The 288,358-nt window shown below is 35.5% G+C and overlaps 6 protein-coding genes across 7 annotated transcripts in view; 3 read left to right on the top strand and 3 right to left on the bottom strand.

The window, feature by feature from the left end:
- The window catches only part of LOC148313110 (MAP kinase-activated protein kinase 2-like), a 13,437-nt gene extending 2,241 nt beyond the window's left edge, over positions 1 to 11,196 (bottom strand). Inside the window, exons 1-7 of one of the 2 annotated variants that reach the window (XR_015838307.1) lie at positions 10,831 to 11,191; positions 8,584 to 8,709; positions 6,536 to 6,673; positions 4,480 to 4,686; positions 2,779 to 2,910; positions 1,380 to 1,502; positions 624 to 776 (exon numbers count right to left, since the gene is read on the bottom strand). Coding sequence is in view for 1 of the 2 variants with exons in the window: in XM_088267872.1 (XP_088123998.1) it covers positions 624 to 776; positions 1,380 to 1,502; positions 2,779 to 2,910; positions 4,480 to 4,686; positions 6,536 to 6,673; positions 8,584 to 8,709; positions 10,831 to 10,923 (972 nt within the window). In the remaining variant the exon portion in view is untranslated. Of the gene's footprint in view, positions 1 to 623; positions 777 to 1,379; positions 1,503 to 2,778; positions 2,911 to 4,479; positions 4,687 to 6,535; positions 6,674 to 8,583; positions 8,710 to 10,830 lie in introns of both variants that reach the window. The other variant, XM_088267872.1, reaches the window with a different exon arrangement.
- A 3,833-nt stretch (positions 11,197 to 15,029) lies between these two features.
- On the bottom strand, positions 15,030 to 20,425 carry LOC148313109 (uncharacterized). Its single transcript, XM_088267910.1, has 3 exons — positions 20,357 to 20,425; positions 18,708 to 19,230; positions 15,030 to 18,262 (listed from the first exon to the last, which is right to left on the bottom strand). The coding sequence occupies exons 2-3, from the start codon at positions 19,135 to 19,137 to the stop codon at positions 17,313 to 17,315; spliced, it is 1,380 nt and encodes a 459-aa protein (XP_088124036.1). The 5' UTR covers positions 19,138 to 19,230; positions 20,357 to 20,425; the 3' UTR covers positions 15,030 to 17,312.
- Positions 20,426 to 22,236: 1,811 nt separating this feature from the next.
- LOC148313108 (uncharacterized) lies at positions 22,237 to 32,759 on the top strand. Its single transcript, XM_088267899.1, has 9 exons — positions 22,237 to 22,385; positions 23,160 to 23,299; positions 24,519 to 24,720; positions 25,653 to 25,831; positions 27,096 to 27,307; positions 28,991 to 29,138; positions 29,367 to 30,140; positions 31,207 to 31,403; positions 32,392 to 32,759. Exons 1-9 carry the CDS (start codon positions 22,266 to 22,268, stop codon positions 32,454 to 32,456), a joined length of 2,037 nt encoding a protein of 678 aa, XP_088124025.1. The 5' UTR covers positions 22,237 to 22,265; the 3' UTR covers positions 32,457 to 32,759.
- A 436-nt stretch (positions 32,760 to 33,195) lies between these two features.
- Positions 33,196 to 45,881, top strand: LOC148313107 (CUE domain-containing protein 2). Its single transcript, XM_088267846.1, has 6 exons — positions 33,196 to 33,702; positions 38,308 to 38,448; positions 39,294 to 39,378; positions 42,229 to 42,355; positions 43,632 to 43,801; positions 44,522 to 45,881. The coding sequence occupies exons 1-6, from the start codon at positions 33,537 to 33,539 to the stop codon at positions 44,715 to 44,717; spliced, it is 885 nt and encodes a 294-aa protein (XP_088123972.1). The 5' UTR covers positions 33,196 to 33,536; the 3' UTR covers positions 44,718 to 45,881.
- Positions 45,882 to 65,460: 19,579 nt separating this feature from the next.
- LOC148313106 (uncharacterized) lies at positions 65,461 to 272,230 on the bottom strand. The gene is made up of 35 exons (XM_088267889.1): positions 272,179 to 272,230; positions 224,692 to 225,106; positions 136,628 to 136,719; positions 130,554 to 130,770; positions 129,635 to 129,850; positions 123,263 to 123,445; positions 122,762 to 122,922; positions 121,815 to 121,950; positions 120,665 to 120,853; positions 115,713 to 115,828; positions 112,284 to 112,497; positions 110,696 to 110,830; positions 109,648 to 109,851; positions 108,380 to 108,510; positions 106,978 to 107,106; positions 106,033 to 106,179; positions 105,468 to 105,619; positions 104,184 to 104,293; positions 102,089 to 102,322; positions 98,594 to 98,683; positions 96,838 to 96,974; positions 96,168 to 96,315; positions 90,371 to 90,518; positions 88,168 to 88,394; positions 86,635 to 86,791; positions 80,595 to 84,660; positions 77,404 to 77,408; positions 76,922 to 77,038; positions 73,008 to 73,114; positions 72,377 to 72,530; positions 71,239 to 71,388; positions 69,375 to 69,497; positions 67,389 to 67,532; positions 66,803 to 66,958; positions 65,461 to 66,131 (listed from the first exon to the last, which is right to left on the bottom strand). The coding sequence occupies exons 2-35, from the start codon at positions 224,803 to 224,805 to the stop codon at positions 65,992 to 65,994; spliced, it is 8,949 nt and encodes a 2,982-aa protein (XP_088124015.1). The 5' UTR covers positions 224,806 to 225,106; positions 272,179 to 272,230; the 3' UTR covers positions 65,461 to 65,991.
- An 875-nt stretch (positions 272,231 to 273,105) lies between these two features.
- Positions 273,106 to 275,254, top strand: LOC148313105 (glia maturation factor-like). Its single transcript, XM_088267836.1, has 2 exons — positions 273,106 to 273,421; positions 274,851 to 275,254. The coding sequence occupies exons 1-2, from the start codon at positions 273,204 to 273,206 to the stop codon at positions 275,056 to 275,058; spliced, it is 426 nt and encodes a 141-aa protein (XP_088123962.1). The 5' UTR covers positions 273,106 to 273,203; the 3' UTR covers positions 275,059 to 275,254.
- Positions 275,255 to 288,358: the final 13,104 nt, after the last annotated feature.

Below are 288,358 nucleotides of genomic sequence, written 5' to 3'. Positions count from 1 at the left end.
ACGCATTTTTATCGATTGTTGCGCGGTATGATCGATAATCCTGAAATTATCCGGAACATTGGTCTGTATGTTCCCGATAGTTACCTAAGACAGCGGCGACATAGATTGTTTCACATTCCTATACACAGGACCAACCTGCCGATGGTTATGCCTGTAGGAAGAGCTACCGCTATGTTGAACAATATCACATTGGATATTGATCTGTTCCATGTGTCCGAAGGAGTTTTCCGAAGCGGGATTCTTCTACACCTTTAAGTCTTCTTGCTTACTTTTAATATATACGCCTTGAATATTGTTTTTTATGTATATATTATTTTTTTGTTGTTGAATAAATTGAAAAATTGAAAATTGAAATAATAGGTGCTTTTAGGACAGAACTGATGTACTTTTACGTTAGCGTGTTCCCTCTCTCTGTCTCACATAAAATATTTTTGGCACAGTTAGTGCAATGGCGCAAAAAAACAATAAAAAATGTATTAAAAAAGAACTCCACCGACAAGACACACAAGATGGCTTGGTGGGTCTCTGCGAAAAAAAATTCTAAATATGTATAAATTGTGATTAAAATAAATGTATACAAATAAAAAAAAAATTGTGGATAGAATGACTGCAGAAGGCTGTACCTGATCGTAGTCTACGCGCATGGTGGCCAGGGAGCGGGTCATCTCGTCCTGCACCTCGCCCCACGCCTCCCCGCCCTCCCGCAGCAGGCGCCCCGTGTGCAGCGGCGTCTGCGGCACGCTGCGGTGCATCTTGATCCAGCGTCCGTTCATCACCTGCATTCGGTCGGTACACTTACTATTAGACATACGCATTGAACTGGCATTTCTGAGGTTAATGCACAAGGAGATATGATCATACATTAAATTCTTCTTCTAACCCTTCTCCGCACCCCAATGGTGCATAGGGCACTGCATCGTATAGAAGCAGTGCTATCTTGATCGTTAAATACACGAAGGAAAGGTGATCAGCCTTCCGCTTCAGGTACCAGTCCAGGGTCATATTAAATAAATATCATACTGAAAAATCACCAATATTTATTTTGACCCTCTAGGGAATCGAACCCGGGGCCTCCAGCATGGTAGCCTAGCGCGCTAACCACTACACTATGGAGGCGGACATTAAATTCAATTAAATGAATTGGTAGAAGAAATAAACAACACATCCGGAAAAACGATTATTTGAGGAATGATAGATAGAGGTTTCTTCGTCTTCCATCTTCTTCCAACCCTTATCCGCACCCGATGGTGCATAGGGCACTGCATCATATAAATTTTCTTGTACTTGGCGGGGAATAGAATCTGCGATGGCAGTTTTGCAGCCGAGCGTCTGCCCAACTATGCCACAGCACCTGCGGGAGCGGGAACGGGGAGACTGACCTGTTCTATGGTGAGGCGGGTGGATGGGTCCACGGAGAGCATTCCCTTGATGAGGCTCTTGGCGTCCTTGGACACGTTGGACCACTCCGGGTCCGGGAAGTCAAACTGTCCCAGTCGTATCCTCTGGAAGATTTTATCACATCATTATTTTATATATTAACCGGTTAACCGCCGGTAGGTACATGTATGGCGGTACCCAGCACGCCACGACACCACAAAAATAAAACCTTCTAAACATATAGTTGTTAAAAGTGTATTAATAAAACTTGCCAAATAAATGAAGAGCGCGCCAGTCGTTCAGTCATTTATAACAATAATAAATAAAACCCTTATCCGCACCCCAATGGTGCATAGGGCACTGTGTCATATTAACGCAGTGTTATCTCGATCGTTTACACATGAAGGAAGGGTGATCAGCCCTCTGCTTCAGGTACCAGTCCATGGTAATATTGAATAAATATTACAGTGAAAAAATCACTTATACCCCCCTTGGGAATCGAACCCGGGACCTCCAGAACGGTAGCCGAGCGTGCTGACCATTACACTACGGAGGCGGACAAAAATTCACAAAAATTCACAGTCATTTATACAAAATCATAAAATTAATTATTCATGGTGCAGGGTTGTCACAAAATTTGTCATTTACTTTACAATGTACCAGATAAAAAATTTAAAGGATAGACTCTTTTATGACCCTTTTTATATCCTCAGCAAGCCAGAGGCTCTCAACATAGGATGTTAATTATTTTTTTATAATAATATTCTAATGAATGTTTGTAATTTTTTATTTAATATAATGTACCTGAACGTACGGAATACAGCTTGTTGCTTTAGGGCGAAAATATGACGGACGTACCATGTTTGTTCGTATGGGTAGGGCGATTATATTAAAAAATTAATAAATAATAATAATACAACCCTTATCCGCACCCCAATGGTGCATAGGGCACTGTGTCATATAAACGCAGTGTTATCTCGATCGTTTACACATGAAGGAAAGGTGATCAGCCCTCCGCTTCAGGTACCAGTCCAGGGTAATATTGAATAAATATAAGAGTGAAAAAATCCGCCTCCGTAGTGTAATGGTCAGCGCGCTCGACTACCGTTCTGGAGGTCCCGGGTTCGATATAAAAAAATTAAAGGATTATATTTTTTTCATATTTACATACATAATATATATATACATATGGATGATTTTCACTCTCATATTTATTTTATATCACCTTGAACCTGTACAAGAGGCGCAGGACTGATCAATCACCTTCCTGTCATGCAATAAACGATCAAGACAACACTGCCCCGATACGACACAGCGCCCTATGCGTCATCAAACTTTGTCATCAAGTTATGTAAATAAAATTACAGCAGCATTTTGCGATTAGAGTATTCCGGGACCTACCCTCTTCATTCCGGGGGATATGGCGAGCCCGTTGTTGGAGTAGAAGGGCGGGAAGCCGCACAGCAGGATGTACATGACCACACCGAGCGACCAGATGTCACATGACTTGTCATATTTGTCTGGTCCGAGAACCTAAAACCAAAATCAACTTGTTACAAATAATCGTTCAAGTAAGTATGGCAAACTTTACACACATCGCTCACTCCTTCAACAACATAATATATCTAAAAACTTGATTTTTAAGGAGATCGTTTTTAATGTTTAAGAATATAATACAATGTACTAAAAATAAATATCAAGCCACTTATTGAACTTTTTACCGTGCACCCGATCTTTTTAAGTAAAACCTGTAGGTTTTTTCTCCATTTGAAAAATATTTAGTATATTTAAAAAAATAATTAAACAATACCTTTTCTTCAAAATGCAAAAACAATACTTTCTGCCCTGTAGCAGGTAAATATTAAATTAAAAATATACCGCTTTTGCTGGAATATAGTACATTTTCTGGGCATTCCGAAAACATGCACAACTGAAAATTAACAATTTTTGATTTATGACGTTCTTGAAAGGAGTGAGCGACATGTACAAACAAAGTGATCCTTTAACACGTTCACTGGGTATAAAATAATGTCTTTTTCTTCTGCTTAACACATTGCTGTCGGGCGGTTTTGTTTATCAACTGGGACCCTAATAATACTCTGCCAGTCTGCCGCCCGACCTTCAGACTAATCACAAGTAGCCGCAACACCCAATTCCCATCTGTACAATGTTTGCAGGCGTCTCTCGCGCTCTACCTAAAGTAAGCAAATAGAACGCTCGCAAGCGTCTCCCGCTCTCTACCAACAGTATGGAAAAGGACCCTAATTATACTATGGTAGTCTGCTGCCCGACCCTCAGTATACTAATCACAAGTAGCCGCAACACCCAATTCCCAACTGTACAATGTTTGCAGGCGTCTCTCGCGCTCTACCTAAAGTAAGCAAATAGAACGCTCGCAAGCGTCTCCCGCTCTCTACCAACAGTATGGAAAAGGACCCTAATTATACTATGGTAGTCTGCTGCCCGACCCTCAGTATACTAATCACAAGTAGCCGCAACACCCAATTCCCATCTGTACAATGTTTGCAGGCGTCTCTCGCGCTCTACCTAAAGTAAGCAAATAGAACGCTCGCAAGTGTCTCCCGCTCTCTACCAACAGTATGGAAAAGGACCCTAATTATACTCTGGCAGTCTGCCGCCCGACCCTCAGTATACTAATCACAAGTAGCCGCAACACCCAATTCCCATCTGTACAATGTTTGCAGGCGTCTCTCGCGCTCTACCTAAAGTAAGCAAATAGAACGCTTGCAAGCGTCTCCCACTCTCTACCAACAGTATGGAAAAGACGCTTTTAAACGTTTCCCGCAAACAATGTGTTAATCTTTCTATAGATCATGGGGATCTGTCTGAGATGCCAAAAAACATTTTACAGATGGGAATTGGGTTTGCAGTTACCTGTGATTAGTATACGACCCTAATTAAAATACTAATTAGAGTCGGGGTTGATGAAAAACTGCCTGACAACAATGTGTAAAAATTTCAGGGGTCCATCTTGTGGGGTCTTGTCTCGCAACAGGTCCTGCCCATTGCCACAAGAGTCTGAATACTTGGAGCAAGAAAATATATAATTGTATAAAATTAGCTTGGACTTGTGAGTGTTACCTCCGGCGCCACGTAGTATGGGGTGTAGCAAGGCGTTTGCAAAGTATCCGCCGCGCTCCGGGTTTCCTTGGCGAACCCAAAGTCAGTCAGCTTGAGCAGTGCTCCCGGCTCGGTCCCGGAGTACAGCAGGTTCTCCGGCTTGATGTCTCGGTGGGCGATGTCGCCGTCGTGCAAGTAGCGCACCGCCACGCATATGGAGTGCATTATCTGGAATGCAGAGGGGAATTAGGTCTCTCGCTCTTCTGATTCTAATCCGGGACTGCATCGGATGACGCAGTCCTGACTTGATTGTCAAAAAGATCACATATACTGAGCACATTGACACATCTTATGCGGAAGGCGAGTTTTACAGTACTCAGTCTGCCAATCACCGTTTGTAATGGTGGAGACTGACCGGAGCATTTGGTCGTAACGTAACACGTTACGATGCGAGCGTTCGCATAGTCAGTACAGCGAGCCGAGCGCTCCATCTATAGTTTCGGATGCTCACTGATTTGTTACGACGTTATACGGCGAAATACTCCGGTCACTCTCCACCTTAAGACTATGCAATCAACTTTTTTTTACCGTTCTGTTTTCACTCATTTGTTCCACATACCCAAACCTTCTCAATACACCTTTTGTAACCACTGAGAGTCGGGCGGCAGACTGCCAGGGTATAATTAGGGTCCCAGTTGATGAACAAAACCACCTGATAACATGTGTCATTTTGATAAATAATGTTTATCAAAGTCTTGCATTTGAGCCTTGCATTCATTCCTTATATCACCATTCGAGCATTGATCATACATGGTTTTACCGCACTGAGAAATTTAATTCCGACTGCATTTTATCCTTTTTCTGCAAAATCCATGCTTCACTTATGGAGGTGCATGGGCATTGTTGGTACTAGGACACTGTGAAGCACCGCAGTTTAGCTATTAGGCTCTAGCTACAACTGATTTCAGACTGCCATTTTCTCTCCCTTCTATACCTTTATGAATCTTTCATTCGTTCCATTATATCCAAACCATCTCAACACTCCTTTCCGATGTGTTAACCGGTTAACTGCCAAAAGCGTCTTAAGACGCATAATTTTCTGAGAACGGAGCACCGCTAATACAAACGCTAATACATACGCGCCGTTTTAAATGGGCTTTTACTAAAGAGAATTAATAATTTAAATGTACAAATATATTGAACGCATAGTGACATCTATTGAGAATATCTTTGCATACTTGGAATTGAAACAGAATTTGTTTTTACCACTTTAAACGTAAATTAAAGAGAGCTTTGTCGTCGGAACAACTGATGGCGCTCAGGGTTGTCCAATAATCCCCGAATTTCGATCGATGTTTTGCGTATATAATTTTTCATCTACAGAGTACAGTTTTATTTCGTGTTTCATGTATAGCGGTTCATATTATATTTGAAACTTATTTCGCGGTAGAATTTTCTGATTTTTATTTCTGTAACATAAACAATTACTTTTGACATATAATTTAGTTTTCATATTTTCCATGACAAATTTTGTGACAACCCTGAACCATGAACAGTTAATTTTATGATTATGGATAAATGACTACAGGACTGGCACGCTCTTCATTTATTCGGTAACTAACTAACTAACTAACTAACCATCACGCCGCTTCTCCGCAGGGGTAGGCAGAGAAAATAGAACACCGCACCACTCTGTCTTTGCAAACATTCTTCGCCTCTTTCACGTTCATGCATCTCCTCATACATACCCGCCGATTGTTACGACTCCTAACCTGACCACTTTCAAGTATTTGGCATACCTGATCGTGCCATGTTTTTCTCGGTCTTCCTCTGCTCTTTTTTCCACTTATATTCGCCTCATAAATTTGTTTTACCGTTCTTTCCTCACTCATTTTTCATTTATTTGGCAAGTTTTATATTTAAACGTTATTACACTTTCAATAACGATATGTTTAGAAGGTTTTATTTTTGTGGTAAATATTGCGGCGTGCTGGCTACCGCCATACATGTACCTGCTGGCAGTTACCAGGTTAAGATGGCATGCATTTTGCAGCACTGTGACCACTGCGGCACTCACCTCGGCGGCTTGTCTCTCGGTGAAGGCGCCGTCCTGGTGGTCCTGAATCCTCTGGAAGAGCTCCCCGCCCTGCATGCACTCCATCACCACGAGCAGGCATCGCGCCCCGCCGTACGTGTTGTCGTACACGTCCACAATCTGGAACCAAGACACAATCGTATTACATTTACTTATTGATTTGGCGTTTAATTTGTACAACTCCATTTTAATTTATGTCTTCTTCTTCTTCTTTTTGTAGATCCTAGGGATCTGTTTGTGCTCTTGGGATGTGGACTCCCAGCTGTCTTTCCATCTTTTCGGAGGTCTGCCTGGTGGTCTGCGTCCTTCAGGGATACGTGGAAGTCTGTCTTCTGACATTCTGTTCATATGTTCCTTCCAGTATCGCCTTCGTTGTCGTCCCCACCTCACGATATCCTCCGTCTTACACATGTTTCGAATGTCGGTATTTCTTACTCGGTCTCGCAATGTGTATGACGTTCTTGAAAGGAGTGAGCGACATGTGTAACATTCAACATTCACCATTTTACCCATGATTGACAACTAAACCACTCAATTTTTGAAACCTGTGTATGTATATGAAGCCCAGATATTTGTATTGATTGTATTGATGATACGTATGATACTTGCTATGTTTGCATTCCGCAACTGCTGTCATTAGTGGTAATAATTGGTATATTAATAAAGTACGCTCAATGATAATGATAGTGTTACGAGTAGATTGCTATCAGCAAGTGATTAATTGATGTATATACAATAAGCACCTACAATGCTGTACTAGGCACAGAGGGGGTAACTGATCATTATTAGTTTATTAAAATTAAACACTTGAATAATCCACTTAATCGAGTTTTATTTTTATTTACGACTAGTTTCGAAAACGACAGTTGTTTTCTCCTTCTGGTACAAATTAAAACAATTATTTTCATTTGTACCAGAAGAAGAAAACAAATGTCGTTTTCGAAACTAGTCGTAAATAAAAATAAAACTCGATTAAGTGGATTGTTCAAGTGTTTAATTTTAATAAAATAATCATGTCATTCCACAAAGTTAATGCCGAATCAATAAATAAGATAATTATTAGTATTTTGGCAGTAACTTATAATTAAATTGATTTGTTATCCTCGTTCCAATTTTTTATTTAGTGTGTTTCACCCTCGAAAAAGCTATAGCTATATAATTGCATAAATTTGAGATTGAGAGGTGGACAAAATAGATTGACGTGTCGGATTTTGCATATATATGGTGTAAAGAAAAGAAATAGTCCGTGAAGCGCTGGAGTGATCACCTTGCCTTTGTGTAAGTTACAATTAAGATAACACTGCGTCAATATGTTGCAGTGCCATTGCACCTTTGGGCGCAGATAAGAGTTAGAAGAAGAATTAGTAGGAGTTAAAAAATAAAATAAAAATCTATATCTATATTCTCAAAAACATAAAATATCCAGTAAACATTCTTTAAAAAAATCAAGCGTGGAGAGACATGTTAAAGAATATAGTCAGAACAAAAAGATATATGAACAAATGGGAAAAATAATTTGAAGATTTTGCCTATATACGATGTGCAGAAAGGAAAACTAAAAAATTAGTCAAAGGAATAAAATATATATGAATTTAAGAGAAATATAAAATTAAAATAATAATAAAAATACATGAGAAAAATATCCCAGTCCCTTGGAGCCCCTCATATTCAGGTTGTACTATATATACAAATTCTTCTTCTTCTTTTTTCTGTGCCACTTGTAACGAAGATCGGCAATCATCATGGCTATCTTTAATTTGGATGCTGCAGCTTGTATCAGAGATTTGGTGCTTTTGCCAAACCATTAAGGTAGGTTTTTCAGCCATGATGTCCTTCGGCGTCAATCTTTCCTTGTATGATTAGGTGGAGAAGACGATATTTTTCATTTCTCATGACGTGTCCGAAGTACGTCAGCGCACTCTGCTTGATACTTGGTAGGAGTTCCTTATATACAAATGAACCGTCCCTTAAAAAACTAGCAAGATACAAGGATAAGTGTAACTTATTGAATCCTTAGTAAAATAGCTCACCGCAACAACGTGGATGCACCCGCTGGCTCTCCAGTGCAGGTCCACCTCTCGGCGCGCCTTCACACTGTCGCGCAGAACCTTCAGCGCGCGCTTAGTGCCCGTGCTCCGCTCCACACATTGCACAACCTGCAACAAGCACACTCCAAGCATAAGATAATCCCGCGTTATACACTGGCGATGGTCATCTTCCAACAACACAAATGTGTGCCATACACACTCCTTTCAACAACGTCATAAAAACAAAAACTTGATTTTTCAGGAGGACGTTTTTAAAGTTTAAAAATATAAGTACTTTTATTTACATATACATGATAATATGTGAAGCGTTTCCTCTTATTAAGACATTATCAAACACAAAGCTTTGTGTTTCATAATATCTGAATAAGACGAAATGTGTCACATATTATCATATATCGCTCACTCCTGTCAAGAACGTCATAAATCAAAAATCGTCAATTTTCAGTTGTGCATGTTTTCGGAATGCCCAGAAAATGTACTTTATCCCAGCAAAAGAGGCATTTTTCAACTTAATATTTACCCGCTACAGGGCAGAAAATGTTGTTTTTGCATTTTGAAGAAAAGGTCTCGTTAAATAATTTTTTTAAATATATCAAATATTTTTCTAATGGAGAAAAAACCTCCAGGTTTTACCTAAAAAGATCTGGTGCACAGTAAAAAGTTCAATAAATGGCTTGATATTTATTTTTAATACATTGTGTTATATTTTTAAACTTTAAAAACGTTCTCCTGAAAAATCAAGTTTTTTGATGTATGACGTTCTTGAAAGGAGTGAGCGATATATCGCTCACTCTTTTTAACAATGTCATTTAAAAAAAACCTGATTTTTCAGGAAATCGTTTTTAAAGTTTAAAAATATAATACAATGTATTAAAAATAAATATCAAGCCACTTATTAAACTTTTTACGGCGCAACAGATCTTTTTTAGGTAAAACCTGAAGGTTTTTTCTCCATCTGAAAAATATTTAGTATATTTAAAAAAATAATTAAACAATACCTTTTCTTCAAAATGCAAAAACTACACTTTCTGTCACCATTGGGCGTGGAAAGGGTTAGAGAAAACATTATACCATATTGTGAATGCCCAAAAACAATTATAAATAAATAAAAATAAAGTGGATAAATATAAAGTTCTAATTGTATTTTTCTGCCTCTGTAGTGTAATTTCACGCTCGGCTACCGTACTGGAGATCCTGGGTTTGATTCCCAGGGGGGTCAAATAAATATGAGTGATTTTTTCACACTAATGTTTATTCAATATCACCCTGGACTGGTACCTGAAGCGGAGGGCTGATCACTTTGCCTTCATGTGTTAACGATCGAGATAACACTGCGTTTATATGATGCAGTGCCCTATGCACCATTGGGGTGCGGATAAGGGTTTGAATGAAAATGAAAATGAAAAATTATTTGTATGGAAACCATATACAAAACATGTTGGTACGCACAGCGTTCATAGGGTTATTTTACAGATACCATGCTGACACCTTGTAGGCACACAGCGTCCATAGCATTTTGATGGACGGTAATTATTCGTCCGCCTCCGTAGCGTAATGGTCAGCTACCGTACTGGAGGTCCCGGGTTCGATTCCCAGGGGGGGTCAAATAAATATAAGTGATTTTTTTCACTCTTATATTTATTCAATATTACCTTGGACTGGTACCGGAAGCGGAGGGCTGATCACCTTTCCTTCATGTGTAAACGATCAAGATAACACTGAGTTTATATGACGCAGTGCCCTATGCACCATTGGGGTGCGAATAAGGGTTTAAATGTATTTTTAAAAATTATAATTTATATCCCGAACACATCACACATTTTTTGTTGATAAAACATTACATTTACTTTTTTTTAAATATATATTTTGAATAAATTTTACTACATTTTTTTCTTCAAATATTTACACATAGCATCTAATATTATGTTGGCATTCAAAACAATGCGTTAAGTGTGAGAAAACCGTTTTATAAATAGAAAAGCTGAGATCTAATTTAGAAAAAGTCAAAACAAAACGTCAAAGGATTCAATGACAGAAAAAACACAGGTGTCTTCACCTGTTCCTCTTCCAGAGTATGGGCGAAATGAGTAAACGATCGATGTGTGATCAACGAGTGATTAATGTTGTTTCAATTTCACGGCAGTTGTGAAATGCGGATTCTGAAGAAAACATGACTAACCTCAGAGATGGCCGAAAAGCAAATAATGAAAGACGAAATGGAAGAAATACCTTTCCGTTTATGCCTAGTCCCAAGACGGTGTCTGAAATTTCGTAATCAGTCACGATAGGAGTTTTCTTCGGCTGCTTAGGTGGTTGATTCATGATAATAAAAGCTCTCAACCACACAAATTCACGACCAACACTTCCGATCGCAAAACCCGCACTGTTTGTCAACAGCGCGAATTACATAAGTCGTAATTTCGGCAATGGAGTCGTTCTGATTGAAATCGTGTTATTTCTCGTTCATATCACTGTTTGGAGACTTTTCTGTTTGTTTAGTCGCAAAGTCTAGGGATTATTTTTATCTAAAAATAATACAACAGGCTTCTGACACTGACAAGGCGATCGGACGTGAAGTTGGCGCAGGTTTGAAGAGGATGCAGATGGGCGAAATACACGTACGGGTTTTTAGCGCCCATAGACTGCAAATTTATAATGGAAAATTTCGGATGTTGCTGGATCGCAAGCGATTTACTTCATAATCAGATGTGTCATTTTATGTGTTTCTTCCGCAGATATTTTAAATAAAATTAATTAAAAAAAATTAATTTAAAGTTGGAGGAGTGTAAGGGAGTCTACGTTAGTCACTACATTTTAGAGTGTAATGTATCAATTTTGTTTAGAAATATTTTGTAGACATTATCGACGTATTCAAAATTATTATCCAAAAATATGATTTTAAAAAAACCTCCCCGAAATAGGTTTCAATAAATATTTATACGATTCAAAAAAAAATTCTCAACTTCGTTCAGGTACATTTTATAAATTTTGTTTTCCAGTAATTAAATCATTAATATGGTAAAGGTTAAACATATTGTATTTCTATTTATTAGATTATTACTATGAAGCAATGCATTTCAAATAAAATATCTAAGGCCTATAAAACAACAACGCTCCAGCCCGTAGAGATTTCAAAACATGTGAGTTTTCTGCTAAATACTCGATCACTGTTTTTCCCACCCACCCTACTCACCTGATCTCACTTTTTTTGACTTCTTGTTGCCTAAACTCAAGTCCTTTGAAAGGAAAAAGATTTGAGACGATTCGAGATTAATCCAAATGTGACGAAAGAGCTGAAGGATATTAGAAAAGAAGAATTTTAAGATTATTTCCAAAAGTGGAACACACAATTTTGATATGTTTGTGCATCTGGGAGGTTATAACTTACAACTAAAGTATATTTTGTTTTATGACGTCAGTCTGCGTATTTATTGAAAAGGCCAAGATGAAATGGATTAATAAAATAAATAAAAAAATTGAAAAAAATATATATAAAGCGAGTCTTTCCTATTAATCTCAGATTTTACATCTTTAAATTTCTTTTGTAAAAATAGCACACAAAAGATAATTTAAAATTATTATCATTTTGATAAAAAAAACTTCGTTTAAAAATGTGACAAAACCCGTACGTGTAGAGTTCCTACAAACGCTGCAACTTTGCCCACATGATGACCTTGTTGTAATGACGTAATCACTAGTGGAAATTTATTCACATTTAGCCTTATCAGACACGAAACTTGGAATTCGTTTCCGCATTCGTAATTTTTGTATTCCGAATTAGAAGTAGGGGTTTTTTAACCGTTTTTTAATTCAATAATAAAATACCAGAAAAATCATTCAATTCATTATTTTCGTTTTGCGAAATTAACTTATAATGCAAACATTTCAGTACATTAATGGAATTTGAAATATTTCGAGTAAATTAAATTAAACGTCTCCGAATCTCAAATTTAGAATACGTTAAACTACGGTATGCAGTAAGACGTATCTTTGTTTTAAATTACCTGACATTCAAGTGACTAAGCGCAGTGGTCAGCGCGTTTGGCTACCGTGCTGGAGGTCCCGGGTTCGATTCCCAGGAGGGTCAAAATAAATATGGCCGATTTTCACTCTCATATTTATTTAATATCACCCTGGACTGGTACAAGAAGCGCAGAGCAGGGCTGATCACCTTGCCTTCATGCAATTTACGATCAAGATAACACTGCGTCGCTACGATGCAGTGCCCTATGCACCATTGGGTGGGGATAAGGGTAAGCAGAAGAAGAAACTACGGTATGCAGTAAGACGTATCTTTGTTTTAAATTACCTGACATTCAAGTGACTAAGATCTAGCTACGGCTTATGCAACACCACTTATACTAAGGCCCAACACAGGTTCCAAATTTATAAGTTTTGAAGCGTATTCATTATTATGAGTGTGTTCGCTTTTTAAGTTTATAATTACTTTAATTTAATTATTGAGTGAAAATTTTAGGCAAAAACATTTACTCTTTGTTTCTATGGGATTTTTTATGTATATTTATGACGCCGGTCATTTTGTTGTAGCTGAAAACGCGAAATAAAGCATGCAAATGGATTGAAAATATATCTATAAAATGTAAGCAAAATCTGCGTTCGAACTCGAAATTACGAGATTCTGCGTTTGGAAATACAAATAATTGTGTTTATAAAAAACACCTGCTATCTCTTACAGGCATGAGTTTCCAGGACATCGCAGCAATCACGTTTTCCTATTTACCAGACCACTGGTTTGGTAAATAGGATAATCCTGGTCCGAGACCAAACGCCATCTGCAGTTGGCCATCCATAACGACAAGCAGCTGCTCCCCAGCGCAGCGCCTTGAAGACCGTTATTTTAGGTGGGTAATTAATTTTTCTCTCTTCTACCAAACATATTTCATTTTGTCTATGGTTACTTTGATTTTGTCTATGGTAGCGTAACTGGATATTTTGTATGCTGTGGTGGAAAATACTAATTATCTCCTTCTAATTCCCAGGTCCGGTCTTGGTTTCCATTCGGACCCATCCATTAAAAAATAAACCTTCCTTTTCTTCTTTTAAATCTTATATCGGTATTTGATCAATCTTGTAAAGTTTTTCGCGAGCAAAAATAAAAACGATAAGTAATGCTTAAGAAATCCCTATCACTATCAGCGGGACATGTAAGTCAATGCTTACTTGTGTACACACCACCACCATGTTGATACCCAGGGTGACAGCAGCAGGAAAGTCAATAACATGTCGAGACATTCTGATGGTTCATGCATGCTTCAACGGTAGCCATATGTGCACCGTTTATGTACACATAGTTCCACAATAGTGAAGCTTATGGTTCGTGTATGAATGATTGGTAGCCATATGGGCACCTTGCATGCCCACAAATCTTTGAGTCGGTTGATGCTTAAACGGTAGCCATAAGAAACGGTGTATTCACACATAGATCAACATGGTCCATCCATGATTGAACGGTAGCCATATAGGCACCTTGTATGCACACATAGATCCAGATAGTTTATCCTGAGTCCATCCACGCTAACAGTAGAGATATAGGCACCGTGTATGCTGTAATGGCCCAGCCATTTGTCATTCGCACTTTTTACAGTCCTACCTAGAAAGTCGAGGAACTTATCATTTGCATCCAATATGTTGTCCGGCTTTGGTGCGAGATGCGTCCCATGGCCATAAATCAATACAATATTTTAGGATTCTTTACCCTAAGCAGGAGGTTTGTACAGGGTGGAGACTAATGCTCCATGAATGTTTTTTGAGATGCCATAAGGGCACCGTATACAGATACATAGATCCACTAGGTTTATGCTGATGGTCCATGCATGCACAAGTTATATGCTGACGGTCCATGCATGCCTAATGGGCACCGTATATATATGTATACACTGCTGCGCAGGGCACATAGCTGCACAAGAATGACGGCCTGTGAATATTTTAAGGGTGGTCACAGGGGCACTGTATATCCCCATACATAGGTACACCGTATATCCCCATACACACCAGATAGTGCACCTGCACCTGCACTAACTGGTGATTGTCCGTGAATGCATTAACAGTAGTATTATGGGCATCGTATATGCGCACATGACTGCAGAGGATGGAGAACTGCTTCGCGACAGCTTTGTGGCTGGCCTTCCAAGTATGCACACATTTCTGCACAATGTCGACTTAGTTCGTTCGTGAATGCACGACTGGTATTTTTGAAAAAAAACATATTTGCTTCTTATTTTATACCTGTATTAATTCCATCTACATTGGGAATAACAGAATTTAAACTATCTGTCTAAAAGGTCAACAATAATAATTCGATTCTTTCCCGGCAGGAAATCATAAATGACGATTGAACAAAATACTTTGTAAACAGATTACTATTTAAAGTCATTTATAATATTTTACCAAGAAGGCATTGAGTCATACATATTAAAAGAAAATTTATTTGATGTCACCGCAGTAATTCTTAAAAATTACGCTAATTTTAATACAAAATTAAGTATATTAAAATATGCTGGCACAAAGAAAACTTATTTCATATTGCTTATATACATTTGGAATGAAAATAGTAATATAATTAATAACGGTCACCTCAAATTATTCATTTTTTTCACACCCGAATGGTACAAAGGGACCAAACGCAATCGACTTTTAAAAAATATTTTATTTTATTTATAAATCCTTTTGAACTAACTCTTTAATTACTCACTTGTTATACTACTCTATTAAAATAGGTTATGATTGATTTACTTCGAAAAAAGAAAAATCCGTATTGAATCCCCTCTTTTCCAGTATCCATGTCGTATAAACTCAGCTTATAGCACTTCTATATACCAAATGACATCATTTGCAAAAGAAAGATGAATGATTGAGAATTCAGTCGAAATAAGATCTCTCAGTGCGACAAAACAATGTATGATAGATGTTCAATGATGAAATAAGGAGCGAATGCAGGTAGTAACGTAGTCAGATCACGAGCTGGAATAATCGGTGGGTATGTATGAGATGTATATAAATAAAAGAGAAGATTTTTTGTAAATGATAGTGTGGCGTTCTATTCTCTCCACCTACCCCTGCGGGGAAGCGGCTAGGCAGTTAGTTTAGGGCTTTAAATAAAGTTTTTATCCCCGCCATAGGCTTTTGAAAATTTTTACTCGGCCCGTAAGTGTCATGAGCAAAGCGCTAATCACTATTCTTGAACTGAAGTGTTTTTTTTATTAAAAGTAGGCTTATAGTCAAGACCATAAACATTTATGTAAGTTTATTTTTTGTTGACCCGATGCTAAATATGTCCCTAGATTACAAAATTATCGTCGCGAGTTCGACCACCGCCAATTGACGAAGGTAAAAGTTATTCTACACTCGTAACAAAAGAATGGTTTCATAGAACCTATTAAAATTATGGTTTTAAAAAAACTATCCAAAATGTATATTTAATTATTTGTGATATAAAACAATTTCATTCAATTTTCGTTACATTTATTTCCTCATATTTGCATTCTAACGCTAGTAACAGAAGAATAGTTTCAGAGAAACTATTAAATTAAGCTTTTAAAACAACTTTCTAACATAAAGTGTTATTATTTATGATAAATGGCATGATTTCATTTCTTTATGATATGTGACTTTGTTTTAAATGTTTATAGTGAATTAAAAACAAAGTAACATTTTAATATTAAAATTGGAAAACCACAAAAATAGTGCTTCAAATATAAATTATGATTTTATTTCATTTTCCTAAAAAAGTTATTGATTCATTTTGTTTCTTCACTCGTAACACAAGAATGGTTTCAGAGAAACTATTGAAATTAAGCTAAAAAAAAACTAAAAATCTAAAAATATAGTTTAGAATTATTTGTGATGAATAATATAATTTTATTGAAAAAAATATTCATAAAATTACGAGAGTAACACAAATTTTTGCTTAAAACATTATATAATTTTTCCTAAGAATAATTACAATCTAAATAAGTGAAAGATTTCTGTTCAGTGGTAAATAAGGACAAACTTCTAGATTTATTTCTAGGTTTGGTCAAATGGAATCCTTAAAAATAAACAGTAAATAAAGTCGACATGAAAACTGTCTTTGAATGTTCAGAAAATATTTAAAAATCGGTGCTTATTAGAAGAAAACATGTATATTTTTGACCATCTGCGTCTCAGATTTATGTACGCAAATCATTGTGTATTGCGAGAAACTAACATTAAAAATCCTGGCGTTTGGAATAGCATTTTTAAAATATCGTATCTAAAAATTTAAGTGTCACTATAGTGACACTAAAAGGTATTCCTAAGCGATTTCGAGTTATTGTGTTAATCAAAAATGGTAAAATGTGTAAAATATCTAATTATGTATGTGTAGTACAATGAAATTTGAAAACGACTAATTGTCTTTTAGGAAGAAAAAAATAGCCAAAAGTAACAATCGCGTCTTTTTTATCTTTCACTCCATCTGGGAGTAAGAGTTTTTTTCTATCAGTTGCTCCAAGTATATGTTTATGAAGGCACGTGTCTTGTCGTACAGTGTTTATTAAGGTACTTTTGAAGACTCGAAATCGTTGACAGATTGCAAGGAATGTATATGAAATTACTCTTATCGTTGGTTGCACGAAAATAAATGGCGGGCCAATTCAAAATATTGCGTTCACCTTGATCATTAAAACTAAATATTTATTAGCTTGTGCCGATCGCATCCAAGTAGGATGCGATCATTTTTTTCCGATATGAGTCTGCATGTGCCGATTCAATTTGCTCTTTTCCCTGCAAGTATACTGACATTCCGTACAACTGAGAGGCTTCTCGTCCGAGTGGAACCGCATGTGGTGCTTCAATTGAAATTTCAACGAGCACTTATACTCGCATTCGGTACAAGCGAATGGCTTGTCGAGCGCGTGCGTCGTCATATGGCGTTTGAGCTGAAATTTCAAAGAGCAAGCATAACCACACTCCACACAAACAAAAGGTTTCTCGCCGGTGTGGGTCAACATATGACGTCTCAGCTCGTATTTTAACGAACACGTGTACGAACATTCCGGACAAGCGATTGGGCGCTCTCCGGTATGAACGCTTAAATGACGCGTGAGCTGAAAGTTAAACGAGCTAGTGTAATCACACTGAGTGCAAGGGAAATTCTTCACTTTTGTGTGAGTGATCGTATGCCGCGTTAGCTCAATTTTGCGCGAGCAGGTATACTCACATATCGAACAAGCGAAGTATTTCTCTTTGGTGTGAGTAATCATATGCCTGGTCAGTTCGTTCTTCATCGCGCATGCGTAGCTACATTCAGAACACGAAAAAGGTTTCTCGCCAGTGTGAGTGAACATGTGTCTCTTCAGTATGAAATTCAGCCTGCAGGTGAAATCACACAGTGAGCAAGCGAATGGTTTCTCACCGGTGTGAATGCTCACGTGCCGCTTCAGCTGGAATTTACAAGAGCAGGTGTAGTCGCACACCGGACAAGCGAACGGCTTCTCGCCAGTGTGCGTGAACATGTGTCGTTTCAGTGTGCACTCATGCTTGCAAGTATATTTGCACTGCGCACACTGGAGAATTTTCGGCTTGGAATTAGCCGCAGGCTTGTCTTTGGCGCTTTTACTCCCGGACGATTTTGGTTTACGCGGTTTTTTCTTCTTGGTTTTGGGTCTATCGTTCTGTGAGTCTGGAAACGAAGAGAATCGTCATTAAATCCGATTTTACTGATACGGCGATGATACATTGAAAATCTTTACAATACTAATTTATATTATTTATTGATTTGGCATTAACTTTATGGAATGACATGTTGATAATTAAGATTTCAACAATTATATTAGACCATACATTGAGTTATATTTAACACGACTAGTCCAAAACTACAGATGTTTTCATCGACAGGTGATCACAAAAACTAACGAGCAAAAAATCGTAAATGGTAGAGAAGGGGGGGGGGGTTTCTCTCATAAAATGTGATACATAATAATAGATCGAAACTATACAATATTAATCGAAGTTTTTCGTATTCAAATTAATATAAACTATCCGCTCATGAGGTGATTTTTAACGAAAACGGCGCTATGTAAATCACCCAATATATAAATAAATAAGGAAGACAATAATATAATTACCAGAGTCTTCATCATCCATGGGCTCTTTCTTAATGTCATTAAGGGTTATTTCGATGCCGTCGCGATCCATCATTTGTTTGCGAGCTTCCTCGCTTAAATGTACCGGGACTTCAACGCTGGTACCTGGTTCGGTTTTGACTATGGACATATCTGGAGCGGGCGTCTCCTTCACATCGGACGATAGCGTTTGATCTTCGCCTTCATCGTCCGTCATAGGTTCAGCTTTGATAAATAATTCTTGGGAAGGGAGATCTTTCCCGGTGGAGGGATCAAGCGGTTTATCCACTTTCCCGGTAATTTCCACAGACTCTGGCTGTACGTCGGTAGCTAATACACCTGGACATGAGGCTTCTGGGTTAGTAATGAGGGTACCATCTTGTTCATCGACTGTCTCTGGTTCAACTTTGACTGCCACAAGAGAAAAATCCATCGTTTTTCAATTTTTCAGTTGACTTAAAACAGTTTAAACCGTAATATAGTATATTTATGCCAATTAATATGCAATTATTATGCCAATTAATACCTGCAAACACAAGTTTTTTAAAGAACTCAACCCTTGTTGTCGAGTATTTTAAATCTATGTTTAGTCCCTTGACTAAACATAGATTTAAAATACTCGATAATATCAGAGCTAAACACAATATTTATGAAAAAGATACATTTAAATTGAACACAGAATGTGCAAAAGAAGGTATTCAGTTGACAAAAATTGATGAGGCAATAGGACATAAAGACCTATCGGAAAATGTAACAAGACGAATAAGATAAATAAATGAGCTATGTGACAGATCTTGATTGATATAAGATATTGAATCCATGGTGTCTATTGTATTGTTGTACAAGTATCTTTATATTATTTTGAGGGATCAACTTTATTGATTTATTTTGAACTATAAACATCCACTATCATTTTTAAGACATACAAACTAAATATGCTATTAATCTTTGTACATAATAGGCAAGGAAATTTTTCTAAGGCAACTAATAAATATAACAGAATATTTTAAAAAAAAGATATACTTATTTCATTACAAAGTGTTCAGATTCTTATCTACTTAACAAACTTACGAATCAAAGTACAAAACGGTAGTCTGAATATATTGAAGCATTATCTTGATCATTAGATATTACATAAAGATATTCACGTCAATCCGCTAAATATCCTGATACCATTGTCATAGTACTTTAACAAATTGCAGACGTTTGTGGATTCTGCCAATAAAAAAAACCTTTGGTGACTACGAAAAGCGTGGTATTTGAAATAACACAACAACGTTTCAAATTTATTCATCGCTAATAGCTAAACTATAAAGTAAAATGACAATCGAAGTTCAAAAACATCAATTTTCAAAATATCACTTAGACAGAAGTATAACTCTATATTTCTGAGGAAATAATGCCATATTAAAAAATATATATATAGTTCCTTTGAGTTTGTAAAAGAAAACCTTCAAAACGAAGTTCGCGCGCTCCTCTACATGTAATATAATTATAATTCAAACCGTCGGTTAAAGTCAAATACAAATTTTCTTGGTATAAGTTAGTATAGGGTGTACAAAAACTATTTCTCCAAAAAATGTACTTAAAACTTTTGGATTTTATTTTAAATTTGTCTGTAATGAAATTCGTACAAAATAAAAGAGCTATACCCTCTTTTTTCCGGGAAAATGTCAAAATATATGTAGGAGCAAACGCAACTGTCAAATTTAGCGTCCGGCCACGGACCACAGACTACAAGATAGAAGGCTAGAATCATAAGCTATAGGGTTAAAACATAGAAAAATGATAAAAAGTATAAGTCATAGACAATAAAATGTCCATATAACTTCCATCAATTGAAAACATCTCCACGAAATCTTTAAAAAAAATTACTCTACACACACAATCATTTTAATTTCCAAAAGGGAAAAAATCAGAATTTTTTGTTGAGTACCAGAGTGTACTCGTTATTTTGATTCGAGTTCAAACGCAGACTTAACTAAAAGGGAAGGGTAAATATAAAATACCCATAGAAATAAATTATCTTCTTTTTTTATCAACCGTCTTTCCACTGCTTATGTAGGCCTCTTCTATTTTTTTCATTTTATTTTATTCTTCTATTTTTTTCTTATATTTATTCTTTCTATTTATTTCCATTTTTATTTTAATATGTAGGCCTCTTCTAATTTTTCCAGACTCCTCGATTTTGCTTTTTCGATCCACTAACTACTACCCGCGACGGGGACCATCGGCCCATCTTTTCTGGGACTGGCCCGTTCCCCTCTTCATAGCCCATAAATGGGCTACCACCAGAGCCCATCAATTCTCACAAACTTATATAAGAAATGATATAAACTAGTTTTGGTTTTAATGACTTTTTAAAAGACATCTTTATATTTTTTATGAAAAATCGTGCAACAATTATATTGTTTACATCACATGTATTGTTGCTTGCCACTAGGTACCTGAGCTAAATGACTACATATTATATGAAACTTACTAGTGTGATTGGTGGCGGCATCACTCATTGCCAATTTAAAAAAAAAATACAAAAATATTCTAACCGTGTAATTCTTTCTTTTTACCCCTATCCACACTCAATGGTATATAGGGCACAGCATTGTATTGTCGCAGCGTCATCTTGATAGTTATTTATATGAAGGCAAGATTTCCACTTCTGCGCTTCAGGTACCAGTCCAGGGTAATAAAAAATAAATATTACAGTGTAAAATCGAGAACATTTTTTCCCCCTTCCTGGGTATCAAACCCGAGACTTCCAGCACGGTAGCTAAACACGCAAACGATTACACCAAAGAGGTAAAAGTATTTTGTTGCTTCCAGTCTTCATATTTTTTAACTCGTTATTTGTCATATGTTTTTTATTTTATTTATTTATTTATTGAACGGCTGAAGCCTTTAAAGTAATACATATAATACATATATACAGTATCTAATACAAAAAAAAAATTAAAAATACACTAATGAATACACTAATAGAGAAACAAAAAATCTTGTAACAAATAGTCTTATAACATAAAATCATAATTAAAAAATAAAATAACAAGTAGTAAGCACTAGTAAATACACGTCTCCTGCAAACACTATCGGCGAGCAGCAAGAGAGAGTGAAACACAACGTTTTAATTTATCCATTATAACATGGAGAAGAAATGCTGAGAAAGTACAGATTTCAAGGACGATAACAATATATTGAATAAATCTATACTTTCAAAAGCATTGGCTAACATGTGAAGCCGCGGAATCGGAGAGAACATGGCATAGTTTGCATTATGTACAAATACTGCGAATACAGATTTTTGCCTAGTACCTCTTTGGCGCACGCTAAGCTTTATTTGGTTTAGGAGATCAGGGCTGTCCAAAAAATTGTTAATAATTTTATATAACAGAACCAGATCAGTGATTTCCCTTCTATCACTATTTTACTGTCAATTGAGTATCAAATTTGTTGAAAAGTACGTCATCCGCCTTCTTGGATCGCCCGCTGATCAGCGATCACCAGACAAGCACTCTAAGTAACAAAACGCCGTCTCATAAATGTTTTGACATTTGACTCGGGAGTATGGATCGCGCGGCTTTCCTCAATAAATTAAAAGCTGGCGTAGAAATGAACAAATTAAAAGTTGACAGGAATAAAAACAAGCATCTATCGAAGGAAGAATTGCTGCTGTTGCCAAAAGAGGTAAGTCCAACTCTCACTGACTTACCCAGCTCATTTTGAATGACTAGTAAATGAGGTTATGTTATGTTTATTTAGGTTGACGCTGATTTAAAACTGTTTCTGTATGGGTTGATACGAGTTTCCTATGTTGATTCCTATGACAAAATTAAATTTTGGCCCGAAAACGCCCTACAATTCGGTCCAATTTTGAAAGCTAGGAAAGGTGGAATTGCATTTTACATAATAAAATAACATGATAATAAAACAACTTTTTTATATATTTTTTATAAATATAAATTGTATACATATATTTAAAGAACAATTTTAAACATATTATTTTTTTTATAGAGATCCACCAAGCCGCCACCTTGTGTGTCTTGTTGGTGGAGTTCTTTTTACATACATTTTTATTGTTTTTAACCATTCTAACCTAATGTACAAACAAAAAAGAGGGAAAAAATTAAGAATTTAAAGTATTTTACAATTTTCATAGAATTGATGGAAAATTCAATGGATTGTGTCGGGTTGTGTCCCGTGGTAAGTGTCGTGGACTTTTGAGTCAGAGTTTCTTGTTTCGAACCCACTCTACCACAATTTGATACCCATTTCTAATAATCAGCCGCTTAGGCTCACAGAAATAGTATGGAATTGAAGTATTTTTGTAAATAATAAAAATACCAATGTCTTTTTTTATAATAAAATAAATCATTTAAAAAAAAAACAGGCCGTAAGCCCTACACGAAACAGAAGAAGAAGAATATTATTAATAATTGTTTCTAAAATGCTATATTTTAGGAGCTAGTGAACTTGGTGATCCAATTGCAAGCGAGCAATTTGCAGTTGAGGAATGTGATAGCAAAGAAAAATGGCGAATGCCGCGGATTCGATGACTCACAAAGGGACGGAAAAAAATCAAGGAAATTTGATTTTAGCAGGTTTATTAATTTATTTTCATAATTCGACTACACCCTATATTTATAGGTTTAGCATTAATTTCTAGAACTCCATTAACCCTTCCTTCCTGGTGTTGTGTACCGTGTACACATTGCTTCTAATAACCATAATATCTATAAATATAATAAATACAAGGCTAAGATTTTAGGTATTCCTCTATAACATATTAACGCATTGATTTAAAAAATAATATTAATAATAATCAGAATTTATCAGGTACATTGGAGATATTTTGTGAATATCGAAAACAAATTCGCGTGTAAACATGGCGTGAAGGGTGTGCGGGAACCGCGACACTATGTTCGCATCTCACTCTTGCATACTTGCACTGTGCAAGTGCGAGGAGCTCAAAGCTCATTCTCAGCCTTCCTTCGGTTAGCGGCTAGCGCCCGCGTCAGTGGCTCTTGAGCTGGCAACTAGAGCCTATGCTTGTTCTGTGAGCGTTACCAAATGATGTTTTAATGTTTTCAGCAAATAAATCTAAATTATTAAAAAAAATTAATTCATTTATAATTAATTAAGGGATCACTAGAACTTCACTAGAGACATCTATTGGTGAGATGTACTATATAAGAGTTTCAGCTTAATATAAGAGTTTCAGCTTAATACTAATATAAGAGTTTCAGCTTAATAAAAAGTTTCTTTACAGGCCCCATTAATTAAGGGGATTGCTATGAATGTCCGTATTTTTCCGATTAAAAATCGCTAATTTTTTATTGTGTAGTGACTACCCAACACCGGGACGCGCAATTTATTTTAGCACCGGAAGAGAAAGGTTAAAAACACATCATATTTTATTCATATTTTTTTGTATTTGAATTTATGTCGTGGAATGCAAAACAATTAAAAAAAAAATTAAAAAAAAAGTAAAAATTACAAGCTATTTTTCCAAACCAGTACAATATTTTTGACCATAATAATAATAATAATAAAACCCTTATCCGCACCCCAATGGTGCATAGGGCACTGCTTTATGTGAAAACAGTGTTATCTTGATCGTTTACACACGAAGGAAAGGTGATCAGCCCTCCGCTTTAGGTACCAGTCCAGGGTAATATTCAATAAATATTACAGTGAAAAAATCACTTATATTTATTCGACCCCCCTGGGAATCGAACCCGGGACCTCCAGAACGGTAGCCGAGCGTGCTGACCATTACACTATGGAGGCAGACATGCTGACCATGCTGTCTCTTTTCAGATATCAAACTCGACGTATTTTCCTGAGGATTGCCTATCTCGGAGGGAACTACAGAGGATTGGCCGTTCAGGAAGACTGTCCCGAGACCATCGAAGCACACCTCTTCAATGCCCTGGAAAAAGGGTGCCTCATAAAGTCGAGGGCTGAATCCAGCTACCACAGGTGCGGAAGGACGGACAAGGGTGTTTCGGCGAGTGGGCAGGTGACTATCTTCTAATTCAGTGCTCCGCAACCGGTGTGTTATCACTCACGGCACTCCAGTGTGCCACGGCACAAATGGAATACAAATTCATAAAAATATAAATAACAATCAGCCCATAATTAACAATTTGGCAATGACTAAAGCCTACCCCCTATTGTCTAAGGACACAACTCTAAACTTTAGACTTGTGAATAAATAAAAATAAAAAATTTAAACAAATGACAACCCGGTTTTTCTCCCTATGGATGACTAAAAAAAAAAAAGAATAACCCGCGAAGCCTCTACTTTTAGAGACTTGTCTGCAGGTAGGATAGTATGGGTATGGAAGGTAAATGTGAAAAACAGATCACACACCCAGACAAATTGAAATTAAAAAACAGTTGCACAGTAAAAAGTTCAATAAGTAGCTTGATATTTATTTTCAATATATTTCATTATATTTTTAAACTTTAAATACATTCTCCTGAAAAATCAAGTTTTTTGATTTATGACATTCTTGAAAGGAGTGAGCGACATGTGTAAAGTGATCACTTCCAAGCCTATGCCGGTCGTAATCCCTGTAAATACCCAGACTTCCATATTCTTCTTCATCAATTAGTAAACAATTGTCTAATGCTATAAAAAACGTTAATTGTCTTAAACGAAAAACTTAGTATTAATCAGCCTTGATAAAGAAGCGGTTAGCTTCGAAACTGGTAGACATTATAATTATTATAATAAAATATTTATAGTGATTTTAAAACAAAGTCACATTTTAATTATATCAATTGATAAAGAAGCGGTTAGCTTGGAAACCGGTAGACATTATAATTAAGTTATAATTAAATATTTATAGTGATTTTAAAACAAAGTTAGTCAAATTATAAAATGGAAAATCACAGTTAGTGCTTCAAATATAAATGATTAAAAACTTGTTACCGCTTTTTTCACAGGTCATTTCAATCGAAGTCCGCAGTTCTCTGACCATCGATGAGCAGCTGGGCAGCGACGGGGGCTGCTCCTCCGAGCTTCCTTACTGCAAGATCCTCAACCGGCTGCTTCCGCAGGACATCAGGGCCGTCGCGTGGCTACCGGCTCCCATGTCTGACGCTGGAGAATATTACAGCGCAAGGTGATATTCATTAATATTTACAGTTAAACCTCTATCTATCGTTCCTTGAATAATCGTTTTCCCCGGTGTGTCGTTTATTTCTGCTACCCCAAATTCATTTCATACAAAAATAGATTGCATATCGCTCACTCCTTTCAATAATGTCATAATATCAAAAAACTTGATTTTTCAGGAGATCGTTTTTAAAGTTTGAAAAATTAAAAAAATGTATTAAAATAAAACAGTAAAAATACAAATGGGATCACAGATTATTTACAATGCAAAATTTAAATAAATAGGTTCTGTTCAGTATTGTTTTTTTTTAAAAAACACATTTATTTACTTCTAAAACTTGTATTCTTCTTAGAATTTTAACCTACCAAAAGTTATGCAGATTAGGAGGACGGTATCTTTACTCGATAGTATCTCCTTTTGTATTGACCTCTTAATCCCGCATTCATAGTTTATTTCAATAGGTCCCTTTATAACCGATGGAGGTTTCACTACATTCCGAAACCGGTAGTCGTGAAGTAGAATTTTCAAGTGTTATTACACAAAGGGAACAATTTTTTTTTTTTTTCTTTATTTAAAATTTTTTTGCATTACATAAATTCAAAAACAAAAAATATTTATAAAAAATAAAAATGAATACAAAAAAAGATCCCACAAAGGCATGGCCTGTGTGTGGGTATACAAAATAAATAGTCATAGTACAGGGTATAAGGGTATAGGTTTCTAAGTATAATTAGTTAATACAAAATACAAAATACTTGACTCTCAGTGAGCAATTTTTTTTTTTAAAATCATAACTTAAACATAAAAAAGATGACAAAGTAAAAAAGTAAAAAGCTAGCGATCATGTGCTAAATGAAAAAGGAACTTAAATCTGTCTCTTTTATAAATAATCTAATGAATAATAAGGAGTTTGAAATTTTAGGAAATAGTGGTATTTGCCAAGTAAAAGAAATCTTGAAGAGATAAGGCATAGGACGCAGCAAATCTTGGTCACAACTGTCGTCAAGAAAAGGCGATTCAGTTGGCTTGGCCATGTACTCCGCATGCCTCCCAAGAGCCGCCATCATCTTGCCTCTTCTACAAGGCATCAGTTTCCCTAACACTGCTGACAATTCGTCGGCAGTTCTCGTCAGAACTTCGGGACGCAGATCTGACTTGGGAGGATGCGAGGGCATCTGGCAGCCGACAGAAAAGCCTGGAGACAGTTTGTGGGCTCCTATGGTTTAATAAATAATAATAAAAATTAAATAAGCTGTAATTCTCTTCTCAGGTTTGACTGCAAGCAACGCACATACAAGTATTGGTTCCCGCGCGGCTCCCTGGATCTGAACGCGATGTCTGACGCATGCGGCAGGCTGAGGGGATCGTGGGACTTCAGGAACCTCTGCAAAATGGACGTTGCAAATGGAGTCACGGCATTCATACGCAATGTCACCAGTGTGAAAATTGTGGCAGAAAAACCGGAATGTGACGATGACAAAGGTAATTTAATTTAAAAAAATTAAACACCTGAATATACCACTTAATGAGTTTATTTATATATACGACTAGTTTCGAAAAACTAACAGATGTTTTCATCTTCTGGTAAAAATTAAAACTTACGAAATCGTCAATTTTCAGTTGTGCATGTTTTCGGAATGCCCAGAAAATGTACTTTATCCCAGCAAAAGCGGCATATTTTTAACGTTGTTGAAAGGAGTGAGCGATATTTCAAGTGAGACATTTTCTCTTTAAATTTAGGGCAAGTATTGTGACTTATTAATGGTTTCCCTCCTTCTTTCAAACCCTTACCCGCATCCCATCAGTGCATAGGGTACTGCGTCATATAAACACACTGTAGTCATAATCATTAAAACATGAAGGAAAGGCGATCAGCCCTCCGCTTCAGGTACCAGTCCAGGGTAATATTGAATAATTATTAGATTGAAAAAATCACTTAAATTTTTTTTTCTCCCTGTGGAATCGAACCCGGGACCTCCAGAACGGTAGCCGAGCGTTCTGACCGTTACACTACGGAGGTGGACATTAAAATGTTTACTGGTGAAAATATTATTTTTTATTTAAGCTTCTACTACTACTACTACCATCACGCCATTTTTCCGCAGGGGTAGGCAGAAAGGATGGAACGCCACACTTTTCTGTCCTGACATACACTCCTCCCCTCCTTCACAACCATACATCTAGTCATACATGCCCTCCGATTACGCAGACTTTTGACACCACCAGATTTTAGGTTCTGGTTGATCTGGTTGATGGTTGATCGAAGTCTTTTTCGGTCGTCCTCATTCTGTTTTCCCGCTCGCATTCACCACATATATTTTCTTAGTCATTCTCTCGCTGTCCGTTCGCTCCACATGTCCATACCACCGTAAACGATTCTTCCTAATCTTTTCTAAGAAAATATACTAACTATGATTTTTATTTTATTTTATTTTTTTTATTAAAGGGATAACCCGCGAAGCCTCTATTAGAGGCTTGTCTGCAGGTAGGATAGTAAGGATAGGGAAGGTAAATGTGAAAAATACATCACAAACACCCAGACCAATCGAAAATAAATCTTCCTTGAATTTATTTTGCACTTGGCGGGAATCGAACCCGCGACGCCAGTTTAGCAGACGAGCGTCTACCCAACTACGCCAAGGTGCCTTAAACTTTATACCGTCGAACTTGGTTGTTACGAGCACGGTTATAGCGAGATCTCGGATATAACGAGGAAACATTTGTTGACATTGTGTTTATGGTTTTCTCCAAACATTTATTTCAGTCCTACAAAATTCTACTGTCTAAACTCGAAATATTATTAATAAATGAGGTAATATTATTGACTGCCCGTCATTTAGTTTTTTTCTCCTCAATTTGATGGTATACTTTTAAATGATGGTATTGTTATGTCCGCCTCCGTAGTGTAATGGTCAACACGCTCGGCTACCGTTCTGGAGGTCCCGGGTTCGATTCCCAAGGGGGGTAAGAATAAATATAAGTGATTTTTTCACTGTAATATTTATTCAATATTACCATGGACTGGTACCTGAAGCGGAGGGCTGATCACCTTTCCTTCATGTGTAAAACGATCATGATAACACTGCGTTTATAAGACACAGTGCCCTATGCACCATTGGGGTGCGGATTAGGGTTTTATATATTATTATTTATTGTTATGTTTAGGATACAGTATGCATTACTTGCTGGTACGTGCAAACGCTTTCCTCTGGCACCAAATCCGGTGCATAGCCGCAATTCTATTCCTTGTGGGAGCGGGCCACGAAGAGCCGTCTGTTATTACGGAGCTATTGGACGTCAAGACTAACCCTAGGTAAATATACACACATTGGGCGTTTGTCCACTACACGGAATTTTACCATCCGGCAAAATACTTTATGCTTAGTGAGGCGTTCATAAAAAATATATAATCTTGTACAAAATTATGTTACAGTATTGTATAAAGTATCGTAGAAAAAATAAATAAATAAATAAATAGAATAAATATTGAATTGCCTATAGAATGACAAAAAAGTTTCTAATTTGTTTTCATTTATTGCAGAAAACCACAATACAACATGGCAATAGAATTGCCGTTGAATCTTTACCACTGCGCTTTTGAATTTTTAGACGACTATGACGAAACGACTGGATCCGAATCTATATCTGTAACATCTAATTCAAATACAAGTGACAAGAATGGCATAGATTCGTTATTAAAAGGTGATATTTTGAAAGAAAACGCCGTGAAATTTGATGGATCTGATCAAGTTTTAAAAGTACCTTCAAATATAGAAAATATGACAGAGATAGCTGTTTCTAAAGCGGTTTCATCTCAACTTAAAGACATTATAATACCAGAAAACAGCTTAGAAGAAGCTGTCTTTGAAACAGATTCATGTCATTTTGTTAATAAGGTTATAAATACCCCGGGAAAAACAAAAGACAGTGTTTTAGAATTAGATTTTGACAGCAAAAACAAAAAAGCGACATTCCGTAGAGAAATTTCAATAGACGAAGATAGCTTGATGAACGATCTGACTTGCCAGGAGTTAGATAAGATTGAAGAAGAAATTAAAAATATGGACAGTAAAAGCGCTTCACAAACGTCGGAGAAGGATGCGGGCCATTGTGGTACCGGCGCTCTAGATTACGAGGATGCGGAAGGTGCTGAGGAGGGCTACCAGGCGGCAGAGCCTATGCAGCACTCTGACGATGAGAACATGGCCTTCTCCGGGAGGGTTGAGCTCAAGAAGGACTGGTGGAAAGTGGATCTGGAAGATTTGGCGATAGTCATCAAGAATTTTCAGACGCAGTGGACCAAATCAGCTATCCAGTAAGTATATTTTTTTGGTAGTAGAAGCAGAGCAAGACCAAGGAAAACTTGGCATGATCAAGTATTTCTAACTAATTAACCACTACAAAAAATGTTTAACACTTGCGATTTTTGGTCAACCCGAATACTAACATGCATTAAAGGTTGCAGCACAAACATGCGTCACGAGCCGAGGTTGAATGCATGTTCAACCTCGGCTCGTAACACATGTTTGTGCTGCAAAAATCGCATGTGTTAAACATTTTGTACACAAAAACTACAGTTTTAAGTGTGCTATGGTAGTGAAGGGTAGTACTGTTTGCATGCTGTGGTAGTGATTGTCCTGACGAAGAGACGGGTACGTCTCCAAACTGGTAGACATAAAAATCTCGGTGAGTGGTTATATACTAATATTACTAACATTTTTGTAAAAAAATAAATAAGTAAAAATGACTGACCACAAAGTAAATGCTTTAAATATTAACTCTTACCACTCTGTAGGCCAGACATTCTGGCCCGTATGATTCTAGTAGGCAGCTCCGTGGGCCACAATGTCTGGCCCGGCGCAGGTATAACTTCAATCACTGATTTCTCTATCACCCGAGTATATTCTACCAAAAAATGTTTCAGATAAATACAGTTCATCTTAATTAACATGGTCAAACGAATTGCCCGACAGTGTCCCAAAATTATAATAATAAAACCCTTATCCGCACCCCAATGGTGCATAGGGCACTGCGTCATATAAATGCAGTGTTATCTTGATGGTTTACACATGAAGAAAAGGTGATCAGCCCTCCGCTTCAGGTACCCAGTCCAGGGTAATATTGAATAAATATGACAGTGAAAAAATCACTTATATTTATTTTACCCCCCTTGGGAATCGAACCCGGGACCTCCAGAACGGTAGCCGAGCGTGCTGACCATTACACTACGGAGGCGGACAAAAATTAGAGAACCAAAATATTTATTTTAATGGTAGATTAATGTCGCATTTTTTTGATCAGAGTAGCTGATCAGTTATGAGAAAAAATGGTCAGAGTGGAAAGGGTTAATGATATTGAGAATATTTTACTTTCTGTTTTAGAGCATCAATGATAAGGGACATTATCGAAGATTTGGAGAATCTTTACAACAAGGAACTGTCAAGAGTGTCGCAGAATGCAATCTCTCAGGATTTGGTAGTCGGCAATCAGAAATGCCTGTTTCTGCATCAGAGTGACTGCATGCTGCAAGGAGTCACTCCCAGAACTTACCAGCCGCTGCTGGGAAGAACTACTTGCGGTAAGAGAACTACTTGAACAACAAACTAGACAAAAAAATCAAAATCTTTTAGTACACAACCGTGATACACGATTTACACACAACAAAGGTTTGATAGTCCCAAGAATTAACAATAAATATGGGAGTCCAACAATGCAATATATTATAACATACAAACATTTTTAATTTGTTGCCGACGGAGGTCAAAGGCAAAATAAAGGAATGGGAATGGGATCAAGAGTTAATTTTAGGAAAATTGTTAAATGGTTATATTCTTAATTTTTCTCTTTTTTGTTTGTATAATTTAGGTTAAAATGGTTAAAAACAATAAAAAATGTATGTAAAAAGAACTCCACCGACAAGACACATAAGGTGGCTTGGTATTAAATAAAATATTTTTAAAAAATATTTTGAAATTTTTTTAAAATTATGATTTTAATAAATGTAAACAATTTATGTTAAAAGAGTCAATTCGGTCAACAAATGTCTATATAGAATGCTACAGTGACCTTTTTTACCTCACAATATAACACTACCAACTGGGAAACAAATATTTCAATAACCTCGCTACAAATATATCCCGCCAATTGCAAAATAAATTCAAGAAAGATTTATTTTTACGAGCCTTTAACCTTTTTCACTCTGACCATTTTTTCTCATAACTGATCAGCTACTCTGATAAAAAAATGCGACGTTTTTCTACCATTAAACTAAATATTTTGGTTCCCTAATTTTGGGACACTGTCTGGAAATTCGTATGACCATGTTAATTAAGATTAACTGTATTTATCTGAAATATTTTTTGGTAGAATATACTTGGGTGATAGAGAAATCAGTGATTAAAGTTATACCTGCTGTGGGCCAGACATTGTGGCCCACAGAGCTGCCTACTAGAATCATACGGGCCAGAATGTCTGGCCTACAGAGTGGTAAGAGTTAAAGGTAGAGGCTTTGCGAGTTTTCTTATTTTTTAAAACACACAATTTATATAATTATTTTTGTTTTTTAGAGAGCTTGGAGAATCGGATTGAACATTATGTCAAGAAAAAAAGGCTACGGGTGTCTTCAGATTAAAAATATAAAAAAATCGTTATTATTTATGTAATCTTATACATGAAAACTTTTATTTTGTAATATATTTATGTCCAAATCCTCAGATATCTATTTTACTAATGTTTTTATACATGTCCAAAATATAATAAATATATTTTTACTGTAACTATGCTGTTTTTTTTCCTCATGAGCAATTTTAGAAAAACATTTCTTTGTTTTCTCATAGTCTGTTGTATAGTGTGTTGTCATAATGTGCATTCAATTTTAATACTTTGAATTCAATAACTGGATGCATAAAATAAAGAATAACTTTTGTAAAAAAAAGTATATGTTTTATGTTATTATTATGTTAATTTTAGTGCTAAGGCAGGGAAGATTCTTCGAATAAAGGAGAGATTTTTTAAATGTCAAATCGGGAGGAATCTGCTAGATTTTATACCTTAATTATCAAAAAAGGTTTTAACTTAGTCGTTCCTAACCTCTCTTGATTTATTTTAACCGGAGACGATACAATAAAGCGAACGTTGGCGTCAGAATTTGAGACTGGCTGAGGCGATATTTATATTGTATCATAAGATCCGGTAACGCGATGTGATAACTATAAGTTATGAACATATCCCTTTACTGAACAATTTCGATGTAGCGGAAAAAAATAAATAACAACTAACCCCGTTTTTATTAACTAAAGTAGGGTAAGTACTTTATCAAGCTATTTATATGATCAGTATATAACCATAGTAGCAAATAAAAAATATAAATTAGTTCTTTGTTTGTTCGAAAAGCGTCGCTACCTGCGGCTGTCAAACTCAGAGTAGAAAAAAAACATACACTTTCCGGGGGCTCTGCGATCAGCTATATCGATTTTTTGTTAAAAATAGTTTTTTTCCGCAAAAACTCTCAAATCTCGCGGTCGGTCTTCGTCCGGAACGTCGGAAAAATGTCCCCTCGCGTCGCGATGCCCGTCTTTTACTCATAATCGAGCTCAAATGTGCGGCGAAACTGGCGGCTGGTCATCTGTCAGATTTTTTTCTCGCCCGTGAAAAGAATTGATAGGCAGTGTAACCGTTTTTTCCCGGCAAAGTTTTGGTGGAAATCGTCAAAATGAGCGCTATAGCTCAGCAGGAGTCGCTGGTCAAGGAGAGCTTGTTCGAATTCGTGACCAAACACATCCCGAGTGCCAATTTAAATGTAGTCGACGATATAGTTTTGTCTTATGTCATTTCCATACTCGAGGAAGCCTCCCAGGACCCCTGTTTCGATGTGGAAGGTAAGCGAACTCAACAACACAAACATTTATACGGAATTGATCATGTATTTATGCATATTTTGTTATTGTGTCCATGTCGAAGATTCGGTCTTTTGTATATCTCTACATACATAAATAATTTATTGCCGATTTCTTCGAGTTGTTTTCAAACAGATGTTCGAAAGAGGATTTTTTAAAACCTTTTTGGCTTACATTACAATGTTAATTTTCGACATAAACCCTGATTCTCAATCGTCAAAGAGGAATTCAATATTTTTGTTGAAATTACCATATTGGAGCAAAATTGTTCAAACACTGCTTTATTCGCGTAGGCCAATTCGGCAATTAATACTTATCATTTAAAATTGGCTTTGGAGACTTAAGAACTACTTTTCCTTTTAAAATCATGGCAATGTAATTTGGATATTGAAAAATAAATTTACATTTTTACTACTACTACATATTCATTTATTTGTTTATTTGAAAACCAACAGAATATTTAACAAAAATAACATAATATAATAAAATAAAAAAAATAACATTCCAATTAGAGGTTTTTACTTAACCTTTTAACCGCGTTCACTTTGTTCCTGAGAGATGCCCGTGCGCGGCGGTATTTCGCCGTTTTTTAAATCATTACTTTTATCATGTATTTAGTTAAGAAACGATTTATTTTCCTAAACAAAAACGTTCAATGGGATTCATTGTGTCTTTTTGGTACTCTATAATACACGTGTGTCACATTATTCTTGAAATATATCGTAATATAAACAAATTAGATCGTAACATAAATAAATCAAAGCACGCATCGTGTGTCACTCTTACCCACTGGCGATGCGTAGCGTCGAGAGTGAGACAGATATAGGGCATGATTATGGGGCGGACTAATTACTGACCGCAATAAAAATCAGGGATCTGTTGTTTTATTTATCCTTGTGATGTTACAAATTATTAGTCAGATATTTCAACAGATGTCATAAGGCCGAGGATTGACGTATTATTTTATCCAAAGTTCCACACCATGAAAAAATCCCTCCAAGTTGAACTGAGGTTGGAAACTTGGAGCAAAGTAAAAACACATACGGTTATGTCAGCCGCATACGGGGAATGTTTTGTGAAAACACATACGGTTTAGCGAGCCGCGTGGATCCGGTTAAGTAATCTAAAAATAAAAATAAACTGTCATGTACATAAAAGTATAACTTTATAATAAACTTACATTACATGTTTTTATCAAATAATAGAATTTTTCTTTATCAACTAGTCAAATAGACATCAACAATATTTCTCTTAAACGTATTAAAACTATTAACTACTGCTACCATCACGCCGTTTCCCCGCAGGGGTAGGCAGAAAGAATGGAATGCCATACTCATCTGTCCTGACATACACTCCTCGCCTCCTTCACATCCATACATCTAGTCATACATGCCCTCCGATTACGCAGACTTTTGGCACTGCCAGATTATAGGTTCTGATTGATTGTGCCAAGTCTTGTTGGGTAATATATCCAAAATAAAACTCGGTTTTTGTTGGATTGAATTCTACATTTATTTATGTATATTTTAATACTCGTCGTCTACGTGTCACGTATTAAAATATACATAAATAAATGTAGAACTCAATCCAACAAAAACCGTGTTTTATTTTGGATATGTTACCCAACAATTCAATGTGGAATTCTACCAACTGTCTGCAGTTACGATAAATATGTGCCAAGTCTTTTTCGGTCGTCCTCGTTCTGTTTTCCCTCTCACATTTGCCACATATATTTTCTTCCATCCATCGCCTATATCCATATCCAGCAGCGGAGGTCAGAGGGCTCATAAAGAAGAAAGAATCAACCGGCAGATTCTCGGAATACGCTCTTGCATGTGTAACAGGAAGGCTGACATTTGATCCGTCAAGTTTTCTGTGTGCGGCTATTATCTGTTGTTACATGCGAACAAAGGACAAATGTGTTTTGTAACGTGATGTTTCCTCAAACCAGTTTCTTTTGTTACGGTTGTACACGCAATCAACTTTATGTTTTACAATGTAGGGTAAAGGTCCCGGTTATTGTCGCTTTGGACAGATTGATATAATCATTATTTAAGTGAGGTGAAGTGAGTGTTATTTAAGTGAAGACGGAATAACAGTCAATATCAGTTCAATATGATTCAATATCAGTCCAATGTTAGATCAATAAGTGAAGGTCCAATATCAGTCTGATATCAGATCAATAAATGAAGATCCAATATCAGTCGTAATCTGTCCAATATTATTCCAATATCAGTCCAATATCAGATCAATAATGAAGATCCAATATCAGTTAACATCAGTCCAATATTAGATCAATAAGTGAAGGTCCAATATCAGTCTGATATCAGATCAATAAATGAAGATCCAATATCAGTCGTAATCTGTCCAATATTATTCCAATATCAGTCCAATATCAGATCAATAATGAAGATCCAATATCAGTTAACATCAGTCCAATATTAGATCAATACGTGAAGGTCCAATATCAGTCTGATATCAGATCAATAAATGAAGATCCAATATCAGTCGTAATCTGTCCAATATTATTCCAATATCAGTGCAATATCAGATCAATAATGAAGATCCAATATCAGTTAACATCAGTCCAATATTAGATCAATAAGTGAAGGTCCAATATCAGTCTGATATCAGATCAATAAATGAAGATCCAATATCAGTCGTAATCTGTCCAATATTATTCCAATATCAGTCCAATATCAGATCAATAATGAAGATCCAATATCAGTTAACATCAGTCCAATATTAGATCAATAAGTGAAGGTCCAATATCAGTCTGATATCAGATCAATAAATGAAGATCCAATATCAGTCGTAATCTGTCCAATATTATTCCAATATCAGTGCAATATCAGATCAATAATGAAGATCCAATATCAGTTAACATCAGTCCAATATTAGATCAATAAGTGAAGGTCCAATATCAGTCTGATATCAGATCAATAAATGAAGATCCAATATCAGTCGTAATCTGTCCAATATTATTCCAATATCAGTGCAATATCAGATCAATAATGAAGATCCAATATCAGTTAACATCAGTCCAATATTAGATCAATAAGTGAAGGTCCAATATCAGTCTGATATCAGATCAATAAATGAAGATCCAATATCAGTCGTAATCTGTCCAATATTATTCCAATATCAGTGCAATATCAGATCAATAATGAAGATCCAATATCAGTTAACATCAGTCCAATATTAGATCAATAAGTGAAGGTCCAATATCAGTCTGATATCAGATCAATAAATGAAGATCCAATATCAGTCGTAATCTGTCCAATATTATTCCAATATCAGTGCAATATCAGATCAATAATGAAGATCCAATATCAGTTAACATCAGTCCAATATTAGATCAATAAGTGAAGGTCCAATATCAGTCTGATATCAGATCAATAAATGAAGATCCAATATCAGTCGTAATCTGTCCAATATTATTCCAATATCAGTCCAATATCAGATCAATAATGAAGATCCAATATCAGTTAACATCAGTCCAATATTAGATCAATAAGTGAAGGTCCAATATCAGTCTGATATCAGATCAATAAATGAAGATCCAATATCAGTCGTAATCTGTCCAATATTATTCCAATATCAGTCCAATATCAGATCAATAATGAAGATCCAATATCAGTTAACATCAGTCCAATATTAGATCAATAAGTGAAGGTCCAATATCAGTCTGATATCAGATCAATAAATGAAGATCCAATATTAGTCGTAATCTGTCCAATATTAGTCCAATATCAGATCAATAATGAAGATCCAATATCAGTTAACATCAGTCCAATATTAGATCAATAAGTGAAGGTCCAATATCAGTCTGATATCAGATCAATAAATGAAGATCCAATATTAGTCGTAATCTGTCCAATATTAGTCCAATATCAGATCAATAATGAAGATCCAATATCAGTTAACATCAGTCCAATATTAGATCAATAAGTGAAGGTCCAATATCAGTCTGATATCAGATCAATAAATGAAGATCCAATATCAGTCGTAATCTGTCCAATATTATTCCAATATCAGTCCAATATCAGATCAATAATGAAGATCCAATATCAGTTAACATCAGTCCAATATTAGATCAATAAGTGAAGGTCCAATATCAGTCTGATATCAGATCAATAAATGAAGATCCAATATTAGTCGTAATCTGTCCAATATTAGTCCAATATCAGATCAATAATGAAGATCCAATATCAGTTAACATCAGTCCAATATTAGATCAATAAGTGAAGGTCCAATATCAGTCTGATATCAGATCAATAAATGAAGATCCAATATTAGTCGTAATCTGTCCAATATTAGTCCAATATTAGTCCAATATCAGATCAATAATGAAGATCCAATATCAGTTAACATCAGTCCAATATTAGATCAATAAGTGAAGATAACGGTCAGTTGATAACGTACACCAAATATCTCAAAATTGACATAAAATGTAGTTAGAACACTTTACGTAGGGTACGTCGATATGTAAAATAAATAGTCCAATATCATATCAATAATAAAAGATCCAATATCAATATCCAAGTGTATTAGCAACTGTAGTTGTAACACAGATTTCTCTTGCAGGTTTCGTGGAGATGATGTCGGCGTACTTTCCGCAGTTCTCCGAGATAGACACGGCAGTGGTCTGCTCCTGGATATTTGACCTGGAGGCCCAGCTCACCGACCGCGAGACTCCGGAGAGAACCAACGGTGATCCGCAAATCAGTAAGCCAATGTTGACGTTCTATATCTATATATTATTTTGAGAAATAAAAAGACTTTGTGTTTTGATCCACTCACATTTTTACTAACCAACTAGTTTCGGCTACAACCTGTTGCCCTCTTCAAGGTTTAATTTATGACTAATTAATTATGTCCGCCTCCGTAATGTAATGGTCAGCACGCTCGGCTACCGTTCCGGAGGTCCCGGGTTCGATTCCCAGGGGGGGGTCAAATAAATATTAGTGATTTTTTCACTGTAATATTTATTCAATATTACCCTGGACTGGTACCTGAAGCGGAGGGCTGATCACCTTTCCTTCATGTGTAAACGATCAAGATAACACTGCGTTTATGACGCAGTGCCCTATGCACCATTGGGGTGCGGATAAGGGTTTTATTATTATTATTATCAAACATAAATTAAACCCTGTTATTAGTCATAAATTAAACCCCTAAGAGGGCAACAGGTTGTTACTGAAACTAGTTGGTTAATAAAAATGTGAGTGGATCAAAACACAAAGTATTTTTATTTCTCGAAATAATATATTAATATGATCCACAAAGTGAATGCTTTCAATATTCAAAACATTCTATATCTATAAATCTAGTCGTACAGGAGAAAGGAACCAACTAACAAAACGTAAAATGTGGATAGGGGTTAGAAGTTGAAGATGCATGAGGAGATGAGTGAAGAATATTTGCAAAAAAAAAAGACTTTGTGTTTTGATCCACTCACATTTTTATTAACCAACTAGTTTCGGCTACAACCTGTTGCCCTCTTCAGGGTTTAATTTGTGACTAATTTTATTACTCCTGCAATAATATTATTTCAAATTGCCTGTTTGCAGTTAGGAACCGGAATGACGACGACTCGGAGAAGATAAGCCTCACGCTGCAAAGCTTGAGAGAGATGCTGCCAACGATTACACCAAGGTGATATATTTTTCTTCCTTCGCTCGTACCGTGCGTTGCTATTGTCAAACCAAGCTCACCAATATTTTAATTCAGTCAAATCTTTGTGAACAAATATTTGGACGCACTCAAGACATTTTGAACAAATAAATAATAATAATAATAAAACCCTTATCCGTACCCCAATGGTGCATAGGGCACTGCTTCATATAAACGCAGTGTTATCTTGATCGTTAACACACGAAGGAAGGGTGATCAGCCCTCGGCTTCAGGTACCAGTCCAGGGTAATATTGAATAAATATTACAGTGAATAAATCACTTATATTTATTTGATCCCCCCTGGGAATCGAACCCGGGACCTCCAGAACGGTAGGCGAGCGCGCTGACCATTACACTACGGAGGCGGACTAATAAATAACTGGTCAAAATATGACTTTAATATAAAATTAAAATAAAATGTATTTTTTTAAATCATGGTACGAAAAGTCAAAAATTTTATTTCTATGTGATTCCAATGATAAAATGCAATTCAGCAGATTCTAAAAATTACTATTTGATTTTAAAATTTAATATATCGTAAGTGTATTGACAAAAAACTGAAAATTTGCAATTTTGACTCAATGACGCCTATTTTAAAGTTTACATCGTTCTATTAGTATCTACTAGTACAACGTTCTAATAGTATTTTATTTATTGTTTCGGCATTAACTTTGTGGTAAGACATGTTACAATGATTAAAGAAAACACTTTGTTTTTTACCACTTGAGTTTTATTATAAAACTACATGTTTCAGAAGTTAAACTTTACTATTGTTTTTATATATCATTATTGTTTTTAAATATTGTTTTTAAATATCATTCATTGAGTTATTATACAGACCTGAATGATGGAAGTTTAACTTCTGAAACATGTAGTCTATAATAATACTCAAGTGGTAAAAAACGAAGTGTTTTCTTTAATCATTGTTCTAATAGTAGTTTGAAATGTCATATTTATGTGGTTTTATAGGAAAATTGAACTTTAAATTTAACAGCGCATATTTTATTCAGGCTAAAAGCTTTAAATAACAGGGATTATTCAAACAGGGATTTTAGCAGTTAACGTTTTTAGCCACGATATATAAAATATAAATTATATATATATCAAATATTAACCTGTTATCCGGGCGGTCCGCTGTCCAATTCCGCAACTTGTAACGGGCGCGAATACTGATTCACTAGTGTCTTAAATTCATGTGGAGACATGCATGGATGACTAATACCTTTGTTGTTTGATAAATATATGTCCATATATATATACAACATTTTGAGTGTGTCCAAATACTTACAATAGATGTCTCTAGTGAAGTTCTAGTGATTCAAGAACAAGGTTTCTAAATTGGTTCATATATATAGAACTTCCAAGAATTTGAGTAGTGTGGTTGTCAATATTGTGTACAATTAGTGAATGTTACACGTGTGTAAAGTGATCACTTAAACCAGCCGATGACGGTCGTCAGCCCCGTAAATTCCCAGACTTCCATATTCTTCTTCATCTTTGATGAGATGTTAAAAAATAATATAAAAATAACTCCTGTAATTGGAGATAATCCAGATTTTGTGAACAAGTATTTGGACACACTCAAAATGTTGTAAATAAATTATCTGGTCAAATTATAAGCTTAAATAAAAATGAAAATGGTATTTTCTGGCGTTTCTTATGTGTGTGATTATAATCCAGGATTCGGACCTCACATACTAATATAAGAGTTTCTGCTTAATAAAAAGCTTCTTTACATCCCACCAATAGATGTCTCTAGTGAAGTTCTAGTGATTCAAGAACAAGGTTTCTAAATTGGTTCATATATATAGAACTTCCAAGAATTTGAGTAGTGTGGTTGTCAATAATGGGTAGAATTGGTGAATGTTACACGTGTGTAAAGTGATCACTTAAACCAGCCTATGACGGTCGTCAGCCCCGTAAATGCCCAAACTTCCATATTCTTCTTCATCTTTGATGAGATGTTAAAAAATAATATGTCCATATATATATTATGATAAACATATATTTCAAGGACGTATTCATATGTCCTTCCCATACCCAATATTGATTACGTTTGACGTATTTATGCGTCCCGCCCGGTTAACAGGTTAAAATAGTGGTATTTACCAAGTAGAACTTTAATTAAAAAATCTATTTTCATATTCTTTGTTGAAACGATACGAGCTTACCAAATCCACTTGGGAATGAATCATTTAAAAACTAGCTATATTTTATATTACAATAATTAAAGAAAACACTTCGTTTTTTACCACTTAAGTTTAATTATAGACTACATGTTTCAGAAGCTAAACTTCCATCATTCAGGTCTGTATAATAACTAAAATATAAAATATAAAATTGTTCTATAAATAAGGATAGGGGGAAAGTAAGGGGAAGGGGTTAGTCAAGGAACGGAGTTTGAAAACAAAGGAAAAATTGAAAGCAATGGCGAAGAATTTTGAAACAATATATTATTTAATAAATTATTATTAGAATTCAGGTTTTTTTGTATTTCTAAATTTTCAAGATAATTCATAATTTGGCCTTTATATGGAACAAGGTGTAATAATTTTTTGACTAACCCCTTGCCCTTACTTTCCCCCTATCCTTATTTATAGAACAATTTTATATTTTATATTTTAGTTATTATACAGACCTGAATGATGGAAGTTTAGCTTCTGAAACATGTAGTCTATAATTAAACTCAAGTGGTAAAAAACGAAGTGTTTTCTTTAATTATTGTAACATGTCTTACCACAAAGTTAATGCCGAAACAATAAATAAAATATTTTATATTGATGAGAGAGAAACCTTTTATAGGTAATTGAGTAGTATATTTTTGTCCATAGGTCCCATTCAAACTCAGAGAGTTCCGACGGCGGGGGTGTAGGTGCCAAAATAGTACCGATCGCGAACACCTACCCGGCACAGTGCCAGATCCTTCAGGACATGTTCCCAAACACGTGTCCCATAGAGGTGAGTTGTGACCATTTAGACCAGAGGAGGACCGAGAAAAACACGGCACGATCAGGTATGCCAAATACTTGAAAGTGGTCAGGTTAGGAGTCGTAATAATCGGCGGGTATGTATGAGGAGATGCATGGATGTGGAAGAGGCGAAGAATGTTTGCAAAGACAGAGTGGTGTGGGGTTCTATTCTCTCTGCCTACCCCTGGGGGAAGCGGCGTGATAGTTAGTTAGTTAGATTAGCCAATCTTTTCGTTGCTGCAGGTGGCTTGTTATTTGTTTTGTGAGGCGGCATTCGTGGTTTGCCATGCTACTCAATTTCCGCTGCTATGTCACCAATAAAATATTTTTCTGGCATAGTGACCCGAAAAGTCCTGGTAACAAAGGTTTTAAACTCATTCTTTCCATATAGCGCATAGGTTTGCTTAACCCTTTGAGAACAGAATAAAAAATATTTTACTTAACATATTTTTATTTCTAGAAATTGTTTACAAATAAGTGTAAGTTTAAACGAAATTTTGCTGAAAATTGTGCACACAGATTTATACAATATTTATCACTCAACAAAATTAAAAATACACATTGTGTGCCTGGTGGTTAGCAACAAAGACCATGTTTTATAAAGTATAAATAAAAGCATTTATTCTTGAAAATATGAGGTAATATATAACACTACTTATTTTTAGTATTATTATGACTAACTCACCTGTCATTTTGTTTATTTCGTTCGATAACCTCACAAAATTGATAAACTAAGATACAGATAGCCTATAAATATCACATCGCCACAATAAACAGTCTGAAATAAGCTCCGAGACAATGAAACCAACATGAAATCTATACAAGCACTATATCTGTTACATTGGCAACACATTGCACTATGCTTTTAACTAGAAACCTGTAGGCACTTAGACAATTTATTTTAAATTTGTGGTTAGCAGCAGTAACCAGTTGTCCTGAAAGGGTTAAGGCCCAATGTACATTAAATCGCAACTCAATTTTCTCTAAATCCAGGTAACAATTTACTTAAACCATTTTTGCATTGAAAAATTTTTTTTTTCCTTGAAATTATTAAATGGTTTTGAAAAGATAAGAGTTATTGAAAGGCAAGGAGTTAAAAATATATATTAAAAATACTTTTTCAATATGTATCCTAAAAAACAATAGAATATCTAATATAAATTCTTCTCAGACATGTGGTCACCTGGCGAATGAAGCGACTTAACAAACACTGGGGCCTTAATATGTTGTTTGTTGTTTATGGTTTACGTTTGTGTCTTTCTCAGATCCAGCAGTGCGTCAGCATCGCCACCGGCGACATAGAGCGCGCGGCGGGGCTTGTCTTGCATCGCAGGGAGAGCGGGCAGGCGCGGGCAGCCCCCACCCTGCCCCCGCCGCCCCCGCGGGCCCACCACACGCTCAACGATCACGAGCTCAAAAACAGGATCATCAACAGGTATGATGTTCCAACGCTCGCAAATGGAGAGTCAACAATAGTCTGTATCCATCGGTAAAGTTAGCCAAATGGTGTGGCTAGCCGCTCCACACTTCGCTCACTCCTTTCAAGAATGTCATAAATCAAAAATCGTCAATTTTCAGTTGTGCATGTTTTCGGAATGCCCATAAAATGTACTATATCCCAGCAAAAGAGGCATATTTTTAACTTAATATTTACCCGCTACAGGGCAGAAAGTGTTGGTTTTGCATTTTGAAGAAAAGGTATTATTTAATTATTTATTTTCCTAAAAAGATCCTAAAATTTTTAGGATTTTTACGGAGTGTGTGGAAGTTTTTGGTGAGAGTATTTTAATGTTTTTGAATTAAAATAAACCCTGATGATGACAAGATTCTTGTCGAAACCGGTGGGTTAAATTGTATTAATAAAAAAGTAGTTATAACAAAGTTATTTAATTTTATAAAGTTTACAAAATGTGCCACAAAGTATCTGCGGAAAACATTCAAGAAATTATATTTTCACTTGTAATTATAGTATACTGTGAAATGCAAAAGAATTAAAATAAAGAAAGAAAAAAAATGCAGTGACCAATAGTGGAGTGCAGTCTGAGTTTCCAGAGGAAGCCAGCAGGGGAGTCACGATCAGGGAGACAGGGAAACGACGGGAGAAGAAGATAAGTTAATTGTTATAATCATTTAATTGTGAAATTAATTGCTGCAGGTATTCCTACGTGGACAAGAGTTCGGACTCGAAGGAGCACAAGCCCCTGGCGCCGAAGATGGAGCCCAAGAAGATGGTGCGCTACCGCGACAACAAGATAGTCTCGCTCAAGGGAGAGCGCTACACGGAGGTCTCCAAGTCCGGCACCGACGACGAGCTCAAGAAACCCAAGCAGCGCCCGCACTGCCCCCCTTAACCTTTCTCCCCCGCGACATTGTCGTCTCTGCTCGGACACTCTGGCTCCCGCGGCCGCGAGCCGTCATGTGTCGTCCCCAAAAGACTTTATCCCGACTCGGAAATGCTCTCAACTCACGTGACTCTATCGCCAACTCTCTTCCTTGCGATCGGTTTGTTTTTAATCATCGATCAAACACGATCCAACACCTTCAGTATTACAGTTATTTTTAAATTGATAATGAACTCGATTTGTCGTTTGGCGACGTCGATCCGTCGCAAAATCATGACTGTTTTGAATATTTTAAGTTTCCTCCTTATTCTAGTCGTTGGAAATAGATCTGCTTTCGTAAAGACGACGTTTGTCACCTCTGTGAGTTTATTTTTCGCGTATAGTGTGTTTAAAGTCTATAATGAGTTAGTGGAGTGTCGTTGCGATGCGTGGGTGTCGATTGTCTGTCTGCTGTGCGTGTCGGATCTGAGTATATCTATGGCAGTTTTCCTGCATTTAACCAAAAATCAAGCACGAATCGTTCCTTTTAAAAACGTTGATTCTCCGCACCTAGTTTGTAAATCTTTTAATAGATCCATTCTCGATAAGTTCCTCTATCTTGCACAACGCGCATTCGCGTTGTCACGGTTATTATGTAATTCGTCTAAGCGCTTTTACTTCAATTCTAGATCTTACAAAACTTTGATAGGTAGAGAAAATAAATATTTAGATAAGCAGTATTCGTTAGATTTTAATCAATCAATCCTCCTAGGAACAATTACGTATTATTTAAGTCGTTCATCATTTTATTTAAGAAAAATTGGGATATGTTTTTGTACGACGGTGAAAATATTACTTTTGACCCCGTATTTGACTTGTGTCCACCCCACATTCGAATGTCTAGTTGTCTGTGGTGCCGTCGCACATAGAAATTATCCTCTTTATCCGTGGCAGCTGAAAAGAAAATGGCGGTTGCCGTTTTTGATAAATATGAGATTTAAATGTACTACCTGAGCTTTAGGAATAGCCTCATTTTGTGTTTATTAATATTAGCTCCGATTCCCGACATTATGAATGTTGTACCATCCGTGTCTGAATGTGTTGTTTCAAATTTGTCTGCCGTCTAGCGACAAAAAATGGCAGGTGAAATTTTTGAAATATTTAATCGGTGTTGTGATTATTATTATACAAAAATAATATATGAAAACCTCCTTAACTATGTGACAGAACCATTCGGTGTATCGATTGTCAAATGTTCTGTCCCTGGCTGTCTCAAATCATCGTAAAGTTTTAGGCATTTACGATAAACTATGAACTATTCCGATGTGATATTATATAATTAAATATTATTATTTACTTAAAATTTACGATTATTTTACATTTTTTCTTGCCATGTGTTTTGAAATTTAATATATTTCCTTGTTTTAAAAATCATATAAGACCATTTATATTTTAGAATTTGTGACTGTTCAAAACTGTGAACTATTACAAAATGGAGTCACACAGTGTGTAATGTTTATAAGGTACAGATACACATGCTACTAATACGGAAGTCTGGGCATTTACGGGGCTTACGATCGTCATGGGCTATCACTTCACACATCGCTCACTCCTTTCAACAACGTCATTTATCAAAAAACTTGAATTTTCAGGAGATTGTTTTTAAAGTTAAAGAAAATAATGAAATGTATTAAAAATAAATATGAAGCCACTTATTGAACTTTTTACTGTGCAATAGATCTTTTCACGTAAAACCTGAAGGTTTTTTCTCTATTTGAAAAATATTTAGTGTATTTAAAAAAATAATTAAACAATACCATTTCTTCAAAATGTAAAAACAACACTTTCTGCCCTGTAGCGGGTAAATATTAAGTTAAACATACTTTTAGTACAAACTTTTACTGGAATATAGTACATTTTCTGGATATTCCGAAAATATACACAATTAAAAATTAACGATTTTTGATATATCGCTCACTCCTTTCAAGAACGTCATAAATCAAAATCGTCAATTTTCAGTTCTGCATGTTTTCCGAATGCCCAAAAAATGTACTATATCCCAGCAAAAGAGGCATATTATCAACTTAATATTTACCCACTGCAGGGCAGAAATTGTTGTTTTTGCATTTTGAAGAAAAGGTATTATTCAATTATTTTTTTAAATATACTAAATATTTCTCAAATGGAGAAAAAACCTTCAGGTTTTACCTGAAAAGATCTGTTGCACAGTAATATGTTCAATAACTGGCTTGAAATTTATTTTTAATACGGTGTATTTCATTTTTAAACTTTAAAAACGTTCTCCTGAAAAATCAAGTTTTTTGATTTATGACGTTCTTGAAAGGAGTGAGCGATATGACATTGTTGAAAGGAGTGAGTGGCATGGCATGTGTTGGCAAAAAGCATCATTTTCAAATTGTTTATCTCAAAACTACTGTTTTTAACTTGCGGCTATTTGCCTTTGCCCATTAGAGTATGTGTGTCTAGACCTATAGGCAATATGGACCAGGAATGGGTCATTGTTGGCATCACAATTTGCAGTTTATAAAAATATTATTATGAATCTTTTTTTATGTGTCTCTCAAATTTTAATCTCCTTTTAAAATTAATTTTTACTTATTTTTTTTTGACATCTCATCAAAGATGAAGAAGAATATGGAAGTCTGGGCATTTACGGGGCTGACTGGTTTAAATGATCGCTTTACACAAGTGTAACATTCACCAAATCTACCCATTATTGACAACCACACTACTCAAATTCTTGGAAGTTCTATATATATGAACCGATTTTAAAACATTGTTCTTGAATCACTAGAACTTCGCTAGAGACATCTATTGGTGAGATGAAAAGAAGCTTTTTTTTGAGCTTAATTTTTACTGTTTTATTATAATTTTTTATTGTAAAATATATATTTTTAAGTTTAATATTATGTAAAACTGTGATTATTTTGACGTTTGTGAATTTTAATTCAATCTGACTTATTTTATTTCTCATTGACTTTTTTAGGATGTAAGTCAAAATGGCGGCTGTTTGTTTTTGAAATGCGTTTGTGCAGTCTTTTCTTGGCAATCTCGTACCTGGAATAAAACCCACAATATTTCCTTCACGCTTCTACGTATACAATTTGTATACAATTACAATTCTATACAATTCTATACAATTCTACGTATACAATTTGATTTTGAAATATTTTGATTGATAATGAATAGCATTCCTAAAATGATTACCTCGTTTTTTAAGTTTGTCCGCCTCCGTAGCGTAATGGTCAGCACGCTGAACTACCGTACTGGAGGTCCCGGGTTCAATTCCCAGTGGTATAAATCAACAAATATAGTAAGTAATTTAAAACCCATGATTTTTCATCATTTTATTTCTGCATTCTTCTTCTTCTAATCCTTATACGCACCCAATGCTGCATAGGACACTGGGTCGTACAGAAGCAGTGTTATCTTAATCAAATAAATATAAGTGATTTTTTTCACTATGATATTTATTCGATATTGCCCTGGACTGGTTCCTGAAGCGGAGGTCTGATCACCTTTCCTGCATGGGTTAACGATCAAGATAACTTTGCGTTTATATGATGCAGTGCCCTATGCACCATTGGGTGCGGATAAGGGTTAGGAGAAGAAGATTTTAAGTTTTACTTGGTAAATGCCACCAATTTTTTTAGGGATTAGCCTCTTGTGGTGTGGATTCTCCCAGCTGTAGATCCATCTCTTTGGTGGTCTGCCCGGGAGTAGTCTACCTTGGGGTTAGCCGTGCAGTGCAATGTGGGGGAGTCTGGATGGTTCCATTCTCCTCACACGCGTTGTGTCTTTGAAATACGTGCAATACGTGAATGCCAGGGAACTACTGTACTCTTAATCTCAAATATTTGTATTTTTACCCATTTTTTAATATTTCTTAAATTTTTAATACAGCGTTGTAGTAGAAAAAGGGGATAAGTCAGTATATTGACTTGTCCTCTTATCCCATAACGCCGCTGAATAGTCCTCGAAATCATTTATATTGAGAGTTGCAAATTTTTGTCTATTTATGTTTTCGTCTCTATCCTCTGTCATTCTCATCAGGAGAGACTAATCTAGAATGATCCTTGCCAGACTATGTGGGTATTCGCACGGTTGCGGGATGTTGTCACTACTGTGTCACCAACTCGCATCGTCCATTAAAATCACCCTATGGATGCTGTGTGTGCCTACATGGTGTCAGCATGGTATCCGTATTTAAAATCACAGTCCATAAAAATAACCCTATGAACGCTGTGCGTACCAAAATGTTTTGTATATGGTTTCCATACAAATAATTACCGTCCATCAAAATGCTATGGACGCTGTGTGTGCCCACAAGGTGTCAGCATGGTATCAGTATGTAAATTCACAGTCCGTAAAAATCACCCCATGGACACTGTGTGTGTTGACATGGTGCCTATATGGTTGCGCATTCCTCACACGATCAAAAGGGGCGTGACTGACATTTTTATTTACCAAACTATATGTACAAATTACTTATAGAAATTTTCCTTACACATTTGTTTGATAATTGGTCAAATAATTACTAACTAATTAACCATCCTAATGTCCGCCTCCGTAGTGTAATGGTCAGCACGCTCGGCTACCGTTCTGGAGGTCCCGGGTTCGATTCCCAGAGGGGAGTCTAATAAACATAAGTGATTTTTTCACTCTAATATTTATTCAATATTACCTACTCTGGACTGGTGCCTGAAGCGGAGGACTAGTCACCTTTCCTTCATGTGTTAACGATCAAGATAACTCTGCGTTTATATGACGCAGTGCCCTATGCACCATTGGGGTGCAGATAAGAGTTTGAAGAAGAAGGTTAGTAGTTTTTATGTTTAGTGCGGATTGTTTTATGTTTATAATATTTTGCAATTCTATATAGTATCTGATTTTAGAGGACTATAATTTAATAAATTATTTTATCGATTTAAATGCAATATATCTGAATGATTACTTGTTTTAATTACTAAAAAAGGTAAAATATTGTAAGGATCTTACCTATACTTAATAACAGGACAGCATTCGCTAAAATTTTAAGGCATTGTTTTAAAAATACTAGTTTGTGGTATGAATGTTACAGTTTAGGGCATTGCAAAGACCAGCTTGTGATGTAAATACTGCAATTAGTATACTAAATTAGACATATGTCCTAATTAGTATACTGAGTTGTATTCACAAGTAGCCGCAACAATGTGTTAAATTCTAGTGCAGTGCTAGTCTAGTAAATAATTTTTACTCAGATATCGTGAGTGTACTGGCAAAAAACGTTGGAAAATATGTGATTTTGAGTTAATGATGCAAATTATAAAGTTTTCAACATTCTATAAACTGGTCAAATACACTAAGTTGTTTGAAGTGTCATATTTGTGGTTTTAAAATTGAATTAAACTTTAACCTTTTAACCGCGTTAACTTTGTTCCTAAGAGACGCCCGTGCGCGGCGGTATTTCGCCGTTTTTTAAATGATAACTTTTATCATGTATTTAGTTAAGAAACGATTTATTTTCCTAAACAAAAACGTTCAATGGGATTCATTGTGCCTTTTTGGTACTCTATAATACACGTGTGTCACATTATTCTTGAAATGTATCGTAATATAAACAAATAAGATCGTAACATAAATAAATCAAAGCACGCATCGTGTGTCACTCTTATCCACTGGCGATGCGTAGCGTCGAGAGTGAGACAGATATAGGGCATGATTATGGCGCGGACTAATTACCGACCTCGAGAAAAATCAGGGATCTGTTCTTTTATTTATCCTTGTGATGTTACAAATTATTAGTCAGATATTTCAACAGATGTCATAAGGCCAAGGATTGACGTATTATTTTATCCAAAGTGCCACACCATGAAAAAATCCCTCCAAGTTGAACTGAGGTTGGAAACTTGGAGCAATGTACACAAACGCTTGTGTCAGCCGCGTATGGGGCATGTTTTGTTAAAACACATACGGTTATGCGAGCCGCGTGGATCCGGTTAAGTTTAATAGCGGGTATTTTATTCAGGCTAAAAACTTTAAATAACGTGTTTTTTAGCAGTTCACCTTTATTGCCAGTATCCCTTCTTTCTTCTTTTACCATGTTCGCTCCCTAGGTGGAGCATATGGCCAACACGAGACGTCACCCTGTCACGCACCATCTCCTTGGCTTCCTCCCAGGTCAGTCCGGCGTCTCGAAGTTCCGCTGAGTATAGTCGGTGAATGGTCGGTGAATGCCAGTATACCCACGATATAATCATATCAGAAATATTGTATTTAAATGGTTTGCAAATCCAATATACGTATGTATGTACTTATGCAGGGAATTTTTATTAATTTATTTAATTATCTGATGAATCAACCTGTGTCTAGCGTAAGCAAAAGTATATTTATTAAAAACAATAAATGTCGTTTAAAATTAACGTCCTGTTTTTACTTATGTACACCCCCACAAATTCTATAGTGTTATTTTTTGACATCTCATCAAAGATGAAAAAGAATATGGAAGTCTGGGCATTTACGGGGCTGACGACCGTCATAGGCTGGTTTAAGTGATCACTTTACACACGTGTAACATTCACCAATTCTACCCATTATTGACAACCACACTACTCAAATTCATATTCTTATTTATTTATTTCCATATTCTTCTTCATCTTTAATGAGATAAAATAATATGAAAATAACTCCTGTAATTGGAGATAATCCAGATTTTGTGAACAAGTATTTGGACACACTCAAAATGTTGTAATTTTAGTGTTGATATCAACGCGTTTGGCTACATTTTCTTATACATACTTATACATCATCTCAATATAACTAGGAAGAATATGGAAGTCTGGGTATTTACAGGGCTTATTACCTGCCATAGGCCATCAACTCAATATGTTGTATCAACATTTTAAAGTAAACTAAGATTTTGAACAAATGAACATTAACGTTTTTAGTTTTATGAAGTATGCAAACCCGAGTGCCATCGCCATCGCTGTTACCCTCCTTTTCCTCTTAGATTGCTCGGCAGTAGTCGGCTGTCCAAATTTAAAACACAGTAAGGGACATTTTTTTTGTAGTAGGTTTTTTTTGTATTTTTGGACTAAGTAGAGTCTGCCTCCGCCTCCGTAGTGTAATGGTCAGCACGCTCGGCTACCGTTCTGGAGGTCCCAGGTTCGATTCCCAAGGGGGGTAAAAAATAAATATAAGTGATTTTTTCACTGTAATATTTATTCAATATTACCCTGGACTGGTACCTGAAGCGGAGGGCTGATCACCTTTCCTTCATAAGTAAAACGATCATGATAACACTGCGTTTATAAGACACAGTGCTCTATGCACCATTGGGGTGCGGATAAGGGTTTTATCATTATTTATTATTAAGTAGAGTCTACTTAGTCCATAAATGCAAAAAAAACCTACAAAAAAAATATCCCTTACTGTGTTTTAAATTTGGACAGCTGTAGTGTCCTTCACTCACGTCATCTTTATTCCTCTCATTCACCCAACATCCGGAGCGCACGGCTTATCAATTTTCTTAACGTGATAAGCGATTGTGTCGATCCAACGCAGTGCCCTTTGCACCATACGGGTTTAGATAAGGTTCAAAGAAAGAAAAAACAAATAATAGTTATTGTCAGTCATTTTATATCCTATAGAAATGTGTTTTTACAATAAATGTAATATTATAATTAATATACATGTTTAAATGGAATGCCCCTCAAATAACAAAGTTTTAATGTGCGTAGCCACAGGTGCTATCCCCCTATTGCCGCCTCTGTTCCTCCTTCGTTTCCTTTACCACACAGCGGGAATGTCCTTGATCCTACTTGTCGCGTTGCCTTGTCACCGCTTGGAATTCATATCGCTCACTCCTTTCAATTCTCTGGGAATTCTGAAAATCGCCGTGGCAGTCAACGTGTTAGCGACCAAGATAACACTGCTTCTACATGACACAGTGCCCTATGCACCATTGGGTGCGGATAAGGGTTAGAAGAAAGGAATGGAGCATATAGGCACACATATCGCTCACTCAATTTATAAGTTTAAGTATGTGCAAATAGGATAATAAAAGTTGTGCGAGAGAATGCCGTTACGTAGCAGTGAGGCTCACCACCCACTATGCAGCGTCTCTCGCGGGGGTGCAAAGAGGAGGATGGAATGCCGCATAGGCGCTTGGAATATCCGAGGAGGAATGGATAAGAAGATGAATGAGTTGTGCGAAAGTATGAAGAGCAAAGCTCTAGACATTGTGTGTGTAAGCGAATGCATGAAAAGGGGAAGTGGCACGTTGGAGCATAATGACACGCTTGTTCTGTGGTCTGGAGTACAGGACACAGAGCGGGCGAGTCAGGGCGTCGCGGCGCTACTATCCCCAAGAATGGTAGAGTGTATGAAAGAATACAAATGTATAAGTGCCAGGCTCATGTGGATCTCCTTCAAGATTGGAGTCACGAGTATCCTTATCGTAATAGGGTATGCTCCTGTGAACTCATCTTCTGAGGATGTGAAACGAGAGTTCTGGGAGAGTGTAAGAGAAGTGCTGACGAATAGAAGATCGAATGAAAGAGTGATTCTAGCAGGTGATTTTAACGGATGGGTAGGCACTCGGAGGGATGGCTTCGAATCAGCCTTAGGTATGTTTGGTGATAACAGAACGAATGGTAATGGGAATAGTCTGCTCGAGTTGTGTCTGGAATGGAACCTCTTTATTTCGAATACTTTTTTCGATCACAAGGGGATCCATCAGTATACGTGGGAGAGAGGGAATGAAAGGACCATAATCGATTATGTTGTTGTTGACTCGAGATTGAGGAGAAATACAATCGATACGAGAGTATTTAGAGGGGCTGAAATGGAGTCGGACCATTTCCTCGTCGTATCGAGAGTAATTCTGTTCCGTGGATGGCGGTCCAGGAACAAAACTGTTCCGGTTTCATCTAGAGTCAAAGTTGAAAAACTACAAGTCGAGAATGTAAGTAAGTCGTATGAAAGGGAAGTGAATGAAAGATTGAATGTAAGGATTATGGATATGAATGTAGACGATACCTGGGAGCACATCAAATCGTGTATGTATGAGTCAGCAAAGAGTGTATGTGGAGTTGCGATCCAAGGTAGAAAAAAAGGAGATGCATGGTGGGATGAGGGCATGAAAGGACTTGTCTCTGAGAAGAAGAATGCTTGGCTAAATATGTTAGCAGTTAACGATGTTAAGAGTGAACTTTTTAAAATAATGAAAGATCGGTATAAAGAATGTAAGAGAAAAGTGAAAATGGGAGTAAAAGAACGGAAAGATCGTCTAAAGAGAGAAGAAGGTATGAAAATGTCAACCCACTTTCAAGAAAACATTAAGCTTTTCTGGAAAGAGGTAAAGAACGCAAAAAATGAGACTGAAAATGGAGGTATGAAAGTTATCAAATCAAATGATGGAAAAATATTGACGAATGAAAGTGAAGTGAAAGAAAGATGGAAAGAATACTTTATGGAAATTTATGAAAGTAACGGCAATGTCTCCACCGAGACACCCATAGAGGCAAGGGTGAGTGACGGTATGGTATGTGAGATAAGTATGTCAGAAATAACGAATGCCTTAAAATTAATGCGGAACGGTAAGGCTGTTGGGTATGATAATATTGCTATAGAGTTTGTAAAATGTGGTGGACTGACCACCCTCACATGGATTCACAGACTATTTAACCTGTGTCTTGAGGAAGGATACACACCTCTGGATTGGAGAAGGGCAGTAATCATGCCTCTATTCAAGGGAAAGGGATCTCGCGCAGAGTGTGGGAATTATAGGGCGATAAGCCTGCTAAGCTCTGTCGGTAAACTCTATAGTAAGATTATAATTGAAAAAGTTAGAATGGTGACGAAAGAACGGATTTGGGATGTGCAAGGTGCTTTTATGAGTGGAAGAGGTTGCACAGATCAAATTTTTGCACTACGAATGCTGACGGAAAAGTTTTTGGCTAAAAATCAGAAACTCTTCTGTGCTTTCGTGGATTTGCAGAAAGCGTATGATAAGGTTGATAGGATAAAATTATGGAGCGTGCTGGAAAAATATGGAGTAGACAATAAACTTATACAAGCAGTTGCTTCCCTCTACGAGGGCAGCACAGCTAGTATAAGAGTGAATGGGGACATTACATCATGGTTTGCAATATCCAAAGGCGTAAAGCAGGGATGTGTAATGTCACCATGGTTGTTTAATCTCTATATGGACCATTGTATGAAAGAGATTGAAAGTATGGGAGTCGGAGCGAAAATGATGAATATAACTGTTAGTTGCTTGCTGTATGCGGATGACGCCGTACTGCTAGCGAGCAGCGCGGAGGACTTGCAACTAATAGTGTCAAGAATGTACGATGTATGTATGGAAAATGATCTGGCAATGAATGAAGGTAAGTCAAAGGTCATGGTGTTTGAAAGAGAGAAAGATTTGACAGAATGCAAGATTATCGTGCACAATGAATCCCTAGAACAGGTGCAAGAATTTTTATATCTAGGAAGCATGTTCACAAGGGATGGAAAAGTGGATAAGGATATTGAGAGAAGAGTGAATGCAGGGAATAGAATAAATGGTGCTTTTAACAGAGTGATTGGGAATAAGAATATGTCCATGGAAGCCAAGCTAGCGGTTCACAACGGCGTGCTAGTACCGACACTAATGTATGGAAGCGAAACATGGAACTGGCAAAGGAAGGATGAAAGCAGAGTGAATGCTGTTGAAATGCGCTCCCTCAGACGAATGTGTGAAAAATCATTGTATGACAGAATTAAAAACGACGATATAAGAAAGGAATGTAAGGCTGAACGAGGAATAATTGAAAAGATTAGAAAGAGCTCTTTGCGGTGGTATGGACATGTGGAGCGAATGGATAGCGAGAGAATGACTAAGAAAATATATGTGGCGAATGTGAGAGGGAAAACAGAACGTGGACGACCGAAAAAGACTTGGCACGATCAGATTAATCAGAACCTAAAATCTGGCGGTGTCAAAAGTCTGCGTAATCGGAGGGCATGTATGACTAGATGTATGGATGTGAAGGAGGCTAGGAGTGTATGTCAGGACAGAAGAGTGTGGCGTTCCATCCTCTCTGCCTACCCCTGCGGGGAAACGGCGTGATGGTAGTAGTAGTAGTAGTAGTAGTATCGCTCACTCCTTTCAACGTCATTTATCAAAAAACTTGATTTTTCAGGAGATCGTTTTTAAAGTTTAAGAATATAATGAAATGTAATAAAAATAATTATCAAGCCACTTATTGAACTTTTTACTGTGCAACAGATCTTTTTAGGTAAAACCTGAAGGTTTTTTCTCCATTTGAAAAATATTTAGTATATTTAAAAAAATTTAGTATATTAAGTTAAAAATATGCCACTTTTGCTGGGATATAGTACATTTTCTGGGCATTCCGAAAACATGCACAACTGAAAATTTACGATTTTTGATATATGACGTTGTTGAAAGGAGTGAGCGATATCTCCCATTCTGAGTTGGCTTTATCCAGTATAGCTTTGTTACGGGCCGGATAGCTCTTGGGAGGCTAGATTCTGCCACAAAGTGCAGTCAGATGACTTTGGAACATGGCGGAGTAGTAATATGATTCAGTGGAGTGCTGCCAGCATCAGAATTTGCCGAGGAAATTTCAGATATAGTTTTTACAAAATAAATATGTTAAGTTTGTTAAGATTAGTAGCGAAGCTAATAAAAATTAGACTATTAATATTTTGTAAAAAAAGGCAAGCAAATCATTTCTTCCCGATCTACGAGTGAAAAATTTAAGAATAACGTTTTGAGTATATCAAAATAACGTTTTTATAATTTAAAATAACGTTTTACAGTCTCAAAAATAACGTTTTAAGAATGTCAAAACAATGTTATGAGAATGTCTAACTAACATTTAAAGAACATTTTGAGTGTGTCCAAATACTTGTTCACAAATCTGGATTATCTCCAATTATAGGAGTTATTTTTCATATTATTTTTTAACATCTCATCAAAGATGAAGAAGATTATGGAAGTCAGGGCATTTATTTACGGGGCTGACGACCGTCATAGGCTTTGCACATGTGTAACATTCACCAATTCTACCCATTATTAACAACCACACTAGTCGAATTCTTGCAAGTTATATATACATATAATATATGTCCAAGTGACTACCAAAAAAGCTATGGCTTATGAAACACTACTTATGTTCCTACTTCGCTATCCGCTAGTGCAATGATTAATATTGTGTGTTGCTGTAAAATTCGATAGATGGCGCTGCCATGGCGGTAAAAAAAACAGTCATAACTTTAGGAGATTTAAGATTTGGAGTAAATGAATTTATGTTTGGTATATTTATATATTTCCAGCAATCTCATATCACTCTAAACTAAACTATTCACATCATTTAAAAAAAAAACTTTTTCAAACAAAAAAATTACAAATTATTAAATATTCATAAAAGACGTGTATAATAAACATATATTCTTCTAACCCTAATCCGCACCCAATGGTGCATGGAAACTGCATCGTATTGACGCAGTGTTATCTTGATTGTTAACTTACATCTTCAGGTTATCACTACTGCGCTTCAGGTACCAGTCCAGGGTAATCATAAATAAATACTAGAGTGTAAAATCACTTGTATTTATTTGACGCCCCCTGGAAATTGAACCCGGGACCTTCAGCACCGCAGATAAATACGCTAACCATTACACCACGGAAGATATATATTTTTACATATAAATATATTTGTCCACCACCGTAGTGTAATGTAATGCACGTTCGGCTAACGTTCTGGAGGTCCCGGGTTCGATTCCCAGGGAGTCAATTAAATATAAGTGATGTTTTCACTCTAATATTTATTCAATAAAACCCTGGACTGGTACCTGAAGCGGAGGGCTGATCATATTGCCTTCATGCAATTAATAATCAAGATAACACTGCATTGCCACAATGTAGTGCCCTATGCCTCATTGGATGCAGATAAAGGTTAAAACAAAAAAAGGAAAAAGATATTTTATATATCGTAATCATACAGGAGACAGTGACCAAGTGCATTTTTTTTACAAAAATGTGATCATTGACTATTTGATATCTTACTAGTTTAATATTGCCCTGAAAAAAACCCAAAGGATTTAAAACTTGGAAGTATAATATATTGACTTGTTAAAAATGACTAACTGCATTGATGTTTATTTTGTTGCCAAGCAGAAGTGACTTAAATGGCCCTCCTGAACATTTTACGTTTTGTTAGTTGGTCACTTTCTCCGTACGACTACAATATATGATATGGGTATTTGAAGATATATGACAATTGTATTGAATAGGAAATATTTAGAATGCAGAAACGTGCCGGAAATATTATTTGTCCTTCAAGTGACCAACTTAGAACTGACGCAAGCTAACATCAAATTTTCTAAATATGTAATAAAATATTCAAAAATGTAATACACGTTAACAGCACAGTTCCTTCATCGGCCTATGTGCTGATGAAATTCCATAACGATATCAAAAGAAAGCTAGACGGGGAGAGAAATACAAAATCATTATTATTTATTGTAACTGCAGACAGTTGGTAGAATTCCATATTGAATTGTTGGGTGATATTTCCAAAATTAAACAAGGTTTATTGGATTTAACCTTTTAAACGCGTTAACTTTGTTCCTAAGAGACGCTCGTGCGCGGCTGTATTTCGCCGTTTTTTAAATGATTACTTTTATCATGTATTTAGTTATGAAACGATTTATTTTCCTAAACAAAAACGTTCAATGGGATTCATTGTGCCTTTTTGGTACTCTATAATACACGTGTGTCACATTATTCTCGAAATATATCGTAATATAAACAAATTAGATCGTAACATAAATAAATCAAAGCACGCATCGTGTGTCACTCTTACCCACTGGCGATGCGTAGCGTCGAGAGTGAGACAGATATAGGGCATGATTATGGCGCGGACTAATTACCGACCGCAAGAAAAATCAGGGATCTGTTGTTTTATTTATCCTTGTGATGTTACAAATTATTAGTCAGATATTTCAACAGATGTCATAAGGCCGAGGATTGACGTATTATTTTATCCAAAGTTCCACACCATGAAAAAATTCCTCCAAGTTGAACTGAGGTTCGAAACTTGGAGCAAAGTGAAAACACAAACGCTTATGTCAGCCGCGTATGGGGCATGTCTTGTTAAAACACATACGCTTATGCGAGCCGCATGGATCCGGTTAATTCTACATTTATTTATGTACATGTTAATACATAAATAAATCGATTGTTTGATAATGTCCTAAGAAGACGAAACGCGTCACGTATTAACATATACATAAATAAAAGTAGAATTCAATCCAACAAACCTTGTTTTATTTTGGATATATTACCCAACAGTTTGTTTTAATATTTAATACAAAAATTAAACACGTGATGATGTCATTTAAAATGTCCACTCTTCTGTCGGCTACTAGCTCCTTTGCCCTGCAGCGGGTACGCAGAGTTGAAGAGACAAACAGAGGATAATACAACCCTTATCCGCACCCAAATGGTGCATAGGGCACTGCGTCATATAACGCAGTGTTATCTTGATCGTTTTTACACATGAAGGAAAGGTGATCAGCCCTCCGCTTCAGGTACCAGTCCAGGGTAATATTGAATAAATATTACAGTGGAAAATCACTTATATTTATTTGGACCCCCCTGGGAATCGAACCCGGGACCTACAGAACGGTAGCCGAGCGTGCTGACCATTACACTACAGAGGCAGACCAAACAGAGGATAGAGACTGTGAAAGAAGCAAACCGATCATCGCACAGATTGTGACCAGGAAGATGGGACAAGGAATGTAAGGGTATGAATAATAATTAGTTAAGCGTTATTTTCTTGCGATTCATATTATATTTTACATACATAATCAATAACAATAGTTAGTAGACTGGATTAATAATTTATTAATTGCTCGATACATTCACACAGACAGCCCTACGTCGTTACACGGTACACAGTCTAACTCTTTCAGCTTCAAATCCTTTTTTATACAGTGGTTATAACCCTCAAAACGAGTAATTTACAACATTTTGAGTGTGTCCAAATATTTGTTCACAAATCTGACTAACTTCCAATTATAGCAGTTATTTTTCGTATTATTTTTTGACATCTCATCAAAGATGAAGAAGAATATGGAAGACTGGGCATTCACGAGGTTTATCTTTGATGAGATTCTAATCTCACCAATTCAACCCATTATTGACAACCACACTACTCAAAAATTCTTGGAAGCTCTTTATATATGACCCAATTTTGAAACATTGTTCTTGAATCACTAGAACTTCAGTAGAGACATCTATTGGTGAGATGAAAAAAAATATTTTTATTGAGCAGAAACTCTTATATTAGTATGTAAGGTCTGAATCCTGATTATAATCACACACATGAGAAACGCCAGAAAATGTCATTTTCATTTTTATCATTTTATCTTATAATTTAAATGTAAATGTATGTATTAATTTTAAATTTATGTATTAATTTTAAATCAAACACAGATTTTTTGAGTCTACTAAGTTGTATTTTATTAACAAAAAACACATAAAAAATTTATATTGTGACAATTGTTTCGCCTTGTTAGGGCATTATCAAACGAATGTTCGAACGAACAAATTTTTTATGTGTTTTTTGTTAGTAAAATACAACTTAGTAGACTCAAAAAATCTGTGTTTGATTTAAAATTAATACATAAATTAAAATGGAGTTATACAAATTAAACGCCAAGTCAATAAATACATAAATGTAAATGCCCAGACTCCCATCTTCATCTTTGATGAGATGTCAAAAAATAATATGAAAAATAACTCCTGTAATTGGAGATAATCCAGATTTGTGAACAAGTATTCGGACACACTCAAAATGAGTAATTCACAAAACGGGCAAAAAAATGTGAAAAATTTGCTCCCTCAACGGGCGACATTTTGCGTAACCAATTACAGAGAAAGGAGTTCAAATTCCCCGTCAGTCAAAATATTATTTTTTTCACTTAAAGTAAGATTATGGAATGAATTACAATCGTTATGAGAGGTTCCACTGTACTTTCAATTCGAAATATAAAAGCGAAAAAAATCAAAACATCTTTCTATAACTTTTAATATGGCATGTATATTAATACGCTGGCGTGACTCACAAATCGTTAAAAATAAAACACTAAACAATTTCTGCAAATTATCCATGTATTTTGCTGGTTGAGAAAGTGTGGGTTTTCAACAGAAAAAGTCCACACCTTGTTATAGAATAAAATTAGTTGCACACACTTTTTGATGTGAATTTATCCATCTCGATCAGTAGACGCCGTGAGTCACAACCATATTTTTATACAGTAAATAAATAATTTATTATTTTAAAGCATTCTTAATATAATGACCTGAAGAATGTTTGCAAGTAAGGACTGAATATATGCATCAAATTTTTATAAATTTTTATAATTTTTATATATATGGATCAAATTTTTATAAAAGCATACAGTAAGTTGACTGTGTTCTCATTCTTGATGCAAATTTTGAAGAGTGTGGTTAAATTAAAAGGGTCATAAATTAATCAGCTATAGGGTCATCTAGTGTTTAAATAAGTGTATAAAAAATGTTGATAATCAATCATTACATAGTGTAGTGGACAGCGCGCTAGGCTACCATGCTAGAGCTCCCTGGTTCGATTCCCAAGAGGGTCAAGATAAATATTTGTGATTTTTTAGTTAAATGTTTATTTAATATGACCCTAGACTGGCACCTGAAGCTGAAGGCTGATCACCTTTCCTTCGTGTGTCAACACTGCTTCTATACAATGTATAGGAAGCTATGAGTGTATGTCAGGACAGAAAAGTGTGGCGTTCTATCCTCTGCCTGTCACTTCAGAGATACGGCGTGATGGTGGCAGTAGCCAACGTCTCTCGTTGAACCGTGAATCTACCTCCAATATATCGCTCACTCCTTTCAAGAACGTCATAAATCAAAAAACGGCAATTTTCAGTTGTGCATGTTTTCGGAATGCCCAGAAAATGTACTATATCCCAGCAAAAGCGGCATATTTTAAACTTAATATTTACCCCCTACAGGGCAGAAAGTGTTGTTTTTGCATTTTGAAGAAAAGGTATTGTTTAATTATTATTTTAAATATACTAAAATCAAATGGAGAAAAAACATTCAGGTTTCACCTAAAAAGATCTGTTGCACAGTTAAAAATTTAATAAGTGGCTTGATATTTGATTTTAATACATTCCATTACATTTTTAAACTTTAAAAACGATCTCCTGAAAAATCAAGTATTTTGATATATGACATTGTTGAAAGGAGTGAGTGGCATGTCTATATTGACTGACTGAATTTCCCATATTGGATTACTGAATACCTGCAAACATTCTTCAGACGTGGACGTATAAACTATATAATTGTGCATCATTTTTCGTATAATAGAAAATAAATATCTTTCTGTGAGTACAAAATATGTCGGAGCATGTAAAAAAAATATGATTTGTAAGTTTAAAATCAATTCCAACTCTCTGTAGTTTTCAATTTACCATTTTTTAATTCCTGCGTAACTGTATATTATTTTTAGGACATTAAACTATTGGACGTCCAGATCAGAGGACATTTATACCATTGGATTTTGGTGAAGATTTCAACAAAAATATCGTTGTTTTTAATTGTTTTTAAAATAAATGTGATCTAAATTGACTTTAAACTATTATGATCATAATTGTTTTTAAATAATTGTGATAAATATTGTCTTTGAATTATTGTGATAAAAAATTATTTTTAAACGACTGTGATCTAAATTGTCTTTAAACTATTATGATCATAATTGTGACAAAAATTGTCTTAATTGTGATAAAATTTTGTTGACACAAATTGTCTTTGATAAATTGTGAACAAAAATGTTCATTAATCATTGTGATCAAAATTGTCTTTTTTACATTTTATTATTATGATCAAAATTGTTTTAAATAATTGTGATCGAAATTGTCTTTTCATTGCTGTGATCAAAATTAATTTTGAATTAACAGAAATTGATCACAAGATCAAAATTGTCATTGCGATAAAAATTGTCTTTGAGTTATAGTGATTAAAATTGTCTTTTGATTATCGTGATGATTATTGCTTTTGAATTATCGTGATGAAAACTGCTTTTGAATTATTGTGATGAAAATTGTTTATGAATTATTGTGATTGAATTTTTTAGTGTTTTTCAAATGAGACCAATATCATTGATAAAATTGGAGTAATTTTTTTAATGAAATATTTGTATTTTGTTCACCAATTTAAACAGTTTAAACTAAATGAAAATCAGTAGTCAAAAATTGTTTCGTCAGGTATAAGCAAGATATGTTATTCGGAGCAGTTAGAAACGTTATTCAAATTAGTCGTTTACAACCCAATGTCCATTAATAATATAATTTTTAAATGGCAAAGCTTACAAATAACACAATTAAAAATGATTAATGACAATTCCTTATTAAAAAGTTACCGTATATATAATATCTTTGTTAATCGAACTAACCTAGGAAGGACGTAATCCTTGCGTTTTGGCTTTGCGTATACCGCTAACATTTAGACTACTAAAGAATATACAAACTAACGCACGTACAATGTCAACGATTCCACACGTCGCCTTTCAGAAAGGCCATATTAACGGAGTTACATCATATTCATTTTCAACAAATAACATTCAGACGTCTCGTCAAAAATTAAGAAATTCTAAGTATATAAAATTGTGGTAAAATTATCCACTTTTAATTAAATTTTTACTTAGTAAATACCACTCATTCTGAAAATCTACTGTGACACGTGTTTCCGTGCATTCCGCATCGTTTTCATGCATCAACGGTGTTTGAAAATGATGCGGAATGTAACATTAGATTTTAAAAAATGTGGTATTTACTCCGTAAAATGAGTCTGTTGTACCGAGAAAGCGCGCTTGTCCACTACTCGGAATTTACCCGTCCGGAAGTCTGGTTTTGTAAAATAAAAGCGTCTACAACAGTTTAGCGTGATGGAGTTTACGCGCAACGTGCTCACACACCGATCAAGAGCTCCGATCCGAAGGAAGACGGACAAAAGCACAAGCCAATCGTCCTTTGAAAACGCTAACTGACTGCGAAATTCCGTGTAGTGGACAAACGCCCAAAAACATGCATTTCCCAGCGCAGTGGATAGTGCCTCTGACATATGGCTAACGGCTAATGTATATACAGTAAACCCCCCTGTAACGTACACTCGTATAAGGCTTTTTTCTTGAGATTATTCCATTGACTGCTTCAATGTAACAATGTTTGCAAAACATAAAACGATAACTTGTGCAAAACCGGTTTCATTTAAATGATCTTCCGTGAATCCATCATTGTCGAAATTTACTTGACGCTTACCAAGTAAAAGGTGAGGTTATTTTACGTTAGTTAAAGATTCGTTATGGTTCTGGTTGAACTTAACTCTTACCACTCTGTAGGCCAGACATTCTGGCCCGTATGATTCTAGTAGGCAGCTCCGTGGGCTACAATGTCTGGCCCGGCGCAGGTATAACTTTAATCACTGATTTCTCTATCACCCAAGTATATTCTACCAACAAATATTTCAGATAAAAACAGTTAATCTTAATTAACATGGTTATACAAATTGCCAGACAGAGTGTCCCAAAATTAGGGAACCAAAATATTGATTTTATTATATAAAATTATAAAACCCTTATCCGCACCCCAATGTGCATAGGGCACTGTGTCATATAAACGCAGTGTTATCTTGATCGTTTACACATGAAGGAAAGGTGATCAGCCCTCCGCTTCAGGTACCAGTCCATGGTAATATTGAATAAATATTACAGTGAAAAAATCACTTATATTTACTTTACCCCCCTTGGGAATCGAACCCGGGACCTCCAGAACGGTAGCCGAGCGTGCTGACCATTACACTACGGAGGCGGACTATTGATTTTAATGGTGGAAAAACATCACATTTTTCAGATCAGAGTAGCTGATCAGTTATGAGAAAAAATGGTCAGAGTGGAATAGGTTAACAATTTCACAGTGCCAAACTTTTAAATGCTGAATCAATTGCATTTACTATATTATTAAGAAATATCACAAAACACAAAATGATAACTTGCGCAAAATCTATTTCATTTAAATGATTAAACTTGACAAAACTTCTCCTATAACGTTTGCGGCAGTTTTTTTTCCTATAATGGTGGTCCCTCTTATAATGCGTTATAAGAGGGACCACCCATATATTCGGTCCATATATTCGGTCAAGTCATTAAAAATATAAAAACACAATTTAAAAACATTAACCTCTTATAACGTTTCCTCCGATAACGCCGAACTTATCTCAACGTTACAGGGGGGTTTACTGTGTATACCCATCCAAACGGATGTCAGATTTTATCGATAATAATTGCATAATTTCTTCTAGGTACAATTAACATCAAAAATGTTAGAATTTTATCATTTTACGCACATCCGAAAAAAACCTACGAAATTTGTTTCTACACACTTCTAGAACAATTCCACGACAATTCTATCATTTTCCTTAGATAATTATTTTATTATTTTTTTAAAAATCAATTCCGTATGATAGGAGAACATGTACAGCGTCTAATAAACACGACTAAAATAATGTAAAAACTAATAAAATAAATTCTTTAAATGAATCTTATCACGGTAACATTGTAATACACTTAGAGGTAACGATAAAAAAGACAAAATTACACCATCCGTTTGCCGACCCGCGAGTCCGCCACTGCTGCGACGATTCGATTAATAAAAGTTTATTTTTTGTTTGTTTTTAGGATTAATATGACACTCGGGTGGGACTGGCCATTGGTGCACTAACTGGTGTCCTGTGCTCCGGCTTAGGAATGGCCATCGGTGCACTAATTGCCAGCGCGGGACAAGCTATTGGTGCACTAACTGCCAGCGTGGTAATAGCCATTAGTGCACTAACTGTCGGTACCGCATATCGGTGTGGGATTGGCAATTGTTGCATTAATTGCCAGCATGGTACTGGCCATTGGTGCACTAATTGCCAGCATGGTACCGGCCATTGGTGCACTAACTGCCGTCCTATGCGCTGGCACGAGACTGGCTATTAGTCCACTAACTGCTGTCCTGCAAGCACATTGGATTGGCCATTGGTGCACTAACTGCCGTCCTGTGCGCCACATAGGACTGGGGCCATTAGTTCACTAAGCGCCAGCGTGGGAATGGCCATTAGTCCACTAACTGCGGTCCCGTGGGTCTGGCCACTAGCCCACTAACTGCCGTCCAGCGCGTCGGCACGGAGCTGGCCGTTGGTGCACTAGCTGCCGTCCTGCGTGCCGGCGTAGGACTGGCCGTTGGCGGAGCCGAACTTGACCATGTCGTACAGCAGGTCGGAGTACTTGTCCATCACGCACATGGCCTGCCCTTGGTTCAGTTCCCCGTTTGTGGCCGGCAATGCTGAAATAGAAAAACATAGGTTATTCATTCTCTTCTGTATGTATAAACAGTAGTCTTTTGAAGTCACGTATAGTCTTATGAGGAGGTCACGCATAGTCTTATACAGGAGGTCACGCTTTTTAATGAATCAGTTTCTCACCATTTACATTCTGACTGTCCCTCGAGAATGGACCAATTGTCACATAATGTCCATGCGTGAATGAATAATCAAGCTTTTATATTGATCTAATAATATACTAATAAAATACGAAATATATTCATATTATCTCATCAAAGATGAAGAAGAATGTGGAAGTCTGGGCATTTATGGGGCTGACGACCATCATAGGCTGGTTTAAGTGATCACTTTACACACGTGTGACATTCACCAATTCTACCCATTATTGACAACCACACTACTCAAATTCTTTATATATGAACCAATTTTGAAACATTGTTCTTGAATCACTAGAACTTTACTAGAGACATCTATTGGTGAGATGAAAAGAAGCTTTTTTAGAACTTTATATTTGAACCAATTTTGAAACATTGTTCTTGAATCACTAGAACTTCACTAGAGACATCTATTGATGAAATGAAAAGAAACTTTTTTAGAACTGTGTTCAAACACACTCAAAATGTTGTAAAGGAGTTATCTAAGTGTTGCGAAGTCAGCGACATGAATGGATTACCTTTGTTGACGAGTTCGTCCAGCGTCCGGGACATTGTGTTGATGGGCAGCGAGGAGTGGTCCTCCGGGGGGCTGCGGGGGCGCTGCGCGGGGCCTCCCGAGCCGCCCGTGGCCTGCGAGAGCATCTTCTGCGCCTCCAGCATAGCCGCCTCCAGACCTGGACGCAAGATTACTTCATTAAACCATCGGTCACCAAAATCCCATGTATCGGCTTTCGGTACTCTAGCCAGAAATACCGGAACTGTTGGGTCATCTTGATATATAATTCCTTGGTTTTAGAATATGATTTTTCTTTTTATCAGATATTATAAGCCAAGAGTCTTCGAGATCAGAAATGCCAGGATCAGGGAAATATGCGAGATGGAAGATGTCGTTAGGTGGGGAAGGCAACGAAGGAGACAATGGTATGCGCGTGTGAGGAGAATGGAACCATCCAGACTCCCCCACATCGCACTGTACGGCCGACCCCATGGTAGACGACTCCCGGGCAGACCACCAAAGAGATGGGTCGATAGCTGGGAATCGACATCGCAGGAGGACAACTGTATATAATGGAAGTTTATATTGGTGCAGGGAGGATGTCTCACCCTGCATCATGCCGGCACTGTCGGCCAGCTGGTCCGCGGGGCTGGGCTCGCGGGGCGCGCCGGCCAGGCTGCTGTACATGTGCACTATCTTGGCCGTAAGGCGCGTCAACTGCTGCGCCAGCTGCTGGCATCCCAGCGGGGTCACTGCAACAACACAACATTGCACACTCATATGGCGGTCCAATAAAAGTGGAAAAAGTTATACTATTTTTGTTATCTTGTAAAATGTGCAGTTCTACCAGAATATGCCAGAAAAAAAACTTTAACAAGAAAATAAAATAACATAACAGTTGGGCTGAAAAGTTCACAAGTACACAAAGATGGCGTTACTAGAATTAAATTCATATCGCTCACTCCTTTTGATAATGTCATATATAAAAAAACTAGATTTTTCGGGAGATCGTTTTTAAAGTTTAAAAATATAATACAATGTATTAAAAACAAATATCAAGCCACTTATTGAACTTTTTACTACGCAACAGATCTTTTTAGATAAAACCTGAATGTTTTTTTCTCCATTTGAAAAATATTTAGTGTTTTTAAAAAAATAATTAAACAATACCTTTTCTTGAAAATGCAAAAACAACACTTCTGCCCTGTAGCGGGTAAATATTATAAGTTAAAAATATGCCGCTTTTGCTGGGATATAGTACATTTTCTGGGCATTCCGAAAACATGCACAACAGAAAATTGACGATTTTTGATATATGACGTTCTTGAAAGGAGTGAGCGATATGTTTTTTTTAGTTAGTACCAACCTTAGAAAGATACGTGTATAAATGTGATAGATGTGGGACAATTTGTTCGTTGAGTAAAACTACTTTTGTAATTGAGAAAAAAATTCAAAAAAATAATTTTGTAAGATAATGAAGCATTGCTTTTTGGCAACAAAAAAGGCTTGATAAACATTATTCGGACTCTGCGCTAGGAAAATCAAAAAGTGGTTTGCTAAATTTAAACTAGGCAAAATGAGCATCGAGGATGATACACGCAGCGGACGCCCGAAAGATGATCTTACTGACGAATGCAGAGAATCTGAACATACCGAAACCAGGCGATTTATAATTTATTATTAGATTACAACCAATATTTTTAGCTTTTCCACTTTTTTATTTGACCAGCGACCGGGTTTCGTCGTTACCGACATCATCAGACTGGTGAGAGGCTATACAAATTGTTATGTTATATATAAAAGAAGGCAGGAGTTGATAACCATGATTTGATATAATTTTATGAGAAATTAATTTAATTTGAGTGAATTTAAGTATTGTATGATATTTAAAATATTTTTTATAAAGGTTTTTTTTGTATTGAAAGCACGATTTTATATAAAGTTAGGCAATTTATTTTATTTTTATTTATTTTCAGTACACAAACAATAAAGGTGCAGCTTAAATACATATATAATAAAACCCTTATCCGCACCCCAATGGTGCATAGGGCACTGCTTCATATGAACACAGTGTTATCTTGATCGTTTACACACGAAGGAAAGGTGATCAGCCCTCCGCTTCAGGTACCAGTCCAGGGTAATATTGAATAAATATTACAGTGAAAAAATCACTTATATTTATTTGACCCCCCTGGGAATCGAGCCCGGGACCTCCGGAACGGTAGCCGAGCGTGCTGACCATTACTTTACAGAGGCGGACATATATACATAATACATAAATACAGAATAGAAATTTGGTTGAAAAAAAAGGGTAATAGCAATTAAAAATAATGGAATAAAATTAAAATTAAAATTAGAAGTAAAAATTAAACTATGCTACATAAGGTACAAAATTCAAGACTCCACCAGATTGGTGAAATCAATTTCAAATCGATTTCACCAATCTGGTAATAGACCTCTTGTATTTCTCCGTGCCATGATTAAAAATGTCATGAGCGATTGCCATCAATCTTTCTCAAAAGAATGCTACAAGATAACATAATTCGAAGGCATGAAAAAACCGGCCGACAACAGTGTGTTAATAAAGGTATCACCTTGGCCGCTGGACTGGTCCATGTTGGGCATAGAGGGGGCCGAGTGCTTTCTGGAAGGTGCCGTCAACCGGTGTGTGACCTCCCGCGCCTTGGATGACAGATCCCTTTCACTGCCACTGCGACCTGCAAAGGCAAATACACCCATCACTCGGGATAACTTATTCTGAGTGAATCTAAATACTACTACTACCATCACGCCGTTTCCCCGCAGGGGTAGGCAGAAGGGATGGAACGCCACACTCTTCTGTCCCGACATATACTCCTCGCCTCCTTCACATCCATACATCTAGTCATACATGCCCTCCGATTACGTAGACTTTTGATAGATGTCTCTAGTGAAGTTCTAGTGATTCAAGAACAATGTTTCAAAATTGGTTCATACATATAGAACTTCCAAGAATTTGAGTATGGTTGAGTGTGGTTGTCAATAATGGGTAGAATTTATGAATGTTACACGTGTGATCACTTAAACCAGCCTATGACGGTCGTCAGCCCCGTAAATAAAGCCCAAAGTTCCATATTCTTCTTCATCTTTGATGAGATGTCAAAAAATAATATGACAAAAAATATATTTAAAAAAAGTGATATTTTTAGTCTGGAAAGATTTCTGATGTAAAAAACAAATTTATGAGGCGAATGTTATTGGGAAAAGAAGCAGAGGAAGACGGAGAAAAAAATGGCACGATCAGGTATGCCAAATACTTGAAAGTGGTCAGGTAAGGAGTTGTAACAATCGGCGGGTATGTATGAGGAGATGCATGAACGTGGAAGAGGCGAAGAATGTTTGAAAGGACAGAGTGTGGCACTCTATTCTCTCTGCCTACCCCTGCGGAGAAGCGGCGTGATTGTTAGTTAGTTAGAAAGATTTCTGGGCTCGCTACTGTATGTAAGTATAGTAAAATATGCCCTAGGCACAGGACAACTCAGTGTGGGTTCAAAATTTTAAATTGTAATTATGTGTCTTCTTCTTTCTGGCTACATCCCAGCTTATTGTCCTTGTAGACTGTTGGGGTCAGCTCTCCTCGTCCTCAGGTTGTAGGTCCTTCTGTCATTTACAACATCACCTTACTTACTTATAACCCTTATCCACACCCTATGGTGCATAGGGCACTGCATCGAATCGACACAGTGTTATCTTGATCATTGCTTACACGAAGGCAAGGTGATCACTCTTGCGCTTCAGGAACCAGTCCAGGGAAATATAAAATAAATATTACAGTGTAAAATTTCTAATGTTTATTTTCACCCCCCCTGGGAGTCGAACCCGGGACCTCTAGCAGGGTAGCTAAACACGATGACCTGAAGGTCCTCCGTGGTGTAATCACCATGGAGGCGGACAACGTCACCTAGGCCTTTATTTTTCCTCATACACAAGTTGTTATTATGTGTATGGTGAAAAATAAATAAACATATCGCTCACTCCTTTCGAGAACGTCATAAATCAAAAAACTTGATTTTTCAGGAGAACGTTTTTAAAGTTTAAAAATATAATACAATGTATTAAAAATAAATATCAAGCCACTCACTGAACTTTTTACTGTACAACAGATCATTTTAGGTAAAACCTGAAGGTTTTTTCTCCATTTGAAAAATATTTAGTATATTTAAAAAAATAATTAAACAAATACCTTTACTTCGAAATGCAAAAACAACACTTTCTGCCCTGTAGCGGGTAAATATTAAGTTAAAAATATGGCGCTTTTGCTGGGATATAGTACATTTTTTGGGCACTCTGAAAACATGCACAACTGAAAATTGACGATTTTAGATTTATGACGTTCTTGAAAGGAGTGAGCGATATAGGAGATCCTGTATTCTAGTAGCTGCGGAGCATTACTGAAGGTATTTAGAGACATGTCCTTACCGACGATTCTCCTCTCTCCGCCGTTGTCTTGTGGAGCCCGAGAAGGGCGCGGGGGCACAGCGGGCTTCCCTCCCCCACCCCCGCCCGCCCGGGCTTCCGCGCCAGCCTCCTCCGAGCTGGAGTCCTCCTGGCCCACCGTGGACAGGTTCACTGCGCAACACAACCACACATATTAGCACATTGTCCACATTTGGGATTCTAATGATACAAAGTAATGTGTCAGATGTTTCTTAAAAGTTGGTTTGGCCGGAACCTGCTCGCAATTCATTTTGAAATGGGAACGCTTTCAAGTGTGAGTTCCTAACATAACAAACACAACCGTGCAGTTGCAATTGACATTTCTCGGCAACGGACGCGTCTTAGTGCTACGCTTTGCTATTCGTTATTATTTGTGCTACCAAAGAGGAACACACCAATTCAAGAGAAATCACCCAGGATCCCAGCGCTGGATCAACTATCAAGAAAGCATAAGAGAGGTCAGTTCTTTTGTTTCATTTTGTGGTGCTAGCTTTTATCGGATTGCCGTCCCTTCGTCTCGGGGATTTTGATTATATCGTCGATCATACTTGGGGGGATTTCGCGACTCTAATAACGACCACTACATTTCCTTGTTTTAGAGTCGCCATCTCGGTAACAGAGAGAATATGAGATTCTCTCTATAATTCTAACTTACGTGTCAATATCACGTGGTGGCCATCAAACCATCCGCACTGTAGCAAAACCATCGGTCCCACAAGGTCCTTCGAGTAATTCGTTTATTTTTTGTTTAGTTTCGTACCAGGCGAAACCAAAAGTTATTAGAGAAGGTGCATTTGTTTACGTGGAGAGGTAATTCATTCCATAGTCTGGCCGCTTGGACAGAGAAGGAACTACTGAAGAATGATGTGTTATGGCGAGGAATGGAAAGTGTTCTTTCTTGGAAAAAACCAAGTAATAGACCATGATCTAAGGTAATTCATTCCGTAGTCTGGCCACTTGGACAGAGAAGGAACTACTGAAGAATGATGTGTTATGGCGAGGAATGGAAAGTGTTCTTTCTTGGGAAGAACCAGGTGATGGACCATGATCTGAGAGGTATATAAAGTTTCCAGCAAGATATTTAGGTACATTGGGGTTGTGAAGAATATGAATATGTTACCGGAGCTGTAGGCTGGTTGGACCCCTCTCCGCCGGGCGGCCGCCGGGGCTACCTTGTTCTGGGAGCTGATGGTCGGCCTCATCAGTCCCCCGATTCGCGTAGAGGATCCGTTTCTCCCATTCATACCGGCCCCTGCCTCCGACTCTGAATCACTCTGGAAAACCAAATTATTTTAAGTCTTATGATAGAAATATAACTTTGTTTTAAAATCACTATAAATATTTTATTATAACTTAATTATAATGTCTACCGGTTTCCGAACTAACCGCTTCTTTATCAAGACTGATTAATACTAAAACACTATCTACTTAACAAAATTCAAAATATTTTGACGGCTAGGCAAAGGAGCTTGGGTAGATCTTGGGTGGACCATAGACATCAACAAATAGAGCCACCAAAAATTTAGCAATGACACCAACATTAAAATAACTCCATCGTTTCTGTGACGTCATTTATTGCCAACATACGAAAATAACGTTTTTTCGATGGTGAATTTTCCAAAAGAAAATGATGAATGAAAATATTAATTATATCGGGTGTTATAAACACTTCACGAGTCTAATACAATCCTTTATAGGTTGAGTATGTTAAATTAGATATTCCATTACAACCATTTAGCGGAGATACGAACCTGATTCAGAACTCCGACACTGCTACTTCTCGTCATGTTGGAAGAGAAGTTCTTGGAGTGCCTTCCCGACTGGGTTCGAGTCCCGGATAGCTTATTGTTGCTTCCACCTTGATTTTTAAACAAAATTATTAGCGGAGACACAAACCAATAAATCTATATTCAACAATACAACACCTTCCTTATCGAATTGTTGGGTAATAAATCCAGAATAAAACAAGGTTTGTTGGATTGAATTCTACATTCATTTATGTATATGTTAATACGTGACGCGTTTTGTCTTTTTAGGACATTATCAAACACTGACAGTCAGTGTGACAAGAAGTGAACTGCATTACAGATACGAATATGATTACGTAAAATAAAGCTAGTTTGGTAATCCTCTCCCAAAGCTCGAAGCTTCAAACTTTCACGTTTAAAAAATAAATTCGTTTGATAAGTACATTAAATTGTGGTATTTACTAAGTAAAACTTAAATTTAAAAAAAAAATACTGCATTACAGATACGAATATGATGACGTAAAATAAAGCTACTAAACTGACAGTCAGTGTTTGATAATGTCCTAAGAAGACCGAACGTGTCACGTATGAACAAATACATAAAGAAATGTAGAATTCAATCCAACAAACCTTGTTTTAATTTGAATATATTACCCAACAATTTAATATAGAATTCTACCAACTGTCTGCAGTTACAATAAACACCCTCCTTCTCATTCATTGTCACTTTGTGTAATACCACTTAAACACACTACTTCATGACTACCGGTTTCAGAACAATCGTTCCATCATCAGGTCAAATGTAGATGATAAGGAGAGTGTTATATTACCATACCACAAAGTTAACAATGCTGTAAATTAATGAGTAAATAAAAAATTACATTACATTTTTGATATTAAAAAATCCTTTTTTTATTGTAACTGCAGACAGTTGGTAGAGTTACATATTGAATTGTTGGGTAATATATCCAAAATTAAATACAGTCATTGGATTGAATTCTACTTTTATTTACATATACATATATGATAAACGTATGTGACGCGTTTCCTCTTATTAAGACATTATCAAACACACAGACATAGAGAGTGTTTGATAATATCTTAATATCATATATATATCGCTCATTCCTATCAAAAACGTCATATATAAAAAAACATGATTTTTCAGGAGATCCTTTTTAAAGTTTAAAAATATAATAAAATGTATTAAAAATAAATATCAAGCCACTTATTGAACTTTTTACTGTGCAACAGATCTTTTTAGGTAAAACCTGAATGTTTTTTTTCCATTTGAAAAATATTTAGTATATTTAAAAAAATAATTTAACAATACATTTTCTTCAAAATGCAAAAACAACACTTTCTGGCCTGTAGCGGGTAAATATTAAGTTAAAAATATGCCGCTTTCGCTGGGATATAGTACATTTTCTGGGCATTCCGAAAATATGCACCACTGAAAATTGTCGATTTTTGATATATGACGTTCTTGAAAGGAGTGAGCGAAATATTCAATTGTAGTGCATACATAAAGCCGTAAAAATCTGAGATATGCAGTCGTCAATCATGGGAAGAATGGTGATTGATACACGGGGTACAAAGCTTACCACTCGATCCATCCAATGACATGTCATAAATCCTGTAAATTCCCGAAACTCCTCATTCCTGCCTGGATAAATCTGTGTTGATACATCAATAAAAAATTTATACGGAAAACGATGTCAAATCTAGGAGCTGTCGAATTTGGAAGTTGTTAATTTGTGTATATTAGTATTCAACTCTAAATAACATGCTTAAATACAAAAACACAAATTTTCTAAATAAAACACAAATTTTCTAAATAAAACACAAATTTTCTAAATAAAACACAATTTTTTTAAATAAAACACATAATAAAATAATAATAATAATAATAAAACCCTTATCCGCACCCATATGGTGCATAGGGCACTACGTCATATAAACGCAGTGTTATCTTGATCGTTTACACATGAAGGAAAGGTGATCAGCCCTCCGCTTCAGGTACCAGTCCAGGGTAATATTGAATAAATATGACAGTGAAAAAATCACTTATATTTATTTTACCCCCCTTGAGAATCGAACTCGGGACCTCCAGAACGGTAGCCGAACGTGCTGACCATTACACCACGGAGGCGGACAGAATAATTCCATAATAAATATAAAAAAATAAAAATAAATATTCCAAAAGGATACATTTTAACATCTCAACATAGATGAAGAAGAATTTGGGTATTTTCAGGGCTTTTTCTTGAGTATAAACATTATCTATATAGAATGTACACAGCTCTAAAAATCTTGAGTTGACTTGTTGGGGCGAATATAAGAAATTGGTATCGTTGTGTACACAAAATTTCCAAGGGAAGGAAGACATTTTAACATTATGTATCTTAGCAAATCAACTTTGTTTCTATTGAATACCGTATTTTACAGACTATAAGACGCAACGGACAAAAAACCTAGGTGTTGGGTGATTTTGTTCATCAACCCCACCCTTAATTATACTCTGGCAGTCTGCCGCCCGACCCTCAGTATACTAATCACAAGTAGCTGCAACACCCAATTCCCATCTGTACAATGTTTGCAGGCGTCTCTCGCGCTCTGCCTAAAGTAAGCAAATAGAACGCTCGCAAGCGTCTCCCGCTCTCTACCGACAGTATGGAAAAGGACCCTAATTATACTCTGGCAGTCTGCCGCCCGACCCTCAGTATACTAATCACAAGTAGCCGCAACACCCAATTCCCATCTGTACAATGTTTGCAGGCGTCTCTCGCGCTCTACCTAAAGTAAGCAAATAGAACGCTCGCAAGCGTCTCCCGCTCTCTACCGACAGTATGGAAAAGGACCCTAATTATACTCTGGCAGTCTGCCGCCCGACTCTCAGTATACTAATCACAAGTAGCCGCAACACCCAATTCCCATCTGTACAATGTTTGCAGGCGTCTCTCGCGCTCTACCTAAAGTAAGCAAATAGAACGCTCGCAAGCGTCTCCCGCTCTCTACCGACAGTATGGAAAAGGACCCTAATTATACTCTGGCTGTCTGCCGCCCGACCCTCAGTATACTAATCACAAGTAGCCGCAACACCCAATTCCCATCTGTACAATGTTTGCAGGCGTCTCTCGCGCTCTACCTAAAGTAAGCAAATAGAACGCTCGCAAGCGTCTCCCGCTCTCTACCGACAGTATGGAAAAGGACCCTAATTATACTCTGGCAGTCTGCCGCCCGACCCTCAGTATACTAATCACAAGTAGCCGCAACACCCAATTCCCATCTGTACAATGTTTGCAGGCGTCTCTCGCGCTCTACCTAAAGTAAGCAAATAGAACGCTCGCAAGCGTCTCCCGCTCTCTACCGACAGTATGGAAAAGGACCCTAATTATACTCTGGCTGCCTGCCGCCCGACCCTCAGTATACTAATCACAAGTAGCCGCAACACCCAATTCCCATCTGTACAATGTTTGCAGGCGTCTCTCGCGCTCTACCTAAAGTAAGCAAAAAGAACGCTTATAAGCGTCTCCCGCTCTCTACATACAATGAATATGTATAAGTATACATACCTGCATGCCCCATGAACTATTGTTGTCTCCCGTAAAGTATTGCGTGCTAAACCTATTACCTAAGTACCTAGAACTGTATGGCTACATAAGGACCGTCAGTGCATTTGATCTTCACATTCGTTTGAAATTGTCATAACTTGGCAAAACAACTGTCACAATATTAAGTTTTGTGATCTTTTAACAATAAAATACAACTTAGTAGACTCAAAAAATCAGTGTTCAATTTAAAATTTAATTCATAAATCTCTTAAGGTGTAAAACAGGGCTGTGTAATGTCACCGTGGCCGTTTTAATCCCGTCTCATAGTCTGTAAGATGCGGTATTAGTTTTGATCATACAAACCTATGTTCGTTCTTGGCTTGAAGGCCAGATCGGAGAGCGATATCGCCCGTCGGAGGCCCGACCCGTCTTCATCAATAAGCGAGCTAAAGTCGTTGGGCGCCAGGCGATTTCTCGCGCCTGCACGCACACACACGTGCACACACATACGTGGATCGTCGCCGGATTTAAGGGATGTTATTGCGTGGTGTTAACGGGGAGCGGATAATGGAAAGAAAAAGAAAATAAAATACATTTAGCAAAATTATATTTAAAAAAATCTACGTCTATGCGTCTATTTGCCATAGAGCCTATAAAATGTAGAATTTTTTTAGCAGAGTGATTGTGACGTGAAATTTAGCTAAATTATTTATATTTTGGTGGAAATTGGCCGCACTTTTTTATTTATTGTGACTGTTGGTAGAATTCCATATTGAATTGTTGGGCGTGGACGTCCGCCAGGGCCTCAACATCAGGTAACCTAACCTAACCTAACCTAACCTTACCTAGCCTACATAACCTAACATAAAAATTACGAACGTTTTCTTCCCGACCATACAAACTTGTCTGCCTCCGTGGTGTAACGGTGTTTAGCTACCGTGCTGGAAGTCCCAGGTTCGATTCCCAGAGGGGGGTGAAAATAGATGTAACCTCCAGCACGGTAGCCGAGTGTGCAGACCATCACACTACTGAGGTGGACAAATTTATTTATTGAATTGTTGGGTAATATATCGAAAATTAAACAAGGTTAATTGGATTGAATTCTACATTTATTTATGTATATGTTAATACGTTACGCGCTTCGTCTTATTAATATGTGTTTGATAATGTCTTGATAAGACGATACGCGTCATGTATTAAAATATACATAAATAAATGTCCGCCTCCGTAGTGTAATGGTCAGCACGCTCGGCTACCGTTCTGGAGGTCCCGGGTTCGACTCCCAAGGGGGGTAAAATAAATATAAGTTATTTTTTCACTGTAATATTTATTCGATATTACCCTGGATTGGTCCTTGAAGCGGAAGGTTGATCACCTTTCCTTCATGTGTAAACGATCAAGATAACACTGCGTTTATATGACGCAGTGCCCTATGCACCATTGGGTGCGGATAAGGGTTTTTTTTTAAAAAATAAATGTAGAATACAATCCAGTAAACCTTGTTTAATTTAGGATATATTGTACCCAACAATGCACTATTTTTTCCCATTATTCCTGCTACATCTAAAAGGAGATATAATACAAAATATTGATTTTTTGAACGTTTTTTGCAGATATTTTGTGGCACATATAATAAAACTTTATAAAAAAAAACTAGAACTCAGAAACTGTGTTATCTTGATCGTTAGATACACAAACGAAAAGTGATCAAAGTATTCATTTGTTCAAAACTTCAAAAAGAAATACAGTGATTGCCTTGAAATATAGACACAAAATCGTATTTTAATACGCATATATTTTTGAACATTTTCATTGATTCACTCGCATCGTGAAACAAAACGCAAAAATGTGTGTTATGTATTTTCTTTCTTTTCCATTTGACCAGACTGAGCCACATAGTAAAATATAGAATAGTAATAGAGCTAGTAATAAATAAATTAAATAATAAAACAATATAATAATAATAAAACCCTTATCGGCACCCAATGGTGCATAGGGCACTGTTTCATATAATAACGCAGTGTTATCTCGATCGATTACACATGAAGGAAAGGTGATCAGCCCTCCGCTTCATGTACCAGTCCATGGTAATATGGAATAAATATTACAGTGAAAAAATCACTTATATTTATTTTACCCCCCTTGGGAATCGAGCCCGGGACCTCCAGAACGGTAGCCGAGCGTGCTGACCATTACACTACGGAGGCGTACCTCCGTAGTGGTCCTCATATATATATATATATATATATATATATATATATATATATATATATATATATATATATATGTGTGTGTATATATATATATATATGTTATGTATTTTATATAGTATAAAGCTTGTATCAAAATCACTCTGCTAAAAATACTCTACTAAAAATATGCATGCTTCAAAATATTACAACAAGAACAAAAAATGTACAAAGGACCATCTGCAAACTGGTTTTGAATTTTTTTTAATGTTAAAAGGAGTGATGGCTGTTTTGCCCTGTTTTGTGACAAAAAGCAGATGGTCCATTTGTAAAATTAAACACAGTATTGAATAAATATTAAAATTGTATAAACCACACCACAGTATATTAACCGCCCTACCTTTGGGATATTATCAATAAAATAGGTAAAAAATCCTCGTATTGTTTTTCGATAGATTTTTTAATAACAATACAGAATTCAATTTAAGTAAGAAACATTTTTTTAAAAACAATTTTGCAAGCCAAGACCCTACAAGGTGGAATTTTGAGATGGCGACCTTGGGAGAATTATACTTTTTTGTACCTGAACGTACAAAATACGGCTGGTTGCATTCGGGCGATAATATAACAGATATATCACATATTGCTCACTCCTTTCAACAACGTCATATATAAAAAAACATGATTTTTCAGGACATCGTTTTTAAAGTTTAAAAATATAGTAAAATGTATTAAAAATAAATATCTAGCCACTTATTGAACTTTTTACTGTGCAACAGAGATCTTTTTAGGTAAAACCTGAAGGTTTTTTCTCCATTTGAAAAATATTTAGTATATTTAAAAAAATAATTAAACAATACTTTTTCTTTTTTATTATTATTAGATTAAAACCAATATTTTTAGCTTTTCCACTTTTTTTATTTGACCAGCGACCGGGTTTCGTCGTTACCGACATCATCAGACTGGTGAGAGGCTATACAAATTGTTATGTTATATATAAAAGAAGGCAGGAGTTGATAACCATGATTTGATATAATTTTATTTTTATTTTTTTTATTATTATATCAAATCATGGTTATCAACTCCTGCCTTCTTTTATATATAACATAACAATTTGTATAGCCTCTCACCAGTCTGATGATGTCGGTAGCGACGAAACCCGGTCGCTGGTCAAATAAAAAAAGTGGAAAAGCTAAAAATGTTGGTTTTAATCTAATAATAAATTAAAAATGCAATTCCATCACCAAGTGTCAGTGGATAGTATAAATCTTTTAATACTTTTTCTTCAAAATGCAAAAACAACACTTTCAGCCTTGTAGCCGGTAAATATTAAGTTAGAAATATGCCGCTTTTGCTGGGATATAGTACGTTTTCTGGGCATTCCGAAAACATGGACAAATGAAAATTATCAATTTTTGATATATGACCTTGTTGAAAGGGGTGAGCGATATCATATGGGTAGGGCGGTCAACACATATTTTATTAAATTACCTTGTATTCATGCATAAGTGAGTTTTATTAATAAAAATAAGTATGTGAACAGAAAAATACAGTGTTGAATCGGGCAAAAGTTACTGATTACAAAATGAAATGGCCACCTTATGTAGTTCGTAAGAAAAAACAAACTAGAAAGAACTTGTTAATTGGTAAATTTTGCCCGAAAGACGACGGTACAATATGCGTTTGCTCTTTACGAACCTAGAGTCTTTGTTACATTTTACAACAGCCAAAAGAAAAAAATTAAATAAAACATGACTATGAAATTATTTGAAATAATACACGTAGAACGAAACGATAAAAAAAGGCAATTATAAAAATAAGCGACGGAGCATTCTAACAATTAAGACGGTCTTCTACACACGCATGTGATGTGCGGCTCTGTACATGCGGCATGCGGCTGTGTCGCCATATTCCAACCTTGAACGCTTCCTATCCTCAGTGGCAGAACCGGCTGTTGCGGAGACAGCTTTCTAGGTGGAGCTCCGTTCGTTCCAGGTCCGGATCCGCCGACCTTTGCGAAGGCAGCTGACGCGACGGGGATCGAGTCAGACTCGTTGGATTCGCAGAGCGCGGATGAGAGTCTGCCGCGGTCAAATTTGTTGCGAAATAGACTGGATATTTTAGAGGTTTTCGGTCTGAGTTTGGACGCATAAAATAGCCGCTTGGGCGAGTTCGCACAGCTGGAACTTGTCGTGGAAGATTCGTAGTTCTCGCTGTCTATATGTATATCTGTCTTAGGTATCACCGTGATGTTGTAAACCCGCTGTTTCAAGTCTTTCATTTTGTCTGCGCATTTCGTTGCATCCTTGTCGTTTGATTTTGCATTGTTTAAAATTACGGCAGTCTTTTCGGAGTCTGTTTGTACGCGGCAGAAGCCGACGGTTTCGAAGTCTCGATCGGCCCTGGAATTTGATTCCCGATTCGGGTCTGGGGTGTCACAATCGAGGGTTGAATTGGGCGAGGCTAAATTGAAATTGTCGGTGTCCAGAACGTCCGGTAGGCTCAAGTTCCGTTTGATTGCCGATTTGACGCTGTTGTCCTCTTTATCGGATTCGAAATCGTCGTACGTCAAGCTGAAGAAGTCGGAAGCGACGAGCGTGCCGTGAGCTCCGTGTTTGGAGGCGAGCTTCTCGAAGTTTCTGGACAATATTTTGACGGTTCCTTTGCCGTCGCTGAAGTTGGCTTTGAGAGGCCGCATGCGCCACTCTTTCAAGTACTTTTCTTGAAGTATCTTTCTCTCCTCCAGTTCCACGAGCTTGTTGAGTATGTCTATCTTTCTTTCGATGTCTTTGTACATGTCGATGTCTTCCGGCCGGACGATGGGAGCCGACGGAACGGCGTCGCTTCGCGTAGGGATTTCTCCGTCTTTAGGGGAGGTTTTTAAGAAAGGCATGTTTTTATCGGAGACACCGGTTTTGGGATGGTTGTTGGCCGCCAGGTTGCTGCCGCTGGAGCCAAACTTAGGAGCGTCCGCGTAGCTGTCGAGATTCAACGAGTCTTTAGCGAAGCAATGGTGAGATCCATCGTCCAGAACGTTGTCCAGAGAATCTAAACTGAAGTCCGAAGCCCTGTCGGATGTTCTGGGGTCCGGATACTCCAAGCTGTCCGGCTGTATCCCAGACCTATTGTCCGACGCTTCTTTCTCCGCTACGTAAACCTCGAAACTCTTTTCATCAGAATCGCCGTTGTTTAAAACCTTTTTCCCCGCGTTCCAATTCTTGGGTTGAAGTCCGTCTATTTTGGCCCTGACATTTGCGCCGAGACCGGAATCTAAGTTAGGGTACTTGTCCGCGCAGCTCTTCACCCTGTTTCGGTTTGTGAGCTTCACGGACGAAGTCCTCTTGACGGGTTTGGGCGGCTTGTGCGGAACGAAGTCCGGGACTGGTTTCCCGTGGATATTTTTCCTCTCCAGTCCCGAATTTCTCTCCAGGCTTTTGGTGGCGATGGTCTCCCCGGCGGGCTTGCGGTGGGCGCCGTCGGCCCTCCTGTCGTTCCGGGTCTTGTCCACCTTGCTCTGGGCGTGCTTCCGTATCTGGCTCTCGAACTTCTCCAAGTTCTTCTGCACGTGAGACTTCTCCGCGATTCTCTTCGGTACAGGTTTGGCGGGGACGGCCGGGCCCATGGCGACCTCGAAACTGCAGCTTCTGGACTTAGTGACGCGGCCGGTGTCCATGCCCTCGACGGAACAGACATATTTATACTTATCCTCGCAATCTGTGGACAGAGACTTTCTCTGATTGCTCTTGTACTCTTCGTTCTTACTTTTCATGCTTGGTATTTCGTCGCTGCGTTTGATTTCGGAAGTCGGCTGTCCGTACTCCTTGATTTCCTTGCCGTCAAAATAGTACGCGATGTTTCTCCTTCTGTTGGCTGTCGTGTCTTGCAAGCTCACAGATCTGGTCACGGACTCGCGCGATACATCTCCCTGGGGGATGTCGAAGCCGGAAGTCACATTAGTGGAACGTTGCGAGGCCATAACAACGGGTCTAGGACCAAATCCAGTACCTTCAGGCTGCCGGAAGGCGCCCGTATAGTACATATAGATTCCCAGAGGCGTGTTGTTGTTCGGACTAGATCCGTAGCTCTTCGAAGCGCCGTCAAACTCGTAGCAGCTCCGGCCCGATCTAGGTATGCACACTCCCGCCGGATTGCCGGAAGCCAATTCCGGCTTCCTGATATGCTTCCGGTGCTCTGACAGCATTTCCAGAGGCGCACTCTTCGTGTAGTCCGAATCGTCCGACAGGATACTCTCGAGGGAATTACAATTCGTCTTGGACATCAGCTGGTTGTCGCTGTCAGACTGCGGAATATCGTCAGATAGCACAGACTCCTGACTCCCGCCGGCCTTGGCAAACTGCCTCCGGCTGAGGAAGAAACTGGCGCTGCTGTGACGATGCTTCTCCAAGTACGCCGCCTCCGTTTCGTAGCAGAGGTTTTCGAACGAGCAATTCTGCGAATTGTCCACGAAAGGTTTATCCGTTATCTTTCTCTGCGAAAAGGCGTTCTGATCGCCGTACTTCATGAAGATTTCATTGGACACCCCGGAGCAGTTTGAATTTTCGTCACTTAATATAGATTCGTCAGATCTGGTGACGCATCTTTTGGTCAAGGCGCTGTAACATCTCTGAGCGTTGTTGTTGTTCAAGCGCTCTTGGCTCACGCTCGTATAGTACGCGTCCGCGTACTCTTCCAAATTAGACGGCATGTTCTTAGGAAGAGTGAAGCTTTTGTTATTCCTATCTATGTAGGCATCCATCTGGGCGATGTAATGGCTCGGAGACACGGGATTAGCATTCCCGTCATGTCCCGCATATATCTCGTAGTCAGAAACACATCGGCGGGCAACCGACCATAGGGGATTGTTCTTGTCGTGTTTTTTGCATACCCTTTTAGTGAACACCTTGTTCTTAGTAGCTTCTTGGCTCAAGCTGCAGTCTTCCAGAGAATCAGAGGAAAAATTCCCATCATCGTTTTCCAGAGGCGGTAAGGCGGGCGTAATTTCAGCCACCTTTCCGAATTTGTCGAATGTTTTCTCATCGACTCTGTAATCAGAAGTACCACTTCTCGGCTCATAGTCGTCCAGATCTCCGTACTTCCTGGTGATCTCCGCAATCATCTTCTCCGTGTCGCTCTGGATAGAATCCACCAAACTCTTGCCGTTGTCTTTCATCAGGTGCGAATCGGTGTCCATGTCCACAAAGTAGCTCATTGAATTCCTCTTCCTCACGTCCCTGACCGTCTGGCTTCTCGGGATGGCGGTCCTGGCGCCGGCGTCGCTGTCCAGGCCCGCCCCGAGCGAGTCGCCCCACTTGCACTCCTCGCTGACGGGGGAAACAGGGCAGGATTTGTAATTTTTTAAGATACTCCTGGATTTGAGGCTCTTGGAAGGGTTCTGGCTCCTCTCCGGGACCTTGAGGTTGTTTTGAGTGTCGAGTTGAAGGGTGAAGTTTCTATTTTGGGCGGGTTTGTTGGCTTTGGGGAACAGGCGATCGAATACTTTTCCGGGCTTTTTATCGTCACCTAGATCTACCGTGAACGCGTGACCTCTGCCGGCTTTGGGAGTATCCTTACTAAGCGCATCAACCGTCCTCCGGGGACAATCCGTCTTTCCCGGTTTGTCTTTATAATTCTTCTGGAATTGTTCGTGCCTTTTGCGGATGAATTCCGAAGCCGTATAGTTGAGGTCGTCCAGTTTCAAGGCGTAATGTCTGTGGTTTAAATTTGCGGGGATATCGTACGGGTTTTTAAACTTGGTTTCGTAATCACTGACCGCTGGTTTTTGGTTTTGATTCACGTCCGCGGTCAAGCTATCGTAAAAGGACTCTTGGTTTTGGTTGCTTTGAAAGTTGTAAGACTGATTTCGGTTGTATCTGTTATTGTTAGTGGATGCTTGGGGAGGGTTAGTCGGATTTTCTGGGAAGAAAAACCCAAAACCACAGTTAGTCAACAAACGAGTACACTAATCACACATGCATATTCATATTCTAGGAATTGTTCAAAACTCTCCAATGAAGGAGATTCAATATTTTGAGTAATTGAATGTTTTAATTTGAGAGGTTCAATGTTTTCATTAGAGAGGTTTAATGCTTTCATTAGAGACATTTAATGCTTTCATTAGAGAGGTTTAGTGCTTTCATTTGAGAGGTTTCATGCTTTCATTTGAGAGGTTTAATGTTTCCATTTGATAGGTTTGATGCTTCCATTTGAGAGGTTTAATGTTTTGATTTGAGAGGTTTAATGATTTAGTGAAAAGGACAGATTCTTCATTAAAATTATTTTGCATAAAGCGGTGCATAAACGTGCTTACAACATAAGCAGTGTCTGCGACCACAAACAAATCCAATAAACCGCTAAACTAACTGGCCAACCATCACACCGCTGCCCGCAGGGGTGGGCAGAGGGCACAGAACTGCTCTGTCTCAGAAAAACATTCTTCGACTTCTTAACATCCATGCATCTCCTCATACATACCCACCGTTTCTTCCGACTCCTGACCTGACCACTCCCAAGTATTTGAAATACCTGATAATGCCAAGTTTTCCTCTATTACCAACCTCATTCACCTAATAAATTAGTATTACTGCTCTTTCTTCACTCAAATATAAAAAAAAAATACCCACAAGCTTTTCCAAATAAATTATATTACATCATTTTGAGTGTGTCCAAATACAAAATCTGGATTATCTCCAATTACAGGAGTTATTTTCATATCTTTTTTAAACATCTCATCAAAGATGAAGAAGAATATGGAATATTTTATAATAATATCTCATGTGTGTGATTATAATCCAGGATTCGGACCTCACATACTAATATAGGGTTAGCCAGAGAGAATCGAACGCCACACCACTCTGTCTTTGCAAACATTCTTTGCTTCTTGTACATTCATGTATCTCCTCATACATACCCGAAGATTATTACGACTCCTGACCCGGCCGCTTTCAAGTATTTGACATACCTGATTGTGCCAAGTTTTCCTCGGTCGTCCTCTGCTTCTTTTTCCAACTACATTCGCCCCATAAATTTGTTTAACCGTTCTTTCTTCACTCATACGCTCCACATGTCCAAACCATCTCAACACACCTTTCTTAATTTTATCAATAATGCTTATCTCAGCCTTACATTCTTTCCTTATTTCATCATTCGAACATGTATCAAACATCGTTTTGCCACACATTCGTCTGAGGGCTCGCATTTCGACTGCATTCAGTCTGCTTTCATCCTTCTTTTGCCAACTCCATGCTTCGCTTCCATACATAAGGGTTGGAACCAAAACTCCATTGTGTACTGCCAGTTAAGCTTCCGCTGATAGATTTTTATTTGCTAAAACTGATTTTAGTGCACCATTCACTCTGTTCCCAGCATTCACTCTCCTTTCTATGTCTTTATCAATCTTTCCATCCCTAGAAAACATACTACCCAAATATATGAAATCATCTACCTGTTCCAAAATCTCCCCATACTTGGCAAAACCATTTCAGAAAATCTATTGTGACACCAAATTCAATGCATATTGCATCTTTACAATGTTTGAAAATAATGTAGAATGCATGGTGTCACAACGGATTTTAAGAAATAGTGTAGAACTTGAATTAAAAATGGATTTTGCATAAATTTAGTAACTCTGGATCAGAAAGATTAAAAGAAAGAACCCAAAAAGTCCCTGTAGCCGAAGGGTAAATTCTGACATGCGTCAATCATTCAAACCAGTGAGGGATCAGGTTTATACACCATTCGCTCTGATTCCACCCTGCTTTTTACACATCATCCGCCAGTCTGACACTGCTTTGTCACAAAGTGCTACGATTAGTTTTGTTACTGGACGTCGGAGAGTCCGTGACACCCTCAACCTTTAGAAAAGTGAATATCCGGATGGCCAATAGTCACCTGAAGCGTAGCCTCGCTGGCCGCCTGCGGACGGGATGTTCTGGGAGAGGGGGCGCTGGCGGGGGGCGGAGGGCCTCGTCTCGGCCTCGCGGTCGCCGTTCCGGTAGCTCAGGTCCATGGTGGACTGGCTGGCCTTCAGCTTGGACCGGTATCCGACCTGGAATCATCGATATGAATAATCGTTGAGATGGTTCGGACGTGTGGAACGTACGAGTGAGGAAAGAACAGTTAAACAAATTTATGAGGCGAATGTAGTTGGAATTAGATTAGAGTATGGCGACATTGTTAATTTTACTAATGTTAGATGGTTGAGTTGCGGAAAATGTTTAAAATAATATTTTGAGTTACAAGAAAAAAAAAATTATAATATAAAAAAAAATTATAAAGACCAAGTATAACATGCCTATTTCCGAATTAAGAAATGGATAAATATCACAATGTATGAAAGCAGACTGAATGCAGTCGAAATGCGATCCCTCAGACGAATGTGTGGCAAAACGATGTTTGATAGATGTTCGAATGATGAAATAATGTAAGGCTGAGATAAGCTTTATCGATAAAATTAAGAAAGGTGTGTTGAGATGGTTTGGACATGTGGAGCGTATGAGTGAAGAAAGAACGGTTAAACAAATTTATGGGGCGAATGTAGTTGGAAAAAGAAGCAGAGGACGACCGAGGAAAACTTGGCACAATCAGGTATGTCAAATACTTGAAAGCGGCCGGGTCAGGAGTCATAATAATCGTCGGGTATGTATAAGGAGATGCATGAATGTAGAAGAGGCAAAGAATGTTTGCAAAGACAGAGTGGTGTGGCGTATGATTCTCTCTGCCTACCCCTGCGGGGAAGAGGCGTGATGGTTAGTTAGTTAGTGATTATTAGCTAATAAATTCATATGAAAAATCACAAGACTATCGTTATGGGAACATCTATCAGCATTCTTATTTAAATCTGTAAAGAAGTAAGGGAGATATGAAGGTTTAAACTTTAGATATTTTAATAAAACGAAAAATGTGTGTTCGCATACGTCATCAAATTTCCGTCATCGAACGTTTTATGACGTCATATGGTTTATTGCCTATGGTTATTATAGATATAATAGTAGTAGTGTGGATTGTTTGTTTACCACTGCACTACCATTTGTGTTATACAAATATGAGGAGGGAGGGTGGTCCATAGACATCAACAAATAGAGCCGCCAATAATTTAGCAATGACACCAACATAACTACAACTCCATCATTTCTGTGACGTCATTCATAGCCAACTTACGAAAATAACGTTTTTTCGAAGGCGAATTTTCCAAAAGAAAATGATGAATGAAAAAATTAATTATATCAACTGGTATAAACACTTCACGAGTCTAATACAATCCTTTATAGGTTGAGTATGTTAAATTAGATATTCCTTCCGTCTGACCAAGATTCATTGGCAGGTATTTATGAGGAGATGAATGTGGAAGAATGACTGGTTTGATGGGAAGTAACATGATGGATAGTTAGCTAGTAAGTGAAGGCAGAAGAAGAAGACCCTCACGCTCTCCAGTTGCTTCTTGGTCTCTTCTATCCTGCGGGTGAGCTCCTGCCTGCGGTTGAGCGCGCCGGGGTCGTTGAGCGACTGCTTGGCGGCGCTGATCAGGGCCGCATTGCGCGGGGGCACCGCGGGAGCCCGCCCGGGGGGGGCCTGGACAGGAGCGGCCCGAGGCGGCGACTTGGCGGCAGTTGGAACGGACTTGTGATGCTGAGAGCTGATGGACGTGTTGCCTGGAGGACAAAAATCAGAATTCTAAATGACTGTCACTTGCCTATTATCCTTGGCTCTACCCGACCCAGTTTCTCCAGGGTATGCTTGGCTACAATAGTTTAGAGACTAGAAGGAATGTGTATTTAATCACGCATTTTTATCCATTGTTGCGCGGTATGATGGATAATCCTGAAATTATCCGGAACATTGGTCTGTATGTTCCCGATAGTTACCTAAGACAGCGTCCGCATAGATTGTTTCACATTCCTATACACAGGACCAACCTGCCGATGGTTATGCCTGTAGGAAGAGCTACCGCTATGTTGAACAATATCACATTGGATATTGATCTGTTCCATGTGTCCGAAGGAGTTTTCCGAAGCGGGATTCTTCTACACCTTTAAGTCTTCTTGCTTACTTTTACTTTTAATATATACGCCTTGAATATTGTTTGTTATGTTTCAATTCAATTATATATTATTTTTTTATTGAATAAATTGAAAATTGCCTCGATATAACAGATCTCTTTACAATAGATCTATCTAACAGATCTATGTGGTTGCTTCGCATTGGAAGGGAAAAGGCGGAAAGTGATTTCAATAAAGTCCAGTTGTAATTATTTTATTGTAAAACCTTTATACTGTAAATTATTATTGTATGTCTAGTATGTGATGTATATAATCTAATAATTTAAAAAAAACTAACAAATTATAATAAAAAATAAAAAAATAAAATTGTATTGACACGTTAGTATTTTGGCTCAACACAGGCCATGCCTAAAGAGCCGTAATGCATATATTAAATGTATCTTTGAAATAAATATGTGTCTATAAATGTATAGGAACTACGCCAGGAACTACGCCTGGATGGCTTGACTCTGGCCAATATCTGTACCCGACGGATTCTCCAGTTCTTTGGACACGTTGCGCGTGGCAACGAGGATAGCCTGGAACGACTAGTTGTGATCGGTAGCCTGGAGGGAAAGAGAGGGAGAGGAAGATCCCCACACGATGGACCGATCAAATTAAGGCAGCAGCAGGCACCTCAGTGGTTGGAGCGCTACGTGCAGCGCAGTCAAGGGATAACTGGAGAAGAGTCATTGCTTCTGCAAGGGTCACAGCCCTCAGCAATAAGGATTAAGACGGAGAAGAAGAATAAATGTATCCATGTATCTTTGAAATAAATAAATAAAATAAATATACAACAGATATCATATTTTGTCGTCAAAAAATTATAAGAAATAATGCATTACAAAAAGTTTTCTTTACTGATTTGTAGATATAACACATAGTATCTTTATAATAGAAACCGCCACGGGCGGAGGCGTGGTTTAAACCGCGACTGATGTACAAACGTAAAATTTTCTTAGTCGCCAAGATTTAAAAAAAAAAATTTTTCTTTGTTTTTAAATTCTTTTGCATTACATTAAAAAAATATAAAAATGAATAAAAAAAAAAGATCCCACAAAGGCATGGCCTGTGTGTGGGTATAAAATATAATTTAGTTCATGGTAAAGGGTATAAGGGTATAGGTATTATAAGTAGAACTAGAATAATAGTGTTAATATAAAATACAAAAAATACTTGACTATAAGAAAACAATTTTTTTTTTTAAATAAAATTAAATTTGGTGGCCGGTATGCCGATGGGTTTACAATAAACGCACCAAGTTTATTTTTATTTTATTTAAAAAAAAAAACAGCACATTTTTAATGTATTTACTATTTTATCTGCCTCCGTAGTGTAATAGACTATAAATAGGACTAGAAGTGTTGCTTATCCGTAATATCTATTAGCGGAGGACTGATCACCTTTCCATCGTGTGTCAACGATCAAGATAACACTGCGTTTATATGATGCAGTGCCCTTTGCACCATTGGGGTGCGGATAAGGGTTCGAATGAAACGAATATCTAGTGTACAGCACATCAGCAGGAGTAACCGAATGCGCTATATACCACTACACAATGGAGGGAGACAAGAATCACATATGGTTACCTCCCGGATTCCCGGACTCCATCTCTGCTCCGCTGAGGCTCTCGAAGGCGGATTTCAGGAAGCTCGTCCTCTGGGCTATCCTTTCCAGAGATTCGCAGCTCCCAGAGAGCGGGTTCCGGTCCCCGTTGTCACCGCTAGGAGTCGATACCTGCCAACATCAATCACGATCTTCAATTCATTCTGCATATATTTGATAATTTCACAAAGCAAACTCAATTTACAACATTCTGAGTGGGTCTTAGCCCTTCACATATCAGGGTATTCGACTAAGGTGTTATTTTTACATTTAATTTAGTGAAAACATAATTCCTAAGTAAAATTTTGAGTGTCTGTACCTGCCAACATCAATCACGATTTTCAATTCATTTTTATTTATTTTTTATTATTTCTTTAATAAGCATGCTATCCACTAATATAAACTATTACTTACACTCAATTTACACACACATATATATATATATATATATATATATATATATATATATATATATATATATATATATATATATATATATATATATATATATATATATATATATATATATATATATATATATATATATATATATATATATATATATATATATATATATATATATATATATATATATATATATATATATATATATATATATATATATATATATATATATATATATATATATATATATATATATATATATATATATATATATATATATATATATATATATATATATATATATATATATATATATATATATATATATATATATATATATATATATATATATATATATATATATATATATATATATATATATATATATATATAAATATGTATATATATATATATATATATATATATAAATATGTATATATATATATATATATATATATATATATATATATATATATATATATATATATATAAATATATATATATATATATATATATATATATATGTATATATATATATATATATATATATATATATATATATATATATATATATATATATATATATATATATATATATATATATATATATATATATATATATATATATATATATATATATATATATATATATATATATATATATATATATATATATATATATATATATATATATATATATATATATATATATATATATATATATATATATATATATATATATATATATATATATATATATATATATATATATATATATATATATATATATATATATATATATATATATATATATATATATATATATATATATATATATATATATATATATATATATATATATATATATATATATATATATATATATATATATATATATATATATATATATACAGTGGTGCCTCGCATAACGAACGCCTCGCACAGCGAACGCTGCACACAACGAACATCCTTTTCGTTCATTTCACGATTCATACAACGAACTTCGCTTCACACAACGAACTTCGCTTCACACAACGAAGTCGCCCACTTCACACGATCACTGCCGATTTATTGCATCCTTCCGCGCAGGCAGTCGTTAGTCACTGAGCAGTACGATTAACTTACGCACGTGTCGCAGCAATCGTTCATCATTACAACGAAGTCGCCCGATCTTCTACGATCACTGCCGATTAATTGCATCCTCCCGCGCAGGCAGTCGTTAGACTCGTTAGTCACTGCGTAGTACGCTTAACTTACGCACGTATCGCAGCAATCGTTCTTCATTACGAATTAAATCGCACACGTATCACGGCAGTCGTCCTTTTAAGATAAACTCAACATTTTTTTTATATGATGGGTTCTAAAAAAAGCAGGAAGGTGATTTCTCTTGAAATGAAACAGGAAATAATTAGAAGGAGTGAATGTGGGGTAAAACAGTGTGACCTCGTCAAAGAGTTTGGCCTCAATAAGACCACCATTTTCACCATTTTGACAAACCAATAATAACAAAAAATTTATCTTTTTTTTATGTCATCTTACCATATTTTATGCTACAGAACGAATTATTTTTTTTAACATGTATTGTTATGGGAAAACGCGTTTCACATAACGAACTTTTCGCATAACGAACTTGCTCCTGGAACGAATTAAGTTCGTTGTGTGAGGCACCACTGTATATATATATATATATATATATATATATATATATATATATATGTATATATATATATGTATATTCCGGAGCCGGGAGATCTGCCTTCTGCCCACACCTCGTGGACCCTCTATTTCGCCTTTTATGATTAGGTGTAGTATTAAATAATATATATAGTAAGAACAAAAATATTTCTTTTATTTTTTTAAAAAGCGCAAGCCGATATGTGCATAGCAGTGCGGGCAGGCGTCTGGCGGAGCTGTGTGCAAAAGGTGAGTGCAAGAGAAGCATGAATCAGGGTGTGAGTGTGTGCGAGGGTGTTGGAGGTGAGTGAGGGTGTTTAAGGTTTTGTGAGGGTGTTTGATGGTGTGTGAGGGTGTTTGACAGTGTGGGAGGGCGTTCGAGTGTGTGTGAGGATGTTTTTATTTGTTTTCAGTTGCATTTATTATTTATTTTGCTTATTATGTACAAGATTTATAGATCGTTAGTAGATTTCTGTTTCTTCTGAATTCATTTTAGTTCAATTTTTATTTATTCAAAGATTTGGCATTTAATTTGTACATTTTAATTTATGTATTAAATTTAAATCAAACACTATTTTTTTGAGAATACTAAGCTGTATTTTAATGTTAAAAAAACACATAGATACATTTAAGTCTTGAAAAAATATACAAAAAAAAAAGACTATTATATCTTTTATTATATAACATTAAACCATGAGTGTAAGTCCCTCTCCAAGCACAAGAGCACAGTCTCTTTTATGGAGAGGCACAGCGAATCAAAATATAAAAGTTCTCCATATGCATAAATGATTCAAATGTATTATGTTATAAAAAAAATGTAAATATATTAAATAAATAAAAAAAAATATATAAAAATAAAAAATTGTGACAATTTTTTAGCCGAGTTATGGCATTTTCAAACGAATGTCACGTTGAATGTTTATGTGTATTTTTAATAATAAAATACAACTTATTAGACTAAAAAAAATCAGTGTCTGATTGAACATTTAATACATACATTTTAAAAAAGGTGTTTTATTTTAAACTGTGTTGGGAACAGGAGGGATAATCTAGTGTGGGCCAATCGGGTACTTGTCAGCATTTGCCCATTGCTGGGAGGAAACCACGTTGCTCTCCTCAGGAGAAGGCGGACTGCTGACTGTCGACAACAGGCCTTCCGTTCCACCAGAAGAGGGTTCGGCATTCTGTTATCTAGCTTGCTTTACAGATTATGTGAGGTATGATAGATAGATCATGTCCGCCTCCGTGGTGTAATGGTCAGCATGTTTAGCTACCGTGCTGGAGGTCCCGGGTTCGATTCCCAGGGGGGGAGGTGAAAATAAATATTAGTGATTTAACACTGTAATATTTATTTAATATTACCCTGGACTGGTTCCTGAAGCGCAAGAGTGATCACCTTGCCTTCATGTAAGTAATGATCAAGATAACACTGCGTCAATTTGATGCAGTGCCCTATGCACCATTAGGTGCGGATAAGGGTTATAAAGAAATAAAAAATGATAGATAGATCGTGCCAAGTCTTTTTCAGTCGTCCTCGTTCTGTTTTCCCTCTCACATTCGCCACATATATTTTCTTAGTCATTCTCTCGTTATCCATCCGATCCACATGTCCATACCACCATAAAGAACTCTTCCAAATCTTTTCAATTATTCCTCGTTCAGCCTTGTATTCCTTTCTTATATCTTCGTTTTTAATTCTGTCATACAATGATTTTCCACACATTCGCCTGAGGGAGCGCATTTCAACAGCGTTCACTCTGCTTTCATCCTTCCGATCAGATAAATCAGAACCTAAAATCTGGCAGTGTCAAAAGTCTGCGTAATCGGAGGGCATGTATGACTAGATGTATGGATGTGAAGGAGGTATGTCAGGACAGAAGAGTGTGGCGTTCCATCGTCTCTGCCTACCCCTGCGGTGAAACGGCGTGATGGTAGTAGTAGCAGTAGTGATAGATAGATAATGATAGATTGTGCGAGGTGAGTCGGTTAGTGGACTAGAATACTAAATGAGAAATACCATGATTTGAATGTGCGGGTATATCCATATCTTGTGTTCGCGTGCATTCAAAAATAAAAAAAACAAATAAAATATTACAATTCCACTACAAAAAATGACTGTGAACGTAAAAAATCAGTATGCATATTTTGTCATCTCAATATTGATGATGAGGAATATATGTCGCTCACTCCTTTCAAGAACGTCATAAATCAAAAAACTGTATTTTTCAGGAGACCGTTTTTAAAGTTTAAAAATATAACACAATGTATTAAAAATAAATATCAAGCCACTTATTGAACTTTTTTCTGAGCAACAGATATTTTTAGGTGAAACCTGAAGGTTTTTTCTCCATTTGAAAAATATTTAGTTTATTCAAAAAAATAATTAAACAATACCTTTTCTTCAAAATGAAAAAAACAACATTTTCTGCCCTGTAGCGGGTAAATATCAAGTTAAAAATATGATTCTTTTTCTGGGGTATAGTACATTTTCTAGGCATTCTGAAAACATGCATAACTGAAAATTGACGATTTTTGATTTATGACGTTCTTGAAAGGAGTGAGCGATGTGTCAAGGTATTCATAGGGCTAATGACATGTCATAGGCTGGTTATGTGATCACTTTATACCCGTGTAACATTCACCATTCTACCCATAGTGGCCCATTCCATCCAATTAGGACACATTGTTGTATGTATTTATTTTTATATTTCTTCTTGGTCTTCTGCTGGTCTTCTGGTCTTATGCCTAGTGGCGTGTTTTTAAAAGGAATTGTCCTGCTGCGATGTCGATTCACAGCTGCCATTTAATCTCTTTGATCGTCTGCCCGAGAGTCGTTCTACCTTGGGGCTGGCCGTGCAATGCAATGTGGGGGAGTCTGGATGGTTCCATTCTCACACCATTGTCTCCTTCGTTGCCTTCCCCACCTAACGACATCTTCCATCTCGCATATTTCCCTTATCCTGGTGTTCCTTATTCCATCTTGTAGACTCTTGCCAGATATGCTCCTCAGTCTTAGAAGCTAAATCAACTGATGGTGCCATCAGTCAAATTAAATCTCTTCCAAATCTATATAAAATGCTACCCGCATGTGGAAGGCACCCAAGGCCATTGCACATATACAGGTTTATAAAATTAATGCAATGTGGATGTTTAATATGGACAGAATGATGAATGTTACACAAGTCGCTCACTCCTTTCAAGAACGTCATAAATCAAAAAATTTGATTTTTCAGGAGATCATTTTTAAAGTTTAGAAATATAATACAATGTATTAAAAATAAATATCAAGCCACTTATTGAACTTTTTACTGTGCAGCAGATCTATTTAGGTAAAACCTGAAGGTTTTTTCTCCATTTGAAAAGTGTTTAGTATATTTAAAAAAATAATTACACAATACCTTTTCTTCAAAATGCAAAAACAACACTTTCTGCCCTGTAGCGGGTAAATATTAAGTTAAAAATTTCCCTCTTTTGCTGGGATATAGTACATTCTCTGGGCATTCCGAAAACGTACACAACTGAAATTTGACAATTTTTGATTTATGACGCTCTTGAAAGGAGTGAGCGAAGTGTATGAAGTGATCACTTAAGCCAGCCAAATGCCAGGCCGTAAGCCCTGGGATGCTCAGAATTCCATCTTCTTTCATATTAAAAGAATGATCATATCATGTTGAGACACCTATAATAGTTTGGGAAGCCTACCTCGTCGTCGTCTTCGTCAGAGTCCTGGCCGGAGCCGCTTACGGAGGTGGCCGACACGGTGACCATGGGGATCGGAAGCACGGGTTTCTTGGCCTTCCGCTGCGACTGGCGAAGCTCTTCCACGTCCATGGCGTTCACCGTATACTCACTGCAATGGCGGTATTCAATTATCGAGATATTTATATTATTAGTATAATTAAAATTTGTTTAAAAATCACTATAAGTATTTTGTTATATCGCCTACTCCTTTCAAGAACGTCATAAATCAAAAATCGTTAATTTTTAGTTGTGCATGTTTTCGGAATGCCCAGAAAATGTACTATATCCCAGCAAAAGCTGCATATTTTTAACATAATATTTACCCACTACAGGGCAGAAAGTGTTGTTTTTTGCATTTTGAAGAAAAGGTATTGTTTAATTATTTTTTTAAATATATTAAATGTTTTTCAAATTGTGAAATAACCTTCAGGTTTTACCTAAAAAGATGTGTTGCATAGTAAAAAGTTCAATAAGTGGCTTGATAGTTATTTTTAATAAAATGTGTTATATTTTTAAACTTTAAAAACGTTCTCCTGAAATATCAAGTTTTTTGATTTATGACGTTCTTGAAAGGAGTGAGCGATGTGGTGTTTTGAAATGGCCCCATACACCAAATAATGGACTTCCTTACCTCGGAGTGTTGTCGTCAATGTTATCCGGGTAGTAGATGACCCTGTCGGAAGCCCGAGTGTTGTGGTCTGAAGAAGAGGTCCGCTCGCCGTCCGAAATGTCTTCAATGTCGCCGTCATGCTCTGTAGACTCGTGATCCTGTAAAACGGCATTAAATAATATCGTTTTCATACAAATGTTTGTACAGTATGAAATTAAAATGTGACTTTGTTTTAAAATCACTATAAATATTTTATTATAACTTAGGTAATTATAATGTGAAGCGGAGGGCTGATCACCTTTCCTTCATGTGGTAACGATCAAGATAACACTGCGTTTATATGATGCAGTGCCCTATGCACCATTGAGGTGCGGATAAGGGTTTGAAAAAAAGATTATAATGTCTACCGGTTTCCAAGCTAACCGCTTCTTTATCAAGACTGATTAATACTAAAACACTATCTACTAAACAATATTCAAAAGTACAAGTTCAAGTTCAAGTTTGTACAGTAGTTTGAAAATAGGAATTGAGATGTGGTAGGGTGGGCGGTCGAACCATGAACCTCGGGAACGGAATACGACAACAGTATTACGATTACAGCCCGTTTTTAAACAATTTCTACAATTTTTAGTGGTGCAAAATGTTGAATTTGATGGCGTACGATTCGGTATTGACTTTGTTAAATGGCATGCTGAATTTATTTTTTAAAATTAAACCCTTGTATCATAACACTAATTTAGTTTTGTTTCATTACAAATGACTAGTTTTAAAAACTACAGTTGTTTTCATCGACAGGTGATTAATAAAATTCAATTTAAAAAAACTAAAAATAAAATAACCTTCATAATAAATGGTTCATCGCGTTCAATAACTGTAATAATAAATAGTACACAATGTTCTATCACTGTGACAAAAAATTTTACAAAATATTCAATAACTATAGTAAACAAAATGTAACAAAATGTTCAATAACTACAGTAAACAAAATGTTACACAATGTTCAATAACTATAGTAAACAAAATGTTACACAATGTTCAATAACTATAATGATAAATGGTACTATATGTTCAATAACTATGATAATAAATGGTACATACTGTTCAATAACTGTATTAATAAATGGTACAAATATTATAATTGTAATAATAAACGATACACAATATTTAATAACTGTAACAATAAATGGCACATTATGTTCAATAACCATGATAATAAATATTACACAATGTTCAATAACTGTAATAATAAATGATACACAAATGCTAACAAATGATACAAAATTACCTGTAATAAAACACGGCACGTTATGTTCAATAACAATGATAATAACTGGAACACAATGTTCAATAACTATGATAATAAAGGGTAGATTGTGTTCAATAACTGTGATAATGAATGGTACACAATTTTCAATAACTGTAATAATAAATGGTACACTGTGTTCAATAACTGTAATAATAAATGGAGCACGATGTTCAATAACTATGATCATAAACGGTAGATTGTATTCACTAACTGTAATAATAAATGGTAAACTATGTTTAGTAACTGTAATAATAAATGGTACAGTATTTTCAATAACCGTAATAATCAATGGAATACAATGTTTATAATGATGATAATAAACAAAAGATTGTGTTCACTAACTGTAACAATAAATTGTACACTATGTTTAGTAACTGTAATAATAAATGGTACACAATTTTCAATAACCGTAATAATAAATGGTACATAATGTTCAATTACTGTACTTAGTGGTGTGCAATGTTCAATTACCTCGTATTTAAAACTGCCGAGTGACGAGTCGTCCGTGTGGTGGCGCACCCTATCCAGTCTCCGGGATAGTTTGGTGACATTGGACACGTTCTGGATATCCAAAAAAGGGAACAAAAAACAAAAAAATAAAATAAAAACGTAATAGCAAAACTGTGCGTGCGGCCATGAGCGAAATCATATTCTAGCAGATTGCGAAACCATGCATGTGGCAATAGGTATTATTTTATTTATTGTAACTCCAGACAGTTGGTTGAATTTCATTTGAAATCTTTAGGTATAATTTCCAAAATTAAACAAGGTTATTGGATCCATTCAACTTTTATTTACATATATATTATGAAGATATGTATGTTCATCAGTTTGATAATGTCTTAATATGACGAAACGCGTCACATATTTTCATAATATATCGCTCACTCCTTTCAAGAACGTCATAAATCAAAAAACTTGATTTTTCAGGGGAACGTTTTTAAAGTTTAAAAATATAATACAATGTATTAAAAATAAATACCACGCCACTTTTTGAACTTTTTATTGTGCAACAGATCTTTTTAGGTAAAACCTCAAGGTTTTTTCTCAATTTGAAAAATATTTATGAAAATAATAAAACAATACCTTTTCTTCAAAATGCAAAAACAACACATTCTGCCCTGTAGCGGGTAAATATTAAGCTAAAACTATGCCTCTTTTGCTGGGATATAGTACATTTTCTGGGCATTCCGAAAACATGCTCAACTGAAAATTGACAATTTTTGATTTATGACGTTCTTGAAAGGAATGAGCGATATATGTAAATAAAAGAAGAATTTAATCCAATAACCTGGTTTAATTTTGAATATATTACCCGAAAAGGTGTTTTTTTTTACTATTGCAAAACCATGCGTGTGGCAAAGGCACGTGGCATGCATGTGTTTATAGATCGCAAAACCATACATGGCCATTTTTATAGCTGATTGCAAAACCATGCATGAGGCTAGGTAATTTTTAAAAACAGACTGCAAAACCATGCATGTTTCAAAGGTAATTTTTTAAAAACAGTTTGCAAAACCATGCTTGTGGCAAAATTAGTTTTTTTTTAACAGATTGCAAAACTATGGGTTCATTTCCCAAGAGGGTTACAATAAATATTAGTGATTTTTCAGTCTAATGTTTATTTAATATGACCCTGGACTGGTACCTGAAGCGGAAGGCTAATCACCTCTCCTTCATGTATTAAATGATCAAGAGAACACTGCTTCTTTACGATGCAGCGCCCTATGCACCATTGGGTGCGGATGAGGGTTAGGAGAAGAAGAATATTCATGGGACATTTGTAAATTTACAACGGACATTTCGCTCACTCCTTTCATCAATGTCATATATCAAAAATCGTCAATTTTCAGTTGTGCATGTTTTCGGAATGCCCAGAAAATGTACTATATTCTAGCAAAAGCGGCATATTTTTAACTTAAAATTTCCCGCTACAGGGCAGAAACTGTTGTTTTTGCATTTTGAAGAAAAATATTGTTTGAATTATTTTTTTAAAAAAACTAAAAATTTTTCAAATGGAGAAAAACCTTCATGTTTTACCTAAAAAGATCTGTTGCACAGTAAAAAGTTCAGTAAGTGGCTTGATATTTATTTTTGATACATTTGATTATATTTTCAAACTTTAAAAACGATCTCCTGATAAATCAAGTTTTTTGATATATGACGTTGTTGAAAGGAGTAAGCGATTTGTAAAATTTTAATCTGTAGGTAATAACACATGTACAGAACATAGTGACAACTTGCATGATATGTAACTAACAACCAAATCACAAACACAAACTTCTTCTTCAAACCCTCATCCGCACCCAAAGGTGCTTATGGCACTGCATCATATAAACGCAGTCTTATCTTGATCGTTAACACACAAAGGAAAGGCGTTCAGTCCTCCGCTTCAGGTATAAGTCCAGGGTAATATTGAATAAATATTAAAGTGAAAAGATCACTTAAATTTATTTGAACCCCCCTGGAAATGGAACCCGGGACCTCCAAAACGGTAGCCGAGCGTGCTGACCATTACACTACAGAGGTGAATCACACAAACACAAAGCATAAACAGGATCACACAAGATAACATTTAATTAGATTTGAAGATAATATTGAAGCATTAATTAAAAGCTACATATAAGCTAAATGCGTGATGAATTTTTCAAAGAATACCACCTAAATATTCTTAACCCATTCGCATATCAGTTTTTTTTCAAAATATGTATGCAAAGACACTAATTGAATGTATCCCCGCAAGTAAGAAAGTTGCCCCGCCCGGAGGGCAGGTGATATGGTTTGTCAAACAACGAGGCGCTAATATTTTGCACCTGATAAAACGAGAACAAACATAGAAATAATTTTTAAATTAAGATAAAGGTACCACAACTAAACAGATTGATTTTTGTGGTAAAAATCAGTCTGACCAATCATAATACTCAAGTGTTAGAAGGTCAAAGGCGTTCAAATTCATAAAATTATAACTTTTACTGTTTTACCAATAAATATGGTACATATAACTATTATACACGTATTTTATCGTGTGTCTAGGTCAGAAATGTGATAAATTAAAAGAAAACTTGAAAAAATAACTCAATAAAACATTACACCTGGGATTTAAAGTTTAGATTTCTAACTGATTTTAGTTGATATTTCAATCAAAGGATAATTCTATCTTTACAGGGACATCTTAAGTCAAGTGTCGTCAATAAATTTGTATTAAAATTATAAGAAATAATGCATTATAAAAAGTTTTCCTTAAACTTGCCGCGTTTGGTCGCTAGCCACAGATAATCGATGGTCTCTTCTAACCTAACCTAACATGAACTAACCTAACCTAACCTATCCTAGCTGTTGAATTATCAAACCATGTAAGCATTGGACGAAATCATAAACAACAAAACACATAGCAAGCTTTTGCTTGCATAGGCGGGCAAACAAAACAGTTCAAACAAAAACCTCGTAATCGCGTTCGGCCTTCATCGTAACCTTGCCGCGATTGGCTGCTAGCCACGGATAATCGATTGTCTCTTCTAACCTAACCTAACTTGAACTAACCTAAACTAGCTGTTGCATTATCAAACCTTGTAAGCATTGGCAGAGATAAGAACCTAACCTAACCTCACCTCACTTGAACTACAGGTTCACAGGTTTACAGGTAACCTAACCTAACCTAGCTGTTGCATTATCAAACCATGTAAGCATTGGACGAAAGCATAAACAACAAAACACATAGCAAGCAAAAAGGCGGGCAAACAAAACTGTTCAATCAAAAACCTCGTAATCGCGTTTGGCCTTCATCGTAATCTTGCCGCGATTGGCTGCTAGCCACGGATAATCAATCGTCTCTTCTAACCTAACCTTACTTGATCTAACCTAACCTAGCTGTTGCATTATCAAACCATGTAAGCATTGGACGAAATCATAAACAACAAAACACATAGCAAGCAAAAGGCGAGCAAACAAAACTGTTCAAACAAAAACCTCGTTGTAATCGCGTTCGGCCTTCATCATAACCTTGCCGCGATTGGCCGCCAGCCACGGATAATCGATCGTCTCTTCGACAAACGGCATTCTCATGGCAGACGGCGCGGCCCTTAGCGGCGAATAGGGCGATCTTAGGACCAGCTTGGGTTCCAGCGGTCGCAGCATGTCGCCCAGCATGGACAGGTTCAGTGACCTAGGTCGCTCCGACCTCCTGCGGTCGCCGGGTTTCAGCTGCGCGCGCATACAGCGACGCATTTGGGTGTTATTTGTTATTTGGGAGAGTGTTATCGCAGAAGGACCACCACCAAACCAGTTTTAGGTGAAGTGAAAATGAGAAAAAAAAACAAAAGAATGAACAACAAAAACGGGGGAAAAAATTTAAATGTCAATATTGTGCAAAGGAAATAATTTCATTTCATTCAAACCCTCATCCGCACCCCAATGGTGCATAGGGCACTGCATAATATAAACGCAGTGTTGTCTTGATCGTTAACACATGAAGGAAAGGTGATCAGCCCTCCGCTTCCGGTACCAGTCCAAGGTAATATTGAATAAATATAAAGTTTAAAAATTGCTTATATTTATTTGACCCCCCCTGAGAATCAAACCCGGGACCTCCAGTACGGTAGCCGAGCGTGCTGACCATTACACTACGGAGACAAAGGAAATAAACTGTGATATGTTTTTATACAAATGTCAGATCGTAATATTTTTATTTTAATGACCTGATGATGGAATGATTTTCCGAAACCAGCACACAAATTACACAAAGTCAACGATGAATGATAAGGAGAGAGTTATATTACCACACCACAAAGTTATCAATGCTTTTAATATACAAATTAACTATGGAAAAACCTATTTTTGATGCTACATAGTAGTAATATTGATAAAGTAACTTTAGTTAGTCCGCCTCCATAATGTAATGGTCAGTTCTACAGTAATCTACCGTTCTGGATGTCCCTGGTTCGATTCCCAAGGGGGGTAAAATAAACATAAGTGATTTTTTCACTGTCATATTTATTCAATATTACCCTGGACTGGTACCTGAAGCGGAGGGCTGATCACCTTTCCTTCATGTGTAAACGATCAAGATAACACTGCGTTTGTATGACGCAGTGCCCTATGCACCATTGGGGTGGCGGATAAGGGTTTTATTATTAACTTTAGTTAGTCCGCCTCCATAGTGTAATGGTCAGTTCTACAGTAATCTAACGTTCTGGAGGTCCCTGGTTCGATTCCCAGGGGGGGTCAAATAAATATAAGTGTATTTTTTACTCTAATATTTATTCAATGGACCGGTAATGTTCATACATTATTGAATAATGGAATTATGAAGAAAAAAAATGCAATTTCTACTACATTACTATCATATGAGTAAAATTTATAAAATTAGCACATTATTGACATTTTATATGTGATTCACAAAGAATAAAAAGACAAAAAAAACAGCGTTAAGTAATAAAAATAAACATAACACATCGCTCACTCCTTTCAACGTCATATATCAAAAAACTTGATTTTTCAGGAGATGGTTTTTTGAGTTTAATATTATAATGAAATGTATTAAAAATAAATATCAAGCCACTTATTGAACTTTTAAATGTGTGCAACACATCTTTTTAGGTAAAACCTGAATGTTTTTTCTCCAATGGGAAAATATTCAGTATATTTAAAACAAATAATTAAACAACACCTTTTCTTCAAAATGCAAAAACGACACTTTCTGCCCTGTAGCGGGTAAATGTTAAGTTAAAAATATGCCGCTTTTGCTGGGATATAGTACATTTTCTGGGCATTCCGAAAACATGCACAACTGAAAATTGTCGATTTTTGATATATGACGTTGTTGAAAGGAGTGAGCGACATGTCTTCATTTAAATCAAAACTTAAAAGAAAAATAATTATTTTTGACAAAAACATTAACTAAAATTATGTACAATGAACGTTTTCAAATTAAAAAAGAAAACTAACCGACCATGACGCCGCTCTCTGTAGGGGTAGGCAGAGAGAATAGAATGGATAGGTGCCGAAATGTGTGCTCCCGAAAACCACTGCTACTAGTAGTGACAGATACTAATTTGGCGCGTACCTGTTTGTTGTTGATATCGGTCATGCTCTGCGTGGTTTCCGAGTAGATCCGGGTGTCCGTTCCGCTGTCGAGCGAGCTGTCTTTAGACCCGTCAGATTCCATGGGCCGTTCTGAAAAAATAAAATACAAGTTTCTCATGAGATACGGTGTTTTTCTATTCTACATAATATTTTGAATGTGTCTAAATACTTGTTCACAAATCTGAGTTGTGTATAAGTTATAAGCTTAAATAATAAAAATGAAAATGATATTTTCTGGCGTTTCTCATGTGTGTGATTATAATTCAGGATTCGGACCTCACGTACTAATAAAGGAGTTTCTGCTAAATAAAAAGCTTCTTTTCGTCTCACCAATAGATGTCTCTACTGAAGTACTAGTGATTCAAGAACAATGTTTCAAAATTGGTTCATATATATTTATATACATATATAGAACTTCCAAGAATTTGAGTAGTTTGGTTGTCAATAATGGATAGAATTGGTGAATGTTACACGTGTGTAAAGAAATCACTTAAACCAGCCTATGACGATCGTCAGCCCCTTAAATGCCCAGACTTCCATATTCTTCTTCATCTTTGATGAGATGTGAAAAAATAATTAAAAATAGCTCCTGTAACCGGAGATGATCCAGATTTTGTGAACAAGTATTTGGACACACTCAAAATGTTATGTTTTATAAATAATAAAACAACATAATTTTTCATTTTCATATTATTTATTTCCTTTTATTTTCTTTATCGACATTCCTTTTTTGTATTGATACGTAAAAACTATAAAAAATGTGTTTTCTTGAATATACATACTATTACATAAAAATTGGTATATGTCCGTTTTGAAGACAAAAATAAATGGTTAGTTTAAGTACAGTATACTATGTCCGCCTCCGTAGTGTAATGGTCAGCATGCTCGGCTACCATTCTGGAGGTCCCGGGTTCGATTCCATGGGGGGGTCAAATAAATATAAGTGATTTTTTCACTCTAATATTTATTCAATATAACCCTGGACTGGTACCTGAAGTGGAGGGCTGATCACCTTTCCTTCATGTGTTAACGATCAAGATAACACTGCGTTTATATGCAGTGCCCTATGCACCACTGGGGTGCAGATAAGGGTTTGAAGAAGAATAAAACGCAGCTTCTGAGGAGCAACTAATGGAGACATGAATGCACGTAATTAGTGCAAACACACGTTCCCCATACAAACATAGCACAGGCGCTACAGCGTCGGGGCAGCATCACCAGGGCCCCGTACAAACTTGCACCCAGATTGGCGGTTAGTCGGTACCTGGTTCCATGTAGTAGTCGGGCAGGTAGTCGTTCTTCTCGGCCCGCATGGCCCACTTGCCCCGCACGACGGCCTGCGGCGGGCTCAGCACGCCGGCCGACGCTGCCTCTCCGCCTATAGTCTTCTGCGCCCACGGAGGCAGCCGCCCCAAGCTGAAAGCAATCGAGGTCATCAACACATCAACTACCAAGAAGTGACTAGCTGGCGTTTTAAACGACCAAACGCCGATTACTCGGTTTTTCTACCTTACATACTGGATTGTGCACCTCCGTAGTGTTATGGTCAGCACGCTCGGCTACCGTACTGGAGGTCCCGGGTTCGATTCCCAGGGAGGGTCAAATAAATGTGAGTGATTTTTTCACTCCAATATTTATTTAATATTACCCTGGACTGGTACCTGAAGCGGAGGGCTGATCACCTTTCCTTCATGTGTTAACGATCAAGGTAACACTGTGTTCATATGATGCAGTGCCCTATGCACCAGTGGGGTACGGATAAGGGTTTGAATAAGAAAAGAAGACATACTGGAAAGAATTCAACATTGGTTTGTCAGGTTGGTACTCACTCTAGCGGCGGGATGGCCACCCTGGACGGAGTGTCTCTGGTGGCGAGCACGAGCGGGTCCTCCGCGATGCCGTGCCCGTGCATCATGGGCGAGCCGGCGCGGTCGCTCTCGCTGTCCAGGGCCACCCCATTGGAGCTTGGCGGGCGTCTGGAATCAGGCGTTGCGCGATTACAGGGTCGGATCGGATATCAAACAGATTTATATAATCAGTAACATTTTTTTAAATTACATCTCAACATAGGTGAAGAAGAATATGGAAGTGAGAATATGGGTATTCATAGGGCTGACGACCCGCCATAGACTAGTTTAATTCCCCACTTTAGTAACAGAACTTCCAAGTATTTGAGTTGTGTGGTTGTCAATAATGGGTAGAATTGGTGAATGTTATACGTGTGTAAAGTGATTGTCCGCCTCCGTGGTGTAATGGTCAGCGTGTTTAGCTACAGTGCTGGAGGTCCCGGGTTCGATACCCAGGGGGGTTGAACATAAATATTGGTGATTTTACACTGTAATATTTATGTAGTATTACCCTGGACTGGTTCCTGAAGCGCAAGGGTGATCACCTTGCCTTTATGTAAGTAATGATCAAGATAACACTGCCTTAATTTGATGCAGTGCCCTATGCACCATTGGGTGCGGATAAGGGTTAAAAGTTAGTAAGTAAAGTGAACACTTAAACTTGACTATGACGGTCGGTCGTCAGCCCCGTAAATGCCCAGACTTCCATAATCTTCTTTATTGAGATGTCATAAAATAATATATCTACTTTAATTATTTCACATACCGGAAGATGCCTGAAAACATGATTTAATTTTTTTATTAAACTATAGTAAATTGGCAAGTTATTTTATTCACAAAAATATTTGTCGGTTATCACAATAAAGTTGTGAATAACTCTTTCGACTAACCGAAGTATGAACTGAGTAAATTAGCATATAAACTCACTTTCCCTGGCGGATGGCTTGCTGGGCCAGTCTGGCCCTCATGGTGACCACCATGTCGTGCGGCACCCTCCATATGAAGATGCAGCCGTCTCCAGAGGCCGATATCAAGTGCTCACAGTCCGCCGTGAATCTGCAATGAAAAAATCACCCATCAATTCCTCACATTCTTCTTCGGACGCGTAGGGCACTGCATCAGATATTTAAATTTGATCATTAACCTTCTCCTCCTGGTGATATGTATTTGGTCATCTTTTGTGTGTGTTATTCAAACGGGAAGCCAGAAAAGGATATTTAAAGAATTCTTACTTACAGATCGTTTATTGATATAAGTTCTTACACTTTAATTATAATAATATATATAAAACCCTTACCGCAACCCAATGGTGCATAGGGCACTGCTTCATATAAACGCAGTGTTATCTCGATCGATTACACATGAAGGAAAGGTGATCAGCCCTCCACTTCAGGTACCAGTCCAGTGTAATATTGAATAAATATTAGAGTGAAAAAATCACTTATATTTATCAAACCCCCCTGGGAATCGAACCCGGGACCTCCGGAACGGTAGCCGAGCATGCTGACCATTACACTACGGAGGCGGACACTTTAATTACTATTGATATTAACTATTATAATTTAATCTAATTAATTGATGAAACTTTGAATTAAAATGTGAAGCTAAATACACGTCCGTCAGAACCAAGCGATGCAGGCGAATCTCCGTCTCCTCGCTTCGGTTGGCCGCTTTTGTTGAATTCGTTCGGGAATCTCCGTGGCGAATTCGCATATTTCAGTGTTGCCAACTTGGCAGTAGCAGTACCTTGTAGCTACACGCCTACATGTATTTACTACAATTACAAGTTTAAAAATGAGAATATCAGTATAAAATACTATATCTTTAATGTTTTCAGCTGATACTTAGTGGTACATTTTATAATATCTTTATAAAGTTAATAGACTTTGTTTTCACCACTTTTTTTATTCATATAATTCAACCTACCGGTTTCAACAATACATTGTCATCATCAGGGTTTATTTTAAATATATATAAAAAAAAAAACATTTTTTGTCGGTGTAATGTTTTTATTTCACGATTACCTGTATTGTACTTTCTGATTATCTCTGCATTCAAATTATTTATAATACTTGAAAAAAAAATAAGTATGAAATTCGTCGTTTTAAAAAAAAATTATTATATTTTCGACGGTCTGCATGCGGCCCTTGGGAAAATTTTAGATCATCGATGCACTCGACTGACCCTGATAAATATCAAACCCAGGACAGTAGGCCACGTAGAATGCTAATCACTTCACCGCGGAAACAACTAGTTTTGAGAACTTCACATTTTCTCGTCAACGGGTGAAAATACAAACAAACGGGTGAAACCAGCAAGAAGCCCTCACCTGAGTCCGGTGACGAGCTCCGAGTGGCCGTACATGGTGGCCATGCACTCTCCCGAGTAATAGTCGTACACGCTCAGCGACTTGTTGGTGCACGACGTCGCCACGTAAATGCCACTCTTGTCCAGGACCACCTGACAAAATAAATCACACAATGAAGGATACAGATGGCATTCTATTGTTAAAAATGGCAAAAGGTGTTTATAAATTAATGGCTCTAGGGAGTACTTTTTATAATAATAATAATAATAATAAAACCCTTATCCGCACCCCAATGGTGCATAGGGCACTGCGTCATATAAACAAAGTGTTACCTTGATCGTTTACACATGAAGGAAAGGTGATCAGCCCTCCGCTTCAGGTGCCAGTCCAGGGTAATGTTGAATAAATATTACAGTGAGAAAATCACTTATATTTATTCTACCCCCCTTGGGAATCGAACCCGGGACCTCCAGAACGGTAGCCGAGCGTGCTGACCGTTACACTACGGAGGCGGACTATTTTTATAACTCGGTTTAATTTAAAAGCCTTTGATGCCTCAAAAGTATGAGTGAAACGCGAGCGTTATGATTTATACCACAAAAACCGACCTGTTTAGTACGTGCTTACTTTTTCTGTATTTAAAAATTATTTCTTTGTTTGTTCTCGTTTTATCAGGTGCAAAATATAAGGGCATCATTGTTTGACAAATCATATCACCTCTCCTCCGGGCGGGGCAACTTTTTTTACTTTAGGGGATAGTATTCAATTAGTATATTTGTATTACATATCGCTCACTCCTTTCAAGAACGTCATAAATCAAAAATCGTCAATTTTCAGTTGTGCATGTTTTTGGAGTGCCCAGAAAATTTACTATATCCCAGAAAAAGCGGCATTTTTAAAACTTAATATTTACCCGTTACAGGGCAGAAAGTGTTGTTTTTTGCATTTTGAAGAAAAGGTATTGTTTAATTATTTTTTTAAATATACTAAATATTTTTCAAATGGAGAAAAAACCTTCAGGTTTTACGTAAATAGATCTGTTGCAAAGTAAAAAATTCGATAAGTGGCTTGATATTTATTTTTAATACATTGTGTTATATTTTTTAACTTTAAAAACGTTCTCCTGAAAAATCAAGTTTTTTGATTTATGACGTTGTTGAAAGGAGTGAGCGATATATTTAAAAAAAAAAAATTATATCCGGTCGGGTTCAAATTAAAAAAATACTCCTAAATGTAGAAATAACTTTGTGAATATGATACAATTATTATTACTTATGAGAGTAGCTCACCTTGATGAGGCTGCCCTCGTCCCCAGGGCTGGCCCGGAAGGTCTTGGTGTGGCGCCCGGAGCGCGTGTTGTAGACGCGCACGGCGCGGTCCTGGCACGCGGCCAGCACGTGGCGCCCGCCGTTGTCCACCTCCATGTCGTACAGCGTGCTGCGCGCCGAGCAGTTGTGTCCGCGCACAAACTGCCCCGGGCCTCCGCCGGGGGACTGCAACGGGGGGCGGTGTTAAACAGGGCCAAAGCAGGGAGAGGGCACAACATGCAATGGTAAACAGAGCCGAAGCAGAGAATGGGACACAATGTGACAGTGCGTGAGGCAATGCTATATTCAGTAAGGCTCTCCCATCAGCAATTTTCCACAGGGCCAAATCAGAGCAAAGAGCACAATGTGACAAAGCACATCGTGTCAGGCTTCTTCTATCAGCAATATTTAAGAGTCGAATAAGAGAGAGAGGCACAATGTGACAGTGTGAGCATATTCAGCGAGGCTTGTCCCACAAGCAAAATTCAACAGAACCGAAGTAGAGAGAGTGGGCACAGTAAACCAGTGTGTTAGAATATCACATCAGGCTTCTCTCATTGGCAATATTCAACAGAGCCGAAGCAGAGAGAGTGACACAACCCACGATATAAAAGAGACAGCATGTGAGCATATCATGTAGGAGTTTTCCTATCCGCTGTGACTATCCGGCGAGTTGTGACCTATATGCAGTTTTTTGATCGAAATTGCAGCGCCATCTATTGAAAGTGAGTATGCAAAACTTTACAAGCATTTTTGAGATAGTATTTTATGAAAATGGAGCTACATAAAACATCAAATTTTTTATTTTTATAATTGGCACATTTGAACATGAAAATGATTTTATTATTATTTTTTTTTTTACAAAATGACAGCGCAATCTGTTGAAAATGACGGAACACTTTGCAAGCGCGCTTGAGGTAGTATTTCACGAAAATTACCCAAATTTATTATTATCATTGTCACATTGGCCACGGATGTCAACGGTCAGATGGCCCCAAGAGCCGGAGCGCCCCCGGTCTGGCGTACATACCTCGACCAGACTGCGGAACAGGATGGTCTTGTCGGCCCCGCACGACACCATCTGGAGGCTGTTCTCCGTGGTCAGGAAGCGGACCGCCGTGATGGAAGAGGAATGGTCGTCCAGAGTCTGCACGAAGTTGTAGTCCTAGATAGAAATTATCAATAAAATTGAGACATCCTCCAAGATCAAAATGGCCAATATGGTGTTTTAGAGTGCTGAGAATCGATATATCGACTCTAAATTAAAAGTAAAATTTGCCAAAAGAATCACCAATCAAAGTAAGTTTAAAACAAAGATCAACACTCTCAAAACAAACCCTTTTCGGAAAATTGCCAGTACATAGAGATATACATACGTACTAGGAAATAATTCATGTCAAATGAGATTCGACATTGGGCTGTAAGGGGTTGAGTTCTGATTTGTCAATAATATTGAACCAATTTTTTTGTGGAAAACAGATAAACATTTTGTTCTATTGGATTACTTTAGGTAGAGCGCGAGAGACGCCTGCAAACATTGTACAGATGGGAATTGGGTGTTGCGGCTACTTGTGATTAGTATACTGAGGGTCGGGCGGCAGACTGCCAGAGTATAATTAGGGTCCTTTTCCATACTGTTGGTAGAGAGCGGGAGACGCTTGCGAGCGTTCTATTTGCTTACTTTAGGTAGAGCGCGAGAGACACCTGCAAACATTGTACAGATGGGAATTGGGTGTTGCGGCTACTTGTGATTAGTATACTGAGGGTCGGGCGGCAGACTGCCAGAGTATAATTAGGGTCCTTTTCCATACTGTTGGTAGAGAGCGGGAGACGCTTGCGAGCGTTCTATTTGCTTACTTTAGGTAGAGCGCGAGAGACGCCTGCAAACATTGTACAGATGGGAATTGGGTGTTGCGGCTACTTGTGATTAGTATACTGAGGGTCGGGCGGCAGACTGCCAGAGTATAATTAGGGTCCTTTTCCATACTGTTGGTAGAGAGCGGGAGACGCTTGCGAGCGTTCTATTTGCTTACTTTAGGTAGAGCGCGAGAGACACCTGCAAACATTGTACAGATGGAAATTGGGTGTTGCGGCTACTTGGGATTAGTATACTGAGGGTCGGACCGCAGGCAGCCAGAGTATAACTAGGGTTGATGAACAAAACCGCCAATAACACATTGTTATTATTATTAACATTCATTTTTAATCTTCTCCTTCATGAGACCTCTGTCCTCCACTGCTGGATATAGGCTTTCCTCCATTTCCTCCATTTCCTCCAGTAGGTTGCTGCTTGCAGCTAGTTTCTACCCCCCCACAGCGACTATGTCGTCAGACCATTCTTTTGGGGTCTTCCACACTTTTTTTGTTCTCCTTAGGTCTGCATCGTAAAATTCTTGGGGTACATCTTGTGTGGTCCTGTCTTGCAATATTATTTTTAATGCTGCATTTTAATATTGACATAGTAACTTCACATCAAAGAAAAGTTTTTTTTAACGGATGGGCCCAAATGGAATCCACGAGTTTCTAATCCGGACCTGGGAATGTGGGGGTCCTTTAAGAGTAACATAACATCGTTAGATTCACTATCTAGCATAATTATATAACAAATGAAGGCATACCTCGTCCACGTGAAAGACGTGTATGAGCCGGTCCCTCGAGGCGGAGGCCAGCAGCCTCTTCCCGTTCCCGGAGCAGTACTCGAGGCAGAGCACCTCCGCGTTGTGCGCCTCGAGCCGGCACGTCTCCCGCATGGTACTCAGCTCGTGAATACGCACGTTGCCCGCGCGGTCGCCCGATGCCAGCTGCGTGCCGTCGCACGATACTCGTATGCACCTGCATATGAGGGACATCATCATGCATATACAGTAAAGATGGGACTGATGGTTGCTTTTGTTAACTTCATGCATTTGTAGTGGTCAGCAAGCCACTCAACCCTACTGATAATAAGAGCGAATTCTCAGAATGCAATCACTGCAACTCGCAGTACAAACGAGTCACCGACCGAGAACAAAAGAAGTGCAACGTCTAGTGAAAGGCAACCTGGATTTGTTTTGACTAACATGTGAACAGACTTTGATCCTAAACCGAGACAAAGGAACAAAGAGTTCCCAAACGATATAAAAGGGGAACAGCTTCTGCCTCACCATCTCATTCCTCCACCGGGAGCGCGACTACGAAGTTCCACACATCTCATTCCTCCACCGGAATCGCTACTACGAAGATCGACCTCTCACTCCTCCGCCGGGAATCCGCCAAGTAACACCGTCGCCGTCACGAGACCGCCGCATCAAGACCTCGCTACGATCTCCAGTCCAGCACCCGCGTCCGCATCACGAAGACACTCCGTCCGTTGATCAGACCGTCGTCCTTCGTTACCACATCCCCAAAGTGGTGACCCCGACGACTACAGAACACACGCAACCTTCCGAGAAGCAACCAACGTCATCGTCCAGCGTGGTGTGCCGACTACACCTGCCGACTATAGAACACGCAACAACCTTCTGATCAAGAAACATCGACATCGGAACCATCATCGTCATCAGCATAAAATTCAACAAGATGGCTCGGACACACCAGCACACCGGCGGAGCAACCACCGAGAGAAACCGCTCGGACCCCGCCATGCTGTCCCGACAAAACTAAACCCCCTGGTGGAGGGATGAGATCACAACACAACATCTGAAATTTCAACGATTGAGCAGCAGCCGAATTATGACCTTCAACACCAGCCTAACTACGAACTTCAACATTGGCCGAACGATGACTTTCAACATCGACCGATCACCGCTAACTCCACACAATTCCCCGTGTGGACAGCGAAAACGCAACCGATACCTGGACGGTGAAATAATCACGAAGCTTGATTAATCACCTAATCCAGATGAATCCGTGCTCTTCAGTTACCGAACGTCTACGCCTCGACGCACCGATTCACACGACTCTTCGGATAACTGCAGACACACACGGATCGCTCCAGGCTCCTCAAAGGACTCTTCGTAACTTCAGCCACATGGAGACGACAAGACACATCATAAACAACACGTTGTAACGAACGATACTCTTCGGTACGTCAAACTTCTGAATGAGGTTCGTACCTGAGTCAATCAGTCAGCCAATGCAAGATTTTAACTCGACCTAGGACAATGAAGGAAATTAATTTACAAGAAATATTTCGAAGCGAACTCAGAAACAAAAACAAACAAGGCAACTCAATTATTGCGAAATACAATTCCAAAAACGCCGACGAAGCAACAGGATATAATAATATAATACCGATAAGAAATGAAAGTACGAGTCAGCTGATTAAAAGAACAATGGGCAAATAAAATGCAACTTGAAACGACACGCGCCAGAGTGAATGACATCAAATGCTATGGTCAGCGTTTCATTCAGAAAAACAGCGTCAGCATACAACAATGAAGAGTGTTATATTTATTAATAACCGTATGACACATTTTGCCGACAAGGCAAACGACGAACGACATTCAGTTCTAATATTTTGTGGACGAAAAGCACACAGCAAAGAAGAAGGGAAAATCACTCAAACAGAGACGGATAACGAATCGTGAAAACTTTTTCACTGGGCCCGGGGTATGTAGTGGTCAGCAAGCCACTCAACCCTACTGATAATAAGAGCGAATTCTCAGAATGCAATCACTGCAACTCGCAGTACAAACGAGTCACCGACCGAGAACAAAAGAAGTGCAACGTCTAGTGAAAGGCAACCTGGATTTGTTTTGACTAACATGTGAACAGACTTTGATCCTAAACCGAGACAAAGGAACAAAGAGTTCCCAAACGATATAAAAGGGGAACAGCTTCTGCCTCACCATCTCATTCCTCCACCGGGAGCGCGACTACGAAGTTCCACACATCTCATTCCTCCACCGGAATCGCTACTACGAAGATCGACCTCTCACTCCTCCGCCGGGAATCCGCCAAGTAACACCGTCGCCGTCACGAGACCGCCGCATCAAGACCTCGCTACGATCTCCAGTCCAGCACCCGCGTCCGCATCACGAAGACACTCCGTCCGTTGATCAGACCGTCTTCCTCCTCGTCACCACATCCCCAAACATTATATTATATTATATACCAGATTTGGGACTAATGCACTATGTTATCACACACTAGAGATGTGACTCCGCAGGGGTGACTTCGCAGACATTTCTCCGAAGGGGTAGGTAGAGAGCATGGAACGCCACACTCTTCGGTCCTAATATACACTCCTCGCCTCCTTCACATCCATACATCTAGTCATACATGCCCTCTGATTACGCAGACTTTCGACACCACCAGATTTTAGGTTCTGATTGATCTGATCGTGCCTAGCCTTAGTCGCCTCCGTAGTGTACCGTACTGTACTCGGGTACTGTTCTGGAGGTCCCGGGTTCGATTCCCAGGGGGGATCAAATAAATATTAGTGATTTTTTCACTCATATATTTATTCATCAGTACTCAAAAATAATAATACACTAAATAGTACACTACACTAAATAGGACTGGTACCTGAAATGTAGGGCTGATGGACGGACTTTTCCTTCATGTGTTAATGATCAAGACAACACTGCATTTATATGATGCAGTGCCCTATGCACCATTGGGTATGGATAAGGGTTTAAAGAAGGAGAATTTAGTCAGGCATAATAATTTATAAACATAGCTTTTGATGACTGTGATCGTTATATAGGGCAATCGCATTTTAGAGGTTTAAATGAGTATATGTGAGGAAAGAACAGTGAAATAAATTTATGAGGCGAATGTAATTTAAAAAAGGAGCAGAGGAAGACCGAGAAAAACATGGCACCATCAGGTATGCCAAATACTTGAAAGCGGTCAGGTTAGGAGTCGTAATAATCGGCGGGTATGTATGAAGAGATGCGTGAACGTGGAAGAGGCGAAGAGTGTTTGCAAAGACAGAGTGGTGTGGTGTTCTATTCTCTCTGCTTACCCTTGCGGTGAAGCGGCGTGATGGTTGGTTAGTTAATTAGTTTTGATGAGTATATTTTCTCATATTAAAATATTGGAAAGTAAAAATGGACCAATACCTGACTCCGTTCTTCCCGTCGTACGATACGGGCTTGTCTTTCTCTCCCGCTGACGAGAGGTCCACATCCTTCAGGTACGTCAGTTCAGGATCCATGTACAGGACTCTTTGAAGCTCCTGAAAATTATTTAAATAAATTTTCAAAATAAATTATCTACAGCAGTTTATTACTATTGCTTTGAGACACTGGATTATTCATCCTATGGGCGTTTGTCCACTACACGGAACTACAAGGAATTTTACCGTCCAGCACGTCAGTTAGCAATGTGTATTTGACTACGCATTTTTATCGATTTTTGCGCGGTATTTTTCCATAATCCTGAAAATATCCAGAACATTGGTCTGTATGCCAAAAAATAATATGAAAATTAACTCCTATAATTGGAGACAATCCAGATTTGTGAACAAGTATTTGGACACACTCAAAATGTTATTTAGACATTCTCATAACATTATTTTGACATTCTTAAAACGTTATTTTAGAGACTCATAAAACGTTATTTTTAAATTACACAAAACGATCTTTTGACTTAAAACGTTATTTTGATATACTCAAAACGTTATTCTTAAATTTTTCACGTTTCGACAAGGAAGAAAAGATTCGCTTGCCTTTTTTCTTGACTTCCATATTCTTCTTCATCCATGCTGAGATGTCAAAAAATAATATGAAGTTTACAATATGTTATATAATTTGAACAAATTGGAAAATCAAAGGAGGAATGCACCTGCTCAGGAAAGGCGTGCAAGATGGATCGGTTATGTAATACGTCAAGTAGGTCTCTTGCATGACATAATGGAGGGTATGACCGAGGGGACAAACTTTATTCAATTCAATTGAATTCAATTCAATTGAATTCAATTCAATTTATTCAATAATTAACACGTTCGATGCTAACTATAATTACAAGATATTTCATGTCACGCTGAGAATATTCGGCTCTTCTAAAGTAAGTAAATAATATGTAAAATGAATTGAAATCAAGGTAAGAATACCGTCCGCACCCTTTTATGCCATTACAAATGAAGTAACTTCATCCCAGGTATAGAAGGACAGTTATTTTTTCAAGGGCGAGCGAATCAAAGCTATGTTTACACGTGCAATTTTTTTTACTGGAAAGATTGTTTATAATTTTTGACTATCCCGTTCCAAAGGGAGTATAAATTTCAATAGTAATTGTACCTCATAATGTTAAAAAAGTAACAAACAAAATTGGATTTTTTCTGCTGAATTTTTCCATTCATTTTTCGCATTTTTGTCTTCGCGTATCGCCGTTCCAACACGCGGCATCATAATCTATCTATCCCCACAGTTTAGTCATCGGTGGTACATCGTCAATTTGCACGCGTGTTCATTGTGTTCCCGATACGCTAACGTTATTTGGCAAATACAGAGTGATTTTTGTCGTTCTTATAAGAATTATAATTAATTTATATTATCTACTGACATTTATTGGTGCAATTGCATTTTTACGTTTATTATATAAAAATTCGGAATGGAAACCAAATGACAGACGTTAAAGAAGAAAATTCATTCAGTATTTTACCATGTAGCTCGTAAAAGATAATGCAAGAAAACAAAGCAGATTAAAATCACATAATAAGCTCCATCAAAAGGCATTTAGCTTATTTGCAGATGAAATGGGGGAAGAATTCCCCTAAGATAAGTCGCTATAATTTCGACCTCTGCAAATCTGACAAAACAAAAACAAAATAACGTGTGTGGTTTGCGACGAATTTATATGTTTGAGACATAAACATGAGGTAAAAAAGTTTTACTGTCCATACTGTTCACACAACGTTATTTGATTTTTATATTGTTTTTCACTATCTGGATTTTTTTAAACATTCTTTGTTTTTTTTCCCCATAATATAACGACAAATTATAAACACGCTGTATAGTACGCTTCTTACTCTATCCTCACCCCTCCCCGCACGCATCATTTCCGGTCGACATCCGTCCGAAGCGCTACTACAAGTAGTGTCCAGTGATATTTGAACTTCAGGTGGAATTGAATGACATTTCCGCAGAGAACTTATTCGCAACTATGTTTTTTTTATGTAGATGTTGTGTCAAACAAATATGTACAAGGAAGATTGTTTTTTTTTCCAAATAAAAACAAGAACAATTGATTTTTTTCTTATATTTTCAAACAAGTAAATAAAACTAATGTGATCAGAATTGTTTTTCGTGGTAAATACGAAAACATGGTTCCAGACACAATCCTGGTCCGTCTGGACATTGAAGACAGCAAAATATGGAGTCTTTTCTTGTCTTTTTTTCACTCCAGCAATATTTACACCGTCTTCTTTTCGTTGTGCCGCGATCGTCTTTCGAGCAAAAACTTGGGAGGTGTGAAATAATTTCCTGTTTCGATATTTGCATTGAGGGAGGAGGGCCGAGGAGTTTTTCAATAACTTGAAGTCTAAAATCGTATAGACTCATTTTCTTTTCGCTATTCATATTGAATAAGTAAAAAGAATTTAATAACATTGTCTGAAACAAATGTATGCCCAATTTCTTGTACCACCGCAAAGTTTTTCTTCTTATTGGGTAGTACGCTAACATTTGGTCGTGGAAATCAACACCGCTCATGAATTTATTGTACTTTATTATCATTTTGGGCTTTACAACAGCCTTTCCATGACGATTTGTTGTTTTTGTTAGTTCTCCATCAAATTCGGAAGATATGGCCAACACTTCTCGGCGATCTTTCCACTTGGTTGTGCAGATACCTTTATCAGTATACTGACTCACAGACTCCCCAGTTTAAATTATTTTTTTTAAAACTTCATTTGGATTAAATTTCTGTTAGCTCGCAAAGTGCCCGTAACATATGTTTTTTGGCTCAATAAGGTTTCTACCAGAGGGACACTATTGTAATAGTTATCCATAAAAAGGGAGTGACCGACTTGGGTGCTCCCTTCCATGAGCTTATGGACAACTTTACTGGTGTGGTTCTTTCCACTCAACTCCTGGTCGGCTGAACCACCGTACACAATTATTTTTAGTGCCAAACCATTGGATTCTCCCAATACATATAATTTGATGCCATATTTTGCCTTTTTCCCCTTCATGTACTGCCGCATAACGAGCCTCCCTCGCCACAGTACCAAAGACTCGTCAATTGACAAGTTTTTATTGGGTGCATAAATTGCACTCATCCGGTCGTTGAAAAAATGTATCAGTGGATTTATTTTCCCTAAACTAGTGGTGTCCGCTTCATTATTTTTAAAATGTAATGATCTAAGAATTAAAAAAAAACTTATCCCGAGACATACTGTGAGAATGCTGTCAGATTGAAGAGATGATGTTTCTTCCAATAATCCGTGAGGCGATGCAATCGAATAGTTCCCGTGTGCAGTAAAAGCCCCAGCCATACTTTTAATGTTTCTGTGGTGAGGTCATTCCAACGAGTTATTCTGCTTTTATCTCCTTCAGAATGAGCCATAATTTCCAAAGCATAATGATTGGTCTGTTGGACAAGAAGATTATAGAAGTCATCATTGGCTATCATATTGAAGTAATCTATTGGTTCTCTCCCTGAAATTTCAATTTTTATACCTGGTCTTCCAGTAAAAAGGATCTCTTGGGCTTGCGTTGGCGTGTTTGACCAACGTCTCGAAGTTGAAGGTAGAGTGGGCGGTGGTTGTTCTTGGAACATATTGTCGTCTTCGCTGTCACTTTCATCGTCTGTTTCCATATCACTATCTATTTCGTATTCACTAATTGAATCGTATTCTATCTCACTTTCATCACTATCACTCACATTTTCCACTCTTGGCCGCTTTGATGTAGATGGTTGATCCATTTTTTAATATTTTTTGTAAAATACTTAAAAATACACAAAAATGGTTTCAATGTTAGTCAAATAATATAAAAAATTCAATATTTTAGTTCTGCGAAAATACAAAACACTATTTATAAATACAAAAACAAACAAATAAAAATGTGAATTTCACTTAACTATTGATAATACTCACTAAACTATTGTCAATCTAAAGTTATTTCACCCAAACAAACAAAAATTTAAAAATAAAAATGAAAAAAAATCCATATATTTCGACCCGTGTGAATATGGCTTTTCGTGTAAACGCTGCTTTTCGCACTAAAACAATAAAAACGCGCTACGTGACTTATCCGAGTGAGGGTTGAACTAGGAATGACTAGTAATGACAGGTCACCTCAGGCTGAGGCTAAACACATCTCAAAAGTCACCCTGCGCTTCTTAGTTTAAGATTTATTCAAACAAACGCGTCTGGTGCGTTGAGCGCGTGGCGGTCACGTCAACCGTCAACGCGTCTCACGCGGTGTCAGCAATGAACGTGTTAATATATACATTACAAACAAACATTTAAGGCGTATACATTAAAAAAACAAATTAAAAATTACGCAAGAAGACTCTTGTTAAATGTGTAGAAGAATCCTTCGGATTCTTGGAATGATTCTTCGAATCCGTTTCGGAAAACTCCTTGGGACACATGGAACAGATCAATATCCAATGTGATATTGTTCAACATAGCGGTAGCTCTTCCTACAGGCATAACCATCGGCAGGTTGGTCCTGTGTACAGGAATGTGAATCAACTATGAACAATCTATGCCGACGCTGTCTTAGCTAACTATCGGGAACATACAGACCAATGCTCTGGATAATTTCAGGATTATCGATCATACTGCGCAACAATGGATAAAAATGGGTAATCAAATACACATTCCTTCTAGTCTCTAACGGGTCTAAGGCGACGCCCACACTGAGAGTACCTGGAGGACCTGTTGGTGGACCTGTTGGTGGCTGCTCATCATATGCACATTTCAAAAGAGCCGCACAAGACAGGGAAGAATGGAAGAGAAGAACAGAAGAAATTGCTGCATACCAATCCCGGGATTGAAACCAGGGAGAGACGAAAAAGTAAAAAATAAAATAATAATAAATGAAGCGTGTTACAGACTTACATCGCTATAGATATTGGCGGTCTGCTTCCCGCTGGGCAGGGTCCAGACCCGGACCGTGTCGTCGCTGGAGCAGGTCAGGAATGATCCGGGAGGCAGTGGGTCGGCGGCGCCCTCCCAGCTGTTGTCGGGCGGGACCTCCACGCCCCAGATGCAGGCCGAGTGGTACAGGGACGAATGGGACTTGCCCACCTGGAATGCCGTCGGATCATCAAGCGCTCGTATTACCAGCAGGGCAGGGCAGGACTAGTCGCCATTATTTAATATTACCAATAGAAGCAGTAAATAAACATCGATAGAGGCCGTAGATAACACCGAAAAAAGCGGTAAGTAAATAATGATAGGGATTTTAATAACCACCAAAAGAGGTAGCAAATAAATGCTGAAAAAAAATTAAATAAATAAAAAGGTATTTATAGATTTGGCGTTTAATTTGTAGAACTCTATTTTAATTCTTAAAAAAAAAATTGTCAATAAATTCTTCCTTTCTCAGAAAATATATATAAGGGTACATACCTACATCCCCCATTAGCTACTGTTGTCTCACATAAATTATTGCTGCAAGTGTTAAAACTGTCACTTAGAATTGTATAGCTACATAAGGACCATCAGTCCATTTGATCTTCAATTCGTTTGATAATGCCCTAACTAGGCGAAACAATTGTCAAATATATATATTTTTTTATATCTGTTAATCAAATACAACTTAGTAAGTAAGTAACTTAAAATTAATACATAAAATAAAAAGACAGTAAATTGCAACAAAAGAGGCTACATTCGCCTCATAAATTTGTTTACCCATTCTTTCTTCACTCATTCGTTCCACATGTCCAAACCATCTCAACACGCCTTTCTTAATTTTATCGATAATGCTTATCTCAGCCTTACATTCTTTCCTTATTTCATCATTCGAACATCTATCAAACATCGTTTTGCCACACATTCGTCTGAGGGATCGCATTTCGACTGCATTCAGTCTGCTTTCATCCTTCTTTTGCCAACTCCATGCTTGCCATGTTGTAACCAGAACTCCATTGTGTACTGCCAGATTAGCTTTCGCTGATAGATTTTTATTTGCATACTGATTTTAGTGCACCATTCACTCAAGAGTCTTTGAAAGTAGCAGCTAGGAAGTTTTATAAAGTTACCATACCCTTTTGATGTCCCGAACGTCCCACACGTAGAGACTGTGGTCGTTGTACACGCACGTTAGCCTCTGGTGCTTCTCGTCGTACGTCAGCGCGATGGCGTCCGGATACTTGGCGTTAGGCGGGTGCGAGAACATGTGGCTGCAAATAGAGGAACGATGGTGAGTGTAGGCCATCACCTGAACCGGCCGATGAGAGGTCGTAGGGCCTGCGAATGCTCTGGACATCCAAGCTCCTATCACAATTATTTTGTAAAAATATATTGAGGTGTAAATATATTTATTTATTGTAACTGCAGACAGTTGGTAGAATTCCATATTGAATTGTTGGGTAATATATCCAAAATTAAACAAGGTTTATTGGATTTGAATTCTATATTTATTTATGTATATGTTAATACGTGACGCATTTCGCCTTATTAGCGAGTGTTTGATAATGTCCTAAGAAGACGAAACATATTAACATATACATAAATAAATGTAGAATTCAAATCCAATAAACCTTGTTTATTTTGGACATATTACCCAACAATTCAATAAATAAATTTGTCCACTTCAGTAGTGTGATGGTCAGCACACTCGGCTACCGTGTTGGAGGTTATATCTATTTTCACCCCTCTCTGGGAATCGAACCTGAGACTTCCAGCACGGTAGCTAAACACCACGGAGGCAGATAAGTTTGTATGGTCGGGAAGAAAATGTTTGTAATTTTTATATTAGGTTATGTAGGGTAGGTACGGTGAGGTTAGATTAGGTGAGGTTAGGTTGTCGACCTTGCCAACTTCTCCCAGCTGGACTAGGAGGACGCGTTCTGGAGCATGGAGGGAACCATCTTCATGGGAGAAACTTTGAAAAAAATTAGGAATAGGTAAAATTCGCGAGGTCGACAATGCGCACAAAAGAGGGGGCCGAGAGGAAAAAAGGTTAGGTTAAGTTAGGTTAGGTTAGGTTACCTGATGTTGAGGCCCTGGCTGACGTCCACGCCGAGATAGTGTGTCCGGGGCAGGGTGGTCACAAACTGCAGGGTGGCGGGGCTGAAGCAGCGCACGATGCCATCGGCGCAGCCCACGAAGATGTAGTTGGTGCCGAGGGACATGCAGTTGGCCGAGGGCGTCTAGGGAAAGATCACATAAGGTTACATATGAAACATCTTCAAATGTGATCATGATTCATAATTAGTGTATGGTTTAGTTTAATTGCTTCATACTTTTGTCCGCCTCCGTAGTGTAATGGTCAGCATGCTCGGCTACCATACTGGAGGACCCGAGTTTGATTCCCAGGGGGTGGTCAAATAAATCTAAGTTTTTAAATCTATTTTTTCACTCTAATATTTATTCAATATTACCCTGGACTTTGTACCGGCGTTCATTTACGTCAATACTCCCGGAAAGGTGAAGTAACTTGATATGAATAAAAAATAGGATCTCTTGTAAGTACGAAGCGTCCGATCTTACCCGTAGCTCGACCCACTTGTCCAGAAGCCTCCGGTTGTTGAACTCGCAGAGCAGGCCGCTGCGCGTGATGGCGTACGTGGAGTCCGCGCATGCGCCCCGACCGCACGCCACGTCGCAGAAGTCGTTGTTCCTCTGCTCGCCCAGGATGGCCGACCGGCCCATCAGCGGCACCGGCTCCTTGTACTGCAAACGCAAGGGTCTTAGTAAAAACTCGATTCAAAAGGATGAGAAGAATGAAGAAGAATCACTTTTAAGGCTATAAATAAAGGGTTTTTTTCTTTTTTAAAAACACATTAAATTCAGAAAAATGCAAGAAATCTTTATTTGAATCAATAGTACGGGTCCATATAATTTAATGTTTGAAAATTATTTCATTCAAATGTTGACCGCAGCTGCGCCTCAAATGATCCATCCGCTTAGTCTAATTTTGGCATACACTTTCCAACATTTTGGCCTTTACAAACCTGACAAGTTTGAGAACTACAGGTGTTCTCAACAACAGGTGAAATTGTAACAAATTTTATAAAAAAAACTAAAAACACATTTCACAATATTTTGAGTGTGTCCAATATATTGTTAATAAATTATCTGGTCATATTATAAGCTTAAATAATAAAAATGAAAATGGTATTTCCTGTCGTTTCTCATGTGTGTGATTATAATCCAGGATTCGGACCTCACATACTAATATACAAGTTTCTACTTAATAAAAAGCTTCTTTACATCTCACCAAAAGATGTCATTAGTGAAGTTCTAGTGATTCGAGAACAAGGTTTCTAAATTGGTTCATATATACTATATATAACTTCCAAGAATTTGAGTAGTGTGGTTGCCAATAATGGGTAGAATCGGGGAATGTTACACGTGTGTAAAGTGATCACTTAAACCAGTCTATAAACCAGCCAGTAAATGCCCAGACTTCCATATTCTTCTTCATCTTTGATGAGATGTCAAAAAATAATATAGAAAAACATTTGTTTGATAAATCATTTTCATCATCGTATTTTCCCCAATTCATTCACAGTGAAGCGCCTTTGAGGTAGTATTTTACAAAAATGGCGCTATATTACCCATACAAATTAATTATTAAGTGCCGCTGCTATGGCGCCAAGAAATTATAGTCTCAAAACTGTGGAACTTCGGAAATTCTGCTGGGGTAGGCAGAGAGAATAGAATGCCATTTCTCAAGTCTTTTTTGGCCATCCTCATTTTGTTCTCCAGCTCAAATTTGCCACACATTTTTCTAAGTTCTATTTTCATAGTCTTTCTCTCATTATCCATTCACTTCACATGTCCATACCACCCTAAAGAACTGTTCTTAATTTTTTCAACTATCCCTTGTTCAGCCTTACATTCTTTCCTCATATCTTCGTTTTTATGAGGCGAATGTTAGCGGGAAAAAAAGCAGAGGAAGACCGAGAAAAACATGGCACGATCAGGTATGCCAAATACTTGAAAGTGGTCAGGTTAGGAGTCGTAACAATCGGCGGGTATGTATGAGGAGATGCATGAACGTGGAAGAGGCGAAGAATGTTTGCAAGGACAGAGTGGTGTGGCGCTCTATTTTCTCTGCCTACCCCTGCGGAGAAGCGGCGTGATGGTTAGTTAGTTAGTTTTTATCTTCGTTTTTAATTTTCTCTTACAATGATTTTCCACACATTCGTCCGAGAGACTGCATTTCAAGTGTTGTGTAAAAAATTATACATTGCGAAATAGGCTGATTATAACCAAGAGAGTGTCATCCGACTGTGTGTACAACATTACACAATCGTAATAAATGGACGGTAGTAAAAATATATTTACGACACGAATGACGCTCTCAGCAAACCAGTTCTCTATGGAGATCAAATCTTAAGCATCATAAAATTTTAATTTTAAACACAGCTCATATCTACCTGGCTCGGAGAAAAGGTATTTAAAGCACCCAATGACGTATTTTGCATATATTTTTCCCGCTATCTTTTTTTATCACATTTGTTTATTTGGGAATTATACATCCTGTACATGAAAATATAAAAAAAAATAGTGAGATTGATAATGATAAAAGCCAATTGAATAATTCCACATACTTATGTATAAGTTGTGAAAACTTTTGTATATAATAATAATAATAAAACCCTTATCCGCACCCCAATGGTGCATAGGGCACTGCTTAATATAAACGCAGTGTTATCTTGATCGTTTACACATGAAGAAAAGGTGATCAGCCCTCCGCTTCAGGTACCAGTCCAGGGTAATATTGAATAAATATTACAGTGAAAAAAAAAATTATATTTATTTGACCCCCCCCCCTGGGAATCGAACCCGGGACCTCCAGAACGGTAGCCGAGCGTGCTGACCATTATACTACGGAGGCGGACAAAATAATTATAATAAATATAAATTATAATTTTTATATATATATAATTATAATTTGTTTTGTATATTAAGAGAGAAAAAAATTAAGAGAGGGCGAGAGTGTGTGAGTATATCACTCACTCCTTTCAACAATGTCTTATTTCAAAAAACTTGATTTTTAGGAAGATCATTTTTAAAGTTTAAAAATATAATAAAATGTATTCAAATTAAATATCAAGCCACTTATTGAACTTTTTACCGTGCAACAGATCTTCTTAGGTGAAACCTGAAGGTTTGTTCTCCATTTAAAAAATATTAAGTATTTTTAAAAATTTAATTAAACAATACCTTTTCTTCAAAATGCAAAAACAACACTTTCTGCCCTGTAGCGGGTAAATATTAAGCTAAAAATATGCCACTTTTGCTGGGATATAGGACATTTTCAGAACATTCTGAAAACATGCACAACTGAAAATTGACGATTTTTTATTTATGACATTCTTGCAAGGAGTGAGCGATGTGTATTATGTTAAAGGCATGAGCCGTTCAATAAATAAACAAATACTTCTACTGCCTACTACCTTATTAATCCTCTGTGCACGCCACTGTCAGAGGGTAATAGTTTTGAAATTTGATTAGTAATTTATAATTATTTAGAATATTACTATTGAGTTAGTAAATGGCATAAGCTGAGACAAGCTATATCGATAAAATTAAAAAAAGGTGCGTTGAGATGGTTTGGCCATGTAGAACAAATGAGTGAAGAAAGAACGGTAAAACTAATTTATGAGGCGAATGTAATTGCAAAAAGAGGCAGAGGAAGGCCGGGAAAAACTTCAGACACGATCAAGTATGCCAAATACTTGAAAGTGGTCAGGTTAGGAGTCGAAACAATAGGCGGGTATGTATGAGGAGATGCATGAACGCGGAAGAGGCGAAGAATGTTTGCAAGGACCGAGTGGTGTGGCGCTCTATTCTCTCTGCCTACCCCTGCGGTGAAGCGGCGTGATGGTTAGTTAGTTAGTTAGTTAGATTGTGTTCAATAACTGTAATAATAAATAGTACACAATTTCCAATATCTGTAATAATAAATGGTACACAATTTCCAATATCTGTAATAATAAATGGTACACAATTTCCAATATCTGTAATAATAAATGGTACACAATTTCCAATATCTGTAATAATAAATGGTACACAATTTCCAATATCTGTAATAATAAATGGTACACAATTTCCAATATCTGTAATAATAAATGGTACACAATTTCCAATATCTGTAATAATAAATGGTACACAATTTCCAATATCTGTAATAATAAATGGTACACAATTTTCAATAACCATAATAATAAATGGTACACAATTTCCAATATCTGTAATAATAAATGGTACACAATTTCCAATATCTGTAATAATAAATGGTACACAATTTTCAATAACCATAATAATAAATGGTACACAATGTTCAATAACTATGATAATAAACGGTGATGGTTAGTTAGTCAGTTTTTTTTTTTTAGTAGCTATTAAATGGACAGCCTACGTGATGATCTGGCAGTGAGTTTACAAGTTGTCCTTTGACCGCAGTAACACCGGTTCTGATTTGCATACTGGATTCTTCATTACGAGTGTGTTACCTGCCAATCTGCTGATGGAGCAACCGTGCCTGATGTACCACATCCTATGCTAGCCATAAAGGCACGTATATCACTCACTCCTTTCAAGAACGTCATGTATCAAAAATCATCGATTTTCACTTGCGCATGTTTTCGGAATGCCCTGAAAATGTATTTTATCCCAGCAAAAGCGGCATATTTGTGACTTAATATTTAACAGCTACAGGGCAGAAAATTTTTATTTTAATTATTTTTTTAAATATACTAAATATTTTTCAAACGGAAAAAAAACATTCAGGTTTTACCTAAAAAGATCTGTTGCACAGAAAAAAGTTCAATAAGTGGCTTGATATATATTTTTTATACATTTTATTATATTTTCAGATTTTAAAAACGATCTCCTGAAAAATCAAGTATTTTGATATGTGACGTTGTCGAAAGGAATGAGCGATATGCAACAGACCGAAAAAAATGGAAGGAAATGGAAGAGCCCTATATCCAGCAGTGAACGCCAGAGGACTCATGAAGAAGAAGCATTAGATTTCTTGTTGGGTAATATATCCAAAATAAAACAAGGTTAGTTGGATTGAATTCTACATTTATTTATGTATATGTTGATACGTGACGCGTTTTATCTTCTTAGGACATTATCAAACACTCTATGTGTTTGATAATGTCCTAAGTCCTAATGTCCTGACAACAAACCTTGTTTTATTTTGGATATCATAGTCGTACAGGAGAAAGTGACCAACTGACAAAACGTAAAATGTTCGGGAGGGCCATTTAAGTCACTTTTGCTTGGCAACAAAATAAACACCAATGCAGTTAGTCATTTTTAACAAGTCAATATATTATACTTACAAGTTTAAAATCCTTTGGGGTTTTTTCAGGGCAATATTAAGCTAGTAAGATATCAAATAGTCAATGATCGCGTTTTTGTAAAACAATGCACTTGGTCACTTTCTCCTGTATGACTACGATATACATAAATAAATGTAGAATTCAATCCAACAAACCTTGTTTTATTTTGGATATATTACCCAACAATTCAATATAGAATTCTACCAACTGTCTGCAGTTACAATAAATAGATTAGATTTATTTCAGTCAAATTGGGGATGTACTGACCTTGGCTCTGCGGGAGTACTCGAGGTACACATAGAGTGTTTGATAATGTCCTAAGAAACGTGTTACGTATTAACATACATAAATAAAAGTAGAATTCAATCCAACAAACCTTGTTTTATTTTGGATATATTACCCAACAATTCAATATAGAATTCTACCAACTGTCTGCAGTTACAATAAATAGATTTGATTTATTTCAGTCAAATTGGGGATGTACTGACCTTGGCTCTGCGGGAGTACTCGAGGTACACATAGAGTGTTTGATAATGTCCTAAGAAACGTGTTACGTATTAACATACATAAATAAAAGTAGAATTCAATCCAACAAACCTTGTTTTATTTTGGATATATTACCCAACAATTCAATATAGAATTCTACCAACTGTCTGCAGTTACAATAAATAGATTTGATTTATTTCAGTCAAATTGGGGATGTACTGACCTTGGCTCTGCGGGAGTACTCGAGGTACACATAGAGTGTTTGATAATGTCCTAAGAAACGTGTTACGTATTAACATACATAAATAAAAGTAGAATTCAATCCAACAAACCTTGTTTTATTTTGGATATATTACCCAACAATTCAATATAGAATTCTACCAACTGTCTGCAGTTACAATAAATAGATTAGATTTATTTCAGTCAAATTGGGGATGTACTGACCTTGGCTCCGCGGGAGTACTCGAGGTACACATAGAGTGTTTGATAATGTCCTAAGAAACGTGTTACGTATTAACATACATAAATAAAAGTAGAATTCAATCCAACAAACCTTGTTTTATTTTGGATATATTACCTAACAATTTAACATTTACCCGCTACAGGATAGAAAAATTTTGCATTTCGAAGAAAATGTATTGTTTAATTATTTTTTTTACATATACTAAATATTTTTTAAATGGAGAAAAAACCTCCAGGCACAGTAAAAAGTTCAATAAGTGGCTTGATATTTATTTTTAATACATTTCATTATATTTTTAAACATTAAAAACGATCTCCTTAAAAATCAAGTTTTTTGATATTTGACGTTGTTGAAAGGAGTGAGCGATATGTGTTTTGAGATGGTTTGGGCAAGTGCAGCAAATGCAGCCACCTTGCTTAGTGTCAGTGCAGATCTTTTTACATTGTACTCATATTTTAAAATAATAATTTCTGGGCATTCCGAAAACATGCATAACTACAAATTGACGATTTTTGAAATATTAAATTGTTGAGAGGAGTAAGCGATATGCAACAGACCGAAAAAAAAGCAAGAGATTTGTTTCAATTGAATTGGGGATGTACCAACCTTAGCTCCGCGGGAGTACTCGAGGTACCAGAACTTGACGTGGCGGTTGCCGACGGTGACGAAGTAGCCCCCGCTCTCCGCGAAGCTGACCGCCTTGACCTTGGAGGACACCTTGTTGGAGGCGAGCTTCAGGCCGGCGCGCCACTCCCACACGTTCACGATCATGTCGTGCTGCGAACCCACCGACACCAGGTACTTGGAGCTCACCGAGAAGGACTGCCAACAAAAACTACAGGTCAAACAATGCCAAAATCCTTCAGGACACTAATAAAAGACTTAGCAGCAAATATGGGAGAAGAACAGTTCAATACATAGTTCCTAGCATTTTTATTTGTTGACAACGGAGGTAAGAAAATTGTTATTTTTAATTATTTCATATTTATGCGTGTGTATTGGAGAAGTACTGCAAACAGAATCTATAGGTCAAACAATGCTAAAATATGACACTAATACAAGACTTAGCAGCAAATATGGGAGAAGAACACTTCAATGTTCCTAGCATTTTTTATTTGTTGCCGTTGGAGGTACAAAAATTGTAAAAAAGTTGTTATTAAGAATTATTTCATTTTAATGTGTATATTGGATAAGTACTGCAATAATGCTCAATAAAAGCAATATTTGGAGCAATAGGCTGGAGGGGTAGGGTGGGTATCACGCAGACTGTAGAGAGGCACTAGGAACTAGCGGCTGGAGGGGTAGGGTGTGTATCACACAGACTGTAGAGAGGCACTAGGAACTAACGGCTGGAGGGGTAGGGTGTGTATCACACAGGCTGTAGAGAGGCACTAGGAACTAGCGGCTGGAGGGGTAGGGTGTGTATCACACAGACTGTAGAGAGGCACTAGGTACTAGCTGGACGGCTGGAGGGGTAGGGTGTGCACCATCACGCAGACTGCAGAGAGGCACTGGGAGCACTCACCACGCAGTTGACGCCGTACTTGTGCGAGGGGAACTCGGCCAGCTGCGCGCCGGCCTCGTGCAGGTCCCAGATGCGCACGCAGGGCGCGTGCCCGCACTCGCCCGTGGCCAGGTAGCGCCCGCAGCCCGAGAAGGCCACGCACGTGATGGTCTTGCGCGACGCATTGAGGATGTGGCTCTGCCGGTTCTTGCGCGTGTTGTACAGCACCACCGTGCATCTGCAAACAAACAATACACAATTATAAGATTTTGAGGGCGTCCAAATACTTGTTCACAAAATCTGGATTATCAATTACAGGAGTTATTTTCATACTATTTTTTGACATCTCATCAAAGATGAAAAAGAATATGGAAGTCTATAGAATATCAAAATGTTGTAAATAAATTAACTGGTTCTCATGTGTGAAATTATAATCCAGTATTTGGACCTTACATACTAATAAAAGTTTCTGCTCAATAAAAAGCTTCTTTTTCATCTCACCAATAGATGTCTCTTGTGAAGTTCTAGTGATTCAAGAATAATGTTTCAAAATTGGTTCATATATATATAGAACTTCCAAGAATTTGAGAAGTGTGGTTGCCAATAATGGGTAGAATTGGAGAATGTTACACGTGTGTAAAGTGATAATTTAAACCAGCCTATGACGGTCGTCAGCCCCGTAAATGCCCAGACTTCCACATTCTTCTTCATCTTTGATGAGATGTCAAAAAATAACCTTACTTCTAGCCTAAGTAAAATATACATACGTCAACGTTCGGAGCCAAGTGAGGCTTCACCACAAGCTCATTCTTAAGCAATGTTATCAATCTAAACAGGTATTGCAAATTTTCCTCAGCAGATAATTGAAATGCCTTTTAATTAATCACGATGTAACAATGCACTTCCTGCTCGCGCGTCTACGCACATACGGCCATCGGCTCTACGGTCTAGGTCGGAGAGATGGCCCACGCCAAGACGATAGCAGCATAAGGACGCCTTGTCTTTCAAAATAGGCCAAGGCCGCGATGAAAAGGAATAATTATAATGTGCACGGTCGATTAAGTGATTTCAACAAAACCTACATCTTAATTTTGCATAAACAATATTGTATGAGTAGTAAAAACAATTCGTCCGCCTCCGTAGTGTAATGGTCAGCACACTCGACTACCGTTCTGGAGGTCCCGGATTCGATTCCCAGGGGGGGGTTAAATAAATATAAGTGATTTTTTCACTCTAATATTTATTCAATATTACCCTAGACTGGTACCTGAAGCGGAGGGCTGATCACCTTTCCTTCATGTGTTAACGATCAAGATAACACCGCGTTTATATGATGCAGTGCCCTATGCATCATTGGGTGCGGATAAGGGTTTGAAATGAAAGTAAAAAGAATTGTAGGTATACGACACGTTTCATAAATAGATCAAAGATCTATTGATTCATTAGGATCCGGCGCCAAAGCGCCCTTGCGCCGAAACGACCCAGCGTCAAAACGCGCTCGCGCCGAAACGACCCAGGGCCAAAACGCACTCGCGCTGAAACGACCCAGCGCCAAAACGCGATCGCGCCGAAACGACCCAGCGCCAAAACGAGCCCGCGCTAAAACGACCCCGAATCCGAAACAGTAGCGCCAAAACGTTATAGGTCGAGTTTATTAGCGTCTTGAAACCCATTTTTGTAATGATATGACAATATGACCTTCAAAGCTGTAGAAATTTTAAGCGTATTAACATAATAATATGTTTGCATGTCGAGCACGTCTTTTTGATACCGCGATATTCCTATCTGAACTGGTCACCTCACTTACGTTCTAGAATCAGAATTGATCACCTTATTTGTATTTTAAAATTACTCAACTTAATAAATCATAAAAAAACACCTCCCAGCTAAATGATACACACATCACCAATATCGCACAAGAAGAAAACATTCATAGAACCACAAGATCAAAAGCGCAGAAACACACCAAGCATATACCACACTCGGTCATAGAAACAATATTACGCAAAAGAGTAATTGAATAATGGAAACATTTAGGAAAAAAAACATTTCATATTATTTTTTGACATTTCATCAAAGATGAAGAAGAATATAGAAGTCTGCATTTACGGGGCTGACGACCGTCATAGGCTTGTTTAAGTGATCACTTTACACACGTGTAACATTCACCAATTCCATCCATTATTGACAACCACACAAATCAAATTCTTGGAAGTTCTATGTATATAAACCAATTTAGAAACATTGTTATTGAATCACTAGAACTTCACTACAGACATCTATTGGTGTGATGAAAGAAGCTTTTTATTGAGCAGAAAGTCTTATATTAGTATGTGAGGTCCGAATCCTGGATTATAATCACACACACGAGAAACGCCAGAAAAGTTATTATTTTAGCTTATAATTTGACCAGTTCGTTTATTTACAACATTTTGAGTGTGTCCAAATACTTGTTCACAAATCTGGATTATCTCCGCGATAACTGCGAAGAATAGAACTCCACAACAATCCGATTTTGCAAACATTCTACGCCTCTTACACATTCATGCATCTCCTCATACACACCCGTCGACATGTAAGATTTTTTACAGCTAATCACTTAATTGTATTAAAAATGCATCGGGAAGATTGAGAACAGATTGAATAATTTATACTGAGCGAATTTAAGCAGCGTGAAATTTTTCATATGTAGATATGTGGCGCCTACTTTCAAAATCCACCAGATCCAATTTTATAAGATTTAAAAATAAATACTCTATCGGAATGCCAATTGTGGATTTAATTATTTAAAATATTTATATACTTGAAAACCCTTGGGTGATTTTCGCTCTCATATTTATTCAAAATCACCCTGGACTCGTACAAGAAGCGCACGACTGATCACTGATCTGAATTATAGATTAAGATAACACTGCGTCGCTAGGATGCAGTGCCCTATGCACCACTGTGGTGCGGATAAGGGGTGGAATTGAATATGACATTTTGTATGTGTCGCCTGCTTTCAAAACCCGCCAGATCTAATTTTAAAAGATTTAAAAATACTATATCGGAATCCCAATTGCGGGTTTTATAAAACTAATTATGTGTTGTTTGTTTAAAAAAATATTTATATAGTTGAAAATCCTTATAAAAAATACTTAAAAACAGCGTTGTATTTCAAATTCCGCTATATTCATGGAACTTGCCTTCTGACCTATGTCGGCCAATCAAAGAGCGGGGATAGGTCGAAAATTAAGATGACGTCATTATCGGTTCGTGTCTCGTGTTTTTTTTTAAATACTGAAAAAAAATGGGAAAATTCTTTACTTCATAATATTTTATCTAAATATAGACAAATCTTTGAAACATAAATGTTAGCCGGAGAATTTTGCATTTTTTGTAAAATCGACTTACATGGATCTGGCGGATTTTGAAAGTAGGCGACACATATAACATATCTTTGTCATAATTGCAGTACGTTCCAGTCTTACACACGTTCATTCATATGTATGAAACGATACATAAATTATAAATCTACCTTAGTATTTTATTATGTGGTGAATTAATATCAAAATGTCTCTATCATACTTAATATGGAAATTGTTATTTTTAAAGATGGCACTCCCGTCGACAGTTGAATTATTTCATTAATTTATTTTTGAAAATGTATTTTATTATACACATAATAACAAATAACAATTCCTTTGCCTTCCTTATTATCATCAATTTAAAATTTATGTTTTTTTTTTAATGTTCAAGTACTATCTACCCTCTGATTGCAAACACCTATATCGCTCACTCCTTTCAAGAACGTCATATAAAATCGAAAAAGGTGTTGTTTAATTATTTTTTTTAAATACACTAAATATTTTTCAAATGAGTAAAAAACCTTCAGGTTTTACCTAAAAAGATCTGTTGCACAGTAAAAAGTTCAAAAAGTGGCTTGATATTTATTTTTAATACATCGTGTTCTATTTTTTAACTTCCAAAACGTTCTCCTGAATAATCAAGTATTTTGATTTACGTTCTTGAAAGGAGGTAGCTATATATATGGTATCAAACGTTTTGATCAATATCACTAGTCTGTTTTTGGTTTGTTGGAAGATATTGCTTTTTAGCTATAAGCCCGCCAATGTACTTATTTCTCTTCTGTACATGAAGTTTAAATAAATCAACAATATTTCCCAACCCTCCTGCCCCGATCGCTGCACCTATGCAGGTGAAATATCGGCGGCTAAACGGGTGTGCCCGGAACCGCTCAGAAAATGTGTCCGATCCACCAACAAAAGGTTAATGAACCGATGACTTGCCGTTAAATGAAAAACTGTTATTTTATACAAAAATGATAATAATAGTACATAACCACTCACAGATATTTTTATGACGTATCCGTCTCTTCGTCGGGACAATCACTACCACAGCATAAAAACAATACCACCCTTCACCACCATAGAACCATTTACACACTCAAAACTACACAAAATGTCTAACACATGCGATTTTTGGTCGACCCGAAGACCAACATGCACTGAAGGGTTCAGCACAGACATGCGTCACGAGCCGAGGTTAAACATGCACTTTTTGTGTAGTTTTGAGTAATAAACCCTGATGATGACAAGGTTCTTGTCGAAACCGTGTAAAGTTGAAGTGTACTAATAATATCAAAGTGGTTAAAACAAAGTTGTTTAATTTTTATATATATATATATATATATATATATATATATATATATATATATATATATATATATATATATATATATATATATATATATATATATATGTATATATATATGCATATATCTATATATATAACTGAGTAACTAACCATCACTCTGTTTCCCCTTATACGTAACTTGTAAAACACACCTCTCTTAGGTACGTAAGTAAGAGAGTAATATAGAATATCAGCGGCGGACAGCGAAGGCACTCAGGGTTTCATACCCGCACATTGGGCAAACAAACCGATAAAAATAAATAGGTAAGTGTGTGGATTCAAGAGATCTACGCCTATTTCGTTTTTTTTTCTTCCAACCCATCGCGTGTTTCCCATTGTGGCGAGTACAATGTCGGACACTCCCTAAAGCTGCACCCTTGGATCGACCCCTGTATGCACAAGTCATGGTTTCCTGAGACTATGATGATTTACGATCCGACAGGGTGGTTGGTAGAATGACGTCATCGCCGGTTACCTCTCGCGACATCCAGTGACGGCATTGCGAGATCTGACTTACCGACAGTCAGAAAATTAAATTGATTATATTTTATTTACATTTATAATAAAGATATTTTAAGATATACGTCAATATACGATATTGCAACGATAATTTCTACTTCTTCTTTTTGTAGATCCTAGGGATCTGTTGGCGCCTTCGCATGTCGCTCTTGGGATGTCGACTCCCAGCTGTCTCTATCCATCTTTTCGGAGGTCTGCCTGGGGGTCTGCGTCCTTCAGGGTTGCCTTGGAGGGCGATACGTGGAAGTGTGTCTTCTGACATTCTGTTTATATGTTACTTTCAGTATCGCCTTCGTTGTCGTCCCCACCTCACGATATCCTCCGTCTTACGCATCTGCTCTTGCCTCAATCCCATAAGTGGCTATTGGTCGAACACATCGCTCACTCCTTTCAAGAACGTCATAAATCAAAATACTTGATTTTTCAGGAGAACGATTTTAAAGTTTAAAAATATAACACAATGTATTCAAAATTAATATCAAGCCACTTATTGAACTTTTTACTGTGCAACAGATCTTTTTAGGTAAAACCTGAAGGTTTTTTCTCCATTTGAAAAATATTTAATTTATTTATAAAAATAATTAAACAATACATTTTCTTCAAAATGCAAAAACAATTTTTTCTGCCCTGTAGCGGGTAAATATTAAGTTCAAAATATGCCGCTTTTGCTGGGGTATAGTAAATTTCTGGGCTTTCCGAAAACATGCACAACTGAAAATTGTCGATTTTTGATTTATGACGTTCTTGAAAGGAGTGAGCGACATGTTTTGTATATTTTCATTTTACTTTCTATTCTGATGTGTTTGTTCCTCCGCGCCGAGTTTCCGAGACATCCGGATATGACTGCAACGATAATTTAAAGAGATAAAATTCCAACTCACCCTGCAGGATACGCGACAATGTCCGAATTGGGGTCCGACGCGAGGGCTGCATTGCTGGTCACAGTTAGCCCCAGTACTGCCTCGAGTTTAATCTGGAACAACCCATAGTAAAAAATATTAAATACTGAACATCAAAATATGCATTTGTATACGCATACAATTTACCTAACACATTTTTCTTTTATTTTTTTTATTTTTTATTTTAATACATTTATTTAAATCACAGTTTATACATATTTAGAACATTTTTCGTTTTTTTTGCAGAGACCCACCAAGCCACCTTTTGTGTCTTGTCGGTGGAGTTCTTTTTCAATACATTTTTTTTATTTTTAACGATTTTAACCTAATATACACACAAAAAAGAGAAAAAAATTAAGAATACAAACATTTCACAATTTTCATAAAATTAACTCTTGATCATTCACCCATTCCTTTATTTTGCCTTTGTTCCATATTTTATTTTGACCTCTAACCTCCGTCGGCAAAAAATTAAAAATGTTCGGAACGATATATTGCAGTGTTGGGCTCCCATATTTACTGTTAATTCTTGGGACTATCAAACCTTCGTTGTGTGTAAATCGTGTATCATGGTTGTGTACTAGAAGATTTTAATATTTTTGTCTAGTTTGTTGTTCAGCGATGATACTCATCCACAATATTCCACGTACCGGCAGTAATTTAACACACAACATACATACATACATAAACATTCTTCTTCTTCAAACCCTTATCCGCACCCCAATGGTGCATAGGGCACTGCGTCATATAAACGCAGTGTTATCTTGATCGTTTACACATGAAGGAAAGGTGATCAGCCCTCCGCTTCAGGTACCAGTCCAGGGTAATATTGAATAAATTTATTCTAACACCATAATATTAAATAATATGTACATGTAAAAGCAGAATAAATACGAAGTTGACTATTAAAAATTTACAAACCAAGGGTTACCCGCTTCACATTGAAATTGTATACGACACATTGAGAATAAAATAACCGAGAAAAACATGGCACGGGTATGCCAAATACTTGAAGTGGTCAGGTTAGGAGTCGTAACAATCGGCGGGTATGTATGAGGAGATGCATGAACGTGGAAGAGGCGAAGAATGTTTGCAAGGACAGAGTGGTGTGGCACTCTATTCTCTCTGCCTACCCCTGCGGGGAAGCGGCGTGATGGTTAGTTAGTTAGTTAGTTAGAGAAAAAAAAATGTATTTTTTTTCGCAACTAACTTCCATTATAAATTCTCTATCTAAATTCAGGAAAATATCCTTTTAATATTTCACGATTTTGAAATTGTTTGTTTTTCTTGATCCCTTTATAGTTTTTATTTTAAAACTTATATTTTTATGGGTAGATAGATACATAAACAATCAAAGGGATAAACCTCATATGTGGAGGTCCTCACCATAAAGTTACATTTCCAATATTGCACACAAAAATCCTTCAAATGCAAATCTGTTCCGTTTACTGTATCCTATCGAAATCCTAATTAAAGTTGCGACAAAACGTGACCAATCCTGTATTAAACCAGTATGAAACCATAGAATTGTACAAATTTTACAAGCTAGAATTCCAAAACTAACTAACTAACCATCACGCCGCTTCCCCGCAGGGGTAGGCAGAGAGAATCGAACGCCACACCACTCTGTCTTTGCAAACATTCTTTGCCTCTCCTCATACATACCCGACGATTATTACGACTCCTGACCCGGCCGCTTTCAAGTATTTGACATACCTGATTGTGCCAAGTTTTCCTCGGTCGTCCTCTGCTTCTTTTTCCAACTACATTCGCTCCATAAATTTGTTTAACCGTTCTTTCTTCACTCATACGCTCCACATGTCCAAACCATCTCAACACACCTTTCTTAATTTTATCGATAATGCTTATCTCAGCCTTACATTTTTTCCTTATTTCATCATTCGAACATCTATCAAACATCGTTTTGCCACACATTCGTCTGAGGGCTCACATTTCGACTGCATTCAGTCTGCTTTCATCCTTTTTTTGCCAACTCCATGCTTCGCTTCCATACATAAGGTTTGGAACCAGAACTCCATTGTGTACTGCCAGTTTAGCTTCCGCTGATAGATTTTTATTTGCTAAAACTGATTTTAGTGCACCATTCACTCTGTTCCCAGCATTCACTCTCCTTTCTATGTCTTTATCAATCTTTCCATCCCTAGAAAACAGCTAGAATTCCTGATTACTTAAAATCATTTATAACGGAAATGTAACGTTTTGGCGAGGACCTCTAAGCTAGGTACCACATACTGTGGTAGGCAGTAGAGGTAGGTAGTAAGGTAAGCTGGTACTACTTACTAGGGTTTTTTTGTAGATAGCATTGCATTTATTATTTACCTTGCTTACTAACTAATTAAATGTGATTTTAATTGAATCTGTGTTGGGAACAGGTGGGACAATCTTGCTGCAGTTCGCGGACTAAACTAATTATCTGGTTAAATTACAAGCTAAAAAATTCAAACGAAAAGGATATTTTCTGGCGTTTCTCATGTGTGTGATTATGAAAAATTATTTTCACATTCTCATAATGTTATTTTGACATTCTGAAAACGTTATTTTGGCATTATTTAAATGTAGTTTTGCTTTTTTAAAACATTATTTTGATGACAAAACACATACGTCACTGTATGAACACAAACGTTATTTTGGCACTGTTTATAAGTATGTAATTTTGATTTTCTCAAACGTTATTTTGTCATACACAAAACGTTATTTTGGCATTGTTTATATGTAATTTTGATTTTTTTAAACGTTTTTTTGTCATACACAAAACGTTATTTGGGCATTGTTTAAATGTAATTGTGCTTTTTTTAAACGTTATTTTGTCATACACAAAACGTTATTTTGGCATTGTTTATACGTAATTGCGCTTTTTTTAAACGTTATTTTGTCATACACAAAACGTTATTTTGGAATTGTTTAAATGTAATTGTGCTTTTTTTAAACGTTATTTTGTCATACACAAAACGTTATTTTGGAATTGTTTAAATGTAATTGTGCTTTTTTAAAACGTTATTTTGTCATACACAAAACGTTATTTTGGAATTGTTTAAATGTAATTGTGCTTTTTTTAAACGTTATTTTGTCATACACAAAACGTTATTTTGGAATTGTTTAAATGTAATTGTGCTTTTTTTAAACGTTATTTTGTCATACACAAAACGTTATTTTGGCATTGTTTATACGTAATTGCGCTTTTTTTAAACGTTATTTTGTCATACACAAAACGTTATTTTGGAATTGTTTAAATGTAATTGTGCTTTTTTTAAACGTTATTTTGTCATACACAAAACGTTATTTTGGCATTGTTTAAATATAATTGTGCTTTTTTTAAACGTTATTTTGTCATACAGAAAACGTTATTTTGGCATTGTTTAAATGTAATTGTGCTTTTTTTTAAAACGTTATTTTGTCATACACAAAACGTTATGTTGGCATTGTTTAAATGTAATTTTGCTTTTTGAAAACGTTATTTTGTCGTACACACTACGTTGTTTTAGTGCTTCTTACTAGGGTAGGCAGTAAAGGTAGGTGTAAGGTAAGTAAGGTAGGGTGGCAGGTACTGATTGCCTTTTTATATACAACATTTTGAGTGTGTCCAAATACTTGTTCACGAATCTGGATTATCACCAATTATAGAAGTTATTTTTCATATTATTTTTTGACATCTCATCAAAGGTGAAGAAGAATATGGAAGTCTGGGTATTTACGGGGCTGACGACCTTTTTTTTAAGTTAGGACAGGCACTGTTTATCTGCCTACACGGTATGCACGCCCCTGGGTGTCAAAGACTCTCGTATAGAAAAAATAAGAAGAAAAAGCCCAGACTGATGTACAATTCAGATGAGCAGCGAGCCGCGAACGCCCGTGAAAAATCAGACCACCAAATTCGCAGGAATCCTGTTGATATTTAATGAAGATTTGATTGCAGACTTGAGGCAATTGCCATTAAAGTCTGGACCATCTCATCACATATAGGGTCCGCCATCTAAAGTTTTTTTTTTCAACTAGTGCTTATTTCGTGAATGGTAACACTTAGCTCATGTCTGATTTGACAGATAATTAGTTTTATCCTTCCGCTGAGCGAATATGGTTGTGTATACGCTTGAACAACGCTGGGAAATATTGCGACATTACTTTGAAAATCATGGTAATGTTGCAGAATGTGTGCGAAAATTGCGTACGGTTTTTGGAAGAAGAGAAGCACCGTCAGCTCCGTATGTTCGTTATCTTGTGAAAAAAGTGAAAGAAACTGGCATCCTCATCGATAAACCAAAGCGTGAAAAGCCAAAAACAGTGCGTACACCCGAGAATATCGATGTTGTGGCAGAAAGTGTGCGTGAAGCGCCATCAACATCAATTCACCGTCGTTCTCAACAATTGAACATTTCGGAGACATCATTGAGACGAATTTTGCATAAAGACCTTGGTATGACGCCATACAAAGTCCAATTGGTTCAGGAGTTGAAGCCAACTGACCATCCAATGCGTTTTCGCTTCGCTGAGTGGGCCTGCGATCGACTTACAGAAGATGCCGATTTTGCCAAAAAAATCATCTTTTCGGATGAAGCTCATTTTGATCTTGGCGGGTATGTAAACAAGCAAAATTGTCGTATTTGGGGCACAGAAAACCCGCACGCATACATTGAAAAGCCGGTACACCCAAAACGAGTCACTGTTTGGTGCGGATTTTGGTCCAGAGGCATAATTGGGCCATTTTTCTTTGAAAATGAGCAAGGAGTGGCCGTTACAGTCAATGGCGATCGTTATCGGGCCATGTTGAACGGATTTTTGTTCACAAAAATTGAAGAGGAGGATATTGGCAACATTTGGTTTCAACAGGACGGCGCTACGTGCCACACAGCCGAAGTTTTTTAGTTTTTTTTTTATAGCATTTTCAAAAAAAAAAAGTTATTTGGCGGACCCTGTAGAAGGAGATTTTCAATTCCACGCCAGCTAAAGCAAATTCGAGTCGCACGGACAACTCCGAACCTCGCTGCAGTTCGCGGACTCAACTAATTATCTGGTCAAATTATAAGCTAATATAATAAAATGAAAATGATATTTTGTGGCGTTTCTCATGTATGTGATTATTAAAACCACATTTTCACACTCTCATAATGTTATTTAGACATTCTTAAAACGTTATTTTGGCATTGTTTAAATGTAATTTTGCTTTTTTATATGTATTTATTTTAAAATCAAACACAGATTTTTTGTTTCTACTAAGTTGTATTTTATTAACAGAAACACATAAAAAGTAAAAATGCGACAATTGTTTCGCCTAGCTATGGCATTTTCAAACGAATGTTTGACATTTGTTTGAAAATGCTAGGCGAAACAACTGCGAAAATATAGATTTTTCAAGAGATCGTTTTTAAAGTTTAATAATATAATACAATGTATTAAAAATAAATATCAAGCCACTTATTGAACTTTTTACTGTGCAACAGATCTTTTTAGGTAAAACCTGAATATTTTTTCTCCATTTGAAAATTATTAAGTATATTTTAAAAAAATAATTAAACAATACCTTTTCTTCAAAATGCAAAAATAACACTTTCTACCCTGTAGCGGGTAAATATTAAGTTAAAAATATGCCGCTTTTGCTGGGATGTAGTACATTTTATGGGAATTTCGAAAACATGCACAACTGAAAATTGTCGATTTTTGATATATGACATTGTTGAAAGGAGTGAGCGATGTGTGCTCCACAAGCAGTTTTACCAACTCAAGTGCAAGTGTGGTCCGAATGGAGCCTAAAGCATCGCACAGGGGTATGCAGTGGGAGGCTGTCAATGATCTACGCAACGCGGACCACAAATCAATCTGATTGAAATTTTAAGCAGCTGTGACAAATTATAACGCAATATCGCTGTATTAATTAATTGTGCACTGATGAATTGCTTACTGATAATACTCAATAACCTAGCCGGATCAAACAGGGGGATTGAAATCCCCCATATTTATTTATTTATTAATTGAACAGCTAATGCCTTTAAAATAATACATAAATACAGTATCTAATATAAAAATACAATAATGAATAAACTCTTGTCCGCCTCCGTAGTGTAATGGTCAGCACGCTCGGCTACCATTCTGGAGGTCCCGGGTTCGATTCCCAAGGGGGGTAGAATAAATAAAAGTGATTTTTTCAATGTAATATTTATTCAAAATTACCATGGACTGGTACCTGAAGCGGAGGGCTGATCACCTTTCCTTCATGTATCAACGATCAAGATAACACTGCGTTTATATGACACAGTGCCCTATGCACCATTGGGGTGCGGATAAGGGTTTTATTATTATTATTAATCAATAAACTAATAGAGAAACAAAAAGTCTTAAACATAAAATAATAATAAAATAACAAATAGTAAGCACTGGTAAATACACGTCTCCTTCACACACTATCAGCGAGCAGCGAGAGAGAGTGAAACACAACGTTTAAATTTATCCATTATAAAATGGAGAAGAAATGCTGATAAAGTACAGACTTCAAGGTGGATGACAATATATTAAATAAATCTATACTTTCAAAAGCATTGGCTAACATGTGAAGCCGCGGAATGGGAGAGAACATGGCATAGTTTGCATTATGTACAAATACTGAAAAAAAATACGAATTTTTATTCGATAACTTTACCATCATAAGAGCAACTTACTTAATACTTCTTGTAATCATAAAAATAAAATTAAAGAAAATTTTTAATTTTTAATTTTTATAATTATAAAACATTAAATGTTTTAAAATGTTGTTGTCATAAAAAGCATAATCCGCGAAATCTACGTACTTATATATCAGAACATTAATTTGTATGCCTGCTAGCGACACATTTTTTTTTCACTCTAAAAAATGTGGTACTACCATAACGAGAGAGCGAGACAACTAAACTTCTCGGTTTTCGTTTGATCTAGCAATCTGCTACCCGCACTCAGTCACCGCCTGGCGGCGCGTTGAGATGGGCTTTGAACCTACGAATCAGTCGCCGGCGAGTTGGTACTTGCTGCGAGCTGCGTACTACGATTTCCATACAAATATGAACTGGGGTGTTTAGGTACCCCCATTCGGACAGCGTGGAATTTTCGAATAATCAGTACGGGAAAGGTTAGTAAGAATAATGAACGACACAGCAATCTTGTTCGCTCACAATGCTATGCTGTGATGATTGTGCAAAATCACACCAATGGACATGATAAATAATGACTGACGAGCACCCTCTAAACTCTTAAAGAGACTTTAAGACACCATACCTCCAAAAGAGTTTATTAAAAAACAACTTTTTTTTTTTTCTTTTTTTTTTTTTTTTTGGTACGACTTTTCAAACTTAGCTACCTTTACTCAACTTGGACTCTCTTGACTTTATCTTACTTATCGTACCTTCACATAACTAATTCTAAGAAGGTACCAAGTCTAAAAGAGACTGTAAGAGAGGATACCTTTGAAAGAGTTCATTAAAACTTTGCCTCTTTTCTATGTTTCTTTACTTTTTTTTGGTATGACTTTTTAACCTAAGTTACCTTTACTCAACTTGGACTCGCTCGACTTTATCTAACTTATCGTACCTTCACATTACTAATTCTTAGAAGAATAGGATACCTTTGAAAGAGTTCATTGAAACTTTTCTATGTTTTTTTTAAATATTTTTTTTGGTACGACTTTTTAACCTAAACTACCTTAACCTAACTTCGTAAATAATGACTGATTTGGGGCCAAGATCGAGTTGCTAGTTGGCGTTGCGCGATCTGTGCACTCGACACAGAACAGCTAACTATGAGAATCGGTCCGAACCATTGTGGGGAAGGATGGATCGCACGGATTATGGTGCGCTTCAAACCTCCACCTGTTTCAATTTTTATTTAAATTGATTTAGTTAGCTTATATTGCACTAATATAAACTATTATTTACACTAAATTTATAACATATCTTAGTCGTACAGGAGAAAGTGACCAACTGACAAAACGTAAAATGTTCAGGAGGGCCATTTAAGTCACTTTTGCTTGGCAACAAAATAAACACCAATGCAGTTAGTTATTTTTAACAAGTCAATATATTATACTTCCAAGTTTAAAATCCTTTGTTTTTTTCAGGGCAATATTAAGCTAGTAAGATATCAAATAGTCAATGATCACGTTTTTGTAAAAAAAAATGCACTTGGTCACTTTCTCTTATATGACTACTATATGTATGTATGTATCATTATTCAAACGATTATCTGCACCCAATGGTGCATAGGGCACTGCATCATTTTGTCGCAGTGTTATTTTGATCGTTACTTACATGAAGGCAAGGCGATCACTCCTGCGCTTCAGCGACCAGTCCAGGGTGATATTAAATAAATATTAGAGTTTAACTTCACTAATATATAATTTCACACCCCCCCCCTGGGAATCGAAACTGGGACCACTAGCATGGTGGCTAAACACGCTGACCATTACACCACGGAGGCGGACAAAAATTGATAATAAGTGCCGATAATAAGTGTCATAACGGTGAATTTTTTTCATGGATGTTACTCAAGCTTAAATATTAATTTTTATAATTAAAATGTAACTTTGTTTTAAAATCACTATAAATATTTTATTATAACTTAATTATAATGTCTACCGGTTTGGTATTAATCAGAATTGATTAAGAAGCGGTTAGCTTCGAAACCGTTAGATATTTACATATATATATTTATATATATGTAAATTAAATATATATATATATATATATATATATATATATATATATATATATATATATATATATATATATATATATATATAATATATATATATATATATATATATATATATACATATATATATATATATATATATATATATATATATATATATATATATATATATATATATATATATATATATAAAACTAACTAACTAACTAACCATCACGCCGCTTCCCCGCAGGGGTAGGCGCAGAGAATAGAGCGCAGCACCACTCTGTCCTTGCAAACATTCTTCGCCTCTTCCACGTTCATGCATCTCCTCATACATACCCGTCGATTGTTACGACTCCTAATCTGACCACTTTCAATAAAAATAAATTTTAGATGTAAATATATATATATATATATATATATATATATATATATATATATATATATATATATATATATATATATATATATATATATATATATATAATTATATAATTACATCTACTTACAGTAAACAAAACATTTATTTTTAAATTCTTTCAGACTCTTTTCATCCTTCATACATTCAGGCATCTCATCATACATTTTCAAACCCTTATACGTTAAACAATTTCGCGAATCGGTTTATTTTCTTGCCAAGCAAAAGTGACTTAGATGGCCATCCTGAACATTTTACGTTTTGTCAGTTGGTCACTTTCTCCTGTACGACTACGATATATTCATCTCTCTCAAAAACCATGAATTTCACCACTAAACCACGGGGTCGAAAGATACTTTTACGTAACGTTGAGTCTATCACATCGCCGCTGAACAATTTGAACAATTTACAAGGCTCGATGGGGTTGATTGAAGTTGGGAGCAGATAAGCCGTTACCCCCTCCTAATGCATTACTGCACGAAACCGCTAAGGGCTGCAGAAAATCTGACCTAAATTCGCTCCAATTAGGGTGGATCACTCAGTGACGTCAGCGAGCCTGAGGTGAATAGGAAAAGGATGGGTTACTGCACTAAAAGTGATGTAATCTAAATATGGAGAAGTTTTAGCAAATAAAAATCTATCAGCGAAAGCTAAACTGGCAGTACACAACGGAGTTCTGGTTCCAAGCCTTATGTATGGAAGCGAAGCGTGGAGTTGGCAAAAGAAGGATGAAAGCAGACTGAATGCAGTCGAAATGCGATCTCTCAGACGAATGTGTGGCAAAACGATATTTGATAGATGTTCGAATGATGAAATAAGGAAAGAATGCAAGGCCGAGATAAGTATTATCGATAAAATTAAGAAAGGTGTGTCGAGATGGTTTGGACATGTGGAACGTATGAGTGAGGAAAGAATGGTCAAACAAATTTATGAGGCGATTGTAGTTGGAAACAGAAGCAGAGGAAGACAGAGGAAAACCTGGAACAGTCAGGTATGTCAAATACTTGAAAGCGGCCGGGTCAGGAGTCGTAATAATCGTCGGGTATGTATGAGGAGATGCATGAACGTAGAAGAGGCGAAGAATGTTTGCAAAGACAAAGTGGTGTGGCGCTCTATTCTCTCTGCCTACCCCTGCGGTGAAGCAGCGTGATGGTTAGTTAGCTTTTTTATTATTATTTTTATTTATAACCTAACTATGAATGTATTTCAATGTTTTAGAATTAGCACAAAATGATGATGACAAGGTTCTCGTTGAAACCGGTTGGAAAAAAGTGTACCAATAAAAAGTGGTTAAAACAAAGTTGTTTTATCTTATGAAGAATGTTATATTTACCATACCACAAAGTTGACAATGCTTTTAATATACTAAATATAAGTTTGGAAGTCGTCAAAAGAGGCTATACATCCAGGAGTGCAGAGACGACTGATGCAGAAGAAAGAAGATATCGCTCACTCCTTTCAAGAACGTCATAAATCAAAAATAGTCAATTTTCAGTTGTGCATGTTTTCGAAATACCCAGAAAATGTACTATATCCCAGCAAAAGGGGCAAATTTTTAACTTAATATTTACGCGCTACAGGGCAAGAAATGTAATTTTTGCATTTTGAAGAAAAGGTATTGTTTAATTATTTTTTCAAATAAACTACATATTTTTCAAATGGAGAAGAAACCTTCAGGTTTTACCTAAAAAGATCTGTTGCACAGTAAAAACTTCAATAAGTGGCTTGATATTTATTTTTAATACATTGTGTTATGTTTTTAAACTTTAAAAACGTTCTCCTGAAAAATCACGTTTTTTGATTTATGACGTTCTTGAAAGGAGTGAGCGATATGTGGGAAGGGGAAATTTCTCACGCGTCGCCGACGTATGAACGCAGACAGGTGGCCACGCACGCTCGCGAATCTGCCTGACACTTCCTGGAAGCGCTGCGTTCAGTTTTTACTCTTAAATAAATCACTTTTCTTCTCAGGCCGACACGAGCGAGACGTTCCCAGAGTGCACGGGATGCATTATGCACAGAAGAAAGGGAAAATTATTTTTTCATTGAGATACTTCCTGTAAGTGAAACATGGAGTTGGCAAAAGAAGGATGAAAGTAGACTGAATGCAGTCGAAATGCGATCTCTCAGAAGAATGTGCGACAAAACGATGTATGATAGATGTGCGAATAGTGAAATAAGGAAGGAATGCAAAGCTGAGATAAGCATTATCGATAAAATTAAGAAAGGTGTGTTGTGATGGTTTGGACATGTAGAACGAATGAGTGAGGAAAGAACGGTAAAACAAATTTATGAGGCGAATGTTAGTGGGAAAAGAAGCAGAGGAAGACCGAGAAAAACATGGCACGATCAGGTTTGCCAAATACTTGAAAGTGGTCAGGTTAGGAGTCGTAACAATCGGCGGATATGTATGAGGAGATACAAGAACGTGGAAGAAGCGAAGAATGTTTGCAAGGACAGAGTGGTGTGGCGCTCTATTCTCTCTGCCTACCCCTGCGGGGAAGCAGCGTGATGGTTAGTTAGTTAGTTAGTTAGTTACTTCCTATATAAAACTGTTACCGTTAATATATCGCTCACTCCTTTCAACAACATCATATTTCAACGGCATTTTTTCGGAATGCCCAGAAAATGTACTATATCCCAGCAAAAGCGGCATATTTTTAACTTAATATTTACTCGCTACAGGGCGGAAAGTGTTGTTTTTGCATTTTGAAGAAAGGGTATTATTTAAATTTTTTTTAAATATACAAAATATTTTTTCTTTAATGTTTTTCGCAGATAGTTTGTGGCACATTTTACAAACTTCATAAAATTAAACAACTTTGTTTTAACCACTTTTTTATTATAAGTACACTTTATCCAACCGGTTTCGACAAGAACCTTGTCATCATCAGGGTTTATTAAATTCTAAAACATTAAAATACACATAATTAATTACATTACATTACCAAAAACTTTAAAAAAAACATTTAGGTTTTACCTAAAAAAATCTGTTGCACAGTAAAAAGTTAAATAAGTGGCTTCATATTTATTTTTAACACATTTTATTATATTTTTTAACTTTAAAAACGATCCTAAAAAGTCAACTTTGTTGACATTGTTGAAAGGAGTGAGCGATATCTCCACAATAGCACTTCATATTAGAGCTATAAAGAAAAGAAAAAAATTGTAAAATGCAACAACTCTTGGCAAGTTTATTAAAAAATAAATTAAAAAATTCAATATGTACTTAGTAATGTTTGTCCGCCTCCATAGTGTAATGGTCAGCACGCTCGACTATCAATCTGGAGGTCCCGGGTTCGATTCCCAGGGGGGGGTCAAATAAATATAAATGATTTTTCACTCTAATATTTATTCAATATCACCCTGGACTGGTACCTGAAGCGGATGGCTGATCACCTTTCCTTCATGTGTTAACGATCAAGATAACGCTGCGTTTATATGCAGTGCCCTATGCACCATTGGGGTGCGGATAAGCGTTTTATTATTATTATATTATAGTGAATGATATGTTTTTTTTTTAAATTGATATATAAATTTAAATGTGTATAATATAAACACCATATATAGCCGCTGATGAAGCGATTCCCACTATAACAAAGACAAGGAAACCAATGACAAAGAAGCATGGCGTATAACAAGGATTATTTATTACAACTCACAAAGCAGCTTTGCTATATCTTCATTATAATGTCGACCGGTTTCGAAGCAAGCAGTTCCTTCCTCAACACCAGTTGATACTTATGAGGAAGAAGCCGTTTGCTCCTATACCTACAAATGTATTTTAGCTAAGCAAACAACTCAGGAATGTACTATACAAATATATTTTGGCTGTACACACTAAAATATATTTGTATTCACATGTACTATACATATCGCTAACTCCATTCAACAACGTCATATTTAAAAAAAAAGATTTTTCAGGATCCTTAAAATGACTTTTTTTTAGCATTTAACATTTTAATCACATTTGTTTGTTCTGGAATTATACACCTTGTAAGTGGAAATACAAAAAAAAATAGTGAGATTGATAATGATAAAATCCAATTAAACAATATCACATACTTATGTATATGTTATGAAAACTTTTCATACTAAGAGAGAAAAAAATGAAGAGAGGATGAGAGTGTGTGAGTATATCGCTCACTTCTTTCAACAATGTCATATACCAAAAAACTTGATTTTCAGGAGATCGTTTTTAAAGTTTAAAAATATAATGAAATGTATTAAAAATAAATATCGAGCCACTTATTGAACTTTTTACTGCGCAACAGATCTTTTTAGGTAAAACCTGAATGTTTTTTCTCCATTTGAAAATTAATTAGTACATTAAAAAAAAAAATTTAACAATACATTTTTTACAAAATGCAAAAACAACACTTTCTGCCCTGTAGCGAGTAAATATTATTTTTTGACATCTCATCAAAGATAAAGAAGAATATGGAAGTCTGGGCATTTACGGGGCTGACAAACAAAGTTGACGGTCGTCAGCCCCGTAAACGCCCAGACTTCCATATTCTTCTTCATCTTTGATGAGATGTCAAAAAATAACCTTCAAATCTGATCGCTATTTCAAAGTGACAGCATGTACAAAAGTAGAATTAAGGAGGTGCTCCAATAACATCAGACTAAGTGGGAGATAATCACTCAGTCGAATTATATACATCAGGTTAGCAGCCGTCCGATTTGCGTTCGGCGAATTTATTCATTTAGAGAATACACCCCCGCAAAGTGCTGCGCTCCTGGTAGACACGCGAGCAAATACGGTGCTTCGAATAATGTTATTTTTCGACGTCTCAACATAGACGAAGAAGAATATGCAAGTCTGGGCGTTTGCGGGGCTTACGACCGTCACAGGCTGGTTCAAATGATCACTTTACACACTTGTAAAATTAACCAATTCTACCCATGATTGATATATATATATATATATATATATATATATATATATATATATATATATATATATATATATATATATATATATATATATATATATATATATATATATATATATATATATATATATATATATATATATATATATATATATATATATATATATATATATATATATATATATATATATATATATATATATATATATATATATATATATATATATATATATATACATATATATATATATATATATATACTTGAATATATGAAGTATATGATATACTTGAATCACTAAAGTTTTCACTAGAGACATCTATTGGTGAGACGAAGAATCTTTTTTTATTGAGCAGAAACTCTTTATTTGTATGTGAAGTCCTAATCCTGGACACTACTCAATTTTTCGAAAGTTCTATATATATGATCCAATAAATCTCCCATACGAATTTTATAGTCGCCTCTACCAAGAGCATTAAGATTGTAACGAAATTTGCCCAATAAACGTGACGCATCCTTGAAATCCCACTCTCGATTCTCGTCCAATTATCTCACCACCGCCTTTCAAGAAGTTTCACTTCAAAAATGAAGATTAATTCATTTCGATTAAACAGAGGAAACGCTCGTTAACAAACTTAAATCCTTTCCACTCTGACCATTTTTTTCTCATAACTGATCATCTACTCTTATCAAAAAAATGCGACGTTTTTCTACCATTCAAATAAATATTTTGGCTCCCTAATTTTGGGACACTCTGTCTGGCAATTCGTATGACCATGTTGATTAAGATGAACTGTATTTATCTGAAATATTTGTTGGTAGAATATACTTGGGTGATAGAGAAATCAGTGATTAAAGTTATACCTGCGCCGGGCCAGACATTGTGGCCCACGGAGCTGCCTACTAGAATCATACGGGCCAGAATGTCTGGCCTACAGAGTGGTAAAAATTAAACAAAGGAAACGCTCGTTTACAAACCTTTAAAAAAAGCAATAAAAAAGGCAGCAAAGACAATAATGATCTATCACGCCGAGCACTTGCACGCGGTAACGTGGAACAAGGAAATACCGCACTTGGTACAGCCGCGGGCGATCTGAAGATTTAATACCACTAGATCTAGAAACCCAATAACCTTACCGCAACTAAAAGCGGGAGGGCGATTACCGTTTGTATCGTACATATATCTAATATGCGGGCACTGGATATATTAGCTAAGAACATTTCCGGGATGCCGAAAGAATTGAGAACAACAAAAATGATAAGAGAAACGCATTACATTACACCAAATATGGGCAAAAATGGCTCAGAACACCCGGTAAGGCAATTTGAACGAGGAAGTTCATGTATTTGGTGATCAGGAAGGAACCCATCGGCATACCGGCCGCCATACATCGGGGACTAAGAAAATTTTACATTATTTTTAGCAATTCTCAATTTTACATAATTGCACATCAGTTAAAGCCACGCCACATCCGAGGTGGTTCATATTATAAAGATACTAAGTGTGATATCTACAAATCAGTAAAGAAAGCTTTTTGTAATCCATTATTTCTTTTATTTTTTTACAAATTTACTGACTACACTTGACCAAAGATGTCCCTGTAAGGATAGAATTATCCCTTTGATTAAAATATCAACTAAAATCAGTTGGAAATCAAAACTTTACATCCCAGGTATAATGTTTTATTGAGTTATTTTTTCAAGTTTTCTTGTTAATTTATCACATTTCTGATCTAAATACGATAAAATACGTGCATAATAGTTATATGTACCATATTAATTTATAAAACAATAAAAGTTATAATATTATGCGATAGTTTATTATTATAACTCGGTTGAATTTGAACGCCTTTGACGTTTCAAACTATGAGCCTCACGCGAGCGTTGTGATTGCTTGGACTGATTTGTACCACAAAAATCAAACTATTTAGTCTGTGTTACCTTTTACTGCATTTAAAGATTATTTCTATGTTTATTCTTGTTTTAGCAGGTGCAAAATATAAGCGCCTCATTGTTTGACAAACCATATCACCTCCCCTCCGGGCGAAGCAGCTTTCTTACTTGCGGGGATACATTCGATTAGTGTATTTATAAACATATTTTGAAAAAAAAAACTGATATCGCTCATTCCTTTCAATGACGTCATAAATCAAAAATCGTCAATTTTCAGTTGTGCGTGTTTTCAGAATGCCCAGAAAATGTACTATATCCCAGCAAAAGAGGCATATTTTTAACATAATATTTACCCGCTACAGGGCAGAAAGTGTTGTTTTTGCATTTTGAAAGAAAGGTATTATTTAATTGTTTTTTTTTAAATATACTAAACATTTTTCAAATGGAGAAAAAACCTTCAGGTTTTACCTAAAAAGATCTGTTGCACAGTAAAAAGTTCAGTAAGTGGCTTGATATTTATTTTTAAAACATTGTATTATATTTTTAAACTTTAAAAACGTTCTCCTGAAAAATCAAATTTTTGATTTATGACGTTCTTGAAAGGAGTGAGCGATATGCGGATGGGTAACTTTTCGAGGAGAACCATCTGTATTGGTGTCGCCAGGCGCTATCTATAAACTTTGATTTATTTTCTCTGCTAATCCACCAGATCCCCTTGGCTATGCCCGCTAGAAGAGACCTCCGAATCAAACTGTTTGAATTATGCATTAATAAAATTTTATCGCCGACCAAAATTCAATGCAAATCCATGCAAATTAAACGGCCGGAATTTTCAAAATAAACACCTTACCAATAAATCATTTCGCGTTATGCGTCCCACGACACGGCCTAAGATCGGACACTTTGAAATTAATTACGAATTATCGAGTAATCTTAAATGAAATGAAAAAAAGAAGGTACAGAAAAACCTCGATTATTCGAACTAATTGAGGATGGAGGTGGTCCGGAAGACGAGAAATCCGGATAATACAAAAAAAACCACTGCCAAAGAAACACAAGTACTTTCAGAGTTGATCGTTTTATTGGTCTAGATCAGAGCTCCTCAACCTTTTCTCACCTACGACTCACAAAAATTCTTCCTAGAATTCCGCGGCACACCTAAAGCTAAAATATATAGACCATTGACAAATCATTGATTGGTTTGGCGTTAAATTTGTAGAGCTCCATTTTCGATTTGTGTACTAATTGTTACATCAAATACAGATTTTTTGAGTCAACTAAGCTAAATTAATATTGTGACAATTGTTTCGCCTAGCATTCGTTTGAAAATGCCATAACTAGGCGAAACATTTGTCATAATATTGATTTTTTTGTGTATTAAACTAAGTAGACATTAAAAAGACAAAAAATACATTAAAAAATTATGTCGTTATAATTATTTTACAACTTTGAAAAAAAGACAATGTTATGAAAAATAATTTGTCATTGTGTGTTAAAGCATAATGACCAATTATTTTTGTTTATTAAATGTTTTCCGCAGATACTTTGTGGCACATTTTATAAACTTAATAAAATTTAATAACTTCGTTTTAACCACTTTTTTATTAATACAATTTAACCTACCGGTTTCGACAAGAACCTTGTCATAATCAGGGTTTATTTTAATTCTAAAACATTAAAATACTCTCACCAAAAACTTCCACACACTCCGTAAAAATCCTAAATGAGTGCCCCTGACTGGGTTCTAGTGTATGCTTGTAAGGCAGCTGGTTAATTTGGGCACAGGCAATATATTGCAAGGGCCTTACTCCAAACTAAGTAGTATGTATCGGTTCCACATATATTTTATTATGTTCTCGTATTTTAAAATGATGAATTCCTCTGTTAAAAACAGTTTGACACACTTTTTTAGTCATCCATTCGCTCCAAATAAATAGAAAAATTAAGAAAAAAAAATCGCTAATTGATTCCTGAAATTGCCCGTAACGCCCTCGCTCGTATTAATCCACATACGTACTTTATGAAAATAAAACAAAACAGCAAATCGAAGAACAATTTGACTGGCCTTTAATGGGGCAACAACAAAAAACTGGCACAAAGTTGGGAGACGCGGTACAAAGTAATGACACGCTTGTCAATGAACGGTGGACTGGCCATTTATCATGTTCGGCGTATGGCCAACAGTCCCCACGCGAGAATGTGGGCGATGGACCAAAAGGCGACTGGAGCAAACAGACGAGGCCTCAAGCGGTGCGAACAAAGACATTCTCATTCACTCTTATCATAACACATTACCAGGTACTTGAAATTCTTGTACCTAAAGAATAATATCATAACACATATCGCTCACTCGTTTCAACAACGTCTAAAATAAAAAAAATCGTCAATTTTCGGTTGTGCATGTTTTTGGAATGCACAAAAAATGTACTATTATATCCCAGCAAAAGCGGCATATTTTTAACTTAATATTTACCCGCTACAGGGCAAAAAGTGTTGTTTTTGCAATTTGAAGAAAATGTATTGTTTAATTGTTTTTTTTAATATACTTAATATTTTTCAAATGGAGAAAAACATTCAGGTTTTACCTAAAGAGATCTGGTGCACAGTAAAAAGTTCAATAAGTGGCTTGATACTTATTTTTAATACATATATTATATTTATATTATTTTTTGACATTTCATCAAAGATGAAGAAGAATATGGAAGTCTGGGCATTTACGGGGCTTACGACCGTCATAGGCTGGTTTAAGTGATCACTTTACACACGTGTAACATTCACCAATTCTACCCATTATTGACAACCACACTACTCAAATTCTTGGAAGTTCTATATATTTGAACCAATTTAGAAACTTTGTTATTGAATCACTAGAACTTCACTAGAGACATCTATTGGTGAGATGTAAAGAAGCTTTTTTCAATAATGGGTAGAATTGGTGAATGTTACACGTGTGTAAAGTGATCACTTAAACCAGCCTATGACGGTCGTAAGCCCCGTAAATGCCCAGACTTCCATATTCTTCTTCATCTTTGATGAAATGTCAAAAAATAATATGAAAATAACTCCTGTAATTGGAGATAATCCAGATTTTGTGAACAAGTATTTGGACACACTCAAAATGTTATATTATATTTTTTAACTTTAAAAACGTTCTCCTGAAAAATCAGGTTTTTTGCTTTATGACATTCTTGAAAGGAGTGAGCGATATGTGGAGGCCCTCACCAAAGGTGGACGCAGACCTCTTCTAATTTTTTCAGACTTATCTCGTTTGGGCATTTTAGTCACATTTTTAATATCTCTAACCGAAACATACATAGAATGAATCATTTTCAGATGGGAGGAATATCTAATTTAACATAATCAACCTATTAAGGATTGTATTAGACTCGTGAAGTGTTTATAACACCCGATATAATTCATATTTTCATTCATCATTTTCTTTTGGAAAATTCGCCTTCGAAAAACGTTGTTTTCGTAAGTTGGTCGTGAATGACGTCACAGAAACGATGGACTTTTTGAAATATTGGAAACATTGTTAAATTAATGACGGCTCTATTTGTTGATGTCTATGGTCCACCCTCCCACCCCCTCCCCTCATATTTGTATAACACAAATTGTAGTGTAGTGGTAAACAAACGATCCACACAACTACTGTTACTTCTCTATAAACCACAGACAATAAACCATATGACGTCATAAAACGTTCGATGACGGAAATTTGATGCAGAATGCATCCAAACATGGGTCATAATAGATTAATATAATTATAAAATTAATAAATTAAACCCTGAAGAGGGCAACAGGTTGTTGCCGAAACTAGTTGGTTAATAAAAATATGAGTGGATCAAAACACAAAGTCCTTTTATTTCCCGAAATAATATATCAATATGATCCACAAAGTTAATGCTTTCAATATTCAAAACATAATAGATTAAGCCTGGAAAGATTGGATGTGATGGGTATCCTGGAGGGGAAGAGAGGGAGAGGAAGATCCCCACACGATGGACCGATCAAGTTAAGGTGGTTGGAGCGCTACGTGCAGCGCAGTCAAGGGATAACTGGAGAAGAGTCATTGTTCCACAAGGGTCACATCCCTCAGTAATGAAGAGTAATATGGAGAGAAGAAGCATGCATTATAGAGTAAATGGCTCATTTTCATCTTGATTTGTCATCTCTAAAAGGATGTGGGATCCACAGAACTAGCAGTCTATTGAGTCACGATGTATGGAAGAATTCTTATAGACAGAGTCTTAACAAAAGACAAAGTGTGTATTGATCAAAATCACAGGCACCTCGGTGGTTGGAGCGCTACGTGCAGCGCAGTCAAGGAATAACTGGAGAAGAGGCATTGCTTCCACAAGGGTCACAACCCTCAGTAATGAGGAATAAGACGGAGAAGAAAAAAAGTTCTTCGAAATAACAAAACAAACTATCAAGTCAACTTTCTGCGGAGATGATAACATAATTTTAAAATTAATTATTTCTTTCTTTCCTCACCTGCTTATTATGTACAAACTGAGCTTGTCTCAAAAGCATATTCTGTTGACGATGGTCTTTCCTTATTGGCATCTAATACGCAGTTCTCCAAGTCGTAAATAAGCCGTTTGAATATTTAATTTCACGGTGATATGGTCTGGTCGGGACGATCTCCGCGAACCTGTCGCTATATGGTCAATTGCATACATCAAAGCTGACACTGACTGACGTCACCCACTTGTAGGTGGCTCAAATCTTCTCTCATTAAGTCCAATCTGGTGTCATCTCTTTGTCTTGTTGTATATTAGCATATCAATTTTATGTTTAACCCTCTCATTTTCATTCATCGTTCACTTCACGCCACTCACTCTTTTCAAGAACGTCATAAATCAATAAACTTGATTTTTCAGGAAAACATTTTTAACATTTAAAAATATAATACAATGTATTAAAAATAAATATTAAGCCACTAATTGAACTTTTCACTGTGCAACAGATCTTTTTAGGTAAAACCTGAATGTTTTTTCTCCATTTGAAAAATATTTAGTAAATTAAAAAAAATAATTGAACAATACCTTTTTTTCAAAATGCAAAAACATCACTTTTTGCCCTGTAGCGGGTTAATATAAAGTTAAAAATATGCCTCTTTTGCTGGGATATAGTACATTATCTGGGCGTTCCGAAAACATGCACAACTGAAAATTTACGATTTTTGATTTACGACGTTCTTGAAAGGAGTGAGCGATGTATCCTGGCTTAAAAACTTGAGAGAGTGATTCCACATACGGCTGTCCAAACTCAAAACACAGTAAGGGACATTTTTTTGTAGTACGTTTTTTTTTTGGAGTATCTTTGGAGTAAGTAGATTCTACGTAGATTTCCAAAAATGCAAAAAAAAGTACTACAAAAAAAATGTCCCTTACTGTGTTTTAAATTTGGACAGCCGAGTAGCACTGAGGTAAGAGCTTTTACAGACTGAGTAAAAAAATAGCATGATGACTGCCAACCAGTGAAGTGTGTCACAGTGAGAAGAAGAAGAAGACTGCAATTCTCAAGGTCGATACTTCCTTCGTAATCAATAACAACGTCCCACAACAGCTCGATGTTTGTCGACTGCCAATCAAACGACAAAATTGATATCAGTACCGATTCAGCCGAGCGATTCGTATGACACTGATACATATTCGATTTCATTTGGCCAGATAGATTTGCATATCGGCAGAGAATACAGTGGAACCTCTTATAACGAGCATAATTCGTTTCAGCATCTTACTCGCTAAGCGAAACATATTTTCCTATAAGAAATCAATTAAAATACGATAAACCGTTCGGTGTTGAAAGAATACCCAATTTTTTTATTAACTTTTATTCAAATAAAATTACTTACTAATTAATCTAAATATTATTAATATTTAAAGCAATTACTGTGTGGTTAGTCATTTTTACGTATTTTTTTTACAAAAGTGTTGATAATATTAGTATATAACCACTCATCGAGATTTTTATGTCTACCGGTTTCGAGATGTACCCGTTTCTTCGTCAGGACAATCACTACCACAGCATGCAAACAATACCACCCTTCACCACCATAGCACTATTTACACCCTTAAAACTACAAAAAATGTTTAACACATTCGATTTTTGGTCGATATGGTTATGCAAAGTATCGCTTGTTAAAAGAGTAACCTTTTCACATTTTTTTCTCGTTATTCGAATTACTCGTTATAAGAAGTTCTATTGTACTAGCATCGTACAGATAATCCATCATGGCTCGCGATATCCATGGTCCAGCCAGGGGGACATTTGTCTTTGTTTTAGCTGTCATGGATTGGCCTGTCTCTATAACTTGTTATTCGAAGTATCGCTCGTTAAGGGAGCAAATTAATAAATCTTAGTGATAGAAGGTTAATTACTGATTTGGTTTTGTTATATAAAATTCTTGATAATTTTTTTGGCAGCCCTGATCTACTAAATCAAATAAAGCTTAGCGTGCGTCGAAGAGGTACTAGGCAAAAATCTATATTCGCAGTATTTTTACATAATGCAAACTATGCCATGTTCTCTCCGATTCCGCAGCTTCACATGTTAGCCAATGCTTTTGATATAGATTTATTTAATATATTGTTATCCACCTTGAAGTGTGTACTTTCTCAGCATTTCTTCTCCATGTTATAATGGATAAATTTAAATGTTGTGTTTCACTCTCTCTCGCTGCTCGCTGACAGTATGTGAAGGAGACGTGTATTTACCAGTGTTCACTATTTGTTATTTTATTATTATTTTATGTTTAAGACTTTTTGTTTCTCTATAAGTGTATTCTTAAATTAAGGTGGAGACTGACCGGAGCATTTCGTCGTAACGTAACACGTTACGATGCGAGCATTCAGGCAGTCAGTACAGCGAGCCGAGCGCTCCGTCCATAGTTTCGGATGCTCGGTGATGCTCGCCGCGAGCGATGTTACGACGTTATGTTACGACGAAATACTCCGGTCAGTCTCCACCTTTAGATATTTTATATATGTATAATGTTAAAGGCATTACGGCTGACCAAACTTAAAACACAGTAAGGGACATTATTTTTGTAGTACGTTTTTTTTTTGCATTTTTGGACTAAGTAGAATTAACATAGTCCAAAAATGCAAAAATAAGCGTACTACAAAAAATGTCCCTTTTTATGTTTTAAGTTTGGACAGCCGGTTAGTCGTTTCATAAATAAATAAATACATTATTAACAATTTTTTCTCGTTATTCGAATTACTCGTTACAAGAAGTTCTACTGTACTAGCATCGCACAGATAATCCATCATGGTTTGCTGTACCCATGGTCCAGTCAGGGAGATATTTGTCTTCGTTTCAGCTGTCGCAGTTCTCGGATTGGTTTTGCCGTTGGTAGTAATTGATGCTGGCTTGGCGATGGACACCCACGCTCTCAGGTCGCCCAGAGCGGAACGGAAGAGTGCGAAAAATCACGAAACGCGGAGGAAGTTGAAAAAATTATCGACACTAGAGGCAGATGAAAAATGCAGGATTTGGACGCTTCGTCGGCGGCGAGATGGGGACAGTTTTTGTGACAATTTTCGAGCGATTCTTAGAATTACTTAGATCATGGGTGACCAACATTTTTAGTAGCCGGGCCAGATTTTAGAAATGAGATGTCCTACCGGGCTGTAAAACAGAAAAGGAAACAAGATATTTATGTATGTTACTTTATTAGTTTATGAGGTATTTTCATATTGTTTTTTGACATCTCATCATAGATGAAAAAGAATAATTCTTTTCATCTCACCAATAGATGTCTTTAGTAAAGTTCTAGTGATTCAAGAACCATTTTTCAAAATTAGTTCATATACTTATATAGAATCCTAGAATTTGAGTAGTGTGGTTGTCAATAATGGGTAGAATTGGTAAATGTTACACGTGTGTAAAGTGATCACTTAAACCAGCCTATGACGGTCGTCAGCCCCGTAAATGCCCAGACTTCCTATTCTTCTTCATCTTTGATGAGATGTCAAAAAATAATATATATTGTCATGTCAAAAATGACTAACTGCATTGATGTTTATTTTCTTGCCAAGCAAAAGTGACTTAAATGGCCCTCCTGAACATTTTACCTTTTGTTAGTTGGTCACTTTCTCCTGTGCGACTACGATATTATTATTAATATTCATCGATGATCTCTTTCAAATCAAATCTTAAAATTCAAAAGAGACTCTTGTTCAAGTATTGAATAATTAAATAACAGCGACGGAGATATTTCGACAGCCGAAAGATGTCTCGTGCCAGGTGGAAGGATGACTAAGGAGCATGAATTGGCAGCGGCACGAGATCAAACGACGCCAACACGCTCTCGCCGAGTCGAGATGTACAAGGCCTGATGAGATGCTGCACGAGTTCCGAGTACAGGGATCGGAGACCTCGGCCGGCCTGGCCTTGGGCGTCCTTGGGAGGTGACATACTTAAATTAGCGGGGACATTTCATCATCGGTAGATACTAGCGAGACATCATTGACGGATCAGAAACAGTATCAAAAGGAGAAGATCTTCATTGTAAACAGTATCAAAACGAGAAGATGTTCATTGGAAAAACTTAGATTAATTGGTCATAGATAATCTTGGGAGTTGACTACACTAATAAGTGGGGGACATTTCATCATTGGTGGATACTAGCGAGACATCATTGACGGATCAGAAACAGTATCAAAATGAGAAGATCTTCATTGGAAACAGTATCAAAAACTGAAGATCTTAATTGGAAAAACTTGGATTAATTGGACATGGATATTCTTGGGAGTTGACTACATAAATAAGTGGGTCATTTCATCATCGGTGGAAACTAGCGAGGCATCATTGACGGATCAGAAACAGTATCGAAAGGAGATCTTCATTGGAAAAACTTGGATTAATTGGACATTGATATTCTTGGGATTTGGCTACATAAATTAGCGGGGTCATTTCATCATCTGTGGGTACTAGCAAGACATCATTGACGGATCAGAAACAGTATCAAAAAGAGAAGATCTTCATTGGAATAACTTGGATCAATTGGTCATAGATATTCTTGGGAGTTGACTACATAAATAAGTAAGGGACATTTCATCATTGGTGGATACTAGCAATACATCATTGACGGATCAGAAACACTATCAAAAACAGAAGATCTTCATTGGAAAAACTTGGATTAATCAGTCATAGATATTCTTGGGAGTTGACTACATAAATTAATGGGGGAAATTTCATCATCGGTGGATACTAGCAAGACATCCATGACGGATCAAAACTTAGTGAATAAAAAACCCTATCACTGAATACGATAAATTGCGGAATCGACGACGATCGCCGCCAAGTTGGGAATGCAGCATTAGACGGTGCGGTACTCCAAGTTGCGGAAGAGTCACCTTCCATATCGGCGGAAGAATGTACCACGCGCTCAGGCCGAATTCCTCATTCCTGCCTCCCATTGCAGTACCGGTATTGCCATGTTTGGTAGATCAGATGTGGTACGTATAAGGAGCTCGATGGTAGGCGCTAGTACCCTAACAGTCGTCAGACAAGGCGGCGATACGCACGTCGCGAGAATGGAGGCTGTGACGTGTGGATAATTTGTGGAGTTCCACACCAAAACGTTACATTTCAATTTATGTATCAATTTTAAATCAAACACAGATTTTTTGAGTCTACTAAGTTGGCATTATGAAACGAATGTGTTCGTTTGATAATGCCCTAACAAGGCGAAACAATTGTCACAATATAAATTTTTAATGTGTTTTTGTTAATAAAATACAACTTAGTAGACTCAAAAAATCTGTGTTTGATTTAAAATTAATACAAAATTAAAATGGAGTTCTACAATATATTATTAGATTAAAACCAATATTTTTAGCTTTTCCACTTTATTTTTATTTGACCAGCGACCGGGTTTCGTCGTTACCGACATTATCAGACCAGTCTGATGATGTCGGTAACGACGAAACCCGGTCGCTGGTCAAATAAAAATAAAGTGGAAAAGCTAAAAATATTGGTTTTAATCTAATAATATATTAAAAATGCAATTCCATCACGAAGTGTCAGTGGATAATATAAATCTATTAAAAAGGAGTTCTACAAATTAAACGCTAATCAATAAATACGTTACATTTCCATTATAAATGATTTTAAGTAATCAGGAATTCTAGCTTGTAAAATTGTTACATTTTGGTGCGATTTAATGATTTCATATTGGTTTAACACAGGATTGGTCACGTTTTGTCGCAACTTTAATTAAGCTTTTGATAGAATACAGTAAACAGAACAGATTTGCATTTAAAGGATTTTTTTGTCTAATATTGGAAATGTAATTTTTTGTCGAGGACCTCCACAATCGCGGAAGCGAATCACATATCGCTCACTGCTTTTAACAACGTCTTATATCAAAATTCGTCAATTTTCAGTTGTGCATGTTTTCGGAATGTCCAGAAAATGTACTACGTCCCAGCAAAAGCGGCATATTTTTAACTTAATACTTACCCGCTACAGGGCGGAAAAAGTTTTTTTTTGTATTTTGAAAAAAGGTATTGTTTAATTCTTTTATTAAATATACTAAATATTTTTCAAATGGAGAAAAAACCTTCAGGTTTTACCTAAAAATATCTGTTGCACAGTAAAAAGTTCAATAAGTGGCTTGATATTTATTTTTCAATACATTTTATTATATTTTTAAACTTTAAAAACGATCTCCTGAAAAATCATGTTTTTTGATACATGACGTCGTTGAAAGGAGTGAGCGATATGGTAAAATGCGAGATGAAAAAAGGTCTACTTTATAGATATAGTTTAGAAAAAAAAAGATATGCGTGGGTCAGCTCTGATGGCGACACCTGTACTCAACAATCTACCGTACTATTTTTTTTTGTCTTTTAACTTTGTTCTTGTGTCCAGTATTGAACAAAGGCCTCCCTCTTGGACTTCCACGGTTTACAGTAATCAATATTTGAGTCTCAAAATTTAAATAAATTTGCGACAGATTTGTCGCAGGCCGTCGCAGCGGCGTCCGTGCGTGGGGACCCTAACATTACGTACAAGAGACGTCCTTGTAGGTCGTGTATTGAATTCCGCGAGTCGATAATGCTGCGAGTTGAGGCGGCGTACATACACACGTGTACATGTATGAACGGAATGATTTATGACTTGCAATGAGACGTCATGACTGAAGAGACACTGATTCGGAAGAACTAATGGCAAGCGGCCATTCTAACTAACTAACCATCACGCCGCTTCCCCGCAGGGGTAGGCAGAGAGAATCGAACGCCCCACCACTCTGTCTTTGCAAACATTCTTTGCCTCTTCTACATTCATGCATCTCCTCGTACATACCCGACGATTATTACGACTCCTGACCCGGCCGCTACCTGATTGTGCCAAGTTTTCCTCGGTCGTCCTCTGCTTCTTTTTCCGACTACATTCGCCCCATAAATTTGTTTAGACGTTCTTTCTTCACTCGTACGCTCCGCATGTCCAAACCATCTCAACACACCTTTCTTAATTTTATCGATAATGCTTATCTCAGCCTTACATTCTTTCCTTATTTCATCATTCGAACATCTATCAAACATCGTTTTGCCACACATTCGTCTGAGGGATCGCATTTCGACTGCATTCAGTCTGCTTTCATCCTTCTTTTGCCAACTCCATGCTTCGCTTCCATACATAAGGGTTGGAACCAGAACTCCATTGTGTACTGCTAGTTTAGCTTCCGCTGATAGATTTTCATTTGCTAAAACTGATTTTAGTGCACCATTCACTCTGTTCCCAGCCATTCACTCTGTTCCCGGCCATTCTAAGAAAACAAATTAGAAAAAAAATCTAACAAAAACTCAAAACAACATTTTGAGTGTGTCCAAATACTTGTTCACAAGTCTGGATTAACTTCTATAATTGGAGATAATCAAGATTTGTGAACATGTATTTGGACACACTCAAAATGTTGTAAATAAATGAAGTGGCCACATTATAAGCTTAAATAATAAAAATTAAAATGAAATTTTCTGGCGTTTCTCATGTGTGATTATAATCCAGGATTCGGACCTCACATACAAATAATAGAATTTCTGCCCAATAAAAAGCTTCTTTTCATCTCACCAATAGATGTCTCTAGTGAAGTTCTAGTGATTCAAGAACAATGTTTCTGAATTGGTTCATATATATAGAACTTTCAAGAAATTGAGTAGTGTAGTTGTCAATAATGGGTAAAATTGGTGAATGTTACACGTGTGTAAAGTGATCTCTTAAGCCAGCCTATGACGGTCGTCAGCCCCGTAAATGCCCAGACTTCCACATTCTTCTTCATCTTTGATGAGATTTCAAAAAATAATATGAAAAACAGCAATTTTCCATTATTTTTTTGTTTTCGTAAAATATATCATTTTGTAATTTTTGTGACCTAAACCTTGTACGAACAATGAATGATATATCGCTCACTCCTTTCAAGAACGTCATAAATCAAAAAACTTGATTTTTCAGGAGAACGTTTTTAAAGTTTAAAAATATAATACAATGTTTTAAAAATAAATATCAAGCCATTTACTGAACTTTTTACCGTGCAACAGATCTTTTTAGGTAAAACCTGAAGGTATTTTCTCCATTTGAAAAATATTAAGTATATTTAAAAAAAAATAATCAAACAATACCTTTTCTTCAAAATGCAAAAACAACAATTTCTGCCCTGTAGCGGGTAAATATTAAGTTAAAAATATGCCGCTTTTTCTGGGATATAGTACATTTTCTGGGCATTCCGAAAGTATGCACAACTTAAAATTGTTGATTTTTGATTTATGACGTTCTTGAAAGGAGTGAGCGATATAGCATGTTACGTGGCATATATGGCATTCGGCTAATAAGACGAGTCAACAAAGATAATTGGATAATATTTAATCAACTTTTTGTCAAACAATACATGACGTCACACCCCGCCAAGCAGCATTCATGAACAGCGAGAATGTACATTTTTATAAAGATTTAAAAAAAATATTTTGACATCTAAAAAAACCCTTAACCGCACCTAATGGTGCATAAGGCACCGCATCGTATTGACGCAGTGTCATCTTGATCGTTAGCTACGTGAAGGCAAGGCGATCACTCCTGCGCTTCAGGGACCAGTCCAGGGTAATATGAAATAAACAATACAGTGAAAATTCACTAATATTTATTTTCACCCCCACTGGGAATCGAACACGGAACCTTCAGCATGTTAGCTAAACACGCTAACCATTACACCACGGAGGCCGACATAGATAATATAAAATACGGAATTATTAATTAAAGTGTCGGGTTGTGGTCCCGTGGTTAGTGTCGCGGACTCTTAAGTCAGAGCTGCTCGGTTCGAGCCCACTCTACCACAATTTGATACGTATTTTAATAATGAGCCGCTTAGGCTCACAGAAATAGTATGAAATTGAAATATTTGTGTAAATAATAAAAACACAAATATTTCTCTTTTGAATTTTTTTTTATTTTATGACGTGTTTCATTGCATTCCGTTAGAAGAAGAAGAAGGATAGAAATAATTATAAATAAAATTTTGCACATGTTTTGCTCATAAGTAACAATCTCCAGAAGTCATTCAGAAAATGTCAGAAAAAATAGTTTTTTTTTTTACCTCGTACGCCGGCGTGTTGAGGCTGTCTTTTATAGCCGGCACGCTGTTCTTCGGAGCGATCAGCATCTTGGCGGTCTATCCTCCGCTGCTACGCGAGCCCGGACATCGAGCCGTAACGACACTCCGAAATTATTATTCACAAACCTTCACTGGGACACTTTTTTTAGGACACAATTTTTCGTCTGGCTTTGCATCACATTCGACAAATTCACATCACAGTATTTTTATATAAGTATGTATATATTTTTAAATTATCCAAAAATTTTATAATTCTTGTAGCAAAATATATATGAAAAATGTCTCGCTTTTGATGAAATGATTTTGTACCTGATAATAAGTAAATAGTTTTTTTTTATTAAATAACAATGTACCTACAACTGTTCGTATGATAAAATATATATATATATATATATATATATATATATATATATATATATATATATATATATACACTGGGTGCGGATATGGGTTATATGAAGAAGATATATATCGCTCACTCCTTTCAAGAACGTCATAAATCAAAATTCGTCAATTTTCAGTTGTGCATGTTTTCGGAATGCCAAGAAAATGTACTATATCCCAGCAAAAGAGGCTTATTTTTAACGTAATATTTACCCGCTACAGGGCAAAAAATGTTGTTTCTGCATTTTTAAGAAAATGTATTGTTTAATTATTTTTTTAAATAAACTTAAAATTTTTTAAATGGAGAAAAAACCTTCAGGTTTTGCCTAAACAATCTGTTGCACAGTAAAAAGTTCAATAAGTGGCTTAGTATTTATTTTCAATACACTGTGTTATATTTTCATACTTTAAAAACGTTCTCCTGAAAAATCAAGTTTTTTGATTAATGACGTTCTTGAAAGGAGTGAGCGATATGTGTATATATATATATATATATATATATATATATATATATATATATATATATATATATATATATATATATATATATATATATATATATATATATATATATATATATATATATATATATATATATATATATATATATATATATACACATATATGTCTTCTTCATATAACCCATATCCGCACCCAGTGGGGCATAGGGCACTGCACCGTAAAGAAGCAGTGTTATCTTGATCGTTAAATACTTAAAGGAAAGGTGATCAGCCTTCTGCTTCAGGTCCAGTCATTTTTTAAATAAATATTAGACTGAAAAATCGCTAGTATTTATATATATACATATATAAACTTTGGACTTGTTGGCAGTCAAGTGACGATATCTCGTTGTATTGATGACAATTATTGCTTAATATTTTGAAACTATGCGCCGCACGGTGGGCGCAAGGGAATGCGCGTGAGGCTGTTGCGCAACTAGACACACTACCTACGGCAGAGGTCCCCAATGTGCGGCGCGCAGGAAATTGGAGGGGCATGCCATTTTCGCCTTCAAAATACTTGTATTATAACGGAATAATAAAATTTTAATAATCGTCTAATGTTAGGACTCGATTTACAAAACACTTATTACCGATCGTATACGATGGTTCTTCAACTGTTTTGCGAAGAGGGTATGTTCGATACAGTGGGGTCAGGGAGGCGATTGAAATGTCAATCACCTAGCTATTTACATTTCAATTTTTTAATATATTTAGTACATGTTTAACCCTGATGACGACAAGGATCTCGTCGCAACTGATTGGAAAAAAGTACCAACAAAAAGTGGTTAAAAACAAAGGTTTACGATGTTTAAAAATGATGCGGAATGGATCGAGACACGTGTCACAGTAGATATTAAGAAATAGTGGTATTTACTAAGTAAAACTTAAATTAAACCTGGATAGATTTTAACACACAGAGTGAAAATGAAAAAACAAAGCAGTTTTATTTTAAAAAGTAACGATCGGGAATGCCCAAGTACATGTACTTGAAAGCGGTCAGGTTAGAAGTCGAAATAATCGGCTGGTATGTATGAAGAGATTCATGAACGTGGAAGAGGCGAAGAATGTTTGCAAAGACAAAGTGGTGTGGCGTTCTATTCTCTCTGCCTACCCCTGTGGAGAAGTGGCGTAATATTTGGTTAATAAATGTGCCACAAAGTATCTGCGAAAAACATTGATACCTTTCAGTTGTTTTATTAATCGATGGATCATTTTCAGACGGGAGGAGTACCTAAGTGAACATACTTAACCTATAAAGGATTGTATTAGACTCGTGAAGTGTTTATAACACCCGATATAATTAATATTTTCATCATCATTTTGTTTTGGAAAATCGCTTTCGTAAATACGTTTTTTTCGTAAGTTGGTAATGAATGACGTCACAGAAACGATGGAATTATTTTAATATTGGTAACATATGTCTATGGTCCACCCTCCCACTTCCCCTCCCCTCATATTTGTAAATCACAAATGTAAACATAATGTAATGGTAAACAAGCGATCCACACTACTACTATTACAGCTTTATAAACCATAGGCAACAAACCATATGACGTCATAAAACGTTCGATGACGGAAATTTGATAAGGTATACGAACGCACGATTTTCGTTTTATTCAAATATCTAGTTTAAACCTTCATATCTCCCTTAGTTCCCTACAGATTTCAATAAGAATGTTATCGATAGCCTTGTGATTTTTCATATTAATTTATTAGCTAATAATCATACATCATGATTTTACCCATTAATGTATGGAGCATAGTATGGAGCATGTATGGAGAAACCCATGTAACGTTTAACGTTTTTGTCCGCCTCCGTAGTGTAATGGTCAGCATGCTCGCCTACCGTTCTGGAGGTCCCGGGCTCGATTCCCAGGGGGGTTTAATAAATATAAGTGATTTTTTCACTCTAATATTTATTCAATATTACACTGGACTGGTACCTGAAGCGGAGGGCTGATCACCTTTCCTTCATGTGTAAACGATCGAGATAACACTGCGTTTATATGAAGCAGTGCCCTATGCACCATTGGGGTGCGGTAAGGGATTTATTATTATATTATTTAATGTATGGAGCATGAGAGCTTTTTTTCAAAAATCTATTTTATACCAATATTATTTTAATTTTTTTACATATTTAAATACGTTAATAAATCAATTAAAGAACAAGACCAAGGAAAACTTGGTCGGGTTAGGAGTCTAGGCATGAATGTGGAAGAGGTGATTTTTTTTGCAAAGTCAGAAAGTCATATTTAGTGTGGCGTTCTATTCACTCTGCTTTAAGTTTTATAAAAATATTATACATAATCAATTTGGATAACTTATAAAGCGCCATTTTCGTAAAATACTACCTCAAGGGTTCAAACCTTAATATCTGCCTTAGTTCCCTACAGATTTCAATAAGAATGCTACCGATAGTCTTGCGAATTTTCCATATTAATTTATCATCCAATAAACCAACATCGTGACAAAAATGTATTAGTCAGTTAGGGTACGCGGTGGAAAAAGTTTGGTGATCACTGGCCCACGGTGTGATCGTGTAGGTACAGCGTGGGGAGAAAGTTGGAACGAAGATCAGATGTTCACATAGCGAGATGATGTTGACGCCAGCATCACATGCGCTAATCAAACTTCTGCAAACTTTGATAGGCGTTGACAAAACTCGCCGGCTGTCCATCGTAGGAATTAATCAATCGTTTGTTCAAAATCTTAGATTTCCTAAAATAATCTGAAGATTGCTTTGAAATTTTGACACACGTAGCATTAAAATGCGAGCGTGTTTTAATGCTATGTCGTATTTATCTATGTCGTATTTATATATGTCGTATTTATTTATGATAAAGACATAGAAAGGAGAGTGAATGCTGGGAACAGAGTGAATGGTGCACTAAAATCAGTTTTAGCAAATAAAAATCTATCAGCGGAAGCTAAACTGGCAGTACACAATGGAGTTCTGGTTCCAACCCTTATGTATGGAAGCGAAGCATGGAGTTGGCAAAAGAAGGATGAAAGCAGACTGAATGCAGTCGAAATGCGATCCCTCAGACGAATGTGTGGCAAAACGATGTTTGATAGATGTTCGAATGATGAAATAAGGAAAGAATGTAAGGCAGAGATAAGCATTATCGATAAAATTAAGAAAGGTGTGTTGAGATGGTTTGGACATGTGGAGCGTATGAGTGAAGAAAGAACGGTTAAACAAATTTATGAGGCGAATGTAGTTGGAAAAAGAAGCAGAGGACGACCGAGGAAAACTTGGCACAATCAGGTATGTCAAATACTTGAAAGCGGCCGGGTCAGGAGTCGTAATAATCGTCGGGTATGTATGAGGAGATGCATGAATGTAGAAGAGGCAAAGAATGTTTGCAAAGACCGAGTGGTTTGGCGTTCGATTCTCTCTGCCTACCCCTGCGGGGAAGCGGCGTGATGGTTAGTTAAGAAATATAAATAAATGCATACTTAAGGGTTGGAACCAGAACTCCATTGTGTACTGCCAGTTTAGCTTACGCTGATAGATGTGTGTTGGTTCGTTAGTTAACTAACACGTTCAAAATTCTCCACTACACTCACACAAATTTAATATAATATAGCCTACTATCTGAGAGATGATTACATAAGCCATTGTTAATAAGTAAAAATTCTCACATTAAATTACATATTTCATGAGCTCATTATACGAGTTAGTTTAGTTTATATAATTCATTTGGCTGGCAATTTCTCGCTGTGCGTATTCTTTTTTTTTTTTTTTTTTTTTTTTTTTAAGACAAATATTTGTATTTTTATTATCAACACAAAAATTGGAATTTCATGATTACAATGATTAAAGAAAACAGTTCGTTTTTTGCCACTTGAGTTTTATTATAGACTACATGTTTCAGAAGTTAAACTTCCATCCTTCAGGTCTGTATAATAACTAAAATATAAAATATAAAATTGTTCTATAAATAAGGAGAGGGGAAAGTAAGGGGAAGGGGTTAGTCAAGGAACGGAGTTTGAAAACAAAGGAAAAATGGAAAGCAATGGCGAAGAATTTTGAAACAATATATTATTTAATAAATTATTATTAGAATTCAGGTTTTTTTGTATTTCTAAATTTTCAAGATAATTCATAATTTGGCCTTTATATGGAACAAGGTGTAATAGTTTTAATTTATGAGAGTGAAATGAGTGATTAGTATCTATTATGTGATTTGCAAATTCCGAAAAATAATTACTAACAAGACCGCTATGATGGTCTTTAATTCTAATCTTTATTTTTTTTTGGAATTTCATACTATTTCTGTGAGCCTAAGCGGCTCATTATTAGAAATATGTATCAAATTGTGGTAGAGTGGGTTCGAACCGAGAAACTCTGACTCGAGAGTCCGCGACACTAACCACGGGACCACAACCCGACACAAGTTCAAGTACTTTGTAGTTACAACATTTCGAGTGTATTCAATACTTGTTCACAAATCTGGATTATCTCCACTTAGGAGTTATTTTTAACTCCCAACGCAAGGTGAATAGAACGCCAATTCACCCTGGCAACTGAATTTCTTCTTGACGTCAATTGTAATTATGGAGCTGTGTACAGCGTGTGTGTTTGAGTGTGCGTGTGAGTTTGAGTGTGTGTATAGAACAAGCACATTTGTAATTACATACTTCCTTTGAAATGCGGAACTGTTTACCATATATTGAATCTAAAAACAGATACGAAACTGGCGTTAAACACCTTTATCTGGGTCCGTTCACAAACTCATAGTAAAATATATAAAAAAATAAATATATTTAAAACATTTTGAGTGTTTCCAAATACTTGTTCACAAAATCTGGATTATCTCCAATTACAGGAGATAATTCAGATTTTGTGAACAAGTATTTGGTTATTATCCGGTCAAATTATAAGCTTAAATAAAGAAAAAGAAAATGATATTTTCTGGCGTTTCTCATGTGCGTGATTATAATCCAGGATTCGGACCTGACATAATAATAAAAGAGTTTCTGCTCAATAAAAAGCTTCTTTACATCTCACCAATAGATGTCTCTAGTGATTCAAGAATAATGTTTGAAAATTGGTTCATGTATATAGAATTTCCAAGAATTTGAGTAGTTTTGTCAATAATGAGTAGAATCGGTGAATGTTACACGTGTGTAAAGTGATGTATGGGCACATAGGATGCAGAGAACCTGATCATATTGTGAACCAGGCAATCGCCGTGGATCTTTCTCGAAACACATCTAGAGGAAGACCAAGAAATTCATGGATGCTGCAGAAAGAACATGATTCGAAGGCATGGCCTAGGTGACGTTGTCCATGATAGAAGGACCTACAGCCTGAGGACGAGGAGAGATGATCCTAACAGTCTACAAAGACAAGTTGGGATGGAGCCAGGAAGAAGAAGTTATTAATTGGAAAAAATATAAGGAAATTGTTAACCATCAGTTTACCTGGTACACAATTTTCTTATAGTCCCCAAGACGATAATAGCGCTGTGCTTTTCTTCGTAACTTTTGACTCTCGCAAGACAAAAGGAAATGGGTGGTGGAGGAATGTAATACAGCAAAAGGCCATAGACCAGTGTGGCAGTATGTCTAGAATGGATAGTAACATCAAGTACATAGTATATCAGCGGTTACTATTACTGCCTGTTCTTCTGGTAACATATCTCCCGAAATACGTCAACAGAGCTGCGAAGGACTAGAATATTTCTCTCGTTAGTTGTCGTAGACAATTGCAGGTACTGTATGTTCAGACTAGATAGTTTCAGCAAGTACAGAGCATATCAGCTGTTACTGTAACTGCCTACTCTCCTAACAAAATATCTCTTGAAATGCGCAAACAGAGCTGTATGGAATGGAATATACTCCCTCAGGACATCGATAGTACAAAGTGAATTGTAAAAGAAAAACTTGAGTAAAAAACAAGTGTTTATCATATAAGTGAATGCCAAAACAATAAACAAAGTACAGAGCATATCAGCTGAAAGAAGTTTAAATTGGCGTATGAGTTCGAGACAGGGGCCGCTAGCACCTTTCACCCAGAAATTGGCGCGTGGCGATAACGTTTGCACTGCTGAGCCAGAAAGGTCAAACTGCACTCGAGTATGCTCCACTTAGCGGCTCCGCTACACGCTGCCACGCGATGTGTAACTGTTCCAGAGATATATCACAAGCCGATACAGCATATATCTGAACTTTCCTAGGTCCACAGAAGTCGGAACCGGAATCGGATCTAGCTGACTAATTGGAACTAAATACTAATCCCTTTATATTATTTTGAGAAATAAAAAGACTATGTGTTTTGATCCACTCACATTTTTATTAACCAACTAGTTTCGGCAACAACCTGTTGCCCTCTTCAGGGTTTAATTTATAAATTAAACCCTGAAGAGGGCAACAGGTTGTTGCCGAAACTAGTTGGTTAATAAAAATGTGAGTGGATCAAATAACAAAGTATTTTTATTTCTCAAAATAATATATCAATATGATCCACAAAGTTAATGCTTTCAATATTCAAAACTAATCCCTTTCACTGCCTTCACCGGGGTACTTCTAGAAAATTTGGTGATGGACTTACAATCTTGTATTTATTTAGATTGGCAGTGACAGGTATATTGAAAGCTTTTAAATGTATTTTAAATTCACAGTAAAATCGGGATACAATTTTATATTGTTTCACATTTTCAAAAAATTTCGAACTTAGTTTCTTAGCAAGAGCAGATCTGTCAGCAAGCCTAGATGCTTCTGTATCAGATCTGGGCACGCGGTGGGACAGCTTTCAATAGGTCCATAGAAGTAACTATCCAAGATTCTCCTTCATCCTAGCGCTATCCCAACTTATCGTCTTTGTAGACTGTTGGGATTATCTCTCCTCGTCCTCGAGTTGTAGGTCCTCCTGCCATAGACAACCTCACTTTGGCCATGCCTTCAAATCATGTTATCTTTCTCCAACATAGTTTTTTTTTAGTTATCCTCTTTGTATCTTTCGAACACGATCCGCGGCGATTGCCAGGTTCACATATGGTTCTCTGTGTCCTATGTGCCCATACCACCTCCAATTGCCTTTCCTCTACCTTACTATTGATCCCTGTTACAACCAGGCTTCCACGAATGCGTGTACTCTTTATTTTGTCTCTAAGGGACACTCCAGCTGACCAGCTAAGCATTCGCATTTCAGCAGTTTCTAGTTGCCTAGAATAGGTATTATACTGCGTTCAGCATACAGCGTTCAGCATACAGCAATCATTATACAGACGCCTTGCAAGGCCGGTGGTTTTCTTATGTCATAATTTAGGAGAACGAACCTCCCTGCAGTAATTCATCGTTCACGCTCGTTGGCCGCGCAGTATCTCGCACTTCGAGTCCATCGCTCATGCAGATCGTTACGCTGGAACAAGTCTCCGCTAATAGTTTTAAACGATTTATCATAAATGCAAATTTTACATGATTCTTTGCCGAGCATTTTCACTTTCTCGGCACTTTCTTTGTTTGATGTTTTCGCGATAGGAAAATCAGCGGAAATGGACCTTGCATTCGCGATCAAATTAAATGCAGGTACCGCACTTAGAATATTATCCCTTCCAGAAGAAAAGAAAAAAACATTACAAAATAAAAATACCTTTGTTTTTGCCACTTTTTATTGGTACACTTTATCCAAACGTTTTCGACAAGAACCTTGTCATCTTTCAGGGTTTATGATGCATCAGGGAATGCCCAGAAAATGTACTATATCCCAGCAAAAGCGGCATATTTTAAACTTAGTATTTACCCGCTTCAGGGCAAAAAGTGTTGGTTTTGCATTTTGAAGAAAAGGTTTTGTTTGATTATTTTTTTAAATATACTAAATATTTTTCGAATGGAGAAAAAACATTTAGGATTTACCAAAAAACATCTGTAGCACAGTAAAAAGTTCAACAAGTGGCTCGATATTTATTTTTAATACATTTGATTTTATTTTTAAACTTTAAAAACGTTCTCCTGAAAAATCAAGTTTTTTGATTAATGACGTTCTTGAAATAATTGAGTTATTTGTAAATTTAAAAAAATATAAAAAACGGCATACAGCTAACAGATTTCGGAAAATTCCTCAAATACAGGGTCATCAAAAAACAATGCCAACATTTTGAAAAATTGTAGTACGACCCAGATAACTCAATTGTTAGTACATTTTGCTATACACCTTACGAAAAGTAAGTAAGAATTCACTTTCATATATTTGACCTATCATTACACAGCCGAAATTGGAATCTGATCGACTCGATAAATGCCATTGTCTAGGACCGTTCGAGTAGAAATTCGCTTGTAAAATTATACGGGCATTGTTATTATAGACGATTGGTAAGATATTTAGAAGCGAAAGTGATCGAAAGGCTTGTTGTAAGCGATCAAAAGAGCATAAAATTACACTGTTATTGTTTATGAGCATTATCTGCATTTTGCAGGAGTATAGTGATAAAAAACTTGATTTTTCAGGAGAACGCATTTAAAGTTTAAAAATATAACACAATGTTTTAAAAATAAATATCAAGCCACTTATTGAACTTTTTACTGTGCAACAGATCGGCTGTCCAAATTTAAAACACAGTAAGGGACATTTTTTTTAGTAGGTTTTTTTTGCATTTATGGACTAAATAGACTCTACTTAGTCCAAAAATGCAAAAAAAACTACTACAAAAAAATGTCCCTTACTGTGTTTTAAATTTGGACAGCCGAGATCTTTTAAGGTAAAACCTGAAGGTTTTTTCTCCATTTGAAAAATATTGAGTTTATTTTTAAAAAATTATTAAACAATACCTTTTCTTCAAAATGCAAAAACAACACTTTCTGCCCTGTAACAAGTAAATATTAAGTTAAAAGTATGCCTCTTTTGCTGGGATATAGTACATTTTCTGGGCATTGCGAAAACATGCACTACTGAAAATTGACGAATTTCGATTTGATGATTTGACGTTCTGAAATGAGTGAGCGTTATGTCTTAGTATATTTTAACTCAACACAAGCTAATCCAAAACTGTTCGAAGCTAAATGCAGTACGAGTAGAACAGTATTGCCAAATTACAGATAAAATATATCTTACTAGATTAAAAAAAAAAAAACGATATATGAGTAATGTTTGATTGATGGAATAAGGCAAGAATGCAAGGCATAAGTATTCTACATATATAAATCGACCCTAACAGTCTAGAAAGACGATAAGTTAGGATAGACCCAGGAAAAAGACCGGGTTTCATCGTTACCGACACCATCAGACCAATGGGAGGCTAGACAAAATTCCATGTTATACCCGACAAAACAGAGGTTAAAAAACATGATTTTATAAAAAAAATGGCCAAAATGAATGAATTTAATTTCATTAGTTGATTCGGCAGTCACTTTGTGGTAAAATCTATCCATTTTTAATTAATTTAGTATTATTTTTTGACATCTCATCAAAGATGAAGAAGAATATATAAGTCTGGGCATTTACGGGGCTGACCACCGTCATAGGCTGGTTTAAGTGATCACTTTACACACGTGTAACATTCACCAATTCTACCCATTATTGACAACCACATTACTCAAATTCTTAGAAGTTCTATATATATGAACCAATTTAGAAACCTTGTTCTTGAATCACTAGAACTTCACTAGAGACATCTATTGGTGAGATATTAAGAAGCTTTTTATAAAGCGGAAACTCTTATATTAGTATGTGAGGTCCGAATCCTGGGTTATAATCACACACTAAAATTTAGAATTACCTTCACATAAGGTGTTTGAAAATGATGCGGAATGCATCGAAACACGTGTCACAGTAGATTTAAAGAAAAAGTGGTATTTACTAAGTAAAACATTAATTAAAAATGAATGATTTTTGCCTGAGGACTTGGAGAGCTGACCCCAACAGTCTACAAAGACGATAGGTTGGGATGGAGCCAGGGAGAAGAAGATATTTAAATGTAAAATAATAATTAATTAATTAATAATTCCGTACAACGCCGAATCGTCGGCCATCAACTGTAAACTGCCGTTGTATGTTTCGCTATGCACCAGGCGCTATGCCGAAACGAATATAAAATTAGGAATATATAATAATAAATGATAATGTCAATAATAATAAAAAACATCTTCGGTAATAATACAATAATGATACGTTTGAAAACATCAATTATTCAACTCCGATCCGGTAGAAATAATATTTACAGCGAATCGTAAAATTTATATTAAAAATGCATAGATATTACATTTATTGTTTCGGCATTAACTTTGTGGTAAGACATGTTACAATAATTAAAGAAAACACTTCGTCTTTTACCACTTGAGTTTTATTATAGACTACATGTTTCAGAAGTTAAACTTCCATCATTCAGGTCTGTATACTTACTTTCCCCTCTCCTTATTTATAGAAAAAAATTATATTTTATATTTTAGTTATTATACAGACCTGAATGATGGAAGTTTAACTTCTGAAACATGTAGTCTATAATAAAACTCAAGTGGTAAAAAACGAAGTGTTTTCTTTAATAATTATAGATATTACCACTTTATTTTTGACCAAAAACTTTAATTTTAAGCGTGATTTGAATCCAGTATTCAGTAGGTACTAAAAATATAAAAGTAAAAATGACTAACCACATAGTAAATGTATTAAATATTAATAAAATAATAATAATAAATAATAAAACCCTTATCCGCACCCCAATGGTGCATAGGGCACTGTGTCTTATAAACGCAGTGTTATCATGATCGTTTTACTTATGAAGGAAAGGTGATCAGCCCTCCGCTTCAGGTACCAGTCCATGGTAATATTGAATAAATATTACAGTGAAAAAATCACTTATATTTATTTTACCCTTGATCACTTATATTTAAAATAGAGAAAATTATTAAAAAAACATCTGAAGATGCATGGTGATGGTAAAGGACTCCCCCAAACATACTGGATTGGTTATTATTTTGAGGTTGAAGAATTTTTTTTACGGGTTGTAAGAATTTTTTATGGCAACCTTAGATATTAGCAGTAATACAATTAGCACAGCATTGAAAAAAAAACAGACAGCTTCCTGCAAAAAGACTTAAGAGGAGCCGGTACCAGCATTAACAAACAAGCGATGATATTTTATTTATTGTTTCGGCATTAACTTTGTGGTAAGACATGTTACAATAATTAAAGAAAACACTTCGTTTTTTACCACTTGAGTTTTATTATGGACTACGTGTTTCAGAAGTTAAACTTCCATCATTCAGGTCTGTATAGTAACTAAAATATAAAATATAAAATTGTTCTATAAATAAGGAGAGGGGAAAGTAAGGGGAAGGGGTTAGTCAAGGAACGGAGTTTGAAAACAAAGGAAAAATTGAAAGCAATGGCGAAGAATTTTGAAACAATATATTATTTAATAAATTATTATTAGAATTCAGGTTTTTTTGTATTTCTAAATTTTCAAGACAATTCATAATTTGGCCTTTATATGGAACAAGGTGTAATAATTTTAATTTATGAGAGTTAAATGAGTGATTAGTATCTATTATATGATTTGCAAATTCCTTATTTATAGAAAAATTTTATATTTTATATTTTAGTTACTATACCGACCTGAATGATGGAAGTTTAACTTCTGAAACATGTAGTCTATAATAAAACTCAAGTGGTAAAAAACGAAGTGTTTTCTTTAATTATTGTAACAAGCGATGAGTTATTTAATTACAACATTTTGAGTGTGTCCAAACTTCATATTCTTCTTCATCTTTGATGAGATGTTAAAAAATAATATGAGTTATTTAATGGTGTCGTACGTCACGTTATCTACCGCACGGCTGTCCAAACTCAAAACACAATAAGGTACTATTTTTTTTTAGTACGTTTTTTGCATTTTTGGACTAAGTAGATTCTACTTGGTCCAAATAAGCAAAAAAAAAGCGTACTGCAAAAAAAATGTTCCTTACTGTGTTTTAAGTTTGGACAGCCGAGCTATGTTGAACAATATCTCATTGGATATTGATCTGATCCATGTGTCTGAAGGAGTTTTCCGAAGCGGGATTCTTCGACACCTTTAGCACTAGTTCTTGCATATATTTTATTTTTTATAGTTTCTAATGTATATATATATATATATATATATATATATATATATATATATATATATATATATATATATATATATATATATATATATATATATATATATATATATATATATATATATATATATATATATATATATATATATATATATATATATATATATATATATATATATATATATATATATATATATATATATATATATATATATATATATATATATATATATATATATATATATATATATATATATATATATATATATATATATATATATATATATATATATATATATATATATATATATATATTAAAAAAAAAAAAAAATATGTATATATTAGTTGAAATAAATAATTTAAAATTGAAAAAAAAAATTTACAGCTTTACTAGAGAGTTGTCATGCCATTGTCACGATAAAATTATAATTGAAAAACATTGTGCAGTGTAATTGGCATTCTTTTTTTCTATGAATGTAATTATTTTCATTATATACTTTTACTTAATGTAAAGCTGTACAATTTATTTATTTATTTATTTAAACTTCATGTACAGAAAATAAAAAGTACATTGGCGGGCTTATTGCTAAAAAGCAATATCTTCCAACCGACCAAAGACGGACTAGTGATATTGATCAAAACGTTTGATACCATATATAGCCGTTTGCAATCAGTGGGCACAATTCACAAATAAATAAAATAAAAAATGAAAGAGACTTGGATGCAATATGAAATATGATACTGCTAGTCGTGGAGGAGCCTTCCCAGAAGCCTTGCGGAGCGCCAGGCCTCTGCGGAACACGCTTTGAGAACCGCTGCACTGAGAACCATCACACGGTTGGAATCCCATGGCGCGTTCTCCATCGTATCATGGGCGTATTCTCGACCCGTCGACATATATCACATTAATTTAAAAAAAATATATTTTTACAAAATCCCTCCTTCATTTTTCGATATTGCCATATTTTACCGTTAATTGAATCGAGAGAACGCCTTTTAATTATTTTTTTTCACATCTTATAAATATATATTAAACAAGCTATAAATATTTTTACATAAAATTAATATAAATTAGTTTAATTAATCTGTCAGTGCACTATGTTACACTATGTTTTGTGTCCAAATCAACAAAAAGGCCTACAATAAAAATTCTTATATTCAAAGTTGTTTGGGACACAACACTGAATTTAGCTATATTGATTTTAATAATAATAATAAAACCCTTATCCGCACCCCAATGGTGCATAGGGCACTGCGTCATATAATAAACGCAGTGTTATCTTGATCGTTTCCACATGAAGGAAAGGTGATCAGCCCTCCGCTTCAGGTACCAGTCCAGGGTTATATTGAATAAATATGACAGTGAAAAAAACACTTATATTTAGTTTACCCCCCTTGGGAATCGAACCCGGGACCTCCAGAACGGTAGCCGAGCGTACTGACCATTGCACTACGCAGGCAGATATTGATTTTACAAACACTTAACTATCTACAACATTTTGAGTGTGTCCAAATACTTGTTCACAAAATCTGGATTATCTCCAATTACGTTTACATTTTGTGAACAAGTATTTGGACACGCTCAAAATGTCTCAAATCCTACGTTTCCTCTAACACTTCATCTTATTTTGTGTATTAATTTTTAGTCTACTAAGTCTGGGCATTTACGGGGCTGACGACCGTCATAGGCTGGTTTAAGTGATCACAAATTCTACCCTAAATTGGTTCATATATATAGAACTTCCAAGAATTTGAGTAGTAGCATTTACGGGGCTGACGACCGTTATAAGTGAGTTTAACTGATCACTTTACACACGTGTAACATTCACCAATTCTACCCATTATTGACAACCACACTACTCAAATTCTTGGAAGTTCTATATATATGAACCAATTTAGAAACCTTGTTCTTCAATCACTAAAACTTCACTAGAGACATCTATTGGTGAGATGTTAAGGAGCTTTTTATTAAGCAGAAACTCTTATATTAGTATGTGAGGTTTGAATCCTGGATTATAATCACACACATGAGAAACGCCATTTACCATTTTCATTTTTATTATTATATCTGATAATTTGACCAGATAATTTATTTACAACATTTTGAGTGTGTCCAAATCCTACGTTTCCTCTAACACTTCATCTTATTTTATGTATTAATTTTGAGTCTACTAAGTTGTATTTTATTAACAAAAACACAAAAAAATATATTGTGACAATTCGCCTCGTTATGGCATTTTCAAACGAATGGAAGGCGAAACAATTGTCACAATATTAATTTGTAATAATGTGTTTTTGTTAATAAAATACAACTTAGTAGACTCAAAAAATCTGTGTTTGATTTAAAATTAATGCATAAATTAAAATGGAGTTCTACAAATTCAACGCCAAATCAATAAATGATTTAATATTTATTCAATATCACCCTGGACTGGTACCCGAAGCGGAGGGCTGACCACCTTTCCTTCGTGTGTTAACGATCAAGAAAACACTGCGTTTATAAGCAGTGCCCTATGCACCATTTGAGTGCAGATGAGGATTTTAAGATGAAAAACAGTTTATATGATGCAGTGCCCTACGCACCATTAGGTGCGGATAAGAGTTTGAAGTTGAATATCATCAAAATAACTATAATTGAATTCAAAATTACTATATTAATTCGTTTATATGCAGTGCCCTATGCACCATATATATTATATGGGTGCAGATGAGGGTTTGAAGATGAAGAAGAGTTTATATGATGCAGTGCCCTATGCACCATCAGGTGCGGATAAGCGTTTGTATTAAAAAAGAACTCCACCGACAAGACACACGAGGTGGCTTGGTGGGTCTCTGCTAAAAAAATGTTCTAAACATGTATAAATTGTGATTTAAATAAATGTATAAAAATAAAAATAAAAATTAAAAAAAAAAGTTGAATATCATCAAAATTACTATAATTTCACGTATTTTTTTAGTGCAACTTCGAGGCGAAAATGGTTGTATGCACAAAATTGGCAAGTACTGTTTTTATGCAATCAGCTTGAAAGAGGTCATTGACCTCAACGATTTAACATTAAACACTTCGCTCACTCATTTCAAGAACGTCATAAATCAAAAAACTTGATTTTTCAGGAGAGCGTTTTTCAGGAGAATGTTTAAAAATAAATATCAAGCCACTTATTGAACTTTTTACTGTGCAACAGATCTTTTTAGGTAAAACCTGAAGGTTTTTTCTCCATTTGAAAAATATAAAGTATATTTTTTTTAAATAATTTAATAATACCTTTTCTTCAAAATGCAAAAACAACACATTCCGCCCTGTAGCGGGTAAATATTAAGTTAAAAATATGCCTCTTTTACTGGGATATAGTATATTTTCTGAGCATTCCGAAAACAAGCACAACTGAAAATTTACGATTTTTGATATATGACGTTGTTGAAAGGAGTGAGCGATATCTGATTCGCTTCTGCGATTGTGGACGTCCTAACCAAAAAGTTACATTTCCAATATTAAACAAAAAAACCTTTAAATGCAAATCTGTTCTGTTTACTGTATTCTATCGAAATCATAATTAAATTTGAAACTGAAAACTGACGATTTTTTATTTATGACGTTCTTGAAAGGAGTAAGCGACTTGTCGAAAGGTGTTAGGAGAATCACGGCTCTTCGCAAGAGAGAGAGAGAGTGAGACAGGGAGAGAAGGAGAGAGGGAGATAGAAGCGCGGCTGTGACGCACCGCCCAGTGTGAGGAAGAACAATATGTAACGAGCAAGAGTCGAGTGGACCGGTCGACCTTCGAAGGAATTTGTACGGCTTTAATGGTTCGGAAAATGGTCTTGCGTAGAAAGTATAAGTATCGAACAGCGAGAGGATTCAGGCAGTGTCCAGAGCGAATCAGCGTGTACATATTTAACATATCGCTCACTCCTTTCAAGAACGTCATGCATCAAAAATAGTCACTTTTCAGCTGTGCATGTTTTCGAGACAATAACCACGGGACCACAACCCGACACACCCGATATTACCCTGGACTGGACTATTTCAATTAAATTAACTACTACTACTACTACTACCATCACGCTGTTTCCCCGCAGGGGTAGGCAGAGAGGATGGAACGCCACACTCTTCTGTCCTGACATACACTCCTCGCCTCCTTCACATCCATACATCTAGTCATACATGCCCTCCGATTACGCAGACTTTTGACACCGCCAGATTTTAGGTTCTGATTGATCTGATCGTGCCAAGTCTTTTTCGGTCGTCCACGTTCTGTTTTCCCTCTCACATTCGCCACATATATTTTCTTAGTCATTCTCTCGCTATCCATTCGCTCCACATGTCCATACCACCGCAAAGAGCTCTTTCTAATCTTTTCAATTATTCCTCGTTCAGCCTTACATTCCTTTCTTATATCTTCGTTTTTTGTAATTCTGTCATACAATGATTTTCCACACATTCGTCTGAGGGAGCGCATTTCAACAGCGTTCACTCTGCTTTCATCCTTCCTTTGCCAGTTCCATGTTTCGCTTCCATACATTAGTGTCGGTACTAGCACGCCGTTGTGAACCGCTAGCTTGGCTTCCATGGACATATTCTTATTCCCAATCACTCTGTTAAAAGCACCATTTATTCTATTCCCTGCATTCAATTAAATTAAACACTTGAATAATCCACTGGATTGAGTTTTATTTTTGTTTACGACTAGTTTCGAAAACGACAATTGTTTTCATCTTCTGGTACAAATTAAAACTAAAAAAAAAAAACAAAAAATAATCATGTCATTCCACAATGTTAATTCCGAATCAATAAATAATATACCCTGGACTGGTATCTCTGGGTGGAGGGCTGATCACCTTTCCTTCGTGTGAACGATCAAGATAACACTGCGTTTATATGATGCAGTGCCCTAAGCACCATCGGGTGCAGACGATGGTTGGAGAATCAATCTAATTATAAAATAATTAGTAATTTTTTACTACTTCCTTAGTATTTCGGATGCAACGTACGGTTTTAAAGTAGGTTTTTTTCGGTTTTGCATCTCGCTCACTCTTTTCAACAGCGTCATAAATCAAAAATCGTCAATTTTCAATTGTGCATGTTTTCGGAATGCCCAGAAAATGTACTATATCCCAGCAAAAGAGGCATATTTTTAACTTAATATTTACCCGCTACAGGGCAGAAAGTGTTGTTTTTACGACATTCAACAGTCCGGCTTCTCCTGAGGAGTGCAACGTGGTTTTCTCCCAGAAAAGCAAATGCTGAGAAGTTCCTGATTGGCCCACACTAGATTATCCCTCCTGTTACCAACACAGAATTAAAAAATAAATAAAAACAATGATCCACTTAATGATCTATAAACCTTGTACCGTAGAACGGGGCTACTTGAACATTGATGTGTTACTTGAGCCCAGTACAAAAAAATATTTAGATCTGTATTTGGTCTACAATATGAACGTTTCGACATGAATCATTGTTTCTCTGACAGGTGACACTTATAAGTTCATTATTGTAGACCAAACACATGTTTAATTATTTTTTGTCCTGGGCTCAAGTAACACATCAAATTTCAAACAGCCCCGTTCTACGGTACATAATAAGCAAAGTAAATAATAAATGCAATTTATTGATTTGGCGTTTAATTTGTAGAACTCCATTTTAATTTATGTCTTAATTTTAAATTAAACACAGATTTTTTGAGTCTACTAAGTTCACTACTAACTTAATAGACTCAAAAAATCTGTGTTTGATTTAAAATTAATACATAAAATAAATGCAATTCCTATCTAAAAAAATCTTATCTACAAAGCATCGGGTACATCTCACCGCTAAAGACGTCCACTGTTGACAACCATCGGCAGGTCTCAACTCACCCGAAAGGTTGATCGCCCATACCACAAGGCTCAAAAACGGCTCTATATGATTCGAATAACGTCGATATTAGTCGATATTCTCAAGCCAACAGCACGTTGACTTAATTCTAATAGCGCCACTATATATATATGGCTTCATCCTATAAGGCATTTCGGGGAGTCAGCAATACTTGAGAGTACATTTTTAAAGTACTTGTTACTTTTCGGGTCTTCGGATTATAATTCTGTAAACGGTATTTTTTTTAAAGAAATATATCGTTCAATCCTTTCAACAACGTCATATTTCAAAAAAACTTGCTTTTCCAGTAGATCGTTTTAAATGTTTAAAAATATAATGAAAAGTATTAAAAATACACATTAAGCCACTTATTGAACTTTTTACTGTGCAACAGATCTTTTTTCTCTTTTTTCTCCATTTGAAAAATATTTAGTATATTTAAAAAATAATAAAACAATACCTTTTCTTCAAAATGCAAAAACGACACTTTCTGCCCTGTAGCGGGTAAACATTAAGTTAAAAATATGCCGCTTTTGCTGGGATATAGTACATTAGGCGTTCTGAAAACATGTACAACTGAAAATTTACGATTTTTGATATATGACGTTGTTGAAAGGAGTGAGCGATATGTGTTTTTATTACTCGAAAAAATACTTTGATTTCATAATATTTCTGTGACCCTAAGCGTCTCATTATTTAAAATAAGTATCAAATCGTGGTAGAGTGGGTTCGAACCCGGAAACTCTGACTCAAGAGCCCGCGATACTAACCACGGGACCAGACTTACATGTTACTCGTATCGCGAATTCGATAGCGGATACGTCCACTGCTTGATTCAAGATAAGGTGAAGAGATCGTTCAAAGATATATTTTGATCGTCCAAAGGAAAGTAAACATTTTAACCAATTAGTGTACACAGATATGATCTGACAATTCTGAAAAATCCAACCACATTTTTAGGACCAGTATAGAAACTCTAGGTTTCCATTCACCCATCTGTTAAAAAAAAACTTTTATTTGTTTTAAATCTAAACTAACTTACTAACTAACCATCACGCCGCTTCCACGCAGGGGTAGGCAGAGAGAATAGAACGCCACACCACTCTGTCCTTGCAAACATTCATCGCCTCTTTCACGTTCATGCAATCTCCTCATACATACCCGCCGATTGTTTCGACTCCTAATCTGACCACTTTCAAGTATTTGGCATACTTGATCGTGCCAAGTTTTTCTCGGTCTTCCTCTGCTCTTTTTTTCCAATTACATTCGCCTAATATTTTTTTTACCGTTCTTTCCTCACTCATTCGTTCTACATGTCCAAACCATCTCAACACACCTTTCTTAATTTTATCGATAATGCTTATCTCCGCTTTGCATTCCTTCCTTATTTCACTATTCGAACATCTTCTTGAATCTTACAACGGTATTTAATCAATCGTACAAAGTTTTTCGCGGTGAACGATAATCTTTATTTGATTACTAATGCTTTCAAAGTCCCTATCACTGTCAGCGGTGCATGTAAGTCAATACTAACTAGAATTAACAATAAATATGAGAGTCGAACACTGCAATATATCGTTCCGAACATTTTTAATTTGTTGCCGACGGAGGTTAGAGGTCAAAATAAAATATGGAATAAAGGCAAAATAAAGGAATGGGTAAATGATCGAGAGTTCATTTTATGAAAATTGTAAAATGTTTATATTCTTAATTTTTTTTTGTTTATATTAGGTGAAATCGTTAAAAACAATAAAAAATGTATTAAAAAAGAACTCCACCGACAAGACATTCAAGATGGCTTGGTGGGTCTCTGCAAAAAAAATGTTCTAAATATGTTAAAATTGTGATTAAAATAAGACGTTGACAAATTAAAAAAATTAAAAAAAACTAATGTTTACAATCCACCATCATCGTGTAATACTATAATGATATATGGCGAATGTAGCTAGAAGCAGAATCCAAAAGACCAAAGAAGATGCAGCGTAGTCCAATTACTCTACCGCCTTTTTCCTTTGCCTTCCTTATTATCATCAATAACTTTATGTTCAAAGCACTATCTACCCTCTGATTGCAAACAGATATATATGGTATCAAACGTTTTGACCAATATCACTAGTCTGTTTTTGGTCGGTTGTAAAGATATTGCGTTTTAGCAATAAACCCGCCAATGTACTTATTTATTTTCTGTACATGAATTTTAAATAAAATAAAAGTAGTAACTCCATCTAAGGCCGGTTCCATTCAATAGTCGGGTATGCCAATAGGAAACCCGCGCAGGCCAACAGCCCGAGAGACTGCGTTATCTTTCACCAAACTGCCCGAGGGCACTCTCCGTCACTTTCTCCTGTCCTTTCTAAGCGCCCGTCCGACCTTTCGAGCCGCTTGTATTGTGTGTGAACTTGATCTTGGAGTGCGGGAACCGGTTCGAGAGCAATTAGCCCCCCCGCGAGCGAACCGGGTCCAGCGCCGAACAGGTTTGCCCGACGAGGTATTATTATTCATATTATTTTTTGACATCTCAGCATACATGAAGAAGAATATGGAATGTTTTTAATATAAAAAATGTATTAACTTTGTGGATCATATTGATAATATTATTTTGTGAAATAAAAAGACTTTGTTTTTTTATCCACCCTCTTCAGGGTTTAATTTAAACTAGTTTCGGCAACAGGTTGTTGCCGAAACTAATTGGTTGTTAAAAAATGTGAGTGGATAAAAAAAGAAAGTCTTTTTATTTCTCAAAATAATATATAAGAATATGGAAGTCTGTATATTTAGGGGGCTTACGACCGTCATAGGCACCAGCCAGGTTGAAGTCATACCATAACTAGGGGAAACAATATTAATCTTCATGTGTTTTTCAACAATAAAATACAATTTACAACATTTCAAGTGTGTCCAAATACCTGCACAAATCATATTGTTTGTTGACATCTCATTACACGTGTGTAAAGTGATCACTTAAACCATCCTATGACGGTCGTCAGACCCGTAAATGTTGGAACTTCCATATTCTTCTTTATCTTTGATGAGATGTCATAAAAAAATATAAAAAATACAATTTCTCGAATGTTTTTTTTTTTACAAAGTTAATAAAATACAACTTAGTAGACTCAAAAAATCAGTATTTGAATAAACAATAAATACATAAATTAAAATGGAGTTCTACAAATCAAACGCCAAGTCGATAAATAAAGGAAAAGTATTTTTAAAAAAACAACAGATGTCAGATAGATAAAACACAGAAGTAAACAACAAACACCCAAATTTGCCTTTCGACATTTGTGACTTTGGTCAAAGAGTTTCGTAAATTTTTGAATAAACAAATCGAGCGATGCCCACGCCCGCCCAGACTTGAGAAACGTCTGGTAGAGGAGGAGGCTTGTGCAACGACAGCTGGACCAATTCACGGGTGGCTCTCTGTGCGCAACTGTGAGAAAACAGCACATCTGTACCAAGCTCAGACCGCCAAAAAGTACTAAAATTTCATATTATTTTTGACATCTCATCAAATATGAAGAAGAATATGGAATTTATGTATTAATTTTAAATCAAACACAGATTTTTTGAGTCTCCTAAGTAGTATTTTATTAACAAAAACGCATAAATAACACATACATTCGTTTCATAATGTCGATAGACGTCTCACGCTTCGATCGGCTACAACATCTGCAATGGGCAAAGTGATCTTACCAGCTCGCAACCAACGCACTACATTTGGCGAGCGTGCCTTTGCAGTTGCAGGACCGACGGCGTGGAATGCTCTTCCACCGATGGTTAGAAATAGCGAGAGTGAGATGATGACTAAAAACACATTTGTTTGCTAAATCATTTGCACCATAATATTTTCCCCAATTCATTCACAGTGAAGCGCCCTTGAGGTAGTATTTTACAAAAATGGCACTAAGTATATAAGTTATCCAAATTTATTATTATTATTACAAGCATTTCCACCATTATGTATGGAAGCGAAGCATGGAGTTGGCAAAAGAAGGATGGAAGCAGGCTGAATGCAGTCGAAATGCGATCGCTCAGACGAATGTGTGGCAAAACGATGTTTGATAGATGTTCGAATGATGAAATAAGGAAAGAATGTAAGGCTGAGATAAGCATTATCGATAAAATTAAGAAAGGTGTGTTGAGATGGTTTGGACATGTGGAGCGTATGAGTGAAGAAAGAACGGTTAAACAAATTTATGAGGTGAATGTAGTTGGAAAAAGAAGCAGAGGAAGACCGAGAAAAACATGGCACGATCAGGTATGCCGAATACTTGAAAGTGGTCAGGTTAGGAGCCGTAACAATCGGCGGGTATGTATGAGGAGATGCATGAACGCGGAAGAGGCGAAGAATGTTTGCAAGGACAGAGTGGTGTGGCGCTCTATTCTCTCTGCCTACCCCTGCGGGGAAGCGGCGTGATGGTTAGTTAGTTAGTTAATTATTATTATTACAAGCATTGCCACCAGAAACCTACACGCTCCACTCCACCTTACTTCCTCGGGCTTTTGAGAATTGTAACACTATTAGCATTGAATGGCCGCAACACGTGGGAGAAATAAAGACTGTGACAAAGTGACACAGCGTGTAACGTGTGAAGAAAGAGAGGGGCAAAGCGCCGAGAGTTGGCGGACAGTAAACAAAACCATGCGACGGATGCTGGAAGAAAGCGGTCCGGTCAATATGAGGCGTTACTTTCGGTGATGCGTGCGTGTGGACCATTCAAGATCTGGACAAAGAAGAATAAACTAATAAAAGAATCAAAGCTTTCCAAATACACAAGGTACCACCTACCTACTAGGTATGTTTTACCAGATACTAGGTATGTTTTACCTTTAGCCAGATAAAATAAACAGTGAATAAAACCCATTCGGATCCAAAATAAATTATCTGAGAAGGAACTTTATGGAATTTATAATTGATTAATTTATAATAATTTATTAGTCATATTTTCTTATTGTGTTTTTACTTTATGTTTTTTTATATTTTACTCATTTTTCATATTTTCTCATTTGTTTATTTTAAATATGCTTCTTGTGCCTATTTATTATACCTGTTTATTGTTTTTATATTTTGCCATGTATTTGTATTAGTTTTGGTCATTTAAAAAAAAAAACTTTATTATTTGTGTTCCAGTCTTGTGAACCTTAATCCCATGTCCCAAATTGAGAAATAGAATTCATATAATTTTTTGACATCTCAAAAAATAATATGAAAATAACTCCTGTAATTGGAGATAATCCAGATTTTGTGAATAAGTATTTGGACACATTAAAAATGTTTTACATTGTTTTTTTTTGTTGTTGTTTGAGTCCACAACTTATGTTGATACGAACACAAGCATTTCCACCAGAAACCTACACGCTCCATTCCACCTTACTTCCTCGTGCCCTGGGCTTTTGAGAATTGTATGTAACACAATTAGCATTGAATGGCCGCAACACGTGGGAGAAATAAAGACTGACACAAAGTGACACAGCGTGTAACGTGTGAAGAAAGAGAGGGGCAAAGCGCCGAGAGTTGGCGGACAGTAAACAAAACCATGCACGGACGTTGGAAGAGAGCGGTCCGGTCAATATGAGGCGTTACTTTCGGTGATGGTGATTCCCAAAGTGGTCTATATCGACCCCCAGGGGTCTACGACGACTTGGAAGGGGTATAAGTCAGCGAAAAAAAATTGGGGGTCCATGAAAAAGAAATGGTGTTCAACGACATCAGGTTTATTCCTTAGATTAAAAGCATTTATTTTTTGCTTATTTATTGTGTGTAACAGAAAGCAAATTTTAATTTGAATTAACCTAACATGTCGCTCACTCCTTTCAAGAACGTCATAAATCAAAATTCGTCAATTTTCAGTTGTGCATGTTTTCGGAATGCCCAGAAAATGTACTATATCCCAGCAAAAGAGGCATATTTTTAACTTAATATTTACCCGCTACAGGGCAAAAAATGTTGTTTCTGCATTTTTAAGAAAATGTATTGTTTAATTATTTTTTTAAATAAACTAAATATTTTTCAAAAGGAGAAAAAACCTTCAGGTTTTACCTAAAAATCTGTTGCACAGTAAAACGTTCAATAAGTGGCTTAGTATTTATTTTCAAAACGTTGTGTTATATTTTCATACTTTAAAAACGTTCTCCTGAAAAATCAAGATTTTTGATTTATGACGTTCTTGAAAGGAGTGAGCGATGTGTGTATTTTTTTAATTTTCATTGCACTTTATAAATTATCACACACGTTATAAATTTCAATCTTTCAATGTGCACCACATACATCGGCTTTCAAAAATACATTAGAAGATAGTGAATTTGCTGAAAAACAATATCAGGTAAGGGGGGATCTACCAAAAATCGAAAAACATGGCAAGGGGTCTACGAGACAAAAAAGTTTGGGAACCTCTGGTATAGACCATTCAAGATCTGGACAAAGAAGAATAAACTAATAAAAGAATCAAAGCTTTCCAAATACGCAGGGTACCTACCTTCTAGGTATGTTTTATCTTTAGCCAGATAAAATGAACAAGAAATAAAATAAAACAATGAATGTGAGGCTGAGGTAAGCATTATCGATAAAAATTGAGAAAGGTGTGTTGAGATGGTTTGGACACGTGGAACGTATGAGTGAAGAAAGAACGGTTATACAAATTTATGAAATGAGCAAATCGGCTGTCCAAATTTAAAACACAGTAAGGGACATTTTTTTGTAGTAGGTTTTTTTTGCATTTATGGACTAAGTAGACTCTACTTAGTCCAAAAATGCAAAAAAAAACTACTACAAAAAAAATGTCCCTTACTGTGTTTTAAATTCGGACAGCCGAAATGCTGAGAAGTTCCTGTTTGGCCCACACTAGATTATCCCTCCTGTTCCCAACACAGATTCAAATAAAAACATATTTGATTAGCTAGAAGAAAAAAAATCCACTAAATGATCTATAAACCTTGTACACAATAAGCAAGGTAAATAATAAATGCAATTCCCATCTGAAAAAAAACAAATTTATGAGGCGAATGTAGTTGGAAAAAGAAGCAGAGGAAGACCGAGGAAAACTTGGCACAGTCAGGTATGTAAAATACTTGAAAGCGACCGGGTCAGGAGTCGTAATAATCGTCGGGTATGTATGAGGAGATGCATGAATGTGGAGGCGAAGGATGTTTGCAAAGACAGAGTAGTGTGGCGTGTGCCTACCCCTGCGGAGAAGCGGCGTGATGGTTAGTTAGTTAGTAAGAAATAAAATAAAAAAATCGTATGACAGAATTAAAAACGAAGATATAAGAAAGGAATGTAAGGCTGAACAAGGGATAATTTAAAAGATTAAGAAGAGTCATATGATTCGGTTATTCATTCGATCGCCTATATCTAGGTTATTCATTCGATCGCCTATATCTAGTCCGCCTCCGTAGTGTAATGGTCAGCATGCTCGCCTACCGTCCTGGAGGTCCCGGGTTCGATTCCCAGGGGGGTTTAATAAATATAAGTGATTTTTTCACTCTAATATTTATTCAATATTACACTGGACTGGTACCTGAAGTGGAGGGCTGATCACCTTTCCTTCATGTGTAATCGATCGAGATAACACTGCGTTTATATGAAGCAGTGCCCTATGCACCATTGGGGTGCGGAAAGGGATTTATTATATATCTAGTTTAAAATTGTATCAAAATGTGTGTAATTTTACACAGAAATACCTCCATTCCTCGCGATGGCTGAGTACACAAATATACGATATTTGTCAACGCGCGGCACTGCATAGAGTGTCGGACATTTCGCAAACGAGGTAACTCCTAATCACGCTGCTTGTGTAAATCGCGAGCCGAGCCACATGCAGCCGAATGCGGAATGTGTGACGACACGATTTTGGGCACATTTGTGACTCTTCGGTTACGCAATGACTTCTAAATGGGCAAAATCTTACAATAGTCTGTAGCTAACGTTTGGTATACAATGTCGAGGGGTATTGCTTCAACTAGATAATTTCCAAATTCATGTTTTCGAATTTTCAAGGCATGTCGTGGGGTATTACAACAACTAGATAATTTCCATATTCATGTTTTCGAATTTTCAAAGCATGTCGTGGGGTATTACTACAACTAGATAATTTCTAAATTCATGTTTTCGAATTTTCAAGGCATGTCGTGGGGTATTACAACAACTAGATAATTTCCAAATAAACGTTTTTATGAGTTTCCAAGATATGTCTTGAGGTGATTACTGAAACTGATAAAATCCAAATCCATGTGTTCGAGGTTTCAAGGCATGTCGTGTAGTAATTACTACAACTAGATAATTTCCAAATTCATGTATTCGAATTTTCAAGGCATTCGTTGGGTATTTATTACAACAACTAGATAATTTCCAAATTCATGTATTCGAATTTTCAAGGCATGTCGTGGGGTATTACAACAACTAGATAATTTCCAAATTCATGATTTTATGAGTTTCCAAGATATGTCATGGGGTAATTACTGAAACTAGATAAAATCCAAATCCATGTATTCGAGGTTCCAAGGCATGTCGTGTAGTAATTACTACAACTAGATAATTTCCAAATTCATGTATTCGAATTTTATTTTTATTTTTTTATTTTTTTATTTTTAAACTTCATGTACAGAAAATAAAAAGTACATTGGCGGGCTTATTGCTAAAAAGGCAATTTTCAAGGCATTCGTTGGGTATTTATTACAACAACTAGATAATTTCCAAATTCATGTATTCGAATTTTCAAGGCATGTCGTGGGGTATTACAACAACTAGATAATTTCCAAATTCATGATTTTATGAGTTTCCAAGATATGTCATGGGGTAATTACTGAAACTAGATAAAATCCAAATCCATGTATTCGAGGTTCCAAGGCATGTCGTGTAGTAATTACTACAACTAGATAATTTCCAAATTCATGTTTTCGAATTTTCAAGGCATGTCGTGGGGTATTACTACAACTAGATAATTTCCAAATTCGTGTTTTCGAATTTTCAAGGCATGTCGTGGGGTATTACAACAACTAGATAATTTACGTTTTAATCTTCATATCATGGGGTAATTACCGCAACAAGATATCTTCCAAATCTATGTTTTCGACTTCCCAAGATACGTCGTGGGAAAATTATTGTACATAAATATTGAAATGATACAAATTATGTTAAAATTACGAAACACAACGCAGACCGGTCGCGCCCGGAAGCAGCCGGTTCCGGCAGCGTCTCCTGCTTCCTGACTTCCGGCCAGAGCGGCCCGCGGAGCGCTCAATGCCAAGGCCCGGCGCCCAGTCAAGCGAGCAGGTGATTGCCCATTCGGCATCCCCGAATCACGAGCCACGTGATTCGGAAAACACAGAAAAAAACTTTATGTAATTAACTAACCATCACGCTGCTTCTTCGCAGAGAGAATAGAATGCCACACCGATCTATCTATCTTTGGGAACAATCTTCGCGCATCTCCTCATACATACACGCCGATTATAACGACTCATTTTCAAGTACTTGATGATACCACGTTTTTCTCGGTCTTCCTAACTAACGATCGAGCCACTTCCCGGCTGGGGCAGACAGAGAATAAAACGTCACACTTATCTCGGCTGTCCAAACTCAAAACACAGTAAGGGACATTTTTTTGTAGTACATTTTTTTTTAAATATTACAAAATAAATGTCCCTTACTGTGTTTTAAGTTTGGACAGCAGGTCTGTCTTTGCTAACAATCTTAGCCTCTTCAGCATTCATACATTTCCTGATATGTACATACGTGCCGATTATTCCGACTCTAGACTTGACTGCATTCAAGTATTTGAAAAACTTGATCATGCTATGTTTTCCTTGGTGTTCATAACTAACCATTACGCCGCATTCCCACAGGGGTAGGCAGAGATAACAGAACACCGTGTTGCTTTGTTGTGTTGCTTTGTAATTAAAGAAACGACAGTAAAAGTTTATTCTAATATAATATTTTATAATTTACATACATTTTATATATATATATATATATATATATATATATATATATATATATATATATATATATATATATATATATATATATATATATATATATATATATATATATATATATATATATATATATATATATATATATATATATATATATATATATATATATATATATATATATATATATATATATATATATATATATATATATATATATATATATATATATATATATATATATATATATATATATATATATATATATATATATATATATATATATATATATATATATATATATATATATATATATATATATATATATATATATATATATATATATATATATATATATATATATATATATATATATATATATATATATATATATATATATATATATATATATATATATATATATATATATATATATATATATATATATATATATATATATATATATATATATATATATATATATATATATATATATATATATATATATATATATATATATATATATATATATATATATATATATATATATATATATATATATATATATATATATATATATATATATATATATATATATATATATATATATATATATATATATATATATATATATATATATATATATATATATATATATATATATATATATGTATATATATATATATATGTATATATATATATATTTATATATATATATATATATATATATATATATATATATATATATATATATTATATATATATATATATATATATATATATATATATATATATATATATATATATATATATATATATGTATATATATAATAACAAAACCCTTATCCGCACCCCAATGGTGCATAGGGCACTGCGTCATATAAACGCAGAGTTATCTTGATCGTTTACACATGAAGGAAAGGTGATCAGCCGTCAGCTTCAGGTACCAGTCCAGGGTAATATTAATATTATATATATATATATATATATATATATATATATATATATATATATATATATATATATATATATATATATATAAATATTTGTAAATTGAAAGCGATAATTTGATGTGATAAGCACGTCTGTCACCTGCGGTAGCGACACCGTTAGCGAAAGGTTAACGACCTGTCCCGTGTCGGTGTCCGCGGAACCAAACCCGCGACACTCGGTTAAGGGTAAGGATTACACTCGACCATTTTCACACCGATGCACAAAACCGGGATTCATAATGCCCGATTAAAATCGTGACTAATCAAAAATCATTGAATTGAAATGGATACCTGGAATAAATGAAGTAAATAATCAAAAACTGTCGAATGCAACTTTGTGTCGAAATTTCTAAGCATTTGGTTAATAATTTTTGAAGATTTATGTTTTTTTAATAATAAATAAAACCCATATCCGCACCTCAATGGTGCAAAGGGCACTGCGTCATATAACGCAGTGTTATCTTGATCGTTTTTACACATGAAGGAAAGGTGATCAGCCCTCCGCTTCGGGTCCATTCCAGGGTAATATTGAATAAATATGACAGTGAAAAAATCACTAATATTTATTTTACCCCCCTTGGGAATCGAACCCGGGACCTCCAGAACGGTAGTCGAGCGTGCTGACCATTACACTACGGAGGCAGACAAAATGTTTTTCCATGTTTTTTAACAAAATGCTTTTTTTTTATTTATATAAAAGATTTATTTCATATTATCAAAATGTAAATAACAACAAAATAAATATAAAATGAATGTTTATCGAAACGTAATGATTCAAACGGGCGGTCAGTTACAGAACCCAAAGGTACTAAGGTAAAAAATATATTTAATTAAAATAAAGTAAAATATAATAAATATATTTAATAATAATAAATATAATTATAATAAAGTGGTCACTTAAAAGATCCTATGACGGTCGTCAGCCCCGTAAATGCCCAGACTTCCATATTCTTCTTCATCTTTGATGAAATGTCAAAAAAGAGTATTTTTAAAAGTATATTCAAATTTAAGTTTAAATGTTTTAAATACCAGGGATTTTAGAGTTAACGTTTTTTGCCAGTATACCCACGAAATGTTTCCTTTAGAGATAACCTTCGGCTGTGTCATACAAAAAACGCAACGATAATTTACGACAATTTTATTATCAACACGACGAATTCATAAACACGGAGACAATAAAGAAAAAATAATAATAATGAAAACACAAAAACAACAATAAAAAACGAATAACATCGAAATACATGTTCAGAACGCACAATGGAAGATTCTGAAATATCCATACAAAGGAATCTGACAAACAGAATGAAATACGACCGAACACCATAAAGTGGATATTAGCATCAAAATTCTATCACAAATGGTAATCCATTTTTCTGACGACAACGCGGAAAACAACGCGGCTGTCCAAATTTGAAACACAGTAAGGGACATTTTTTTGTAGTAGGTTTTTTTTGCATTTATGGACTAAGTAGACTCTACTTAGTCCAAAAATGCAAAAAAAAAACCTTCTACAAAAAAATGTCCCTTAATGTGTTTTAAATTTGGACAGCCGAACGTTCAAGCGTTGAAAAAGGGCATATTGCTCGCTCCTTTCAAGAAGGTCATATATGAAAAATCATCAATTTTCAGTTGTGCATGTTTTCGGAATGCCCAGAAAATGTACTATATCCCAGGTAAAGCGGCATATTTTTAACTTAATTTTTACACGCTACAGGGCATAAAGTGTTGTTTTTGAATTTTGAAGAAAAGGTATATTTTAGTTATTTTTTTAAATTTACTTTATATTTTTCAAATGAAGAAAAAACATTCAGGTTTTACCTAAAAGATCTGTTGTACAGTAAAAGTTCAATAAGTGGCTTGATATTTATTTTTAATACGTTGTATTATATTTTTAAACTTTAAAAACGAACTACTGAAAAATCAAGTTTTTTGATTTATGACGTTCTTGAAAGGTGTGAGTGATATACCAATTTTGGTATATAATGAAGATCTATCTATGAATACCATTATGTCATATCATTGAAGAACAATACACCGTATAACCTCTCATAACGAGCATAATCGTTCTAGAATCTTACTCGTTATGCGAAACGTTTTTTCCATTGAAATCAATGTAAAATACGATAATGCCTTCTCGGCTGTCCAATTTTAAAACACAGTAAGGGACATTTTTTTGTAGTACGTTTTTTTTTGCATTTTTGGATTAAGTAGATTTTACTTAGTCCGAAAATGCAAAAAAAAAACGTACTACAAAAAAAAATTCCCTTACTGTGTTTTAAATTTGGACAGCCGTTCTATGCCGAAAGAAATATATATTTTTTAATATTATTTCATTAACGTTTATTCAAATAAAACTACTATGAAAATGTTGGGATGTAACAACTTGTAATAAAATTTAGATTTGAAAATAAAAACGGAAATAAAATATCAATTTATGACAAATAAATAATCCTTTTATACTTCGTGATTGTCCTTGCCTCGGGCAGCTCTAGACAGCACCTCGACGGTTCTGATGGATTTTTTTAGATTTTAAGAAATAGTGGTATCTACCGAGCAAAATATAAATTTAAAGATTCAAGACTACAATTTGATACCTATGTCTTATAGTAAGTAAGCCGCTTAGGCTCACAGAAATAGTATGAAATTAATATGAATATTTTTGTAAATAACACTGGCGAACAATGATTTGTAACTGAAATTTTGCTGACTGATTTGGACTAAGTTAATCGTTCTTATTCAAAGTTTATATGGTGACAAGCTTGTATCACGTCAAGTTTCGATGTTACAGTCGTATTATTGTTTGTATGGACCCCATACGTTGAAACCGTAACAGTGGTTGGTATCTAGACATGCTTTAGTCTAAGGTCTAAGGGATTCAAAAAAAGTATTGATAATTATGGAGTAACAGTGGAAATATATTAACTTGTTAATATTGAATACGATAGCATTATATGTTTATATATATATATATATATATATATATATATATATATATATATATATATATATATATATATATATATATATATATATATATATATATATGTTTATATTCCCTCAGACGAATGTGTGGAAAATCATTGTATGACAGAATTAAAAACGACGATATAAGAAAGGAATGTAAGGCTGAACGAGCAATAATTGAAAAGATTAGGAAGAGCTCTTTGCGGTGGTATGGACATGTGGAGCGAATGGATAGCGAGAGAATGACTAAGAAAATATATGTGGCGAATGTGAGAGGGAAAACAGAACGTGGACGACCGAAAAAGACTTGGCACGATCAGATCAATTAGAACCTAAAATCTGGCGGTGTCAAAAGACTGCGTAATCGGAGGGCATGTATGACTAGATGTATGGATGTGAAGGAGGCGAGGAGTGTATGTCAGGACAGAAGAGTGTGGCGTTCCATCATCTCTGCCTACCCCTGCGGGGAAACGGCGTGATGGTAGTAGTAGTATATTTATACATAAATAATAAGATAAACTTTAGTCAATATCAGAATTTAAAATATCCATAACTAAAAAATCTGAAGTGCTACATTTTTTTGCTTTCGTTTTTGAATTCAGCTATGCAAAGTGCATAAAGATCAGGTATTTTCATGCCAGTTACGAAATAAAAGTTGTAAATTGTTGGCCAGAGTAATTTGAACATAAATATTTCTGTTATTTTAATAAAAATAAATACAGGAATTCGGACATGTCATGGTCAAATTTTTACATACTTAATTTCTACGAATTCTCCTCGTATGAACACATAGGAGAACGAAGAAAAAAAAACCTCAATTGCGTCGTCGGTGTTCAGGATTGAAGTCATCAACGGAATCGGTCGATTTGGGTGACCGGCCCACGCTGGTCCACCGAAAAGGAGATCGCCCACATGCGTCTGCAGGACGCTCGCGAAATGACGCGACTTTTCGGCGTGGAACGAATTATCGCCGTGTCAACATTGGATGAAGCTGAAAAATATTATATCCTATTGCCTCGATGGGGAAAAACAAGGCAAAATGACATGAAGATCTATCGGATTTAATTATAAAAAAGGCATTTTTTACCACTTGAGTTTATTTTATGACGAATACTTATTGTTTATTTTGTGTCGGGTTGTGCCAGCCACATAAACCCAATTTTCAAAATGCATTTTCAAACTGCCAAATAAACCAATTTCAAATCCAATTTTCAAACTGCCAAATAAACCCAATTTTCGAAAGAATAAAAATAAAAATCGATTTTTTTTTCAATTTCAATTTTTTTCAATTTATTCAATAAAAAAATAATATATACATAACAAACAATATTCAAGGCGTATATATTAAAAGTAAGCAAGAAGACTTAAAGGTGTAGAAGAATCCCGCTTCGGAAATCTCCTTCGGACACATGGAACAGATCAATATCCAATGTGATATTGTTCAACAAAGCGGTAGCTCTTCCTACAGGCATAACCATCGGCAGGTTGGTCCTGTGTATGGGAATGTATTTATGTATGTATTTTTAAAAGCCATGGGATGACAGAAAATATCTAAAAAGGGTAAAAACTTCTGCAATGAATCAAAACATCATTAAGTCTGGAAGATTTTTTAAAAATAAGTTCTGGGTTCAAGTAGCCCCGTTCTACGGTATATAAAATTATAGATAAAGAGAATTTTCTAAGGCAACTAATAAATATTAAAAAAAATAAAGACGAAAAATACCGACTTAAGCAAACGTTATCTAAAAAGATACGTGAAGGATTGTTTGCGACACTTATGTGGTACGATTTATTGGAGGATTTGAATATTTCGGCTATAAACTAAAGGTTAGATGGCGCAATATATATACCTGAGTCAAAGACGAGGCGCCTCTAAGTATTAAGACATTATCTTCAATCATTTGTAGCCCCATATATGGAAATGTAACTCAAAAGATTTTACGGGAAATTGTATTATTCTTAAGAATATCTCACCGAATGAACACATGTCGCTCACTCCTTTTAACAACGTCGTATATCAAAAATCGTCAATTTTCAGCTGTGCATGTTTTCGAAATGCCCGGATAATGTACTATATCCCAGCAAAAGCGGCATATTTTTAAATTAATATTTACCCTCTACAGGGTAGAAATTGTTGTTTTTGCATTTTGATGAAAAGGTATTTCAATCATTTGTAGCCCCATATATGGAAATGTAACTCAAAAGATTTTACGGGGAATTGTATTATTCTTAAGAATATCTCACCGAATGAACACATGTCGCTCACTCCTTTCAACAACGTCGTATATCAAAAATCGTCAATTTTCAGCTGTGCATGTTTTCGAAATGCCCGGATAATGTACTATATCCCAGCAAAAGCGGCATATTTTTAACTTAATATTTACCCTCTACAGGGTAGAAAGTGTTGTTTTTGCATTTTGATGAAAAGGTATTGTTTAATTTTTTTTTAAATATACTAAATATTTTTCAAGTGGAGAAAAAACATTAAGATTTTACCTAAAAAGATCTGTTGTACAGTAAAAAGTTAAAAAAGTGGCTTGATATGAATTGTTAATGCATTTTCTTATATTTTTAAACATTAAAAACAATCTCCTGAAAAATCAAGTTTTTTTATATAAGTATAACGTTGTTGAAAGGAGTGAGCGATGTGGCAATGAGTATGAAAAGTGCTTTGTGTTTAGTGCATTCTGTAAGGGTACGTCATGATCGTAGCGAAAAACTTCAGAGACAAAACCATCATGTAGGAACACGGAAGGGCGGCCAAAGAGGCAGCCAAATGAAAGCGAAGTCCCTTTTGAACTGTGCTAGTCTGGAAGTTGGAAGTTGGCCATCCACAATGACGAGGAGATCAACAAGCAGCGACCATCGCTCAGGGAGGCGTCCTGCCCAGCAACTTGGCCATTCTCCAGTCCACGAGGGAAAGCTTTACAATTTGTCGTTTTTTTTTAATATCATCATAATCATCTTCCTTTTATTATCCAAGTCTTTATAAGCGCTGTCCGCCTCCGTAGTGTAATGGTCAGCACGCTCGGCTACCGTTCTGGAGGATCCGGGTTCGATTCCCAGGGGGGGTAAAATAAGTATGAGTGATTTTTTCACTGTAATATTTATTCAATATTACCCTGGACTGGTGGCTGAAGCGGAGGGCTGATCACCTTTCCTTCATGTGTAAACGATCAAGATAACACTGCGTTTATATGACGCAGTGCCCTGTGCACCATTGGGGTGCGGATAAGGGTTTTATTACTATTATTATTATTATTATAAGCGCATTTGAGGTAGTATTTTACGAAAATGGCGCTGTATCTATCCAAATATGAATGTAACTAAATTCTTCTTCGTCTTCTGCTTGGTGTAGGCCTTGTGGCCTGTTTTTAAGAGAGATTGCGATGTCGATTCCCAGCTTTCGATACATCTCTTTGGTGGTCTGCCCGGGAGTTGGCTGTGCAGTGCAATGTGGGGGAGTCTGGATGGTCCCATTCTCTTCACATGCGCATACCATCGTCTCCTTCGTTGCCTTCCCCACCTAACGACATCTCCCATCTCGCATATTTCCCATATCCTGGTGTTCCTTATTCCATCTCATAGACTCTTTCCAGATATGTTCCATGGAGTCTTCATTTCCGACACTCTAAGCGCGTTTTTATCTTTTTATTTTTAATTTAAATTACTATTTTTGAGACATTTATAATAATAATAATAAAACCCTTATCCGCACCCAATGGTGCATAGGGCACTGCATCATATTAACGCAGTGTTATCTTGATCGTTTACACATGAAGTAAAGTTGATCAGCCCTCCGCTTCAGGTACCAGTCCAGGGTAATATTGAATAAATATTACCGTGAAAAAAAAATCACTTGTATTTATTTTACCCCCCTTGGGAATCGAACCCGGGACCTCCGAACATTTATAATAATAATAATAATTATGAATAATTAAAACAGTAAGATAATATCTGCGCAGAGCAAAGAGATTCAAACTATCATAAAAAATAGATAAAAATCTATTACTACGCAGTAAATGAGAACAAAATGCCAACATCAGATTTTAGCTAGTTAAATCTAGTAAAGTAGACGTAAGTAATGGGAAATTCGTCCATCCCGTGTTCAAATATCGTGACTGGCAAATTTTGCACACACTTTTCGTAATAAGTATAGGTAAAAATAATAATCTCACTTCCACTAGATTAGCGGTTCTCAATGTGTGTTCCGTAGAGCCCTGGAGCTCAGCAAGGATCATTGGCTCCCAAAGTATGATGAGTGATGTAAAGATACCAATATAAATGTTTGTTTGTTCAAAATCTTACGTCCCCTGAATTTGTCCACTGATTGCTTTAAATTTTGTCACAACCTTTTATTCACATACGCACTACTTTTTTTTTCTTGTATGACAACCAATTTAACAAAAAAATTGGAATCCATATATATCATATATGGTAATTGACACGTTTTTCCATGTGCGAGTTCTCGTCAGGATCTATGGTTGTGTTGAGTAAGCGATTGAACTGATTTTGCAGGCGCCTGAACTGACTTCGACAGGCACCGTGGCGTAGATGGGTAGACGCTTGACTGCGAATCAGGCGTCGCGAGTTCGATTCCCCCCAGTTGAAAAATGAATTCAAGAAAGATTTATTTTTAATTAGTCTGGGTGTTTCTGACGTTTTTATCACATTTACCTTCCCCATCCTTACTATCCTACCTGCAGACAAGCCTCTAAAAGTAGAGACTTTGTGGGTTATTCCTGTTAAAATATATATTAAATCATACTTAAAACCTTTCACATAGCAAACATGTAATTATTATTTTAATACAATATTTAAACTCATTCCATTTAAATTCATTTTGTCAGAAAAAATTAAAATAAAATCATGGTTTTCAAACCCTGTCTTGTTGTGTATATAACAAAGATTTTTCTAGCCTCAAACCAGTCTGATGATGTCGGTTACGACGAAACCCAGTCGTTGGTCAAATGAAATTCATGTGGAAAAAAAAACTACATAGTTCGAGTGAAGTTTTAGTGATTCTAGAACAATGTTTCGAAATTGGTTCATATATATAGAACTTCAAAGAATTTGAGTAGTGTGGTTGTCAATGATGGGTAGAATTGGTGAATGTTACACGTGTGTAAAGTGATCACTTAAACTACCCTATTACGGTAGTCATCCCCGTAAAATGCCCAGACTTCCATATTCTTCTTCATCTTTGATGAGATGTCAAAAAATAATATAAAAAATAACTCCTATAATTAGAGATAATCCAGCTTTGTGAACAAGTGTATGGACACCAGTGGCGGTACTTCCCTAGAAGCCCAAAAGCCCGGCTTGCCTAACAACTCCAAATGACAATTACTAAATCTAGACCAAATGATTAAAAATACATAATTAATGTTTTCACGTTTAACATCGCGCGCTCGCATGATTATTAAACACTATGCATGCCATTATATGGTGTGATGGTACTTATTGGTTATGCTTAATATCTGAGGAAGATATTTTATTATGGTGAACATTTTCTTTATTTCAAGGTGATGGCTATACCTTACAAAAGTTACATGTTAACATATTTTTACAATGATTACAATACATTGTTTATATATGTAATACTTTCTGGGTGCTTACTATACTGGGAATGATATGGGGTGAAGAAATTATAGGCACACCCTGTATTCACGAATGTGAAAAATAATGGGCTTGCCTTACTGGTAAACCCTAGGCACGCCACTGATGGACACACTCTAAATGTTGTAAATACATAGGTAGCTGTTATTTTATTCTATTAATATAAATCGTTTTACAGAAAAAAATGTGTGAAATTGTTAATGATAATGAGTTTATCAAGCGTATTTTTATCTTGATAATTTGATCTGCTCATATGCGTAACAAAGGCAATAAAATGGTGCACTTGTGCCATGTATCATACGTACGTGTGGCATACTTAATTCCGTAAAAATACCTCGTGTTCAACAATTCAATTCATCACTGGACAGTTAAAAAATTAACCCGTCAAAAAATAGTATGTAAAAAGTTAATAGTGCCTGTTATACACAATCGTAATATGCGCATATTAATGAAATGTGTTAAAAGTTTGACAGTTGAAACGGGACAACACTCTCATCGAGAAATATAAAGGTTTTCAAATACTTCAATTTAATTTATCCAATAACATTGGCCAACAATTTACAACTTTTATTTTGTAACTGGCATGAAAATACCTAATCTTTATGCACTTTGCATAGCTGAATTCAAAAACGAAAAAAGACAAAGTAAAAAGTTTGACAGTTGAAACGGGACAACACTTTCATCGAGAAATATTAAGGTTTTCAAATATTTCAATTTAATTTATCCAATAACGCTGGCCAACAATTTACAGCTTTCATTTTGTAACTGGCATGAAAATACCTGATCTTTATGCACTTTGCATGGCTGAATTCAAAAACGAAAGCAAAAAAATGTAGCATGTCAGATTTTTTAGTTATGGATATTTTTAATTCTGATATTGAACAAAATTTTATTTTATTATTCATGTATCAATATATATATGTAGCGTATATAATGCTATCGTATTCAATATTAATAAGTTAATATATTTCCACTGTTACTCCATAATTATCAATACTTTTTTTGAATCCCTTAGACCTTAGACTAAAGCATGTCTAGATACCAACCACTATTACTGTTTCAACGTATGGGGTCCATACAAACAGTAATATGACTGTAACATCAAAACTTGACGTGATACAAGCTTGTCACCATATACACTTTGAATAAGAACGATTAACTTAGTCCAAAATCAGTCATCAAAATTTCAGTTACAAAATCATTGTTGACCAGTGTAAATAATTGATATTTGAAGCAATAACTTTGTGATTTTCTATTTTTGCTTTAAAATCACTATAAATATTGTTTTATAACTTAATTATAATGTCTAACAGATTCAAAGCTAACCGCTTCTTCTTCAAGACTGATTAATACATACTTGAATAATCATGAAAAAGGAGCGATATGTTATTTCTTTCTCTCTAATAACGAGAGAGCGAGACAACTACACTACTCGGCTTTCGTTTGATCTGGCGTCCCGCTACCTGCACTCAGTCGTCGCATGACGGCGCGTTGGCAAGGACGTGCCGCTTATGACTCAGCTAGCTGCGAGCTGCGTACTGCGATTTCCACACAAATACGAAATGGGGTCTTTGATGATAGGGAAAAATGATGTAGGGATATGTGGAGTTTGCGACGCCTGGCCTACAGCACGTATGCGTTAGACGAAATGGGCGTATAGACCTATTCGGTTACGCAGCGAAGCACCTACGATCCGGGCGGCCTTGCCTCGGCGCTGCAAATAAACATACTAGGCATGTGTGTACATAATTGTACGATTTTTATGCAAACACAACTTATCTCGAGCCTCGTCGTAAAACAAAGTGTCGAGTGATAAAAAAATCGGTCGCAAAAATACGCCTTTGCGACTAAAATTCCATAAAAAATACATACATCTACATTAAATAAAAGTGTACTTATTCATCAGTTTAAAATCATGTCCGCCTGCGTAGTGTAATGGTCAGCACGTTCGGCTACCGTACTGCAGGTTCGATTCCCAGGGGGGGTAAAATAAATATAAGTGATTATGTCACTCTAATATTTATTCAATGTTACCCTGGACTGGTACTTGAAGCGGAAGGCCGATCACCTTAAGATAACACTGCATTTTTATGATGCAGTGCCCTATGCACCATTGGGGTGCGGATAAGGGTTTGAAAAAATATATATAAAAATATAAATAATTAATATACTATAACTTAATTATAATGTCTACCGGTTTCGAAGCTAACCGCTTCTTTACTACTTTACGTCTCCACTACGATTTTAAAACAATGTTACATTTTAATTATAAAAAAAATTGTTTGCTAAATATTTAATAAACTTTTGATATATCGCACAATCCTTTTGACAGCGTTATATATCAAAATACTTGATTTTTCAGGAGATCGTTTTTAAAGTTTAAAAATATAATTAAACGAATTAAAAATAAATATCAAGCCACTTATTGAACTTTTTACTGTGCAACAGATCTTTTAAGGTAAAACCTGAAGGTTTTTTCTCCATTTGAAAAATATTTAGTATATTTAAAAAAAAGTAATTAAACAATACCTTTTCATAAAAATGCAAAAACAGCACTTTCTGCCCTGTAGCTGGTAAATATTAAGTTGAAAATATGCCGCTTTAGCTGGGATACAGTACATTTTCTGGGCATTCTGAAATCATGCATAACTGAAAATTTACGATTTTTGATACATGACGTTGTTGAAAGGAGTGAGCGATATGGTACCGTCCTGAGCAGAGACGTCTGTAGCCGGCACTTACGACATCTGCGACTGGTACAAGTGATTTAGGCAGAAATAATATTTTTCCAGCCCACCCATGGGCGTTGACGGCTCCAAACAGTTGACCACTACTCTACGGGGGCGGATTTCTAGAAATATCCGATTCCACATATCGATTTGCATGTAAGAAACGAACGAGCCACTAGTCTCGAGAATAAGATGTATTTACGTGACATTTGTAACCCGATATATTATTATATACGCCGACTGGCTCCTACAAGTCAACTCAATACCTTGCACTATAAGAGAGATAAAGTGTCAATTCAAAAACGTGTCGGACGTCATAAGACGTTTCATGTATGTATATAGTTTTGGACGTCGAAAGTCACCCTCGCGGAATCCTGAATCCTGAAGGACCAAACGATCTCGCCAAAAGATGCCTTACTTTTGAGTGTAAACTGATTACATTATCAAATTATTATACATTCATTTTGTCCGCCTCCATGGTGTATTGGTCAGCATGTTCGGCGACCATTCTGGAGGTCCCGGGTTCGATTCCCAGTGGGGGAGGGGTCTAATAAATATAAGTGATTTTTTCACTGTAATATTTATTCAATGGACCACATTTTTATTGTTTTTTTTATTATTAGTACACTTTAACCAACCGGTTTCGACAAGAACCTTAATTTATCAGGGTTTATGAAATTCTTAAACATTAAAATACTAAAAAACATTAAAATATTCATAGTCAATTATATTCCCTTACAAAAAACTTCCACACACTCCGAACACCATATTAAAATATGATTTAAAAACTCCCTAAATATTATTTTTATTGTGTATTGCGTAGAAATATTGTAAGTTTTTGGTAAGGGAATGTAATTAACTATGAGTATTTTAATGTTTTTTAGTATTTTAATGTTTCAGAATTTAACAAACCCTGATGATGACAAGGTTCTTGTCGAAACCGATAGGTTAAAGTGTACTAATAAAAATAAAAAAGTGGTTGAAACAAAGTTGTTTAGAGTTTATAAAATGTGCCACAAAGTAACTGCGAAGAACATTCGAGAGATTCAAAATATAGTTAATTTTTTTTTATCTAGAGTAGATCATTGTATCAATATACAGGTCTACCAAATAATACAATAACTCGACTGCAATCAGTATAGAACGCCTCATCGAAACTGTGTACAATAATAACTAACAAACTAACTAACTAACCATCACGCCGCTTCCCCGCAGGGGTAGGCAGAGAGAATAGAGCGCCACACCACTCTGTCCTTGCAAACATTCTTCGCCTCTTCCGCGTTCATGCATCTCCTCATAAATATCCGCCGATTGTTACGACTTCTAACCTGACCACTTTCAAGTATTTGGCATACCCGATCGTGCCAAGTTTTTCTCGGTCTTCCTCTGCTTCTTTTTTCCGCTAACATTCGCCTCATAAATTTGTTTTACCGTGTTTTCTTTAATCATTGTAACATGTCTTACCACAAAGTTAATGCCGAAACGATAAATAAAATATTATGACGTTGTTGGAAGGATTGAGCGATATGTGAACGAGTGTTTGGGTTCGCCCAAAATGTCGAGGTATATTTAGTATTTATTAGTTTTAATTTTAAATTGTCGATATATAATATTTAAAGCGTCATTTAAGCTTATTTCTATCTCATTTGCTTATCCTAATAAGGCATTATTAAGTCATTTTGCGTTTCAAGATTTTTCCATACATTTTTGCTCCTGGCGTTGAGTGTATGCAAATATTTATAGCGTGGGAGTTAAGGTCACTCAGAACGTACAATAATGTGCAATCGTTATGCAAGCGGCAGTATTGAAATTGCTTCATAGTAATGTCAGTCTCAATTTTCAATCGGACTAAATATTAATTTATGGAATTTATTTTACAGAATTATTGTACACAAATCCAAGATTATGGTTTTTTGTACGCAAATCCAAGATTATGGTTTTTGAAAGAGAAGAATGCAGATCTGAATGTGAAAAATTGGTAATTTTTCCATCATTCAGGTCTGTATAATAACTAAATAGGAAGTTTAACTTCTGAAACATGTAGTCTATAATAAAACTCAAGTGGTAAAAAACAAGTGTTTTCTTTAATCATTGTAACGTCATAATATAAATCGCAAATTTTCAGTTGTGCATGTTTTCGGAATACCCAGAAAATGTACTATATCCCAGCAAAAGAGGCATATTTTTAACTAAATATTTACCCGCTACAGGGCAAAAAGTGTTGTTTTTGCATTTGCAGAAAAGGTATTGTTTAATTTTTTTTTAAATATACAAAATATTTTTCAAATGGAGAAAAAAGCTTCTGGTTTTACTTTAAAAGATCTGTTGCACGGTAAAGAGTTCAATAAGGGGCTTGATATTTATTTTTAATACTACCATGGAGTTGGCCGTACAACATACCCAAACCATCTCAACACTAACTAACTAACTAACCATCACGCCGCTTCACCGCAGGGGTAGGCAGAGAGAATAGAGCGCCACACCACTCTGTCCTTGCAAACATTCTTCGCCTCTTCCACGTTCATGCATCTCCTCATACATACCCGCCGATTGTTACGACTCCTAACCTGACCACTTTCAAGTATTTGGCATACCTGATCGTGCCATGTTTTTCTCGGTCTTCCTCTGCTTCTTTTCCCGCTAACATTCGCCTCATAAATTTGTTTTACCGTTCTTTCCTCACTCATTCGTTCTACATGTCCAAACAAACCATCTCAACACACCTTTCTTAATTTTATCGATAATGCTTATTTCAGCTTTGCATTCCTTCTTTATTTCACTATTCACACATCTATCATACATCGTTTTGTCGCACATTCTTCTGAGAGATCGCATTTCGACTGCATTCAATCTACTTTCATCCTTCTTTTGCCAACTCCATGTTTCACTTCCATACATTAGAGTTGGAACCAGGACTCCGACACATCTCAACACACCTTTCTTAATTTGATGGATAATGCTTATCTCAACCTTACATTCTTTCCTTATATCACCATTCGAACATCTATCATAAAAAAATGTAAATGGATGTCCATTTCTCCACTCGTGTGTGAGAAAATTACAGAAAGTAAAATACGCTTGACTTGATGTTAAAAGTTGTTTGCAACATTTTTGGCGCGTCTGAATCCTTGTTCACAAATCCACCTGTAGAAGATGTCGAAATTTAAGATTGCGTTTATTTTAATTTTAAAATATTCAACGCATACGTTCCACATGTCCAAACCATCTCAACACACCTTTCTTAATTTTATCGATAATGCTTATCTCAGCCTTGCATTCCTTCCTTATATATCCTTATATTATATGTCTGCCTCCATAGTGTAATGGTCAGCACGCTCGGCTACCGTTCTGGAGGTCCCGGGTTCGATTCCAGGGGGGTCGAATAAATATAAGTGATTTTTTCACTGTAATATTTATTGAATATTACCCTGGACTGGTACCTAAAGCGGAGGGCTGATCACCTTTCCTTCGTGTGTAAACGATCAAGATAACACTGTGTTCACATAAAGCAGTGCCCTATGCACCATTGGGGTGCGGTTAAGGGTTTTATTATTATTATTATTATATGAAATTTACCTAACTGGTGTACTGGTGAATTATCCACTTCCGCAGTTGGATAAGGGGATAGAATGTATGGGTGAAACAAAGCTAGCTGCAAAACGCGTTGGCCTCGAAATCGTCCGGCACTTGTCTGAGCCGATATTAGCTTCTAACCGATAACTGTTAGGTTATTTTCTCACTGCGGTTTCGGATAACATTACAGATCTCATCTTCAAGCTAGGGAGACAAATTCCTCAAGCGTTTTCTCACGGTGTGTTCTCGTTTGACCTAATAAGGTTTGTACAGTGAAACCTCTATCTATCGTTCCTCAAATAATCTATTTCCCGGATGTGTCGTTTATTTCTTCTACCCCGAATTCATTTCATACAAAAATAGATCGCTTAGTATAGATAATCAAGATTTGTGACCAAGTATTTGGACACACTCAAAATGTTGTATTTAATATTTGTCATTTATCCGTGAAATGATTATTCTCACTTCCGGTATCGGTACGGAACCGGTTGGCACGACTGCAGTAAGCATGGGAGGCGTATCTACTTCAACTTCCTGGTCTATAAAATAGCTTATACCTTACTTATTTCATTCATATACTAAAGTCGACTGAACAAAGCAGCTGTTTTTTATTGCTATGGATTTGCAACTAAACACCTCTTGGCAAAGCGCTGTACTGTATTAATCGTATCCGTTATTTATATTTTTATTTTAAATTCTTTTGCATTTCACAACATTATATAAATACAAATACAAAAAAAAGTATGTAATATAAATACAAAAACAGATCCCACAAAGGCATGGCCTGTGTGTGGGTAAACATTATATTTAGGTCATAGTAAAGGGCACTGGCAAGAATACAAAAGATATACAAAAGAAGTAATAAATAGATTTAAAAAAATAAGTTATTGATATTACTTTTTGACAACTCATCAAAGATGAAGAAGAATATGGAAGTCTGGGCATTTACGGGGCTGACGACCGTCATAGGATGGTTTAAGTGAATGTCACACGTGTGTAAAGTGATCACTGGATAATCCAGATTTTGTGAACAAGTATTTGGACACACTCAAAATGTTGTAAAGTTATTGATACATATAATATGCTTATCTTGAAATTTTTTTTTCGATAACTTACCAAAAAGGTAATTTAAGGATGAAATAATTTTAAACAAAATTTTTCATGAACATAGTACTAGAAATAAGGATAAAATAAGACAGCCATTTTTGAAAACAAACTAATCGATTTTTTTTAAATGTATAACGGTTTGAAAATGTATGATGAGATGCCTCAATGTATGAGGAATGCAAATAGTACGAAATAATTTTAAAATAAATGTTTTGTAAACTGTATTAAATGTAAATATATATAAGTATATGATGTAAATTGAGCTAGAAATACGATATTCGCAACCAAATTTTTGCACTAATTGACGTCATTAATTTTGAAAAATCCACTCCATAAAATGAATCATGGAAAGGAATATTTTGAAGAAGGTTTTTTATTCAAGGGTCCATATCTAGCAAGATCCTAACTTTAACCATACGAATTTTAAGCTACGATTAGCAAGCCCTGTAAATGCCCAAACTTCCATATTCTTCTTCATCTTTGATGAGATGTCAAAATATAATATGAAAATAACTCCTGTAATTGGAGATAATCTAGATTTTGTGAACAAGTATTTGGACACACTCAAAATGTTGTAAATAAATTATCTAGTCAAATTATAAGCTTAAATAATAAAAATGAAAATGGTATTTTCTGGCGTTTCTCATGTGTGTGATTATAATCCAGGATTCAAACCTCACATACTGATATAAGAGTTTCTGCTTAATAAAAAGCTTCTTTACATCTCACCAATAGATGTCTCTAGTGAAGTTCTAGTGATTCAAGAACAAGGTTTCTAAATTGGTTCATATATATGGAACATTCAAGAATTTGAGTAGTGTGGTTGTCAATAATGGGTAGAATTGGTGAATGTTACACGTGTGTAAAGTGATCGCTTAAACCAGCCTATAACGGTCGCCAGCCCAGACTTCCTTATTCTTCTTCATCTTTGATGAGATGTAAAAAAATAATATGAAAATAACTCCTGTAACTGGAGATAATCCAAATTTTGTGAACAAGTATTTGGACACTCTCAAAATGTTGTAAAATTAGCAAGAGTATAAAAAAGCCAATACCTCTTGTGTACACGAGCGACACCAAATCAAGTAAGAAATTGAAAGTCAATATGTAATGTACATAATATTAACGATATTGTGACATTTGACTATTTGACATTGACCCAAAAGATAGCTAATCGACTCATTTCGCGCGACCTCAGCGAGCTAGCACGCAAATTATAATACAATTCTGAAATAAATAAATTAATTAAATAAACACTTCGGCGAGGTACCTTCACGGCAAGTATTTGCTTCGTAATTATTTATTTCTTTTAAATATGCTTCTTATGCCTATTTATTATACCTGTTTATTGTTTTTATATTTTGCCATGTATTAGTATTAGTTTTGGTTATTTAAAAAAATATATTTTTCGTCGTTACCGACATCATCAGACCAGTCTGAGGATGTCGGTAACGACGAAACCCGGTCGCTGGTCAAATAAAAATAAAGTGGAAAAGCTAAAAATATTGGTTTTAATCTAATAATAGATTATTTAATTCTGTTTTATAGTCAATACACAATGCTTTAAGTATGCTAAATTTAAATAATTAATAAATAATTTTAAATAATTATTTAAATTTATACAAAACTTACACCGAAGAAGTTGAAATCTACCACCGATTCTACATCACAGACATATAATTTTTCATTTTTAATTAATGTTTCACTTAGTAAATCCTACCACTATTGAAATAGTGGTATTTACTAAGTAAAACGTCAATTAAAAATTTATAGATTTTACCACAAAGTGACTGCCGAATCGATTAATGAAAATATTATTTTTCATTAATAGATTCGGCAGTCACTTTGTGGTAAAATCAATCCATTTTATATTCAAGATTAACTTAATAAATAAAACTATTTACTAAGTAAAACTGAAATAAAAATGTCGTATTTTTCACCTAGATTTTGACAGGTAGTAAAATATTCATATTTTTCAAGTAATGAAATTATGACTGTGTTGTGTGTATGGAGGTCCTCACCAAAACGATACATATCCATTATAAATGATTTTAAGTAATCAGAAATACTAGCTTGTAATTTTTTTACGTTTTGGTGCGATTTAATGATTTCATATTGGTTTAACACAGGATTGGTCAAGTTTAGTCTATAATTTAATAAAAAAATTCGATAGGTTACAGTAAACAGAACAGATTTGCATTTAAAGGATTTTTTGTGCAATATTGGAAATGCAACTTTTTGAAGAGAACCTCTGCATATAAAACACAGCCATGTACCTAATCTTTTAGTATTTTTTTTTAAATGTCGTTTGCTACATTCTGCCGGGACAGTGTCCTCGTTTGATTTCAACAACAATATGACAACATACGTAATCTTCCATGGGTCCAGCTCGTACGAGCGATTGCTTCCGAGCCGAGAAAAATATCGCACAGAAACACAATTGTGGAAAAATCGCTTTTCAAGTGACGGTGACGACATCAGAACGTATTCAAACTAATTTGAATACCGACACACACACACAGCACACACTTGAACAGGGTACACATCAACAACAATAAAGTACGGCACGGGCCGTCCAATGGGGGGCCGCGGTTCGAATTTGAAATTTGTAAATTTGAGATTTGAACATTTGAAATTGGAACATTTGAGAATTTAATATTGGAATTTGAAATTTGAATATTTGAGAGTTGAATATTTTTAAATTCCGAACGGTTCTGATTGGATCGACGTGTTCTGATTGGTGTATTACTGTATCCGAACATTCGAAGGTTGGAAGCGACCGGCTGTCGCGGCGCTGCGCGGCGTACGGGCGTCAGATGGCGACTATCGTACCTACGCTGGCGATGTTTACACGGGGCCAGATATCATCTAGAGAGGCGGATGGTGAAATGGGCACTTTGCAAAAAAGGAGTCATCCGTAAAAAAATGTCGATTTTACTTATTTTTATTTTTATTATTTTATTATTTTTTTTTTTATGTTTATCCAACAATTTATTTTCAATATATATATTAATAATAATAAAATTTAATTTAAAAAAGCCTACTCGGCTCATTATTAGAAACAGGTATAAAATTGTGGTAGAGTGAGTTCGAACCGAGAATCTCTGACTCAAGAGTCCGCGACACTAACCACGGTACCACAACCCGACACACTTTTATTTTACATACAGTTTATTATTTATTTTATACTTTTTATTTTACTTGCAAATTATTTTGTACTTATTTATTAATATAATATAATAAAACCCTTATCCGCACCCCAATGGTGCATAGGGCACTGTGTCATATAAACACAGTGTTATCTTGATCGTTTACACATGAAGGAAAGGTGATCAGTCCTCCGCTTCAGGTACCAGTGCATGGTAATATTGAATAAATATTACAGTGAAAGAATCACTTATATTTATTTTACCCCCCTTGGGAATCGAACCCGGGACCTCCAGAACGGTAGCCGAGCGTGCTGACCATTACACTACGGAGGCGGACGAATTTAGATTTATTAAACTAGTCATTATTGTACTTACATTTTTCATTGTACTTGACATTTCAATTAAACTTATGTACATGTATAGAACTCTAATTAATGTATGGAGTAAAGCATGGGAGCCTTTTTTTAAAAATCTATTTTAAAGCAATATTATTTTATTTTTTTGAATTTCACTCATATACGTACATATATTTTTAAAAAAAAAACAAATTTATGAGGCGAATATAATTGGAAAAAGGAGCAAAGGAAGACCGAGAAAAACTTGGCACGATCAGGTATGCCAAACACTTGAAAGTGGTCAGGTAAGGAGTCGTAATAATCGTCGGATATGTATGAGGAAATGCATGAACGTGGAAGAGGCGAAGAATGGTGTTGCGTTCTATTCTCTTTGCCTACCCCTGCGGGGAAGCGGCGTGTTGGTTAGTTAGTTAGTTATAAATCAATATAGGAAAACAAAGGAAAATTTGGTCGGGTTAAGGGTCAAAATCATCAGCGGGTACGTATGAGGAGATGCATGAATGTGGAAGAGGTGATTTTTTTTGCAATGACAGAAAGTCAGATTGGTGTGGCGTTCTATTCGCTCTGTCTACCCCTGCGTAAATAATAATAATACTATAAGAAAATGAATTCAGCAAAACATGAAAGTAATGACAGTGTTAAAAAAATCAACATCACATTTAACACATCGTCCGAGAACACTCGCCAACGTCTCATTTAAACAAATCGCCGTATCCGAGAGATGTTTTTGTAAAGTGCCCCGCATTAAGTGCGCGCACACCTGTCCGACCCTCGCGGTCGGATCAGGCCCGTTAATCGCGCGAGTGCGAGCGAGAGGGGAGGTCGCGCGTAGAGCGCCGTCCCGCTCCCACCCGTTAGGGATACCTGTATGCTAGAAGAGACCGCCGCGCAGTGGTGGAATATCAAACAGAGATGTGAAAAAAAACATTATTATTTTTAATGATTTATTTAATTTTTAAAAAAGCATGTACATATAATTTAAATGCTTTTAAGTTTTGTACTGATATTTCTTGGTGGAACTGCATTTTATAGAATAAAATAACAACTACTTATGTAATTTTTCCACATGTATTTTATTTTACCAGCAACCCGGTTTCTGGACTGGTCACCAGTCTGATGATGTAGGTTTTGACGAAACCCGGTTGCTGATCAAATGAAAAAAAAGGTGGAAAAAAATTACATAGTTGTTATCTTATTCTATAATTTATGTGCATTCAGGCTATTTTTTTTTCCAGGTTTTTTTGGGATAACTTGTGTTGAACCTGTTTAATAATTTGAAGGGGTGAAGTGATCCGCCTCGATGGTGTAATGATTAGCGTGTTTAGCTACCGTGCTGGAAGTTCCGAGTTCAATGGGAATCGAGCTGACCATTTCACTGCGGAGGAAGACAAAGTAAGGATGGGGAAGGTAAACGTGAAAAATACATCAAGAACACCCAGAGCATTTGAAAATAAATCTTGGATTTATTTTGCACTTGGCGAGAATCGAAACCGCGATGCCAGTTTCGCAGTCGAGCGTCTACCCGACTGCGCGGTCTTATTAAAAAAAAAATGAGTGTCTAAATACTTGTTTAAAAAATCTTGATTATCTCCAATTATAGGAGTTTTTCAGATTATTATTAAGTCTGGGCATTTACGGGGCTGATATTCAGCCCCGTAAATGCTCAGACTTCCATATTCTTCTTCATCTTTGATGAGATGTCAAAAATAATATAAAAATAACTCCTGTAATCGGAGATAATACAGATTTTGTGAACAAGTATTTGGACACACTCAAAATGTTGTAAATAAATTATCTGGTCAAATTATAAGCTAAAATAATAAAAATGAAAATGATATTTTCTGGCGTTTCTCATGTGTGTGATTATAATTCAGGATTTGGACCTCACATACTAATAAAAGAGTTTCTGCTCAGTAAAAAGCTTCTTTTCATATCAACAATAGATGTCTCTAGTGAAGTTTTAGTGATTCAAGAATAATGTTTCAAAGTTGGTTCATATATATATATAGAACTTCCAAGAATTTGAGTAGTGTGGTTGTCAATAATGGGTAGAATTGGTGAATGTTGCACGTGTGCAAAGTGATCACTTAAACCAGCCTATGACGGTCGTCAGCCCCGTAAATGCCCAGACATCCATATTCTTCTTCACATTTGATGAGATGTCAAAAAATATATTAGTATTTTTATTTACTTATACTGCATACATCTTCAGCAAGTCTAAACCGCGATATTCCAGCACTGTCTGCCTTAGGAACGGAACTACATACTACATTAGACTCTATATGGCCGTCTCAAACTTCCAATTCCAGTTTTTTATACACACATAAGTGTATATATTTTTTATAAATTAATAAATGTATAGATTCGAATTTAATTACGGGCTTATTAAACATTTTATTTCAATGTCAGATTCCGGCTAATATTTGCACAAGATACGACAGGTTGCAAAAATCCTTTTAGGCAGTGGTAACACCTCTCCATTCTTTATTTAAAACTAGCTAACTAACCATCACGCCGCTTCCCCGCAGGGGTAGGCAGAGAGAATCGAACGCCAAACCACTCGGTCTTTGCAAACATTCTTTGCCTCTTCTACATTCATGCATCTCCTCATACATACCCGACGATTATTACGACTCCTGACCCGGCCGCTTTCAAGTATTTGACATACCTGATTGTGCCAAGTTTTCCTCGGTCGTCCTCTGCTTCTTTTTCCAACTACATTCGCCTCATAAATTTGTTTAACCGTTCTTTCTTCACTCATACGCTCCACAGTCCAAACCATCTCAACACACCTTTCTTAATTTTATCGATAATGCTTATCTCAGCCTTACATTCTTTCCTTATTTCATCATTCGAACATCTATCAAACATCGTTTTGCCACACATTCGTCTGAGCGATCGCATTTCGACTGCATTCAGTCTGCTTTCATCCTTCTTTTGCCAACTCCATGCTTCGCTTCCATTTTTTATTTATTTATTTATTTTAATTTCAAGTACAGAAAGTAAATAACTATATTGCCGGGCTTATTGCTCAAAAACAATATCTTCCAACCGACCAAAAACAGACTAGTGATATTGATCCTTTTTTTAAATTACCTAACTGCCTGAGTAGGGACATGATAAACGGTGTTGCATAAGCCGTAGCTAGATTTCGGAGTCACTTGGACGTTAGGTAATTAAAAAAAAATGAGTTGTGTGGTTGTCAATCATGGGTACAATTGGTGAATGTTACACGTGTGTTAAGTGATCAGTTAAAACAGCCGATGACGGTCGTCAGCCCCGTAAATGCCCAGACTTCCATATTCTCCTTCATCTATGTTATGATAAGATGAAGTGTTAGAGGAAACGCAGGATTTGAGGTCATGCGAGCGATGGAGCGTAGCGGAAACAGCGAACAAGGCGTGGGTTCGACACTCTCCATTGTGCATTCCTTTTGTCGACAGAAATTCCTCAATTTCATACAATATTCATAGCTAAAGTAGCCGGTGACCTATATTTGGTGCTGAGAACAAGTGAATAATGCATCATTATCACACGGGAGGAATATCTAACTTAACATACTCTACCTATAAAGGATTGTATTAGACTCGTGAAGTGTTTATAACAGCCGATATAATCAATATTTTAATTCATCATTTTCTTTTGGAAAATTCACATTCGTAAATACGTTGTTTTCGTAAGTTGGTAATGAATGACGTCACAGAAACGATGGACTTATTTTAATATTGGTATCATTGTTAAATTATTTAAGGCTCTATTTGTTGATGTCTATGGTCCACCCTACCACGCCCCCCCTCCCCTCATATTTGTATAACACAAATGGTAGTGTCACATTACCATACCACAAAATTAACAATGTACAACATTTCCGTCATAGGCTGACCGTCAGCCCCGTAAATGCCCGGACATCCATATTCTTCTTCATCTTTGATGAGATGTCAAAAAATAAATTAACAATGCTTTTAATGTACAAAATATTGCCATGGCTTCGAGAAATTGGCCTAGTGCAAACGCGGCTTCCTCTCTAGACGACCGGTCGTCAGCCATTTATATCCTTGGCTTCGTGCATGTTTCGAGAATCGCGGAGAGCGATGCACGGGAAGGCATTGTCTCGCGGTGACCAGACCTATCAGCACACTGATCACGCGCGTCTAGTTGCATAAAGAACGGGCCGTGACGGAAATAGCTGATGACTGACAAGTCGCTCACTCCTTTCAAAAACGTCATATATGAAAAAACTAGATTTTTCACGATATCGTTTTTAAAGTTTAAAAATATAATAAAATGTATTAAAAATAAACATCAAGCCACTTGTTGAGCTTTTTACTGTGCGACAAATCTTTTTAGGTAAAGCCTGAATGTTTTTTATACATTTGAAAAATATTTAGTATATTAAAAAAATAATCAAACAATACATTTTCTTCAAAATGCAAAAACAAAAATTACACTTTCTGCCCTGTAGCGGGTAAATATTAAGTTAAAAATATGCACCATCTCCATTCGATCTTTGAGAAGACGCGTTTAGCATTGCGAAATTAGCATCGAAATTGGCATCAGTCGGAATCCTCTAGCACCATATGGCCATTCGGCCTTCCTAACCAAGTAGCCGTGTGTACCGTACATTCAACACTTGTTGCATAATGTGACTAATTATGTTTTATTATCAATGAAACGTTATGATCTCTCATCGCTCACTCCTTTCAAGAACGTCATAAATAAAAAAAACTTGATTTTTCACGAGATCGTTTTTACAAATAGTTGAAAGTGGTCAGGTTAGGAGTCGTAACAATCGACGGTTATGTATGAGGAGATGCATTAACGTGGAAGAGGCGACGAATGTTTGCAAAGACAGAGTGGCGTGGCGTTCTATTCTCTCTGCCTACCCCTGCGGAGAAGCGTTGTGATGGTTAGTTAGTTAAGTCGGGTCAGGAGTCGACATAATGGCGTGTTTTTCTCTCTGTCTACCCCTGCGAGGAATCGTTGTGATGGCTAGTTAGTTAGTTAGATACTATAAATTTAACGTTCGCTTTACTTGTTGGACTGTAGAATCGCTATTTTTTATAAGTACTGTTTTTATAACGCTTCTTTTCAGCGTATCTCCCACACATGCAACAGATCGCTCACTCCTTTCAACTACGTCATATATAAAAAATCGACAATTTTCAGATTTGCATGTTTTCGGAATGCTCAGAAAGTGTACTTTATCCCAGCAAAAGAGGCATATTTTCAACTAAATATGTACCCGCTACAAAGCAGAAAGTGTTTTTTTTACATTTTGAAGAAAAGGTATTGTTTAATTTTTTTTTTATAAAAGTACTAAATATTTTTCAAATGGAGAAAAAACCTTCAGGTTTGACCTAAAAAGATCTGTTGCACAGTAAAAAGTTCAATAAGTGGCTTGATACTTATTTTTAATACATTGTAGTATATTTTTAAACTTTAAATACGTTCTTTTGAAAAATCAAGTTTTATTTTAAATATGACGTTCTTGAAAGGAATTAGTGATATGTCTGCCCGCACAGAATGCATTACTGCATCTCGTTGCGTTTCCGATTTGCGATAAAAAATTGAATGATTCCTTTTCGTTTTCGCTTTCTGTGATTGGACACTCGTTAACTGAACAGGTTTAGAGTACTGTACTACACACGGCAGTACGAGCGGCTCTCAGCTGAACACGCTATAACGGATGCCTTGAACTTGAATATATGGTACCAGTTCAGATATAAAAATAATAAATTTTGATTAAATATATTATTTTTGACATCTAATCAAATATGAAGAAGAATATAGAAGTCTGGACATTTACGGGGCTGACCACCGTCATAGGCTGTTTAAGTGATCACTTTACACACGTGTAACATCCACCAATCCACCCATTATTGACAACTACACTACTCAAATTCTAGGAACTCCTATATATCGCTCACTCCTTTCAACAATGTCATATATCAAAAATCGTTCATTTTCAGTTGTGCATGTTTTCGGAATACCCAGAAAATGTACTTTATCCCAATAAAGAGACATTTTTAACATAATATTTACCCCCCACAGGGCAGAAAGTGTTGTTTTTGCATTTTGAAGAAAAGGTATTGTTAATTTTTTAATTTTTATTTTTAATATATTTTATTTTAAGTTTAAATTTAAAAACGATCTCCTGAAATATCACGATTTTTAATATACGTCGTTGTTGAAAGGAGTGAGCGATATATGAAACCATTTTAAAACATTTTTCTTGAATCACTAGAACTTCACTAGAGACATCTATTGGTGAGATGAAAAGAAGCTTTTAACTGAGCAGAAACTCTTTTATTAGTATGTAAGGAATATTTGTGAACAAGTATTTGGACACACTCAAAATGTTGTTGATTATTTATATTGCATATTCCCTCTAAAGGTCCCATGTTTTTTTTATTGAGGAGAAATATTTCCCCCCATATCATGTATCATGATATATATAAATATATATATATATATATATATATATATATATATATATATATATATATATATATATATATATATATATATATATATATATACATATATATATATATATATATATATATATATATATATATATACATATATATATATATGTATGTATATATATATATTTATTTATATATATATATATATATATATATATATATATATATATATATATATATATATATATATATATATATATATATATATATATATATATATATATAAACATAAGCGCCGCGCCGTTGAGGTAGTATTTTATGAAAATCGCATTCTATAAATTATCCAAATTATTTAATTTTTTATCCATTTATTTATGGGTATGTTTGATAGGCTTTTACATGCACAAGGAAATAATTAAATACTTTTACAGATATATAATACAACATAAGTATAAGTACATGACATCATATAAAATATATACGTAGAAGGGTAAAATATGTGCATTTAATGACTCGCGCCGAGTTCTGATTAGTGAAGCGTTCATGAAATTTAACAAAAATAATTAAAAAAAAAACGCAAAGAAAGTTTAGTCATAAACCCCCGGTCATTTACAGATTGCAGCACACCCAGCGGACAGCGAAACCGCTGTCTTTGTAAGAACGCCGTATCGCCTTTACTGCATATAGTGACGGCTCATAAATCGCCTACAATTTTGAACGAAATGCGTTAAATGTAATTTCTTAATAGCTATTTTGTATTGCGTTGAACTGTGCTGAAATAAAAATCAGCGGTTGTCCGCTATGACTATAATCATTAAGTCGTCATAATCGTTTACCGCGGACATAATCGCACAGTCAGAATCATCAATTAAAGCCCAATAAGAATAAAAAGAAGTTGGTTTAAATTCACTTTTATTAATATATTTTAAGAACAGTAAAGAACTTTCTTTATAGAATCAGTAGCTATATTGAAGTAAAAGTAAGTTTATGGTCGGGTTATGGTTCCGTGGTTAGTGTCGCGGACTCTTGAGTCAAAGTTTCTCGGTTCGAACCCACTCTACCACAATTTGATACCTATTTCTAATAATGAGCCGCGTGGGCCCACAGAAAAAGTATGGAATTTGAATATTTGTGTGAATAATAAAAACACAATATTTTTTAATCTCTTTTTTGTGTATATATTAGGTTAAAATAGTTAAAAACAGTAAAAATGTATGTAAAAAGAACTCCCAACGACAAGACACTTAAGGTGGCTAGGTAATTTTTGAAAAAAAATTGTTTAAAATTGTTCTTTAAATAAATGTACACAATTCGCTCACTCCTTTCAAGAACGTCATAAATAAAAAAATCATCAATTTTCAGTTGTTCGTGTTTTCGGAATGCCCAAAAAATTTACTATATCTTAATAAATTTTTTGGGCATCTTAGCAAAAGCGGCATATTTTTAACTTAATATTTACCCGCTACAGGGCAGAAAGTGTTGGTTTTGCATTTTGAAGATAAGGTATTGTTTAATTATATTTTGAAATATACTAAATATTTTTCAAACGGAAAAAAAAACCTTCAGGTTTTACCTAAAAAGATCTGTTACACAGTAAAAAGTTCAATAAGTGGCTTGATATTTATTTTTAATACATAGTGTTTTATTTTTAAACTTAAAAACGTTCTCCTGAAAAATCAAGTTTTTTTATTTATGACGTTCTTGAAAGGGGTGATCGAATTTATTGTAGTAAAATTTAAAAAAAAAACAACTATTTCGTAGTCATACAGGAGAAAGTGACCAAGTGCATTTTTTTTACAAAAACGTGATCATTGACTATTTGATATCGTACTAGCTTAATATTGCCCTGAAAAATTCCCAAAGGATTTTAAACTTGAAAGTATAATATATTGACTTGTTAAAAATGACTAACTGCATTGATGTTTATTTTGTTGCCAAGCAAAAGTGACTTGAATGGCCCTCCTGAACATTTTACGTTTTGTTAGTTGGTCACATTCTCCTGTACGACTACGATATGGATATTCTTACCACCTATGTTTTTTTTATTAAATTTAGAGTAAGGTATTATATAGGTATATTGAATTATATTACCAATACCCAAATTAACCAGCTGCCTTACATAATTATATAAAATAGAGCCCATTCGGGGATCCAAAATAAATCATCATAGAAGGTATTTTATAGAAATATATATAAATTAACCCTTACCGCACCCCAATGGTGCATAGGGCACTGCTTCATATAAACGCAGTGTTATCTCGATCATTTACACATGAAGGAAAGGTGATCAGCCCTCCGCTTCAGGTTCCAGTCCAGGGTAATATTGAATAAATATTACAGTGAAAAAATCACTTATATTTATTTGACCCCCCCTGGGAATCGAACCCGGGACCTCCAGAACGGTAGCCAAGCTTGCTGACCATTACACTACGGAGGTGGACAAATTTTTATTTTTTAAAAATGACTAATGACTAACCACTACCTATATATATTTTGAAATATATATAGGTAGTGATTAGTCATATTTTCTTATTTTGTTTTTACCCTATGTTTTTTTTATATTTTATCATTTGTTTATTTTAAATATGCTTCTTACCATATGTTTTCTCGTTTATTTCTTTTAAACATGCTTCTTGTGCCTATTTATTATACCTGTTTATTGGTTTTATATTTTGCTATGTATTAGTATTAGTTTCAGTTATTTAAAAAAAAATCTTTTTTGATACTATATTAATTGTGTTCCAGTCTTGTTAACCTTAATCCCATGTCCCAAAATGAGAAATAGAAATTACTCATCGCGAATATTATATGTAAGTATATGTGATTTATGTATGTAATATATTTGATTTTTTTTAAAAATAATTTAAAAAAATAAAAACAATATTTATTTTGAAAATTTGTAAAATTCGACTTACCCTGTCCGAGATGGCCTCCTCCGGCTTCCCTCTCTTCAGCCCCGGCGGCCGTATCACCTTGCTGGCCGGCAGGGGCGGCTGCGCGCCCCCCGCCGGTATGAAGCCGGCCTCCATCAGAGCGATGGCAGCGCCACCGCCATCGCTGCGCGCCACACTACCGAACTACCGATCCGGGCCTCGCTCGGCCGCGAGCTTCCGCCGGCGGACCACAGATGGCGCCGCTCTATGCACTATCGCACTTCATACTTTATTTTATATTGATAATTTTATAAAATTACAATATAATGCACTTTTGATAAATTTTATTGATATTTTATTTATAGGAACTTTTTTACACTTCGAAATATGTAAGATTTTTGAGGTATAGGTTGCAATTGCGATAACTATTTAACAGAACGACACTTTTTATTTAAATCTGCGTACAAAAATAAGATAATCGATTAAAAGAGAGTTTTTTTAAAGAAGTAAATATATATATATATATATATATATATATATATATATATATATATATATATATATATATATATATATATATATATATATATATATATATATATATATATATATATATATATATATATATATATATATATATATATATATATATATATATATATATATATATATATATATATATATATATATATATATATATATATATATATATATATATATATATATATATATATATATATATATATATATATATAAATATATATGTATATGTATACATATATATATACCACAGATGGCGCTGCTCTATACACTTTCACACTTCATACTTTATTTTATATTGATAATATTATTATATTACAATATAATGCACTTTTGAACACTTTTTATTTTGATCTGCGTACAAAAATTAGATAATTAATTTAAAGCGTCTTTTTTTAAATAAGTATATACATATATATATATATATATATATATATATATATATATATATATATATATATATATATATATATATATATATATATATATATATATATATATATATATATATATATATGTATATATTCACATACATATATTTTATATTGATATAATTTTATTATATAATACACTTTTGATAACTTTAATTAACATTTCGTAACCATTTAACATTTTAAAATAATTAGATTGCTTAGGTAAAAATTGCGATAACTTTTTAACGGAACGATATATCCTAACACTTTTTTTTTAATCTGTGTATTAAGAGAGGATAAATAATCAAACCGGAGAGATTAATGATTTTGAATGCATCGAAACACGTGTCGCAGTAGATTTTTTACAAATGGCAATATTTACTAATAATACCAATTTATCGATAATACAAAATGCATCTATGCATCAAATATGCGATGTCTCGGATGTTTTTCTAGCTCCTGATATATCGCTCACTCCTTTCGATAACGTCATATATAAAAAAATTGTATATTTTCAGTTGTGCATGTTTTCGGTGTGCCCAGAAAATGTACTATATCCCAGCAAAAGCGGCATATTTTTAACTAAACATTTACCCGCTATACGGTAGAAAGTGTTGTTTTTGCATTTTGAAGAAAAGGTATTGTTTAATTATTTTTTAAATATACTAAATATTTTTCAAATGGAGAAAAAACCTTCAGGTTTTACCTAAAAAGATCTGTTGCACAGTAAAAAGTTCAATAAGTGGCTTGATATTTATTTTTAATACATTTCATTATACTTTTAAACGTTAAAAACGATCTCCTAAAAAATCGTGTTTTTTTATATGTATGACGCTGTTGAAAGGAGTGAGCGATATATAAAATACATATTTAACATGAAAATTTAATTTGAAAAGAAATTTATACTAAGAAAAAATAGCAAATACCATCCAATTCGGATAGCTGAAAAAGTTACAGTCACTCATTGGTCGCACCTCTTGTCAAATATTACTATTAAAAAATGACTTTTTACATACGCATTCACAATGTTTTACCGGTATACTTATATGTATATATATTTTCCTTAAAATGTGTGTGTGTGAAATGTTGTGTACAATGTTTGTTTACATTTGACACGAGGAAATGCAGATAGGACCATTGAGTTACAAGCGCCGAACGGATTTCAGATAAGAGATTTTTTCTACAACAGACAATCGTAAAGTGACGCTCCATTTTAGAAGTCAGACTGTGAATAAATCATGTTTATTAGTCATTAAAAAATATCGTTTGTTGTTTACGCTTTTCATATATCGCTCACTCTTTTCAAAAACGTCATAAATTTAAAAAAACATAATTTTTTAGCAGAACGTTTTTAAAGTTAAAAAATATAATACAATGTATTAAAAATAAATATCAAGCCACTTATTTAGAATTTTACTGTGCAACAGATCTTTTTAGGTAAAACCTGAAGGTTTTTTCTCCATTTTAAAAATATTTAGTAGATTTAAAAAAATAATTAAACAATACCTTTTCTTCAAAATGCAAAACAACACTTTCTGCCCTGTAAGCGGGTAAATATCAAGTTAAAAATATGTCTCTTTTGCTGGGATATAGTACATTTTCTGGGCATTCCAAAAACATGAACAACTGAAAATTGACGATTTTTGATTTATGACGTTCTTGAAAGGAGTGAGCGATATATACATATATTTATATATATATATATATATATATATATATATATATATATATATATATATGTATATATATATATATATATATATATATATATATATATATATATATATATATATATATATATATATATATATATATATATATATATATAAACATATATATATAAATAGTAATAATAATAATTATCTATAATAAATAGAGCCATTTTCGTAAAAAAAAAAACTACCTCAAGGGCGCTTCACAGTGATTGAATTGGGTAAAATGAAATTATGTAACCGGTTCCTATTTTTAATTAATACTTTTGATTAAGTTACACGTGTTTAATTGCGTAGTCCGCCAGACGAATGTTTAGTTATTAAGGGTTAAACTAAAAAAGATTTTTTAACAATTTTTCTCAACGTGGATATTAACAAAGATGAGGTTTACTCCGTTTCTTAGTCGAAATTATTATTATATTCATACTACAAAGTCGGCAACACAAAGTAGTGTGGTTGATCTTTCTAGAGCTCGGCAAGAGACAGTAGGAACCGTGTCTGATGACGATTTGTCGGTGGATGAATGAAGTGATCTGAAACAAAAGATAAGAATCGTATAAATTTTTATTAAATTACATATTTAAACATTTTTTAATATCTCAACAAAGATGAAACTGAATACGGAAATCTAGGCATTTACAAAGCTGAACTGGCAGTACACAACGGAGTCCTGGTTCCGACCCTAATGTATGGAAATGAAACATGGAGTTGGCAAAAGAAGGATGAAAGTAGACTGAATACAGTCGAAATGCGATCTCCCAGAAGAATGTGCGACAAAACGATGTATGACAGACATTCAAATAGAGAAATAAGGAAGGAATGCAAGGCTGAGACAAGCATTATCGATAAAATCAAGAAAGGTGTGTTGAGATGGTTTGGACATGTGGAACGAATGAGTGAGGAAAGAACGGTAAAACAAAATTATGAGGCGAATGTAATTGGAAAAAGGAGCAGAGGAAGACCGAGAAAAACTTGGCAGGATCAGGTATGCAAAATACTTGAAAGCGGTCAGGTTAGGAGTCGAAACAATCGGCGGGTGTGTATGAGGAGATGCATGAACGTGGAAGTGTGACGAGAAAGCATATCCAAAGACAGACGCAGTGGCGTAATTGGGTATAGGCTCGACTGCGAAACTGGCGTCGCGGGTTCAATTCTCGCCAAGTGCAAAGTAAATTCATTAATAGATTTATTTTCAATTGGTCTGGGTATTTGTGATGTATTTTTCACATAAATATAAGTGTTTTTCACTCCAAAATTTATTCAATATTACCCTGGACTGGTACCTGAAGCAGAGGACTGATCACCTTTCCATTTTTTTTTATTGGAAAACCAACAGAATATATACAAAAATAACATAATGTAATAAAATTTACAAAAATTAAATTCCATTAACAGGTTTTCACTTAAGTTATCTAAAAATATAAAAAAATAAACTGTCATATACATAAAAGTATAACTATATAATTAACCCTTGTGTTAATGTTCAAGATGAAACTGCGTTTATATAATGCAGTGCCCTATGCACCATTGGGTGCGGATAAGGATTAAAAAAATATATAAAACACAACAAAATAAAGCTTAGCGTGCGCCAAAGAGGTACTAGGCAAAAATCTGTATTCGAAGTATTTGTACATAATGCAAACTATGCCATGTTCTCTCCGATTCCGAGGCTTCACATGTTAGCCAATGCTTTTGAAAGTATAGATTTATTTAATATATTGTTATCCTCCTTGAAATCTGTACTTTCTCAGCATTTCTTTTCCATGTTATAATCGATAAATTTAAACGTTGTGTTTCACTCTCTCTCGCTGCTCGCTGATAGTGTGTGAAGGAGACGTGTATTTACCAGTGCTTACTATTTGTTATTTTATTTTTTTAATTATGATTTTATATTATAAGACTATTTGTTACAAGACTTTTTATTTCTCTATTAGTGTATTCATTTACAATGATAAAAAACTCTTATCCGTACCCCAATGGTGCATAGGGCACTGCTTCATATAAACGCAGGGTTATCTTGATCGTTTTATACATGAAGGAAAGGTGATCAGCCCTCCGCTTTAGGTACCAGTCCAGGGTAATAATTTTGAATAAATATTACAGTGAAAAAATCACTTATGTTTATTTGCCCCCCCTTGGGAATCGAACCCGGGACCTCCAGAACGGTATCCGAGCGTGCTGACCATTACACTACGGAGGCGGACAAGACAAGTGTATTCATTAGTGTATTTTTTATTTTTGTATTAGATACTTTATATATGTATTATCTCAAAGGCTTCAGCCGTTCAATAAATACATTTTTAAAAAAATAAATTGCAAAAATTGAAACGCATAGAGCGATTGGTTAGTTTTGCTTTCTAGCGACATTGAAACTTGTTAGGCTGACATTACTAGTACAAAACCGGTGTCTGGTTAAATGCACTCCGTACCGTGGCTGCTATTCTCGAAGCATTCCGTTAGTGCTGAAAGGGTGATCAAACTACGAATAAAAAGTCGGATCATCTTCTAAAACGCAGATTCTCAAACATTTTGCTGTCCAGCACCGCCTGCTAAAATATTCCATCGATCCAGGAAACGAAATTTGCAGAGCATCAATATTTATAACATTTTGAGTGTGTCCAAATACTTGTTCACAAAATCTGGATTATCTCCAATGACAGGAGTTAATTTCATATTATTTTTTGACATCTCATCAAAGATGAAGAAGAATGTGGTAGCTTCGTTTCATCTCAGCGATAGATGTCTCTTGTGAAGTTTTAGTGATTCAAGAACAATGTTTCAAAATTGGTTCATATATAAAAAAAATTCTAAGAATTAGAGTAGTGTGGTTGTTAATAATGGGTAGAATCGGTGAATGTTACACGTGTGTAAAGTGATCGCTTAAACCGGCCTATGACGGTCGTCAGCCCCGTAAATGCCCAGACTTCCAAATTCTTCTTCATCTTTGATGAGATGTTAAAAAAGAACATCAATATAATTCATATTATTTTTTTGACATCTCATTAAAGATGAAGAACAATATGGATATCTGGGCATTACGGGGCTGACGACCGACATAGGCTCGTTTAAGTGATCACTTTACACACGTGTAACGTTCACCAATCCTACCCATTATTGACAACCCTATTTATATATATACATATATATATATATATATATATATATATATATATATATATATATATATATATATATATATATATATATATATATATATATATATATATATATATATATATATATATATATATATATATATATATATATATATATATATATATATATATATATATATATATATATATATGTATATATATATATATATATATATATATATATATATATACTTATATATGAACCAATTTAGTAACCTTGTTCTCAAATCACTTAAACTTCACTAGAGACATCTATTGGTGAGATGTAAGGAGGCTTTTCATTTACTCAGAAAATCTTGTTGATGTATTTGGACACACTCAAAATTTGTAATATAATTCAAATACATTTCCCATTACCGAGCCTTCTTGGAAGTTTCAAGATCCAATTCTGACACATTGTGCTTGAATCACAAGAATTTCACTAGAGACATCTATTGGTGAGATGAAAAGGAGCTTTTTTATTGAGCATAAACTGTAATATTAGTACGTGAGGTACGGGTGCTGGATAATTCCTTCCTCTAGATGTGTCTCGAGGAAGATCCATGGCGATAGCCTGGTTGACAATATATACAAGTAACATATCGCTCACTCCTTTGAACAATGTCATACATAAAAAATCGTCAATTTTCAGTTGTACATGTTTTCAGAATGCCCAGAAAATGTGCTATATCCCAGCAAAAACGGCACATTTTTAACATAATATTTACCTGTTATAGGGCAGAAAGTGTTGTTTTTGCATTTTTAAGAAAATAATTATTTTTTTAATATACTATATATTTTTCAAATGGAGAAAAAACCTTCAGGTTTTACCTAAAAAGATATGTTGCACAGTAAAAAGTTCGATAAGTGGCTTGATATTTATTTTTAATACATTTCATTATATTCTTAAACTATAAAAACGATCTCTTGAAAAATCAAGTTTTTTATTTATTTATGACGTTGTTGAAAGGAGTGAGCGATATGCGTAATATGACCACTTAAACCAGCCTAAGATGGTCGTAATCCCTGCAATTGCCCAGACTTCCCTAATCTTCTTCGTATATATTGACACGTCATTATTATAACTATTTTTTCTATCGCGTCGCAGAAAGCGAGCATGTTTTCGCTAAGCGACGAGCGCGCAGAAGGCTTCCAGAATCGCTACCTCAGAGAGAGGGCATTCCTAGAGGCTAGGCATGGCCCGTTCTCGCTCGACCAGTCCGTAAATGGCACCAGAGGCAAATAAACTCTGTCCGAGAGAATGAAAGGCGTGTTTCACAATCTACTCGTACCTCGATAGCGGTCAGTAATAGATCACCAGGGCTTCAGAAATGAATCGATCTGAAAAGGAAAGTTTTCAGATGTTGACTAAAAAATTAAGTATTATATTCTCATGATTCCGTCCGCCTCCGTAGTGTAATGGTCAGCACGCTCGGCTACCGTTCTGGAGGTCCCGGGCTCGATTCCCAAGGGGGGTAAAATAAATATATAAGTGATTTTTTCACTGTAATATTTATTCAATATTACCATGGACTGGTACCTGAAGCGGAGGGCTGATCATCTTTCCTTCATGTGTAAACCATCAAGATAACACTGCGTTAATATGACACAGTGCCCTATGCACCATTGGGGTGCGGATAAGGGTTTTATTATTATTATTATTATTCTCATGATTAAGGAAAAACTTGTTTTAACGACAAAGTAAATGCTTTAAATATGAATCATATTAAGAATATAATATTTTATTTATTGTTTCGGCATTAACTTTGTAGTAAGACATGTTACAATGATTAACGTAACACTTGTTTTTATACCACTTGAGTTTTATTAATAAAACTCAAGTGGTATAAAAACATATCGCTCACGCCTTTCAAGAACGTCATAAATCAAAATTCGTCAATTTTCAGGTTTGCATGTTTTCGGAATGCCCAGAAAATGTACTATATCTCAGCACAAGCGGCATATTTTTAACTTAATATTTACCCGCTACAGGGCAGAAAGTGTTGTTTTTGCGTTTTGAAGAAAAGGTATTGTTTAATTCTTTAAAAAAAAAATACTAAATATTTTTCAAATGGAGAAAAAACCTTCAGGTTTTACCTAAAAAGATCTATGGAACAGTAAAAAGTTCAATAAGTGCCATGGTATTTATTTTTAAAACATTGTATTATATTTTTAAACTTTAAAAACGTTCTCCTGAAAAATCAAGTTTTTTGATTTATGACGTTCGTGAAACTATCACGCCGCTTCCCCGCAGGGGTAGGCAGAGAGGATAGAGCGCCACACCACTCTGTCCTTGCAAACATTCTTCGCCTCTTCCACGTACATGCATCTCCTCATACATACCCGCCGATCGTTACGACTCCTAACCTGACCACTTTCAAGTATTTGGCATACTTGACCGTGCCATGTTTTTCTCGGTCTTCCTCTGCTTCTTTTCCCGCTAACATTCGCCTCATAAATTTGTTTTACCGTTCTTTCCTCACTCATTCGTTCTACATGTCCAAACCATCTCGACACACCTTTCTTAATTTTATCGATAATGCTTATCTCAGCTTTGCATTCCTTCCTTATTTCACTATTCGTACATCTATCATACATCGTTTTGTCGCACATTCTTCTGAGAGATCGCATTTCGACTGCATTCAGTCTACTTTCATCCTTCTTTTGCCAACTCCGTGTTTCACTTCCATACATTAGAGTTGGAACCAGGACTCCGTTGTGCACTGCCAGTTTAGCTTCCGCTGATAGGTTTTTCTTTGCTATAACTGATTTCAGTGCACCATTAACTTTGTACCTATTAACTTTGTTGGAAGGTTTTTTATTTATTTATATACGCATGTATTTAAATTACATAACTTCATGTTATCATGTTCCACTATAATCTTATCGTTATCCTACTTAGCCACAATTTTGAAAGTTTACAGCCTATTTACAAGTGTGGGTCATAGACTTGGGACATTTTCATTAGGACCCATCATTCGTCAAGTCGCATTCATTCCACCGGAGACCACCGGAGAGGTCACACGTCTGCTCACGTCGATTTTTTTGTTTTAAAGAATATACACTAAATAGGATCATTTTGTTATTTTTAGAATGTAAATAGAAAAACTTTTGTCCGCCTCCGTAGTGTAATGGTCAGCACGCTCGGCTACCGTTCTGGAGGTCCCGGGTTCGATTCCCAGGGGGGGGTATCAAATAAATATTAGTGATTTTTTTTTCACTGTAATATTTGTTCAATATTACCCTGGACTGGTACTCGAAGCGTAGGACTGATCACCTTTCCTTCGTGTGTTGACGATCAAGATGACACCGTGTTTATATGATGCAGTGCCCTATGCACCATTGGGTGCCGATAAGGGTTAGAAGAAGAAGAAGAAGAAACAGAAAAAATATTTTAATATTTCTTTTTATTCCTTATCATTCATCGTTCATTTTGTGTAATACCACTTTGAAAAATACAATTTTTTTCAAACTACTTACTCTCAAAAACACTTTACTATTAAAAAATTCAATTTTATTGATCAGAAACTCTTTTATTAGTATGTGAGGTCCGAATCCTGGATTATAATCACATACATGTGTGTGATTATAATCATTTATATTCTTATATTATTTCGAGAAATAAAAAATACTTTGTGTTCTGATCCACTCACATTTTTATAAACCAACTACATAGTTTCGGCAACAACCTGTTGCCCTCTTCAGGGTTTATTTATGACTCACTTTACAGTAATAAATAAACCCTGAATAGGGTTTATTTATTAGGTTTAACAGGTTGTTGGCGAAACTAGTTGGTTAGTAAAAATGTGAGTGGACCAGAACACAAAGTATTTTTTATTTTTCGAATAATATATCAATATGATCAACAAAGTTAATGCTTTCAATATTCAAAACACAAAAAAAATATATATTCTTCTGTATCTTTAATGAGATGTCAAAAAAATAATATGATAAATATATTTTTTTTAGTAAATAAAAATGGGGTTACCGAAAAATTAATCGTTACCTGTTAGTCACATCTCTTATTTTAAACTAGACAAAAAATATCGAAATCCTTTAGTACACAACCATGATACACGATTTACACACAACGAAGGTTTGATAGTCCCAAGAATTAACAGTAAATATGGGAGTCCAACACTGCAATATATCGTTACAAACATTTTTAATTTGTTGCCGACGGAGGTTAGAGGTCAAAATAAAATATGGAAAAAAAGCCAAAATAAAGGAATGGGTAAAATGATCAAGAGTTAATTTTATGAAAATTGTAAAATGTTTATATTCTTAATTTTTTTCTCTTTTTTGTGTGTATATTAGGTTAAAATCGTTAAAAACAATACAAAATGTATTAAAAAAGAACTCCACCGACAAGACACACAAGGTGGCTTGGTGGGTCTCTGCAAAAAAATGTTCAAAATATGTATTAATTGTGATTTAAATAAATGTATAAAAATAAAAATAATAATAAAAAAACCGACACAAATGTAAGCCGAAGATATTATTTACAATTTTTTTTTAAATCAATAAAAATGTGGTAACCGAAAAATTAATCGTTACCCGTTAGTCACATCTCTAATATTGACCGACACAAATACAAGCCGGAGATATTTGCTTATGGTTTTATATTTTTGAGTGGCACGATTCGATAACATCGTAATTCTACTGAAGAGGCCGAGGAAGAAAGCTATAAACGTTTTTAATCGATATTTTAGTATTCTCCGTTCTGGTCTGGTAGTTTTTACCCATAAAGAAGTGAATAAAAAACATCCAAAGTCATCTCAAATCATCCGGTGAAGATTGCTTTGTGATACTTTGGTCAGAAAATAATAATAATAAAATGTATAAATGATTCTTTTATTTAATTTTTTTTATATATATTTTTTTAAATTTATTTCAGATGTCAAAATAATGTAAAAATAACTCCTTAGTGGAGGTTTTTAATAATTGTTAGTGTTTTGCACCTATATAATTTAATTTTAAATACATATGTGTTTTTTTACAATATTTCGAGTGTGTCCAAATACTTGTTCACAAAATGTGGATTATCCCCAATTACAGGAGTTATTTTCATATGATTTTTACACATCTCATCAAAGATGAAGAAGACATTCTTCTTGTCAAAATAAATAATATGAAAATAACTCTTTTAATTGGAGATAATCCAGATTTTGTGAACAAGTATTTGGACACACTCAAAATGTTGTACTTAAATTATCTGGTCAAATTATAAGCTTAAATAATAAAAATGAAAATGATATTTTCTGGCGTTTCTTATGTCGCTCACTCCTTTCAAGAACGTCATAAATAAAAAAAAAGATTTTTCAGGAGATCGTTTTTAAAGTTTAAAAATATAATACAATGTATTAAAAATAAATATCAAGCCACTTACTGAACTTTTTACTATGCAACAGATTTTTTTAGGTAAAACCTGAAGGTTTTTTCTCCATTTGAAAAATATTTAGTATTCAAAAAAAATAAATAACCAATATGTTTTCTTCAAAATACAAAAACAACACTTTCTGCCCTGTAGCGGGTAAATATTAAGTTAAAAATATTTTTATGCTGGGATTAAGTACATTTTTTGGGCATTCCGAAAACATGCACAACTGAAAATTAATGTTTTTTAATTTATGACGTTCTTGAAAGGAGTGAGCGATGTGTGTGATTATAATCCAGGATTCGGACCTCACATACTAATAGAAGAGTTTCTGCTCAGTAAAAAGCTTATTTTCATCTCACCAATAGATGTCTCTAGTGAAGTTCTAGTTATTCAAGAACAACGTTTCAAAATTGGTTTAAATTTTGAAACGTTGTTCTTGCAGGATTACCGAAAGCAAGCGCGTCGACATCAAACAGCAACGTCACTTCACGACGATATCCTATGACACTAATTTGTTAATTTAATTTATTTGTTGATTGTTGTTGTATATTGTTTTGTAGTGGCTGTAAAAATCCCAAATAAATAAAGGAAAAAAGAAAAATAATAAAAATAATAATATAATTAATTAACTTGACATTGGTCAAAAGCTATATATTTAATATGCAACGACATTATATACTTTAAAAAACGATATGATGTACGGGTATTAGATTTTGTTTGATGTGTTTCCGTATCAAATTCGCAACCCCCTTACGGATGTCTGCCCAGATCATAAAAGGGTTGACGAATGAGTGTCCAATCGGTTTATGGACGTGTGGAATCGATAAGGAGAGCCCATCCAATACGACACGCAAATTGCTGGTGACATTCCTGCAAACGCTGCGATTAACGTCATCAGTCACGTACTCAGACTCCCACAGACCTTGGCAAAGTTGTAATTCTTCGATAAGCATGAACTAGTATAATATCGACAAGATGGCGCTATGCGGGCGCGTAGTTTGCGATACGAAGCCACTACTAGATACACAGAGATCTGCTTTAGTAGGCAACTTCAGCTAGATGAACTTCGAGTCTTTCTTTAAAATATTATTGTATTTAAAAATATAATACAATGTATTAAAAATAAATATCAAGCCACTTATTGAACTTTTTACTGTGCAACAGATCTTTTTAGGTAAAACCTGAAGGTTTTTTCTTCATTTGAAAAATATTTAGTATATTTAAAAAAATAATTAAACAATACCTTTTCCTAAAAATGCAAAACAACACTTTCTGCCCTGTAGCGGGTAAATATTAAGTTAAAAATATGCCGCTTTTGCTGGGATATAGTACATTATCTAGGCATTCCGAAAACATGCACAACTAAAAAATTACGATTTTTGATATATGACGTTGTTGAATGGAGTGAGCGATATGTAAAATAATACACAGTGTTACATATTTATACTTTGATAGGTACATTAGTTTTTTTTTACCACACGCGAATTAGCTGTTATAAAAATGAATAAATGATTGCTTTGATTTATATTTATGTCGATAAATACGTACATAATATCGTTGATTATAAAATTATCCATTGAAACGTCGCCATGTTTGTTTCCGTTGAATATTAGCACGCAGGTTAACGCCGCGGTAATTGACTAGAACGAGGTTTCTCAAACTTTTTCTGCAATGGAACCTTTGCACATTTATTTATGTTGGATAAAGGATCTTTGTCAGACGGGAGGAATATCTTATTTACATACTTAACCTATAAAGGATTGTATTAGACTCGTGTCGTGTTTATAACAGCCGATATAATTAATATTTTCATTCATCATTTTCTTTTGGAAAATTCGCCTTCGAAAAAATGTTATTTTCGTAAGTTGGCAATGAATGACGTCACAGAAACGATTGAGTTATTTTAATGTTGGTGTAACGATCAAGATATCGATCAAGATAACACTGCGTTTATATGACTGCGTCATATAAACGCAGTGTTATCTTGATCGTTTACACATGAAGGAAAGGTGATCAGTCCTCCGCTTCAGGTACCAGTCCAGGATAATATTGAAGAAATATTACAGTGAAAAAAATTACTTCTATTTATTTACCCCCCCTTGGGAACCGAACCCGGGACCTCCAGAACGGTAGCCGAGCGTGCTGACCATTACACTACGGAGGCGGACAAAAAAAAAATATATATGTATACATATATATATATACATATATATATATATATATATATATATATATATATATATATATATATATATATATATATATATATATATATATATATATATATATATATATATATATATATATATATATATATATATATATATATATATATATATATATATATATATATATATATATATATATATATATAACCTAACCTAACCTAACACGTACGTAGTACATGTTTAACCTCGGCTCGTAACGCATGTCTGTGCTGAAACCATTAGTGCATGTTAGACTTCGGGTCGACCGAAAATCGCATGTGTTAAAAATTTTGTGTAGTTTTAAGTGTGTAAATGGTGCTTGCATGCTGTGGTAGTGATTGTCCTGACGAAGAGACTATAAATACTTTATATTAAGCTAGTTTTTTTAGTACCGGGCTTATACCCCTACACAACCCCTACCAGCACATCAGGCACACACGGATTTTTTCGAAAGACCTATTTAAGGCCCCGCTAAACATAGTTTGAGAGTCTTTGAACTAGAATATGTGTAATTCAAGCCGGGCGGCGGTGTTACGAGCTGCTTGATCGCTTTTCGCCGAGTATTTTCATTGTATTTCAAAAGGCAACGGTAAATATTGAGAATTGCCCCACGCCGGGCACAATGGGATGATTCGCATGCAGTAGCGGAAATAGTTGGCCAACGCCGAGACAATGCGTTGCGATGAAGGAACCATCTTTTCGTTTCGCTATTAGTGTATTTTTTAACAACATTTTGAGTGTGCCCAAATACTTGTTCACAAAATCTGGATTATCTCCAATTACAGGAGAAAATCCAGATTTTGTGAACAAGTATTTAAACACACTCAAAATGTTGTTAATAAATTATCTGGTCAAATTATAAGCTTAAAATGATAAAAATGAAAGTGGTATTTTCCGGCGTTTCTCATGTGTGTGATTATAATCCAGGATTCGGACCTCACATACTAATAAAAGAGTTTCTGCTTAGTAAAAAAGCTTCTTTACATCTCACCAATAGATGTCTCTAGTGAAGTTCTAGTGATTCAATAACAAGGTTTCAAAATTGGTTCAAATATAAAGAACTTCCAAGAATTTGAGTAGTGTGGTTGTCAATAATGGGTAGAATTGGTGAATGTTACACGTGTGTAAAGTGATCACTTAAACCAGCCTATGACGGTCGTCAGCCCCGTAAATGCCCAGACTTCCATATTCTTCTTCACCTTTGATGAGATGTCAAAAAATAATATGAAAATAACTCCTGTAATTGGAGATAATCCAGATTTTGTGAAGTATTTGGACAGTCTCAATATGTTGTATGTAATGATATTGACCAATTTATTTATTGACTGACCAGCTGGTTTTTACACTGCATTTTAACATAAAAAATATGCAAATTAAAAACAGCAAAAAATAACGTAAACTAAAATATTTTTTGAGCTAACAAAATTCAGGATAAATAACTATTACAAATACATATCGCTTACTCCTTTTAAGAACGTCATTAATCAAAAAACTTGATTTTTCAGGAGAACGTTTTTAAAGTTTAAAAATATAATACAATCTATTAAAAATAATTATCAAGCCACTTACTGAACTTTTTACTGTGCAACACATATTTTTAGGTAAAACCTGAAGGTTTTTTCTCCATTTGAAAAATATTTAGTATATTTAAGAAAATAACTAAGCAATACCTTTTGCTCAAAATGTAAAAACAACACTTTCTGCCCCGTAGCGGGTAAATATTAAGTTAAAAATATGTCTCTTTTGCTGGGATATAGTACATTTTCTGGGCATTCCGAAAACATGCACAACTGAAAACTGACGAGTTTTGATTTATGACGTTCTTGAAAGGATTGAGTGATATATCATACAGCTGATATATAATATTTAATTACACACATTTTATGACGCTTATTAAAAAGTATATCTTTCTAGCGCTGATTTCCCGACAGGCATTCATCTGACAGTAAATAAAAATAATAATAGAGGTGGAATATATTAATATTCAAGACAAAAATAAAAAAGGTAACAGATGAAATAATTAGCACCAAATGTGAATTAAAATAAAAATGCAATCATTTAGTCGCTCCATTCACAAAGGACGACGTTCGCAGTTCCGAAATGGTATTGTAATGTATTTTAATTTATGTGGCGAGACATCAAACGCTAAAAGAAGATATATACCGTAGTGGTATTTCAAGATAGAAGCATGTATAGAACTAAAAGATCCAAAACACAGAAACACATCAAACAAAACCTATATATATAAAAAAAAAATATATATATATATATAACCTAACCTAACCTAACACATACCTGTTTTAGTAAAAAAAAAACTTTGCAAATTAGTGCATGTTTAACCTCGGCTCGTAACGCATGTCTGTGCTGAAACCTTTAGTGCATGTTAGTCTTCTGGTCAACCGAAAATCGCATGTGTTAAACATTTTGTGTAGTTTTAAGTGTGTAAATGGTGCTATGGTGGTGAGGGGTGGTATTGTTTGCATGCTGTGGTAGAGATTGTCCTGACGAAGAGACGGGTACGTCTCCAAACCGGTAGACATGAAAATCTCGGTGAGTGGTTAAATATATATTACTATTTACATTTATGTAAAAAAAAAATAATAAAACCCTTATCCGAACCCCAATGGTGCATAGGGCACTGCTTCATATGAACACAGTGTTATCTTGATCGTTTACACACGAAGGAAAGGTGATCAGCCTTCCGCTTCAGGTACCAGTCAATATATTATACTTTTAAGTTTAAAATCATTTTGGTTTTTTTTTTATTTTAATCAATTAATAAAATCGCATTTCTTTATTAATTTTAGTTGTGTCAAAAATAATATGGAGTCAACTCTCCTCGTCCTCAGGTTGAAGGTCCTTTTATCATGGACAACGTCACCCAGCCCATGTCTTCGAATCATGTTATCTTTCTGCAGCATCCATGAATTCTTTGATCTTCCTCTAAATGTCTTACGAGGAAGATCCATGGCGATTGCCTGGTTCACAATATGATCGGGTTCTCTGCGTCCTATGTGCCCATACCACCTCCAATTGCCTTTCCTCTACCTTACTATTGATGCCTGTTACAGCCAGGCTTCCACGAATGCGTTAATTATTTATTTTGTAACACTAAGGGACATTCTAGCTGACCATCGCCATGTTTATTTCGTTAAATACTGAATTCAATTTGAGTATTAATACCAATTTTTCGTATCACATGCACGAACAGTTAAACCCTCATAAAGCAGCCTCATCAATATTAAGCCAGTAAGATAACTAATCGAGACATCGGCCGGCCGCGGGGAACGGGGGCGGCCTCTACCGCGCCAGGCCCGTCGCCCGGCCGCGGGAGTCCAGCCGCCCGCTACCCGGGGCCCGCCCGCGACATGGCCAAGTGTGTGACGGAACGCCACTGAGCAGATCTGCCTAACCACTTTACAAGTTAATTAAGAGCGATCAATGTCCAGCCAGTGCCGTCACAGCGAAGACACACACTTCCGCCTCCGTAGTGTAATGGTCAGCATGCTCGCCTACCGTTCTGGAGGTCCCGGGTTCGATTCCCAGGGGGGTTTAATAAATATAAGTGATTTTTTCACTCTAATATTTATTCAATATTACACTGGACTGGTACCTGAAGTGGAGGGCTGATCACCTTTCCTTCATGTGTAATCGATCGAGATAACACTGCGTTTATATTAAGCAGTGCCCTATGCACCATTGGGGTGCGGTAAGGGATTTATTATTATTTATTAAGATAACTAATAGTCAATGATCACGTTTTTGTATAAAAATTGCACTTGGTCACTTTCTCCTGTACGACTACGATATGCACCTCTTAAATTTCTTAATTTGGTCGGTGTGCCTTGAATAGAAAAAGTTTGCGAGAAGCTGCTGTAATACAACGATTATTCTTACTTTTAAAGAATGCATTGATGGGTTTCTTGTCACACATTCGACGGAACGGTACAATGGTAAAATAATAGAATAAAGAGCGTGAAAATTCCCCACAAAAGATGAACTCAAATCGCTCACTCCTTTCAAGAACGTCATAAATAAAAACCTCGATTTTTCAGGAGAACGTTTTTAAAGTTTAAAAATATAATACAATGTATTAAAAATAAATATCAAGCCACTTATTGAACTTTTTACTGTGCAACAGATCTTTTTCGGTAAAATCTGAAGGTTTTTTCTCCATTTTAAGAATATTCAGTATATTTAAAAAAATAATTAAACAATACCTTTTCTTCAAAATGCAAAAACAACACTTTCTGCCCTGTAGCGGGTAAATATTAAATTAAAAATATGACTCTTTTGCTGGGATATAGTACATTTTCTAGGCATCCCGAAAACATACACAAGTGAAAATTGACGATTTTTGATTTATGACGTTCTTGAAAGGAGTGAGCGAAATGTCTTTAGTAATGCCCCTTCATTATGAAACGCTGTTTTCTTGTTCTTGATAGGGTATTATCACTCGAGAGGAATATCTAATTTAACATACTCAACCTATAAAGGATTGTATAAGACTCGTGAAGTCAACAAAACCACAACAAGACAGCAAAAAATACAATTAAATCGTGTGTAACCTGGATTTAAAAAAAATCGGGCTGTTCATTATACCGCCTTGATACATGAAATAAATCGTAGTCGTACAGGAGAAAGTGACCAACTAATAAAAACGTTAAATGTTCAGGAGGGCCATTTAAGTCACTTTTGCTTGGCAACAAAATAAACATCAATGCAGTTAGGCATTTTTATACACCCAATATATTATACACCCAAGTCAATATATTATACACCCAAGTTTAAAATCCTTTGGGATGTTTTTCAGGGCAATATTAAGCTAGTAAATATCAAATAGTCAATGATCACGTTTTTGTAAAAAATGCACTTGGTCACTTTCTCCTGTATGACTACGAAATATTTAAAAGAAATACAATATGCTTAGATATCAATGACTCCGATATTATTGGCCTAGATTTCCGATCCAATAACAGGCCCTACCCTCCGAACAGCGATAAAAATAATCTAGAATACTTAATAACCTTTGTAATATCGCTCACTCCTTTCAAGAACGTCATAAATCAAAAATCGACAATTTCCAGTTGTGCATGTTTTCGGAATGCCCAGAAAATGTACTATATCCCAGCAAAAGACCCATATTTTAAATTTAATATTTACCCGCTACAGGGCAGAAAACGTTGTTTTCGCATTTTGAAGAAAAGGTATCGTTTAATTATTTTTTTAAATAAACTTAATATTTTTCAAATGGAGAAAAAACCTTCAGGTTTTACCTAAAAAGATCTGTTGCACAGTAAAAAGTTTAATTAGTGGCTTGATATTTATTTTTAATACATTGTGTTATATTTTAAAACTTTAAAAACGTTCTCCTGAAAAATCAAGTTTTTATTTTATTTATGACGTTCTTGAAAGGAGTGAGCGATGAACCATTAATCCCATCGCGCTCGAGCGACTCCATGACAATCCCGAGCCAATAATATTGTTATTGACATGATACGTTCCTCATTGTCTCGGGCCGTCCCGTTCTGGGAATCTGAGCGTGATACAGTAATACGCCGCTAACCCCGCTCCAGTTAACGCTGTTTCGCTATAACGCTGTTTTAATCTATCCAGGTACTGATCATCCAAAAATACACACGTGATTCGAAGCGGGGTACCAAAAGACCCCAGATCATATTTGAATGGAAATTTGAATTTGAATTTCAAACCCTTATCCGCATCCCAATGGTGCATACGGCACTGCATTATATAAAAATGTCATCTTGATCGTCAACACGAAGGAAAGGTGATCAGCACTCCGCTTCAGGTACCAGTCCAGGGTAAAATTGAATAAATATTAGAGTGAAATAATCACTTATATTTATTTGACCCCCCCCCGTGGGAATCGAACCCGGGACCTCCAGAACGGTAGCCAAGCTTGCTGACCATTACACTACGGAGGCGGACTAACTACGTAACTCGTAACTCAGAGTAACAGCTTCCACACTCTATCCAACGCGCCGCCAAGCGCCGACTGACGGCGGCAATCCGATAAGCATTTTTGACATCTTAACATGGATGAAGAAGAATATGGAATAAATATATATAGGGTCCGCCATCTAAAGTTTTTTTTTTCAACTAGTGCTTATTTCGTGAATGGTAACACTTAGCTCATGTCTGATTTGACAGATAATTAGTTTTATCCTTCCGCTGAGCGAATATGGTTGTGTATACGCTTGAACAACGCTGGGAAATATTGCGACATTACTTTGAAAATCATGGTAATGTTGCAGAATGTGTGCGAAAATTGCGTACGGTTTTTGGAAGAAGAGAAGCACCGTCAGCTCCGTATGTTCGTTATCTTGTGAAAAAAGTGAAAGAAACTGGCATCCTCATCGATAAACCAAAGCGTGAAAAGCCAAAAACAGTGCGTACACCCGAGAATATCGATGTTGTGGCAGAAAGTGTGCGTGAAGCGCCATCAACATCAATTCACCGTCGTTCTCAACAATTGAACATTTCGGAGACATCATTGAGACGAATTTTGCATAAAGACCTTGGTATGACGCCATACAAAGTCCAATTGGTTCAGGAGTTGAAGCCAACTGACCATCCAATGCGTTTTCGCTTCGCTGAGTGGGCCTGCGATCGACTTACAGAAGATGCCGATTTTGCCAAAAAAATCATCTTTTCGGATGAAGCTCATTTTGATCTTGGCGGGTATGTAAACAAGCAAAATTGTCGTATTTGGGGCACAGAAAACCCGCACGCATACATTGAAAAGCCGGTACACCCAAAACGAGTCACTGTTTGGTGCGGATTTTGGTCCAGAGGCATAATTGGGCCATTTTTCTTTGAAAATGAGCAAGGAGTGGCCGTTACAGTCAATGGCGATCGTTATCGGGCCATGTTGAACGGATTTTTGTTCACAAAAATTGAAGAGGAGGATATTGGCAACATTTGGTTTCAACAGGACGGCGCTACGTGCCACACAGCCGAAGCTACACTCGATGTTTTGCGCCCTGTTTTCAAAAAAAAAAAGTTATTTGGCGGACCCTTTATATATATATATATATATATATATATATATATATATATATATATATATATATATATATATATATATATATATATATATATATATATATATATATATATATATATATAAGTATGTATATATACATATATATTCTACAAAACAGTTTTGTCCTTTAAAGCGTATTACTTTTTGTATATTCAGAAATATATATAACACAGCATACAAAAATGACAAATTATTTCTATATAGACTCAAATAGAAGTAATTCGACGCATTGAAAATGGTGATTCGTTTAGCGCTGATTCGTTTAGCGCGTCACTTTGCTTTGCCTTGCAAGTTTGTTCGCAGAACACCCGGATCCAAATTGTTGGCCAATTTTCCAACATCGACTATTGCATTGTTCCCGACATACAAAGCTAATTAACTTCACCACAGACAACAATGATTATGATGACTAATTATACTATGTCTTCACCTCTTATTAACTTTTCGCGTTTCATTTTATTTATTCATTATTTTATTCCAAACCTTACTCTGAAAAAGACTTATAATATTCACGTTTTATTCACGAAAATAATTATTTTTATTTTATTAAACTATTTATTTTTTTGCGAAAAAGTTTTATATATGAAGTAGCCATATCTCTTCGTAAACCTCGAGTTCTGATTTATTAAATTGGCTTATTGGTGTTGCTGTGAAAAAACAAATACTCCACATTTTCAACGATTAAATATCTCTCAAAACACACGATGATGTTGGTTTTTTTCACACATCTGGGTGGAAAAAAGTGGAGCACTATGTGTTTTTATGTAATAATACCCTGACATGCACATTCTTCTTCATCTACGTTGAGACGTCAAATGTAAAACTAACATAGTTCCATTAATTGATTCGGCAGTCACTTTGTGGTAAAATCTATCCATTTTGTGAATACCACGAAGTGGTATTTACTTAGAAAAACTATTTTTTTTATTGATTTTTTTTACAAAACACATTTAAATAATACAAAATAGTTGGTAAATATATAATACATTTTAAATATAACGTTTCTACCTCTCTAATAAAGTAGATACTTGTGTTAAGAGAGGGATTTCGTTATACATTTTTTTTTATAAACGAAGTAAATTAAAAAGAAGTAAAAACTAACGTAGTTACTGACAGTGGCCATTCACTCTACCGACCCTATTATTGGCAGCACTTGAAGCAGCAGGTCCGTGATAGAATTCACCAAGTGCAGACGCGTGCAGTTCTGTTATCTTAATTTAAGTATTGCAGCATCACATGTGCGCCCAAAACATCAATATGATGAAATACTAATTATATAATACTAATCCCAGACAGAATTAAACATTCGGAATTGAAATTCGTTGGTATGTCGTTCCCCGCACTAGGCACGTGCCTAGATAATATTTTAGAGCTGGGAATCGAATTAAAAAACTGAATTATGTGAAAAATTATTTAATGAGTAAATTCACTCACAATTAGCCTATATAGGCTATAAAGCCTATAAAGGCTTATATTGCCTAAAGCTATATAGGCTATATAAGCAGTGTTGCATGAGACGTAGCTAGATTTCAGTCACTTGGACGTAAGGTAATTTTAAAAAAAAGATCATAATAAAAAAGCTAAAAACGCATTGGTTTTCTAAATCGCTTCTACAATTTTATTTTCCCAGGCGTTGAGTGGCTATGCGACCCTAAGGGCGTTTGTCCATTACACGGAATTTTACCGTCCGGCACGTCAGTTAGCGTTTTAATACGATGATTGGCTTGTGCTTTTGCCCATCTTTATTCGGACGGATACGAATATTCTTAAAAACTTAAAATTCCAAGATACATTTTTATCAAATATAGTGTAAACACACGTGCAGCCCTAAGCGCGGCTGAGCGCATTCTTATTTGAATGCTTGCGACAAGCTTGAGATCTAACTTAAGCTATTTAGAAAGTTCCCCTTCCCTGTAGTGAGCGGACACTGAAAGAACGTATGATTTGCATCCCCCATAGCGTTTCCACATTCGCAATATGGTGATGAAACGCACTTTATGTATTAATTTTAAATCAAACACAGATTTTTTGATATTATTTTTTGACATCTCATCAAAAATGAAGAAGAATATGGAGGTCTGGGCATTTACGGGGCTGACGACCGTCATAGGCTGGTTTAAGTGATCACTTTACACACGTGTAACATTCACCAATTCTACGCATTATTGAAAACCACACTACTCAAATTCTTGGAAGTTCTATGTATATGAACCAGTTTTGAAACATTGTTCTTGAATCACTAAAACTTCACTAGAGACATCTATTGGTGAGATGTAAAGAAGCTTTTTTTCCAAGCAGAAACTCTTATATTAGTATGTGAGGTCCAAATCCGATCAGGTATGCCAAATACTTGAAAGTGGTCAGGTTAGGAGTCGTAACAATCGGCGGGTATGTATGAGGAGACGCATGAACGTGGAAGAGGCGAAGAATGTTTGCAAGGACAGAGTGGTGTGGCGCTCTATTCTCTCTGCCTACCCCTGCGGGGAAGCGGCGTGATGGTTAGTTAGTTAGTTAGTTTTTAAACAAAATGACAGGTGAGTTATAGCCATAATAATACTAAAAATAAATAATGTTATATATTACCTCATATTTTCAAGAAAAAATGCTTTAATTTATACTTTATAAAACATGGTCTTTGTTGCTAACCACCAGGCACACAATGTGTATTTTTAATTTTGCTGAGGGATAAATATTGTATCAAAACTCCCTAAAGAAATAAAAAAATAGATGATATAAAAATACTTAAGAAAAAAAATAAAGCTCTACACATTTAAATCTTGAAAAAATATACAAAAAAAAACTATTATATCTTTTATCATATAACATTAAACCACGAGTGTAAGTCCCTCACCAAGCACAAGAGCACAGTCTCTTTTATGGAGAGGCACAGCGAATCGAAATATAAAAGTTCTCCATATGTATAAATGATTCAAATGTATTATGTTTATAAATAAAAATGTAAATATAACTAACTAACTAACTAACCATCACGCCGCTTCCCCGCAGGGGTAGGCAGAGAGAATAGAGCGCCACACCACTCTGTCCTTGCAAACATTCTTCGCCTCTTCCACGTTCATGCATCTCCTCATACATACCCGCCGATTGTTACGACTCCTAACCTGACCACTTTCAAGTATTTGGCATACCTGATCGTGCCATGTTTTTCTGGGTCTTCCTCTGCTTCTTTTCCCACTAACTTTCGCCTCATAAATATGTTTTACCGTTCTTTCCTCACTCATTCGTTCCACATGTCCAAACCATCTCAACACACCTTTCTTAATTTTATCGATAATGCTTATCTCAGCTTTGCATTCCTTCTTTATTTCACTATTCGCTATTAAAATGTAAATATATTAAATGAAAAAAAAAAATGAAAAAAAATCTGTGTGCACAATTTTCAGTAAAATTTTGTTTAAACTTACACTAATTTGTAAATAATTTCTAGAAATAAAAATGTGTAAAGTTGAATATTTTTTAATCTATCCTCAAATGGGTGAAACAAAGAAGTCTGCCCGTCGCCTGAATGCTTGGGAATTCGGTTACCTTCCTGAACAACTGCGTACAGCACTAAACAATGGCTACTTCCTAACGTACTTGCACATTGCCATGTGTAAACTAGTGTGTGTTCAAGACGTACCATGGGAAACTGTTGTGCTGTTGCTACCACACACGAGCGAGTGTTTTCACAGTTGCAAAATTGAAAAAAAAACCTACTTTAAAACTATACGTTAATAATAATAAAACCCTTATCCGCACCCCAATGGTGCATAGGGCACTGAGTCATATAAACGCAGTGTTATCTTGATCGTTTTTTTTTTTTTTTACACATGAAGGAAAGGTGATCAGCCCTCCGCTTCAGGTACCAGTCCATGGTAATACTTAATAAATATTACAGTGAAAAAATCACTTATATTTATTTTACCCCCCTTGGGAATCGAACCAGGGACCTCCAGAACGGTAGCCGAGTGTGCTGACCATTACACTACGGAGGCGGACTAAAACTATACGTTACATCCTTAATACTAAAAACTTAGAAATTATTTTGTAAACGTAATAAAATTAAACAACTTTGTATAAACCAATTTTTTTTTATTATTAGTACGATACGTGATTTTAAAAAATATGATATAAAAAACGAGAAAAAACTGTTAAATGTTGCTTTTATTGAGCATTGCGCAGAGAATACGTCCACTCCGGACGACAACTTGTGAGCTACAAGTGGAATCGTCCAAAAACAGTATGTACGAGTATATTTTAAATCTATTTTTATATAACGGACTTTCAGCATTGACGGACATCCATTTCCCCCTTATAAGTCCGTTATATCGTGGTTTTACTGTATTCAGCAAGCAATAGTTGGCAAGTTACATATGTGGAAATCGCCGCTCGGCAATGTGCTGATACGGTGAATGATTCCGTTTTTTCTATTCGTTTGCATACATTGGCATTCGATGCGCATGATCTACGCCAAATTCCGCACGTGCCACAGCTGACGATGTAATTATCGGCTCGCCTGTGAAGCGTAAAGCGTTGCTCACGAGAAACATTCAAACAAATACCTCTAGTACCCTGACTATATATATATTTTTTTTATTACTGAAAAATATTTTACGGAAAGATCTCGAATAAAGTCTCGCCTACATTCAAAATCCGCTAGATCCAATTTTTTTAAGATTTTAAAATAAATACTCTATCGGACGGCCAACTGTGGGTTTTATTGTTTAAAATATTTATATACTTGAAAACCCTGCTAAAAATACTTAAAAACAGCGTTGTATTTCAATTTCAGCTATATTCAATAAACTTGCATTCTGACCTGTATCGACCAATCAGAGAGCGGGGATAGGTCAAAAATTAATATCGATTTCGAAACGTTGTTCTTGAATCATTAGAACTTCACTAGAGACATCTATAGGGGAGATGAAAAGAAGCTTTTTATTGAGCAGAAACTCTTTTATTAGTATGTGAGATCTGAATCCTGGATTATAATCACACACATGAGAAACGCCAGAAAATATCATTTTAATTATTTTAGTATAATTTTATTATTATTTGTCCATTCAATTTATTAACAGCATTTTGAGTGTGTCCAAATACTTGTTCACAAATCTGGATTATCTCCAATTATAGGAGTTTTGGACACACAGTTATTTTTCATATTATTTTTCATGTATCACAATTATCATTAAATAAATTTTGTTCTGATATTATATATTTTCGACAACATTTAATGTGTGTACAAATACTTGTTCACAAAATCTGGATTATCTCCAATAACAGGAGTTATTTTCATATTATTTTTTGACAAAAAATATAAAAGAAAATGATATTTTCTGCCGTTTCTCATGTATGTGATTACAATCCAGAATTCGGACCTCACATACTACTAAAAGAGTTTCTGCTCAGTAAAAACCTTCTTTTCATCTAACCAATAGATGTCTCTAGTGAAGTTCTAGTGATTCAAGAACAATGTTTCAAAATTGGTTCATATATATGTATATAGAACTTCCAAGGATTTGAGTAGTGTGGTTGTCAATAATGGGTGAAATTGGTGAATGTTACACGTGTGTAAAGCGATCACTTAAACCAGCCTATGACGGTCGTAAGCCCCGTAAATGCCCAGACTTCCATATTCTTCTTCATCTTCGATGAGATGTCAAAAAATTATATGTATTTCGAATTATATTTTGATAATGAATCAATAATAAAAAAAACAGTTTTTTTTTATTTGGTGTCCCTCTAAAATTTCTTAATTTGGCAGGTGTACCTTGAACAGAAAAAGTTTGCGAAACACTGGTATAGAGGTCTGTTATATCAGGGTTATACTGCACTCGCAAGTAACCGAAGACTCCCCCTTAACGTTCTGGAGACAGTTGCTTTTGTTTTATTATTTCGACGTGCCCAACGCAAAGTGCTCTAACTACATTTTTGTCTAACTAACTAACCACTAACCATCACGCCGCTTCCCCGCAGGGGTAGGCAGAGAGAATAGAGCGCCACACCACTCTGTCCTTGCAAACATTCTTTGCCTCTTCCACGTTCATGCATCTCCTCATACATACCCGCCGATTGTTACGACTCCTAACCTGACCACTTTCAAGTATTTGGCATACCTGATCGTGCCATGTTTTTCTCGGTATTCCTCTGCTTCTTTTCCCACTAACATTCGCCTCATAACTTTGTTTTGCCGTTCTTTCCTCACTCATTCGTTCCACATGTCCAAACCATCTCAACACACCTTTCTTAATTTTATCGATAATGCTTATCTCAGCTTTGCATTCCTTCCTTATTTCACTATTCGCACATCTATCACACATCGTTTTGTCGCACATTCTTCTGAGAGACCGCATTTCGAGATTACATTTTTGTCAATTTCGGTATTTAGTGTTTATCAACTGACCGTTATCTACAAATATAAACAAACAAAAATGTATGTAAAATAAATTACGCCTAGTTTTCAGGCGTATATGACGCTATCTACATGGAATTTTCGAAATGAATTGAACTCGTAAAGCGCTAAGTACTTAATTTTGACAAAGCATAAAGTTTTCAAACGACTAAAATATGATTTAGCTAAATTTCAGCTAAAACCGTTAATTAAAAAATAAAAAATTATTTGAAAAAATCTTCTAAGCTCTCTCCTGTAAAGTTACAGATTTGCAGTTGGAGTACTTAACGTAGGGGCCGTCGATTTGTAGACGCAATATGAAACGACGCGACACGTTGGCAGTGACGCAAGAATGTGACATTTCTCGTCGCACAATTTAGTCCTTACACTGCTTGCTCTATTTGTCCTTCGGCTTGAATGTACAGACCATATCGCTCACTCCTTTCAACGACGTCATAACGCTCACTCCTTCAATAACGTCATATATCAAAAAACTTGATTTTTCAGGAAATCGTTTTTAATGTTTAAGTATATAATTACATTTTTGTCCGCCTCCGTAGTGTAATGGTCAGCACGCTCGGCTACCGTTCTGGAGGTTCCGGGTTCGATTCCCAAGGGGGGTAAAATAAATAAAAGTGATTTTTTTCACTGTCATATTTATTCTATATTACCCTGGACTGGTACCTGAAGCGGAGGGCTGATCACCTTTCCTTCATGTGTTAATGATCAAGATAACACTGCGTTTATATGACGCAGTGCCCTATGCACCATTGGGGTGCGGATAAGGGTTTTATTATTATTATTATTATATATAATTAAATGTATTAAAAATAAATATCAAGCCACTTTTTGAAATTTTGCTTCTCGTCATTGTGGATGGCCAACTTCCAACTTCCAGACTAGCACAGTTCAAAAGGGATTCGCTTTCGTCCTCTTTTGCCGCCCTTCCGTGTTCCTACATGATATTTTTGTCTCTGAGGTTTTTCGCTACGATCATGACGTATCCTTACAGAATGCACTAAACACAAAGCACTATACTCATTGCCTTTCAACAATGTCATGTATAAAAAAAACTTAATTTTTCAGGAGATCGTTTTTAAAGTTTAAAAATATGGTTAAATGTATGAAAAATAAATATCAAGCCACTAATTGTACTTTTTACCGTGCAACAGATCTTTTTAGGTAAAGCCTGAAGGTTTTTTCACAATTCGAAAAATATTTAGTATATTTAAAATAAATAATTAAACAATACCTTTTTTTCAAAATGCAATAACAACACTTTCTGTCCTGTAGCGGGTAAATATAATGTTAAAAATATGCCGCTTTTGCTGGGATATAGTACATTTTCAGGGTATTCCGAAAACATGCATGACTGAAAATTGACGATTTTTGATATATGACGTCGTTGAAAGGAGTGAGCGGTATATCAAAAATCGTCAATTTTCAGTTGTGCGTGCTTTCGTAATGCCTAGAAAATGTACTGTATCCCAGCAAAAGCGGCATTTTTTTAACTTAATATTTACCCGCTACAGGCCAGAAAGTCTTGTTTCTGCATTTTGAAGAAAAGGTATTGTTTAATTGTTTTTTTTAAATATACAAAAAAAAATTAAATGGAGAAAAAATATTCAGATTGCACCTACAAAGATCTGTTGCACAGTAAAAAGTTCGATAAGTGGCTTGATATATATTTTTAATACATTTCATTATATTTTTCAACTTTAAAAACGATTTCCTGAAAAATCAAGTTTTTTTATTATCATCATATGTGTTGGTGAAAGGAGTGAGCGATTTATTTTAGGTACTTTTCTCCAACCAGTTTCATTCATCAACCAGTTGTAAAGAAAATGTAACGTTTTGGTGTGGACCTCCACAGGTACACTTTAGATTTTCCATTTTGTGAACTTATAGCTAAATACTTAACTAACTTTACTTCTTATTTATCTAACCATTTATCCTCCTCGTTCTGTATTTTCGTCTGTCTAATGTCTGTATTGCGGGTCGACTGCTCTACCGGTTAAGCGAAATTTAATTGCTAATTACACCGGGCGCCCCCTGTCGTAAGTCGCCTTATCTAATTTTGCAGCGAAATTAGAAAAAAGTGAGCTGCTGTAGATCTCCAGAGATGTCGCCTCTATCTCAGATGTGGATGGGCATATGGATGTTTAAGCACCGAAATCAAGCAGAATTACAAGTTAGATCAAGTTAAGCAAGTCCAAGCTGAGTAAAGGTAGCTTAAAGTCGTACCAAAAAAATATTAAAAAAAACATAGAAAAGAGGCGAAGTTTTAATGAACTCTTTCATGGGTTTTCCTCTCTTACAGTCTCTTTTAGATTAAGTACCTTCTTAGAATTAGTAATGTGAAGTAACGATTAGTTAGATAAAGTTAAGCAGGTCCAAGTTGGGTCAAGGATGTTAAGGTTAAAAAGTCGTACCATAAAAAGTTAATTTTTTAATGAACTCTTTTAGAAGTATGATCTCTTAAAGTCTCTTTAAGAGTTTAGAGACGGTGCTCGTCAAGTAGAATTATTCTCGGACAGTCGGCGACAGGTTGTATACCCTGTTAATAATTTCCTACGAATTACTGCGCCTTTCTTAAGATATCTACATTATATATTTAAAAAATAAGAAGTATGGAAGACTAATATTTATTTATTTATTTATTTATTATTTATTTCTTCCTCCTAGCTCCGTCTCAACTTATCGTCTTTGCAGACTGTTGGGGTCAGCTCTCCTCGTCCTCAGGTTGTATAGGTCCTTCTATCATGGACAACGTCACCTAGGCCATGCCTTCGACTCATGTTATCTTTCTGCAGCATCCATGTATTCTTTGGTCTTCCTCTAGATGCATTTCGAGGAAGATCCACGGGGATCGCCTGGTCCACAATATGATCCGGTTCTCTGTGTCCTATGTGCCCATACCATCTCAATTGCCTTTCCTCTACCTTACTTTTGATTCCTGTTACAACAAGGCTTCCGCGAATGGAATATCTAAAAAAATTGGTGGTTTTACTGATTTGTATTCAATTGAAAGCTATTAAATGTTATTTTACTGTAAAATCTGAATACAATATTGTTTCTCATTTTCTATAATTTTCGCAAATTATTTCATGTAATTTTTTTTTATTTTTATTTTTGATATCTCATCAAAGATGAAGAAGAATATGGAAGTCTGGGCATTTACGGGGCTTACGACCGTCATAGGCTGGTTTGAGTGATCACTTTACACACGTGTAACATTCACCAATTCTACCCATTATGGACAACCACACTACTCAAATTCTTGGAAGTTCTATATATATATGAACCAATTTAGAAACCTTGTTCATGAATCACTAGAACATCTCACCAATAGATGTATCTAGTGAAGTTCTAGTGATTCATGAACAAGGTTTCTAAATTGGTTCATATATATATAGAACTTCCAAGAATTTGAGTAGTGTGGTTGTCCATAATGGGTAGAATTGGTGAATGTTACACGTGTGTAAAGTGATCACTCAAACCAGCCTATGACGATCGTAAGCCCCGTAAATGCCCAGACTTCCATATTCTTCTTCATCTTTGATGAGATATCAAAAAATAATATGAAGATAACTCCTGTAATTGGAGATAATCCAGATTTTGTGAACAAGTATTTGGACACACTCAAAATGTTGTAAATTTCATATAATAAAATAAAATTGCTTTGCAAGAAAGTCTGCCAAGAAGCCTAGATGCTTCTGTATCAGATCTGGGAATGCGGTTGGGACAGCTTTCAATGAACTTTGATATTGGACAAGAGTTTTCTGTCTGATCCAGCTCTTTTGAGAACTTCATTTGTGATCTTACCCATCCAGAGAATACGAAGCATTCTGCAATGAAGCCATATTTCAAGCGCCTTTGGACCTTTATGGCACAGACACATGCTACTGAGCCCACTGCAAATCGATCGACTGCTGATTATTTAGCATGATCATTTCTAGCAAAGTACGTACACATGCTACTAAGCAACGACACGCTCATGTTTATGTATTAATTTTAAATAAAACGCGTATTTTTCGAGTCTACTAAACACGCAAATTATTGCTGCACATGTTAAAACTGTCACTTAGGATTGTATAGCTACATAAGGACCGTAGTCCGTTTGATCTTCACATTCGTTTGATAATGCCCTAACAAGGCGCAACAATTGTCACAATATTATTTTTTTATGTGTTTTTGTTAATAAAATACAACTTAGTAGACTCAAAAAATCTGTGTTTGATTTAAAATTAATACATAAATTAAAACGGAGTTCTACAAATTAAACTCCAAATCAATAAATAAATATATGTGATCCTTAATAAGCATGTGTTGCCCGCCTCCGTAGTGTAATGGTCAGCACGCTCGGCTACCGTTCTGGAGGTCTCGGGTTCGATTCCTAAGGGGGGTAAAATAAATATAAGTGATTTTTTCACTGTCATATTTATTCAATATTACCCTGGACTGGTACCTGAAGCGGAGGGCTGATCACCTTTCTTTCATGTGTAAACGATCAAGATAACGCTGCGTTTATATGACGCAGTGCCCTATGCACCATTGGGGTGCGGATAAGGGTTTTATTATTATTAAAGGTAAAGGTCTATATAGACCTTTAGGGTCCACATCTGCCCTGCCATTCGTAAAATGGTCGGGTCGCGTTTTGACACCAGTCGCCTCGTATTACACCGCTGTCTGCTAAGCGAGTACGGGTATGTACTGGTGCTTAGCAGTGGTGTTAGTAGCTCGCCTGTGCCGACCTTGGCTGTCTCGGTTTTCGGCTACGTTTGCGTGAACTCGCCTGCCAATTAAACCAGTCTGGTAATTTCGGTAACGTTAAGGAAATGGCTGTCTTGGCCATTTACCATTTCTCTCTTAAACTGTTTGGTGGGGTGTATCTAGACTCGATAGGCTATGACAGTGTTTATTTGTATACATTTATTTAAATCGCAATTTATACATAGTTAGAACTTTTTTTAGTTGTTGCAGAGACCCACCAAGCCACCTTGTGTGTCTTGTCGGTGGAGTTCGTTTTTAATACATTTTTATTGTTTTCAACGATTTTAACCTAATATGCGAAGCAGATGTCCGCCTCCGTAGTGTAATGGTCAGCACGCTCGGCTACCGTTCTGGAGGTCCCGGGTTCGATTCCCAGGGGGGGGGGTCAAATAAATATAAGTGATTTTTTCACTCTAATATTTATTCAGTATTACCCTGGACTGGTACCTGAAGCGGAGGGATGATCACCTTTCCTTCATATGTAAACGATCAAGATAACACTGCGTTTATATGAAGCAGTGCCCTATGCACCATTGGCGTGCGGATAAGGGTTTTATATATATATATATATAACCTAATATGGACACAAAAAAGATTAAGAAATTAAGAATAAGTTCCGGAAACTTTTTCCAGTTCAAGGTACATCTGCCAAAGGAAGAAATTTTAGAGGTACACCAAAGATATGAGCAAAGTTTACTAAATATTGATTAATTAATAAGTATAATGCGAAAACATATCGCTCACTCCTTTCAAGAACGTCATAAATCAAAAATCGACAATTTTCAGTTGTACATGTCTTCGGAATGCCCAGAAAATGTACTATATCCCAGCAAAAGCGGCATAATTTTAACTTAATATTTACCCGCTACAGAGCGGAAAGTGTTGTTTTTGCATTTTGAAGAAAAGGTATTGTTTAATTGTTTTTTCAAATATACTAAATATTTTTCAAATAGAGAAAAAACCTTCATCTTTTGCCTAAAAAGATCTGTTGCACAGTAAAAAGTTCAAAAAGTGGCTTCATATTTATTTTTCATGCATTGTATTATAATATTTAACCTTAAAAACGCCCTCCTGAAAAATCAAGTATTTTGATTTATGACGTTCTTGCAAGGAGTGAGCGATATATTACATATAATGTTTAATGCAAAATCTAACCTTACTTAACTGAGCACAAGCGATAAAAATTTTGGGCAATTGTTGATAAGGCTGCTCTCATCTCTTCGTTGATCGTTTTCTCAAAATCCAATTCTCCAAGAATCAAATTCTTGGAGGCTCTATATATATGAACCAATTTTGAAACATTGTTCTTGAATCACTAGAACTTCACCAGAGACATCTGTTGGTGAGATGAAAAGAAGCATTTTATTTAACAGAAACTCTTTTACAAGTATATGTGTGAGGTCCAAATCCTGGATTATAATCACATACATGAGAAACGCCAGAAAATATCATTAATTGCTTCATATATAAGTATAAAGAACTTCCAAGGATTTGAGTAGTGTGGTTGTCAATAATGGGTAGAATTGGTGAATGTTACACGTGTGTAAAGTAAGTCTAGGCATTTTCGGGGCTGACGACCGTCATAGGCTAGTTTAAGTGATCACGTTACACACGTGTAACATTCACCAATTCTGCCCATTGTTAACAATCACACTACTCAAATTCTTGGAAGACCTGTATATATATGAACCAATTTTGAAAAATTGTTCTTGAATCACCAGAACTTCACTAGAGACAACTATTGGTGAGATGAAAAGAAGCTTTTTACTGAGCAGAAACTCTTTTATTAGTATGTGAGGTCCGAATCCTGGATTATAATCACGCACATGAGGAACGCCAGAAAATTACATCTTCATTTTTATTATTTTAGCTTATAATTTGACCAGATAATTTATTTACAACATTTTGAGTGTGTCCAAATACTTATTCGCAAGTATTTGGACACACTCAAATGTTGTAGGGAATTAGTAAGTCAGTCAGCCTTCTCCTCGTTGCTCACTTAGCTGAGCTAATCGCGTCATGTATGTTTGGCGTTGGGTCATTAACATTGGCGGCGTTTGATCAGATGATGCCTGCCTTAATTTACATTAAGCAACAAGTGTTTATGCATTGGACGACGACGACATCGATCAGTCACCAGTTCGTTAAATTTTCGAGACTCCGCTAAATTCAAAACCAGCTATGATATATCGCTCACTCCTTTCAACAACGTCTTGTTTCAAAAATCGACAATTTTCAGTTGTGCACGTTTTCCGAATGCCCAGTAAATGTACTATATCCCAGCAAAAGCGTCATATTTTTAACATAATATTTACCGGCTACAGGGCAGAATGTGTTATTATCTAATTTTGAAGAAAGGGTATTGTTTATTTTTTTTTAAATATACTAAATATTCTCATATACTAAATATCGCTCAGTCCTTTCAACAACGTCATGAATAAGAAATCGTCAATTTTCAGTTGTGCACGTTTTCCGAATGCCCAGAAAATGTACTATATCATAGCAAAAGCGTCATATTTTTAAACTTAATATTTACCTGTACAGGGCAGAAAGTGTTGTTTTTGCATTTTTAAGAAAATGTAATGTTTTATTTTTTTCAAATATACTAAATATTTTTCAAATGGAGAAAAAACTTCAGGTTTTACCTAAAGGATCTGTTGCACAGTAAAACGTTCAATAAGTGGCTTGATATATATTCTTAAACTTTAAAAACGATCTCTTGAAAAATCAAGTTTTTTGACATATCGCTCACTCCTTTCAAGAACGTCATAAATCAAAAAACTTGATTTTTCAGGAGAATGTTTTTAAAGTTTAAAAATATAATACAATGTATTAAAAATAAATATCAACCCACTTATTGAACTTTTTACTGTGCAACAGATCTTTTTAGGTAAAACCTGAAGGTTTTATCTCTATTTGAAAAATATTTAGTCTATTTAAAAAATAATTAAAACATACCTTTTCTTCAAAATGCAAAAACAACACTTTCTGCCCTGTAGCGGGTAAATATTAAATTTAAAATATTCCGCTTTTGCTGGAATAAAGTACATTTTCTGGGCATTCCGAAAACATGCACAGCTGAAAATTGTCAATTTTTGATTTATGACGTTCTTGAAAGGAGTGAGCGATATGACGTTGTTGAAAGGAGTGCGCGATATATATCTTCGATTTTTTTTAAAGGAAGTCCAAATTCACAATACTAGCGAGTTATTTCTGAACATTTTTCACTGCCTTAGTTTATAACACTAAGCATCACTGCGCTTCCCCGCAGGGGTGGGCAGAGAGTATAGAACGCCACACTGATCTGTCTTGGCACACAATCTTCGCCACTTCTATATTCATGCATCTCCCCATACATACTCGCCGATTATTCCGACTCCTGACATGATCGCGCTTGAACATTGGAAATACCTGATCATACCATGTTTTTTTCGGCCAGCATTCCTAGGGAGCATATCTGAAAGGGTCTACGAGATATAAATTATCCGGAACATTAGTCTGTATGTTCCCGATAGTTAGCTAAGACAGCGTCGACATAGATTGTTTCACATTCCTATACACAGGACTAACCTGCCGATGGTTATGCCTGTAGGAAGAGCTACAGCTATGTTGGACTATATCTCATTGGATAATGATCTGTTCCATGTGTCTGAAGGAGTTTTCCGAAGCGGGATTCTTCTACACCTTAAGCAATGGTTCTTGCATATTTTCGATTTTTGTATGTATTTTAATTTTTTTAGTTTGTAATGTATATGTTAATTGAAAATAAATAAATTGTCATTGAAATAGAATAAGCAGCACTAAGATAAGAGAAATATGGGAGATGGAAGATGTCGTTAGGTGGGGAAGAGTAAAGGTGAACGGTCAAACTTTCGACATAAACACGGAATGGCAACAACAGCACCGCATAGCCAGGCAGGTACTGGAGTCGCCCAACGGACGTTGAACCTCAGTACTTGCCTACAAGATGAGAGTATAGATGAACGGTCAAACTTTTGACATAAACACGGAATGGCAACAATGACACTGCAGATCTAGGCAGGTGCTGGAGTAGTCCAACAAACATTGAACCTTAGTTCTTGTCTACAAGATCGGAGTATAGATGAATGGTCAAACTCTTGACATGAACACGGAATGGCAACAATAACACAGCGTAGCCAGGCAGTTACTGGAGTCGTTCGACGGACGTTGAACTTCATAGTTAACTAGACATGGGCAACTATACAAGAAGACAGTATAGATAAACGATCAAACTCTTGACATAAACACGGAACGGCAACAAGACCACCGCATAGCCAGGCAGGTACTGGAGTCGTCCAACGGACGTTGAACTTCATAGTTAACTATACATGGGTAACTATACAAGAAGACAGTATAGATGAACGGTCAAACTTTTGACATAAACACGGAATGGCAACAACAACACCGCATAGCCAGGCAGGTACTGGAGTCGTCCGACGGACGTTGAACTTCACGGCTGGCCAGCAGGAGGAGGCCTGCGATTGGCACACCAGACGGCTGATTAAGTCCGCACTGCAATTTGACGCCTCGTCGCGTGGACGAAATCTAGAGATGGCGCTGCACGGTCGCGCGATTAGCATACTGTGTAGCGGCCGCGCCTCGACCGACAGCTCTACACGCCGCGGACTTTCATATTTGCCGCGAACGATTCGACACGTTACGGTACGCTGGTCAGCGGAGACAGGCAAACTCGAAGAAATATTGTTTTTTTTTAATATTTTTTATTATTATTATTAGTTGCCTTAAAAAATCCTTGCCTTATTCTGTACAAGGATTTACAGCACATTCAGTTTATCTATATATATTAAAAACGATAATCTGCCTCCATAGTGTAATGGTCATTACGCTCGGCTAACGTTCAGGAGGTCCCGGGTTCGAGTCACAGGGGAGGGGTCAAGTAAATATAAGTGTTTTTGTTTAACAAAATATATATTCAATATTACACTGGACTGGTACCTGACGCGGAGGGCTGATCACCTTTAATTCTTACGGTAACGATCAAGATAACTCTGCGTTTATATGTTGCAGTGCGATTATAGCTCCTATGTGAGGGATTAATACAAGAGGGGATCTTTATAAATATTATAGACGAATGTGTGGCAAAACGATGTTTGATAGATGGTCGAATGATGAAATAAGGAAAGAATGTAAGGCTGAGATAAGCATTATCGATAAAATCAAGAAAGCGTATGAGTGAAGAAAGAACGGTTAAACAAATTTATGAGGCGAATGTAGTTGGAAAAAGAAGCAGAGGACGACCGAGGAAAACTTGGCACAATCAGGTATGTCAAATACTTGAAAGCGGCCGGGTCAGGAGTCGTAATAATCATCGGGTATGTATGAGGAGATGCATGAATGTAGAAGAGGCAAAGAATGTTTGCAAAGACAGAGTGGTGTGGCGTTCGATTCTCTCTGCCTACCCCTGGCGGCAGAGCAGAGAAGCGGCGTGATGGTTAATTAGTTAGTTAGTTAGGATCCTTATAGGAGGGACCCTCCACCTGGAAATCGAACCCCTCCAAAACAGTAGCCGAGCGTGCTGACCATTGCACAACGGAGGCGGACGAAACGGTAGCCCCAAAAGTTTTCTGGCATAGTAATCCCAAAAGGTCTGGTAACCAGATGATTAATAACATAAGTGGAAAGATCTCGAGGTTCTATAGGCAGGAGCAGCCTTCTGATGGGTCGAGCCTCCCGAGACGAAGAGAGCGCATCACCACAGGCTGATGACCTGTCCCACATACCGGCCCATTGTTCGCCGATCTCACGGTGACTGTTACCCCACATTCTGCAACTTCCTACAGCATCTTGCACGCTTCATCCGACGTCTAACACCTCTAGTAGCCCACTAACATATAGGGTGTTTTCATTCAATATTATTATTTAAATTTTAAACATTTTAAGCATTTACGTTGTGGATCATTGTAATATATTTAAATAAATTGGAAATTATACAAAATGAAGCGATGTATGGCGCTCAAGAAAAATAGATATATTAATAATAATAATTTTGGATGATTTATATAGCGCCATTTTCGTAAAAAACTACCTCAAGGGCGCTTATACAGGTATGGATTATGATATGAAAATGATAATGAGAGAAAATTAAAAATAATATAGAAAAAATGAGAGAAGAACTCTAATGGTTATCTATAAAAAAGAGACTATGTTGATCTTAATATATACATTGTTTAAAAATAAATTATCAAAATATTTTAAGGATAAAATAGTGGTTAACAAAAATTTTCATAAACATATTACTAGAAATAAGGATAAAATAAGACTGCCATTGTTGAAAAAGAACCGAGTCATAAAATTGTTTAATACATAAGGGTTTAAAAATGTATGATGAGATGCCTGAATGTATGAAGAATGAAAAGAGTCTGAAAGAATTTAAAAATAAATGTTTTGTTTATCGTAAGGAGATGTAAATATTTATATACTTAGCTGATATAAATTAAATGTAAATAATTGTTTATATTAGTGTAATATAAGCTATTTAAAGAAATGAAAAAAAGTAATGAAAAAAAAAAAAATTTAAAAATTTAAAAAAAAAAAAAAAAAAAATATATATATATATATATATATATATATATATATATATATATATATATATATATATATATATATATATATATATATATATATATATATATATATATATATATATTATTTGGAGAAATAAAAAAAAATGTTTTATGATCCACTCACTTTTATTTTTATATTATTAGTATTTTCTATATTTTTATAGAATAAACCTTCTTTAAAAAATCCAATATGAATTCATAAGAATTTTTAAAAAATGGCGTGCTGAATTGGAAGTTTGCGGGTACTCCCTTAATTCAAACAATAAATAAATAATATAACGCATTGATGTAAATAATATTACCATACAGCAGGGTTGAAACCAGGACTCCACTATGCCTCAACCCTATGGCCTGATAAAAACTGGCAATACGATATTCGACCTAAATAATTCGTAATCAAATACAGATAATGGAAATATGCGCTATCGATTGTGATGACGATTCAACATTTAAATTAAAAATAATACATATTATCATTTGTTTAGGCAGGTCTTATCACAATACTATGAGCGTGTGACTTATCTTATCGCTCGTAAAACGTAGTTTTTTCTTCTTAAAAACTTAATCTTCTTTGTATGGGCCTTGTGGCCTATTTTTAAAAGGGATTAGCCTCCTGCTATTTAAAATGGAAAAAAAAACTGTCTTTCGCATAGAATTTAATAAAATCATTATTTTGCTTGCCATCCGTAATATGGCTCCAGATGAATCTAAAAGATCTGAGTATGCCAGATGCATTGTTTTTTTTATATATTTGATTTTTTAATTGGTTATATATATATATATATATATATATATATATATATATATATATATATATATATATATATATATATATATATATATAACGTGGTAATATTTTCCTTTTGAAAATTAAGTGTAAATAATATGTAAAGTGGGTGTATAATAATAAAATAAACAATGTGTTGCTTTGTAATTAAAGTTTATTCTTAATTTATCTTTATAATAATTTTTATATCTATCTATCTATCTATCTATCTGATTCTGACAGTCAATAATATTATCGGAAGTCTTTTGTTTTCTTCTGAGCGACGCATGCGACATCTGGTGGTGGAACTGTTTATGTAGGTACTATTTGTAGGTACTTAATAAAATGTATAGGTAGGTACCTAGTTATTTTATTACATCTCCCCCCTTGGGGATGAAAATTCATAGTAAAATTTTCACTCGTCCTCCGGATCATCTTCTTGTAGTGAAGGGACTGGTATAAGTTTAGTGATATGATAAAGGTTTGATTTTATTTTTTTGTGACCTGTATCAATTCTGTATATTGAGTTAGAAATTTTTTCAATAATTTTATAAGGTCCAATTTTTAGTTCATCCAATTTTTTTCTGTTTAGCTTGTTTCCATTTTCCACATACACCATGTCTCCTACGTTGAATTCGCAGCCTATTCTATTTTTGTCAAATAATGTTTTATTGTAATTATGTGATTTTATTGTATTTTCAAGCGCTATTTTCCTGTCTCTAATCCAGTCATTATTAGATTTTCCTTGTTTTAATTCGTTGGGTAAAATATTTACATCTGTACCACATAAAAGATAACTTGGGGAAAAGTCAGTGACTGAGTGATTAGTATTATTATATTTATTAACACATTCTTGAGCTATTGTGGTCCATGCTCTTCTTTTCCCTTTTTCATTTATTTTGCATCTGATTTTGTTCACCAATGTTTGATTCAGCCTTTCATTTAGGCCATTTGAGAATGGTGCATTTACTGCAGTGAAGATTATTGGGATCTGCTTGTCATTTAAGAATTCCTTGAATTCTTTCGAGTTTATTCCTGGGTATTGGTCGGTGAGAAGCATACCAATATCCTCGGTTTCTGTTATTTTCATGACTAGTTTTATAAAATCATTTGCATTCTGAGTTTTCGAGGTTAAAATAAATGCGTATCTTGTAAAGTGATCCACTAAGAGATGTAGATATTTTTTTGTTGATCTTGAACCTCCTAAACCTCCAATTGTGTCTAAAGATATTATTTCAAAAGGCTTTGTGGCCGGGCCTAGATGAGACATAAATCCAAATTTCTTTTGTCCTCTTGATTTATTTTTAATACAAATTTCACAATTTCTACAAATTGTTTTTATGTTTTTCGTCAAATTTTTGGCTGCGTAATGTGGACTAATAGTCTTTTGCATTTGTCCAATTCCAATATGGCATAGGTTTTCATGTATGTCTTTTATGATTTCGATGCTAAACGGTTCTGAAAGAATTATTTTTTCTTTTTTCTTGACCTTTTTAAAATAGACATTGTTTTTTTCAATCCATTTGTTTTTTTTCTGTTGAATTCTTTCATTTTTATTCTGATCTCTTAAAATATCTTCTAATTTAACCAAATTTACAACTTTTAATTGTTCATCTGCATTTTCACTCGATTCTAATACTGGATTCCTGCTTAGACAATCTGCTTCTAAATTCTTCTTTCCTGGATTATATTTTATTTCAAATTCATATTGCGATAAATAATATGTTAAATCACCTAACTCTTCATCGGTCCTAGATTTCAGATTCATATTTTCCAAAGGTTTGTGATCTGAATAAACCGTAAATGATTTACCTATTAACCAGTATTGCCAGTATCTTACTGCTTCCTTAATTGCTAAACATTCTAAATATATTGCTTTTTTTTTCTTCTGGGCTTCATTTAGTTTTTTCGAAAAGTATGCCACTGGTTTTTCTCTACCATCGGGCTGCTTTTGTTTCAAAATGGCCCCAACACCTTCTAAAGAAGCATCGGTATAAATGTTGATTGGTAAATCCTGATCAAAAATTTCTAGAACGGGCTGTGAGCAAAGCATGCTTTTTGTTATTTCAAATGCTTTTTGGCATTTATCACACCAAATAAATTTTTGATTTTTCCTTAGTAAGTTATGCAATGGATCTAGTATTATTGCACTCTTTGGTATGTATTCATGGTAAAAGTTTATTTTCCCCAGAAATTGTCTTATATTTTTTATCGTTTTTGGAACAGGAAAATTCTTTATTGAAATCAAATTATCCTTTACTGGTTTTATTGAATTATTTTGAATTATATGACCTAGATATTTTACCAAGTCTGACGCAAATGCGCATTTTGTAAATTTTAACCTGAAACCTTCCGTTTCGATCGCTTCCAGCAACTGTGTTAGATGTTTAATGTGCTCAGCAAAAGTTTTGGAAAATATAAGAATATCATCTATGTAATTAACGGTGAAATCAGTAAGTTTATACTTTCTTAATATGTTACCTAGTATCCTTTGAAAAATTGCTGGTGAGGTCTTCAATCCAAATGGTAGGCAAGTCCATTGGAAATGTCCTTCTTGTGTAACAAATCCCGTCTTTTTTCTGTCTTCGATTCGTAAAGGAATAGACCAAAACGCTGAGTTTATATCTAGTGTTGAAAAAAATTTGCAATTCCTGGTCTTTATCATTAGGTCTTCAATTAAAGGAAATGGTTGAGCTTGAGGCACTACTATTTTATTCAAGTCTCTGAAATCTATACACAGTCTGGATTTTTTGTTTTCCTCTTTTTTAAATGCCAATGTAACAGGTGCAGCAAATGGACTGTAGGATTCTTCTATTAGCTTATTATCCAGTAATTTTGCAATTTGTTTTTCTATCTCCTTTTTATCTTCTACAGTACATCTGTAAGGCCTCTTACTGCAATATCTGTCTACTAGTAAGTCTATCCTCGCTTCGTATCCACTAACAGTGCCGATATCATATTTGTCTTTTGCAAAAACGGATTTATATTTGCAAATCAGTTCATTTATTTTAGATTTTTGAAATTGATTTAAATGATTTATTTTTATTTCAAAATCTTCTTCTTTTACATGTTCATTATAATTTATTTTGCATTCCTTGCTGTTGTTATTTTCTGTATTTTTAAATTCACTATTTTTAATTTTATATTTTGTAGAAATTTTTTCTACTTTCTTTTTATTTTCATTTTTCAAGCATTGTCTTTGTGTTATTTTTAAGTCTTCATTTTGGATTAGTTTAAATTTTTTTATCATATCTAATCCTATCAAAAAATCATATTTGAAATTTTCTTCATCAATAATATATACATCAACGTTTTTTTCCAATTCAAATATTTTTATTTTCAAAGTCGTCAAACCGTTTGTCTTTTTAACACCATTAATTGTTACTAAATCTGCTTCATTCATATTGTTTCCTTTTCCTTTTAGTTTTAATAACTTAGAATTTATTAGAGAAACATTTGAACCTGAATCGTAAATTCCAAATATTTCAATTTGATCATTTAGTAATAGTTTGACATTTATTAATGGTGTTACTATTCGTTTTTTTGATCGGTTTCGTTTAACTTAGCTTCTATAACTGAATTGTTTACATGTCTGATAGTATTTTTATTATTAAACTTATCATCCTCCTTTGTTCTAAACCAGCACGTTACTTCAGGGTGATATCGAGTTCCCTTATTTAATTTTTCACAAATCTTACATGGACTTTTATCTTTAATTTTACCACTAGTTCTTAGATTTCCATATCTTCTTTGATCCGAAAACCTTTTTTTATTTACAATGTTTTCGTGTTTTTTTACTTCATTGAATAAATCGACTGTATCTTCTAATTTTTCTCTATCAATCTTATTAATTATAAATTCTGGTAAACCAGCCACAATAAGATCTACTAAGGTACCCATGTCGATCGTTCTTCTCATCTCCAACAAAAGTTTTTCCTTCCTTATGGCATAGTCTAACAAGGAACCGTCGTTATATTTAAAAGATAATGCAAACATTACATGGTTCCACCCCTTGTTTGTAAATGTTTTACAAAAGTTGTTTTTCCATACTATCCATTCTGAGTTCATGGAAAATTTTATCATCATCGAACTGTACCAATCTTCACAACTTTTATCCATAAACAATCTTAATATTTCAATTTTTTTCTCATCCGTTGTCACCTCAAAACGTGTACATTCTTTTTCAAAAATATCCATCCACTGGTTTGCATTAGGATTTTTGCTTGTAAATTTTTCAATGATGAACTTCTCTGAAATATCTTTTAAATTTTGATGTTTGCTTACCTGAGCATTTTGTATTAATTTTTCTAGTAAGTTTTCTAATGTTTGAGGAGCAGTATCCATTTTTTTTTATTTTGTTTCTTTATTTTTGATTAACAAAATTGTCGTTTTATAACGTGGTAATATTTTCCTTTTGAAAATTAAGTGTAAATAATATGTAAAGTGGGTGTATAATAATAAAATAAACAATGTGTTGCTTTGTAATTAAAGTTTATTCTTAATTTATCTTTATAATAATTTTTATATCTATCTATCTATCTATCTATCTGATTCTGACAGTCAATAATATTATCGGAAGTCTTTTGTTTTCTTCTGAGCGACGCATGCGACATCTGGTGGTGGAACTGTTTATGTAGGTACTATTTGTAGGTACTTAATAAAATGTATAGGTAGGTACCTAGTTATTTTATTACATATATATATATATATATATATATATATATATATATATATATATATATATATATATATATATATATATATATATATATATATATATATATATATATATATATATATATATATATATATATATATATATATATATATATATATATATATATATATATATATATATATATATATATATATATATATATATACATATATAAGGCAAAAGAAGGATGAAATTAGACTGAATGCAGTCGAAATGCAATCTCTCAGAAGAATGTGCGACAAAACGATGTATGATAGATGTGCGAATAGTGAAATAAGGAAGGAATGCAAAGCTGAGATAAGCATCATCGATAAAATTAAGAAAGGTGTGTCTAGATGGTTTGGACATGTAGAACGAATGAGTGAGGAAAGAACGGTAAAACAAATTTATGAGGGGAATGTTAGTGGGAAAAGAAGCAGAGGAGACCGAGAAAAACATGGCACGATCAGGTATGCCAAATACTTGAAAGTGGTCAGGATAGGAGTCTTAACATTAGGCGGGTATGTATGAGGAGATGCATGAACGTGGAAGAGGCGAAGAATGTGTGCAAGGACAGAGTGGTGTGGCGCTCTATTCTCTCTGCCTACCCCTGCGGGGAAGCGGCGTGATTGTTAGTTAGTTAGTTCAACCACATTTTCATATGGTGTACAAAATACATAGGTGTAAAGCCGCTTGTGCACTAAACGGAATTTTACCGTCCGGCAGTCCGGTTTTGAAAAATAAATGCGACTACGACAATTTAGCGTGATCGAATTGACGCGTAACGCGTTCACGCGCCGATCAAGAGCACCGATCCGAAGAAAGATGGACGAAAGCACAAGCCAATCATTGTTTTGAAACGCTAACTGAAGTACTGGACGGTAAAACTCCGTGTAGTGCACAAACGCCCTAAGGGGAAGGTTAAGGGGGCCTACACACGTGTGAGTGACTCAGAAACACGCACGCCACTATCGGTACGGTGTGTGCCACTACCGAATTCATATCACCATATTTTCCCAGGTGTTCTGGCTCCCAGTAATGCGTGTATCATGTCGCTCACTCCTTTCAAGAACGTCATAAATAAAAAATCGTCAATTTTCAGTTGTGCATGTTTTCGAAATGCTCAGAAAATGTACTTTATCCCAGCAAAAGAGGCATATTTTTAATTTAATATTTACCAGCTACAGGGCGGAAAATGTTGTTTTTGCATTTTGAAGAAAAGGTATTGTTTAATTATTTTGTTGAATATATTGAATATTTTTTAAATGGAGAAAAAACCTTCAGGTTTTACCTAAAAAGATCTGTTGCACAGTAAAAAGTTCAATAAGTGGCTTGATATTTATTTTTAATGCATTGTGTTATATTTTTAAACATTGAAAACGTTCTCCTGAAAAATCAAGTTTTTTTTATTTATGACGTTCTTGAAAGGAGTGAGCGATGTGTGTATTTACATACACACCTAGGTAGGTACTGCCAGCACCTACCCACACGACAAGGGCATTGAAAGAGAGCACATTTCTGAAGTTTAATTCTAAACCCGGCTATGATTGTCAACTTGATCGTAAATTGCATACTACAGAACTATTCTACATATAAATTTCTCCCTCCATAGTGCAGTGGTTGGCGCGTTTGATCGCCATGTCGGAGGTCCCGCGTACGATTCCCGGGGGTGGCGTAATTTTTTTTTTTAATTACCCAACGTCCAAGTGACTCTGAAATCTAGCTACGGCGTATGCAACACCGCTTATCATGTCCCTACTCAGGCTTCAACTTTATAAGTTTCATAGCATATGCCTACTCGTGAGTGGATTTTTGTTTATGTTTAAAGTTACTTTAATTTTATGTTATTAAAAAGTGAAAATTCTAGACAAAAATACTCGCAGGGGGGTTCAAAGTAAATGTAATAATATTTAACTATGATATTAACTTACAGCATTCTAAATGTGTCTAAATAATTGTTTAACCTCTAAGCTGCTCGATTTCGAGTGTCAAACTTTCCGTCTCGTGCTGGATTATTTTACAATACAATATTTTTGACAAAAAGAAAACATATTTTTGCCTATTTTTTGTAGTGAAACATTCGGTTATCCATCATAGATGTTCACAGTACACAATGCACTTTACTTTATTATGTTTTTATGGTGTATTTACACATTCATTATCAACTCTACATATCGTAATCATACGGGAGAAAGTGACCAAGTGCATTTTTTACAAAAACGTGATCATTGACTATTTGATATCTTACTAGCTTAATATTGCCCTGAAAAAATCCCAAAGGATTTTAAACTTGGAAGTATAATATACTGACTTGTTAAAAATGACTAACTGCATTGATGTTTATTTTGTTGCCAAGCAAAAGTGACTGAAATAGCTCTCCTGAACGTTTTACGTTTGGTTAGTTGGTCACTTTCTCCTGTACGACTACGATATAATTTTTAACTAAATATGCTATAAGGCTTTGTACATAGGCAAGGAGAATTTCCTAAGGTAAATAATAAATATTAAAAATAAACAGCAAATTTGTGCATTAACTGCAGTGATTATCTTCAAATGATCGAATCCAAAAACCTAAGTAAGTACCGACTAATTCAAAGAACTTTTATTATTACTATTTTATAACAACGATAGTTCTTGTCTAGAAGTTTTCACTAAATTTTCACGATACAACAATAAAAAAAAAGAATACAATTGCGTACGAAATACATACCAGCGTACTTATATAAGGCTATTTAAAATATATTTGAAACCCCTAGTAGGTATGTAATATATTTTTGATAAATTTTCAAATTCAAATTTAAAATGGCGATCGATTTCTGTGTCAAAAAGTCACAATTCAATTAAAACATATTTATTTTGTTTAATTATTGTTTTAAAAACGAACGCTTTTAAATAAAAAACATTTTAATAATTACGGCTAATCTTTCTATTATAATCATTGCAATTTTGGGATTTTTTATTATTTTATTAACGGCCGTAGCAAATTTGTACAAAATAAATTACATGTTGTATACTTGATAAAATACAGTAATATGTTTTATCTTTTTAAGTATATTATTAGTTCGAAAAGTACTTATCTAAACAAGGATGAACATATAAAAAAACAAGAAATTATGCATTAGCCTGAAATATTATAAATATTATATGTAATGGTATGAAATAAATGGTAATTAAATACGTATACAATTTATTCACAAGAAAGTGTGATAGCTATCAAAGTAAAAAATAGGAAGATAGCTTTATGCAAAGCAACGCGAAATATGGTTGTGCAATTTATAACTGTCAAGAAAAAATATTATAGCACTTTATTGCGAGAATTCATAACTAACGGAAAATAAACAAAGATTTTGATGAGTGTTGTCAATCGCAAACAAGCGACACACCATAATTCTTATTTTAAAATAATCCTTAATTGTACGTATTTGGATATCAAAATATCCATTATCAAAATGTGTAATAATTCTTCTAAAAATCTTACCTTTTAAACTGCGTTTCGAGTAATTTAAATTTTTATTTAGAGTCGAACGCTATCGACCGACTCCAGACATTTCCACATCCGCGATCAACGGAAAAACGCACTTAAAAACCGAACTTAAAATTTATTTATAAAACTCTTTATCTATTAGCTACCTGCCGTTATCAAGACATTGTCAATTATGACAATAAATACACACCAAGGGGGTAGGACTACGATTTTAATAACAAAATGAACGGACGACAGGTGACTTATAGCACATTAACACACGCAAGGTCACTAGGTAAAATAAAAAAAATATTGGCTTTAGTAATTTACATCACTAAATTATCTTTAAAATGCCAATAGAATTAAAACCACTAAATGCTAATCACCAGTAATCCTCGGTTTGACGACTGTTGACGGATGGACACTTAACCATAGACTGACTGAAAAGATACCACGGTCATAAAAATCTCGTATGAATCGAGTCCGTTCATTTCATTGCGGTAGGTACCTTACTTGTACAAAAAAAATCCAATCAATTTATTTACAAACATTTTTTTTAAATGTTCAAACAAAGATTATTTAAAAAAAAAAATCCTAAATAAACTCTAGGTTACCTCGTTACAGTTTTCTTTTCTTACATTATAAAAGTAACCATTTTTTCGTGCATAACAATTTGTATGATGATTAGTTTACTTCTTTTACAGTGGGGACTGACCGAAGCCATTGCATCGTAACGTAACACGTTACGATGCGAGAATTCTTATAGTCAGTACAGCGAGCCGAGCGCTGCATCCATAGTTAAAGGGCTCGCCGCGAGCGACGTTACGACGAAATCCTTCGGTCAAATACATGCTTTTATGGTCAATCTCCATCCATCCCTATCCTTTGTTCGTATCTTAACCCATCCGTAAATCAGTTTTTTTTTAAATATGTATACAAATACACTAATAGAATGTTTCCCCGCAAGTAAAAAAGGTGATATGGTTTTTCAAACATTGAAGCGCTAATATTTTGCACCTGATAAAACGAGAACGAACGTAGAAATAATCTTTATGCAGAAAAGGGTAGCACGCACTAAACAGATTTATTTTTGTGGTACAAATCAGTCCGACCAATACTACTCCGACTAACGCTCACGTTTTTTCATAAAATTATAATTTTTACTGCTTTACCTATAAAAATGATAAATTTAACTATTATCAAATGAAAAAGTGTAAGTAAAAAAAAAAATATTTGACACTGGCTAGAACACTATACGGGTGAAAGCCATAAAAAAGAAGAAGAAGATTGAATATACGTTTGCTACTGCTGTCAGTGTCAATTTGATAGGTGTGCCGTCTTGCCCGTGACTCTGTGTTTATATCTGAATCACTTTGTTTCTTCTGAAAATAATAAAAGTTGAACCCGAAACATGTCGTCGGCCTGCGTCAAAGTGTGCGACATACAAGACGAGGTGAAGGAAGCGCTCAGGAAGTTCAGGTTTCGCAAACACGATAAGAATTCCGCGCTTATTTTAAAGGTGGACAGAGAGAAGCAAGAGATCTGCGTAGACGAGGTACTGGAAGGTGTCGAGCTGGAGGATTTGCAGGACATCTTGCCGAGTCATCAGCCGCGGTTTATCGTCTACAGGTAAGCGATTTGCGCAACTTTTAATTCATGATTCTTCCAAATCAACTCGGGCCTATGAATTTTGACGTGTTGATATGCAAATTTATCCGCCAAACAGGTTCATGTGTCATCTTTTGATATCGATGAGTAACGACCATTTTATCTAACTTTATCTTATATATTTCTAAATGAAAGCTAATTGTAGCAATTGTGCTGATAATAATAAAAAATGACTCTCAAAAATGGTTGTTTTAATTACAACTGTTTTGTCTTTTATAAGGCATGAAATAACCCAGTGATTCGGCACATTATCTTAAATTGTAACTTTTGTTTAATTAGATTTATATTATCCACTGACACTTGGTGATGGAATTGCATTTTTAATATATTATTAGATTAAAACCAATATTTTTAGCTTTTCCACTTTATTTTTATTTGACCAGCGACCGGGTTTCGTCTTTACCGACATCATCACACTGGTGGGAGGCTATACAAATTGTTATGTTATATATAAAACAAGGCAGGAGTTGATAACCATGATTTGAGATAATTTTGTTGAGAAATTAATTTAATTTGAGTGAATTTAAGTATTGTATGATATTAAAAAATTAATTTCTCAACCAAAAAAAATTAATTTCTTAATTTGAGTGAATTTAAGTATTGTATGATATTAAAAAATTAATTTCTCAACCAAATTATATCAAATCATGGTTATCAACTCCTGCCTTGTTTTATATATAACATAACAATTTGTATAGCCTCCCACCAGTGTGATGATGTCGGTAAAGACGAAACCCGGTCGCTGGTCAAATAAAAATAAAGTGGAAAAGCTAAAAATATTGGTTTTAATCGAATAATATATTTTATTTTATTTATATTTTTCTAAATTTTTAAACTGATTTTAAATTTTTTAAAATTTAAGTGAAACTTTAATTAACATTGGATAGATATTACATCAAAGTGACTAAAAATTTATGAAAACATAACTTTTAATACTATTTTTCTTTAAAGAAGAGACTAGCTCTTGTTGTTGTCAAACACTGCTTTTCTGCCTATATAAAATGCACGCCTCTGCTACCAATAGTATGTAAAAGACACTTTAGAGCATTTTCCGCAAACAATGTGTAAATATACATATTGTATTGTTGAATTTTGTTAAATTTTTATCTTTGTAATATAATAATGTCACTATTATATTACAAAGATAAAAATTATATATAAAATAACTTAGGTCCGCGCGTAGGTCATACGGGTTAGCGCGGAATGGTAAAGAAAAACCGCGCGTATCACGTACGTTCGTATGTGTAGGGCTGTTAAACCAAGGCACAACTGAAAATTGTCAAATTTTTGATATATGACGTTGTTGAAAGGAGTGAGCGATATGTATAACATCCACACCTTTGTTGACCGGACTAGAATTTAGTGGTTAATGTGCCGCGTGTTATTGCAGCTACCGGATGGCCCACTCGGACGGGCGCGTCTCCTTCCCGATGTGCTTCATCTTCTACACGCCGCGCGACAGCCAGATGGAGCTGCAGATCATGTACGCGGGCACCAAGCTGGCGCTGCAGCGCGAGGCCGAGCTCACGCGCGGCCTGGAGGTGCGCGAGATCGAGGACCTCACGGAGGACTGGCTCATCGAGAAGCTGACCAAATAATAGCAACCCGCCACCAGTGCAGCGGGGTCGGATTTCAGGCGCCTTATCAACAAGATCCACCGGCGATGAGCGTACTACTGCCGGCTGTCAATCTTTCATAGGCTCTCGGCGATGTACAAACAATTTCTATCATCCATCTATCCCCTTTATTCTGTAATCATTTAAGTTTCACCTGGTAAATACCACTGTTTCTTAACGGCCTTGTCTCTTTCCTGTCGGCCTTTTTATTTGTTAACCCATACCCTAATTCAAGGGCGGCACATTTTTAAATATAATAGCTCCACAAAACGAAAAAATACAGTCACAAAAAGTGGGAGTATCCTTGGAAAACCGTCATAAATGAAGGATAACGACTGACTGTCCCAAAAAATACTAGCGTATGACAAATATTCTATCACCCGAAATGACAATCTATTTTTCCTAGATTATATCTAATTAATGGAAAGTTTGATTGAAGAAATGTTGGTTAATTCAATATGTTGCGATGATTAACAGCATTTATCTGAAATATATTTTGGTAGAATATACTTGGGTGATAGAGAAATCAGTGATTAAAGTTATACCTGCGCCGGGCCAGACATTGTGGCCTACGGAGCTGCCTACTAGAATCATACAGGCCAGAATGTCTGGCCTACAGAGTGTTAAGAGTTAATTTTAGAGTTGTGTCCTTGGGACGTTGAAGGATGAAGACGAGGTAGAATCTGTTTCTTACTGCCATTAATTTAAATCTCACATATAACAACAAAAACTTGTAGAAATAATATAAATTTTTAATACGGAAAGTCATAATTTGTAATATTTTGATCCAATAGAATTCTTGAAAATATAAACCCATAATTAACAATACGACAGTGACCAAAGCCTCCCCCCTATTGTCCATGTTCCCACTGATACAAAATAAGGAACAGCTCCTACCCCCTCTTCAATCTTCAACATCCCAAGGACAGAAATCTAAAATTTAGACCTAGCTTCACATGCGGTGTTTGAAAATGATGCGGAATGCATCGAAACACGTGTCACGATAGATTTTAAGAAATAGTAGTATTTACCAAGTGAAACTTTGACTAATGGATAGATATAACCACAAAGTGACTGCCAAACCGATTAATGAAATCTGTTTAAAGATTGACTTGTTTTAATTAATTTCTGACATTTCAAATCTGTTCAAACAAGATGATTGTCTTTTTAAAGGTGGAGACTGACCGGAGCATTTCATCGTAAGGTAACACGTTACAATGCGAGTATTCAGGCAGTAAGTACAGCGAGCCGAGTGCTCCGTCCATAGTTTCGGATGCTCGCTGATGCTCGCCGCGAGCGATGTTACGACGTTATGTTACGACGAAATGATCCTGTCAGTCTCCACCTTAATGTCATACTGGGCAGGGTTTGAAAAATGTGGTACATGGTTTTTATTAATTTTTGTTACCATTCCTCATTTTGATAGTAATTAAACGTGTTGAACCCCAAGCCTGCAAAATCCTTTGTATCACAGCCTCAAATCAGCGAAATATTACACGATGACTGCCACGTCAGTCACCGGTAACTGACACAAGACATTCCGATTGCCCCTCGTCGGCCACCGGTGACTAACACTATGTACTTTATTTTGACTTGATTTTTTGAGTCAGACACATCGCTCACTCCTTTCAACAACGTCATATACAAAAAAAACTTGATTTTTCAGTAGATCATTTTTAAAGTTTAAAAATATAATGTAAAGTATTAAAATAAGAAATATCAAGCCACTTACTGAACTTTTTACTGTGCAACAGATCTTTTAAGGTAAAACCTGAATGTTTTTTCTCCATTTGAAAAATATTTAGTATATTTAAAAAAATAAACAATACCTTTTTTTCAAAATGCAAAAACAACACTTTCTCCCCTGTAGCGGTAAATATTAAGTTAAAAATATGCCTCTTTTGCTGTGATCTAGTACATTTTCTGGGCATTCCAAAAACATGCACAACTGAAAATTGACGATTTTTTATTTATGACGTTCTTGAAAGGAGTGAGCGACATGTGCTGTGTAAATACATAAATTGCTATTCAGAGTGGATATGAGGGTTCGTTTGTACTGGTCAGGTGAATGACAGTGCCATCTATTGGATTATTCTAATAGATGGTGCAGTGTCTATAGATGCCTCTTTACAATAGATTTTATCATTCAATTTATTTTCAATAGATGCCTATTTTGGACATACGAAAAAACTCGGTAATTTGCCATGAAATCATATCAATACAAATACAACTATTGTATTTGTATGTATTTTATGAAATAATACACTTGAAAACATTTTTGAACATTTTACAAAAATCCTATTAGCAATCAACTTCTTGAACACTTTTTTATGGAGTTCGCCTCCGTAGTGTAATGGTCAGCACGCTTGGCTACCGTTCTGGAGGTCCCGGGTTCGATTCCCAAGGGGGGTAAAATAAATATAAGTGATTTTTCACTGCCATATTTATTCAATATTACCCTGGACTGGTACCTCGAGCTGAGGGCTGATCACCTTTCCTTCATGTGTAAACCATCAAGATAACACTGCGTTTATATGACGCAGTGCCCTTTGCGCCATTGGGGTGCGGATAAGGGTTTTATTATTTATTATTTTTATGGAATTGTTTACGGATTAATTAAAATCTACTCTTTTTAAAAATTGTATCAATATATATCGCTGATTCTTGGCACATTTTATATGCTTTATTTTTGGTACTATTTTTTTGTCGGTTTCTCCTGATACTTTGTCTTCTTCAGGGATGGATAGGTACTAAACTCCATAGATAAATATTCATCATTAGGCAAGTACAGGCTTATTGAATGACCAAAGACAGTACCAAAAATAAAGTAGTCAAAAACAAAGTTTGTGTTTTATTAATTTTTATAAAGTTTTCTACAGTAAAATACAGCTTCTTGATAAAAATAATACCATTTTTATCTTCTTATTTGTTAATGTCTTAAAAATTGTTATTTTTTTAATGGTATTTCGTAAATAAGATCAAGACTACAATTCGCTGTACAGAGTACAATCTTCAAGTTATTTTTTTATTTTTTCATTCATAGGGTGGTTAGTGATGTAATTCTTGCAATAAACTAAAATTACTAAACTATTTTTGAAAAACCTCCCCGCAAGCTATAGGGTATGCTTTTTATTTTTATTCACAAAGTATAAACACACTATGAAAATTTGTGCTGTAAGAATTAGTTAAGTATTAGTCAATAATATTTGATGTATGTACAGGATTTATGTATCAATTTTAAATCAATCACAGATTTTTTGATTCTACTAAGTTGTATTTTATTAACAAAAACACATAAAAAATTATATTGTGACAATTGTTTCGCCTTGTTAGGGCATTATCAAACGAATGTGAAGATCAAATGGACTACGGTCCTTATGTAGCTGTACAATTCTAAGTGACAGTTTTAACACATGCAGCAATAATTTATGGGAGACAACAGTAGCTAATGGGGGATGTAGGTTAGCTACTGTTGTCTCCCATAAATTATTGCTGCACATGTTAAAACTGTCACTTAGAATTGTATAGCTACATAAGGACCGTAGTCCATTTGATCTTCACATTCGTTTGATAATGCCCTAACAAGGCGAAACAATTGTCACAATATAATTTTTTATGTGTTTTTGTTAATAAAATACAACTTAGTAGAATCAAAAAATCTGTGTTTGATTTAAAATTAATACATAAATTAAAATGGAGTTCTACAAATTAAACGCCAAATCAATAAATATGTACAGGATGGCGCAAAATCAATTACTCTATCGGAAGATGTTATAATTTAGGCAAATGGCGTCCTACACTAATCATATTTGACATTTGTGAACTAGACAGCTGCAGTATACAAACATATTGATAAAACGGGCACAAATGTGTATGAACACTGGCGGCAGCCACTTGACAAATACCATCTTTTTAGCAGAAAAATGTTAATGGTCAAAATAAAGACTTCCATCACTCAATTTTTTTTTTTTTATTAAGTAAAAAAGTTATTACTATTATTGTTTGTCGGCCTCTGCAGTGCAATGGTCAGCACGCTCTGCTACCGTTCTGGTAGTAACGGGTTCGATTCCCAGGGGGGGTCGAATAAATATAAGTGATTTTTTCACTCTAATATTTATTCAATATTCCCCTGGACTGGTACATGAGGCGGAGGGCTGATCACCTTTCCTTCGTGTGTTGACGATCATGATAACACTACGTTTATATAATGCAGTGCCCTATGCACCTTTGGGGTTTGAATGAAAAAAAAAGTTATTCCAAAACAAAATTGAATGATCAATTTTGCGCCACCCTAATTTTTTTATATACTACACGCAAATTCACAAATTTCAAATATGATTGACGTACGACGCCATTGTAAAAAAATATAACATCTTGCGATAGGGTGATTCATTTTGCGCCACCCTGTATTAATAGTTTGTCTACGGGATGATGTCCCGGCATTTACTTAACTGAAGTAAGTTAGCGTAATATAAGTGATGTTGTCATATTTTATACTGGCTTCGAGACAAGTGAGCATAAACATGATTCGTCCAAAGCTGACTTTACACTCGCAAATCATATATTCATGCAACGAGATTCAATCATTTAGTTTTTGTAATTTTTTTATTCATTATACACTGACATGAAATACTGTATCAATACTGTGAGGGTATAATTTTAATCCTTTGGTTACCGGGACTTTTAAGGTAACTATGCCAGAAAAACCACAATTTAACCTTTTAACCGCGTCAACTTTGTTCCTGAGAGACGCCCGTACGCGGCGGTATTTCACCATTTTTAAAATGATTACTTTTATCATGTATTTAGTTAAGAAACCATTTATTTTCCTAAACAAAAACGTTCAATGGGATTCACTGTGCCTTTTTGGTACTCTATAATACATTTGTGTCACATTATTCTTGAAATATATCGTAATATAAACAAATAAGATCATAAATATAAGCACGCATCGTGTGTCACTCTTACCCACTGGGGATGCGTAGCGTCGAGAGTGAGACAGATATAGGGCATGATTATGGCGCGGACTAATTACCGACCGCAAGAAAAATCAGGGATCTGTTCTTTTATTTATCCTTGTGATGTTACAAATTATTTGTCAGATATTTCAACAGATGTCATGAGGCCAAGGATTGACGTATTATTTTATCCAAAGTTCCACACCATGAAAAAATCCCTCCAAGTTGAACTGAGGTTCGAAACTTGGAGCAATGTAAAAACACAAACGGTTATGTCAGCCGCGTATGGGGCATGTTTTATGAAAACACATACGGTTATGCGAGCCGCGTGGATCCGGTTAAACATGAATAATTCTAAAGTAAAATGTGTTTGACAATTTATAAACACCCTTTACCATTATTTTATCTTCAGCAGGACGAAAATATGTGTCGGAGTTTAGTTAACTAAATGTGTGCTACATTATGAAAAATCGCTAACTAAATGACTAACAAGTAAATGCTGTTTGCTTAAAATCCACCTACTTTTAACGCCGTACGCATAACACTAAAGTTTAAACAACTAGCCAACATACTTGCCAACATCCGGTGTTGACAGAAATAGTGTAGGGGTGCGTGTAATTAACAATTTTTTTTTTGAATTGTCCAATATACAAATGTTTTATATTTTTATCAATTTATTGCATATTGTTTATTAACTTGGACACATGAAAATGTATCTTCTTGAATAATATCACAGCTTTAGACAGTTTACTTTTCTCAGAAACAAAATTGGTTAAATGCATTTTTTTTTCTCGTTTCTATCAAGTATATTTGTGTCGCCTACTTTCAAAATCCGCCAGAATCAATTTAAAAATATTTTAAAATAAATACTCTGTCAGAATGCTAATTATGGGTTTTATTGTTTAAAATATATAAATACTTGAAAACCCTGCTAAAAAATACTTAACGTTGTATTTCAAACTCCGCTATTTTCATGAAACTTCCCTTCTGACACATATTGGCCAATCAGAGAGCGGGGATAGGTCAAAAATTAAGATGACGTCATTATCGGTTTGTGTTTTGTGTTTTTTTTTAAAATACTAAATAAAATTACAAAAAAATGAGGAAATTCTCTATTTCATAATATTTTATCTAATTATAGACAAATCTTTGAAACATAAATGTTACCCGGAGAATTTGCATTTTTTGTAAAATTGACTTGCATGGATCTGGCGGATTTTGAAAGTAGGCGACACATTTGTTACTTCAATTCTTGTAATATTACAAGTAATTATAAGATGAAAATAATAAATAATTGTAAATCTCGGTGTATAACTTTTTGAAAAAAAAGCATAATATGAATTGAACTTTTTCGCACAATTCTCTAAGGGAAGGAATCCCTAACATACTGTCCAAAATGTATCTGATACTTTTATAAATCATAATGTCAGATTCAACGGATCTGGTATTTCTCACCAAAGCCGATATATTGTATTTTGGTAACCAAAGGGTTAATTGATTACGCAATGATACTTTTAACTTGTTAACCGGGGAGTTTTTAATTCTGCAACATACAATGGGCGCCAACTCTTTCTCTAGGATGTGTCAGTACGTCACGCCCAGTGGACGTAATTTCATATATATTTTATTTATGCTTAAAATAAATGAAAAGACTATGAAATATATATTTTTTTGTTTTTTATATAAATAAATCATAAAGGAAAATACAAAAGAATTCATGTGGAGACATGTATGGATGACGAATTACCTTTGTTGTTGGAAAATTAGGTCCAGACATTCCAGGGCGCAACATATACACATATCTCTTTTTATGTGATAGATACGTTCCACAGGGAGTCACATAAAAAAAAGACTTGAAGTACATACAAAACTGGGGGATAGGTTCCATTATTTTTAAAAACCGCATAACTCAAATCAAAATGATAGAATGTACCAAAAATCGCAAAAATATTCATAAAAATAAAAACAGAAGCTTTTTTGGTAGTTAACCTTTTAACCGCGTTAACTTTGTTCCTGAGAGACGCCCGTGCGCGGCGGTATTTTGCCGTTTTTTAAATGATTATTTTTATCATGTATTTAGTTAAGAAACTATTTATTTTCCTAAACAAAAACGTTCAATGGGATTCATTGTGCCTTTTTGGTACTCTATAGTACACTCACGTCACATTATTCTTGAAATAAATATAGATCTTATTTGTTTATATTCTCGTAATATAAACAAATAAGATCTTAACATAAATAAATCAAAGCACGCATCGGAGACAGATATAGGGCGTGATTATGGCGCGGACTAATTACCGACCGCAAGAAAAATCAGGGATCTGTTCTTTTATTTATCCTTGTGATGTTACAAATTATTAGTCAGATATTTCAACAGATGTCATAAGGCCAAGGATTGACGTATTATTTTATCCAAAGTTCCACACCATGAAAAAATCCCTCCATGTTGAACTGAGGTTCGAAACTTGGAGCAAAGTAAAAACACATACGGTTATGTCAGCCGCGTACGGTGAATGTTTTGTGAAAACACATACGGTTATGCGAGCCGCGTGGATCCGGTTAAATTAATTAATATGGGAAATCGTTTTTTAGATAAATCTTCAATCCAAATTACAAGTGCTTTTTCTGTTTTTTTTTCCAATAAAGCATCTCTTGAATACAATGTAAGATTTGAACTTAACTTTACTGTAACCTGCACTAGTCTAAATTTTAGATTTTTCATGCGAATTCACATAAAAAAAGACTTGAACTACATACAAAAATAAGGAACGGGTTCCATTACATTTGAAAATAGCATAACTTCAAAATCGCATAAAAAAGATCAGCATAAATACAGACCCAAGTGTGTTTCAAGGACGTATTCATATCGCTCACTCCTTTCAACAACGTCATATATCAAAAATTGTCAATTTTCGGTTGTGCATGTTTTCGGAATGCCCAGAAATTGTACTATATCCCAGCAAAAGCGGCATATTTTTAACTTAATATTTAGCCGCTACAGGGCAGAAAGTATTGTTTTTGTAATTTGAAGAAAAGGTATTGTTAAATTATTTTTTTTAATATACTTAATATTTTTCAAATGGAGAAAAAACCTTCAGGGTTTACCCAAAAAGATCTGTTGCACAGTAATAAGTTCAATAAGTGGCGTGATATTTATTTTTAACACATTTTAGTATATTCTTAAACTTTAAAAACGATCTCCTGAAAAAAGTTTTTTGATTTATGACGTTGTTGAAAGGAGTGAGCGATGTGTCCAGTGGCGTGCCCAGGGCTTACCAGTAAGGCAAGCCCATTATTTTTCATAATAAAATCTTCTTCTCCATCTTATTCCTCATTGCTGAGGGTTGTGACCCTTGCAGAAGCAATGACTCTTCTCCAGTTATCCCTTGACTGCGCTGCACGTAGCGCATCAACCATTGAAGTGCCTGCTGCTGCCTTCATTTGATCGGTCCATCGTGTGGGGATCTTCCTCACACTCTCTTTCCCTCCAGGCTACCGATCACAACTAGTCGTTCCAGGCTATCCTCGTTGCCACGCACAACGTGTCTAAAGAACTGGAGAATCCGTCGGGTACAGATATTGGCCATAGTCAAGCCATCCAAGCGTAGCCAGAATAAAATAGCGACTACGTAATTTTTTCCACATGAATTTTATTTGACCAGCAACCGGGTTTCATCGTAACCGACATCATCGGACTGGTGGTGTCAGTTATGACGAAACCCGGTCAAATAAAATTCAAGTGGAAAAAATTTCATAGTTGTTATTTTATTCTATAGAATGCAGTTCAACCAAGAAATGTCACGACAAAACTTTATTTAAAAAAACAATATAAAGATAAACAATGTATTGTAATGAGTGTAAAAAATGCAAAGATGTAATTTTTGTACGGAATAGCCATCACATTGAAATAAAGAAAATGTTGACTGCAGTAAAATACGTTTCTAATAGATTTTTATTATCCCCTGGCACTTCGTGATGGAATTGCATTTTAATATATTTTTAGATTAAAATCAATATTTTTAGCTTTTCCACTTTATTTTTATTTGACCAGCGACCGGGTTTCGTCGTTACCGACATCATCAGTACATCGACATCGACAGTACCAGTCTGATGATGTCGGTAACGGTAATAAAATGTCGGTAACCCGGTCGCTGGTCAAATAAAAATAAAGTGGAAAAGCTAAAAATATTGGTTTTAATCTAATAATATATTTCAATACGTTCCTAATCCAACGAGTTTTGTATATCGACTGATTAAACTTCCTTTTATGTAATTTAACAGTTGTGATATTTTTAAATCAGGAGTAGGTCTTTGAGACCTTGAGATAATCATTTCCTTTTTTTAATAAAATTCAATGCGCTCACCTTTCCATTATAAATTAATTCCTTCAACCACTTTTATAAATAAAACAAATAAATAAATAAAACAGCACAAACGACATCGGCCGTATCCGAATTCATTATGACGTTCAAACAAAATTTACTTACGAAAAACGTAGCGAAGAACAAAAAAAATGCGAAAAATTATTCAAATCTTAATAATTCTTACAATTACCGTATTTAATTATGGATTATCAATTATATTTTATATTTATGAACTCTGCAAAGGCATAAAACTAGTTGATAAGCATCTGACAGATAAGTAAACAGATAACAATAATGAAATACGTTCGTTACAAATATTGCGTATTGTAGCTAATTTCTTGTAGCTATGTTCACGCTACCGAAGCTGGCTTCCAAACTCGATACAAAATGCCATATAGGTACCTACATTGTACGGTTTAAAGTTATGTTTTTAAACCAAATCAACTATGCGTTTTGCTGGAAGCAGAAGCCCAAATTGAAGCCAATGAGAGAGAGCGAGATGGCTAATCATGTATCGCCTGCACCTGCAACAGACAGGGCGAAAGCCGCATGTTTACGCTCAGCTATCTCGGGTAGTACGAAAAAGCGCGCGATAATTTAAAAATAGGCATACATTAATTATGTATTTTTAATCATTGTTGGAGTTGTTAGGCATGCCGGGCTTCTGGGCTTCTAGGGTAGGTCCGCCACTGGATGTGTCCTACCCGTGACCCGATATTGTTTACATTCGACGTATTTATACGCACCGCACTGTTAACAGGCTAAGCCTTTTGAATCATTATCATCCATACACCCCTAGCGCATACTCCTCATTCAACATATTAAGTGAATAGTAGGGTAAAATAATGAAATATGTATTCTATTAAATAAGCTAGCTTGCCATTTCACTAAATAAATATTCCAAGCCTCGTATGATAACAGAATCATTACGAGCAACTATTTTTTGTGAAAAGAAATGATTTTTTTTAGTAGATAAGTGTATTTTTAATATATTTAATGCACAAATTTGCACAAGTGTGCATAGGGCGCTGCAAAGTTTTGCAGCATTCTCTTCATTATAGTGCCAGTCCAAAAAAAGTTTAATGTAGCATTTAAAAAAAAAAAAAGAGATATATTTTTGTTTTTATTATTTATAGAAATACTTCAATTTAAAACGTTTTCTTTTAGCGTAAGAGGCTGATTTATAAAATAGGTATTTAATTGTGGTAGAGTGGGTTCGAACCCAGAAACTCTGACTCAAGAGTCCGCGACGCTAACCATGGGACCACAACCCGGCAGTAATTTTTGTAAGATTTTGTTTTGATTTTCGTTTTATGTTTTGACACAGCTCTGTGTCTGTCCGCCGTGCCTGTGGAGGCTGTGGAGGCCCCTGTGTTCCAGATAATGTCAGGTTGGAATCAGATCTAACTGACTAACTACTAATCCCTTTCACTGCCTGTAAGCAAAAATAATGATGGTCATATTACAACATTTTGAGTGTGTCCAAATACACAAATCTGGATTATCTCCAATTATATGAGTTATTTTTCATATTATTTTTTGACATCTCATCAAAGATGTAGAATAATATGGATTCGGACCTCACATACTAATAAAAGAGTTTCTGTTCAACAAAAAAGCTTCTTTCCATCTAACCAATAGATGTCTCTAGTGAAGTTCTAGTGGTTCAAGAACTGTGTTTCAAAATTGGTTCATATACATATAGAACTTCCAAGAATTTGAGTAGTGTGGTTGTCAATAATGGGTAGAATTGGTGAATGTTACACGTGTGTAAAGTGATGGCTTAAACCAGCCCATGACGGTCGTCAGCCCCGTAAATGCCCAGACTTACTTTACACACATGTAACATTCACCAATTCTACCCATTATTGACAACCCCACTACTCAAATCCTTGGAAGTTCTATATATATGAATCAATCAATGATATTTTCTGGCGTTTCTCATGTATGTGATTATAATCCAGGATTCGGACCTCACACATATACCACTAATAAAAGAGTTTCTGCCCAATAAAAAGCTTCTTTTCATCTCACCAATAGATGTCTCTGGTGAAGTTCTAGTGATTCAAGAACAATGTTTCGGCTTAAACCAGCCTATGACGGTCGTCAGGCCCGCAACTGCCCAGACTTTCATATTCTTCTTCATCTTTGATGAGATGAGAAAAATAATATGCTTTTAATCCATCGAAATACCAGCTACCATGTCTTAAGGCGACTAAGAATATTTTACATATTTTTACATATGGATTGGTTGGTAAATACCTTAGCGTAATGATATAAACAATTCCTTAACCAAAAGACAGATACCAATATCACAACCTGAGTTGTGTTCTAATTTTAAGAAGTAGTTTGTGTAGCAACTAAATTTGTATTCTGTGTTTTATAAAAATATTCAATAAATACATTTTGATATTTTTGTATTATATTATTTATCATATCGCTCACTCCTTTCAAGAACGTCATAAATCAAACATCGTCAATTTTCAGTTGTGCATGTTTTCGGAATGCCCAGAAAATGTACTATATCCCAGCAAAAGCGGCATATTTTTTAATTAATATTTACCCGCTACAGGGCAAAAAAAAATTGTTTTTGCATTTTGAAGAAAAGGTACTGTTTTATTATTTTTTTAAATAAACTAAATATTTTTCAAATACAAAAAAAAACATTAAGGTTTTACCTAAAAAGATCTGTTGCGCACTAAAAAGTTCAAAAAGTGGCTTGATATTTATTTTTGATACGTTGTATTATATTTATTAACATTAGAAACATTCTCTAGAAAAATAAAGTTTTTTGATTTATGATGTTCTTGAAAGGAGTGAGCGATATCATTCTTCTTCTTACCCTTATCAGCGCCTAATGGTGCATAGCGCACTGTATTACATTGATGCGGTGTTATATTGATTGTTCATTACATGAGGGTAAGGTAATAAACTATGCACTTTACCATTTGAATAAATTTACAACATTTTGAGTGTGTTTAAATACTTGTTCACAAATCTAGATTTCTCCACTTGGGTGTGTTTTTTATACTATATTCTTCTTCATCTATGTTGAGATGTGAAAAATGTTAAAATAATTCCTCAGTGGAACCCCAGATTTGTGATCCAGTATTTGGACACACTCAAATGTAGTAAATAAAATAATCTGGACAAATTATAAGCTGCATGAAAAATTGATAATCATGTTTTCAGGCGTTTCCCAATATGTGAAATAATACGGGTTCGGATCTTGGGTGCAATTTAAAGGGTCTCCGCTAAATTGAAAGCTTTTGAAACCCAACAATAGATGGCATTGTGAACCCACACGTACAGTGTCGTGAGATCAATAAAATACGTAGGAGAAAAATTTGAGCTGTGTGTAGAATGGTGAATGTTACATGTGTGTAAAGTGACCACTTACCGGATGGTAAGTGGTCACTAGGATATGGCAGGTCATAATCCCTGTATTTACAGGCTTATATCGTAGTCGTACAGGAGAAAGTGACCAACTGACAAAACGTAAAATGTTCAGGAGGGCCATTCAAATCAATTTTTCTTGGCAAGAAAATAAACACCAATGCCGTTAGTCATTTTCAACAAGTCAATATATTATACTTCCAAGTTTAAAATCCCTTGGGATTTTTTCAGGGCACTATTAAGCTAGTAAGATATTAAATAGTCAATAATCACGTTTTTGTAAAAAATGCACTTGGTCACTTTCTCTGTATGACTACGATATATTCTTTTTCATCAATTTTGGGATGTCAAAAAAGGCAATAAAACCACGAAAATTATTAAAAATTATTTGTTTATTGATTTTTTTAAGCATTTTACGAAGCTATATATTTTTTATAATAAACAATATTCTTTCAATATTTTATTTACACAAATTTGCTTATACTAAATAATAAGTACACATTTACTTAGTTCTAAAACTGGTAATTAATAGTAGTTTTATATTATGAGACTCGTAATTAGTAA

The sequence above is a fragment of the Brachycentrus maculatus genome, unplaced genomic scaffold (genome assembly GCF_059751285.1).
Source record: "Brachycentrus maculatus isolate JH-2025_06_01 unplaced genomic scaffold, ASM5975128v1 h1tg000020l, whole genome shotgun sequence".
Classification (NCBI taxonomy): Eukaryota; Metazoa; Arthropoda; class Insecta; order Trichoptera; family Brachycentridae; genus Brachycentrus; species Brachycentrus maculatus.
This window is presented reverse-complemented; position numbering and strand designations above follow the sequence as displayed.

What these genes read in the sequence shown, in the direction of transcription:
- LOC148313105 (XM_088267836.1), top strand. Translation starts at nt 273,204, where the DNA reads ATGTCGTCGGCCTGCGTCAAAGTGTGCGACATACAAGACGAGGTGAAG. An exon ending in CCGCGGTTTATCGTCTACAG is followed by an intron (nt 273,422 to 274,850) that starts GTAAGCGATTTG and finishes GTGTTATTGCAG; the next exon opens with CTACCGGATGGCCCACTCGG.
- LOC148313107 (XM_088267846.1), top strand. Translation starts at nt 33,537, where the DNA reads ATGAGCGCTATAGCTCAGCAGGAGTCGCTGGTCAAGGAGAGCTTGTTC. An exon ending in CAACGGTGATCCGCAAATCA is followed by an intron (nt 38,449 to 39,293) that starts GTAAGCCAATGT and finishes GCCTGTTTGCAG; the next exon opens with TTAGGAACCGGAATGACGAC. An exon ending in CAAACACGTGTCCCATAGAG is followed by an intron (nt 42,356 to 43,631) that starts GTGAGTTGTGAC and finishes TGTCTTTCTCAG; the next exon opens with ATCCAGCAGTGCGTCAGCAT.
- LOC148313109 (XM_088267910.1), bottom strand. Translation starts at nt 19,137, where the DNA reads ATGGATTTTTCTCTTGTGGCAGTCAAAGTTGAACCAGAGACAGTCGAT. An exon ending in CATGGATGATGAAGACTCTG is followed by an intron (nt 18,263 to 18,707) that starts GTAATTATATTA and finishes CTTCGTTTCCAG; the next exon opens with ACTCACAGAACGATAGACCC.
- LOC148313106 (XM_088267889.1), bottom strand. Translation starts at nt 224,805, where the DNA reads ATGGAGGCCGGCTTCATACCGGCGGGGGGCGCGCAGCCGCCCCTGCCG. An exon ending in TGTTCCGCAGTCTGGTCGAG is followed by an intron (nt 109,852 to 110,695) that starts GTATGTACGCCA and finishes CCCCCGTTGCAG; the next exon opens with TCCCCCGGCGGAGGCCCGGG. An exon ending in GGAGTCCGGGAATCCGGGAG is followed by an intron (nt 88,395 to 90,370) that starts GTAACCATATGT and finishes TTTGTCCTCCAG; the next exon opens with GCAACACGTCCATCAGCTCT.
- LOC148313108 (XM_088267899.1), top strand. Translation starts at nt 22,266, where the DNA reads ATGGATCGCGCGGCTTTCCTCAATAAATTAAAAGCTGGCGTAGAAATG. An exon ending in AGGAAATTTGATTTTAGCAG is followed by an intron (nt 23,300 to 24,518) that starts GTTTATTAATTT and finishes GTCTCTTTTCAG; the next exon opens with ATATCAAACTCGACGTATTT. An exon ending in GGAATGTGACGATGACAAAG is followed by an intron (nt 27,308 to 28,990) that starts GTAATTTAATTT and finishes TGTTATGTTTAG; the next exon opens with GATACAGTATGCATTACTTG.